This window comes from Pan paniscus, chromosome 3 (assembly GCF_029289425.2).
Source record: "Pan paniscus chromosome 3, NHGRI_mPanPan1-v2.0_pri, whole genome shotgun sequence".
Taxonomy (NCBI): domain Eukaryota; kingdom Metazoa; phylum Chordata; class Mammalia; order Primates; family Hominidae; genus Pan; species Pan paniscus.
Genome location: NC_073252.2, coordinates 130,902,104 through 131,190,461, shown reverse-complemented (window position 1 = coordinate 131,190,461; position 288,358 = coordinate 130,902,104). Strand labels below are relative to the sequence as shown.

General features: G+C 34.3%; 1 protein-coding gene, 2 long non-coding RNA genes and 1 pseudogene across 11 annotated transcripts; 2 read left to right on the top strand and 2 right to left on the bottom strand.

Annotated features, from left to right (window-relative positions):
* The first annotated feature begins 139,275 nt into the window (after positions 1-139,275).
* Positions 139,276-170,070, top strand: LOC117980064 (uncharacterized). The gene is made up of 3 exons (XR_004671196.3): positions 139,276-140,821; positions 147,974-148,059; positions 164,987-170,070. It is a non-coding gene; the product is annotated as an uncharacterized LOC117980064 (long non-coding RNA).
* Positions 170,071-170,196: 126 nt separating this feature from the next.
* Positions 170,197-228,664, bottom strand: PCDH10 (protocadherin 10). 2 transcript variants are annotated; one of them, XM_034959144.3, is made up of 5 exons: positions 226,022-228,664; positions 224,408-224,466; positions 223,750-223,856; positions 215,471-215,776; positions 170,197-170,727 (listed from the first exon to the last, which is right to left on the bottom strand). In XM_034959144.3, exons 1-5 carry the CDS (start codon positions 228,650-228,652, stop codon positions 170,657-170,659), a joined length of 3,174 nt encoding a protein of 1,057 aa, XP_034815035.2. In that variant the 5' UTR covers positions 228,653-228,664; the 3' UTR covers positions 170,197-170,656. The 2 variants fall into 2 exon arrangements, with proteins under 2 accessions (XP_034815035.2, XP_003814032.5); XM_003813984.7 differs by lacking the exon at positions 170,197-170,727 and adding an exon at positions 181,488-188,607.
* A 1,014-nt stretch (positions 228,665-229,678) lies between these two features.
* LOC129397632 (uncharacterized) lies at positions 229,679-285,118 on the top strand. 8 transcript variants are annotated; one of them, XR_010112030.1, is made up of 10 exons: positions 229,679-229,776; positions 231,543-231,615; positions 233,063-233,204; positions 236,024-236,200; positions 238,144-238,217; positions 238,954-239,009; positions 239,802-239,873; positions 276,865-276,889; positions 281,937-282,075; positions 282,861-285,118. It is a non-coding gene; the product is annotated as an uncharacterized LOC129397632 (long non-coding RNA). The 8 variants fall into 8 exon arrangements; XR_010112029.1 differs by lacking the exon at positions 276,865-276,889 and adding an exon at positions 262,309-262,451; XR_010112026.1 differs by lacking the exon at positions 276,865-276,889 and having other exon boundaries at positions 236,024-236,095.
* On the bottom strand, positions 252,820-254,753 carry LOC100974426 (R3H domain-containing protein 2-like; annotated as a pseudogene).
* Positions 285,119-288,358: the final 3,240 nt, after the last annotated feature.

The window sequence follows — 288,358 nt, the reverse complement described above, 5'->3', positions numbered from 1 at the left end:
TAAGCTTTTTTAATAGACTAGCAAATATTTCTTTAGATAATTTAGTGAAAATATTAAAATATATTGCTATCTGAATAGAACTATAAAAATATTAATAATATTTCTGCATCTGTTATGCTTTGTCATGCAAATAAATGTTAACATACAATAATTGGGCTTCCATATTTAAATAAAAAAAGAATTATGGCAGGATCTTGTAGATATCCCCTAAAACCTGTTCTCCACTTCTATCATAGAAATTGAAAATCCGCCTAGGAAAATTACCACCTGTTAATAGTATAAAGAGAGCAGGTTGATGAACTTTCCTTGCAGCTAGATATGCCCACATGAATAAATTCAGCCTAAAAGAATATGAACCTAAGTTCTCACAGAAGCTTTCTTAAAGGTTTCTTTATATAGACTTGATGCTGCCACTTTTCTATCTTGTTTCTCTTTCACCCAACCTTAAACATAGACTTTAACTAGAACCAAGAGAATAAAGAGTGGGCTTCTAAGCCTGAAAGAGCCTGAATCCTTAAGGAATTTGTGGATCAGACTCGAATTTTATCCCTCTATAAAATTACCTACAGGAAATAAATTTCTATCTTAGTTATGCCACTTTTATTTCAGTTTTTCTAAATAATATTATTAAATTTTTTCTATTGTTTCTACAGCCAAACAAAAGGTTGCTTTCTATAGGAATGAATAAACAGATCATTATACTTTAAAGGATGAGGACAGGTATCCTGTCATTGTGTATCGGTTAGGGAATTATCTAATTACATAAGAACTTCATGTTAAAGATTAAATCTGGCAGAGGCCTATTTTTGCATGGTCCATGAGCTAAGAATGGTGTTTATATTTTAAAGTGTTGTAGAAAACAAAAAAGAAAGAATTCATGGCAAAGACGCTATGTGGCTTGTCAAGCCTTGTTTAGTATATGGATGGCCCTTTATAGAAGAACTACACAGAACCCAAATCTATAAAATACTCTGTGGTGACATTCTCTGACAAGAGTTTCCTTTTAAAAAAAAACTATCATTATTTTGTCTTCAGTGTTCTGATCTTCATAATGACAGAAAGAATCTAATATTGAATATGCAGATGTTAATCACGTAAAGCAAGAAAAAATGAACCACTGGACTCTGAGGTTTAGCTAAAATAGTCAACTGTGATGAGTGAGGTCAGCTGTTGACACAGCACTTCATCCAAGGTAGTAACTTTAAAAAGTATGATCAGAGAATTCCAAAGTTCTGTTTGGGAGATCACCATTAACCATAAAGTCTAGATTATTTTCCATGTCTAAATCCATGAATCACAACTAATCTAAACTTATGTATATTAGGGCTCTCCAGACAACAGCATCAGTAGGATATATATATATAGTAAGAGAAGATGTAATAGAGGAACTGGCTTACATGGTTATGGAGGACCAGAAGTTCCACAGCACAGAGATCTGCCAGTTGGAAAATCGGGAAAACCAGTGGTATAGTTCAGTTTAAGCTCCAAAGGCCTGAGACTCTGGGCCAGTAGTATAAGTCCCTCCAGGTCTGAGTCAAAAAGCCAAGAAACCAGGAGCGCTGAAGTCAGAAGGCGATATCTCAGCTCAAGAAGACAGAATGAATTACCCCTTCTCTGACTTTTTATTCTGTTTGGGCACTCAATGGATTGACTGATGTTTGCCCACATTCGTAAGGGCCCATCTTTTTCACTTTGGAAAAGATAACCTCTTTTCCAAAGCTAACCTCTTCTAGAAGCACCCTCGCAGGCATACCCAGAAATGTTTTACCAGCTATCTGTATGTCCCTTAGCCAAGTCAAACTGACACATAAAATTAGCCATCACACTAAGAAGTGTATAGACAAAAATTCAAAATATAAAGAAGGAATTGTTCTTCTAAAGTCAAATAATAAATATAGCATATGTAAAGATTTAGAAAATAGAAAATACATTAGTTCAATATTATTTAACAAAAGGAAATCACAAATATAAAGTGAGAGTGATAGAGCATTAGGGAAAAGCCACTACTGTGGGTGGAGTTTTAGACTTCCTCAATATTTTGATGAGATATTTTTTCTTTTTTATGTAACATTTATTTATAGCATGCCTATTATTACCCGAATAATGTTACAGGGAAGAAAAGAGTAAAAGAATCTAGGTTTTTTAAGAAGCTTGTTGACTAGTGAGAGAAGAAAGAAAACTAAAATAAAATTATAAGCAATAGAAAATGTGAGATTATGTGTTCTATTGGTTCTTCTGGAGAACACTGACTAATACACCATAATAGGAAATATGAGAAAAATTATAGGGAACAAAATGCATTGATTGTACAAAGGTAAGTGGAGGATGGAGCTATAAGAAAATACTAGATTTTGAAACATCTTTTACATCAAATGGAGGAGCTTGGACATCATCCTTTAGGCAAAAGGGATTCATGGATGGATTTTAAATAAGTGGGTTTGCATGTAACCAGATAAGTCTAGTTCTTCCATGAAGAGCAAAAGATAAGTCTAGTTCTTCTACAAAGATAAGACTTTGAAAAAGGCAACTATTTAAAATACTTTTGAAAGCAGTGTTAACGAGGGGTGATGAGTACCTATGGTAAATCAGTGACAATACAGATAGAAAGGAGGACATTCAAATGAGACATACTTAATAAAAAAAATTGACAGAATTGGTAACTTAGAGATACAGCATGTGAAACAGAAAGAATACTTATTCCATTCTAGCACTGGTAAAATGGGAGAGTTCCCTGGTTCCCCTCAGGGTGTGTGACAGGGGTGTGGCTCACCTGTTTGCTCACCTGGCATCTCAAACCCCTTACCGGAGGAGGAGCTCACAGAGGGGCAGGTGCGGGAACTGGGGCAAGCTCTTTTGGGCTCTGGCTCCACCGCCGCGTCTAGGGGTGAGTGTCTGTGACTCCTGAAGCCCAACTGGGCGTGTGTTACAGTGTGCTCCTTTAGCTTTGCTGTCTGCAGACCGCTTGTGTATTAATCAGCTCGATGAACCCTGTGCCTCTATCACAAGGGCAAGGGGCGAGTGTGACAGCCTTCTGTATCCCGAGCTCTTGCCCAGTGTCCTGAAAGAATTGGACCACACGCGGGCTCAAAGGATGAGTGCAAGGTTTTACTGAATGGTGGAAGTGGCTCAGCAAGATGGATGGGAAGCCAGAAGAGGGGATGGAGTGGGAAGGTGGTCTTCCCTTCAAGTCGGGCTGTGCAGCAGCCGGACTCTTCTCCGACCGCCCCTGGTCAGACTACACTGGGGATCTCGACGTCTCTCCTCTTCTCTCTTTCTCTGCCATGTCATTCCGCCCTCGCTGGTCTGGTGGTCTGCTGGTGTCTTCTAGAACTTGGGATTCAGGGTTTATATGGGTGCAGGATAGCGGGCGTGGCAGGCCCAAAGGCAACATTTTGGGCGAAAGAACAGAAATACCTGTTCTCATTTAGGGCTGTGGGGATCCAAGCTTGAGGGTGGGACCTTTGCCAGGGAACATCACTCTTCTACTCAGTATTTCCCTGTCTCCTGTTTCACTGGCACTGGATTGGACAATGTGTTTCCAAATACAAGAAAGGAAAATTTTAAGAAAGAAAATCAGAACTTAATTTCAGATTGTGTGTTTAGAGTGCTATTTGGAAGACAGAGAATAAAACACAAAGAATGTAAATATTTAAAAGATTATAGCATCAAGATTCAGCAAGTAACTAGCTTATGCGATTAGAGAGAGGCAAGTTAGAGCTATCCGAGATTGCTTGGGTAGCCGCTGGTGCTATCAAGTTAGATAAGGAATACAAATGAAGGAATGGATTTTACAGGAGGTGATAAGTTCAAATGTGAATATTTTTAATTTGAAGTTTCTTTGGAACATTTGTCAAGAAGATAGGTATATGTCAGAAAGAAATTTGGACTAGAGAATATGAGTCTTCCAGTCTTTCATTTATCAGTCATTCTTGGGACCATGAAGTTGAACAAAAGTTCCTGAGAACAAGAATAGTGGCCTGAAAATGGAAACCTAGAAGCACCACACACACACAAAAAGAGGCTTCAGGAGTAGAAAAGAAGAGAGGGGAGTTACCAGAGTGATTCCTGCTGGCAAGAAAAAGAGTGTGGCACAGAGAATGTGTGGCAACAGGAAGAGACCTCAGAGAAAAAAGTCGAAGTAGGATCCTTACAATAGAAAACCTAGCCCATGTATTTGAGAAGTGATTTTAGACAACTCTTTTGGAAATTTAGTAGAGACAGAAGATAGAAGAGTAGATAGAAGAGAAGATAGAAAAATAGTTGTAGAGATAATGTAATTAAATGAGTCTTTTTATTTTGTTAACCAAAAAAAATCCTAATGCCCCCCAACCATCTGAATGTACTTCCTCCTTGGCCAGGGCACACTACAATTTAACCTGAAAGACTGGCTCAGGCCATGATGGGAAGTGGGGTGTCAGACATGCCTCATTATACCCTTCAGCATTAACAGCAACACAGACCTTACATCTGATAAGAAACATTTATAATCTGTTCTCTCTGAAGCACGATACCTGGAGGCTTCATCTGCATGATAAAACTTTGGTCTCCATAACGCTTATCATAACTCAGACATTCCTTTCTATTGATAATAACTCCTTCAACCAATTGCCAATCAGAAAAAAATTTAAATCTACATGTAACCTGGAAGCCCTGCTTTGAGTTGTCCAGCCTTTCTGGACCAAACCAATGTATATTTTAAATGTATTTGATTAAAGTCTCATGTCTCCCCAATATGTATAAAACAAAGCTGCAGCCTGAACATCTTGAGCACATATTCTCAGAGTCTACTGAGGGCTGTGTCATGGGCCATGGTCACTGATAATTGATTAGAATAAATCTCATCAAATATTTTAGAGTTTGACTCTTTTCATAGACAATTTATTTTGTTTGTTCAGGGTGAAAGCATATGTAAGAGAATAGAACTGAAAGAGAAAGAAGATTATGGCACAGTTGGACTCATTGACCTTAAGAAAAAAGGATTATCTTATTTAAAAATGGAGAAAAGACCATAAAGATGAGTGATAATGTAAAGAAATCTGAAATTAGGCAGAAATTTTTTGAGAACCAATGTACTGAATAACTTCAAATTTCTCAATGAATTATTTGTGTTGGCTATTTGTTATAAGGTTTCTGGACATTTAATAGTGCTATGCAGAGTGATTAAGATTTGGGATAATTTTCTCATATGATAAATTTGTAAAGCTTAGAATGTAAAAGTAGATGATATTAATTGGGTCATTCTTGTCATCCAACCAAAACAGAGTGACAGCCAAGGGCAAAATGCACTCAGGGAACAAAACATTGTCCAAGAATGCAATTCTCTGCAAATGTGACTGCTGAAATTGCCTGCTATAACCTGAAACCCGTATTATCTAACAGTTAATGAAATAACCTGCTACAACTCTAAGACTAGTTTTAACCTTCACCACCATCACTTACCAATTAGCACTTACTAGCGTAGTAGCAGTTATTAAGAAATTATTTTAGGCAGATAGAGAGGAAAAGGGGTCCTCAGAAAGTTTTCATTGCTTTTAAAGTAGCTCCAGAAATGTTTGTTGTCTAGCAGGAAAGCCCAGGCACTTACAGCAGGCCGGCAACCTTTGATATGCAAATGCCAGCCATGAGAAACTGGGTCCACTGGCCAGCACAGTGACTCATGCCTGTAATCCCAACACTTTGGGAGGCTGAAGCGGGAGGATCATGAGGTCATGAGTTTGAGACCATCCTGGCCAACATGGTGAAACCTCTGCTCTACTAAAAATACAAAAATTAGCCATGTGTGGTGGTGCAGTGCCTGTAATCCCAGCTACCAGGAAGGCTGGGGCAGAAGAATCGCTTGAACTGGGAGGTGGAGTTTGCAGTGAGCGGAGATGGTGCCACTGCACTCCATCCTGGGTGACAGAGCGAGACTCTATCTCAAAAAAAAAAAAAAAAGAAAAAGAAAAAGAAGAAAAAGAAACTGGGTCCACCCAAACATGGCAATTCCCACCATTGTCCTCTTGCCCTTGCCCTGACATGTGCCTGGCAACATGGCCACCTCCACATAGGCCCACGTGTGTAGAACATCATGGCACCCTGCATTTGCATATTAAAGGACTAGGGTGGGATGGCCAGTTTTTTGGGGGCTACATGAATGACATGCCTGGTCAAACCAATCCCCTGAGCCCTATGCAAATCAGACACCACTTCCTCCAGCCTACTCATATAAGCAGCCACTTTTCCATGGCACACGGGATCTCCTCTCCTGGCTTTGGAGCCCCCCTCCCTCTGTCCCTGTACAGGGAGCTTCTTTCTTCTCCCTTCTTTTTGCCTATTAAACTCTCCGCTTCCTAAAACCACTCCACATGTGTCCGTGTCGTTTCACCCAACTCGCGGGAGACAAGAGCCGTGCTGTTCCTCCACTCATTGGAGCCATATCGCCAGCTCCCAAAAACTTTATGGGTGCCAGTGAATTTTCTTGCAAAACACTATGTAATATTTCTCCTTTTTATAAAACTTCCAACCTTCTCTTTGTTCTTTGGACATACCAGAGGCCACCTGATCTGTGCATATGCCCTGGATTGCAACTCCTGCTTCCCAAATGAAATGTTTGAAATTTAGAGATGTGTCTCTATGTTTTATTTGATTTTGACAATAACTTATTTCTGACAGTCATTAGTCATCAATATTTAGCAACATAATAGGTATATTGTTGCAGCATTGCTGGTTGAGAATTTTCTTTGTGTGCTGTAGTGAAAGAGAGGGCCCTGTGGAAAAGGGAAGCATGAAATTTGAGTATTGGTTCAGAAATTGTTCACCTGTTCTAATATTTTCTTTTAATTGAAATTCATCTAGGAAATCTTTGGGAAAATAATTTTTCCCTGAACCTTAACACTAGGTTAAGAAATTCATATGGAACATTCATAATTTTTTAATGTTTTATTTTTATTTATTTATTCATTTTTGAGACAGCATTTCTCACCTGTCACCCAGGCTGGAGTGCAGTGGTTCACTCTAAGCTCACTACAACCTCCACCTCCAGGGCTCAAGCAATCCCACTGCTCAGCCTCCCTAGTAGCTGAGACTACAGGCATGCAGGATCACGCCCAAGTAATTTTCACTTTTTTTTTTTTTTTTTTTTTAGTAGAGTTGGGGTTTCACCATGTTGGCCAGGATGGTCTCAAACTCCTGACCACAGCTGATACACCCGCCTCAGCCTCCCAAAGTGCTGGGATTACAGACATGAGCCACCATGCCCTGCTGGGACATTTATAATTTAAATGTGATTGTAGCATATACAGCCATCTTTTTAGTTTTAGAGTGTTTCTATTACTGAGATAGGGTATGCCAAGGTATCTTCTAAAACATACTGGGAAACTTGAAGGCTCTGGATCAGACCCAGTTGAAGATAACTCAAACCTCAGAAGTTCTTGCCTGTGACAATGGACATCCATGGATAAGACACAGCTACATTAGTTAAGATCTCAGAATGAAGGATAAAAATCAATGCAGGAGTAATAAATATTAATATTGTTACGTGGTTGACATTATAACAACTTTGCATATTATTGGATACCAACAGAAGTGACTGCCATATGCATAAGGATTTGCATATTTGGAGCAACATTTGAAAAATTACTCACCTGTAAATATCAAAGAATCAGTCATTATCCTGAGTAAATATGTATCTCCCCTAGGAACTTTTAGGTTCACCATTCCCTTCACCCTCTATAACCTGCATGACCTAAACTTTCTCACTAAAGAGGCAATAGTAATGAACTTCAAGTTACATTGAATTGACTGTGGCAGCCTTGTAGGTGCAAAAGATAACCTTGCAAGAAAAACCATGCTGTGATTATAGCAGTCAGTTGATAGTCACTAGTTACAACACCTTTAGAATTGGCCACAATATTCTAGTCAAAAACATTCTTCCTGGGCTGCTCTGGCTAGTGACAGCTAGGAAATGTGCTAGGTTATTTCTGCCCAAAATGGGGTTTCTCTAATAGGTAGTCTTTGCTCTAGAACTCCCTATTGGCATGGATGGGATTTTCTCACAACTGCATCAGAGACTGAAGCTCTTCCTATCTAATGTTTCTTCTTTATCCCTGTCTTTTCAGAGGTGTCAAACTTGCATCACATGTTTAAAAACCCTCCCTATTACTATTCCCACTCTCCTTTGACTTTAACTGATTTTTATTCCCCCAAATCTCTTTTGCTTCCAACTTAGATTGAGTATCTGCTTCCCAGTAAAACATGGATTCCCACTGTATATATAACAAACGTCAATGGTATTCAAAATATAGTCTTTTCTGTTTATAAATTATTAAAGAAAAATATAAAGAACATGCGTGAAGTGAAAAAGAAATGTATTAGATTTCTATTGCTGCTATAACAAATTACAAAAAAACTTAATTGCTTAAAAAATACAAATTTATTCTCTTAAAATTCTAAAAATCAAAAGTCCAAAATAAGTTTTATGAGGCTAAAATTGAGGTGTTGGCAGGCCTGTTTCCTTTTGGAGGCTCCAGGGAAGAATCCATTTCCTTTTCCTGTTCAGCTTCTAGTGGGCACCTGCATTCTTTGGCTTATAGACCCTGCTTCCATCTTCAAATTACATCACTCCAATTTCTGCTTCTGCCATCACATTGCCTTTTTCTCTTAACTCAATTTTGAAGGCCATTTGTGATTACTGTTAGAGCCAACTTAGATAATCAAGCATAATATACTCATCTAAAGATCCTTTACTTAATCACAACTGCAAAGTTCCTTATGCCATATAAGGTGTATGGGATTAGAATGTAAACATGTTGGGGAAAAGGTGGGGAAGCATTATTCAGCTTACCCCACCAGATATATTATTTTACTAAGAATATCTAGTTTGGGAAGCTTCAAGGACCTGTATCAAACCCAAACTGAAGATAATTCAAACCTCAGAGGTTCTTGCCTGTGACAGTGGGCATCCATGGATGAGGCGAGAAACTGAAGCACAGTTGCAGTGTTAAGTCTCAAAATGAAGGAAGAAAAGCAATACAGAGGCAGTAGATGTTAATGTTAATATAATGTAACAACTATACATTTGAAAAACATTGGCTACTGGTATAAGTGACTTACTTTTTTCTGATTATTTTGAAAACATAATGTTTAACTAAAAATTATGTAAATTTCTTTAGAAAGTGAATATAAGGTTCTTTGCCATATACCTAATGCCATATGAGCATATTTACAAATAAGTATATTTAAGTTGAAATTCTATGTAAGATCAGCTTCTTATTAGCAGAAATGCCTACAAAATAAAAATAAAGCAAATGGAAGTTCACCATATTGAGAATTCTGGTAACAAGCACTTAAGAAAAAGATGATTTTAGGAATGAACAATTTAAAATTTTTCTTTTTCATAAGATTATATAATATATATAAATTGCTTTTACGTATAGAAAATTATTGAAAGCAGAGGGCATTTGGAGTAATAAATATAACCTCATCCTTCCCACCTCACATTCCCATAATGTTACTTGGTTTCCCCCTGACTTGGATTGAAAATCTGCTACAATAGTTAAATATTAGTATCTGGTCTGATTAAACCACTCTTCAGAAGAGATTAGACAGTTATGGGGATCATATGCAGTTGAAGTAAATTATTCTATTTATTTTGTCTCTGTGAAAACAAAAAACAAAAAAAAAAACAAGCAAACAAAACTTTAATCTTTCATTTCTAGTGTCTGGGTTTTGAACAGGTCCCCAAACTGAGTTTTTCAAATAAGCTTAGTCAGATGCTTCAAGGATTAGAGCAGACTATTTTTTAATTTTGTTTTGTTTTATTGGTTGACATTTACTAACATATAATGACTATTGAGTTAACAAGTATGTGAACATTGTGTGGAGGCATGAAATCAGCTTGTTCTTTCACAGACTAATCCCTTTTCTCCTGTGCTCAGTAACATAATAGGCCATAGTTCATAGGTATGCAATACGAGCAAGCATTGTGTAGATGGAATCGATAGCATAATCCTATTAGATTCTGCAAAACAGTTTACTTTATGATATAAAGTGGAATTGTGATTGATTTTTAAAGTAAATAGTAGTTCTATATTCAACTCAGACCAGAATAACTTTTAAAGCAGCACCTTACTTTGTGTGGGACCACAGTTTTTCTTCCATTTTTCTTGATTTTATAAATAAATGTTGCCTATGTGGCCTAACTAAAAGACATTGAATTCTGGCTTGAATTTTTACTTAAAATCATCTTAGCTTTGGCCCAATGTCTAAATACAGAACTGAATGCTTATTTTTAAGTTTAGCCACTTGTTCTGGAGCACTTTGTAAAAAAACAACAGTTTTTAGGCAATGGCGATTCTTTTTCATAAAATTTTTATTCCTTAAGTCCAGAATTATTATAAATATTTAAATAAGTAGTCAGTATTCCACTAGTATACTCCGTTTCAGTATTACTAGTTATTTATACTCACTTTCTTTTCTGATTATTTCTCATTTTGAATAGTTGGATCCAGCATATTAAGTCCTAAATATTTGTATTATCACCATACATATACATTTACTGCTGATGCTGAGTTTCTAACACTCACTGAATCTTCCCTATATGATTAAAATCTCAAATTGATTTTAAGACATTAGTTTTAAGGATATGATAATATTCTTAAACATCCTTTATATATTGTGAAACTCTTTGAAAACACAAAACGCAATTTGCTCTGAGTAGAATTGCAAGCAGTAAAATAAATTCATTTGTATTAAAACAAATCTAATTGTGTCCATAGAAAAGGAGGCAAAAGAGTTTATAATCTTAACATGATCTCTACTGTCTAGCAAGCCACAGAAGATTTTTCCAAGTATACTTCCAGCTTAAAGTTGACGTCCTCATACTGAAAGAAAAAGTTCACTGAAGTCAATTTTCTCAAAGACAGCTAAAATGCTTGTAAAGAAAGAAATAAAAATCTGTATTGGCTTAAAATGATGGGCATATGCTTGCTGTCTTTTGAGAAATAAGAGGGATGATTTAACAGTGCATTAAAAAAAGTGCTGAAAATAAGAAGGGGGTTTGTGGTTGACCAGGAATTATAAGGAAACATTTGAAAGACAGAGGAAAATGGATTCAAAACCAGAGAGGTTCCCAACCCAAAGCATGCACAGAAATGCCATGTGCAAAAGATGAAAACAGTTCTTAAAGTACCCTAAACAAAGAAAGGGATAAGTAGAACCTTAGGACTAAAAGTTCAACCCAACTCCATGTTATATACAAGGCACAATTCTAAAATAAAATGATGTAAGAAGGTGAACGGTCATGGGATCAGCAAATACATAATAATATAAACAACTTTGCCAATGAAATTCCATAACATTAAAATATGCAAAACTCTTTCTAATTAAAAAAGAGGAAAAAACTGAAGAAATAACAGTCACAGGATATGAGCATAGTTTTAAGTCCTTACAGAGCAAACATTAAAAACAATATAAAGTTTTTGCAAACATAAAGAATAGAATAGAGATTATTTGGGAAATTTAGTGATTAGAGTGGATCTACACCATTTTTATTGGTTGTGATATATTAATAACACCAGAAAAAAAATTAAAAAATTTTTAAGGAAGATATAATAGCAACCATATTTGTATCACAATAGAATAAAAGTCAAAATAAAATAATTTTCTAAACTACTTAAGAAATAAGTCAAAATCCTTATTCACAAAATTATATATAAGCTTAAACCTTAACACAATTTAAAACTTTAAACATTACTGATATCAAATTAGAAGAAAAATAATTTTTTAAAGTCAAGAAATTAGAATAAAACAAGTATATTCTATGTTTCAAATTTATTTAATATTTATATATAATTTACAAAATAAATAATGAAGAAAATATATGATAAAATGTAGCCACTTACAAATTTAATGGAAAAATATGAGTTACATGATAGTGTAAGAAAATGAATATAAAAAGTATTAGTACATTTATATTTATATTAAAAGAAGTGATTATTTTGAGAAAATTCAAATAAAAGATACAGTAGATGATTTATAACTTGATACTATAACTAGAACTATTTGACTGGAAGACAAAAGTTATACATTGTCTATGTTGAAGGCAGTGCCTATGTGGTTTATCCTTCCAGGGAGCACATTTATGATGTAACCTATGTAAATGACTGTGCTTTGCCCAACTCTTGAATGCCTTGAGACTCAAGGTGAACACACTCTAGATGAGTGCCATGCGGCTACCCTGGATGCCACAGTGAATAACCAGTAGCCAAGTATCCAGCCAGGTTGTATTAAGGAAAGATCACTGTGGACAAACCTAGAGTACATGTCCACTCTTAATGAATTCTGTAAACTAATTCCCCACTTCTATGTTACTGTTGTAGTGGATTTACTACTACAAAATCCAACACATCAAAAACATAGACATGCCTATTAGTGCAAAGATCTTTAAAATTCAGTCCTAAAGTCCAACACTTTCTCCAAAACTATGAAGGAAGTGATGGAGGATATTTTTTCTTATTTTAAAAATTTTGAGGCTGGGCACGGTGGCTCACCCCTATAATCCCAGCACTTTGGGAGGCCTAAGTGGGCAGATCACGAGGTCAGGAGATAGAAACTACCCTGGCTAACATGGTGAAAACCCCGTCTCTACTAAAAATACAAAAAAATTAGCCAGGCGTGGTGGTGGGTGCCTGTAGTCCCAGCCACTCGGGAGGCTAAGGCAGGAAAATGGGTGTGAACCAGGGAGGCGGAGCGTGCAGTGAACCAAGTTAGCACCAATGCACTCCAGCCTGGGCAACAGAGAGAGACTCCATCTCAAAAAAAAAAAAAAATTAAGAAAACTTCAGCATCTATATTTTACTTATATTAGATAAACTTTATTTATATCAGATAAGCAGTAAGGCTTTTTTTTTTTTTTTTTTTTTTAAGCAAGGAACACCTCAGAACAGCCTCGAGTACCTACTGTGGAAGGGTCTTTTGGAAAGTCATGCCATGAGATTTATTCCATATCTGTCAAATGAGGGCATTCGAGTTTTCTATTCAAATGTATGTGTTTACATAGGGCAGCATATCAGAAGCCAAACAGATAGCTGGGGGAGCTAACCTTTTGCCTCTTCCCTTGATGACTTCTCCTCTTTCTCAGCTGCCGTGGTCTCCACTGCACAAGCCCCATGCTGCTCACAGAAGCCAGTAGACAAGGTGACTGCACTCTCCAAATATTTTGATAATACACTTGTATCCATGAAGATTTTGATATTTTTCTTAAATATGCATTTATTTCTGATATATTTACTTACTTGATTACTTGTTTATATTTAGTTTTTAAAATGAACCAGGGCACTGTCCTCTTTTGTAATTGCAAAACATAGTTTTAATAACATGTAATAATATAGTTTTTAAAGTTAAAATATCAGTGAAGCCATTTAGTCCTAATCTAATACTTAATGTGACATTTTAAATTGCTTTATATGATTATTCTAAGGCATTACATCTATTCAAATTTTCACCTTGTTCCTTATGCATATATAAAACACACTGAAAATTAAGGTATTTCAGAAATGCAAGGGTGGATTTATACCAGAAAGTCTATTAACAGATGCCAGCACATTTTAAGGGTTATTCAATAACGGTTGTTGAAAGACTTTATCAAATTTGGCAAATATAATTCTTTATAAAACTTTTTTATTTAACAAAATTCTACAGCAAATATTTTATTAAATGTGAAAAGATTAAAACGAATTTCATTAACATCAGGAAGTAAACACAGATTCCTAGCTTTGACCATAATTTCTACTTTAAAAAAAAAAAAAACTTTTAGGTTCAGGAGTACCTGTGCCAACTTTGTTGATACAGGAAAACTCATGTCATGGGGGTTTGGTATACAGACCATTTTATCACCCAGGTACTAAGCATAATACCTGATAGTTATTTTTCCTGATCTTCTCCCTCTTCCCTCACTTCTCCCTGAAGTAGGCACCAGTGTCTGTTGTTCCCCTCTTTGTGCCCATTGGTTCTTATTATTTAGCTTTACTTATAAGTGAGAACATGCAGTATTTTGTTTTCTGTTTTTGTGTTAGTTTTCTAAGAATATTGACCTCCAGTTCTATGTTCCTGTAAACAACATGATCACATTCCTTTTTTATAGCTGCATAGTATTCCACAGTGTATATGTACCACATTTTCTTTATCCAGTCTTCCACTGATGGGCATTTAGATTGATTCTATGTCTTTACTATTGTGAATAATGCTGCAATTAACCTATGTGTGCATGTGGATTTTTACCTTTTTATTTTAAAAATAATTTCATACTTACAGAAAAATAGCAAGATTATTAAAAAGAACTTAATGCTTATCTAAATTCACCAATTGTTAACATTTTGCTACATTTGCTTTATTACTTTCTATGTATTCATATAATTATTACTATTGATTGGTAAATTTAGGAGTAAGTTACCAAATCTCTGAACTAGAAGGATATTCTACTACATGACCGTAGAACAATTAGCAAATTCAGGGAGTTAAATACAGGAAAGTTAATAGAATATTATTATATAATACATAGCCCATTGATTCAATTCAGGATAATGCATTCATCATTTTAATCTGTATGAATTACCCAGCGTTTTTTTGTCTTTTATGATATTGACATTTAACATGGTATTGGAGACCAAAGTTGCTATTCTGGATAATCCACAGTTTGGGTTCAACATTATTATTTAACATAGAAGATACTTAATGAAGTGAGAAAATTAAATCAAACAATATGTATTGATATTTAAAAATAAGATAATTTTGCCCATGATTTAATTATATACTTTAAATTTTTTTAAAAAACACTACTCAAAGTAATTGGAAAATTTGGTGGGATTATTAGATACAAAAGAGTCTTTAAAATCAAAACTTTATAAGAAACATCTAAATTGAAAATAAAAAATATTGAATTCTAAATTCCAACAAATACATAAAATGCTTGGGAATAAATTTAACAAAATAGAGAAATAAAAGTATGTATTTCAAATTAAATTTATAAAATAATATTTAAATAAATGTAGAAAACATGCTATTCTTGCGTGAGAAGACAATATTATTAATAAATTCAATTGTAATTGCAACAGAATTACTTTAAAATTGATTAAAATATTAATGTTAAATGGAAGATTATATACTTAAATATATTAAGGACTATATATTTAAATATATTAAAAGATGAAGGAGAGAAGAATGGTTTAGGGAAGTTTGTTTTAATAGAATTCAAATTTATAAAAGATTATTATAAATTCAACACATTTCAAAGAATAGTTATGTTGCAGAACTTTCTCCTTGGTTCAGCTAAAACTGTGCTCTTGTCACACAACCAGGAAAGACTAGGCTCACAGACACATAGAAGGGTGAGGAAAACGGAATTTTTTGGTTGAAAGGGAAAAGGAAAAATAACTCTCAGCAAAGCAAGAGAGGGTCCTGCTTCCAAGTTTCCCTCCTCATGGATTGAATCCCAGGTCACCATACAGGAAAAGGAGAGGCCAGGCTCCTCCCCTCTGCAAATGGCAGGAACTTCCCGAGGCTCCACCCTGTCCTCCCAGTGTGCAGGTGGGCATTATTCAGAAAGAATCAGTTGGGGAAAAGTGGGCTTCATCTGAGATCAGCAGTCCAGTTTTTCAGCCTTCAGGCTGTTTTAAGGCTTGAAGGTGGGGTTTCGTCCAGGACCACTGGCTGCCTCCTGTCTCTATCAGTTATATAGATGTTGATATAGAAAATAATGTATTTTTAATGGTGTCAAAATAACTGACTACTACCTAAAAGTTATATCTCTCTTACATCATACTCAAAATATGTTCTCTGTGGATTAAAAACTTAAAAGGGCAAAAGCACTTACAAAATATAAAAACCTACAAAAATAAGTAAACAAAATAGCTTCTTAAGAACGGAAGTGTATACATAATATTCTTTAATAAATGATCATTTGACTTAGAAACAGTGTTGTCAAAAGATATCTTGAGCCAACAGATAAATGGTAGATACAGGAAATTTCCAATACACATGGCTAATAATTAAAATACATGTCACACAAAGAACTCTTCCAAGTTAACGAGAAAATAGTATGTAATTCAAATGAAAATGAGTAGTAGATATAAAAATCTAGTTCATAAAGAAACAAATCCAAATGGCCAAAATTAATAACTAAAGAAGCACCTGTCTGGATCTTTATAGAAAGCGTCATTCTACGGCCAGGTGCGGTGGCTCACACCTGTAATCCCAGCACTTTGGGAGGCTGAGGCGGGCGGATCATGAAGTCAGGAGATCGAGACCATCCTGGCTAACACGGTGAAACCCCGTCTCTACTAAAAATACAAAAAATTAGCCAGGCGTGGTGGCGGGCACCTGTAGTCCCAGCTACTCGGAAGGCTGAGGCAGGAGAATGGCGTGAACCCGGGAGGCGGAGCTTGCAGTGAGCCGAGATCGTGCCACTGCACTCCAGCCTGGGCAACAGAGCAAGACTCCATCTCAAAAAAAAAAAAAAAAAAAGAAAAGAAAAGAAAAGAAAAAAGAAAGCATCATTCTAAGTTTCCAAAACTGTATTTCTGTTTTCATACTTGTGCATAGCATTTTTCTTTTGTTCAACTTATGCTGTTTCAGGTTTTTTATCCTTAAAACTGATTTAATTCTAATTTGTTCAAATTTCAGTAATAAATCTAGCATCAGACTCTCTTTGACTCACTGTTAATCAAGTCTGCTTTTTTTCAAGTGTTTGGCCTATGGCTAAGTTAATATTTGTTCAAAATACCACTGAAAAAAGAAACAGCCACAAAAACTGCAGCCCAGATGCATGCCAATGGCAAAAATTGCCAGGGATTGAAAGCATGATGCAAAAAATAATATCTCATAAATGAATACCTTTCTATTATCTGTGATTTTTATGCTGTTTATATTTACATGTCACCAGCCACCACACCAAATATTGTTTGAATTATCTGTAAAAATATAACCCAATAATAGAATACTCTGTCTGCAACTTACTGTCAAAATATTCATAAAGCAAAATAGTATGTATAGTAAGTTTTAAATTTATATATATGTGTGTATACATAATTCCCCTGGACATAAGCATGTGAGAGGAAGAAGGGAGAGAGAACAGACATATGTATGGGAGAAGGTATTAACAATGGGTGAGTCTGACTGAAATATATATAGGAGTTTTTAAGTTCTGTACATTTGAAATTATTTAACATAAGAATTAAGAATGAATGTTACTTGCAATATTTTCATTCACATTTCTCTATCTATGGACTATATATATAGATAATTATTGCACATATTCAACAATGTTCAGTAATCCCAAAATTAAAAATAAGGCTACAGTAAAGTTACTATAAAACGTATTGCATTGTATGATCCGTAGCAAAATTTAGATCAGTTTCTTTTTTATGACTATTAAATAATCTACATTTTTATTCTTACTACCACATCCAAATGTATCAATGAAAGCACTTTATACCAATGAAACTATTTTTTAACAAGAAATTAAAGCAGAAGCAAAGGCAAATTACAGAGAACAAACACTGGCGAGTTAATTCAAGACCTAACAGTTGATTTGTCCTTTACAGTCTTGATCTGTATTTTCCTCTTAGAGGAAAGAGAGTAAAACGAACCACATTTCACAGGCATAGGCATGATGAAGAAGTCTCTGAATATTTGCTTTCAGTAATACATTTCCAAAATTATTATCATAAGTATTTTGCATAGTTATTCCACCTAACAGATCTCTCAGGTATTTATCTGAATGTTTTCCATTGCTGTTTCCTCTGATTCTTTCAAACACATCATCTAAAGAAACATTTTTTTGCAAAGGTGAACTATCACTTCATATTCACTGCCTATTTGGCCTTTATGGAACATTAAAGTTATTTGATATGCTGCAGCTGTAGAAAGATAAACTAGACCACATAGCTTTATTTGCATAAAAATCCTAAATAGCTTTATTATCACTAGATCTTCATAAAGTCACTACAGATATTGAAATAAGGAGCAGATTTTGCTATAAGGTTCTATTTCAGAAGTTACTGGGAAAAAATGCTATAAGTTTCTATTTCAGAAGTTACTGGGAAAAAATGCCATATCCTCCCCTTCAGAATATGCAGTTTGGTATAAAACGAAATATTTTAGAGTACTTCAAACTCTTTGCAAACATATTTAAATAATTATTTTTAATTATATTATTTAGTTTTATTAAGTTATTGTTTAGCAATAATTTTATATATGTATGGATAACATTTTGTGGTATTCAAACACATGTATATTTAGTATTTCAAATGATATTTACAATGCATTTGCAACATTAGCAAAACAAGTCTTTCTTGCAATACCTAGTAACTTATAATCCAAAGTAAAATTTCAACAGCAATTATTTCAGAGCAATATTGTGACATATTTGAATAGTACAACTAAGTAGTATATTTGACATAACAAATTTTTAAATTAAATATTTCACATTAAATTCCATATTATTTTGAATAATATGAGCAAAATTAAAAATCAAAATATCCCTCATTCTAGGATTTTCACTTCTATAAAATTTTTCTGAAAATATATTGCACTTTTGAATAGTACTCCACCTTCAATTTATTCATTTTGCATTGTTTGTAAGAGAAAATTAATTAAATAAGATAAATAACCATCAGTGAAAGTCTATTTACATAAATAATGACACATCTATGCCATGGGATATTTTTTCAAATTTAATAAAATAAGGAAGATTAAAGAAAACTAATAAGAAGTAATTTCCATCTTGTGTTCTTAGGTAAGGCACAGAAGTGGGTGTGTAGCATATTACCATTTTGATATTTATGTAAAACGAGAAAAGATAAAAATATTTCTTCTCACTCCTATTGTTTGTATGCATATAAATATAAGTATATCAAGTAACAAATATGTAATTTATATTTACAGTATGTATTGCCTTGTATATTATTAGAGTATCAATGGAAAAATCATAAACAATTTTAATGTGTTATCTATAAGAACTACAGAAGTAGGAGAAAAGCCCTTTACAATATACTACTTTTTACCTGTTATATCTCAAATAATATATATTACTTATTCAATAAAGACATATATAAACATATGAATTAAAATAAATAACATATTTAAAACTGCTATCTCTATCATGTATTCATATCTGTTTAAATAGAAATAGATTAAGATAGTGTTTGATATAGAAATATAGACACATCACAAAATTAATTACTCATACATTAAATTGCCAAATATTACCTATTCAACAGCATTAAAGTGTTCTCTGCTGTCTACTGAACCCACATTTCTAAAAGTCATATATTCAAAGCTAATAGTGAATATACAACTGAATGTGATTAAACTTAATCGCCATAATGAATACGTAAATATTTATGAATAGATATAAATAAATAATATACACGATGTAATTTTTGTTTTAATATTTGACATAATTAAGCACATTTTCAAAGCTGAAACTTAATATACAGTTATTTAAAATATTTCACTGCATAAAGTTTTACGGTATTATCAGGCACTAATTTTAATAAATTGGGCAAGAGAAATGAAAGCAAATTACTGGTTTATGCTCTCTAAATCCTATGTGAACTTGTGGAAATAAAGAAATACCTCAGAGACATTGCAGGTTCACTTTCAGACCAGTGCAATGAAGTAAGTATTGCAACAAAGCTAGTCACATTAATATTTTGGTTTCCAAATGCATATGAAAGTTGTGTTTACACTATACTGTAGTTCATTAAGTGTACAATAGCATATGTCTAAAAATACAATGTACAATGTTTATACCTTAATTTAAAAATACTTTATCACTAAAATACTTTATCTAAAAATCTAAAGCTCAAGGAACTAAATGAGATAAAATATATATTGGCTGGCACTAAGCTAAGCACAAATCATATTTGTTTATCTACATATTTGTATATGCATACTGTATTAATGTGTTCTCACACTGCTAATAAAGACACACCCAAGACTAGGTAATTTAAAAAGGAAAGAGGTTTAATTGACTCACAATTCCACATGCCTGGAGAGGCCTCACAATCATGGTGGAATGCACATTAGGAGCAAAGTCACATCGTACATAGTGACAGGCAAGAGGGCATGTGCAGGGGATCTCCCATGTATAAAACCATCAGATCTCATAAGACTTATTCACTATCACGAAAACAGCACGAGAAAAACCCGCCCTCATGATTCAGTTACTTCCCACTGAGTCATTCCCACGACACGTGGGGATTATTACAATTTAAGGTGAGATTTGGGTGGGGATACAGAGCCAAATCATATCACATATGTACATATACATCATTCTATATATATCTTCCTTTGTATATATATTTTTACACATGTTTTATATGTATGTGTGTGTGTGTGTGTGTGTGTATAGTCATAGATGTGACACTTTAAAATGATTAAATGGTGTTAGCATTAAAATAATTTTGGGAAAATTATATCTTTCCCACTGAAACAGCAGTTCCATAGTCGATTATAATTTCTTCATAAATACAGCACTAAAAAAGAATACTCTTCCAAATATAATACACATGTCATGGAAAAAAGATTAAAAAATTGTACTAATATGAGCAAAACAGCATGAAAGAAAGGCACATTATATTAAAAATCATTTATATAAACTGATGCATTTTGAATGTGAGGAACAATTTTAGTGAATACTAAAAGGGGCAAAATATTCTGCAAAAATTAAAGCAAAAGCATCTTTGGAGCAATTCAGACTTGAATATTTAGGAACAATGAAATGCTATGTTTAGCTGACCTGTTAATTCTATTTTCAAATAACTTTCATTTGAAATACCTATGTCCACTTATTTGTACTTAAAAATTATTATCACAGGCATGCACTGACACTAACAGATGCAACGGGCTTCTTATTTCTTATTTTTAGAAGATCTAATTACAACATTGGCTGACAGTTAGCCTCTGCTAATCACAAGTTCATATAATTGAACAAAGCTAATTGAAGGTACCAAACCATGTCAGCATGCTGGCTAATAAAAAGAGGTTGAGACCCCCTTGAAAATTAAGTCAATGGAATTCAAAGTGGCACTACGTTATTAATTAAATTCCAGATTATTTTCTTACTAACAAGTATGAAATGAAGCTACATTTGCTTCTCTTTTTTAATCCCATAAAAATGTGTCTCATAATAATGTTTGGGTAGTGGTAGATTTAACTTTTAGACTTCTTATTTACATTTTTTAATAATCAATAAATAAATAATTTTGATTGTTGTTGATACTCTACCATAAACTGTTTATGATTGATGTATAAAAAACAAGGCAGTGCACATGTTTAAAATCTAAAATTATACCATATTGACATTTTTCCCCATTACATGCAAATATGTTACTTTCTCCATGTATTTCTCAACAAAATATTTTCGGAACTGTTTTGAAGTTGCTATTATATACACCTAAGTATTTTAAAAATTATTTTGTAATGCATGTTTAACATACTTATGCATAATAATTGGTGAGAGCTATTTTGACTGAATTTAGGCATCTGTATCCAGTATCCTTTCATTTCCAGTTAATAAAGGTTACTGAGGATGACATGTGGATATAATCTCAGAAGAAGGAAATAGGGATGGCTTTGCACTCTATTGTATTGGAAAATCAATTTCCAATAAGACACTTATTTTTCCATAGGTTTGTTTAACATGGTCATCATGTATACTAGTTAAAAATAGAATCTCTCACAAATAATAAATCTAACGCATTTTATACTGCCTTACCAATTATCTTGAAAATGTTTTAATCTGTCAGGAAAAAACAATCCCTGTAAAGATGGAGTTTAATTTATTTCGTGCTTTCTAAACAGTGAACTGAAAATCATTCACAGTACATATATATATATATACACACACACAGATATAATGTCAGAAAAATTTTGAACTGTATTTTTCCATTTTGAAGATTTTTATTAAAGATTTTAATTGACTTTTGAGTAAGAATAACAAGAGATTTTCATAATAATAATTGTGAAACCCATAGGTCATTTGAAGGTAAAGTCTAGGGTTAGAAATGAGGTGTTTGAGGCTAATTACTCAGGAAGTAAGTCAGAGGGGATAACATTCCCCACACATATTGCCATCAAATAAATGAAGCTGTCTTCAGTTTCCCATCTTTCTCTGAGGTAGTCAATCAATGTTAATTGTTTCATTTTACCACCTGCTAAAGAAGTTGTTTTAGGAAAATGTTTCTCAGTTTCTCCAAAAGATTGTCTTTTTAAATTTTTACATACAGCATTTGAAAGGATAGAGAAGGTAGTTTATCCCGTAGAAATCACTGAACTGGAAAAAGTTTCCAAAGCCATCTTCTGCAAACTAGGTTACAGTTTGAGGCAGATCTCTACCCCATCAAGAAAAATGTGTTGCTGTTAAAGAACTAAGATAGAAACCTAGTTTAAACGTCACATACAGCTGTGAAGAGATTAAAAGAAATATCAAACACAGTTGGCACAACAATAAATGTAGTATACCTATACACAGTTGGGTGCTAAATCTATTTTATATAACTATCAATTTTTGGTATGAAAAGTAAATTATAAGTGAGTATGTCAAAGGAAACCACAAGTACTATAATTCTAGTTCATGGGAACTGGGTAAAAAGAATGCTTATTATCTGCTTAAAATATTAAAATAAACAAAAGATAAAAATGAGTGGCATCAATGATTACTAACTCTAGAATTCTGAATAATTCCAATTAACTTGATGTTATAAAGGTCAAACTTCTTGCTTGAAAAATAAACTTTGTGTTTCTTGAAGAAGCTTACAACAAACTCCAAATAACCTCTCATAAGCGTTTCTAAATGTCTATAATGCTCCTGGGAAATATGCAAAAACAAATGAATAAAAAAATAAAAACCTGCCCTAGAGTTTCTAATAGAGCTCCTAATGCAGCTCACTGACTAATGTAGAGTGTCACAGGTTAAACTGTGTCCCCACAAAGTTCATATGGTGAAGTCTTAACCCCCATGAACTCAAAATGTGACCTTATTTGTAGGTAAGGTCTTTACAGAGATAATCAAGTTTAAGTGAGGTTGTTAGGATGAACCCTAATCCAATATGACTTGTCCTTATTAGATAGGGAAAATTTAGAGAGCAACATGCACATACAAGGAAAACACCCTGTGAACGTGAAGGTGGCCATCTACAAGCCAACAAGAGACTCTTGGAATAAATTCTTTCCTCACAACCTTCAAAAACTCCATACCTGCCAAATCCTTGATTTCAGACTTGTAGCTTCCAGAACTGTGAGACAATGTATTTCTATTGTGTATGTTACCCAGTTTGTTTGTTATTGAAGCCCTAGAAAACTAATACAGAGAAAGCATATTAAAATACAAAATAATAAGATATTTATTATATCAGATGGTGAAAAATTAATTATAAATTGTATCACATAGCATATTTTGAGTCTCATCTTGTAAATTTCTCTCCATCTTTTGAAGGACAGATCAAATATCAGAGCTCCCATCAAATTCTTCTAAATTTTTTTCCATTCTTTTCCCTCCATTGTTTGTGCTTTTCTAATGGAACTCATTGTTATTGACATTAGTCATTCTTCCATGTCTTTTCTCCCCAGAAATATGTGAATAGCTGAGGGTATATACAATGTGTAATTACATCTTTATATCTTTTATTGACCTTAGTAGAATGTATTACCATAATATGTGTATAATTTATTTATATAATAAATTTGCTCCAACCATACCAGATCTCCCTTTTCAGTTAAAACTCAATTTCATCATGGAAAATTATGCCACTATTTATATAAAGTTGTTTATTACTGTCTTCTTAAAATATATACTTGTTTAAAATGTTGTCTAGTATGCTTTAAAATGCTAATTAGAGATTTTAATAAAATCCACAAATCTCAGACTTTCATTTATGGGAGCTATAAATTATGCTCTAAACATATTAATTTACTTCTAATTACTGTGATCACCATGATTTCCATATGGTTAATTTTAAAAGTGGATAATGCAAAATAACTCTTTAAGTATTTTAATCAATATGTGCCTGGAAGATACTGTTAGCTATTTAAATGTACCCAGTCCTGTTCCTTTTCTTTTCCCTGGAAAAAAAGATCCAAGTTTAGCTTCAGAATCATGCAATACCTCTACAATCTATAATAGTGAGTATTTATCTGAGCTAACCATCTTCCATTATTTTTTACAGAGATATGCAGATTGATTTAGCAATTCATTCAACAAGTATTTATTATACACTTGACTATGTGCTTGGCTTGGGATACAGGAAACATCCCTGGCCTCATTCTATCCTTGTCCTTACTACATTCTAGTTAGGAAAGAAAGCAATAAACAGAAAAAACAAGTATCTTAGTAACTACCATTCATAAATAGGGGTATTATCTATTTAAAAAGTTAAGTAGAGAAGTAGGATAGGAAATGTAGGTGAGACCAGCTGTTTTGAAACTGTAGATAGGATATGAATGGCCAAGAAAGGCATCTGTGAAAGAACTATTTGGGTAAGATCTGAAGAAGTGAGGCAGCAAGCAGTGTGACTATTTAGGGGGCAATGGCTTTAGGAAGAAGACATTCCTAGACAGTAGGATTTCTTGGCATGTTGGAGGATTAACAAGGAGGCAGAATCAATGAGGGATAGAATGGTAGAAAATTAGGCTCTTTAGGTAATGTTGGGCAGAAGAACAAGTAATGTTTGTATAATGCTTTATTAGCTGTTTAAAGACTTTTTGTTTTGCTTTGTTTTAATGAGTCAAGAATCCTTGGTAGGGCATGGAACAGTGGGCTGATATGGTCTGATTTAGGTTTTTACCAGGACCACCCTGGCTGCTTTGTTAAAAATAGACTAAAGAGGGCAGGATTGGAAGCAGAGAGAACAGAGATATTGATGGTTTGAATAGGAATAATAAAAGTAGAGGTAAAGAGAAATATTAAATTCTGCATATATTTTTAAGTCAATTGCAATGTGATGTGGAAAGGACACAATATGAAAAAGAAATCACTGATAACTCTGAATTTTATGCCTGTACAATTGGAAAAATAAAGTTGCAATTTATTGAAATGGGAATATTGTGAAGGTAGATGGCATTGCAGTGAATATCAAATCAAATGAAACATATAAAACTTGACACAATTATTAGCCATACAAAATGGAATGTCTAACAGAAAACTGGATATGTAAATCTAGATTAAGTGGGGAGTTACAATTTAAAGTTACTGGTGTGTGGAAGAATATTTTAAGCCATGACATTAGATAAGATCACCTACTGAATTTGTTCATGGAGAAAAATATAAAAGATGCAAGAGCTGAGTCCGGGATACTCTGAATGCTTAACAATCAGAGAGATGAGGAAGAACCAACATAGGCAAATAAGAAGGTGATATGATTTGGCTGTGTCCCCATCCAAATCTCAACTTGAATTGTATCCCCCAGGATTCCCATGTGTTGTGGGAGAGATCCAGAAGGAGGTAATTGAATCATGGGGGTTGGTCTTTCCTGTGCTATTCTTGTGACAGTGAATAAGTCTCACAAGATCTGATGGGTTTATGAGGGGTTTCCACTTTTGCTTCTTCCTCATTTTTCTCTTGCCGCCACCATGTAAGAAGTGCCTTTCACCTCCCACCATGATTCTGTGGCCTCCCAGCCAAGTGGAACTGTAAGTCCAATTAAACCTCTTTTTCTTCCCAATCTTGGGTATGTCTTTATCAGCAGCATGAAAGCTGATTAATACAGAAGGAATAGCCTCAATGATAGAAGATAAAGCAAGAGAGTGTGGTGTATTAGAAGCCAGAGGAAGAAAATGTCTTCTATGTGAAAGAGTCATCCCTACTTTTAAATATTGTTAATAAATCCATTAAAGGGAAAAGATCCAAAATCATTGGATTTGCTGTTGTGAAGATCATTGATTTCAGAACAAAAACAGTTCTGGCATCATGGTGGAGTGAATGCCTGAGTGGAATGGCTTCAACAGGAAATGACAGGAGTGAAAATAGAGGCAGTGAATATAGATGAAGACTTTAGGAGATTTACTCAAGGAGACAAATGGAGCTGTTAGTGGTGTAAGTGGGTTTACAAAAGAAAAATAAGCATTTTTATAAGCTTGAATTTTGGGGGGATTTGTTTTTGTTTTTCTAGATGGGTAAAGTAACTTTTTGTTATTGGGGAAAATCTTGGGGAGAACATATATGGATGATGCAAAAAACAACAGTACCCTCCTGAGGTCATGCCCTACTGAGTAGGTGAGAAAGTTGAGACCTGTAAACGGAGGATCTGGCTTTAGCTAGGAGAAGAGATGACTCATACACAACAAAACATTGAAGATATACTATATTGGCACAGTGGGTGGAAAATATGATGGAGAAAGCTGTGTTCCTTGTGTTTGGCTTTCCCATAAAGTAAGAAGAGAGATCATCAGCCCAGAGGGAAGATGGAGAGGAGACGAGGAAAGTTAGAATAAAGATAGGAAGTTATGAACTGGTCATTGATAACAGTAGAGTAATAAAAGCATAGAGAAATACAGTAAAATTTCTGGGCAATTTTAGTTATTTAGATTTTAATAATATAATATTTATTTTAAATAAATATTAAAGTGACATTTTTACTGTTGCTTTGAGCTTTATCTAGCCACCTCCCTCTACTAGGTACTGAGAAGAAGTAGTGTGAAGCACGTTCACTGTGCACTGGTTACCAACATGTCTTTGAACATTCAGACAAAATGCAGTCATATACAACAAATTACATGAAACTGATTTATAGTATCACTTACATGTAGGCAGCATGAGACAACAGAAGCCTAAGATTCAGGGAAATCTTGTCTCCCAAAGATCTGGAAAATCCTCTGCACAGATGGAGTTTCAACTGAGCATGCCCCACTTGTCACACAGCAGAGAGATTCCAGATAGCAGCCTGCCCTGGGTTATGCAATTCTCTGAACTACAGGGTTGAAGGACATTGTGTTTCTGGAAGGGGTGGGGGAAGGGACTGGAACACAACCTAGGCTGTTCTGGCCAGTTCCTCTTATCTCGGGATGTTGTACTCCCAACACAGTCTATAGTTATTTTTGAGAACCACAAGCCAGGAAGCAAGGGAGAACTGGATGGGCCAAAGCCACTTGGAGAACTGTCTTGCAAGTAGGTGAAGAGTTCCTTCGAACCACGGATATGATGGATTCAAGGAAATAAAAACTATAGAAAGTCAAGAAAGATGATGGTAACTTCAAGGGAGAGCTAATGGTTTTCCTAGAAATTTAAGATGGGTAAATAGAAAAGTGAGAACATACAGGGAGTAATGAACAATGATCCGCTGCCAGATCAGCGGATTGAAGGTGCTGGTGAGATTGAAGTATTATTTTAATCTTTAGCAATCTTTCAAATCTTTTGCTATTAGAATACTACAGCCAAGGAGCTAAAATGATTGGTGGTAATGGTGAGAGTTTGAGATGTTTGACACTGAAATGATGGAAAGGTTGTTGTTGAAAATGACGAATTTGAGTTTAAGATGATGGCAGTGAGTGAACAAATTGAATATCAAAGAAGGCATGATGGGTTTGCTAAAATTCCTTTTATTAGGGAGCAGTTAAAAATAGCCTAACCTAGAAGCACAGTGGCCTCTGAAAATATGATAAATTTTTTAAATTTTTTCATAAAGTTGTTCTTAAAACTCCCTTGTTATTTAGTTATATGTAGAAGCCTCTCTGTTGTCTGCTATTTTATCTCAGATATAGAAAATTTGTACTCCTTTTCTATTCTTTCCTAGCTCAATTCCATGATGGATATATCAATTTCACTTGGTTTTTGAAAGAATTAATAATTGATTAGTTCTCTATTTTATATTGTTTATTCACTACGTAATTTTCTACTTTATTTTCTTCTAATTATGTAAATTTTGATGAACTGTTTCTAATTTCTTGAGAAGAATATCTGATTTTCAATAAATTATCACAAGAATTATCTATGTAGGCTTTTAAGATTTCCTGTTTAAAATAAATTTATAGATGTAAGCTATTTTGTCAAAAGGCATGCCTTTGTACATTTTGACATATTGTAAATATATTCTTAAATTGTCCTGCAGAAGTGACATTGCTTTTTCTGTATCTCAGAAATACCGTGTAAATCATTATTGAAAAAATAAAAATATTTGCCAATATGATAAATGTCAATGAAGTTATATTGTTTATTTATTTAATTGTATCTGATGTGCAATATTTATTATGTTATGGCAATTTTATATCATTTTATAAATTATTTCTTTCTCTTTTCACTGTTATCCTTTGAGTTGTTCATTAATTTCATTGTTTTGGAAGGCATTTTTATTGATAAAGAATATTCTTCTTCATATACATCACATGTATGTTCTTCCAGTTAGCCATTTACATTTTAATATTATTTATGGTATTTTAATACATCAAATTAAAAAAATAAGTAACCTAATATTTCAATATTATTTATCTTTTCTGTTTTATACCTTTAAACTTATAGTTAAGAGATGATTTTCCATCCACCTCCCAAAATATATACTAGATAAATAGTAACCTACATATTTGTGATAAAATAGATTTTAGAACATTTGAAGTTTTAATTCATTTATTATGTCAGTTACATAGTTGTATAATCACAATAAATATCCCATATTTTCCTTATGTATGTTCCTTTCACAGTCCATGAATTGAGAGAAAAGTTGAAAAATGTTCATTAATTTAGAAAGAGAGGAGATGAATAAAAACTACCTTTCTAAAAGTAAATATTTATGTGCATCTTCTTACTTGTTCAGATCTAGCATCAGTACTATACCTAGATGTATAATATATGGATGTAATTTCTTAGTAATCACTATTATTACTAGTATCACTTGTACTGGAAGCACAATGGCCTTTGAAAATATGTTAAATTTTAAAATTTGGTCATAAGGTTGTTTTTAAAGTTCTCTTGTTATGTAGTTATTTGTAGAATCCATTCTGTTGTCTGCTTTTTTATCTGTTATTATTATTACTTATTATCACTCCCCGAGAATAATAAAAATACATGTAAAACCTAAACACAATCATACATATTATTTATAAGTAGAGAACTATAGATATTTAGTTCAATTTAAGACAGAGAAGTCCAGAAACTAATGAATGATAAACTAGTTTAGTCAATATTCACTATAAAAAGTATAAAGTCTATGTGATTTTGAGAAAATATTTTCTGGTTTGCTTTTTGCTTTTAATATGTTTAAACAAATTCATTTTTAAAATATTAAAATATGCTTAGATTATTATAGATGTGCTTACTAGCTAAATTATTTTTATGTGTCCTTCACATTGTCTGCTAAATCATTATTAAATTATTCTATGTTTATGAGAAACTTACTATTAAATTATAGAAGGAGGAAAAAACTAAGTATAAAATAAGGAGCTGAGATAACCTCATTTTAAAAGAAAACCTTATTTATTCAGGGCAGACTAGACTTGTAAAACTCTGAGTTTTATCAATTGCCTCGTCTTCAATTTGGGGAAATCATATTATAAGAAAAACAGCAACAATTCTTTTTATACAATATTGTACATTGGAAACTATTTCATGAAACTAAAGACCAGTTGTTACACTCAAAATTAAGGAGATACTTTTTAAATAAATTTAGAATTGTATCTAGTTCTGCAAATTATTTTGCTGTATTACAAATGCACAAAATTGCAAATAACTTTTGCATAAATCAGCATAATCTTGACATGAAAGAAATGCAGTCATTGGGCCTAAATCTAACTAAAATAAATGTTAAGGCATAGTTGCAAATGAAAATTAAAAATTATAAGATGAAGGACTTAAAAAGAAAATCTTACCCATATATTCACCAAATTCAAAATTTTATCAGCAATTCATTAGGAAATTCTCCTATAAAATGACTTTTTATCTCTACCACTCCACTGAACATATATCATCAATGATACCCTAATTTTCAAATAAAATTAACTGTTACTGGACTTATTTATAACATATCTCAATATTGGTTATGGGAATGTTTTTTAAAAAGTTTCCCTTTGCTTCTGGGATATCATTATCCCTAGTTCTTCTCCTATCCTTCTAACAATTATTTTGAGTTGCTTCACAATTTTCTTTCCATTGTCACCTGGAATCACATGGTTAATAAATGAAAGAAGGAGGCTACAACTTAATACTATAAATTCCAAACCCATAATTTTCCCCCTGGTCTAAATTGGCATGATAAACAGCTATTGTTTCTATTTCTTTCTCTGTGTCATAGTTGTCATCACATTAATGCAAGCCATTTATTCATTTATTTAAATAGTGCTCACTGAAGACCTATCATGCAACTGATATTGTTCTAAGTATTACGGATGTATTAGCGAACTATGCAAACAAAAATCCTTGGACTCCTGGAATTTATATTCTAGCAGTTAGAAAGACAATGAATAATAGACATAGTAATAGATAATGTATGCTGCATGGAAGAGATGGTTTCTGTTGTGGGAAAAACACAAACTGGCAAAAAGAGTGACTGGCGAAGGAGTTACAATTCTTAGTGATCAGGGGGAGGCTCCCTTGAGATGATTGACTCCTGAAAAAAGACTTACAGGATAAGAGAAAGTTAATGAACATATCTAATGAAAAAAACTTTCCAGGCATTAGAAAGAACTGATCAAAAGCGCTAAGACCAAGAATCCCTGATGCATTTAAGAAATAACATGGAGGTCAGTGTGTTTGAAACAGAATGAGCAAGAATAATTCACAGTTTGGGGGCTAATTATGTAGGACCTAGGAGGCCATTGCAAAACTTACAATTTTATTCTAAGTGAAAGAAAAGGTCTTAGAATGATTTTGAGGATGTATAATTAACATTTTAAATGAATCATTCTGGCTACTGTGTTGAGAATACAATGTAGAGGGGCAAGGATGGAGGCAGAGAGACAACAAAGGGGGTCTTCAAGTAATCAAAATGAGATGTTGCTGCTCAGAAGACGCTGGTAGCAGTGGCATGTGAGATGTCATCAGATTCTGGGTATACTTTGATTAGAGAATTAAAGTATATGTAAATGTAAGAAATATTATAGGACAATTCCAAATTAATGTTTTTCTGAGAAACAATGAGGGATTTAGGATCAGCTGAGACAGAAAACTGCATCTGGAGGAGGTATTTTAGCTAGAGTATGGGGAGAAGACGCAGAGTTCAGTTTTTGACATAGTATGAGATAGCTATTATATAACCATGAGGAAGCACAGAGGAGGCAATTACATATAGGAGTCTGAAGTTCAGCATAAATGTCTGGATACACGTGATATCATTCTTTAAGATCAGATGAGGTCATGTTCTGAGTGTAAACAGAAAAGATAGATGGAGAAGAGAATCAAAACCTGAGACTGGGACATGCCCTCATTATTTCTCATTCAAACTATAGAACATCTCCTAACTCTTCATGACTTTAATTCCTATCACAACTAATCTAATCTCTCTACAATTATTATAATTATTTTTGTACAACACAAATGTTATTGTACACCCCCCACTAAGAGAGAATAAGAAAAAACAAGTACAAAATTGAACCTTGATGCATAAGATGCTTACGATCCCAAGCCATGTTAATCTAATGTCTCGCCTTCTTATCCTTCTCTTCCCATACCATTCACCTGTACTTCAGTCATATCACACATACCAGAAATATCTCATATTCCTATTTCTACACATGCTATTCTATCTTAGAATGTCCTTGCTAAGAGTTGATTCAATAATAAACTCTTCTTTCATGATTCAAGTGTCACCACTTTTTGGTACATTTCCCTGACATCAGTAAATAAATTTGTTCTTAAGTTCTCCTATTTTAATAAGAATTGCATGTAGTATCTTAGTGAAAAATTGCATGTCTATGTTCCCATTGTCCTAAGAATTTATTTAAGATAAATTCTATATTGATTTAAATCTATCTTGGGCATCCAAAATAGCACACATAATATGCTAGACACAGACTGAATAAAATAATAGTTAATAAGAAAACATTACATTATTGGAGTATGTATTAGTAGTCAAACTGAAATTGCACAGAACCTGGTTATAAATATATCTGCTTATTTTTGTCACATGATGTAATAGCAAATATCATAAATATCTATGACTAGGAATGTGTACATTTTATTGAATCTATATACAAAGATTTTATTATCTCTTTGGGTAGTGAACCAGCAAAAGTAATCTGGGACTATGCTCATGCTGGAAGAACTACCTGATAACAGATGTAATATATCAGGAATGATTGATATAGTGAACTACATTTTTCTAAATTTCAAGAATTAAAAGGAACATAGAGAGACTCAAATGAATAGACTGATTCAATATAAGACAAAAAAAATCAGTCTATGTCAAAGAAAGTCTTTACTACAAAGCTATTTCCATGAGGTCATTTTTAAATGACAAAATAAAATTTATCATTTGAAAAATAATGGTATAAACAATAACTTTATTCTAACTGAGGATATTGTTTTCAAATTGTTCCTGATTAACCATGGTGGGGACTATTTGAAGAGACCAAAACAATCAATTTATTTGACAAGAGCTATGAGTACTATAAAGTATTTGACAATACATTTTGATATATTCAAAACTGTAGACGGATATAATAGCATTGCAAGGATCTGAGATGAGTTATTTCCTTTGAAAACATTTTTATATGCCATGTTCTACAAACACATAAAATAATTTACCAAGAAAAAGTGTCAGTGATTTATTAGACCCAGTGACCACCAATGCTTTCCAATATTACTTTTTATTTTTTGGGAAAAGTACTTGAGTTGTTGTTATTGCATCAACTTTACTATATTGCATAAAATCATTGTTAAATGACTTTCAATAAGTGGCAGAATATCAACTAGTTGTTTTTTAAAAGTCTCATGAAGGTCTTATCCATTCCTTCCTTTCTTCCCTGCCTTCCTTCCATCATTCATTTCATCACATACATACTGAACATACAATTTAGAATGCTCTTGGGTATGTAAACAAAATAGATGGCACAGTCCCACTTCGGTGAGGTAATAACATACTTAAATATAAGGAAAAATATAAAAACACATTATAAGACAAAAGTCCTATAGTTAGGTACATAACAAGGATCATAGGACAAATATATTCAATGAGCTACCAATTTCAGTAAACGTGGAGATCAATGTAGGATTAAATAGCAGTAAAGTCTTAATGGAAAATAAGAATTATATATGCTCTTGAATAATTGGTAAGATTTCTATATGAAGAAAGAGTATAACACACTAGGCAAAAGAAATTTGGAAGGTACATGTTTAAGTATAGTCATGCACCACATAACACTTCAGTCAAGAGTGGACTGTATATACCATGGTGGTTTCATAAGACAATAATAATGTTGAAAAATTCCCCTCGCCTAGTGACATAGCTATTATAACATCAAAGCACAACACACTATCTTTTCTATATTCAGATATGCTTAGATTACAGGAATACCATTGTGTTAAAACTGCCTACGGTATGCCATACAGTAACAAATTTGAAACATTTTAGCATATAGGTGAAGGTAAAAAATGCACAGTAAAAGATTTTTTTTTCAAAGGGGAAAATCAATTAAGGTTTGAAGAAAGGAGAGATAATCATCATCTTTAATTTGAGAATAAAAGATGTTAGACAAAACAAAGTAAAAGAGCAAGTTTTTTGAGGTATGCATATTTTGAAAAATTGTTCAGGTGTGTATAGTGTTGAAAACAATATTCAAAAATTATCTGTCTTTGAGTCATATGTTTTATGAAAAAAAAAGGTCTTTCCAAAGAGGTAATTAAAGAAATATTAGGTCAGAAATATCCTTTTTTGGTATAAAGCAGTTTTCCTTTTCTGTGCAACTTTTTTATTTAATAGTAATAATAATAATTATTATTATTTGAGATGAGATTTCACTCTATCACTCAGTCTGGAGTGCAGTGGCGTGATCTTGGCCTCCCAGGCTCAAGCAATCCTCCCATCTTAGCCTCCCAGTTGGCTGAGACTACAGGTGCACATCGCCACGCCTAGCTATTAATAATTTTTGTATGTTTTCTTTGTAGAGACAGGGTTTTGCCATGTTGCCCAGGCTGGTCTCAAACTCCTGGACTCAAGCGATCCACCCACCTCAGCTTCCCAAAGTGCTGAGATTATAGGCATGAGCCACCATGTCCAGTCTTATTTTAATTCTATCTAAGTCTTTGAAATTGGGTTTTCTAATTTAGCTTTTTATTTATTTTGAATCTACTTACTTTGTTTGTTCTATTGCCTGAAGTTTCTAGTATTTAAGTTAACCTAAATTTACTGTCCCTAAGATATGCTAAATTGAGTTTCAATCTCTCTTCTATTATTGCTTTGGTATTATTGCCTTCAGTTGATAAAAATCAATTAAATTCACTTCAAAATGAAAGAAAATTTCATCTTGCAGTATCACATCAGGAAACCAATTTTTGATAAATAGTATTCACCTCACAATGTTGATCAAGGCAGAATATCTAACTGCTGAGAACAGAATAATATTTGTCAGGAAATTGATGTTCTCAGTAGAAAGCAAACAAACAAGACCCATTAATTTGCGTACAATAATAAGGTATAACCATATACCTTTGCAATTATTTTAATCTTCTCTATTGATATCAACTTGGGGTATTATCAATATTCTTGACTTTTTTTACTCTACCCATTGATGATTTGTGCTTATACATGAGGTATAAATCCCAAAATACATGGTGTTAGGTTCTACTCTTCATCTTTTTCCTCCTACTCCTTCTTTTACAATTTTGTTAGATGATCATTTTAAAACATTTTTATACTTTCTACTTTTTAACTGTTACTTTCCTTTTTGGGTATTCACTAAATTTTATTTTTTAATCTTTCTATTTTAAAATCAATTTTATTACATTTTTAATTTCCAAAGGTATTTCTTCTATTCATTTAATGTTCCTTTTCTGTAGCATGGATTGTACCTTCTCTTTTTTAAATCACTCTCAAAATAATAATTATTGTTAATTTTAATATTGTTTTTGTCTCCCCTATATTGCTCTCTTTCTTTAAAATCATTTTCATAGCTTTCTTCAGTTCCATTCAGCAGATCTTCTCACATGTCTGTGGAATCTTTATTTACTATTTGCATTTAAGAATGATGCCTTAAAAAGCAGTTGGAAATTCTTCCATGTAACAGAGATTCTCAATGACAGATGCACAGTTAGAGACTGCATTAGTCAGCTTGGGCTGCCATAACAAAAAACATAGACTGAGAGGCTTCAACAACAGAAATTTATTTCCTGACAGTCCTGAAAGCCACAAGTCCAAGATCAAGATTTCCAGTGAGAGCTCTCTTCCTGGCATGCAGGCAGGCAGCCACCTTCTAACTATGTCCTCAAATGGCCTTTTCTTGGTACATGTACAGTGTGAGAGAGAGAGACTGCTCTTGTGTCTTTATAATAACACTAATCCTATTGGATCAAGGGCCCACCACTGTGATGTCATTGAACATTAATTACTTCTTTAGAGGCCCCATTTCAAAAAACAGCTGCATTAGAAAGGGCTTCAATATCTAAATTTTGACAGAACACAATGCATTCTGAAAAGAAGATCAAGCATAACGTGAAATTACATTTGGAAATTCCCAAAAGACACTTTTTCAAAATTTCAATAGCTTTTTGGAGAACAGGTGGTGTTTGGTTACATGAATAAATTCTTTAGTGGTGGTTTCTGACATTTTGGTACACCCATCACTCGAGCAGTGTACACTGTACACAATGTGTAGTCTTTTATCCCTCAACCCCCTCCTACCCTTTCCCCCGAGTCCCCAAAGTCCACTGTATCATTCTTATGCCCCAAAGGCCACTTTTAAAAGAAGTTTTTTATTGAGACAATTCATTTCCTTAGTGAAAAATAATCAAATTTAACTGGGATGAATATCTGCTTGGCTAACGCTTTTCTGATGGCTAAATAGGGGACAGGTCCTGGGTTGAGGTTGGCAGTGGGAGTAAGTCCTACAGTTCAGAAACTAGAAAATATTAACTATAGGTATTTTTTTCCTCAGGTATTCACTTGAAGAAAAAAATATTTCTGTAACTCATTATGAGGCACTTAGCTTTCCTGTTGTTATTTAGAAAATTAACACTCCTACTTTTTACTGGGTAATAACACGTAAGTCAGAGAAGGAATATGATAATGAACAATTATCTTTATTAAGTACATTTCTGATGAAGATGTATAGGGTACAAAATGATTAAATGGGTTAAAATTCAAAATCTCTGCCAATTACTATTACCATCACCACTCTTTACATAGATTACTGTTTGAAATTTTAATTTTCCAAGTAATATTAAATACTTAATGTCAAAAATATAATGGTAGACACAATATTTTATTTCATGAAGAAACACTGGATATGACACTTAATTTAAAGGAACTTGAGAGCAGATCTGTGAAAAAAATCACTATATCTTAGAGTTTAGCATCAAATTATTTAGTGAATGTCAAGTGTTATTGAAAGTATATGCAGAATGGGAATATGTAATGAAATATTTTTATTATATAAAGTAAACATAAGAGAAAAAAGGTGCTATGTTGAAAACCAACTAAATTTGCTAAACATATAATGAAAAAGAGAATAAATCATCCAGGAAAATAAGGTAACAATTATCTTTCTTACAACTGAAACAACTGAGATAGTGAAGTTTCCTCATATGTTTGCTGAAAAATAATTTCTGGAATAGTCTTCTATTTGAAAAAAAGTCATTTTAGAGGTAAAAAATGAAATTTTGTGAAATGCATGCTTTTATAACATTTATCTATTTTGTATGCTTTCTTGTGAAACAACTGTAAGATAATTTTGAGCAAAATAAGAGATTAAACTAAGAAAAACAGGAAGATATGAGGTCAGAAAACAGAAGGTCAATCACAGAAGTGAGAGGTAAAACTATTTGCTGGAATGAGGGTGACAATAATGTTAAGATGACATTTCTGTAGCAGGTGCAATAAGTCATACTTGACCAGGAAGATGGTGAATTCCAGGAAAGTTATATTTAGTGGTGGGCTGGTGAATGCTTATTAACTTACAATCCAGGGGGAAAAACCCCTAAAATGAATGGCCCATTTTGGAACATTTTCTAATATCTATGCTGTAAATATTTCTAGCAGGGAAGAAAACATCATAGAACTGCTGATTTTGGAAGAAATACACACAATAAGCTCCCAATATCTAGTTAAAGCCAGCTTCAGCACACCACTTATATCCAAGAAAAAAAATCTGATCAAATAAATTATCTCATCCATTTCATTGTTAAGTGAAGTGCTTCGTATTCCATCAGTGTTTGAGGGTGAACTGATTATATACATATAGGAAGCTAAACAAATGTTAGAGCAAGGTGGCTTTAATTCCAGGAAGGCCAACAAGTAAATTAACAATTCAGGGAAGTAAATGCAATAAATAAGTACTGAAGTAAAAAAAAGTATTATAAGAAACAGCTGAACTAATTAAAAGTAGTTAACTTTAGGAAATAAGAGGCAGAGCAGAGAATATAATTTCCTCCTATAAGCATTGTAGTGCAATTTTAATTTTAATCTAAATGTATTTTTCATAAATTTTAAATAAAACTTAAAATTCAATAAACACCAGATTGTTTATTGTTTTAAAATAGGAATGTAACTGTTTAAAGAATGTTCTTTTATTTTAAAAATATTATTCAAGTTGTTAAAAATGTGTGCAAATAGGAATGCCATCAGTAGCAGGGCAGAATAGGAATCCCTGGACCCTCCTTCCCTCTACATACAAATTGCACCATCATACATGGACATATTTCTTTTTTAAGAAATCTAGAAACTAGTTAAGAGGCTTCTGTACCCTGGATGAGTGTGAAACCAGCCACATTGAAGCTGGTAGGAAAATTCATGTTACTTTCTTGCCATATTCTCTACCCTTAGCACAGTTCCATAAAACAGGGACAAATCCTGTCACCTCTCAACTGCTTTTTGGGGAAGGAAAGAGGTACGAAGAAAGTTCAACACCCCAAATATTCCAGGGGCTACCCAAAGAACTGGTTTCTATCTAGGACTGACAGTACACACACACTGCATACTCCAGGAACTCAGGGCCAATGAGAACAGAGATGGTGGTTTGGGGCTGGCAGTCACCATGGCCACTCCCCCAGGTTCAGCATACATCAGACAAATGAAAAACCCCAGATCTCAGTTTCTACCTGGGAAGAAAATAAGATTCACCACAAATCTAACAACCCAACTTTTCTGGAGGCTGCCCGAGAAACTGATTTCAGTCTTGCCTGTCTCTGAACACTGTTGAGACTCAGGACAACTCTAGATGCCTGTGCGCCACTAAAAACAAAGAAAGTTGGTTGCACTGGCAAAAGTTTGAGAAACCTTCAGAATGTCTAGCCAGGGTGACTAGTGAAGTCTTTACCAATACAAGCACAATCTGTAAAGCATAGGAGAGATGATATTTTGTCTAATGCACAAACAGCAACACAGAAAGTTCAAAAAAATGAAAAAAAGGAAAATATTTTCCAAATAAAGAAACAAGATAAATATCTAAAAACTGACCTGAATGAAATGGAGATAAATAATGTACCTGACAAAGAATTCAAACTAACCATCAAAAGATGCTCATTGAGTTCAGTAGATCAATGAATAAACAAAGTGAGGATTTTAAAAAAGAGATGGAAAATTTTTTGAAAGTGCTAAACAAAGAGAACATGGAGCTGAAGAATACAATAACTGAAAATTTAACTAGAAGGATTCTACAACAGGCTATATTAAGAAAGCGAAAGAAAGAATCAGCAAACTTGATGACAGGTCACTGAACATTATTCATTTAGAGAAGCAGAAGTAAGAAGAAATGAAGAAAGCCTAAAGTACTTATGGGACATGATCAAGTGGATCAATGTATGCATTATGCCTGTTCCAAAAATATAAAATAAAGAGAAAGAACCAGAAGGCATATTCTAATAAATAATGCCTGAAAATGTACCAAATCTGGGAGAACAGAATAGACATTTAAATCTAGCAAGCCTGAAAGACCCCAAACAAGGAATCCAAACAAGTTCAAAATGAGAAACATGAAATCAAATTGTCAAAAGTGAAAGGCAAAGAGAATTTTGAAAGCAACTAGTGAAAGGCAACTTGTCACATAACAGAGCATTCTCATAATACTCTCAGTGGACTTTTCTGCAGAAACCATGTAGGCCATAAGGAAGCAAGATGATATATTCAAAGCACTCAAAGAAAAAAGAAAAACCCTGTCTATCAAGAATACTATACCCTGCAAATATTAAAAGTAGTTCTTGAAGTTGAAAAGAAAGTATACTAAAGAGCAAACAATAGCTGAAGAAAGTTTAAAACCCATTGATAAAAGTAAATATATAGACAAATACAGATATAACGTTCAAAGCATATCAATACTAAAAAATCAACAAAAGAGGAAAAAAGGAACAAATGAGCTACAAGACAAAGTAAACAATTAACAAAATAATAATAGTAAATCCTACCATATCGATAATTACTTTAAACTGATTTAGCTCCCTAATAAAAAAACATGAAGTTGCTGAATTAATTGAACTTTAGATTTAATACAACATATAGACTAAAAACTAAGTGATAGAAAGGATACATATGCAAATGGTAACCAAAAGAAAAGAAGGATGACTGTACTTATATCAGACCAGATAGGCTTTAAGTCTAAAACTGTGACAAGATATAAAGGACATTCTATAATAATGAAAAACTAAATTCAAGAAGACAGTATAATTACAAATATATGTGGACCTAACATTAGAGTACCTAAATATATAAAGAAAACACTGATAAAACTGAAGGGAGAAATAGGAATACAATAAGAAGTGACTTCAAAATCTCACTCTCAGTAATTGACAGAGGAAAGACAGAAAATCAACAAGAAACAGCAGTCTTGGCTAACATGAAAGAAAAACTGACTTAACAGGTAAACAAAATATTGCACTCAATAGCAGTAGAATATATGTTCTTTTCAAGTACACATGAAATAACTCCCAGGATAGATTACATGGTAGGTCACAACAAATAGTAAATTTAAGATGATTTAAATTATACTAAGTATCTTTTTGAAACACAATAGAATGAAATAAAAAACAAATATCACAAGGAAAACTTCAAAGTTTACAAATATGAGGAAATTAAATAAAAACTTTTGAACATCCAGTAGATCAAAGGAGAAATCAAAACAGAAATCAGAAAATATCTTGAAACAAATGAAAATGAAAACACAACATACCAAACTAATGAAATGCAGCAAGGGCAGTATTAAGAGGGAAGTTTTTCATGATAAACACTTATATAAAAAAGAACAAATATCTTAAGTAAGAATCCTATCTTTAAACCTCAAGGAACTAAAACAAAAAGAATAAACTAAATTCAAAGTTAAGTGAAGAAAGGAAATAACAAAGATCAGAGCAGAAATAAATAAAATATAGAATAGAAAAACAGAGAAATCGACAAAACTAAGAGTTGGTTTTTTTTAAAAGATCCACAATTTTGGGAAATAATTAGCTAGATTATCTAAGGAAAAAAGGGAAGATTCAAATAAAATTAAAAATGAAAGAGTAGACATTATCACTGCTGCCATAGAAACATTAAAAATCATAAGAGATTACTATGAACAACTATAAACCAACAAACTGGATAACAGGAGAAATAAATAGATTTCTAGAAACATGAATTCTGCTGAGACTCAATCATGAATAAAAAAATCTGAACATAATAATAACTAGTAAGGAAATTGACTCAATAATAAAAAGCCTCTGATAGAAAAATCCAGGACCAGAATGCTCCATAGATGAATTCCACCAAAAATTTACAGAATAATTAATGCCAATTTTCAATGTCCTCCATAAGAATTGAAAAGGAGAGTATAACTCCAAACACATTTTATAAGGCCAGAATTACCTTGATACCAAACTCAAAGATACCATATGAAAATACAACCATAGGGCAATAGCCCTGAAAAATATAGATACAAAAATCCTCAATAAAATCTCACAAAAAATTTAACATCATATCAACAAAATCATACACTATGATCAATTTATCCTTGGGATGTAAGATAAGTTCAACATATGAAAATCAATTAATGTAATATATCATATTAAAAGAATGAAGACACAGTTATCTAAATAAATGTAGAAAAAAAGATATAAAATTTGTGATAAGACTCTTTTGTGATTATAACTCTCAATAAACTAGGTATAGAAGAAGTGTACCTGAACATAATACAAGCCATACATGACAAGTCCACGGCCAACATCGTACTTAATGGTGACACTATCAAAACTTTTTCTCTAAGAACAGGAACAAGGCAAAAATGTTTATTTTCAGCATGACTATTTAACATAATACTAGAAGATCTACACAAAACAATTAGGCAGTAGAAAAAAATTAAAAGCATCTAAATTGGAAAGTAAAAAGAAGTATCTCGGTTTGCAGATGATACAATCTAATATGTAGAAACCCTAAAATCTTCATACATATACACCAAAAAACAACTAGTAAAACTAATAAGCAATTCAGTTAAGTGGTAAGATACAAATTCACCTTACAAAAATTAGCCATATTTTTATACACTAAAAATATACTCTTTGAAAAGGAAAATAATCCCATTTACTATAGTATTAAAAAGTAAAAAAATCTTAGGAATAAACTTAACTAAGGACTAAGTTAAGGCCAGTGCCCTGAAAACTACAAAACATTAATGAAAGAAATTAAGGACACAAAAAAAGAAAAGATATTCTATGTTCATTAATAGGGAGAATTAATATTATTAAAATGTCTATACTACCCAAAGCAATATACAGATTCAATATGATTCCTATTTAAAAATCTCAATGGCATTATTTACAGAAATATGTATATAAATTCTAAAATTCATATGGAATCACAGAAGACCCTAAATAGCCAAAACAATCTTGAGAAAGAATAAATATGGAGGTATAACAATTCCTGAAAGTTTGTAATACATCACAAAGCAACAGTAATTAAAACAGTATGGCAGTGGCAAAAAGACAGATAGATCAATAGGTCAGAATAGACAATCAAGAAGTAAATCCACACATATACAATCAGTCAATCTTTGACAAGGATACTAACAATACATGATGGGGAAAGGATAGTATCTTTAATAAGTTATGTTGGGAAAACAGAAATTTCACATGTAAAAGAATAAATTTGAACTGATAACTTAGACCATACACAAAAATCAACTCAAAATGGATTGAAAACTTAAATGAAAATCTGAACGTATAAAATTCCTTGTAGAAAATATTCAGGAAATGCTTTATGACATTGATCTAAGCAACAATTTTCCACGTATGACAACAAAAATACAGGCAACAAAAGCAAAAATAAGTAAGTGGGACCACATTAAACTAAAAAGTTTCTTCACCCAGAGGAAAAAATCAAAGGAGTAAAAATGCAACCTAAAGAATGGGAAAAATATTTGCAAACCATATATCTGATAAGAGATTAGTTTCCAACATATATAAGTAATTAAATACCAAAAAATCTGACTTAAAAATATGCTAAAAATTGTAATAATTATTTCTCCAAATACATACAAATGGCCAAAAAGGATATGCCAAATGTCACTAATCATCAGGGAAATGCTAATGAAAACTATACTGTGATATCACCTCACGTCTGTTAGAATGGCTGTTATAAAAATTAACCAAAAAAAACAAGTCTTGGTGAGCATTTGGAGAAATTGAAACTTTTGTACACTGTTGATGGGAGTGAAAATTGGTGCCATTGTTATGGAAAACAGTTACAGAGGTTTCTCAAAAAATTTAAAATAATACTGTCACATAAATCAACAATCCCACTTCTGGTTATTTATCCACAACAACTGAGACAAGAATCTCAAAGAGATATTAGCATCCCAATACTCATTGCAGCACAATTCACAATAGGGAAAATGTGAAAGCAATGTAAATGTCTACTGAAGGATTAATGGATAAAGAAAATGTTGTGTGTGTGTGTATACTTATATGTGTGTGTGTATACATATTTGCTTCTTTATATATATAATATATAGTGGAATATTATTCAGCCTTTAAAAAGAAGGAAATTCTACAATATGTGACAACATGATGAACTGTGAGGACATCATACTAAGCAAAATTAGCTAGTCACAGGATAAACACTGAATGATTGCTCTTATATGAGGTAACTAAAATAGTCAAACATATAGAATTAAGAGAATGGAATGATGGTTACCAGGGATAATATTCCAGGAGAAAGACAGAAATGGGAAATTGCAATTATATGGGCAGACATTTTAAATTATGCAAGATGAATATGTTCTAGAAATCTGTTGTACACCATTTTTCCTATAGTTAACAATACTGTACTGTGCACACAGAAATTTGTCTGGTGGGTAAATTCATCTTAAGCGTTCTTACCTCAATGAAATTTTTTTTAATATATAGAAATAAGGAATAAAAAATTTGGAAAAGGTAGTATTCATTAAAACTAATAAAGTGATAGTGTCTAAAATATTCCTAATGTGGTTATACCATGCAGACTTGCTCTTTAGTTCTTTTGTAATGTCTGGCACTGCTTATACCAATTATTACAGAGCTTAGCTAGGAAAATAACATGCAGTTGACGAACTAAGGCCTATCTTGCCAAAGGCCTTTTCTTGACTCTAGTTCTTTTTCCTGTGACTTTTCACGAGCAAGTAGATGTCTTCTAGGACTTCTCCTAGCTATTTTCTACTTTGTTTCTTAAGAAGAAAATGTATAAATGATCTCTCAATGTCGCTCTTTATTTGCCCTCTTTTGCAATTTGTCTAGTGTAATTCCTTTAATTGCATGTCATTTCAAATTCATTTTTTTCTAATTTCCGGAGCTATTTTATTATTTTTCCAAATTTTATATTTCTTAGTCCATATAAATCAGTTTTTGAAAATTGTTTTGGGACTCTCTTTCTCATAATTCCTATTGGTTTTATACTTGCCCATAATGAATAAGAAAAACAAATAAAATAAAACAAATTTAAAAAGCAGATATAGAATATTCAGATAAAATTTTATTGTTTTGTACAAAGAATATATTACAGTAATATGAACTACTTTATAATCAAAATAAAGCCATATTTTAGTATCTCAGCTTATAGGTACTATAATTTCACTTATGTAGGACTTATTTGCACTTTTTAGTATTAATTATATATCAAGCTAAAGGGTTCAATTCAATAAGATCTAAATATACGTGAATCCAACACAGGAGCAACCAGATTTATAAAGCAAGATCTCAGAGACTGTCAAAGAGATTGAAACTCCCACACACTAATTGTGGGAGACTTTAACGCTCTACTAAAAAGATTTGACTGATCAATGAGACAGAAAATTAACAAAGATATTCAGGGCATGAACTCAGCTCTGAATCAAATGGATCTGATAGATACCTACAGAACTCTTGACTCAAAACCAATAGAATATACACTCTTCTCATCACCACATGGCCCTTGCTCTAAAATCAAATAACTGGAAGTAAAACACTTCTCAGCAAATGCAAAAGAACAGAAATCATAGCAAACAATTTATCAGACCACAGCACAACCAAATTAGAAATCAAGACTAAAAAATGCACACAAAACTATACAAATACATGGAAATTAAATAACCTGCTACAGAATGATTTTTAGGTAAATAATGAAATTAAGGCAAAAATCAAGTTCTTTGAAAATAATGAGAACAAAGATGCAACATACCAGAATCTCTGGAACACAGCTATGGCAGTGTTAACAGGGAAATTTATAGCACTAAATGTGCACATCAAAAAGCTGGAAATATCTCAATTTACCAACCTAACATCACACCTTAAAGAACTGGAGGATCAAGAGTAAAGAAATCCCAAAGCTAGCAGAAGACAATAACAAAAATTAGAGCTAAACTGAAGGAGACAGAGACATGAAAATTCATTCAAAAGATCAATGAATCCAGGAGCTGTTTCTTAATAAAAATTAATAAAATAGATGGACCACTAGTTAGGCTAACAAAGATGAAAAGAGAGAAGAGTCAAAGAAACCCAATCAGAAATGACAAGAGAGATATTACCACTGAGCCCACAGTAATACAAACAAACCATTAGAGTATATTATGAACATATCCATGCACACAGACTGGAAACTAGAAGAAATGGATACATTCCTGAACATACACACTTTTCGAAGACTGAACCAGGAAGAAATTGAATCCCTGAACAGACCAATAATGAGTTCTAAAATTAAGGCAGCAATAAATAGCCTATCAAAACAAACAAACAAACAGAAACAAACAACAACGACAACAAAAACATGGTACCAAACAGATTCACAGCTGAATTCTACCAGGTGTACAAAAAAGAGCTCGTACCATTCCTACTGAAACTATTTCAAAATATTGAGAAGAGACTCCCCGCTAACTCATTCTATGAGGACAGCATAATTCTGATATCACAACCTTGCAGAGATACAACAAGAAAAGAAAACATCAGGCTAATATCCTTGATGAACATGAATGCAAAATTCCTCAACAAAATACTGGCAAACTAAATCCAGCAGAATATCAAAAAGCTTATCCACCATGATCAAGTAGGCTTCATCCCCAGGATGCAAGTTTGGTTCAACACACACAAATCAATAAATGTGATTCATAACATAAACAGAACTAAAGACAAAAGCCACCTGATCATCTAAATAGATGCAGAAAAGGCCTTTGATAAAATTCAACATCCCTGCAAGTTAAAAACTCTCAATAAAGCAACATACCTCAAAATAATAAGAACCATCTCTGACAAACCCACTGTCAATATTATATTGAATAGACAAAAACTGGAAGCATTCCCCTTGAACACCGACAGAAGAGAAGGATGCCTTCTCTCAACACTCCTACTCAACATAGTATTGGAAGTTCTGGCCAGGGCAATCAGGCAAGAGAAATAAATAAAGGCATTCAAATAGGAAGGAAGTCAAACTATCTCCGTTTGCAGAAGACATGATTCTATATCCAGAAAACCCCAAAGTTTCAGCCCAAAAGCTTCTTAAGCTGATAAACAACTTTAGCAAAGTCTCGGGATACAAAACCAATGTGCAAAAATCACTAACATTCTTATAAACCAACAACAGTCAAGCCAAGAACCAAATCAGAAATGTACTCCCATTCACAATTGCCAGAAAAATAATAAAATGCCTAGGAATACAGCTAACTAAGGAGGTGAAAGACTTAAACAAGAAGAACTACAAACCACTGCTCAAAAGAATCACAGATAACACAAATGGAAAAGCATCCATGCTCATGGATACTAATAATTAACATCTTTAAAATGGCTAAACTGTCCAAAGCAATTTATAGATTCAATGCTATTCCTGTTAAACTACCATTGACATGATTCACAGAACTAGAGAAAACTATTTTATAATTCATATGGAACCAGAAAACAGCCATAATAGCCAAGGCAATCCTAAGCAAAAAGAACAAAGCTGGAGGCATCACACTACCCAACTTTAAATTATACTACAGGGCTACAGTAGCCAAAACAGTGTGGTGCTTATACAAAAACAGACACATGGACCAATCAAACAGAATGGAGAATCCAGAAATAAGTCTGCACACCTACAACTGCCTGACTTCAAAAAACATAACAAGCACAAGAAATGGGAAAAGGATTCCCTATTCAATAAATGGTGCTGGTATAACTGGCTAGACATATGCAGAAGATTGAAACTGGACACCTTCCTTACACCATCTACAAAAATTAACTCAAGATTAATTAAAGACTTCAATGTAAAATCCAAATCTATAAAAACCCTGGAAGACAACCTAGGCAATATCATTCTGGATATAGGCACAAACAAAGATTTAATGAGGAAGACACCAAAAGCAAAACTCGACAATGGATCTAATTAAACAAAAGAGTTTCTGCACAGCAAAAGAAATTGTCAACAGACGAACTACAGAATGGGAGAAAATATTTGCAAAATATGCATCCAACAAAAGTGTAATACTCAGCATCTATAAGAAACTTAAATTTACAAGAAAGAAACAAGCAACCCCATAAAAAAGTGGGCTAAGGACATGAACAAATACTTCTCAAAAGAAGACATACATGCAGCCAACAATCATATGAGAAAAGCTCAACATTACTGATCATTAGAGAAATACAAATCAAAACCACAATGAGATACCATCTAACAACACTCAAAATGGCTATCATGAATATTAAAAAGTCAAAAAATAATAAATGCTGGTGAGGTTGCAGAGAAAAAGGAACTCTTATGCACTGTTGGTGGGAATGTGTATTAGTTCAGCTATTGTGGAAGACAGTGTGATGATTCCTCAAAGACCTAAAGACAGAAATATGATTAGACCCAGCAATCCCATAATTGGGTATATACCCAAAGGAGTAGAAATCATTCTAATATAAAGACACATGCACATGTGTGTTCATTGCAGCACTATTCACAATAGCATAGATATGAAATTAACCTAAATGCCCATCAATGGTATACTGCATAAAGAGAATGTGGTACATATAAACCATGGAATACTAGACAGCCATAAAAAGAACAAGATCATGTACTTTGCAAGCATGTGGATGCAGCTGGAGGAAATTATTCTTACGAAACTAATGCAGGAACAGAAAACCAAATATGGCATGTTCTCACTTACAAGAGGGAGCTAAATGATGAGAACATGTGGACACATAGAAGAGAACAACAAACACTGGGGCCTTTCAGAGGGTGGAAGGTGGGAAAAGGGAGATGATCAGAAAAAAATAACTAATGGGTACTAGGCTTAATACCTGGGTAATGAAATAATCTGCACAACCAACCCCCATTATACACATTTACCTGTGTAACAAACCCTGCATTTATAACCTGAACTTAAAAGTTAAAAAAACTGTATGTCATAAAGTTATGTTTTCTTTTATTCATTTTCTCATTTTATTCATTAGTTTTAAGATTATACCTGTTTATATATTTATGAGAAAATTCTATTTTTCCTTTATTAGGAAGTCTCTTTATGCCCTAGTTACATTAACATATTTATCTAATTTCCTAATATTTTACTAATATATTATTTTTCTTAATATATGGGATTAAGCCTGCAACATAATTTTTGTTTTAAAGTTTTAAGAAAAATGTCTCTTAGGTAAATGGTCAAATATTGCACAGAATCGTCTCATAAAAAATAGTAATACAGGGATTTCCAGCAAGATGGCTGAATAGGAACATCTCTGGTCTGCAGCTCCCAGCGGGACTGATGCAGAAGATGAGTGATTTCTGCATTTCCAGCTGAGGTACCTGGTTCATCTCAATGAGACTGGTTGGACAGACGGTGCAGCCCATGGAGGGCGAGACGAAGCAGGGCAGGGTGTCACCTCAATCGAGAAATGCAAGGGGTCAGGGGAAGCCCTGAGAGACCGTACCAGGAGAAATGGTACACTGCTGCCCAGACACTGCACTTTTCCCACAGTCTTCGCAACCAGCAGACCAGGAGATTCCCTCCGGTGCCTGGCTCGGTGGGTCCCATGCCCACAGAGCCCAGCAAGCTAAGGTCCATTGGCTTGAAATTCTAGCTGCTAGCTCAGCAGTCTGAGATTGACCTGGGACACTGGGGCTTGGCTGGAGGAGGGGTGTCCACCATTGCTGAGGCTTGAGTAGGTGGTTTTATGCTCACAGTGTAAACAAAGCTGCAGGGAAGTTCAAACTGGGCAGAGCCCACTGAAGCTCAGCAAGGCCGACTGCTTCTCTAGATTCCACCTCTGTGGGCAGGGCATCTCTGAACAAAAGGCAGCAGCCCCAGTCAGGGACTTATAGATAAAACCCCCATCTCCCTGGGACAGAGCACCTGGGGGGAAGGGGCAGCTGTGGGCACAGCTTCAGCAGATGTAAATGTCCCTGCCTGACAGCTCTGAATAGAGCAGTGGTTATCCCAGCACAGCGTTCAAGCTCTGATAACAAACAGACTACCTCCTCAAGTGGGACCCTAACCCCCGTGTAGCCTGACTGGGAGACACCTCCCAGTAGGAGCCAACAGACACCCCATACAGGAGAGCCCTGGCTGGCATCTGGTAGGTGTCCCTCTGGGATGAAGCTTCCAGAGGAAGGATCAGGCAGAAATATTTGCTGTTCTGCAGCCTCCACTGGTGATACTCAGGCAAACAGGGTCTTGAGTGGACCTCCAGCAAACTCCAACAGACCTGCAGCTAAGGGGCCTGACTGTTAGAAGAAAAATTAACAAACAGAAAGGAATAGCATCAACATCAACAAAAAGGACATGCACACAAAAACCCCAACTGTACGTCACCAACATCAAAGACAAAAGGTAGATAAAACCACAAAGATGGGGAGAAACCAGGGCAGAAAAGCTGAAAATTCCAAAAACCAGAATGCCTCTTCTCTTCCAAAGGATCACAACTCCCCACCAGCAAGTGAACAAAACTGGATGGAGAATGAGTTTGACGAATTGACAGAAGTAGGCTTCAGAAGGTGGGTAATAACAAACTCCTCCAAGCTAAAGGAGCATGTTCTAACCCAACACAAGGAAGCTAACAAACTTGAAAAAAGGTTAAACAAATAGCTAACTAGTATAACCAGTGTAAAGAAGAACATAAATGACCTGATGGAGCTGAAAAACACAGCATGAGAACTTGGTGAAGCATACACAAGTTTCAATAGCCGAATTGATCATGTGGAACAAAGGATATCAGTGATTGAAAATCAGCTGAATGAAATAAAGCAAGAAGACAAGATCAGAGAAAAAAGAGTGAAAAGAAATAAAGCCTCCAAGAAATATGGGACTCTGTGAAAAGACCAAATCTACGTGTGATTGGTGTACCTAAAAATATTGACCACATAAATGGGAGTAAAACACTCCTCAGCAAATGTAAAAGAGCAGAAATCACAACAAAGTGTCTCTCAGACCACATTGCAATCAAATTATACTGCAAGATTAAGAAACTCACTCAATACTGCACAACTACATGGAAACTGAACAACCTGCTCCTGAATGACTACTGGGTATATAACTAAATAAAGGCAGAAATAAAGATGTTCTTTGAAACCAATGAGAACAAATACACAACGTACCAGAATCTATAGGACACAGCTAAAGCAGTATTAAGAGGGAAATTTATAACACTAAATGCCCATAAGAGAAAGCAGGAAAGATCTAATATTGAAAGCCTAACATCACAATTAAAAGAACTAGAGAAGGAAGAGCAAACAAATCCAAAAGCTAGCAGAAGACAAGAAATAACTAAGATCAGAGCAGAACTGAAGGAGATAGAGACATAAAAAACCCTTCAAAAAAATCAATAAATCCAGGATCTGGTTTTTTGAAAAGATAACAAAATAAATAGACTGCTATCCAGACTAATAAAGAAGAAAAGAGGGAAGAATTAAATAGATGCAAAAAAAATATGAAGGGGATATCACCACTGATCCCACAGAAATACAAACTACCATCAGAGAATACTATAAACACCTCTATGCAAATAAACTAGAAAATCTAGAAGAAATAAATTAATTCCTGTTTGCAGATGACATGATTGTATACTTAGAAAACCCCATTCATTGTCTCAGCCCCAAATCTCCTTAAGCTGATAAGCAGCTTCAGCAAACTTCAGGATACAAAATCAATGTGCAAAAATCAGAAGCATTCCTATACAGCAATAACAAACACAGCGAGCCAAATCATGAGTGAACTCCCACTCACGATTGCTACAAAGAGAATAAAATACCTAGAAATCCAAATTACAAGGGATATGAAGGACCTCTTCAAGGAGAACTACAAACCACTGTTCAAGGAAATAAAACAGGACACAAATGGAAGAAGATTCTGTGCTCATGAATAGGAAGAATCAATATTGTGAAAATGGCCATAGTGCTTAAAGAAATTTATAGATTCAATGCTATCCCCATAAATCTACCACTGATTTTCTTCACAGAATTGGAAAAAAAAACTACTTTAAATTTCAGATGATCCAAAAATAGAGCCCACATAGCCAAGATAATCCTAAGCAAAAAGAACAAAGCTGGAGGCATCATGCTACCTGACTCAAACTATACTACAAGGCTACAGTAACCAAAACAGCATGGTACTGGTACCAAAACAGATATATAGACCAATGGAACAGAACAGAGGCCTCAGAAATAACACCACACATCTACAATCATCTGATCTTTGACAAACCTGACACAAACTAGCAATGGGGAGAGGATTCCCTATTTAATAAATGGTTCTGGGAAAACTGGCTAGCCATATGCAAAAAGCTGAAATTGGATCCCTTCCTTACACCTTATAAAAAATTAACTCAAGATGGATTAAAGACTTAAATGTAAGACCTAGCACCATAAAAACCCTAGAAGAAAACCTAGGCAATATCATTCAGGACATAGGCATGGGCAAAGACTTCATGACTAAAATACCGAAAGCAATGGCAACAAAAGCCAAAGTAGACAAATGGGATCTAATTAAACCTAAGAGCTTCTGCACAGGAAAAGAAACTATCAGCAGAGTAAACAGGCAACCTACAGATTGGGAGAAAATTTTTGCAATCTATCCATCTAACAAAGGGCTAATATCCAGAATCTACAAAGAACTTAAACAAATTTACAAGAATAAAACAAACAACCCCATCAAAAAATGGGGAAAGTATATGAACAGACACTTCTCAAAAGAAGACAATTACGCAGTCAACAAACTTAAGAAAAAAATGCTCATCATCACTGGTCATTAGAGAAATGCAAATCAAAACCACAATGAGATACCATCTCACACCAGTTAGAATGGTGATCATTAAAATGTCAGGAAACAACAGATGTTGGAGAGGATGTGGAGAAATAGGAACGCTTTTACATTGTTGGTGGCAGTGTAAATTAGTTCAACCATTGTGGAAGACAGTGTGGCAATTCCTCAAGGATCTAGAACTAGAAATACCATTTTACCCAGCAATTCCATTACTGGGTATATATCCAAAGCATTATAAATCATTCTACTATAAAGATACATGCTCACATACATTTATTGCAGCACTGTTCACAATAGCAAAATCTTGGAACCAACCCAAATGCCCATCAATGATAGACTGGATAAGGAAAATGTGGCAATATACACTATGGAATACTATGCAGCCATAAGAAAGGAATGGTTCATGTCCTTTGCAGGGACATGGATGAAACTGGAAACCATCATTCTCAGCAAAGTAACACAAGAAGAGAAAACCAAACACCATGTGTTCTCACTCATAAGTGGGAGTTGAACAATGAGAACACATGGACACAGGGAGGGGAACATCATACACAGGGGCCTGTCAGGGGGTAGGGGGCTGGGGGAGGGATAGCATTAGGGAGAAACACCTAATGTAAATGATAACTTGATGGGTGCAGCAAACCAACGCGGCACATGTATACCTATGTAACAAACCTGCACGTTGTGCACATGTACCCCAGAACTTAACATACAATAAAAAAAGTAATACAACAAAAACTTAAGCTTATTCATTCATACAATGAATATTATTCAAACAGCTACTCTATGCCAATCCCATTCTGAGAGTTTACAATAGAGTAGTGAACAAAAGAGGTGAAGGTCTATTTTACATCAAGTTCACAATTAAAGCTCATGCTTTATATTTAAAATATTTTAATGGACCCTAATTTTTTCTTTCTTCCAATTAACAAGTAGTTCTTTTGCAATTCTGTGAGATCTCACTAATTAAAGCTTTGCTTATAGCTTAATACTAAGAATTAACCTGTCTGATATTAATTATCACTTGAGGTAATACAATGCAGGCATATTTACTTCTCAGTATGTGAAAATAGCATTAATCTTAGTATTTTAGTAAACTCAGAATTTTCTTGGATGTGCTACTTCATTTGATGAATCCAAGATGTGTTTCTTATATGAAATACAAGAGTTTAATCCAAGTATATTTTTGTGTTAGTTTAGCCTTTTATAGGACATGACTATGAAATAAGTTTCCCCCCACCGGACCTCAAATATAATGTGCTAAAGGAACATTTAATAGAATCTTCTTTGGAAAAGAACTTCAGAGATAAATAATGAACATCCAATTAGCCTTATGATATGTGGAAAAGTTATAGATCAGTTACAAATCCATGGTTAATTTTTTTCACCCTTGCAGAGGAAGGGTTGACAATCATAGATACTACTTCAGCTGGAAAGCATTTCTAGTCTTCTGAGAATGAAGAAAGAAAAAAAATTAGGTATCACTAAGTCCAGGTTTATATTTTCCATAGATATCATTAAAAACAAGGTTTTAAAAAATAACCTTAAAATTTCAAGAATATTCTCACTTCATTATCGTTATATCAGTACTGGGGTTGACTGTATGATACACAAATTCATCTAAATGTATTTAGGGACCTATATTTTGCCAAAGTAGTTGATATAGTTTTGGTGTTTGTCCCTTCAAATCTCATGTTGAAATGCTATCCCCAGTTGGAGGTGGGACCTTGTGGGAAGTTTGGATCATGACGGTGGATCTCTCATGAATGGCTTAGTGCCGTCTGCTTGGTGATGAGTGAGTTCTCACTCTGAGTTCATGTGAGATCTGGTTCTTTAAAAGGGTGTGGCACCTCCCCTTGTGCTCCCTTGCTCCCCCTCTCACCATGTGACATATGCCCACTCCTCCTTTTCCTTCCACCACAATTGTGTGCTTCCCGATACCTTCACCAGAGGCAGATGCCAGTACCATGCTTCCTATGCAGCCTGCAGAACCATGAGCCAATTAAACCTTTTCTGTTTATAAATAATTTCGCAGCCTCATATATTCCTTTAGAGTGACTCAAACAGACTAATACAGTAATAAAATTATATTTCATCGCTCTTCATACTCATTAGAGAACTTTTTCATGTGTGATATGATTTGGCTGTGTCCCCACCCAAATCTCATCTTGAATTTGTAGTTCCCATAATTCTCACATGTTATGGGAGGGACCCAGTTGGAGATAACTGAATCATGGGGGCAGTTTCACCCATACTGTTTTGTGGTAGTGAATAAGTCTCATGAGATCTGATGTTTTTACAAGGGGTTTCCCCTTTCACTTGGCTCTCATTCTCTCTCTTGCCTGCTGCAATGTAAGATGTGCCTTTTACCTTTCACCACGAATGTGAGGACTCCCCAGCCATATGGAACTGTGAGTCCATTAAACCTCTTTTTTCCTTATAAATTACTCAGTCTCAGGTATGTCTTTATTATCAGTGTGAGAACAGACTAATACAATGTGGATTCAAAGTTTTGCTTGATATTATATATCACATATAAATAAATACAATTACAATGATTTAATGGACACCATAATACAAAAATGTGCTGTAACTAATATGAGGAAAACAGTTCTACTCCTGACCCTGCTACTAACTCAGCTAAAAACGTATGCCATTATGGGCGCTAGTTACAATCTACAGAATGGAATGACTGGTTAACAAATCTCTAAAGTGATATTTGACTTAAAGTATAGATTTATTATATATGTGTATATGCCTGTGTGCATGTATAAATACACACAAGAATGAAAAGAAATGGCCAAAATGTTAGACGTACATCTAAAAGTTTTGATGTATCTTTTATTATGTTAATTAGAATATCAGAAATTATAGTCAGGAAGAACTGAGCTTTGTTTCTATTTCAATAGTTTTTGGGGTACAGGTGGTTTTTGGTTACATGGATATGTTCTTTGGTAGTGAATTCTGATATTTTAGTGCACTCATCACCTGAATGGTTTACACTGTACCCAGTAGGTAGTCTTTTATCCCTCACCCTCCTCCCAACCTCCCCCTACCGCTGGTCCCAAAAGGCCATTATATCACTCTGTATATGATTTTGTGTCCCCTTGGATCAGCCCTCACTTACAAGTGAGAATATACAGTATTTGATTTACCATTCCTGAGTTACTTCACTTAGAATAATGCCTCCAGCTCCATCTAAGTTGCTGCAAAAGACATTATTTTGCTCCTTTTTATGGCTGGGTAGTATTCATGGTATCTATCAATCTATCTATCTATCTATTTATCTGTTTATATATATATAACATTTTCTTTATCCACTCATTGGTAGATAAGCACTTAGGATGGTTCCATATTTTTGCAATTGCAAATTGTGCTGCTATAAACATACATGTGCATCTGTCTTTTTCATGTAATGACTTCTTTTCCTTTGAGTAGATACCCAGTATTAGGATTGCTGGATCAAATAGCAAATCTACACTTAAGACCTGAGCTTTTTAATACCCCAGGAGGTATAATACTATGGGTAAAAAAGAATATTTCTAGTATTAGATTAGAGTTAGATTTGTCCCTGTATTAGCTAGTACAACCAAGATAATGTCAATAGCTACATCATAGGGTTGCTATATTGCTTAATGAGTTAATATATGCCCTCTGCATATATTAATATATGCAATATAGCAACCCTATGATGAACAAGGTACACAATAACATCAAGAAACACTTGCTAGTAGTAGTAGTATTTCTATCAATATCAAGGTAAAGAAAAGCATTAAAAAATCTTTTCAAAATTCTACTTTTAAAAAAAGTTCTGGGATACATGTACAGAATGTGCAGGGTTGTTACATAGGTATACATGTGCCATGGTGGTTTGCTGCACCTATCAACCCGTCATCTAGGTTTTAAGCCCCTCATGCTTTAGGTATTTGCCCTAATGCTCTCCCTCCCCTTGCCCCCCAGCCCCTGACAGGCCCCAGAGTGTGATATTCCCCTTCCTGTGATCAAAATTCTATTAAGAGGTTTTATTTATTCTTACAACTGGCAGATTACAGCTCTGTTAACCACAAAGCAAAAGCTATCTTCTGATCTATAAAGATACTGTTTACTTATTTACAGTAACTGAAAAAAGAATATTAAATATTCTTGTTACGTGTAATGTGGCTGTCCTGATCAGTGAGTTTCTTATGCAATACCATTTTAGAGTGTTTATCTTATATTTTTATCATATTATCAAAGAATTTGACAACTTTACAAGCCGCATAAAATATTTAAATACATGCAGTTTCACATACTAAAAATCGGAATGATTCAATATATTTAAGATTTATGCAATTTTCTGCATGCTTATTATGTCAATAAATGTTTTATTAAAAAACACTTCTTTCTTAGTAAAATGCAATATAAACTCAATATTACCAAAAATGGTAACGCTGTGACGGAAAGTTGGTATAGTAGTAGGTGAAGTTTATTTCTTTCATATTACAAAATAGCTGATTTTTATACATGTTAATTCTCAAGTGAAAAGTGTCACTGGCAGTGAAATTTGCATGTCATTACCTCAAATTTCAAATGGTAAAATCTCTGGAGAGTTACATAGTTCAAGTGCTTTGTTGCAAGTCTCTATCCTATTTTGGGATCTCAGAGGGCCATTTCCTATTCTTAGGTATATGCTTCTCATTTTCATGTTAAAAAGTCATGTAAAAATGCTCAAACAAAAAATATCGAATGGATATAGGTATAACATGTGGTGGAAATATGAACATAGTCAGCCCTGGTTCTGATCACTTAAGTACATGCCATAAATAAAAAGCTTTCTCATGAAAAACTTAAATGTGTGTAATTTGACCTATGTAGCCTCATATAAATTTCCTAATTGTGTTAAACAAAAATATCTTGTCAATGTAAGTCATATATTTTCTATGTATAATATATAATGGCAATATGCTATTACTCAGAAATATTGTGATATACAAATATATATATACACACACATACTATATACACCTGTAATTACATGTTTAAGAGAAGGAACTCATGATGTATACATCTTGAGATCCTGAGGCCTTTTTATTTAAAATTAATTAAAATATAAGAGATTTTAGCTGGGCATGGTGGTATATGCCTGTAATACCAGCTACTCGGGGGCTGAGGCAGGATAATTGCTTGAACCCAGAAGGTGGAGGTTGCAGTGAGCCGAGATCACACCACTGCACTCCAGCCTGGGCAACAGAGCGAGACTCCACCTCAGAAAAAAAGATAAAAATAAATACAATACAATACAATACAAGAGATATAAATTATATTGTAAATTTATCTCATTCTGTTAAATAATTTTCACGTTGGTCAGTTCACTAGCATGATCAGAGAGAACAATTTTTTTCCTCATAAAATATGTATGAAATCATTATTTCTATTCTACAGGTGCTCCTATGATCACTCTTTTTAACAGAATAGTAAGTATAAATGTTTATTGTCTCATACTGATGTTTTTCTTGATGAGCTCAGCAAGCATTGTAGTAGCTAAGTCCAGTGATTCATTGAGTAGTTAGACACAATTTAAATTTGCATAAGATCTATAGCTCTATCTATATCCATATCTGTATCTCTATATCTTAAATTACACACTATATATATATACACACACACATACACACACAGGTCACTTAATATTATAATAGTTATTTACTGCAATGCTGTGATGAAAATGCCTATGGAGGAAAAAAGTAAATTTATATGGTAAAGCTATTATAGAAAGTGATCCTGTAGAGCATATAAAAACTTACTTTGCTTAGAAATTATTTTTCCAGTATGATATAGAAAAAATATGCAGTATTACAGTTAGATAAAGTTAAATTTTTACCCTTTGAGGATGATGTTTGTTTCAATGCCTTGATCAACTAGGTATTGTTCTCAATATCAGTTTTGTCACTGACTACCCGTGTGACGTGATAATTAAAAGCCTAGTTTCAACAACTAAGGGGGGATTAAATCTATAACTTTCAATATTACAGAGATTACAACATTGCAAACATTGCAATAAAATACTGAAGTCAGTAGCATGTGTTTACCAAAAACCACAGCTCTTATTTTTGCTGTTGAGGATCTCTAAGGGTGTATACTATGAACAGTATATAAGTAGCATGCATCAGTAAATCCTTAAAGAATTACCATGTGTCAGAGTGGCAAAAGGAAAAATAAATATAGTTCCCACCTTTATATATTCATGGAGCTAATAGTCTGTAGGGTAAAACAAACAAGAAATACAAAAAAAAAAAAAGCTACACATTTAGCATCAATTCTATGTGTTAAGAATGTAACAAGCAAGGCATCCTTATGGACACCATTGGGCAGAGTGGGAAACAGCCTTAGGTCACTAACGTGTTGATGTTGAAACTGACATAGAGAGTGCTAGTCATCCAAAAAGTATGATGATATGTTGTCAAGGATATGGAGAAATTGGAACCCTGAGCACTTTTGGAGGGAATGTAAAATAGTGCAGCCACTGTGAAAAATAGTATGGTGATTCTTGTAAAAAATAAAAGTAGAATTAACATATGACCTAGAAAATTCATTCTTGGAATATATCCTAAAGAATTAAAAGCAGGGGCCAGGCGCGGTGGCTCACACCTGTAATCCCAGCACTTTGGGAGGCCGACGCGGGCAGATCAGAAGGTCAAGAGATCGAGAGCATCCTGGCCAACATGGTGAAATCCCATCTCTACTAAAAATACAAAAATTAGCTGGGTCTGGTGGCACGTGTCTGTAGTCCCAGCTACTCGGGAGGCCAGGGCAGGAGAACAGCTTGAACCCAGGAGGCAGAGACTGCAGTGAACCAAGACTGCACCACTGCACTCCAGCCTAGTGACAGAGTGAGATTTTGTCTCAAAAAAAAAAAAAAAAAAAAGAATTGAAGTAGGGTCTCAAATAAATATTTGTACATTCGCAATAGTCAAAAGGTGGAAGCAACCCAAGTATTTATGGATGGATGAATGGATAAACAAAATATAGTCTACACATATAATGGAATATTTTAAAAAGAAAGAAATTCTGACATGTTACAACATGTATGAGCCTTGAGGACATTATGCTAAGTGAAATAAGCCAGTAACAAAAAGACAAATACTGTCTGATTCCATTTACACAAGGTACCTAGAGTAGTCCAACTTGCAAAAATAGAAAATAGAATAGTGGTTGCCAGGTGCTAGGTGAGGGATAAATGAGGAGATATTTAATGGGCATAGAGTTTCAAGTTTGCTGGATAAAAAAGCTTTGGACATCTGTTGCATAGCAACCTGAATATAGTTAACATGGCTGAAGAGTATACTTAATGGTTAAGATGCTAAATAGTATGTTACATGTGTTTTCCACATTTAAAAGTATTTTTAAAATAATAAAATAACAGAAAAAAGCATGATGATAATATTTAAGACAAAGAGAGCAGGATTTGTGAACATCCAGAAGGATGGGAACAAACCAAACCAAACCAAAACAACTTGGTGCTTTCCCAAAACTACAAGACTAGAGTTTAAGAGCTTCAATCATGAAAGATCATCCAAGGTCTTGCAGGCCATTATTAAGAATTGTACAGTCACTCAAGGAAAAATAAGAAAGCTTTGAAAAGTTCTGGATCAATCAACCCCTTGGGAAGGTGCCATTTGTTTCTTAGCCAAACCCTGATGAATATACGAACTCATGATAGAAATAAAAAATAGTCTCTCTTTCCTTTAAACATCCAATATTAAATGTCAAGAGTGATACTGCAGAAAATATGTCATGGCTTTAATGAAAGAAAAGATCTCCATTGGCTATATTTATAGGACTAATAGGGTCATTATATAGAACTAGGGGGACAAAAAAATAACTCACCACCACCACCATCTCTCACCCTGTACCCTTGAAGGTAAAGTCAGTTTCCTATCCTAACAAAAATTTCCAGCAGATTCTGCCTGTTAGGAATGTGGGAACAAAGATATTCATAAAGATGAATAGGATTTTGGAATAAGGAAGGGAAGGTAATGGATAGGGTTACAGGAGGGATTGGCGAAGAGAGAATGATGTTATATAGCAATAAGTGAGGAGTCAGAATCTGCAGGGAAATTCGGTTAGGATAGAAAATTGACTTTGAAAGAAAACATGTTTTTTTTTTTATTTTTACTTTGCATTGCTACTTCGTAAATGCTCTCCAGTTTCATAACACTTCAGTTAATTTTCCACATGTATAAATGTCTCATGTAAGTATTTTAGAAACTAAAAATCAAGGATTTGGTTGAGTTCCTTGTCTGGGTCGATTCAGTACTAAGAAAACTTAATAGCGAGGTGAATGAGATAGGTTTGGGAAAAAGAGTGCATCAGACCCTGAGACTTTGAACCCCGGAGAATGAAATCCCTCAGGAAGTTATGGAACATTTAGGAAAGGCACTGGATTACCCACATGACCTAGGTGAACCAACCTAAATCTTGAAAGACAGCATGCGTTAGGATGACATCTGAATTTAAAACAAATGAGTAAAAATTAAATCCTTCTGTATTCTTGAGTACTTCCTGAACTTCTATTCTTGCATTGTCTCATGGACCTCATGAAAGCACATATATTTAGTTCACCAGTGTATACTCATGATATGTACTCAGCAAATATTTGTTCAATACGTAATTGAATACCAGTACCAGATTTATTACCCAATAATGTCACTTTCTCCATGGTCTTCTAAACGGAACACCATTTCTTAACAAAATTTGACCTGCCCGCAATCTCCCCCTTTTCAAAATCCAGAGAAGGAAAGGAGAAGCTGTTTATTATTCTCAAGCATTTGCACACCTTCAATACTCTTCACCTCGAATGTTGTTCAAGTGTCCTATCCTAATTCATCCAGATTTATCACCTCCTCCTTTATTCAGACTTTTGTTTCATAAGTAAACAGCTGTCCCAAATCATCTTCTAATCTCTCCTTCTTGTTGTGCTTTCCAAAAATAAGAACATGTGGCTGGGCGCGGTGGCTCACACCTGTACTCCCAGCACTTTGGGAGCCTGAGGCAGGTGGATCACCTGAGGTCAGGAGTTTGTGACTAGCCTGGGCAACATGGTGAAATCCCATCTCTGCTAAAAATACAAAATTAGCTGGGTGTAGTGGCGGGTGCCTGTATTCCCAGCTACTTGGGGAGGCTGAGTCGCTTGAACCCAGGAGATGGAGGTTGCAGTTAGCCAAGGTTGCGCCACTGCACTCCAGGCTGGGCGACAAGAGCAAAACTCTGTCTCAAAAAGAAAAAAAAAAAAAGAAAAGAAAAGAAGAACATGCTTGATATTTTACAAGCTTACAAGCCTCAGTTAAATAAACAATAAACAAAATATCTCTGGATTTTGTTAATCTTTTCAGCTATATCCCTGCTCTGGCTCGTTATGATAAAATATTATGATAGAAAGAAAAAAAACTATATGAAATCAGCTTCTCAATATTTTAGATAGTGCTTATGTTTTATATGTTACTAGCCAATTATGAGTATTAAAACTCAACATATAGTCATTTAACAAAGGGCTTCTATCAGCCTAGTAATAGAAAGCTCAAGAACATTGCAAATGTTTTAATGAGAGAGATCATGTACTTTGAAAACTTGACTAAATATATATACACTTACAAGAGTTTTCATGAGAATCTGCTACATAAGTGTGCAACTCTGCTGGTCCTTATTTCAGTCCAACTGGCCCATTTTTAACAAAAAACATTATCATTTAACATTTACAACACTTGTGTAAGATTAGGCACAATGTGCACTTCCGTTTTCTCATCTAAATCATGGAAGTAACATCTAACTTGTAAGGTTTTCAATAAAGTTATGTATGTAAATAACCTACAGCACTGACATCAATACAAATTATTGTTAATTGGTTGATTCTACTTGTCTGTATTTCTCAATTATATAATTTAAGCCTCTAAGTATTGGATTTTTCTTTTCATAAATTAGATTTTTTAAAAAAAACATTTTAGATGTACAGACAAGTAAGGAAGTCTGAAACCTAGGGATAGATGATAATTTTCTGGACACTAAAATTTGGGAGGATATATAAGGGTATTTAAATATCTAGCTTTTCAAACTGCAGTTAGAGAAGCTCTAATATGTTGATACTGAATTAAAATATTAAATTAAGCATTTTAAGAATACTTAATTGTGTAGAAGAGGTTCATTCTAAGGATATTGATGATTTATAGTTTGAAGGCAATAAGATACTGAGATAGAAATCATTGCACACCAGGGCCTCATCTGGAATAAAACGTCTCTAGGTATCTCAGCTGTAGCACTTTGTCACTCTTCCCTCTAGTGGCTGCCATAACAATTACATAATTGGTGTGGCTGCAACAACAGTTTAGATGAAGAGGTATGTTTCCTGGGGCTAAGGTTGTGATATAAACTTATAAGTTTATATGTTATAAGCAGAACATTGATGCATTTGGACACAAACAACTGCTACAACCAATGTAGAACATTAAGGAAGAAGGTTAGAATTATTTCGAATTAATTGTGATATATATCTCACAAAAAAAATGAGAGGCTTAAAAACAGAGATGTATTTGTTAGTTACACATCACTTCATTATCCATCTCCCTATCATCTTGCCTGGGGCATTTTTTATTGTTTCTTAAAACTAATCTCAAATGAGCCAAGCTAAAAAGCAATGTATTGCTAATATGTGTATTAGGTAAAAATGAGATATGATTCCTTGCTTTCTAGACATTCACGTTTTAAAAATATCAATTATTTTGTTTTCATCAACTATGTATTTTGTAATCATAGTGAAACATATTTACAGGATAATTTATATATAAAAGATCAGGAAATATTTCAATGTAAAAATTAAAAATCTTGTCCTTAAACCTAACAATATTGGAAATAATCATATACAAAAATGGGTAAATTGTGTCTGTTCTACATTTTTAAGTGATTCTAACGTACTTGCTTTTAGCCTACAGAGAGCTATCAAAAAGTGTCAAAAATTATGAAGTTTAAAATAATTGTAATGACAAAATTTATTCCATATTCAAATAAAATTTAAAGTATTGATTTCTTGAAGTACAAATATGGATTAATGAAATATTCATTTTCTCCAAAAGTAATCATTTTTTACTGATTTTAACAAATACATTTTTGGTAAACAAAAAAGAAAATTCAGAAAAAATATTTGTTATTCTCTCAATACTTTTTCACACGTAAATACTACAGACATGTACACACCCACATATGCAACTAGGTGACTTCTGCTACTTTTCAATTAACATATAAGTATTTTCGTGTTTTTAATATTCTTTGAAATTGTGGTTTATAATAGCTGCATAAAATCTTACCATATGCAACTACTATGTTTTAACCAGTGTCTTTCTTTTGGACTTTGGATTTTTTTCTAATCATTCACAAAAATTCTCCAATAGATTTTGTTATAAGAAATTTGTAAATGGTACCAAAATATAGTCTATTAAAATGATAAATTGAACTTCCAATTGAAAATCTTTTGTTTGGGGAAAGACACAGCTAACAAAATAAAAGGGGCAAGCTAAAGATTGGGAAAAATATTTTCTAATAACATATTTGAGTGTCTAGGGTATACAAAATATTCTTGAAATCTACAATAAGGCCAGGAATAGTCTACACTCACTCCTGTAATCCCATCACTTTGGGAGGCTGAAGGGGGAATATCCCTTGAGCTCAAGAGTTTGAGACCAGCCTGGGCAGCATAGCCAGAGCTCATCCCTACAAAAAATTTTAAAAATTAGCCAGCTGTGTTGACATGCACCTTTAGTCCTACCTACTCAGGAGGCTGAGGCAAAGGACTGCTTGAGCCCAGGAGGTCGAGGCTGCAGTGAGCCATATTGTGTGACTGCACTAGCACCTGGCAACAGAGCCTGACCTTGTCTCAAAAAAGAAAAAAAAATAAAACAATAAGACAACAAGTAACACTACAAAACAAAGAGTAAAAGATGTGAGCAGATACATCACTAAAAGAGATAAGAATGTCAAATAAGACCATGAAAGTATGCCCAACAGCATTAACCACTGGGCAAATGAAAATTAAAATTATGATGAGCTATCTACATACCTATTAGAATGGCTTAAAAAACAAAAAAACAAAAAACATAAACAAAAGTATTCCAACAGTTCCAACTGCCAATAAAGACTTGAGGAGTCTGGACACCATGACTCACACCTGTAATCCCAGCAGTTTGGGAGACTGAGGCAGACAGATCACCTTAGGCCCGGTATTGGAGACCACCCTGGCCAACATGGTGAAACTGTCTCTCTCTCTCTCACAAAAACCCAAAAAACAAAAAACAAAAACATGAGGAACCATATCTTCTATATATTACTGGAGCGACTACAACATGGTGCAGCCATACTAGAAAACAGTTTGGCAGTTTCTTCAAAATTAATCCTGCCCTTAATTTATGACCTAGCAATTATGGTCTAGGGTATCAACTGTACAGATATGAAAATTTACACCTACACAAAAATGTATATAGCAGCTACGTTCATAGCTGCCAAAAGCTGGAAATGGCTCAAATGTCCTTCAGTGGCTGGTGTTCTATGATAATTTTTTTAATTTATTTAAAATTATAACATATTCACTGCTTTAAAACAGCATCATTCTCAAGTTTTGACAATTATGAATAAAGCTGCCTTAAACATTCATTTGCAGGTTGTGTGGACATAAAGTTTCAACATTTTTTGGTAAATACCAAGCAGCTTGATTACTGGATTATACAGTAAGATTTCCTTCAGCCAGAGAATGGATAAATAAGCTACAATATACCCAGACAATGGAATATTATTATGTGCTAAAAAGAAAGGAGCTACCAAGCCATGAAAAGATATAGAGGACACTTAAATGCCTATTACTAAGTGAAAGAATTCACTCTGAAATTCTGGAAAAGGCAACAACGTGGAGACAGTGGAAAGAACAGTGGTTGCCTGGAGTTAAGAGAGAAAAAGAGATTAATAGGCAGAGCACAGAGGATTTTTCAGGGCAGTGAAAATTATGTTTCACATACCATTATTCAAACCCATGGAATGTACACTGAGAATGAAGCTTGTAGACCATGGACTTGAGTGATGATGTGTCCATATAAATTCATCAATTGTAACAAATGTATCACTATTGTAGGGAATATTGATTATGGGAGAAGCTATGCATATGTGGCAGAATGGGGTATATGAAATACCTCTGTATACCTTCCCCTAGATTTTTAAGTGAATCTAAAACTGCATTAAAAAATATTTAATAAAAACTAAAATTTCTAGTAAAGTATGACTTAAACTAAAAACAAAACAAACAAAAAACTTTGCATAACATTATGTTAAAAAAATGTGCATCTCTCATTGTTATCTATTGCCTTTGGATAATTGCAGTCAGCGTGTCAAAAGACATTATAATTTTTTACATAAAAATATATTTGTTGGGAAAAGTACACTTAATCAAAAGCACATGAGATTGCCCGATTCCTATACTTTAGTCAATTCCAAATCTTAAAGTGTTTATTTTTTGCCAAAACATCAAACTATATTTACTTCTGTCTAAATTTACATTCATTTGCTTACAACTGAAGTTGATATTTGTTTTTATATTTCTGGTTCATTTGTATTATTCTTGTTATTTTCCTTCCCTCTGTGACATTTTATTAAGAACATTTCCACCCTACAAGAATTTGATATAATTGATTTGCTTGGCATTGCTTTTGCCTCCAGTGGTCAGGAAATTTTAATTTGTTTTCAGCCATTCACTAAATGAAGATGTACAATTAGACTGCAACTTTGAAGACATAACTTCCAGCATGTTATTAGTCGGTTATGTCTCTCTCATCTGCTTAGCTTTGAATAACAACAGTGCTGTGAGCTGTCAGTGACTACTGCACAAACTGTGAAATTACACTGTGAAGCAAATTTGATTGTACTGAAAAGACTCTCCACAGGACAAAAGCATAGATCTCTCTTCACACAATTTTGGACTCGTGCTAATGACTCATACGGTTACAGAGCAGCCGCCAAGAAACGGTGTAAGAAGCCTAATGAATAAAAGGGACATATTGCCTGACCGAGTTATGCTCCAGAGCATTTTAGCACCTCGATCATAGAGTGGCATGTAAAATCAAAATTCTGATTAAATTGGTGCACTTTTTTACTCCTGAGACCTAGGACTAACTTTATTCTGTAAGATGCACAAGTTACTAGAAATTTTCATTCTGTTCATTAAAGTAGGTTATGTATTTCTGTTTAGGAAAGAACTGAAGTTTTCCTTAAATATCATTTTGAAAATTCTATATTACCCCCAAACATATCTATAACTTTTATTTTAATAGAACTCTTATTGCATATATGTGTGTGTGGTTGTGTGTGTGTGTATGTGTACTCTGAGAGTAAATGACATAAAACATCAAAACTGAAGACAGATACCTTTCTAAAGTCCTCGAGTTTTGATTCTTGGAATGACTATACATCTGATTGGAATGCTTATTTATTAACATATAAGATATAGATAATATGATATAATATCATACAGCATATTGCATTTAGATATGCTAGAATTATTGAATTTCTTGAGGTTTTTGAGAAAAGCAGAGGAGCTTTTTTAGGGTTTGTGGTAACAATTTAAAATTAAAAATTGTTTTCAAGGAATCACTACTATGAAAATGGGTTTTCATAGTTTCAGGCTTTAGTTTCAGCAAAAGTTCACATATTTTCCATACTACTGTTTGCAACATTTGATATATTTGTTTATTGGGGCAATAGGTATTGTTATCATAAATAAAGCCAAGCTGGGCACGGAGGTGCACACCTGTAGTCTCAGCTACTCGTGAGGCCTGAAAGTGGCTTGAGCCTAGGGGTTCAAGTCCAGCCTGGGTGACATAATGAGACCCCATCTCTTTCTCTCTATTTTTTAAGATAGGACAAAAATTATATATGTGAACTCTCTTGTGACTGGTGTTTCTTTTAAGAAAAATACAACCTTATAGAGGTAATTTAAAAGAGTAATTTATAAGTATGCCCATCATTAATTAGTTATAACTCTCTTAAAATAATTTTTGGAAGATTAATAATTTGTTCCCCAGATGATAGAGGTAAACTGATACCAACAGTTTTCCTAATTGTTTCTTTGAGTTTGGTAATTACATCCTCTGGAATAAAATGAACTGCAGAAAGAGATGAAGTTTGCCTGCCCTTTGCCAGGGTCCTCCCGTGTCTACCCTCTCCTCAATCATGTTCAAGACTTCCACCTCAGATTTTATGCTGAGCAGAGCCCCAGCTCTATGGCTCTCCTGGTGCTTTCTCTAACACCAGCACAGTCAAAAACTTATTCAGTCCTTATCACCATGCTTTCACCTTGCAGTGGAGATTTTTAGCCTTCTGATATACCAACAAATTGTGTTAACAGTGGATTCAAGGGCAAATTCATGAAACACCCAATATTTTAAATTTGCTTTTGTGAAGTCAACAACCCTACCTTTGTTGCTGTAAAAGTTGATATTCTCTCTATGGGTATCTATAAAGCAAGTTCTATGCCACAGGTTGGACACCAGTTTCCAATGTGAGTGACCCTTCATAGTACATGAAGCTCTACAATAACACACAAGTGATTGCTTATGCTTGATAAAATTACCAACAGTAACTTAAAATAGCATTATTTTATTGAATTTCGAGGGCTTAAGAGTTCAGTAAAGAAAATTATTAAACCTAAGTTTTTAGTTAATATACAAAATAGAGAAAGGAAAAAGTTAATAAATTATATAAATGTTAAAATGGATAAGCTCATTAAAAACCCATTACTTCTATTGCAATATCAGTAAAAGCTTAATAGGTTGTGATTATGGGCCAATTTTCCAGCTGAGGCTTCTTGTTCTTGCAAAATGTAAACAGGAAGAGAAAGCAGTTTGACATCAAAATTGTGTTACAACCAGATTTCATTCCAATTAAAAAAATAAGCCAAGTCTAAGCACATTTTTTATTAACCTGTAGTATTTTATATTAAAATATATACATAAGATTTTATGTGTACAATTTGTATATGTGTGTGTGCACATATGGTGCCCACATATTTTTATAAAAGATGTTTTGCTACTTTGATTATGATCTCCATGTAGAAGAAATTCTTAAAATATGGATCCTTTCTTCCACTATTTTTCAACCATTGCTACTTTATCAGATTTTGGAAGTGCTTATTAAATTGCTTCCTAGACACAAATTCTCCATTAAGCATTGCTTAGAACAACAAAACAAAACAAAACAAAACAAAAAACAAAATGCTTTCATTGCTTATAACTGTATGGCACACTCAGCTGCTGTCATTTTTTAGACATTTATAATTGAACCAAATTTATGGAGTCTGATTCATTGAGCTCTTAAAACACTCTGTCTCCCTAGCTTTTGATTCTTTTTTTAACCACAATATAGCAACTCAAGAGGATCACTTTTTAAATATCCCCCCAATATGGTATCATCACCCAACATCCTTAGTTTTAAAAAGAGTAGCACTTTAGTGATAACAGATTGTCAGTGCCCTATTATTTTTATCAGCTATCTTGACTCACCACTTAAAATTTAATAAAATCCACGGATGATATTGAATATATTTTAAGTGTACCAAATATAACATTTATGTCAAATCTTCACCATTTTAAATGTCTTCATTTTGTCTGATAAATGATATCAAGCCTGATTGTCACTTTCTAAGTCTTTTGGATGTTTATTTTTTGTAACCTTGAATAAAATGTCACAATATGTTTAAACTGCTCCTATCATCACTATTATCAAAACAATGGATTATGGAGAGGATGTGATAACTTGGTACATGTCTATTGTTTAAAACATTCTTATGACTATATCTGCAGAATTTTTGAAGTCCAGCATAAAGTCAGACTTCTATTTGGTAAACAGTACATGGCATTTTCTGAGCATCAGTTATACAGAAGATGAAACAAGTCAAGCAAGAGATTAATACAATTTAAATACTTTAAATGCATTAACTATCATTAACAGAAAAGAACTCTTCTAAGCCGATCTGCATATCCTCAAGATTTGAAAATAGTCTAAGGCTGAACAAAGTCTATTGTATAAAAGTAGAAAATACTATAGATATTCCACTGTTGTAATATTGTTTATCCATGTTTATATAGATACATGTGTTACAAAAGTACACATAAAATGGGCAAGTAGAAATATATAATTTTGAGAAGTCAACCTGAAATTATATATGCTAAAAATAAGCCAAAGGAGAAAAATACTGATACATAGCTCTCATTCTGACCCTGAACATAGCATATACTACTCCAAAGAAATAAGAAATTAATGGTTACTATGGCTGTATTATTTATTTATTTATGAAACATACTGCTAGTCAATATAATAGGTAAAATTGCTCAAGATGTTTTATCCTGAATTGCAAATCTTGAGGTATTTTATGGTCGATGTTAGAAAATAGAGCTGCACTTGTTTACCTAGAGATTTCTGGAATCTACAGAAAAATAAGATTCTTATTAAAATGAACAACTTTCATATTTTTTAAAAGGATTTAACTATATTCTACAACTAAATACATAGCTAAGGCAAAACAACATAAAATATTTAAAATATTAAATGGAAAGCAATATGTTTACCATGAATATATTTACAAATAGAAATCAGGTTTTGGTCATTTTGCTGTGGCAAAATAGCATTCAAGGAAAAGCTCTACAGAAATCAAAAGGGGATTTTATATTAATAAAAGATATAGCCAACCATTATTTCAACCAAGATGGTATAATAATCGGCTATGCATTTTAAAATAAAGTATTAAAGTATTTTAACATTTTTAGAAATAAAAGATTTTTTATTTTTTAAATTTTAAATTTAAAAATGTTAGATATTAAAAATGTATAATTGTATTTAAGAAATTAATAATCTTTTGTATAGACCAATCAAGTAAACAGAAAATAAGGACATACAAGGTATGAATTAGCTCATTAGGATTATTTTGTTTTTCTATATATAATAAAAACAAGCATAACTTTGTATACATATGAATTATATATATTTATATACATAAAATGTTTAATCACCTACAGAATATTCACATGATTAGACAAAAAAATTGTGTATTTTAAGAGGTAGAAATCATTCCAGTTATGCTACATTACAAATATTAATATTTTCAGCCTATCAAAAGAAATGATGAAAATAAATTCATAAACTAGGAAATTATTTATAATGCTCTTCCAAAATAAATTATTAAATTAAATGGAAATCAAAACTGATTGCTACAGGAGATATTTTTCAGCGTGTAGGAAGCAACATGGTGTTTATTCCTTGTGTTTGAACTTTACATATATTCTTACTCAGTGTATAAACATGGGTAATTTACTTAACATTATATAAAGTAGTTCACTGAAAGTAATTATCATAATGTTTGTATGAAAAAAACCTTAGAAATATATAATTATTAACACATTTATCAGAGAAAAACATATAACCTTAAGAATATTAATTTAAAAATAAGGAAGACTGGAAATAAACATTCAACTCAAGTACATTTAAAAAATACGTTAAAAAAACAAAAAAAATTGAATTATTAATGAATATATAAACCAAATTAATGAAAAAACATGACCAAATAACCCACTGATTTGAAGAATGACATTCACATGTCTTTTTGTGGAAACATTAATAAAATTAACAACTAAGAAACTCTTAAATCTAAGAACAAAATTCACTAAGAATATGTTAGATGTGAATATATAAAAATGCTTTATCTTTTTTATATGTCAACAGCAACACAACCAAGAGTGTGTGGAGTATAAAAGAATACATTCACGAAAGCAATGACTGCTATAAAATATTTAGAATTAATTCCAACATGTAACTTGTGAAATCACATCTAAGAATGTGAAACTTTATAAAGAATACATAGTAAGAACGGATAACATGGAGATGCACACTAAATTCCAGAACATGAATTATAAATATTTTAAATATTTAATTCTAGAATAAATTTATTTATACACTCAAAGCAAACTCAAAAGAATTTTTAATAGAGATGGTTAAAATGAGTTTAAATATCATAAAAAATGAATACTTTCAACAGCATCCTTCCAAAATTAAATTTAAACTTGAAGAGAAAGATAACTTTTTCTGCTTAATGTGAAACAGGGAATTATTCTATATAGTAATAAGAATTACAACAAAAATATTTGATTTGGAATAGTCATATAAATCATAGCAAAACTGAACAATTTTTTAGATATTTAACTTCAGGGGATATTTTAGATCAGTGGAAAATAAACTCTTCTGTTCAATAAATGACTGTCCTATTTAATTTGGAGAAACAAATGTAAACTCACGAAGTGCACAAAAGTAAATACCAACATTTTTATTTTATATAAATAAAACAAAAATTATACAGAATTTAGGAGTAATTATATGAGAAATTTTATAATCTTTGTGTGAAAAAGATTTTTTTCTAATTAAAACACTATATCAGGCCAGGCACGGTGGCTCACACCTGTAATCCCAGCACTTTGGGAGGCCAAGGTGGGTGGATCACAAGGTCAGGAGATCAAGACCATCCTGGCTAACATGGTGAAACCCTGTCTCTACTAAAAACAAAAAGTTAGCCGGGTGTGGTGACGGGTGCCTGGAGTCCCCGCTACTCGAGAGGCTGAGGCAAGACAATGGCGTGAACCCAGGAGACAGAGCTTACAGTGAGCTGAGATGATGCCACTGCACTCCAGCCTGGGTGACAGAGCAAGACTCTGCCTGAAACAACAACAACAAAAAAACACTATATCAAAATTCACAAATGGAAACAAATTAATATATTTGATTAAATTAACAATTCAAATCTTCATCAAAAGACAGATCAAGTTAAATAAAAAATAAGTTAAAAGTGAAATAAAAATTTAAGGTTTGAAAAAATATTTAAAACATGACTAACAGCAAAAAAACTAAGAAGTATTCCATATAAATTCTTCAGCACATCAATAATGTAAACATCTATACACACACACGCTCATAAAGCAGCAAAAAAAATCTGGGAGTATAAATATGAAAATGTTAACTATGATTACTTCTGTAAGAGAAGTGATTTGAAAAAGATAATAAAATGAAGGGCTTTTAATTATTAGCTTTATGGTCCTTACGATTTTTTTTTTTTACTTAGAAGACTGTGACTATATTAATTTATTTTGTACAAAATTTAGAAGAAAATTAGTATTTACCATTAGAAATTGGGGAATGTGTAATATGCGCATTGACCTGGAAGCAAAACATAAAACAGGGAGCCACTCTTTAGCACATCAAAGAAAAATAACCAAACACCTAAGATAAAGCCAATGCCTGGAAAAAAGTTATGAAAACAGACAAATTATAGTGATGTCAGAAATACAGCAGAGCAGGAGATCCTGTTCTTAGTTTCACTCCCTGCCCTCCCCCACCACACACATACAAAAGGACAAAAGAAAAAACACTATGATTAGATAGCCATCCATAAACAAAAATAGCTCTGAGAAAACTCAGGAGTCTAGTTACACAGTGGAGAAGAGAAGAAGCATGACCACACGGAAAGGGCAGGAACAACATTTTTATTTTGCCTGCATAATCCCGTTCACAGGCCAATTTACACAGAGCCTAGAAGTATCTCCTCAGCCTCAAGTAGGGGCTTTGTGGGGAAAAAGAACAAGATGAGTGACCAGCTTCCACAGTATTTTTGGGCACTACCTGAAGGATTTACTTTGGTTTCACGCCATCCAAAATACTAGGGAGATTGTCACAAACGAGATACTTGGAGGTGTTAAAGACAAAGAAGAAGGGTGGAGTCTATTGGTATCAGTCAGTTAGGATGTGACAACATGGTTTGCAGTGCCTCTGCAGAGGACCCCAGTAGTCTTCCCTGCTGAGGACCCCAATTGCTGCTGTGGAACCCCACATCTTTTCACTGCTAAGAACTTTATAATGTTCACTGCCATTCCACAGAGGAACCTAGCAGCTTTTGCCACTGAGAAAACCAACAACCATTTTAGCCACCATGGCCCCCCAGAGAAGGAGACACTGCTGTGCTCTCCTCGTAATGGAGCTATACTGCACCACCAAGGGGCTGGGACACTCCCTCTTCAATCCTTTTATAAGTGTATTTCCCACAGACCCAAAGTCATAGGTGTCCTGTGCTTGCCCATGCTTCAGACCACAGCTCTGTGAACACTTTACAAGCACCCATACCTGACACAGTTGTGCCACTGCTGCAGTGGGAACACGTGCAATCTAGATAACAGTGCCACCAGTGCTGAGGGCATACTCACACTCTGTTTCAGATATCAGTTCCATGACTACTTCATTGACTCCCACACGTGATCTACTGATGCCACTGCCATTGTAAATGTCCTGCCATGTGAACCTGACACCAAGAGAGATCTTGACCATGATTTGATGACGCTATAGGGAAAAAGAGATCAGATAGACCCCAGCAATTTTCCAGCTGAAGACCCCAACAGTTCTCACTGCTGCTGCAGAAAGCTGCAGCCTTGGTGGCCAAGAATTCATGCAGTTTTCACTGATGCTGACTTCAGCTGACAGAGCTGCACAGACACTATGCTCAGATGCTGGAATCACCACACTTTCTTAACTACCATCCTTGCACTCATTCATAAATGAAGGTCTTTCCCTACCAAAACAAGTCAGTAAAGTCTGGAGGGGTGATTGATTCTTAAAATGCACAGACATTAAGGCAAGCAAAAGCCTTAAAGAAACACAAAAAAATCAGGGAAGATGACACCACCAAAAGAACACAAGAATTTTCCAGTCACCAACTCCAAAGAAGTAGAGATTTATAAATCATGAACAAAGAATTCAAAAGAATTGTTTTTTAAAAGCCAGTGAGCTACACAACAACTCAGAAAACTCAATGAAATCAGCAAAACAATACATCAACAAAATTAGAAGTCCAACAAAAAGTACTGAAAGAAAAATATTGCCATCTATAAATACTACATTTGGCAAAATTATTATTTTTGAAATGAAGAAGAGATAGTCTTCCCAAGACAACAAAAACGGAGTTTCACCACTAAATCTGCCTTACCACAAATACTTGCTGGAGTTCTTGAAATTGAAACAAAACCATGCTAAGCAGCATCATATAAGGATTTGAAAACATAAATATCACTGGTGAAGGTAAACACAAAGGCATATACAGATTAAGGTAATAAAATGACTTCAAAATAGAAAACAATTAACAAAATGATAAAAAGGAAAGTCCTCCATTTATCAATAATTATATGGAAATGAATTAAAGTCACCAATCAAAAGACTGTATGGATTTTTTTAAAAACCACATGCTGTCTAGAATAGACTCACTTTAGATTCAAAGACACACATAGGCCGAGAATAATGAGATAGGAAAAGAGATTTCAAGCAAATGGTAACGAAAAAAAAGCAGAAGGGGCCACATTTTGTATCAAACAACCATATTTCAAGTTTAAAGCTGTCTCTAGAAACAAAGAAGGTCATTATGTAATAATAAAAGGGTTATTTCAACAAGAAGATACAGTAATTATATAAGTGGCCAACATCAGAACACTTGTAAAGCAGATATTGACAGACCTGAAGAAAGAAATACAATGATAGTAGGGGACTTCAATACCCCACTTACAATAATGTATATAATATCCAGACTCAAAAGGAAGAGAATAGCAACTGACTTGAACAATGCTATAAGCCAAATGGACCCAACACACATACATAGACTTTCCACCAAACAATGGAAGATTATACATTCTTTCTAAGTGTATGCATAACATTCTCCAGGATAGATCACAACAAATATAGATTTTTTAAAAAATGAATTGGTTTCTGAAAAGATAAACAAAATTGACAAACCTTTAGCTAGATTTTAAAAAGAGGAAGAAGACTTAAAGTCAGAAATTAAAGAAAAGACATTACAATGATCCCTCTGTATAAAAGAGGATCATAAAAGACTACTATGAACAATTATATGCCAACAAGCTGGATAATTCAAGAGAAGTTGATAATTTCCTTGTAACACAAAACTACATCAAGAAGAAATAGAACATTAAATGATTGATAGGATAAGAAGATTGAATACTAATTGAAGTCTCCTAGCAAAGAAAGGCCCAGGGGCATACAGCTTCACAGCTAAATTCCACCTAACATTCAAGATTTAATATAAATACTGATTAAACTTTTTTAAATAAAAAAAGAAGAGGGAAAACTTCCAGACTTATTCTATTAGGCCATTATCACCCTGATACCAAAATTACACAAAGACACTACTAGAAAATAAAACTATAAGCCAATACCCCTGATGAAAATAGATGCAAAAATCCTCAATAAAATACTAGATACTTTATTAAAATACTAAAATATTAATTTTATTTAATTAAACAGCATATGAAAGATCATACACCATGATAAAGAAGGATTTATCCCTGGAACACAAGGATAGTTCCACATATGCAAATCAACTAATTTAATACATCATAGTAGGAGAATGGAAGATAAAAGTTGCATGATCATCTCAACAGATGCAGGAAAAGCCTTTGACAAAATTCAATATTTACTGAAACTCTTAACAAAATGAGTATGAAAAGAATTAACTTCACCATGATAAAGATTATACGTGAAAAGCCCACAGCTAATCCCACGTAGTACAAGAAATTGAAAGCATTTCTATAAGATCAGGAACTAGGCAAGGATGCCCAACCTTGGCACTTCTATTTTGCATAGTACTGAAAGTCTTCACCAGAGCAACTAGTCAAATAAATAAATAAATACATAGCATCCAAATTGGAAAAGAAAAGGTAAAATTGTCTTTGTCTGTAAATAACAAGATCTTACCATAAAAAAAACTCTATAAAAAACTTGTTAGAACTAATAAATGAATCAGTAACATTGCAGTATAAAAAATGAAGATTCACATCATCACTGGCCATCAGAGAAATGCAAATCAAAACCACAACGAGATACCATCTCACACCAGTTAGAATGGTGATCATTAAAAAGTCAGGAAACAACAGGTGCTGGAGAGGATGTGGAGAAATAGGAACACTTTTACACTGTTGGTGGGACTATAAACTAGTTCAACCATTGTGGAAGTTGGTGTGGCGATTCCTCAGGGATCTAGAACTAGAAATACCATTTGACCCAGCCATCTCATTACTGCATATATACCCAAAGGATTATAAATCATGCTGCTATAAAGACACATGCACATGTATGCTTATTGTGGCACTATTCACAATAGCAAAGACTTGGAACCAACCCAAATGTCCAACAATGATAGACTGGATTAAGAAAATGTGGCACATATACACCATGGAATACTATGCAGCCATAAAAAATGATGAGTTCATGTCCTTTGTAGGGACATGGATGAAGCTGGAAACCATCATTCTCAGCAAACTATCACAAGGACAAAAAACCAAACACCGCATGTTCTTACTCATAGGTGGGAATTGAACAATGAGAACACATGGACACAGGAAGGGGAACATTACACACCGGGGACTGTTGTGGGGTGGGGGGAGGGGGGATGGATAGTATTAGGAGATAAACCTAATGCTAAATGACGAGTTAATGGGAGCAACACACCAACATGGCACATGTATACATATGTAACAAACCTGCATGTTGTGCAAATGTACCCTAAAACTTAAAGTATAATAATAATAATTAAAAAATGAAGATTCAAAAATAAGTAACATTGCTATTCATTCACAATGAACTATTCCAAAAAGAAATTAAGAAAAAAATCCATTTGCAATAGTATCAAAAATGGAATACTTATAAATAAATTTAACCTAGGAGGTGAAAAATCGGTGCACTGAAAACTATAAAACATTGATGAAAGAAACTAAATAAGACACACATAAATGAAAAGATGTTCTATGTTCATGGATAAGAATAATTAATATTTTGAAAATGTGCATACTACATGAAGCAGTCTATAGATTCAATGCAATCCTTATCAAGATTTCAATGGTATTTTTTATGGAAATAGAAAATACACTTGTCAAATTTATGTGAACCAGAAAAGATCCAGAAGAGTTAAAGCATCTTGAGCAAAAAGAACAAAACTGGAGGCATCACACTTCCTAATTTAATATCATATTACAAAGCTATAGTCATCAAAACTGTATGGGACTGGTGTAAAAACAGACATAAAGACAAATGGAACAAAATAGAAAGCACAGAAATAAACTCACCCATATGTGGCCAGCTAATATTCAAGTCTTAAAGAATACACATTGAAAAAAATAGTCACTTTATTATATGGTTTTGGGAAAATTGGATATTAACAAGTAAAAGAATAAAATTGGATATTTATTTTACACCATACATAAAAATCAACACGAAGTGGATTCAAGACTTCAGCAAAAAAACCCAACTATAAATTCTTACAATATTGTAAGTTACATTTTCATTTTCTTACAACATATTACAATATCAACTTGCAATATGAGAGAAAATATCTGTAAACCACACATATCTGTTAAGGGGTTATTATCCAAAATATATAAGTAACTCATTCAACTCAGTGAGAAAAACTGATTTAAAAATGGGCAAAGGACTTTAATAGATATATTTTTAAAATCCTTACAAATGTCCAACAGGTATATAAAAAAGGTACTAGGGCCAGGCACAGTGGCTCACGCCTGTAATCCCAGCACTTTGTGAAGCTGAGGCAGGTGGATCACCTGAGGTCAGGAGTTCGAGACCAGCCTGGCCAACATGGAGAAACCCCGTCTCTACTAAAAATGCAAAAACTAGCCAGGCATGGTGGCATGCACCTGTAATCCCAGCTACTTGGGAGGCTGAGGCATAAAAATTGCTTGAACCCAGAAGGTGGGGGTTGCAGTGAGCCAAGATCGCACTGCTACACTCCAGCCTGTGCAATGGAGTGAGACTCCATCTCAAAAAATAATAATAATAAAATGCTAAACATCACTAATCATCAGGCAAATGCAAATCAAATCAAGGAGAGATATCCCTTATTTGTGTTAGAATACTATATTTGTCAGGGTTCTCTAAAGGGATAGGACTAATAGGATATATGTACACATGAAGAGGAGTTTATTGGGAGAATTGACTCACAAGAACACAAGGTGAAGTCCCAAGATATGTCATCTGCAAGCTGAGGAGTGAGGAAGCCAGTCCAAGTCCCAAAAGCTCAAAAGTGGGGAAACAAATAGTGCAGCCTTCAGTCTGTGGCTGAAAGCCCCAGAGCCCCTGTCAGATCACTGGTGTAAGTCCAAGAGTCCAAGAGATGAAGAACTTGGAGTCTGATGTTCGAGGGCAGGAAGCATTCATCAAGGGAGACAAACAGAGGTCAGAAGACTCAGCTAGTCTGCCCTTTCCGACTTCTTCAGCCTGCTTTATTCTAGCTGCACTGGCAGCTGATAAGATGGTGCCCACCCAGACTGAAAGTGGGTCTGCCTCTCCTGGTCCACAGACTCAAATGTTAATCTCGTTTGGCAACACTCTCACAGACACACCCAGGAACAATACTTTGCATTCTTCAATCCAATCAAGTTGAAACTCAATATTAACCACCACAGCTAGCTATTATAAAAAAAATCCAAAAGATAACAAGTGTTGGAAAGGATATGGAGAAAAGGTGATCTTTATAGATTGTTTATGGGAATATATATTAATACAGCCATTATGAAAAGTAGTATGGAACTTTCTAAAAAAATAAATAATAGAACTACCATGTGAGCAAGGAACCTCACTTCTGGGTATATATTAGAAGAAAATAAAATCACTATCTTGAAGAGACATTTGCACTCTCATGTTATAATGACATTACACACAATAGCCAAGATATGAAAATAAACTAAGTGTTCATTGATGGATGAATGAATAAAGAAATATATATGAATATGTGGATGAATAATATTCCATTATATTTTTGACCTGTATACCATCATATATATGATTCCATATGAATATCATATATGATCCATATCATATATGATCCATATGAATCATATCATATATATGATGGAATACAGGTCACATATAATGGCATATAATATATACCATTATATAATATTGCATATATATGAGATGAAATACGGGTCACATACATAATGGAATATTACATAATGGTATATATTATATACCATATATAATATATATAATGGTATATATTATATAATGGTGTATATATACACACACACACATATATATATGATCTATCAAGGAATGCTATTCAACCTTAAAAAGAAGCAGATGCTGTTATTTGTAACAACAAAGAAGAATCGGGACAATTTATACTAAGTGAAATAAACGAGACACAGAAAGACAAATACTGCATGATCTCGTATGTGGAACCTTAAATAGTTTAACTCATAGATGCAAAGAGTAGAAGGATAACTTACCAGGGGCTGTGGGATGTGGTAGGGTGGGTAAGAGGGAAATGAGGAAGTGTTGGTCAAAAGATACAAACTTGCAGTTATAAATTGAATAAATTCTGGAGATCTGATGGCTAGGGTTAATAATAATGTGAAGTATACAGTTGCCCCTCCATATCCATAGGTTCCACATTTACAGATTCAACCAACTGCGGATCCAAAACATTTGAAAGAAGAATAAAAATAACAATGCAACAAAAATTAATACAAATAAAAAATACAATGTAATAATTATAATATTTACATAGCATTTACATTTCATTAGGTATTATAAGTATTCTAGAGATGTTTAAAGTATACAAGCGGCTGTGCGTACGTAATATGCAAATACTACACCATTTTATATAAGGGTATCGAACATCTGTGCATTTTGGTATCTGTCAAGGGTCCTGGAACCAATCCCAGTGTTCAATACAGAGGGAGGATTGTATTTGAAATTTGCTAAGAGAATAAATCTTATATACTGTCACCACACATGTATACACAAAAAGCTAACTATGTGTGGTGATGGGTATGTTAATTACCCTATTGTTCTAATTATTTAACATTGTATATGTATATCAAAACACCACATTGTACATCTTCTATATATATATATATATATGTATATATATATGACTTTTATTTTCCAATTATACCTTAATAGAGCTGGAAAAAAATCTATATCACTTTCCCATTGTCAGATGAATATCTATACTTCATCTTTTTCTATTTAAACATTCTATTTTCAAAGATAAAATCAAAAGCAGAGCTGCGTGGAAGCACTCTCTGTGCCAAGTTGCTTTGGGGTTATAGCTGGACATCTTCCTAGCTAATGGCCATCTAGAAAGCCCTAAGGAAAGTTTCAGAAATACATAAGGAAATGTATTGTGGTGGAGAGGACTAAAAAGAATAGAGAGAGATGATATAAAATATTTCCTAGCAATTTATTACTTGAAGTTATATTTAATCAGTGACATTATGTTATACATACACTAAAGGTATTTGTTAAAACATTAAATGCACATATGTATTCTCAAATTTCTACTTAAATGTGGAGATAGAAAAATAATGCTTTGATACATGACCTCTTTTTAATATTTGCTAAAAACTCTTTGCAAGAAGTATCAGGTGTGTAGATCAGAGAAGTGATAATTAGCAAGGTTTCTACTCTACTTAATCTTACACTTCAGCTGCATAAAATGAGGTATTAGCTTTCTAAATTTATCCAAATGAACATCAGACTAAGCTATAAAATGCAGAAAGAAAATGCCATGAGAAAGTTGGTGAATTATGTCAAATTTCACTGCTGAAATACACATAAAGATTATATGCTATTTCAATTTTATTTTATTAATCTCTTTCATTTAATGGTTAGTTTGGAAGGAGGAGCATCTGGATGTAATGAATTTACATGTATTGATTTCTCTTCTTCCAAATATATTGTTCATATAACACAAAATGAATCATTTTTTATTTCTTGGAAAGAGTGCTGCTGAATATGCAAACAATGACACATCTTTGAAGTAATAGATTACAGGAGATTACTGAATTTTAAAAGCAAGGCTAATATAGACCCTATGCTATGTACAACAAAGGGCCAAAGATGATTGAGTCAATTTCATCCTGTGGAAGGTATCCTCTTATCTGTAGAATTTCAGCCTTACAAATTCTTGTTACAGAGAAACATCCCAGTAAAGAGATGATACATTTCTAGAGTTCTAAACTAGAGATAACAGCTCTGGGCAGGAAATTTGGCTTAAATTTTACATATAATGTTACCCAGCTTTCTCCCTTATGATATGTTCTAAAATAAATGCCATCTACCCATACATTTATTTGTTTATTCACCAGATATCTTAAGCAGCTATTAAAGGATATGGATGAAACAGGTATGGTATTTGTCATCAAATATCCTGGTTTAAAGGTCAGAATCATCATAGAATTGCTGAAAAATATAAATAAAAGCATTAATAAAAATAACTTGTTGTTTATTTAGAATTAACTTATACTGGTATTTTGCCAAGCATTTTGCATACACAATTTAAATATGTGTACTACTCTCTTAGATGTGAGTGAAGAAAAACCAACACGAAATCATAGCTGAGATCACCAAACATGTAACAAACATAAGAACTCAAATTTCTGCTTACTCCAACGCCTGTGCTTAACCATCATGTTAAGTTCCTGTGCCAAAATAAGATAGCCCTCACCTAAAAGACATAATGGCAACATTTTTCTTACCTTCTCTCTCAACTGAGAACAGTTATGACCTGCACTATTCATCAAGATCAGCATTCTTGCCTGGGATCCCTCGCAGCACTGGTGACCTTTAGTAAGTCAAGTACATTTCAGTCACCTCATTTTCCTCAAAATGAAGTTATGTCTCTCTTCATTTCCCTCTTTGCATGATTAGAAAGAATTTATAAAGTAAATAATTTTTAAATGTCAGGTATCTGTTGCCAGTTACAATAATAAATTGCTTGCAGACTACATCCCTTATGTTAACTATTTTACTATTATATTTTTTTATTATTATACTTTAAGTTTTAGAGTACATGTGCACAACGTGCAGGTTTGTTACATATGTATACATGTGCCATGTAGGTGTGCTGTACCCATTAATTCATTTACATTATTATTATTATTTTAACTTCTTTTTGAGATGGAGTCTCACTCTGTCACCCAGGCTGGAGTGCAGTGGCATGATCTCTGCTAACTGCAACCTTCTCCTCCCAGGTTCAAGCAATTCTCATGCCTCAGCCTCTCAAGTAGCTGGGATTATAGGCGCACGCCACCATGCCCGGCTAATTTTTGTATTTTTAGTAGAGACGGGGTTTTGCCATGTTAGCCAAGCTGGTTTCGAACTCCTGACCTCAGATGATCGATCCACCCACCTCAGCCTCACAAATTGCCCTGATTACAGGCATGAGCCACGGCGCCGGACCCTTATGTTAACTATCTTATTATTTAATTACAAAGTAATAGTCAGCCTTCCCATTGCTTTCCAAGGTGTTATTAAACACCATTTTTCCACACAATGCATCTGTAATATACACTTTACTCAATTTGAGTAAATGAATTACTCAATGAATACTCAAAGTATTCATATATTGCTCTATTTTACTATATAATTGGTGCATTATACTGTATTGACTCTTTCTGCCCTTAAATCATTATTGATCAGCATTAGTGTATGTGTTCTACTTCTGCATGATACTATATTTGACATTTAAATAACATTTTGTTAATATATAATGAAATAGAAGGTGGTAAAAATCACAGTTATCATGTTCTTTTTTTTTTTGCTTTTGCTTTTCTTGGATATTAATTGCATTTTATTTCAGTGTCTCATTTTCTTCCTCTACTGCAGACATTATGTTTAACTTCACCCTGTATATAAAAATTTATTTTTGAATGGGGGCAGAAGTAAAAGAAGGAGAGAAGAGACTGAATGGGATTTTTTTTTTTTTTTTTTACCATTTCAGAAAAGGCACAAATGCCTCATATTTCACTCCTAGTTTCCATATCATAATAGCTATGTTTTCTTACATGTACATAACACAAAAATTATTCTGATCTGTGAGAGAAATCTTGCGTACATGATAGAAATGATCCTCTTTTTTTTTTCAGGGAAAAAATGTGAGTTTCAAGGAGATTCTGGTATTGATTGGAGCTCACATATTATATGATCTTGGACTCATGTCTTTTGAGGGCAAATTGACCAAATGTCTACTCTTAACTCTCCCCAATTCTACATTTCTGCATCCTTTTTAAAAAGGGTTTTAGCTTTATTTCCAAATTTTACATAAGCTTCCCTCATTTTTAATCAAAGTAAAAACAAAACAAAAACAATTGCTTAGTTTTTGGAATCAGAAAATCTTAGATTCATATCCAAACATTTTACCTAGCATAATTTGGCAAATTCTAGGTGTTTATGAAACTCAGTTTTTTCAGTTGTTATAACAACGAAATGAAATAATATATATAGACCAATATCACACATGCTCAAAAATATTATTAAAAATTATATTTTAATACAATGATCAATCTTGGTTTTGATTAGATTTTTGCTAACTTTAGACTTGGATAATATAAGTTACTTTTCATTACATTTGTTTTTGTTTTTTGTGTTTTGTTTTTTGTTCTTTGGTTTTTTTTGAGATGAAGTTTCACTTTTGTTGCCCAGGCTGGAGTGCAATGGCACGATTTCGGCTCACTGCCACGTCTGCCTCCTGTGTTCAAGTGACTCTCCTGCCTCAGCCTCCCAAGTAGCTGGGATTACAGGCATGCACCACCACACCCGGCTAGTGTGTGTGTGTGTGTGTGTGTGTGTGTGTGTGTGTGTATTTTTAGTAGAGACGGGGTTTCAACATGTTGGTCAGACTGGTCTCAAACTCCTGACCTCAGGTGTTCCACCCACCTTAGCCTCCCAAAGTGCTGGGATTACAGGCATGAGCTACAATGCCCAGCCTTCATTGCATTTTAAATAAAGAGACTTAAAGGAACATTCTCTGTTATTCCTATCAAATATAGGAATCTACCTTACGATATTTAGCACTTTTATTAAAGTCAGTTGGCCACTTTTAAGGCTACCAATTACATTTAATAGCTATCAAACGTTTATATGAAACCCCTAATCAATCATTTTGATATTAGTCACAAATATTTAATCCAGTACTCTAGATTTCATACTTGAGAATATTGCTCACTAGGAAAAAGTGACTCTAAGCTTTCAAGTTTTGAAATTAGGTTACTTTCCTCCAGAATATTTATGCTGTGAATAAACCTTGGCTCTTTATAGACATTTAGGTTTTTTTTTTTTTTGATGGAAATAGTAAAAGGAAAAGAACACAGTCTAGTTATATATTTACCAAAACATACAACAATGTAAGTAAAAGTTCTAGCTAATTCAAGTGAACTTGATGATCTTTATTTGTAAATATTCTTCTACTTTATTAGAGTACTACTCTAATAAATTGGTTTTTCCAGCTCCAAGTAGAACCATCACTTTTTAATACATATATACGTCAACATGCTACAAAAACTCAATGTGCCTACTTCAAAAAGTTGATTCTTTATCCCAAAGAGAAGTGAAAAAGTTGTTTTTTTTTCATGTAAACTGTACACTCATGGAGTTTAATAAATACAAAAGTACTCAGGATAATTGCTTGAAAATTTCGTCTTACAGTAGTAAATTAGAATCAAAACAAAATTATTCTCAATTGATCTTCTTCTATCATTCAAAGTAAGAAATATGTAAATAACATTAAAATTTAGCATTTCTAATCCAAGACTAAAAGAAAACAAGTAGGAAATAGGAAGGAAGATATATTTATTATGTGCAATTATTTACAGTGTATGCACCTGGAAAAATTACATTTATCTCTGTTAATTTTAGGAGAGGTTTGTGTCAACTCCCCTGGGATAGACTTACACATCAGGTGCAATATCAAGCTAAGGCCAAGTATTTCAATCACTATAGCAGAAGTAAGTACTATTTCCTAAACTAATATATGCTCCACAATGCCTCATAACACAATAACTTTTAGCTATAAAAGTTTGTAGTTCAATATTCTCTATTATAACAGGAATAGAACCAACCATAGGTTTCCCATTACTCACATGTACAAAGAGACTTAGAAGGTAAAAGGTCATAAAAGATCATCTTGAAAATATGATATAATCTCTGAGAACCCACATTTTCAATCAACCTGCTGGATAAACAAAACTACTTATAGTTTTATCAACAATTGCCATGATTCCAAATCACCCCTGCCCCCCGCCAATTTATATTGACATTTTCACTCCTGAAGCACTAAATAATTTCTGAAACAGACAGAAAATAGATATGCCAATATACAGACAGTCAAATGTCTTCTTGATTATCTAAAGTGTGATGCTCATAAGCTGTGGGTTAGTAAAACTACCAGCCTTTGAAAAATTCTCAAATGTATTCCACATTTTTTAGAACAAGGTCGGGAGAGCTTTTCTCCACTCCTACAAGCTAGAATATGGTCATGGAAGAAGAATGGTGGTAGGAAGAGCTCTAGGGGACCATAGGAAAGTGAGGTAAGGGGTTAAGTAGATATGGTCAAGGGGTTTCCCTCATATAATCATGATTGCTGCTCACATCTCTATTGTCTCCGTGGTTTGTATCTGCTGGCATATTTAATGGCTTTTTCTTTGTTACTGTGTGTGAGCATATTCATCCTATAAACAACTTTCGGTGGACTGCTGACTTGACTTCCATCTGTCCACAAGCTGCTTCCTGCACTATTAGCACAACTTCTTCGAGCTTTTAGATATGTTGTTTTTTTCCCTCACTACTCTGGTTATCTGGATGGTAATCATCTCTTCTCTGTTTTAGAGGGAGTCTCCACAGCATGCTTTAGGTCCTTAGTGACTCAGTTCCTTTTTACCCAGACCATATAGACATTTCCTAGAAGTGTTAATTAACGAAGGATGAAGGTGAGAGGGGAAAAAAAAATCTATTGGGTGACTTGAGTCAGAGACACATAGATACTGCTTCATCTTATCCCTATTATCACCCTCTGAGATTCATGCTGCACTGCACAATCTGACCCACTCTGTCAGATGTCTTCACCTGTGGCAAATTTCTCCTAATAAATTATTTATCTCTCCTACTTCTCCTCCCATCAAATATATGCCTGTATATTGGAATCCCAAACATAAGCCAAAATCAATTTCTTTTCTGCAAGATTAGTGGTTTACTATATCAAGGGATATTGATGATAACTTTGTTTAGTGGTCCTGAAGATTCCAAATAGTTCAAGAATCTCATCAAATATAACAACGCTTTTCTCACCCAACTATATAGAGGATTTCAATGCACAATTAGGCACAATGCCTAAATGTGCAAGCTGGCCTAATAGGGTTTAAATCAATCAAACAAATTTTTACTTGTCACATATGATGAGAGAGGCATTTTCTTAGGCATTAGCGATATTATAGTAAAAGACAGACAAGGTCTCCACCCCCAAAAAGTTTATGTTTAAGAAGTCACATCTCTAGCCAACAAAAAGTATCTTTCAGAAAATGTCTAATTAGTTGACTTTATCGGTAGTATGACTGGTCAGATTTTTAATCTGTTGATTTTCTATTTAAATAGCCATTAATCTATTGCTACCTATTTTTTTTTAAAAAAAGGAAGTTGTTACTATGAAGGAAAAATCAGGGAAATATTTACAGAGTCAGAAATGTAGAGGGAATATAATTATATATACATATATATAATTTATAAGTTATTTGGCTCTTTGAAACATTATGGAAATGAACCCATTCACCAGAAAATGTGAAAGAAATGCCAGATTTGTTTATCATTAATGTGATGTTTATTTCTAGAAAAAAAAATTGGTGAAACCATCTTCAATTCTTAATGTTATTATAAAATATTAATCCAAAACAGTATTGAGAGTTGAGGGTTAAATAAATGATTTTTCTTTATATTTGTTTTCCCTCCCCTACTGAATCCCTTAACAAAAGCTATAAAAATTTCTGATAATTTGATAATGAAAAATAGTAGGAGGTAACGATTCACCTTAAGCTCCAAATTCAAATATGCAGTTACAGTCAATTCATATCAAATTTAGTCAACTCAATTTAGGATTTTCTCAGTCAAATGAATGATTTCAATGAACTTGAATACAGGTTGCTGTTCTTTGTTCACTAAATCTCCTGCCTTGTTCACACTGTTAACACTCATTTTTCCCATTTTTCTTCGTTAAGGCTGAACAGGAAATGGAAGCATCCCATTTGCCCCTTAAAGTTGTGCAACATCTGACTTTCTGTTCCTCTCAAAAAAAAAAAAAAAAAACCAATTAGGGAAAGTTACGTTAGGAAGCATAAATTCAGATTTGAGTCTAAATAAGTGATCTTGAACAAGTCACTTAATCTCTCTCTTTTTAAGTCTTCTCATCTGTAGAGCAATGATAATAGTAGAAAGTATTTTATAATATTATTTTAAGTATTACCACTTCAAACAGTATCTGGTACACAGAATGCATTTGTTACATTTATGCTTGATATATTATTAAAGAGTATCATTAGGAAATGTATAATGCATTTATATAATATTCACAATTATTACATTGATGAGTGAATATCACACTATTTTTACTGAGGAGGAATCTGATGCCTAAATGTATTAAAATTCATGACCAGCATCATACAAAGGATGTCAAAAGTCAAGATTTGAACCCAAATTTTCTGAGACATCAAAGCATAAGCCACTCATCTCGGTTATTGTTACTACTGAATATGGTCCCTCAACAATAATTTGCAGATAAACAACCCTGTTAACCTGCCATTTATTTACATGTAAATATATTTTGTTCCCAAATATTTATAACGTTATTAAATAGAATGATAAAAGCAGCAATCTCTGTGTAATGATACAAACCCCTAAAAATAAAAAGATAATTCTATTTTATAAGGACTGTGATTCACTGATTTAATGGGTGATTCAGTTTGTTATAAATATTCTAGGTGATTTATTTGTCTTATGTTTTTAGAAGGGATGATAACCATCTTCTTACAATGGTGTAAGGGAAATTTTCCTTATTATTATTCAATCTCCACTCTGTGACTAAAAAGGGGGCTTGCCATAGATGTAAGGTAATACATGAAGAAATATCTTTTTCTTTCTCCTATAAATATCATGTTTCTCTTTCTCCCTCCCAACACACATGTGCACACACACATATATCTATGCTCATTTATATGCAAATATATGCACATACACACACACATATACATATACATACATGTGTAAGTGTATGCATATGCATCTGGGTAAATATAATACCTGAAAACTGAAAATTCCCAAAAAACTCAAGGGAAAAACTTTCTGTTTTTATTTTTTGTATTGCACTAATTTTATAGTACACTTGCAGGTCTTTACTATGGCCATCCTATCCTTTGTTCATACACAAAAATTTTAAATACAAAAATATACATCTTTCCAATAGAATGTTCTTGAAGGAGGGCTGTACTTGAAACTGAGTTACAATCCTGTCCCTACTATGCATTAGTTTTTGCATTGCTTACCCTCTTTGGGTTATTTTTGTGCCTTATTTGTAAAGTAAATATATTGACATCAGTAAGTACCTTGTAGCATTTTGTGAGAATTCAATTAGTATGCATAAAGTTATTAGAACAAGAATGGACACATGATATTTGTTTCTTTCAGGTATAGTTTCCACTTTCCCTAGATTTAATTTGTTACAGCTGTTATATGACTTCTATATGTGCAAGTTCACAGTCATCATTTCCACATCTTTTGTGTTTTTTTTTCTACCTACATTGTAGAAGAATTTCTCTTTTGATTACCTTGAATTACTTTTATTCCTTTTTAACTCTGTCATGAATATAAATTTCATTTATTTATTTTTGCCTTTGTCAGGCAGTGGGTATCAATTTTAACGTATGTGCAATCCTTTCTTCTTCCTCCCATGATTCACTTTTTATTTCAGTGTATTGTCATTTGTCTAATTTGGGTCCCATTTATTTTCATCTTCTTTTCTCTTGTATCTTTCTTAACATTATTTCACATAACTTTACCTTCCCTTATGATGCTGCAAGAAACTGTTTCCTCATACCCATGATGGTTGTCTTTGTTTGACCAGGAAAGAAATTTTCTGATCAAATGTTTGCTAACAGACAATAGGCATGGATTTTTCCTTGGGCTGTCTCATTTCTACATAGGAGCTTAAAAACTAAAGAAACTAAACAAAACTAAATGTCTTTTCATGTTGGGGGTGGAGGACAAGTTCATTCACACCTTCTAGTCTACTTCCTGTGCCCTAGAAGTTATAGAGGAATTTTACCTATCTTGGATGGTTTAAGATTTGCTCCTGCTCCCACAATTTCTATTATTATTTATAAAATGAATAAAGTAAAATTTACAATATCCAACATGTCATTTACCAAAACATTTTTTTTCTTTTCCGCCTTTAGAGCTTTATTTATGAAGACCAACAAATGCTCCTTCCATCAGACTATAAAGATAATTACTTCAAATCGCCAAAGAATCATCTGTCAATTTCAAAAGGTAATATCTTCGATAAGAGATGATAGCTAGAAATTTTAATTGACCAAAACCCTGATGTCTGAGACAATGAGTAAGTTTCTAAGAATCTTTCAATATTCCTAAGGTTAGAAGGTTTTGTTCTGTTTCAAACACAGCATGATAAGCCTAAACCACTAAACAATGTTCTCACTGTAGCACAATAGGCTTTGTATTATATGGCCATTCCCCTCCTATGTTAGAAACAGATTTATTATTAGTTTCCTTGTTATAAATTACAAGATTATATTTTTATTAATTTTTATTCTACATATTTCAGTGAGAAACTGAATAAACTCTATTAGCAACCCTATCCCATGTTGATGTATCTCTCAGAAGTACTTCAGAGTTCTGTGGCTACTGGATCATATAATAGACTCATGCAAATATTTTTCTTAGCAATTATTTTATTTTGAATAAGTAATATTTATGACAATGTGTTTTCCCCATCTGGAAATGAATTATTTAAGTATGTTTATAATAAATGAAAATGGTAAAATATTTCATAAAAGTTATTTGGTTTAGTATTTAACTTTCAAGAAAAATGAAAACATTTGCTCCTTAAAATTTATTCACTTTTTCATTTTGTAAACTTCCAAAATAAGTTTTGAGATTTGAATTTCTCTTGCTTTTTTTTTTTTTGAGTCATAATAATTCTTCAGAAATGTGAAAAATCTCATGGTCCGCAAAGATTTCAATTCGACAAAGTGATAAAGGCATGAAAAGTTGAAATAATGAAACATATGACTTGCAGTGAGAAAAAGACTTTTTTTAACCACATTTTTTTAAGATCACAACTACTATATTAAGGTGCAAAAACTCCTCAAGGACAAAAGAGAAGACTCTGATTCACTGCTCCAAAGCCATATATTTTTAATAAGTTTTATATAAATCCTAAGAAACTGTTTTACACATTAATAAAAGTGTTTGCTTTAGAAAATAGAAGCAATGCACTAGGGCTTTAGATGGCCTTTTTCTTGGAAGGCAGCTCTGAACTCTTAAATAACTTACCTTTCAGTCAAAGATAGCCATGGGATATACTCACAAATGAACACATTATATGTACCATGTGAAAGCCAAACTTGGTGTTTTATTCATTGAAAATCATGAAACTGTCATTAAGTTACCTTAAAAGCTTTTCTAGAAACAGTCCCTCATTGACTTACTAAAAAACAAGTGATATAAGGAACCATATTGATATGGTTCACCAAAAGTGAACCACAAATTTATATAAAATCATCTTCATAACCTCCTAAATTTTCCATTGAAGACTACAATACTCCCAAAATATTTTGGAAATTTCACATAAAAATTTTTATCTAAACTACATGATACAAAGCTAAACTACAATACGGTAGCCACATTATTTCCAGAATAAACTGTTTTCTTTTTATTCCTCATGAGCTAAGCATTATGGTTGTAAAACTACACCTACGTAATATAAAATTTATTTTCGGGTGCAGCTCTACATGGTGGTTTTAAGAAAATCATCTGTTCTCCCATGTGGATCCCAGCTTTCTCTTGATATACGCTGTCAAGAATTGGTAGGACCAGGCTCTATCTCCCTGTTCTATCATAATTTCTAGCTATAAAAAGGCCACTAATAATCAGAAACATAATAAAAACTTAAGTCTAGGAATTATATTTCAATGCTTATAGTTTCCCCAAATCATCACAAATACTTATCACAAAATTCTGTCTGTGAAAAATAAATGTTGTGATGAGAATAAGGTAACATGGGTCCCTTATTTATTTATGTACTATTGTTGGCTTCTTTCCTGAATAAAACAAGTCTAATGAGAAAATAATCACTAATATTTACCCACAGACACACACTCACAAATAATATGTGGTACCAGTTGCAAAAAAAATCAAGAGCTGATCTTCTTGGTCCTATAATCACTTGAATGATCATGTTAATTAGGCTAATATAGCACAGTAAACACAAATCGTCCTGAAGTAAGGTTGTAAGGCCCACTTATGTTTGTGGTTAAGGGTGTTCACAGTAGTATCAATATTTAATTGTTCTTTTCAGTTATTTGCCCAATTCCTTCTCACTACTTTAAAATACAGAGTAGGTCACTGGGTAAGATGGCGAACAAACAACATTCGTGAGAAATTTCCCCCTAAAAGTGATTCACCATGAGGTGAGAAGTTTCTAGATGTCAGGCAGCAGCAGCTCAGAGAGGTATCTCAGGGCCCAATTCTATAAAAAGGGTGTGAGTTGGATGCCCCTTACACCCCAGCAATGTGATGCTTTGAGGAATAGTTGCGGCCATACTGAAAATGTATGATGAGCATGTGGGTATGTTAAGAATGCTTTCCACTCGGAGAAAGCCTTCACACCCTGCAATGGCCATGCCTGAATTTGGAAAGGAAAAGGTATTAATGCAGGGTGAAAAACTCTTTGTGGGTAGTGTGCCTGAGCTTCAACACAGATGATAAGAGACCAAAGAGTCCAGCATATGCAGGAGTGTTGACCTATGAACGATCTGTATCAGAATTGCCACTTGAACCAGATTTCTGGGGGAACATCCAGGGAATTTTTAACAAGAATTCCAAATAAACCTTGTGTATAATGAATTTTAAGACCAAGTGAGTGGATTAGCTTTCACTGCTTCATATACTTGAGCCCAGTGGGTTTGGGCAAACAGGGGAAAAGGAGCCTCAAAAGAAGCATATTTCCCGCATATAAGACTGATGAATATCTACTCATTTGTTGCTTGGAAAATAAAACTTGATGCTCCATGTATATGTTCAAGTGTGTGGAGCAAACCTAAGTAATTTGTATCCATTTATTATCATGAACATTTTCATCACTGCTCCACAGCGCTACCATTTAAAACACTATTCAATCTTGTGTGACTTGAGATGTGATACATATAGAGATATATGTCTACCCTCTCTCTATATATATATATACACATATATATATACACACACACATACACACATATAGAGAGAGAATTGGAGATAATTGGATATAATTGGGGTTATGTTTCTACATTATATGTACATAATGTATATATGTTATATAATATGTATATACATATTTATAAAAATGTATACATGCTTATATCAATTGCATATTCAATAGTCATGATATTTTATCAATGTATACATATTTGTGTATACATACCATGTAAGTATGTATATATAATACATAATATATAATGAGACATGTCACCATATATATGTGAGACATATGTATACACACATATTATCTATATACAAGGAGAAACAGAGCTCCAATTATACAGATTCAATCCCTATCTCAGGGTGCAACCCAAATTTCAACTCCTCCATGAAGCTATCAGCTAGAAGGAAATTCTCCCTCTTTTGAACTCTAGTAATGCATTATCTAAACCTTTCATGCAGTTTTATAAGCTGTTACCAGAATTTATCCACCACAATACACTCTTAAAGCAAGCAAGACCCACCTGAAAATAAGCAATATACGGAAGTTGGACAAAGGTTTGGACACAAATGAAACCCATTCATGTCTCATTAACAAATTATATTAACTAATTATGAGTGAAATAACCAAAGGACAAGCAGACGTAATTGCCTAAGTGAGAAGTTTCAGGCACTGGAACCAAGGACTTAGAAGAGACAAACTGGAGATGATAATGCAGATCCAGTGTTCATAACATTTCTTTCCCAGTCTCAGAAAGGGTGGGCCAGAACTAGCATAGTTTTAAGATAAACTCTTCTCAACTGTGTTGAATGGTGGACAAGTACAAGTTATTATTCGTTGGAATTTGGGACCAGGATTTCCATATGCTTGAGGTGCAAGGGAGAAGTCTCAGAGAGATAAGCTATCATGAGTCAGTTTATCAAGATAGAACTTTTTGGCCATTAAATTGTATAAAATTCTCACACTCTTAATTTGAGAAGCATGGTATTGAAATCTTCTTTCTAAATAATTATTGCTAATTCAGAATCCTTCAAAACTAAATCTCGTTTTAAGACTTAAAATCAAGAGAACTGAGACAATTTGATAGCTAGAAATTGATAAGACAAAAACTTATCACTTTTATCTTTTCTCTTCATTACATTAAAATTATGATTTCCTCTGATTAAACCCCCTTCATACTGTCCTCAAGGTATTTAGTACTACACATTTCACAACAAATATACTCAAAAAATATTTTTAAATTAATGATTAAAAACAATGTTTTATGAAATAAATCTCTGCCAAAAATCCTCTAATTATACTGTAACCAAGTCACAGACAATGAAAGACATATACTACTATTCCTAATCATGCCTTATTCAGTCAGAATAAATATATAATTTTTAAAAGTCTTATTTTAGAAAATATCATCTTATGACTATTGAATATGCAGTAGATATAAACAATATATAATACATGTATATGGATATTGATATCCCTTCTATTACAGAACCATGGCATTTTCAATTTAACATATTATAGTTTTTTGATCATTTTATTAGCTTTCTATAAAAGTTATTGCCTGTTTTATTAGGAAAATATAGTAAAAATATCTTTGATAAGATATGGGATGGGTAGTGACTTCTATGAAGAGAAGAGTTGTATTTCCTTCTATATAACTTAATTTTTTAAAAATTAGTTATCCAACATCAATTTTAAAAGCACATAATATTTAACGTATAGAGGAGAATATGTTCAAAAGCCCTTATGTGAGTTAATTATTTAGAACTTAGGAAACTTAAAATTACAGAAATGATTATTACATACTAGTGTCAACTCTCAAAATGTTATTAATGTGAAAAATATACCAATAATATGAATTCAACTATATCTCCCTGAATAAATTTATAAAACTATCTCCCTGGGAATAGGTAAGGGAGGAATTTGATGATCCTATCTTAAATGTTATCTTCCCACCCAATTTCCATCTCAGGTGGCAGTATTCCTGGCAGCATCAATGGACAAAATTTCATCTTTTGTGTTAAATACTTCTGGTAGCCAATGGTTTATTAACTCTTATTTTCATAGCAAAAAAAAATGGTTTTCTGTATATCTATACACACCTGCAAAAGAAATCTTTGCTTCAGTCTCTGACACGTTTTGCAAAAAGTACTTAACAATAGTTTTCAATTATTTACAAAACCCTATGAGCACAGAAACAATGGTAGCTATAACATAGTTGTTAACATATTGCCTAGCAGGTAATACATAATAAGTGTATGTTGAATGTATACATGCTCGATTCAATTAATAAGTAAATGAATGAAAATGTAGGAGAAGAATTAAAATCATTTTGATAGAAAGTTAACTGTTATTAAATCAGAAATTTATTTACTAGTTTCCTAAGTCAATACATTTGTTAATTGCCTGTTATGAGTGAATAAAATGAACCATAGACAGAAAGCTGTACCCCTTAGCAAACAAAAAATAAAAAAGTCACATTTTTCTAAAAGAATGCTATATGTTGAGTGTCATTTCCTTTGAAGTATTTGCTACCTTCTTGACTCATATATGTTGCACGTATTTCATTGACTTTCAAGCTTATTAGTGCTTCAACTATGTTGTAAAATGGAGGGAAAGAGTCCCATGTGTTTTCTAACTGGCTACACTTTGCATACCCATCTTATAAAAGCATACTGATAGTGTTTCATTTTAGATTGAATACTGCCACAATGGACACAGCAGCATTGTTTCTGAATCAGCAGTAACAGGAACAGTATTGCCATTAGTGTGACAAGGGCTAAAGCAATTAGTTTTAAACTTAATGAAACAGCTGTTCCGTCCATTTACTAGATCATGTTGATACATTTCTACATCCTTTTATGTGTTTGCAATGGCAGATGCCCTGTGTGTTAGCCCTAGTGTTCTTGTCTGGCACCCTGACTTGTAACCATGCATTATAGCCTTAAGGGACTGATTATCTCTATTGTCACATCCCTCCATGGTACTGTATAATTGTTTCAACTGCAAGTAAATTCCTCAAATGCTTAGTAGGCACACAGGATGAGCGTCTGCTGGACCTTCCAAACTGCTAGTGACTACACAACGGGGGAAAGGAGGCCCCTTTAGAGGCATTAGGTTGTAATGCGTTCTTTATGTGCTTACCTATGAAAACACAGATGGAGTTGCCCAAACTAACATGTCAAATGACAGCTACTGGGAAAGTTTATGCTGACTATACCGTGAAGAAGAGTTATCTTCAATGATTAGTACTGTGTATTAAAATACAAAGGAATAATTGTATATACCATAAGTGCAATATGGTCTGGCTAGATAAAAATAGACACTGCTTTGATATTTTTGCTGTTTGAAATTTAGATGTTAGTCTTTTATTTACTTTTTAATTACTTAGTATGTGTGATATGTATAGCTAAGACCTCCACCATCTGTTGATGGCATTAAACATCATGAATTAATTCTTCCTTCTTACAAATGTCTTTCTCTGAATTTAAAATATTATTGCTGTATTTGAATTCTTGACAATAGGAAGAAAAATAAGCAAACTTACTCAAATTAAAATATTTCCTTCGGTTAATCTAATCTTACTTAAACTTGACCAGATATTTTTAAAGTTATGCATAATTATTTTTGAATGAAAACACAGTACTTTTCATTACTAGACAGAACCTGAACCTGATTGTCTTCTAATTAACCTGATTTCCTACCTTTGGGAAAGCTGAGCAATACTTACCTGGTTTCACAATAAAGTTGGGATTGACTTAGAGTATCAATGTATGAAAGAGTAGCACTTTGTTAAAGATCTGAAAAAAATAAAGTATTGAATGGATACAACTACATTGGTGCTTATATTTTGGAGCGAATAACTTGGCCAAATTAACAGGGCAGATAAATTATTAAGAGTTGTAAAATTCTGTTAGGCTTGTGAAATAAAAGATTATTGTTTTAAATTTAATCACCCAGGTATCAGTGTGTATCATATATTTTAAATCAACATCCATGGGCTATAAATATTTTATTAAATATTTTAAGAACACAGGAATATTTATGTGTAATAGCATCTTTTGACTGAATAAATGTTTCCACTTAATGAGAAAATGCATTGGTACCATTTCTGGAAACTGCCTACTTTTCTTCAATTCTCCTGCTGTTCCTACACTTCAATATTTTCTTTATAGGCACTAATTTGTATGCCAGCGTGGTACTGAATTGACAGGTAAATTACCCTTTAAAAACATTAGAATATTCACCAGATAAACTATTATACTAAAATAAATCACAGAGCTCAGTTTGTCTGACCTTAGTCACGAAAAATATTATTTTTAAGTCTACAGTGGAAATGAGCATAAATTATAACATCATTTAAAAAAGAGATTCCCCCTCCCCTATGAAACAATACATAAGAAAGCCAAGCTCTGAAAAAGAAAATAACTAAGCTCTGATTCTCCCCTTTTGAAATCAGTATACACAACCTCAAATTAACTGCAAAATCTTTGTATATGACCCAGGAAATAAAATATACACCAATTGTTACCTTTGATCTTCCAAAAAGCTCTATTTGTGGATTTGGCTGTGGTGTGTGCCAAATATAATTTGGGGTTTGTACTAGATTTTCTTTCCCTTGTAACATGTTTTATTGTACCTCCAAAAGAGATTCACAACCATGCCTTCTTAAAGCAAGTATTAGACTGGCAATTAGAAAGCAATACATTAGATTATAGGGGTGCTTCAATTTGGTCACAAATAAAAAACCTGAAAGATTCTTTCGAAGTTTCTATTTAATTTCTGGAGAATTTATGTTCTTTGAATTATTGAAGTAAAGTTGTGATAATTCTTTAGAGTTATAGTCCCACATAGTTATATTTCTATAAAGTTATAGTTACATTTATATTTACATAAATGTATTCATATAAATTTCAATAACACTATTTTATAAATAGTATTATAAAAATACTATTTATAAAATAGTATTATTAAAATTCTGCTAATTAGATTCCACTTCTATGTGGAAGTGCATAGAACCATATGATCTTTGACAAAGTCAACAAAAAATGTCAATAGAGAAAGGACTCCCTATTCATGAATGGTGCTGGGATAGCTGGATAGCCATATATAGAAGATTGAAGCTAAATCCCTTCTTTATACCATATACAAAAATGAGCTCAAAATGGATTAAAGACTAAAATGTAAGACCTAAAATTATAGAAACTATGGAAGCGTACCTAGGAAATACCATTCTGGACATAGGCCCTGGCAAAATTTCATGATGAAGACACCAAAAGCAATTGCAACAAAAACAAAAATTGGCAAATGGGACCTTGTTACACTAAAGCGTTTCTGCACAGCAAGATAAACTATCAACAGAGTACATGGACAACCTACAGAATGGGAGAAAATATTTGCAAACTATACATTTGACAAAGGTCTAATATGCAACTCTATAAAGAACTGAAACAAACAACAAGCAAAGAACAAACAACCTCGCTAAAAAATGAGCAAAGGACATGAAGACACACTTTTCAAAAGAAGACATATATGTGGCCAACAAGCATATGAAAAAAAAATGCTCAATGTCACTAATAACTAGAGAAATGCAAATCAATACCCTAATGAGATATCATCTCACACCAGTCAGGATGATTATTATTCAAAAGTCAAAAAGCAGCATATGCTGGCGAGGTTGCAGAGAAAAGGGAATGCTTATACACTGCTCGTGGGGAGGTAAATTAGTTCAGCCATCTTGGAAAGCAGTGTGGTGATTTCTCAAAGAACTTAAATCAGAATTATCATTACAACCAGCAATACCATTATTAGCTATATACCCAAAGGAATATAAATTATCTTACCATAAAGACACATACACACATATGTTCATCACAACACTATTCACAACAGCAAATTCATGAAATCAACCTAAATGCCCATCAACAGTAGACTAGATAAAGAAAATGCAGTACATTTATACCATGGAAGGCTATGCAGTCATAACAAGAATGAGAGCATATCATTTGCAACAACATGCATGGAGCTGGAGACCATAATCCTAAGCGAACTAATACAAGAACAGAAAACCAAATACTGCATGTTCTCATTCATAAGTGAGAGCTAAACATTGAGTATACATAGAAACAAAGAAGGCAACAAAAGTCACCAGGACCAGCGTGAGGGTAGAAGGTAGGAGGAGGGAGAGGATCAAAAAACTACCTATTTGGTACTACGCTTATTTCCTGGGTGACAAAATAATCTGTATACCAAACCCCCGTAACACACAATTTAACTATATAGCAAACCTGCACATGTACCCCTGAACCGAAAATAAAAGGTTAAAAAAAAAAAAAAAAAAAAGCAAAAGAAAGTGGCAAAAAACTTCAGAAGATGCTTCAAAAAATTTTCCCATTCTTTGGGTCATAGCATTCATATCATTTGTCAAATGTGTGACAGAATTTTTATTAGCAAACATTCTTTATAATTCCATGGTAATCTTATATTAAGGAACCACAGCAATTGAAAACATCAGATGTTTTCTTGCTGTATTAATGCTGAAGGGACCTATGAAACAAAGTAAACTAAAATAAGAGCTTTGGGTTCATCATGCTTCGCTTCAGAGACACATTTAAAAAAGTCATGGTTCAGCAAAATGCTTCTGCACTTTTGGAATCCAAATTTTCTGGATGTTTTAATCTTTTAGAAATTTAATATTTGAGAAATCCAATTTATTTGTAAATATAATGGCCCTAAATGATGGCTACTTTCTAGTGTATTTGGGAAGAATATATAAAATTGTAAACAAAGGTTTTTAGCATCATGATTGGCACGGAATAAGAACTCAATAAATGTTAATTTTCTTTTTCTCCAGTTTACTGAGAATAAATCCAATGCACAAAGAGTTATAGAAACAATGAAAAGTGAGTTTAAAATAATTGTAATGTCTTGTCAAATTTGTCTTGGCTTATATTTTAAGAAATAAATTATTAAAGGCACAAAAAAGCAAAATAAATAGATTTTCAGACAAACAAAGGATCTTTTAGTATATATATTAAATTTTAAGAAGATGCATGTTTTAAAAAAGTACAGATTAGCCCCCTGGAAAATAGTGAAGTAATGCATAATAATGAGCTTCTGAGAAGAAAAATAAGTTAATAAAAAAATACTGGATTAATCCAAAAAAAGTAATAGAGAAAAATTTATATGAAATAGAAGAAAAATAGAAAAACGAGAATATAGTGCATTTAAATACATACACGCACACACACACACACATATATATATCAATAATTAAATTTAATGAAAACAATGTAAATAGAATATTTAAATGATAAAGTGTGGCAGACTGGATAAAATAATATAATCCAACTATATACATGTAGCAGACATAACTAAATATATGCAAAAAATATTTGAAAGTAAAATTTTCAAAAATATATATTATTTCAACCCTAACCAAACAAACTAAAACATCTTGGTGCAGATTTACTACTATATATTAAGTATATATTATAATATGTTATTATATATTATATTCGTATAAAATATTATTGCATAGCAAAATTATTAGTTACAATAAGGTTCATTTAATAATAATAGAAATGTCACTCTACCATGAAGACATAAAAAATTCCAAATAAGTAAGCAGTCACTTCATTGTTATTCTTTCCCATGTAACAAAACCACCTCAACAGTTAGTGGCTTTAAATAATAATGTATTGGCCGGGCACGGTGGCTCATGCCTGTAATCCCAGCACTTTGGTAGGCCAAGGCAGGTGAATCACAAGGTCAGGAGATCGAGACCATCCTGGCTAACACAGTGGAACCGCGTGTCTACTAAAAATACAAAATATTAGCCAGGCGTGGTGGCGGGCACCTGTAGTCCCAGCTACTTGGGAGGCTGAGGCAGGAGAATGGCGTGAACCCGGGAGGCAGATCTTGCAGTGAGCCGAGATCACGCCACTGCACTCCAGCCTGGGCGACAGAGCGAGATTCTGTCTCAAAATAATAATAATAATTATTATTATTATTTATTATTTTTCATGATTCTGAAGGTTGACTGAGCTCAGCTAGTTTGCACTCAGGGTCTCCTATATATGATCTGCAATCAGATGGCAGCTAGTGATGAAGACATCTGAAAGCTCAACGGAACTGAATGTCCCAAGTGGCTTATTTGCAAGACTGGCAATTATTCTGGCTACTTCCTTGAAGTGTAGTTAAGTTTGTACACTGGAGGATTTGCATATGGCCTTACTAAGGTCTTGGTCTTCTTACAGGATAGTGGCTGGGTGAATGTTCCATGATTTTGAGGTACATGCTGAAAAGCTTCTTAAGATTAGTCTTGGAAATCCCAGAGCATCACTTCCATGGCATTCTACTAGTCAAGCAAGTCACTAAACCAAGATCAGAGTAAAGGAGAGATGGACTAGAGTCCTCCTCCTGATATGAGAAAAATCTGATGTGTAGAGGGAAGGAAGAGATTGATTGTGATGTCTTTGGATACTCTCCCCGCATAGAACACAACAACATAGCTTCAAACTATATTTATAAAAACTGATCAAAATATAATGAACAATAGACAATCATAATCACATTATAATCCATGATGAAAACAGAAATATTTTTTCCTTTCAAGATGAAACAAGCAACCATTCTATCCAGCATTTTACTGAAAATATCAACTAATGAAGTAAGATAAGAACAAAAAATAAAATAAGCAAGAATTAGAAGGGATGAAATAAAATATCCATGATTTATATAAGACAATTTTATGTACATAGAAACTCTAAACAATTCTAAAATAGACTATTACAATAATGTGGTGTGTATAGCTCATTCACTTGATACAAAAAAAATCTGAATTTTATCACTATGTTTTGTTATAAGTAAAAATTAAGTGTAAGAATTCTACCATTTACAATAGCATCAAAAAAATTAAATACTCTGTAATAAATGAAACAAGAATGAACTCTATGCAAACACAATGTGTAACACATAAAATATTGAAAGAAATTTAAATCAATCTTAATAAACAAGGTATATTCCATGTTCATGAATTGAATAACTCATACTGTTAGGACATTAGTCTTCCCAGTTATTTGTAGATTTAATGAGCTTCCAATCAAGTTATTAGTAGGTTTTATTATAGAGATCAACCAGATCACGTTATAATTAATGTGGAAGTGCATACACATTTTGCTCAATGTTGGCCAAAATAATTTTAGAAATCAGAATTAAAATTGAGATTTTAAACTATTGACTATCACTTTATTATAAAATATATTAATTAAAACAATTAATAATTATTATATATAAAGCTATGTAGACCAATATAACTGAAAACAGTGTTCAAGAACAGATGAATATGGAAACTTGATTTTATGAGAAAACTAGCATTATTGAGAAGTAGAAAAAGAATAGTCTTTTTAAAAATTGGCCAGTATCACTATGGAAAAAAATTAGTTTTCATCTCTGAAGGAAAGCATACAATGAAATCTATACAGGTAGATTATAGATCTAAAATTTAAAGTTAAAAAAAGAAAGCTTTGAAGAAAAAACATAGGAGAATATATTTATTACCTGAATTTTAAAAATGCTCCTTAATCCTGATACATAAAGAACTAACCATAAGATAAAATACATAAAAATTGAAATACTATAAATTCCTGTACAAAAAAGGCACCATTCATGGCTGGGTGCGGTGGCTCACGTCTGTAATCCCAGCTTTTTGGGAGGCCGAGGTGGGAAGATCACAAGGTCAAGAGATGCAGACCATCCTGGCCAATATGGTAAAACCCCGTCTCTACTGAAAATACAAAAAAATTAGCCAGATGTGGTGGTACGTGCCTGTAGTCCCAGCTACTCAGGAGGCTGAGGCAGGAGAATCACTTCAATCAGGGAGGTAGAGGTTGCAGTGAGCTGAGATCGTGCCACTGCACTCCAGTCTGGTGACAGAGCAAGACTCCATCTCAAAAAAAAAAAAAAAAAAAAAACCATTCAGATAACAAAAAGGTAAATTATATAATAGAAGAAGGTATTTGAAATAACATTTTTAAAAATTGTATCACAATATATTTATCAAAATCCCATAAATCAAAAATAAAATACACAATCAAATAAGATAATGGACAAAAGATTTAAACAAGTATTTCACAAAACATAATAGCTAAATAACCAATAAATATTAGAAAAGTGTTCAGTGTACATGAGAACAATGCAACTTAAAACCACACGTTTACATATAAACACACACACACGAATAGAAAAAACAAATGAAAACAACACCACAAAAACAAAAGCCTGCAAATCCTGTGGAAGATGTGGAGCAAAGGGAACTCATATATTGCTGGTAAGAGTGTGACTGGGCCTAAGCATTTTGGAAAACGGATAGTACCTACTGAGGCAGAACACACTTAAAAACCATACATATATGTGTCTAAGAATGTTCGAGGCAGAACAATGCCAATCATGCAAAATGAGAAATAACCCAAATATCCATCTGCACTAGGATTGATAAATTGCAGTATATTCCCACCGTAATTACTATGAAGAATTAAAATGAATGAACTAGTTTCATATAAAACATGGAAAAATATGGGCAAAACAAATTTAGATAGTTAGAGACACACAATAGTACATACTATATGGTTCCACTTAAATAATGTTCAGAAATATGCTAAACTTAAAAGTCAGGACAGTGTTAACCTTTCATAAGTATGGGAGTGATTGATGGGGAGGGCAAATCAGGGGCTTCTGTGTGAAATAATAGATGAGCATTGTTATAAGTTAGTAAGTATTATGGTGTTTGTTACACAACAAAATAGAACTGATTCACCACATATTATGTTATGCCCTGACTCTTAGAATGGAACTGTCTTTAAGTCTATCCCTGGCTAAATGCAAAGATCCCATCTGCAAGTCTGAAAGAACCGCCATTATAAAATGTGTTCAGAATATGGAATGCCAGGGATTTTATTTTAACATGAATGTTCACTTCGTACTTGAGCAGTCTTTTTTTTTTTTTTTGAGACAGAGTCTTGCTCTGTTGCCCAGGCGGGAGTGCAGTGGCGCGATCTTGGCTCACTGCAACCTCCACCTCCCAGGTTCAAGTGATTCTCCTGCCTCATCTCCTGAATAGCTGGGATTACTGGCGCCTGCCACAATGCCTGGCTAATTTTCATATTTTTAGTAGAGACGGGGTTTCACCATGTTAGCCAGGCTGGTGTCGAGCTCCTGACCTCAGGCAATCCACCCGCCTCAGCCTCCCAAAGTGCTGGGATTACAGATGTGAGCCACCACACCTGGCCCAAACAGTCTTAATTAATGCAAATATTATCCTTCTGTTGAAAAGTAGACTCCATAAGTTTTACTTATTTTTCCTAATTCTGCATTCCAGCAGCACATGTGAAAAGACAGGTTTGTCCTAATAGGACATTCCCACGTATGTGAGAAACAAAATGTTAAATTTATTTTAAGTATTTATATCTCTATGGCTTCTGCATTCACATACAAAATTCAAGTTTAGCATTTCTGCTAATTTCATCAGCTAAAATTTTCCAGAAAGAAGAAATTTTAGTGAATCCCTGCTAAGAAATGTCAGACCAAAAGGATTAGTACTGACCTAGGTTTGAAAGGTCAGTGGGTTTGTTAAAGAGGGAGGGAGAATTATTTCCTGAAGCAGTCTTCACCATCAAAAATGCCCTATCTGGTTCTCAGAAACCCAAATCTTCAGACTGCTCACGAGGCAATATTTATAAATCTTTTATGACAAGGTCAAGGCTAGGGTATTGCAATACAAGCTATCATCACTGGAAATAACATATAAGCCTTGCTGAAAGCTATCGTGGTTAGCCCAGCATACATTGTTGTTACAGGAAGTCAGGGACCCCAAATGGAAGGACTGGCTGGAGCTGTGGCAGAGGAACATAAATTGTGAAGATTTCATTTTAATATGGACACATATCAGTTCCCAAAATTAATACTTTTATAATTTCTTATGTCTGTCTTTACTGCAATCTCTGAACATAAATTGTGAAGATTTCATGGACATTTATCAGTTTACAAGTAATACTCTTATAAAATTTCTTATGCCTGTCTTTAATCTCTTAATCCTGTTATCTTAGTAAGCTGAGAATGTACATCACCTCAGGACCACTATTGTACAAACTGATTGTAAAACGTGTGTTTGAACAATATGAAATCAGTGCATCTTGAAAACGAACAGAATAACAGCGACTTTAGGGAACAAGGGAAGACAACCATAAGGTCTGACTTCCTGTGGGGTTGGGCAAAAAGAACCATATTTTTCTTCTGCAGAGATCCTATAAACAGACATGCAAGTAGGAGAGATATCACTAAATTCTTTTCCTAGCAAGGAATATTGATAATTAATATTCTGGGAGAAGAATTGCATTCCTGTGGGATGGTCTATAAACAGCCTCTCTGGGAGTGTCTGTCTTACGTGGCTGAGATAAGGACTGAAATACGCCCTGGTCTCCTGCAGTACCCTCAGGCTTACTAGGGTGGGGAAAAACCCCACCCTGGTGAATTTGAGGTCAGACCAGTTCTCTGCTCTGTAATCCTGTTTTCTGTTGTTTAAGATATTTATGAAGACAATACGTACACAGCTGAACATACACCCTCATCGGTAACTCTAATTTTGCCCTTTGCCTTGTGATCTTTATTGGCCTCAGAAGCACGTGATCTTTGTGACCTACTCCCTGTTCGTACATCCCCTCCCCTTTCAAAATCCTTAATAAAAACTTGCTGGTTTTGCAGCTCAGGTGGGTATCACGGACCCACTAATATGTGATGTCACCCCCGGCAGCCCAGCTGCAAAATTCCTCTCTTTGTATTCTTTCTCTTTATTTCTCAGACAGGCCCACACTTAGGGAAAATAAAAAGAACCTACTGTTGAAATATTGGGGGCGGGTTCCCCCAATACATTGTAACAAAGCAGTATCACCTCCACTAGTATTTTCAAACAGCTACATAAGAGCCTTGAGGATTATTATAATCGAATTCCACTTTTCTTAATAAATACCCTGGCCAAGCGCAGTGGCTCACGCCTGTAATCCCAGCACTTTGGGAGGCTGAGGCGGGCAGATCGCAAGATCAGGAAATCAAGACCATCCTGGATAATACGGTGAAACCCCATCTCTACTAAAAATACAAAAAATTAGCCAGGTGTGGTGGCGGGCACCTGTACTCCCAGCTACTTGGGAGGCTGAGGCAGGAGAATAGTGTGAACCCAGGAGGCAGAGCTTGCAGTGAGCTGAGATTGTGCCACTGCACTCTAGCCTGGGCGACAGAGCAAGACTCCATCTAAAAAATAAATAAATAAATAAATACCCTATAACTAACTGCATAATGACTCATTGGAGTATATTCAAATAGTCCTCAGAGAAATTAAAAACCTGATTTTTTAATATTTTTATCAAAAAATGCCTAAATTAATGATTAAAGATCATATAATCAATTTTCAAAGAAAATATTTTTATACTGTTGCTTGAATAGTTTTTGTAAAATCATGCAGCCTTGATCCCATATACATAAAGTAAATAAAGTGTATATTTTAAAAGCATCGGGAAAAACATGTCTCAGAAGAATTTTCACTTCTGATATTAAGCAAATTTGACACCATGAAAATTGTTCTGATTAAAAATGCCAAAAACCCTGGATTGAAAATAACAAAGCTTTTTTTAAAAAGCACAGCTGTACTCATAAGTTGGTTAAAAAAAAAAAAAAAAATCCTCTGAGCCCCAAAATGGAGAGGATACTGGAAGACAGAGTGATAAAGTGCAACTGAACTACAGATGTCTTGGGAGTATTTTCTGATCTTGGAACCAAAAGTCTTGCAGTTTAACTACTTTTCCAAGAACTGGAGACAATACCTTGAATCTACAAAAATGTGAGGTTAAAACTGAGACCTACACAAAACAAAGATGTTAGCCACAAGGGTACCAGGAAAAATATGTCCAAGCGGTATTGCTAGAACTCTTCTGGGTGGGAAAAATATCCGTCATGAAAACTTGAAAACTTTGCCCTAACTTTATGCAGCTTTAGAATTTGAGTTTAAAGTAAGAATATATTATGGGAAGGCCCAAACTAAGCAATTACTTTAAATTTCAGTAAGATATTGGCATCTCAATTCATCCGAAAATGAAGCTTTTGTCTGAAGAGCAGGCTTCACAGGATTTCTACAGGTAACATCTTGCCAACAAGGCTCATAATCCTAAATTATCAAACACACAGGGAAGCAACCATGAGTGAGAATCAGTAGAAACAATTCACAGCAGAATTAATCTGCTCAAATAATTTGGGCTTTTACTATTCACACATAGAATACAAATAAGCATACATGAATGTTTAAATGAGATTAAAGGTTAATTTATCTCCATCATTTAAGAACAAGATATTATCAAACAAGTTTAAGTATATTTGATACAGAATTAAGTGCAATTTCTAGACTTTACAAACATAATCATTAATGATAAGAATCCAGTGTGAAGTTAAACAGTCAAGTAAATACGGATAATGAGAGAATTAATGATACTGGATGCAGATGAAGAAATAACTCAAGTTTGCAGCATTCTTTTTACAAAAAGCAGAAATAAGAAGTGAAAAAACAACAGTGGATGATAAATTGAAAGGGTCCCAAATTTCCCTTATTAGACTTCAAAAGAAGAAAAAGGGAAAATGAATAGGCTATATTTAAAAATATAATAACAGAATTACCCCAGAACTGATAAAAACAAGGCACATCCCAAACAAAACATATTTTTTTTTTTTTACTGAAGATTGTATTTTGTACAGATGACTGAAACAATATGCATTCAAATTCTTTGCTATAATGTGACCATACCACTCTTCCACTAAGAAAGGAAATCGAATTCTCTTCTCCTTGAATCTGGGGACGCCTTAACATTTGTTTGTAACCAACAGGATGTAGAGGAGATGATGCTACTTGACTTCTGCAGCTTTGTCAGAAAAAGCCATTGCTTCTTCCTCTGTTTAAATGCTTGCTCCTGGAAGTTCCCCCTCAGAAATTTCCCTCTTGGAACTCAGACACGTGCTGAGACGCCTACCCTAAGCCACATGGAGAAGCCACAGGTAGGTGCTCTGCTTAGCTGATGAAGCTGAGCTCACCCTTACATTCATCGCAGCCAATGTGCCAGACAAATATGTGAACAGGCTCCCTGAAGTCCTCCAAGTTCAAGTCTTCCCTGCTGAGGTGCTAGACATTTCTGAGCAGAGACAAGCTATCCCTGCTGTGCCCTTTCTGATTTCACGACCTATCTATTTCCTGAAAACATAATGAAATGGTTGTTTTATGTCACTATATATAGGACACTAACTGGAGTATTTACCCTTACCTAAACACGTGGCAATTTCATTGAAGAATAACAAAGGAAATTGGATGATCTTAAAAATCTATCTGATAATTTGCTATTCAAATACTTATTTTAAAAACTATATCAAGAATATGCAGAAAACAACAAAAAAGCACAAACCTGATAGAAAAAAAATGTACAAAACTGGCAAAAGTATTGAAAAGAAACTTAAAATCCATATGGCCAATAAGTATTAAATACTCAATTACATTAGTCATTGGGGAATGTAAATGAAAACTGTATGTAATACAACTCACCATACCACAAAGGGTAAAGTGAAAAACACCAAGTGTTAGTGATATATAAAGTAACTGGAACCCACACTGTTGGTTAAAGTATAAATTTGTACAACTCTTTCAGGAAATGTTTTTGAAGTGCTTACTAATGTGGAATATGCCTAAATTGTAACCCAGTGAATTCAACTTTTAGCCATAATAGCAATAAAATTATGTACACGCATTAACCAAACAAAAATAAAACATGTGCTAGAATATTCATAACTGTTATTGTGAACCTAAATGTCATCAAAAGCAAAATGGATAAATATACTTTAATATAGTCAGTGTAATACTATATAGTAGTGAGAATGAACAAACCAGCACAAATAGATGGGCATAAATATTACAAACACAATGGTTAGCAAAAGAAGACAAACACGAAAGAGGACATATAGTGTAAAACGTATAGTATACGATTTGCCTGCAAATCGAAAAGCAGGCAAAAAGTAATATAACTTTATTACAAGACTGAGTTCTATGTACCTTTTAAAGGAAAGGGGTTAATAATGCTAAAGGAGTCCAAGAGCAGAGGTTCTGAGGCTGAGAGTGTTGGTAATGCCCTGTTTCTTTGTGGATGGGGGTTGATTATTTTGTGGCTCAGAAATGATACTTCAAAATGAAAGCCACAAAATTCACCTCAGAAGCAAAAGTTTATCTCTGACCTTCACTTGCCCTCCTGTCTCTGGCCCCTTATTGTCCCCTGAGGCTAGCCACAGAAACTATCATCCCACTTCCCCAAGGCACTTATAGAAAGTAGAATGAAAATGTGGTACATATATACCATGGGATACTATGTAGCCATTAAAAGGAAGGAGATCATACCCTTTGGAGGACAGAGTGGAGCTGGAAGCCATTATCCTCAGCAAACTAACACAGGAACAGAAAACCAACCACCACATGTTCTCACTACAAGTGGGGGCTGAACAATGAGAACACATGGACACAGGGAAGGGTACAACACACACAGGGGCCTTTGTGGGTGGGGTGGGGAGAGGGAGTGCATTAGGAAAAATAGCTATGCATGCTGGGCTTAATACCTAGGTGATGGATTGATAGGTGCAGCAAACCACCATGACACACATTTGCCTATGGAACAGACCTGCACATCCTGCACATGTACCTCAGAACTTAAAATAAAAATTAAAAATTAAAAAAAGCTAGAATCCCTTTTCCCCAAAGCCAGTCATAAAACTTAAAAATTATAGTGTAACTTACCCCCCACCTTTCTGCGTAAAAGCTGGCCATAAAGAAATTATCTGACCTATCTTGTTTGATTGTAGGTCATAAGACTCTCATTCCACAGAGGGCCCTGCCCCATACCAAGAAGGAAGGAATGCTGCACAGAGAGGCAAAGAAGAATCTAAACAGACAACCTAAACCCTTGCTGAGTTTCCCCATTCAGTCTTCTAGCATTCAATCATACCATTTGGGTCCAATATTATTTCTACACAGCTATCCATACTTTGTCAACCCTAAGCCAAAAATGGACAGTTTCCCGTATATCTTTGGGTCTTCATTCTGAAGGCTCCCGTGTCATGTAAAACTACGACCAGATAAATTTGTTTGCCTTTTCTCCTGTTAATCTGCCTTTTATTGGCTGATTTTCAGCAAACTTTCAGAATGTAATGGGGAAGTTTTCCCTTGGCCCCTACCATTACTTCAGTTTCATTTGTGGAGATTCATAGTTGTAAATTGTAGTATGTGTATGTTTTTGTATATTTAATATATTTCAATTTAAAGTTTTTAAAAATAAGAACAATTGTGGAGAGATAAGGTGGCTATCCTACAAAAGAATGAAAATAGCAGACGGAAGCCATAGTGAAGTTAAATATTTTCAAAGAATTAGAAGAAAATAGATGCCCATCAAGAATTTTATGGCCAACTAAATTATTCAATAATGAGTGAAAAAAAAAAAATACTTTACAAAGAACCAACATGGAGAACACATATCCAAAATAGGAATTCCTAAAATAAAGTTTTCCAACTCTGAAGGAATTTTTGAAATACACAAATACACAAATAAACACACAAATTTATTTGTGTATTTCGGATACCAAAAATACTGCATCAGATGTACAGTATTTTTGGTATCTGAAATACACAAATAGATACCAAAAATATGAATCAGTATATAGTGGTAGTAGAAAGACATATGGGTATTTAAGACAATTGTTAGCATTTCAAAATGCAATCAGGGTTAAGAAGGGTTAGGATTAGGAAAATCCCAGATTTAAATGAAGATTTAAATAAGATTTAAATAAGAATGAAGAAATAGTAACTTTTAAATCCAGGTTGTCAGCTACTAATAATATTTTTTATATTCCCAGGTGTTTATTTTTTCATCTCAATTAGATTGCAAATTTCTTAGAAGTCTTTTTTGTTTTGGGTTTTTGTTCTTTTTGACTTCTTGGGCAGTAGCATAGTGGTTATTTCACCTTCAAAAGTGATTCTGATATTGAGATGTAATTGCTTGTTAGATGGTGCATTTAATTTAGTTGTATTATTTCTGGCCATTTTATTATTTTACTTGAAAATTTAGAAATTCTCTAAAGAAATATATAATTTAAAAATATTAATGCAAGAATAATGGTTTCTAGTACTTGTTCAAAGTTTTCACTCCAATGAAATAGGCTTGTTTGACCACTCAAAAATTGTTAAGTACAGAACATTTTATGAATCAATTCACAACTTGTGGCCTATACAGTGTTTCTCTTTTCTTAACAATCAAGTTTATTATGAGGTAGCCACCTCATAATGTAGTGATTGAAAGTTTGTACACCAGCACCAACAGCATGTTTAAATATTGGCCATGCTAGATATCTTGAATCAGTCCCAGAATCACACTTTGCCTGAAATTGCTCACTTATAAAAAATAGTAATAATGTGATAATATATGAATAAATTTATATAACAGAAAATGTCTAGATTTTAGTAAGTAATCAGTGAATGTTAGCAATTAATAGCATGGAAAATGCCGTGATAGAAAATCATCTATGTCTTTCAAAAATTCCTATGTTTGAATTTGCTTTTAATTTTCTTTATTTTTATTTAAATTTTTTCAGATTTAATTTAAAGTTTACAGGTTAATTTACGTTTATGTTTCAAGAGACCTATTTTGCCATTTGAAGTTATAAATCAGATTATTCTGCTTCAAAAAATCAAAAACATGTTAACATAAAACACAAAATATTAATAAGTAATTGTACTAATGATGGTTAATTTTGCAATTAAGTTCAGATTATTTCTTTTTAGAAATAGTATAGAATTAAATTCTCCCACTTTTGAAGTTTTATTCACATAGTTCAAGTAATGAAAAATGTATGCATGAAGTAAGGTTTTTAAAACATCATTCTATAGTTTCCTTTTTAATCTAGATTTTTTGAACCTTTTTCAAACTAGGCTAACAAACTGACCTTCAGAAATAATGCAGAAAAAAGTTATTTTAGATGAAAGATAACGCCCCAAAACTTGCCCACTTCTGACCATTAAAAGATTTTGATCACTTCTCTACTCATGTTTGATGATGAAGGTGAAAAAACACTAATTAGAATTTTTTTTTAACTTGCTTAATCTTTTTCTTATCTATGTCTCAGGGAATGTGTTTGATCTGAAGAAGTGATTTAGAATAAATTTCCATGAGTACAAGAGGAATTTTAAAAAGGTAATGAATTTAACATCTGATGAATTCGAAATTTTATGTAGTTTTGTATAATATCAATTTGGCAATCTCAAACAAAGAAATATGTTAAGGTAATGTGTATATATTAAGTATCTTAGCAATTTTAGTATCATTTATATACACATTTTATTAATACAAAAAGTTATTGAGTTTAATAGTGAAAACTATACAGAACATTTAAAACATCTTAAGTGACAAATTATTTAAAAACATTTTCATTGTAGCATTTTCAGTTCTACAATGTTTAAACAAAAGCTATAAAAATTTACAAGACATTGCATCATTAAAGAAAATAGGAAACTTCAATTTTTGTAAGCCTTATTTTATGTGTGTTATAATACAAATTGCTTGTAGCTTCCACAGGTGGATAGGAAATCTTTTAAATAGTAAAATCTCAGATGAATTATTCCATATTGCTATAAGTTAAAATGCAGTAGAAACTTTTTCAGATAGTACTCAAATTGTAAACATCTTGTTTGTTGTAAAAAGCCAGAACATTCTACATACTCTTACCATCCCAACTAGATAGAGAAAGAACACAAATTAGATAGAACAGACTGCTTAGATGCATAAAACAAAAGGTAAAATCTTCTTAACTAATGGTAAAGACCAGCAACTGGCTTTTCCTATGATAAAAGGTAAAGTTTAGAAAAAATACATTTTACAGAGTTTAATTGAGCAAAGAACAATTTGCAGGCCTACAGAATCAAAATAGGTTCAGAGTAACATCAGGGCTGCCACATGGTCAGGTAAAATTTAAGACAGAAAAAGAAAAGTGATACACAGAAAGTGAAACTGAGGTACAGAAAACAGGAAAATTGGTTACAGCTCAGCATTTGCCTTATCTGAATACAGTTTGAGCAGTCTGCTGGCTGTGATTGGCTAACACTCAACCACAGTGATTGATTGAGATTCAGCTATTTCTTACAAGAGTAGGCTACAGTCTGTTTACACATCCAGTTAGGCTACAGGTCACTATGTAGCAAGAAACCTTTAGGCCAAACTTAAAATATGTACAAAGGCAGCTTTAGGGCAAACTTAATTAATCATCTACCATGAAAAGAGTAGAAAAACATTGAGAAAAGAAAATAGATCAGAGCAGTGTGAGCTATGTTTGGTATGTAAAATTTATCAGGCCGAGAAAGACATGAGTATCTGACTTCAGTTGTCTACCCTCTACTCACAACTATGCCCAATGGCATTGTTTAAAAGCGTTTTTTTTCCTTTTTTTTTCTTCCCCAGTAGTTTCTTCACTAGCTGCCTCATTCATTATCTTCATGTTCCTGGAATTTGTAATATACAAGAATGTATAGCCAGTGAATAGCTTGTTATTTTAACATGAAATTTTGGTATACAATTTAGAAACTGCCTCTTCTTTTTTCTTTTACAAACGCACTTGTAATTGTTGTTAATCAACATATATATTCAGGCCACCCTGATCTACGCTCTAGTGTTGCAGTCCTTAAACTTGGACCAAATACTCTCTATTTATATTAATTCTGGCTCAGCTTCTTCCTTTATGTTGACAACATGAATTAATACAGATATTTATAAGAGTGAAGAGTGAGAATCTATAGAAATACTTTGAAGGTCTATATAAAAGTATGAATTATAAACAAACAAAAATTAGAAATTAGCTGCAACTTGTCTCTCAGAGGTGCCCAAGAGCATTGGTCACCGAATACTGAGCAAATCAAAGTAGAGCAATGAAGAGACACACAAAGAATGATGGGCTTGATTTCTCCCTGTTCTATTGCCATTTTTATAAAGGTGTGTAAAATCTGACACATCATATTTTTTTGGCTTATCCATGATTTTTCTGATTTAGTCAATAATAATCATTATAGCAAACCCAGTAAGTTCTTATTTGTGTTGGATCGTGTTCTAAAGTACTCCTTTTAATATTCACAACGAGGTAGATACTGTTGGGACTCAGAAAGAAAGACTGGCACTTCAACATGCTGAAGGCCTTAGAAGCTTTCTTAGAATCCAGGTACCTCTAATTTTGTCTGGTGTCCCGCAACTCCCAAGTGCAGAGAGGGGTTTTCTTTTCGACTTTTACATCTTACTAACAAATCTCTCCAAAAGAAACACAATTGTTTCTCTTCTTCGTGAAATCGTATGATCTATGTCAGAAAAGAAGACTGGAATGCAAATGCATCTGGAGAGACCTTTTCACAAAATAATGCTTGCCACTTGGACTTATTCAATAAAGAGAATAACTTACAAGTGAATTCTGTCCACTTATTCCCTTTAATAATTATTGGTTGCTCCTCAAGAGAATGCTTTCCTGTAAAATGTTGTATACTTTTTCTCCTATTAATCTGCTTTTCTCCAGTTGATTTTCAATGGACTTTCAGAGGGTGATTGTCAGGCCTCTGAGCCCAAGCTAAGCCATCACATCCCCTGTGACCTGCACGTACACATCCAGATGGCCGGTTCCTGCCTTAGCTGATGACATTCCACCACAAAAGAAGTGAAAATGGCCTGTTCCTGCCTTAACTGATGACATTATCTTGTGAAATTCCTTCTTCTCACTCATCCTGGCTTAAAAGCTCACCTACTGAGCACATTGTGACCCCCACTCCTGCCTGCCAGAGAACAACCCCCCTTTTTCCTTTACCTACCCAAATCCTATAAAACGGCCCCACCCCTATCTCCCTTCCCTGACTCTCTTTTCGGACTCAGCCCGCCTGCACCCATGTGATTAAAGGCTTTATTGCTCACACAAAGCCTGTTTGGTGGTCTCTTCACACAGACGCGCATGAAATTTGGTGCCGTGACTCGGATCGCTGGATTCAGAGTCCAGAGTGCTGACCATGACCCCTTCCATGACCCCTTATCTCTGTGCCCCGATCCCTTATTTCTACACCCCGACCCCTTATCTCTGTGCCCCATCCCTTATTTCCGCGTCCTGACGTCTTATCTCTGATCACCGATCCCTTATTTCCATGCCCCGACCTTTATCTCTGCTCCCCAACTCCTTATTTCCACACCCCGATGCCTTCCACACTTTTCTGGAGGGTAAGAACCCCCGAACCCCTTCCCTCCGTGTCTCTACTCTCTCTTTTCTCTGGGCTTGCATCCTTCACTATGGGCAAGCTTCTACCCTCCATTCCCCCTTCTCCCTTAGCCTGTGTTCTTAAAAACCTAAAACCTCTTCAACTCACACCTGACCTAAAACCTAAATGCCTTATTTTCTTCTGCAATGCCACTTGACCCCAATACAAACTCGACAGTAGTTCCAAATAGCCAGAAAATTGCACTTTCAATTTTTCCATCCTACACTATCTAAATAATTCTTGTCATAAAATGGGCAAGTGGTCTGAGGTGCCTGATGTCCAGGCATTCATTTACACATTGATCCCTCCCTGGTCTCTGTTCCCAGTGCAACTCATCCCAAATCTTCCCTCTTTCCCTCCTGCCTATCCCCTCAGTCCCAACCCCAAGCGTCACTGAGTCTTTCTAATCTTCCTTTTCCACAGACCCATCTGACCTCTCCCCTCCTCGCCAGGCTGAGCTAGGTACCAATTCTTCCTCAGCCTCTCCTCCTCCACCCTGTAATCCTTTTATCACCTCCCCTCCTCACACCCGGTCCGGTTTACAGTTTCCTTCAGTGACTAGCCCTCCCCCACCTGCCCAGCAATTTCCTCTTAAAAAGGTGGCTGGAGTTAAAGGCATAGTCAAGGTTAATGCTCCTTTTTCTTTATCCAAATCAGATAGCGTTTAGGCTCTTTTTCATCAAATATAAAAACCCAGTCCAGTTCATGGCTCGTTTGGCAGCAACTGTGAGATGCTTTACAGCCCTAGACCCTAAAATGTCAAAAGGCTGTCTTATTCTCAATATACATTTTATTACCCAATCTGCTCCCGACATTAAATAAAACTCCAAAAATTAAATTCCGGCCCTCAAACCCCGCAACAGGACTTAATTAACCTCGCCTTCAAGATGTACAATAATAGAGTAGAGGCAGCCAAGTAGCAACATATTTCTGAGTTGCAATTCCTTGCCTCCACTGTGAGACAAACCACAGCCACATCTCCAGCACACAAGAACTTCCAAACGCCTAAACCGCAGTGGCCAGGTGTTCCTCCAGAACCGCCTCCCCCAGGAGCTTGCTACACATGCCAGAAATCTGGCCACCAGGCCAAGGAATGCCCGCAGCCCGGGATTCCTCCTAAGCCGCGTCCCATCTGTATGGGACCCCACTGAAAATCGGACTGTTCAACTCACCTGGCAGCCACTCCCAGACCCCTGGAACTCTGGCCCGAGGCTCTCTGACTGACTCCTTCCCCGATCTTCTCCGCTTAGCGGCTGAAGACTGACGCTGCCCTATCACCTTGGAAGCCCCATAGACCATCACGGATGCCGAGCTTTAGGTAACTCTCACAGTAGAGGGTAAGTCCGTCCCCTGCTTAATCAATACAGAGGCTACCCACTCCACATTACCTTCTTTTCAAGTACCCATTTCCCTAGCCTCCATAACTGTAATGGATATTGACAGCCAGGCTTCTAAACCTCTTAAAACTCCCCAACTCTGGTGCCAACTTAGAAAATACTCTTTTAAGCACTCCTTTTTAGTTATCCCCACCTGCCCAGTTCCCTTCTTAGGCTGAGACACTTTAAATTATCTGCTTCCCTGACTATTCCTGGACTACAGCCACATCTCATTGCCGCCCTTCTTCCCAATTCAAAGCCTCCTTTGCGTCCTCCTCTTGTATCCCCCCACCTTAACCCACAAGTATAAGATACCTCTACTCCCTCCTTGGCGACCGATCATGCACCCCTTACCATCTCATTAAAACCTAATCACCCTTACCCCACTCAATGCCAATATCCCATCCCACAGCATGCTTTAAAAGGATAAAACCTCACTTTGGGAGGCCGAGGTGGGCGGATCACGAGGTCAGGAGATCGAGACCATCCTGGCTAACACAGTGAAACCCCGTCTCTACTAAAAATACAAAAAATTAGCCGGGCGTGGTAGCGGGCGCCTGTAGTCCCAGCTACTCGGGAGGCTGAGGCAGGAGAATGGCATGAACCCGGGAGGCGGAGCTTGCAGTGAGCCGAGATCGCGCCACTGCACTCCAGCCTGGGCGACAGAGCGAGACTCCGTCTCAAAAAAAAAAAAAAAAAAGGATAAAACCTGTTATCACTCGCCTGCTACAATATGGCCTTCTAAGCCTATAAACTCTCCTTACAATTCCCCCATTTTACCTGTCCTGGAACCAGACAAGCCTCACAGGTTAGTTCAGGATCTGCGCCTTATCAACCAAATTGTTTTGCCTATCCACCCCGTGGTGCCAAACCCATATACTCTCCTACCCTCAATACCTCCCTCAGCAACCCATTATTCTGTTCTGGATCTCAAACATACTTTCTTTACTATTCCTTTGAACCCTTCATCCCAGCCTCTCTTCGCTTTCACTTAGACTGACCCTGACACCCATTAGGCTCAGCAAATTACCTGGGCTGTACTGCCACAAGGCTTCACAGACAGCCCCCATTACTTCAGTCAAGCCCAAATTTCATCCTCATCTGTTACCTATCTCGGCATAATTCTCATAAAAACACACGTGCTCTCCCTGCTGATCATGTCCGACTAATCTCCCAAATCTCAATCCCTTCTACAAAACAACAACTTTCCTTCCTAGGCATGGTTGGATACTTTCAACTTTAGATATCTGGTTTTGCCATCCTAACAAAACCATTATATAAACTCACAAAAGCTGACCCCATAGATCCTAAATCCTTTCCCCACTCCTCTTTCCATTCCTTGAAGACAGCTTTAGAGACTGCCCCTACCCAGCTCTCCCTGACTCATCCCAACCCTTTTCATTACCCACAGCCGAAGTGCAGGGCTGTGCAGTCAGAATTCTTACACAAGGACCTGGACTGCACCCTGTAGCCTTTTTATCCAAAAAACTTGACCTTACTGTTTTGCCTAGCCCGCAAGTCTGCGTGCAGCGGCCACCACCGCCCTAATACTTTTAGAGGCCCTTAAAATCACAAACTATGCTCAACTCACTCTCTACAGTTCTCATAACTTCCAAAATCTATTTTCTTCCTCACACCTGACACATATACTCTCTGCTTCCTGGCTCCTTCAGCTGTACTCACTCTTTATTGAGTCTCCCACAATTACCATTGTTCCTGGCCCAGACTTCAATCCAGCCTCCCACATTATTCCTGATACCACAGCTGACCCCCATGACTATATCTCTCTGATCCACCTGACATTCACCCCATTTCCCCATATTTCCTTCTTTCCTGCTCCTCACCCTGATCACACTTGGTTTATTGATGGCAGTTCCACCAGGCCTAATCGCCACACACCAGCAAAGGCAGGCTATGCTATAGTACAAGCCACTAGCCTGCCTCTTAGAACCTCTGATTTCCTTTCCATCGTGGAAATCTATTCTCAAAGAATCGCCATCTGCTATTCTCCTACTCCTCAGAGATTATTTAGGCCCCCTCCCTTCCCTACACATCAAGCTTGGGGATTTGCCCTGCCCAGGACTGGCAAATTGGCTTTACTCAACACGCCCTGAGTCAGGAAACTAAAATACCTCTTGGTCTGGGTAGACACTTTGACTGGATAGGTAGAGGCCTTTCCCACAGGGTCTAAGAAGGCCACCACGGTCATTTCTTCCCTTCTGTCAGACACAGTTCCTCAGTTTGGCCTTCCCACCTCTATACAGTCCTGTAACGGACCAGCCTTTATTAGTTAAATCACCCAAGCAGTTTCTCAGGCTCTTAGTATTCAGTGAACTAATGGTCATTTAAAAACACAGCTCACCAAGCTCAGCTACCAACTTAAAAAGGACTGGACAATACTTTTACCACTTGCCCTTCTCAGAATTCAGGCCTGTCCTCGGAATGCTACAAGGTACAGCCCATTTGAGCTCCTGTATAGATGCTCCTTTTTATTAGGCCCCAGTCTCATTCCAGACACTAGACCAACTTGGACTGCGCCCCCACCAAAAAAAAAAAAAACTGTCATCTCTACTATCTTCTGTCTAGTCATACCGTTGTCATTCACCGTTGTCAACTACTCATAAATGCCCTGCTCTTGTTTACAGTGCCTGTTTACACTGTTTCTCCAAGCCACCACAGCTGATATCTGCTGGTGCTATCCCCAAACCGCCACTCTTAACTCCCTCTTACAGTAAATAAATAATCTTTGCTGGTAGGGCTATGCTGAACCTCCTTAGGCACTCTCTAGTTAGATGCCCTAGGTCCTCCCAATTCTTAGTCCTTTAATACCTGTTTTTCTCCTTATCTTATTCCATTGTTTTTTCAATTCATACAAAATTGTATCCAGGCCATCACCAATAATTCTATAAGACAAATGTTTCTTCTAACAACCCCATGATATCACCCCTTATCACAAAATCTTCCTTCAGCTTAATCTCTCCCACTCTAGGTTCCCACGCTGCCCCTAATCCCACTCGAAGCAGCCCTGAGAAACATCGCCCATTGTCTCTCCATACCACCCCCCAAAATTTTCGCCACCCCAATACTTTACCACTATTTCATTTTATTTTTCTTATTAATATAAGAAGACAGGAATGTCAGGCCTCTGAGCCCAAGCTAAGCCATCACATCCCCTGTGACCTGCAGGTACACATCCAGATGGCCAGTTCCTGCCTTAACTGATGACATTCCACCACAAAAGAAGTGAAAATGGCCTGTTCCTGCCTTAACTGATGACATTATCTTGTGAAATTCCTTCTCCTTGCTCATCCTGGCTCAAAAGCTCCCCTACTGAGCACGTTGTGACCCCCACTCCTGCCCACCAGACAACAACCCCCCTTTTTCCTTTACCTACCCAAATCCTATAAAACAGCCCCACCCCTATCTCCCTTCACTGACTCTTTTCGGACTCAGCCCGCCTGCACCCAGGTGATTAAAAGCTTTATTGCTCACACAAAACCTGTTTGGTGGTTTTTCATTGGCTCCTACAATATTATTATTACCACTTTTTTATATATGAGGAAATTGAGGCACAATATGATTAAGTGACGTGTTGAAGGTCACAGAAATGACTAATAATGCTTATCTCTTTCAAACTAAACCCCAATCATGCACATTTTTTCTTTAAAAAAAAAAAAACACAGTTTAAGGGTTAAGATTGTGAAAGGAAAATATCTTGGGCCCCTTCAAGCTGGGAACTGCTCAGGGCAAATCTGCCTCCATTCTGTTCGAAGTCATCCCTCTGCTCACAGAGATAGAGGCACAGCCATCTGTCCCTCACCTACCAGTGACCTGGAAGCCCCTGAGGGGAGGGGGAGGGGGCGGGGGGAGGGCTTGCTTTCAGTTTTCTCCACCTTTCTGGAGGAACTAACGTACTTCTTCCATATATTGATTGATGTTTTGTGTCTCCCTAAAATGTATAAAACCAAGCTGTGCCCTGACTACCTTGGGCATATGTCATCAGGATTCCTGAGGCTGTGTCATGGGTGCACACCCTCAACCTTGGCAAAATAAACTTTCTAAATTAACTGAGACTTGTCTCAGATTTTCTGGGTTCACAGTTTGGTAACCACGGGGGGATTCTGAGTGGAGATACCCCTGACCTTTGACAAATATCCTGTTGGTGCTTGGTACCAGCATGAGCTAACTTTATGGTTCAAACCAATAGGACAATTTGCCGTGGTCTCAGAGCACCCCCTCCAGAGAATCCCTGAGCTCCAAAAATTTGATTGAGATCAAAAGTTTATTTTGCTGTACAACTCCTCTTTTTGAGGGAGTTTTACTTGCTTCCAACAGGAAGGCAGGTTTTCTTGCTTCCATGATGATGGAAGGCAGACAACTCCTTTATGGAGTTTGAGCTTGCTTCCAACAGGGAAGATGAGGTTTTTTTTTTTTTTTCCTTCTTCTAGGATGGTAGAGAGCAGTCTACAGCCTGAGACCCATCACCAGGTAAGAAACTGGTTTGGGATTCTGTCTTGCAGGTTGCTTTTAAATGACTAAATTTAGCATTTAACAACCAGCTGGTGTTAATTTCTGCTTACACTTAGAGCTCTCAGACATCGTATAATTTGTGTGTTCATTGTTAGTTTTGCTGAACTGTTTTGTTGTTTGTTTCTGTCTTGGTCAAATCCAAAGGGGAACCCTAAATTGTAGGGAACAAGGCCTCTGAAGTGGGAGGAAAACAGCTAGCAAAATAGAAAAAAAAAAAAAAAGAAAAGATTTTAATTTTAACTGCTTAAGGGGCTTTATTTACATAATAAGGGCACCTTTATGCCAGGCAGACCGAACTGAAAGAGCAATGGCTGTACTTCTGAAATAGCAGCATTTTGTCCTAGCTGAAATATGGTAATAAGACTTTCAAAAAATTTTTTTAAGGAGCTCAGTGATTAAAAGCCAACTTAATTAAAAGGCTAACATCCAAGATGTATGAGTGTCTGTGTGCAAGTTTGTATTTGAAAGGCCTTCATGTTTGTGTTTTTCTCTCCTAATACCTTTTTCTTTTTTTTTTTTTTGAGCAAAAGTTTTTTTTTTTTCTTTTTCTTAGTTGACTGAATTCTGTTTTCACCTGATTTTTTTTTTTTTTTCTAAAATAGCTATTGCAACAGAGGCTACTCTTTGGTTTTCAAGAAAGAGTGTGGCTGCGCGTAGTGGCTCATGCCTGTCATCCCAACACTTTGGGACACCGAGGCGGGAGGATCACGAGGTCAGGAGTTCAAGACCAGCATGGACAACCTGGTGAAACCTCATCTCTACTAAAAATACAAAAATTAGCTGGGCATGGTGGTGCGTGCCTGTAATCCCAGCTACTCAGGAGGCTGAGGCAGGAGAATTGTTTGAACCGGGACCCAAGAGGTGAGGTTGCAGTGAACCGAGGTCATGCCACAGCACTCCAGCCTGTGCTGCAGAGCAAGACCTCATCACACACAAAAAAAGCGTAGTTTAATTTTATATATAATTTGGCTCAAAGAAAAATAAAAGCATCTCCCTCTAGCACCACCAGATTTTCTTCTCTCTGTACCTTATGATGCAAATTTTGCTATTTGATTTTCACCTGAGTTGCTTCCTTTAATGTGCAAATTTAAGGCTATTTAGCTGACAACTGCCTAGGGTTGTGAAAGAGGTTATCAAGAATCTGAAAGTCTAAGATAGAAAAAAAAAAAAAATAGGGTGGGGGTTTCTTTATAAACCTATAAAATGTACTTCTATGGTCATGCCTAATATACATTGACATGTATTTATATGTTCTGTACAAAATGTTTCACTGGTAAAAATATATAAAAGAGCTCTAATTAATTGGCTTAAAGAAAATAAAAGCACTTAAATCAGATACTAAAAAAGAAACGACTAGTCAAATGCTTTTTCAAGTTTATGTAACTTAAGTAAAATCTTTAATAAATAAGCTAGCTTTAAAATTATTGATAAAGTAATATTAAAAGTGTCTTAAGGAATTACCAACATATATTTGTGTTGCATTTATTAATCAAGCAAATTTTATACTCATCTCTGTCAAATATATTTGTGTCAAAATTTGGCATAGGAGACACAAAATTATAAACCCAGCCCAAATCAGAATGATCTTTGTTTGTGTAATTTTTAATAAATTAGACATTTATATGGGTTTAATGAAAATAGCTGCATCTTGAATTTAGTAAGATTACCTTAACTTCTAATCCTGTGGTTTTAGGCAGTTTGGTTCACAGCCAATAAAGAGGTTTATTTTGGGAAAGGACTCTTATTGTCTTTGTTTCAAAGCTAAACTTTAAGTTCCTCTCAAAGTTACTTTGGCCTATGCCCAGGAATGAACAAGGACAGTTTGGATGTTAAGAGCAAGACGGAGTCAGGTAGGTCCAATCTTTTTTCACCGCCTCAATTATAATTTTCCAATGGTAGTTTCATAACTTTAAATCATGACTATCACAGTTTTCATAAATAATCTAGGTAAACAATTACAATAAAATAAGTAAATGTAATGGAATAAATACTTGTAGTCAAACTGGTCTTAATTTAGAATATACGGTTATATTAAATTAAATGATAGATATTTCATTATTTGAGTATTTTCCAATAAATATATACTGTAGGAAAATATTCTTGCTAAAAGAAAGTGTCCTTTTTTAAAAAAAGGTGAACAAGTTTTGATTAATTCAAAGTTTATTTAAAGGTTATGTATAAAACAAGGTAAAAGGAACCAGGAGTAAAAAAAATATGTAAAGAAAGTTGTAAAAATTAAGAGGTTTTTTTTTTGAGGTAAAAAAGCTTAAAGATAAATAATTTTATTTAAGAAATAATCTTCTGTGGTAAATTTAGTCCTAAAATAAAATAACTGGTTGTTTAAAAAGGAGGGATGTTCAGGAAAACCAAAAAGTCTGAACATGTGATGAACAGTCAGTGTAAGTCACAATAAGAAGATTTATATATATTTTTTAAATTATGTAATTAAATTGTCATATTATTAAGTTTTGGTTTGCTTAACAAAAGTGAGATACAATGTTTTTTTTAACTAAGGCTATTACATCCATGTATCTTCCTGTATGTGCTTTTAAAGTCCTTATAATACTGAGTTACAGGGCTTTAACTCCTAAGTCTAAAAAGGACACCAAGTCCTGCTAAATCTTAAACACTGACAGCAATTAAAGCCTCATCTTTAGGCCCTGTAGAAGATGCCAATCAAAATAAACTGCATTCCTGAGACACAGGGCAAAAGAATTAAAGCTATTAAGTTCCTCAAGGCCCAGTGACTATCACGGAAGAGGTGGACATGTAAGATTACAAGGGCCGAATTTGAAAAATAAAATATATTCAGTTTCTCTATAAATTAATCATTAGTGTCAAAGGCACACTGATGCAAAACCAGTATATGGCCCCCTGTGTCAGATTAACAAGATTTTCTTGAAGCATTAACCAACTCCTTAATAAAGGTTATAAAAGGCCTATGGAAGTTATATTTTATAATCAAGATTAAATTTTATAGATTGTTTACAAAATTTTGAAAAAGAAAAGTAATTGGCTTCTTGCTATTTTTATTAGGGCTTGTTTAGAAAATTAAGTCTCCTATCTCAAAGAATGAAGGTCTTCATCTTTTTTTTTTTTTTTTTTAATCCTCGAGTTATCACTTTGGTTAAATACATGACTTTACAATGACCTGTAATCCTCTTTTGTAATACCAAGTGTTTTAAACCTTTTATATTTGATGAACTTCCCAAAACTAAATTATAAATTATGTCTTTTTCTAATCTAATTAAACCTTTAAGACATTAGATTTCCTAAAGTCCAAAAATCACATATGTTGGCTTATTTGGTATAACAATTTTACAGGAAGCATTTGTCAAACATGAAATGTTGTTTGGTTTTCTTTGGGTTGTATTTGTAGGAATATGTTATTGGTATGTGTTCCAAAATTATGAGAAACTCCTATAATTCTGATATAACAGTGTACATTATCAGTAATCATAATTGTTATGTTAAAATTATTGTGTGCCACAGAGTTAACAAATTTCCTTGTCAATTGTGTCTTTGAACTACGGCTGCCTTAAAACTTTTTTTTCATTCATGGACAATTGTCTTATTTGGGCCTCTTTAGAAGGTGGTTTTATAATCAGCTATAAAACTCCAACAGGTGCTCTGAAATGCAGGTTTCTGATAACTTTGGGGATAGTGACATCAGAATAGAGGAAAAGCTTTCAGGACTCATGAAGAGCTAAAATGTTCATGAGTCTCAAGCAGAACAGGAATTAACTTCATGGATGGAACCAATCTTTTTGACTTTTGCTTAAAATGTTTGCTGATCCTTTTTTTTATTTTTCAGAACTTTTCTTTTGAGCTATTGACAGCTTTTAACAATTTAGTATACTTCTTATGAATAAAATTTGGAGCATATTTGTTTCTTTCTACCTTTGGAATTTGGAAACTATTTGTGACTATTGTTAACTTATGGCAATACAGTTATTTGCATAAGTGTAATTAGAATATGTTTTCATTTGTAACAGGACACAATTGGAGAAATTATTTTACCAAGGCTTTGACTGGAATGATGTGCTTTCCTTTAAAGAATAAACTTGACTTATGGAGCCAATAAAGCCCTTTTGAAAAACTGGCCTCATGTTTTATGTACACAGTCCATGTGCAGGGGTTCTGACCTGTGGTAAGTGAAGAATGTTACTTTCTGACAGGCACAGAAACCCCCAGGTTCATCTTGGAACCTCAAGAGGAGAGGAAATTCACCCAGTTCATAGGTACTTGATGGCACAAAGTCATGGCTGGGCTTGGCTTTAAAAAGTCTTGTCTGAGATTCATCCTATGGAACAAAGTTCCATCAAAGCCAATTTAAAAGCCTATGTAAAAAATAATTATGCTTGCTGTGCTGTATACAAATAATTAGGCCAAGTATAGTAAGCAAACCATTTCTACTATGATTTGTCTTTAGTAAAATGAGAAACTTGAGAGAGAAAAAAAAATTATGTTTTAAAATGATTGTATGCCTATTGTTAGATTCTAGTCTTGCCTAATGTTTTATTTTTCAGTGTTTATTATTTTCTACAGTTTGGACTGAATTCTAATTTTTCTAGGCTACAACTCTTCAAAATAATGTTTTTAATTTTTTCTCCTTTTTTTCCATTTTTCCTAATTTGAAGTTACTGAAAACTAAGCTGTGCTTTCTTGAAACCCTGCAAACTGAAGCCAGACAACTTAAACTTAAAAGAAAATAAAAGCAACCCATTTACATACATAAACCACTTTCATACCTGCCTACTAATGTATGGACTTCAGAGTAATGTGGCCTATATCAATTTTTCCAAGATTGTTCGTTTGTTGTTGTTTTTTCTCCCTTTCTCCCCTCTATTTTCTCTTCACAGGACATGAGACTTCACAATCTGCTAAAAATGAGCTTTTGGGACCTACTCATCTAGAAATAAACCATCCTAGCCATGAGAGATCAGATGAAACCTGAAGCCAGAGACTTATTTTTTTGTAAAATGCTTTCTACAAAAGATTTGAAAAAGAAAAGGGGGGAAATGTGAAAGGAAAATATCTTGGGCCCCTTCAAGCTGGAAACCACTCAGGGCAAATCTCCCTTGCATTCTATTCAACGTAATCCCTCTGCTCACAGAGATAGATGCATATTCTGATTGGGCTTGCTTTAAGTTGTTTCTGTTTTTCTGGACAGAAATAATGGACTCCTTATATATATTGATTGATATTTCATGTCTGCCTAAAATGTACAAAACCAAACTGTGCCCCGACTACCTTGGGCACATGTCATCAGGATTTCCTGAGGCTGTCATGGGTGCGTCCTCAACTTTGTCAAAATAAACTTTTAAATTAACTGAGATCTGTCTCCGATTTTCTGGGTTCTCAAGATTATTCCCTAGCTGTTAGAATTGTGGCCTTCTTTTTCATTGTTTCCAGAATTACATATTGGTGTTTAACAATAGCTGATTGAGTTGTTAATCTCTTGTGAATTTATTTTGGTTGTTCAGCTATTGTTTTGGATTTTTTTAAGTTATTTAAAATTTTCCAATTATACTAAAGATCTATCAGCAGCTTTTTAATAGGAATGTCCAAAAGTTGGAGTTTGAGAGAAGTGGAGGTAAGAAGGAATTTTGATCAATGTGCAAGCGTTACTTAAAAAAAAATTAAGTTGAACAGAAACTTAAGCCACCTTAAATGTTACACCAATTTCTTAAGGACAGTACACTATATATAGGCCTGATTTTGCACTTATATCTGCATGAGAAAAAAATGAAAATTTAAGTTGCTATACTCTCATGAAAGCATCTTTTGAAACTTAACACTTGATAGTCATTAAAAGAAGGAAATATGGTCTTTAGCAGGGAAAGAAAGAACTCATTAGCTATCAGTATTTTGTTTCACTTGATGTTATCATTTAAAATAAGTTAACAAGTTAGTATTCTGGCCGGGCGCGGTGGCTCATGCCTGTAATCCCAGCACTTTGGGAGGCTGAGGCGGGCGGATCACGAGGTCAGGAGATCGAGACCATCCTGGCTAACACGGTGAAACCCCGTCTCTACTAAAAATACAAAAAATTAGCCGGGCGTGGTAGCGGGCGCCTGTAGTCCCAGCTACTCGGGAGGCTGAGGCAGGAGAATGGCGTGAACCCCGCGGGGCGGAGCCTGCAGTGAGCCGAGATCGCGCCACTGCATTCCAGCCTGGGCGACAGCGAGACTCCGTCTCAAAAAAAAAAAAAAAAAAAAAAAAACAAGTTAGTATTCTAATTATAATATGACTATCACAAAAATGAATTACTTTACCAAGGCAGTCAAATTTCTATGGAAATTGTACTGGATGTGAATAAAAGGCCTATGCTTAGAGTCTTATCTTCCATTTTATAGTTCTGTGGCCTTGGGCAAGATACTTTAAGCTCGCTGATCTTTAGTTTCTTCACTTTTAAAGTGAAGATACTAAAATAGCTTATATTTCATAAGGATAAACTAGATAAAATTACCAAGGCTAAAACATATTGATATTTGTTAAGCCAAAATTCTTTAAAGAATCCTTTGACTAAATTAAAACTGAAAAGCTTAAAACAATTAGATTAATAAAGTCCAGCCATATAAAAGGTGAAAGCAGAACTGCCTGCTAGCATTACTATTTAATTAGTATTACTATTAAATTAATTTACATTCGCATTAAATCTTATAATTTATATTTATATATATTAGAAATATAATTTATTTATCAAGACAACTGTGTATACCATTAATTAGTTATTATGTGATAGCTGATCTGATATTTAAATGCAAGTTAAGGGTGTGATAACAGTATCCACACTATTGTCATAGTGGCCATTTGCCCTCTATCTAAATGAGAAAAAGTATTTTGGTGAACATTTAAGAAATCTGGATATTTTTCTGAATTAAAAATATTTTTCAGGTGGAGCCAAATGTCTAAGTTATTCATTATCATCATTTACACAATGTAATAGAAGCCTTACTCAAACCCAGATAGTTCCCTTTTTCACACTAACATGTACATTCTATTGTCTGCCGAATCTGGATATGAAAAGTGAAGAGAAGCTAAAATATTAATCCCATCTAACTAAGAAGGCTAATGTAAAACTAGTAAAAAATATAAGAATATCTTTTTGTTCCTTGTACAGTATTATCTATAGCAACCAATAAATTATAGTGCATATCAAATTAAACTGAACCATCTCTCTTCCCTATCCCCATTCTCTTTCCCTCCATCCTTTCCTCTCCATCCATCGCTCTGATCATCTTTCTTTCTCTTTCTCATTTCTTTGTCCCTCACCCATCTTGTTTTTCCTTTCACTGCACTCCTTTGTCTGTCATTTCTGTATGATCCTTCTTTCATATGTAGACCAGATCAGCTTCTTTAAAACAACAATGGCCAGGACTAGCAAAAGCTCTAGTTCCTCGTATCTTCACTACTAAAAAGGAAGCACAGGTCACTAGCCTGGGAATGGGCGTTGATTTGCCCACTTTGAGTCAGATGTCTGTGTCTGGCCTAAGCATAGCTTAGATTAAGTTCTTATTTCCAAGACAGAGGATTCTAAGAAGGTAAAAGCTCCCATTTGAACCAAATGGTTGGGAGAATTTTCCAGATACGAGGGATGCTGCTTTTATCAGAAAAACTATATATGGCCTTTCTTCAGGTTTTCAGAACTATATAAAAACTGAAAGAGCAAAGGAGAGACCTGAGGTAAAATGTATACTTCAGGGACTATTTAAACATTAGGTAGTCAGAACTTGAATTAGAGCAGTAATAGTGGACAATAGCAATCAATCCATGGAATAACACAGAAAAACCTATGACATTTTTCTGAAGCATTTTTTTGGTTTGGTTTGGTTTTTTGAGATGGAGTCTCGCTCTGTCACCCAGGCTGGAGTGCAGTTGCGCAATCTCGGCTCACTGCAATCTCTGCCTCCTGGTTCAAGCGATTCTCCTGCCTCAGCCTCCTGAGTAGCTGGGACTACAGGTGCATGCCACCAAGCCCGGCTAATTTTTTGTATTTTTAGTAGAGACAGGGTTTCACCGTGTTAGCCAGGATGGTCTTGATCTCCTGATCTCGTGATCTGCCCACCTCAGCCTCCCAAAGTGCTGGGGGGGATTACAGGCGTGAGCTACCACGCCTGGCCTCTGAAGCATATTTTCTAAAGTTGCATAACAATGTCAATGTATCAAGGAATAAACCAAGGTTTTTTATCTGTGAAGTGATCTAAAATTAACTAGAATTAGTCAATACATCCATTTAAAGCTTTTTATAAAAGCTACATCCTTCTCTTTCTACTTTCTGAGCTCTCTTTGCCTGAGAGCAAACTATTATACTTTGGCAAATTTGTTTTCTGGCATTCATCAAGAAGCTGCACACAATCAAACAGCAGAAGACCATGTCTGTTCCTGTTCTAGGTGAGATGAAAGCAAATAAAAAGGCTTGCAAATGGCATAAAGCCTCACAAACCCATTTCTGGTTTGGGATCCAGCCTAGAGTGGAGTAATGGATATTTCGGCTCCTGGTTTGCCTGCTTCCACCTCCAAAGTTTGTTTACTCTTCATGATTCATGATAATACCAATATTCTCCTAGTGCCTAAATTTTGTATCCACAAATGTATTCCCTTTTTCATTTCCATTAAATTACCTAGTACTACCAGTACTTAAAACGTTTTGGGTTCTGTAAATTTCTAGATATTGCACTTACATTTTCTCATTTAATTTTTCTTAATCTTTACAATAGTTCTGTCAGTTATTTTTATTCTCATGTTTGAATAGAAAAAAAGAAATAAAATAGGGAACAAAGATTAAAGAAATTACAAAGGGTCAAATAAGTAGTAAATAGGTGTGGGTTTCAGTCACAGGTATGGCTGACGCTATTACCCATGTTCTTTCCACTTCACCTACTGCAGCATTCAATTTCTTAAATACATGGCTAGTGTCTGCTGCTACTGCTTTAATTCAATTTCTATTACCTAATCTTTAGCTACTCCATTAAGTATGTATTGTACCTCAGGTCTCTCCCTACTTCAGTATATTCCTCAGATCCCAGTCTTAAATTGTTTCTACTATTTTACCTCTTACATATTTTAATGTCTAATTTAAGTTTTTGAAGTATCCTCTAGTAACATAGAATAAATATTTTAAAGAGAATATATATCCTAATTTATTTAAAAATACAATCTTGTTTTGAATTTGTTGTTGTTGTTGTTTGTTTGTTTTGAGAGAGGGTCTCACTCTATCTCCTAGGCTGGATGGAGCGCAGCAGTGTGATCTGCAACCTCCACTTCCCTGGCTCCAGCGATTCTCCCACCTCAGCCTCCTGAGTAGCTGGGACTACGTGCGTGCACCACCACACCCGGCTAAATTTTTTTTCTATATTTTTGTAGAGACAGAGTTTCACCTTTTTGCCCTGGCTGGTCTCGAACTCCTGGGCGTAAGCAATCTGCCCATCTTGGCGTGCCAAGTCCTGGGATTATAGGCTTGGGCCACGGTGCTTGGCCTTATTTTTTTTTCATATGCATGATAATTTGTCTTTTGTCCATCCTTATACTTTCTACTGGGATTTTAGATTATTTCTTTGCAAAATTATGTGTGTTTGTTCAGAATTTGTAATTTCAACAGTAAGTACATCATTAGAAACTTGAGTTACAGCACAATGAAAAAATAACACCAAGGCACTTTGTCTTAGCCACATGAAGCTGAATTTGTAATTAACATTATTATCACAAATTAAAACTTATTTTCTCCTAGTTGTTTGTAATCTTATTTAACTATAAGTAATTTTATAATGGGATTAAATATTATCAATCATTTTAATTTCATAGTTAGATTTTTACTATATACAAGCTTTCTTCAGTAATTTTTTTTAATTGCAAGGAATGAGATAAATTAACGTAATCATGGGAAGGAAAAGGCTATGATGTCAGAGGGGATGTTTGTACCAGATGTAAAGAGAAAGTAAAATAGAGTGATTCCATTCCTAGAAGTAAAGGGAGAAAAATGAGGTGATAGTTGAAAGGAATTGACATAATCAGACAAATATGTTCTAGCCCTTACCCTCCATGACAAAATCTTAGCCATTGTAACATAACATAATTTAAATGAAAATTCTAGAGATTGTGCCCTGATCCACTATAGAATTCTGGGAGGTGACGATGAAACAGAAATTCTTAAATCAAGTCAGATGAACTAAAGCAAACTAAAAATGGCAGCATGACATAGCAGGCTGAGAGGATCAGAGACGAAATAATCCTCAAATTTCCAGCATGCTTCAAGGCTGAGTTGAGATCCACAGGACCTTCATGCAAGGGAAGAGATGACCTTGTCACAGAGGATAATGAATGGATAACCTGAGCCAGGCTTCAGGTGGAGTACCTGACTAAAACTGAGGAAGAGTCTGTTAAGTCTATATAATTCAAACTGGGTTTGGCAGAAAGAAGCACTAGGCATTCACCCAACAAAATAATGGAAACTTTTATCAGTGGTCATTTGATAGGTTTAAGTGCAAGCAATTTAGAAACTACTCAAGCCAACAGTCTTGCAATGGAGTCCAATTCAATCAAGGACCAAGAAAAAACCTCTGTGTTATGTTATGGAGTCTCCTCCTCCATAATCAGGAGTCACAGGAACTTCTCACACTCAAAGGCCTTTTTGAGACACAAAGAGGGATAAGGAGGTGGCTATAAGGAGGTTGGTTAAAATGGAGGAAAGCTGTCTGAAACAATAACTGATCAAGATACCTTAACTAATGAGTTTAAGAGTCCCTTTGCTCTAATAACCAGGTGGGAGAGGGATTCCTGAGAGTAGGTTTAGAGAATGTAGAAAAAGTGAAAAGCCATTTATTTCCTTTCAATATAAGTAAAGAGTAGTACATTTTTAATCCTGGTGCACTTTCAATCATATTTGCAGATGGTAAGTATTTGAAGCACTTTTTTTCAAAGCTTTTAATCCCAAATTAGAGGGAAAAATGTGAATGATGGCAGGGAATAGTATACATCTTCCTCAATATCTATTTTCTTCCACTTCTTTAGAAATAAAATATAAGTGTTTTAGCTAATCACATAGTGATTCAAAATGAATACTGCAATCCCCAGAAGCCCTTTTACCACTAGAAGTGACAAAGTTCTGGACAGTTAAGTATATAAATTGTTAAGTGCCATCTGCTCTAAAAAAACTTTATAAAATATCTTTTAAATTTTTTTTAAGATTAGAAAATATCTTTAACTTGCAGTTACTAGGAAACATACATATAATCAGTTATCACCTGGCTCTAATAGACTCTTCTTATTTTTCTAAGTAATTTTATTAATAATGTACTAGAGTAATAATAAAGGGATAATCAAAACCTATTTTATAAGAAATTTTAATTAAAAAAATAAACCTTTTTGTATCAGGCAAACTTTGAAACACAAATATCATAAAAACTAAAAGGAAACTGTCATTCTTCTTTATACCAAAAAAGAATGGCCTAAATTATTTTAGAAATATATTGTGTGATAAAGTCTACCATATCACAAACTGGGTGAGAATATTATGCATCTTTTAATTTACTATATTTCACAAATTGATTCTCGAGTTTAAGGAAATTAGCTAAGATATAATACTGATAGTCATTGTTTGACATTCTACATACACGATAAATTTCACCATCATTGTTATATTCTAGAGCAGTGTTGTGTAATACAATTACATGAACCATATATGTGATTTTAGAATTTCTTACAGCTATATTGAAAATGTTAAAGTAGGTAAAATTAATTTTAATCACATATTCTATTTAATTCGGTATATCAAAAATGTATTAATATTGGATGTTTCAACATGAAATCAATATAAATCATGAGATAGCTTTCAGTCTTTTTTGTTTTGTTTTCAAACTGAGTTTTCAAAATACAGTGTGTAGTTTACGCTTATATTACATATTAATTTGAGCACATTTCTGGTGCTCAATAACTAGATGTGGCTACTATTAGTGGCTACTGTATTGGATAGTGTAGCTGTATTTATATGTCTCTTTGCATTTATTTTTTAATGATTGTAAAAAGTCTAACCTTACTAATATTTTTCTCTTTCTTATGATACATGGAAAATTTAAAAATCTGTGAAATCACAATTCTATTCAATGAAAACCAAAGGCAGACTTTAAGAATAGGCTTTCTTTATACCTTCTTGAAATAATTATCTAATACTTGGAGCATTTCAGTAAGAAATATGAAGAATTATAATGTTAATATAGCATTTTTTGATAGTTCCATGGTCTTTTGTATACTTTGAAATGTTTGATGAGTAGTGCAGTAACTCTTAAGATAATAGCAAAAAGTGTAAAGACATTGCAAAAATAAGGTAAGAACCTGTAAGGTATCTGAGATTTATAACATTTAGTGGACTCATACAAATATGGTTAAGACACAATGAGTTTTATTCTTTTACTTTAAAACAAAGGAAAATTTTTCTCTGTATTCTTTGGAAGAACTCTAAGATAGCTTAAAAATATTAATTATTGTAAAAAGTTAGAAATTTTCAAAAATATACTCAAAAATGAAAATTAAGTACAATGCACCCTAACAGTATAATGAGAGTTTAAGGTATACGGTGCATGCCACTTGATATTGTGTCTTTGTCCAATCCTCTATTCAGCTGCCCAGAATGTGATATAAATACAGAAGGTTTCACTGTCATCTCAGACCACAGAGCACAAAGTGCACACACTCAGGAATATTAGAATATTAGAATATTATTATTATTAGAATATTATTATATATAGAATATTATTATTAGAATATTAGAATATTATTAATATTCTAATATTGGACTATTAGAATATTATTAAATATTGGAATATTAGAATATTGACCTGGAAGAACCTTACTTACTAAACCAGAAGCTACCTCCTGTTTTTTTAACATGAGAGATGTTATTTGGGGGTTGCTCTCCATGCAGCCCTCTTACAGAATTGTGTGCAAATGAGGATCATGCACTTTTTTTTTTTTTTTAGATGGAATCTTACTCTGTGGCCCAGGCTGGAGGGCAACGGTGCGATCTCAGCTCACTCCAACCTCCATCTCCCAGGTTCAAGCAATTCTCCTGCCTCAGCCTCCTGAGTAGCTGGGATTACAGTTGCCCGCCACCATGCCTGGCTAATTTTTTTGTATTTTTAGTAGAGATGGGGTTTCACCATGTTGGCCAGGCTGGTCTTGATCTCCTGACCTCAGGTGATCCACCTGCCTCAGCCTCCCAAAGTGCTGGGATTACAGACGTGAGCCACTGTGCTCAGCCAAGATCATGCCCATTTTTTAATGCCATTTCCACCATTCCCACACACAGAGAGACTTTCATATAGAACAATCATAAAGTCAATACTAAGTAACACTGCCAAGAAAACCCCACACTAATGTACCTTATTTATTAAAAACATACTTTACCTATCTTTATTTTCTTCATTTTTCCTATCTGTGCTTATTTAATGAATGACCAGACAATTCAAATGTTACTCAAGGTTTCTTTCAGTTTTAAGACTACATTGATGTTAGAATGATGAGAACTAGTGAGTTATAATTACCATGTAAAGTGAAATTTGCTTTAAAAATAATGGCAAATTGTTGAATAGGTGAAAACTCTGCCAGTATGTTTATTACCGTCTCCAAATAGTGCTAGTTCCTTAAAGAGAACTATAGTTGTTACAATATGATTTTTATCCTTTGGGTTTTTTTATGCTTTCTTAAGTCTGGGCATTGTATTATCCATATTTGTTTCATGATTAAATATGAATAAAACATGAAAAACTAAGTTATATGTCCAGGTAATATAAAACTGGCTTGACCTCTCTGTAAATATCATCAAATCTAGCAGGAAAACACATTTTCTTTATTTCCAAACTAGAAGGTGGTTTCTTTAGAAGTAAATTACATGCATTTGAAAATATGGATATAGGAAATTACAAAGAAGAAAAAGAGCATGTAGGTCGAGGTAATGATCCTTTGCTTATCACAAGCTGACCAAAATCTATAAATGTTAAAATATTTTTAGGTTATTTTCTCTGCACAAATTTCAAGTATTTGAAAAACTGGCACAGAAATGCTATTTTTCACTACTGTTTTCTAAACACAACCCAATTTTCCTTTTGGTGTTAACACTTGTAAGAAAATATGTAAACATCAGACTTACGACTGCAGGGGCTTAGAGGAAGATAATTAGAGAAATTAAATCTAAAAAAAAAGATTTTGTAGATGAAACAAAAAAGTGAAATAAGCTTTTTTTAAAAAAGATAAAATAAGCATAAGCAACATGTGTTTTTCTTTAACTAAACTTACTTTTTTGTCTTAGCAACTTTTAGAATGAAATGGGATTACAGGTAAAATTTACAAATGGGTTAAGATTTTCAAGTTTTCATATTATGACTATTTATATCTAATACCTGAAAAATACTTGCAACTAGGATTGCTTTTATTTTAAAAATAAATCTACCTTTACAGCGACTCTACAGTTTCAATTAATTTATTGGAAATTAAAAGCATGGCAACAAACACAGGGAAGACAATAACTGCATTCTGAGTTCTGCTCTGACCTTTATCTTTCAAAACAGTAACTCTCCAAAATTGCTGAAAGGTTAACTAATCTCTTAAAAGGTCACCTGTCTTTAAACTAGCTGCAGTATATAAATGCTTTTCTGCTATCCTGGAGCAATTCATCAATAACTCGTTAAAATAGCACTGTTTATTTCTTAAAGTTTTTACTTTCTTGAAAGGCTATTTCCTCTTGGTCAATATAACATTTAATGTTATGTCATAATTTACAGAAATATAATTATATAAAACTATGTAGTGCTGTTCAGTTAATTAAAACTATTTTTGAGTATGTAGTCTATGCCAGGCATAGTTCCAGTTGCTAGAAAAGGAAGCTAAGAAATACAGAGTCATAGACCAGAAAAAATGTTTGTTGTAAAATGTCTTTATGTATAGTGAGTATGGTGTATGTAAGCATGTAATATTTAATCCAATACAATGGCCAATAAACCCTTTGAAAGATAATGAACTTATTTCAATATTGTTGAAATTAATTCAAACATTTTCAAAACTTTTTTTCTAACTCATTTGAGAGCCCACGGCATTTTTAAAAAATACCCTAAAGGTTAAATATAAATTAATGCAAAAATCTGTCCTTGAATGTACAATTGGATTCTTTTCATGTGATCAAATACCATTACAAGTTTAATGGGTTGAACAAGGTGACTATGATAGGTGACTATGATAGGTAAAAAGGGGTGCCTATTTGCAGACAAGAACAGAATTCTAAAGTAATAACACAGAATTGTTTCTATATTCTGCAGCTGGTTTGAGACTATTTTTTTTGTTACTCTGAAGGAAATAAATATTAGTTGTATAATCTTTGATTATTGTTTAAAATAAATCTCACTAAAGCCCACCAAAATGTCTTAATCATTACCCCACTCATTAATTAAGGCCCAGTATTTCACTCTACTCAGAATAACAATGATATGCTTTATGAAGACAGGCCTCTCTTTCAAAGAAATAACCATCTGTCCACCATTTGGATGAACAATTGCAGTTTTTAATAAAAGTACAAACAGTTTATAAATCCATTTTGCTTAAAAGAGTTCTCATTTTGCATCATTTTGGGTATTTATTAAATTTATGTTTTTAAAACTGGCTTTTTGACATATAGTATCCAAGTTTTAGCAAGCATGAAAGAGTATGAAAAAGAAAATGCATCAATAAATACCAGAGTATTTATCATATGTAGTAGAACCAAGAATTGTTTTATGAATCTTGTGTTTTAATTTTGTTTCTATATATGTTTTTATATATAATAAGTTGCAATGTAAATTGCATTTCTTGCAAGAGTTTCTTTCAAAAGACTTGAAAGACACTGAATTAGAACACAAAGTGTGACAGCCTGAAAACATCAATAAAAAATAATGTCTGATTTTCACAAATACACATTAATTTCACATCTCTTATTTTTCTTCCTGAAAGCTTCAGCATTCATTGAATGGGGATATAAATACTCATGTCTACTTGAATAAGGAACACAGAGTTTGATTGTAGTTACAGGAAAAAAATAGAAAAACTAGTGGATATTATTTAAAGCCACTTACCTATACTGACATTCAAAATATAAAAGTCCGTTTATTGTAACACACAACTTACATATATCCATGAGATAAACTTAAATAATACAGTTTACTTGGAAAATCATTTGCAATTGTAGCTATGTTAGCTTTCTCATAAATTTATTTTAAATGAAATTATATATATCATAATCTATGCCTTTAAAAATAGTATATTCATTCAGTTTCTAATTCAATGAGGGAAATGGAGGTGACAGTTTTTGACATTGATGTTATTGTTGCATTTTAACTATCCGAATGAAATCCTGTAAAGCTTACTGATTTCTCATTTTTGAATTTGCATTCTTGTGTAGGGTTGAGTCTTAGTATACTCCTGTGTTTCTACTGAAAATTAAATAGGTACTACTCTGTTCCTATCTTAGTATACATTTGTCAAGAAGTCAGAATTTATTCATTTACACTGACATCTACCATACACTGAACTGTTGTCCAAGAGAGTAAGTATGCACTTGTGCATATGAAGCATGTTGTAAGCATAAAAAGACTGTGTAAAATATAGTCATATAGTTTTAAGTATTATAATAATATAAACATCCCTTTACCTACCTTAGAGATTAGAAAGTGAGTATTTTCAGAATTGTCTACCCTCACGAGCAACAAATGAAAGGTCATAACTTATGTGAATGATGGGTTCATTAGCCCCTTACTTTCTTTACAGATATGAGTCATTTATGATTGCTACATATCAGACATCTCATTACGGACATTTTTAATTTTATATAAACAGAAACATACTGTATAAATTCTAGGCATGAGTCATTCACACTGATTTATATAATAGATGGTGTGATTCCCTGTCCAGATACTCTATTTCACTGCTGTATTCTTTTCTCTATTGCTGTGAGTTTGGGCTATTAACAACTCAACAGTACCTCTTATCCTCCCCCATTATTTTGGAAGAATTTTTTTGTTTCACAGTAAAATCAGTACCTGGAAGAATGTTTGTCCCTACCCTTCAGGTGCCCCATGCCTAGTGACTGCTTAAAAGGAGGCCAAAGAGTCTGGTTCACTTACCTCAGTAGGAGAAAACATTATTGAGAGGTGACAGCGTGCTGGCAGTCCTCAGAGCCCTCGCTTGCTCTTGGCACCTCCTCTGCCTGGGCTCCCACTTTGGCGGCATTTGAGGATACCTTCAGCCCACCACTGCATTGTGGGAGCCCGTTTCTGGGCTGGCCAACGCGGGAGCCCACTCCCTCAGCTTGCAGGGAGGTGTGGAGGGAGAGGCGCGAGCGGGAACCGGGGCTGCGAGCGGCGCTTGCGGGCCAGCTGGAGTTCCAGGTGGGTGTGGGCTTGGCGGGCCCTGCACTCGGAGCAGCCGGCCAGCTCTGCCGGCCCCGGGCTATGAGGGACTTAGCACCCGGGCCAGCGGCTGCGGAGGGTGTACTGGGTCTCCCAGCAGTGCCAGCCCACCGGCGCTGTGCTCGATTTCTCACCGGGCCTTAGCTGCCTTCCCGCGGGGCAGGGCTCGGGACCTGCAGCCTGCCATGCCTGAACCTTCCCACCCACTCCATGGGTTCCTGTGCGCCCCTAGCCTCCCCGACGAGCACCACCCCCTGCTCCACGGCGCCCAGTCCCATCGACCACCCAAGGGCTGAGGAATGCGAGCGCAAGGCACAGGACTGGCAGGCAGCTCCACCTGCAGCCCCGGTGCGGGATCCACTAGGTGAAGCCAGCTGGGCTCCTGAGTCTGGTGGGGACGTGGAGAGTCTTTATGTCTAGCTCAGGGATTGTAAATACACCAATCAGCACCCTGTGTTTAGCTCAAGGTTTGTGAGTGCACCAATGGACACTCTGTATCTAGCTGCTCTGGTGGGGCCTTGGAGAAGCTTTATGTCTAGCTCAGGGGTTGTAAATACACCAATGGGCACTCTGTATCTAGCTCAAGGTTTGTAAACAAACCAATCAGCACCCTGTGTTTAGCTCAAGGTTTGTGAATGCACCAATCGACACTCTGTATCTAGCTGCTCTGGTGGGGCCTTGGAGAACCTGTGTGTGGAAACTCTGTATCTAACTAATCTGATAGGGAGGTGGAGAACCTTTGTATCTAGCTCAGGGATTGGAAACACACCAATCAGCGCCCTGACAAAACAGGCCACTGGGCTCTACCAATCAGCAGGATGTGGGTGAGGCCAGATAAGACAATAAAAGCAGGCTGCCGGAGCCAGCATTGGCAACCGGCTCTGGTCCCCTTCCAGACTGTGGAAGCTTTGTTCTTTTGCTCTTTGCAATAAATCTTGTTACTGCTCACTCTTTGGGTCCACGCTACTTTTATGAGCTGTAACACTCACCGCGAAGATCTGCAGCTTCACTCTTGAGACCACAAGCCCACCGGGAGGAATGAACAACTCCAGACGCGCTGCCTTAAGAGCTGTAACACTCACCGCGAAGGTCTGCAGCTTCGCTCCTGAGCCCAGCGAGACCACGAGGCCACCGGGAGGAGCGAACAACTCCAGACGCGCTGCCTTAAGAGCTGTAACACTCACCGCAAAGGTCTGCAGCTTCACTCCTGAGCCAGCGAGACCACGAACCCACCAGAAGGAAGAAACTCCGAACACATCTGAACATCAGAAGGGACAGACTCCAGACGCGCCACCTTAAGAGCTGTAACACTCACCCCGAGGGTCCGCGGTTTCATTCTTGAAGTCAGTGAGACCAAGAACCCACCAATTCTGGACACATTATTATGTGATGTATGCTTAAGAGCCATACCCCCTTGAAACAGGCCAGTCTTAAACTTTGCCTGTGACTGCAACTTTGTTTACCCTTTTATCCTTATTTCTGCTGCTAAATTTTATTAAATTTGAAATTATTTCTGGAAATGTATTCCATCAAAAAGTAATTTTTACCAAAATCCCTGTCTCATGTTCTTCTTCTTGGGAACCCAACCAAAAACAACAAGAAACTTGGCCTCTTAGCCAGGATGGATTAAAAAGGAATAGATTTACTTTCCCACATAAAACAGCTAAAAACTTGAATATATGAAGCATCACTGCTTAAGACATTGGACATTAGACAATGAAGGACAGTAATTCCTGAAAGAAGGGAAACACACAAGGGAAGTTCTACAATTGTCCATGAGATTATATTTTCCAGACCTTTGCAAAACAGAAATCCAGGAGAAGACTGGCAGTCTTCCTGAGTTGAGATGAAGTGGGGAGTCCAATAGACTGAGTGGCTAGAGTCCACAGGGAAGGAAGGATATCAGAGAAGACAGAGCTATAATGAGGAATGTGTGGATCTGAAGAAGGTAGCTCTTTGAAGTCTATAGCTGAGAACTCCAGCATGTACCCATGAGGACAATACCCAATATGGGGTAAGGAACCACTCCCCCAAAATCAATGGAAACAATATCTGTGTATCACACAGGGCTGAGAAAGCTTCTGTTCTCATTAGCTACCTGAAGACATAGCAATAGAAACTACCAAAAATGAAAAACAGATTTAAAAAACAACAAAAACAAATGAATTTATATTAGTGAGATGTAGAATCTATTCAAGTGACCTAAGATGCATACAATTATATGAGAAAGAGGATGGAAGGAAAAATGATTGAAGAAGCTATGGCCAAAGGTTTTCAAAATTTGATTAAGACTATGCAGCCACAGATCCAAGAAACTCAACACATTTCAAATATAAAAAACACAAAAATAGGCACATCAAAATCAAATTGGTTAAAAACAGCTGCAAAAAGCAAATCTTAAATCAGTCAGAGCGAAGAGCACATTATGTTCAGAGAAAATGTAAAAATAACATCAGACTTTTTTGGAAGAAGCAAGGCATCCTAGAACAAAATGGAATTGCCTATTTCAAAAACAAAAGGGCAGAAAAGATATCAAACATATAAAAGATGAAAAAAGATATCAGCAAAGATGAGAACTTCAAGAAATGTTAATAAAAGTTCTTCCAGTAGGACATAAATAATACTATAGTTCTGTCACATTTTGTGAGTGAGATGCTGTCATTGTCTGCCCATTGTTCTTTTTAAAGACGTTGTATAGTGCAGAAGTTTGGAAGATTGAGTTGATGTTTCTGTCTACAGTCAAGAGCAGGTTTCCTCATAGCCTCGAAAGATAAGGATAATGTCTCCCTCTAAAGCAAATGGCAAGTGTGCTTGCTGCCCAATATAACAGAAAATGTGCCCTATGGAAGAAAGCAAAGTCATGCTTACTGCCTATTATAAGAGACTCAGATTCTCTAAGGTAAGACTTCCTTTCCTCTAATGCAACACAGGTATTTTCTAGCTTTTTTTATGTTGCCTGTGGGAATGAGGGCTTCAGGAATTAATATAAAATGATGATACTCTTGCTACTGCTATTGCTTCTGGTAATGAACTGTCTTTTGTCTCTGACACAAGAACACAATAACTTCTGTCAATAACAATGAAACTCTGCCAGACTAGTTGCTTAGCATGAACATAAGGTAAATTTAAACTCTTCACTCTTCTTGATGCTTGAACACATGCATTGGTCATTTCTTATTTCCTTGATACAGATTGGAATGCACATACTTAACAGTTGGTCAAATACTCACGTTGGTTTCTTTATCTGTAGCGTAAGAGATATTGTAATAAAAATGAGCAACTGGAATTCCTTAAACTGAGCACCTTACACTTTGGCTGTAATGGTAAACTTCTGCCTTCCAAATACATTTCATGTAAGATTATATCTCAACATTTTCACTTCCAATATTTGGACTCTGAGCTCTCCTCACAAGCCTAGATTTCTGTAATAGACTCCTAAAACTTATGCTCCTGATTCCACTCTTATAATCAATTAAGAAACAATTCTGGTTAAAAAAAAATAAGAGCCACTGTAGTCATTCTAAGTAGGAAACATTTTAATGCAAGGCTTATATTTGATTGCAAATTATTTAAAAGACTGAAGGAGCAAGTATTAGCTTGTGCCTCTGAGGCACACTCCCAGAATAATAAGCAGTCCTCAGAAATGTAACTGCTATCACTGCAGTCATGACTATACCTATGACTTTCAGGGTCTGGAATTATCACTGCCCACAGAAGCCTCTGACACCAGCGAGCTGGAGAATAGGCACAGTTCTGACTTGAGGCTATGGTATCCATTCAAGAGGTTACCTATGGTGATATTGTTTCTTGAAACTCAGGAGACCTCAGGTTTAGAATCTTTTTCAAAAGATCCCAAACTGTCAAATATTGGTTAAAATCCAGGAGCTACAAGAGGTAGTGTTCCTTTGACTTCCTTCCATTTAAAGTGTCTAAATGACAGAACTTTCTTTGCATCCAGAATCTTAATCGAAAAGGAGGCTGGAAAAATAGACTTAGCTTTCCAACCCTAGAAAATAGAAGATGTAATAATGTTTTGAGAAAAGAAATTCACATTTCTACTACAACACCTCTATAAGGCTTTTCCCTTACAGCTACTTTAGTGATACCATTTTGTTACATAAAACATAAAGCCTTACCATTGTATATAGAATAAACCATACAATTCTTATTATGGCTCAAAGTTTACTCCATAATCTAATTCCTTTCTTACCCCATCTCCTGCTTTTCCCCTTCTCTTCATTACACTTCATCCACGCTGATCATCTTTCTTTTCTGCCAACACTAGGATTTTTCTCTTTAGACTTGGAGAAATTGTCCCTGGAATTCTTCACTAGACTTTTGTGTGGTGAATGAATTATATCATGTTTTAGCACCAGTGACAATCCCTATTAGAAGATTTCCTTTGACACTCCAATATTAAGCAATAACAAAAATTTCACATGTCGATTCATAACTTTTCTCAATTCTAGTACTTTTTCTTCCATAACATTTTTATTGTAATTGTAGTTATAATTGTTTTAACTTTTTGTTAACAATGCCTATTAATGGTTAGGTCGAAGTCTTATTTATGTCTATTATATAAATGTATCCTCCATTATTTTGAAACTTGTTTTTCTCTTGAATTTTTTGGTCTATTTTCTATTTTTAAAAAATTTAAATTAGAGGTATTTATATATTCTTTTGTTTTTCCTTTATTTTCATATTATTCTGTCTTTGGGGATATTTTATTTCTGTCTCACAGAGAATACCATTTAGAATTTCTAATCATTCTTTGCTTTTTTTTAGTACTGGTAACAACTCATTTTTTGAATTATTTTTACTTTCAGTTAAATGTGATTATTACTTTTCAACAGGCCTAGTCTTATTATTTGTTTTCTCTTTTTACTCATTATCACAGATACATATATCCATCTGTTTGCAAAACACAGAGCCTTACTGTTGTATATGGAATAAATCCCAAAATTCTTTATGGTTTAAAGCTTACTCCATAATCAAATTCCTTTCTTACCCTGTCTCCTACTTTTCCCCTTCTCTTCATTATGCTTTATCCACACTGACTTTCTTTCTTTTCTCACAACAGATGGATACATCTATTTTGTTTTCATTCTTCAGTGATTTCTAAATATTCTTTTTGGACATTTAATTGTGAAAGTGACAAGGTCATATAAATCTTGAAACCTAGTTTCTAGTTCCTGTTCATCTGTACTATGGAGGAATACTTTTCAACCTCTTTTTGAACTGGAAGCCCCTTTCAAATCAATATATAATCACATGAAAACTCTAAGGTATTATTTAAAAGAATCTTCAGTATAAAATGTATTTTAGTTCAACTTTTATTAAAACATGCATTATAAAGTTAATTTAGATAGAGTAATAATATTGATTATATATGACTAACGTTTGTGATTATATATTTAATAGGAACACACTTATTAATTTAATTTATTATAAATATATGGATTTATTGCTAAAACGCTCTATCTTTTAAATGGAGTGTTTAGCCCATTTACATTTAGGGTTAGTTTTGATATGTGAGGTTTTGACCCTGTCATCATGTTGTTAACTAGTTGTTATGGAAACTTGATTATGTAGCTCCTTTATAGTGCCTGTGGGCTATATGCTTAAGTGTGTTTTTGAGGATAGTAGGTGTCAATCTTTTGATTCCATGTTTAGAACTCACTTAAGAACCTCTTGTACGGCTGGACTACTTGAAACAAATTTCCTCAGTCTTTGCGTATCTGAGAAGGATTTTATCTTTCCTTCACTTATGAAGCTGAGTTTGGTGGGATATAAAATTCTTGGTTGGCATTTGTTTTCTTTAAAGGTGCTGAAAATAGGTCCTCCATCTCTTCTGGCTTGTAGGGTTTCTTCTGAGAGATCTTCTGCTAGCCTAATGGGGGTCCCTCTGTAAGCAACTTGACTCATCTTTTTAGCTGCCTTTAATTTTTTTCTTTTTCATTAACCTTGATGAATCTGATGACTATGTGCCTTGGGGATTGTTGTCTTGTATAGTGTCTTGCCAGGATTCTCTATATCTCTATATTTCTTAAATTTGAATGTCAACCTCTCTAGCGATATTAAGGTAATTTTTGTGAACGATATCCTTAAATATATTTTCCAAGTTGTTTATTCTCTCTCCTTCTCTCTCGGGAATGCCAATGAGTCATGGATTTTGTCTCTTTACATAATCCTATGTTTCTCAGAGGTTTTGTTCATTTTTATTGATTATTTTTTCTTTTGTCTGACTGAGCTGATTTGTAGAACCAGTCTTTTAGCTCTGAGATTCTTTCCTCAGCTTGATCAGTTCCAACGTTAGTACTTCCAATTGTATTATGAAATTCTTGTAGTGAATTTTTTAGTTCTAGAAATTCAGTTTGATTCTTTATTTAAATGGTTATTTCATCTTTTTGTTCTTGTATCATTTTACCAGCTTCCTTATATTGGGTCACAACTTCCTCCTAGATCTTCATGGGCTTCTTTGCCATACAGATTCTGAATTCTATGTCTGTCACTTTAGACATTTCAGACTGATTGAGAACCATTGCTGGAGACCTAGTGAACTTGTTTGAAAGTAGGAGACACTCTGGCTTTTTAAATTTCCAGAGTAGTTGCACTGATTCTTTCTCCTCTGGGAGAGTCGATGTTCTTTTAACTGTGGTGTAACTTGTGTATGGTCAATTGCCTTCATTTCTAGATACTTTCACAGGGCCAGGGCTCTGGACAGGGTCTTTATGGCTGAATTCTTGCCCTTGATTTCACAGGGAAGTATGTTAGAAAAATACTTTTTGTATTATAGTTTAGGCTGCAATTCAGTAAATGGTGCAGTTGTGTTCTGCAGTTCAAGGGACAGAGAAGTGACCCCTCTTACCTGGCCCACTCCTGGGCTTTGAGGCAACCCCATCTTATCACTGGCCCTGCACCCACATTTCTTTTGTTAGTGGTTCCAGGCTGTGGGGTTCCCTAGGCAGAGGCCATAACAGGGAGATAGGCACACACCCTTTCCAGGACTGCCCTGCAGAGGAAGGCACATCCCACTCCCACTCCAGCCCACAAACCCACACATCTCACCCATATGATTGCTGTGAGAGTGTGGGCTTCTCTCCCGCTCAAGTGCTGGCCATAGATCTCAGATTGGCCCTCCTAAGTTACATGTTGCAGCCCTGGGGGCCCAAGATCAGCTGGCGGCTTTGTCCTTTGGACCCTCTGAGTCAGGTTCTGGGTGTGACTGGGTATCTGAAGTGCTCCCAGGCTGCAAGGAACATAATCAGGTGGATCAAAGCACCCTGGCTAGGCAGCAGAGGCTGCACTGTGCACATGGTCTTGCAAGGAGGTCATACAGGTGCCACGGGAGGGCCTGCAAAACAGATGTGCCCTAGTCCCATGGTCGGTGCCACATTCGCTTTGCCCAGCGGTCAGCTGGGACCAGAGATTATTGGACGGAGATGAGGAGCCCTGGGTAATGGAAGCCTATGGCCACACTCCACCAGAGCTACACCATGCACAAAGACCCCTGGTTCCACACCAGCTGAAACCCTGTCTCAATCTACTCTGTGGGCAGATTCCTCTGTCAGCTCAAATGTCCATGGAAGACATGGGATCACCTTCAGCCAGGATTCCAGAGGTTTTCAGAGAAGGTGGGCAGTCCCACACTCCCTTTACTCACCCATTTCCCAGGAGCCATTTGGAATACCCCACGTAGGGTTCCCAGCCTCCTCCTTCCTCAACCTCAGTGTCTGCTTCACATCTCCATCCACTATTGGTGTTTTCTCTCTGAAGATCTGTTCAAATTACATTTGTTTACTCAAAACCTTGGTCTGTCTCCATGAAAGTGACGTTTCCTGGCCATGTCTAGTCAGCCATCTTATCCCTGCCACCAAAAAAAAAAATACCTAAACCCACTTTAGATATAATGACACACACTAGATTAACCAAAAATTCTGACAACACCAAGTGTTTGCAAAGATATGAAGTAATCCTCTTATGGTGCTGGTGGAAAATTCTGTCAGTGTCTACTCAAGCTGGGTTTCTGTCATACAGTATATTATTGTCATAAGGAGAGCACAAGGGATTGCAATTCCAAATTGACTAATTAATTATCAATTGTCAGCATCTCTGTTAAGGAGAATTCAAAACCTGTCAAATTTGGAGCATTCGGGGCTGTGATACTTGGGGATATATTCCAATATTAAGAAATTTGGCCTTAACAAGAAGTGTAAGGAAAGTAATATGGATCAAAGCCTAACCTACCACGTTCCACCAAGGTTAGACATTTTGTGTAAATTGCCTATTTTACAAGGGGCATCATTTCAATTGCAAGCTATGTAAATGGAATGCTCCAGACCTATGAAGTACACTCTCCGATGATTTTAAGTGACGGTCCTTTCCATGAGCAGATAACTAAACAAACTGAGGACTGGATATAAAGAATCACATGTAAAAATTCACTTGGGTTCACCTGAAACTAACAGTTGAAAGAAAATAGAGAAGATGTCTGTAAGTATACCTTTGTAAAATATTTTCAGCAGACAATAACAGTAACTAATAAGACCTTGACCATAAGTACTGGTCAATGTTATGAGTGAAAGGTCAACTGTTTTTTTGCACACTGCTAGATTTAATTATTAAAATAATCATTTAAGTGGCAATCATAATGTAAAGTGAAAGATATTGCTTTCAAATAGATTATATATTTAAGCATTTATAAAAGAAATTAAAATAGGAAGCAGCCAACTTACAAATGAAAGAACGTTAACATTTCTATCTAACTTTACGTTAGGTAAAATAAAGCAATGAAGTATTTTGTTGGTATACAGCAATTATGAACAATTGGTGCCAATCACAGTAAATTGGATAGAAAGTGATAATAACTACAGTATTAATAGATGTTTTTCCCCCTGTAGTATGATATGTCAAAATGTTGACCATACAATAGATTATATTTAAAAAGAAGTGCATTCTCCCTCACAGTATCTGTGAAACAGTCTCTGTTAACACATTTTCCCACTAAAGTATTTTGTAAATAAATAAAAGATTTTTCAAAATGAAATTATATTAAAACTATGCTTCATTATGAAATCTGGTATACACATATAAATTAGCTTCGTAAAGTATTCCATTGGTTCTGAAACTAGATTCACTGCCTAGTAAAAATACAGATAATACAGAGAGCACATTTATTCTTAAAAGTTACCACCACATGCAATCTCTCAAAACACTGTGGCAGTAATGTGTTATGTGACCCCCATTAATGTCTCATCATGTAGAAGCTTATTTTTGAAGAGCTTCTAATCGCTTTCATAATTCACCTATAGGGCACAGAAAACTTTACTCTTATGCTAGCCACTACTAGTTAAAATTCCCAAGCTTAAGGTAAATGCCCATCATCAGTATAATAAATTTTTGAAAAGAAAGGAACTGATTGTTAACTTTGTGGCCATATCGTAATGGGAGACAAAGTAGGGAATAATTTTAACAACTGGAAAGTTACCTATTAACTCTCAAGTCTGCATTTGTTTCTTACTCCTAGTATTAATTATTCTGGCAGAAAAAAGCCATATGAAATACATTTGGAGAAAGTTATAAATCAAATACTGAATTAAGTAAAAAGGATTTATATCACTTTTCAAAAGAAAAGACACAGATAGTGACCTATTATGAAAGACATTAAATAGTCTTTTCTATAAGCCCTGCAAAAATTGAGCTGAACGTGGAATCATCTTCCATTATCTCCTCCATATGTTTCTTGGGTACTCAACTTCTACGCAGGGGAAAAAGTAAGAATTTCCCAAAGATATAATCTTTGTAAATTGATTTATTTAATTTGTCAAATATTTATTTGAAGAAAAGTTATTAATTACCTTCTGTATTAATAAGAATACAGTTGGTGGCAAAGAATAGAACACCATCACAAATTAATTAATGATAAAATGATGATTTATTTCACCTGAATTCTAAAATTCAAATAAATAATAACATCAGATTTCTTTCTCTTTCATTGGCTCAGTTTTGCTTACCTTCCATTTTTATCTCATTCTTATTTCTTTCTCTGCAGATAGCCTGTGTTTACTTGCTTGGAAAGAAGAAATTCCAGCAGTTTCAGACTTAATATCCTTGTTAGGTAAAATCCAAAAAGAGAAGGTAAATACTACCTACTTACAGTTCAGAAAATTCTGGGCAATGGGACACTTTGGACTATACGCCTATACTCCAGGTATGGTTCAATGAGCAATAATCACACCAGGACCACAAGTAGTAGTTATCTACTCAGCCAACACTTTCCTAAATTTATGTTGTACTCTCTCAACTGGTTGGCTAGCCTTCCTTGTTGTGTTCCAAACACCTAAAACCATGCCTTGTACACAGTAATGCCTGGTCTAAAATTATATGATTGTATACATCAGTGGTTCTTAAAGCATATTCCAGAATCTCTCAGGATTTTTAGACACCTTCACAGGGTCCACAATATCAAAACTATTTTCATAAAAATACAAAGTTCAAAAAGTTGATTGACATGGCTTCAGAGTTTGCATTACCAGTAACTTTCGGAAACAACCATTTAAGTTTTAGTATAGTATCAGGAAAAATATCTACAAGTATCTAAGAAAAGTATTAAAATACCCTTCCCTTTTTCAACTATATGTCAACTATCTACTTTATATTCTTTAATCCTAAAATTACATAGCAAGAGATTAAAAATGGATGCATTTATAAGAATCCAGCTCTCTTATAATAGCTAGGTATTAAAAATTTGCAAAGATATAAAACAAGGCCACTCTTCTCTTTTTTAATTAATTAATTTATTAATTTATTTACACAAGATCTCACTCGGTCACCCAGGCTGTAGTTCAGTGGCACAATCACAGCTCACTACAGCCTCATCCTCCTGGGCTTAAGCAATCTCCCATCTCAGCCTCCTGAGTGGCTGAGACTACAGATATGTGCCACTTCGATTGGCTGTTGATGCTTTTTTAATTTTTTGTAGAGATGGGGTCTTACTACATTGCTTTTGAACTCCTGGGTTCAAGCAGTTCGCTCACCTTAGCCTCCCAGGGTGCTGGGATTGCAGGTGTGAATCACTGCTCCTGGCTTCTATTTCTTGTTTTGAAAAATATGGTTGTTAGTTATAAAGGTGTATTATTTATATCAATATGCCATGGTTTTAATTTTTTAAACTTTTCATAAGTTTCTACAGATATATTTACAATTTTGTTTGTTACTTTTAATACAGAAAATATCAGTACATAAAACCCATATAAACAAAAGGTCACTGGTGTCCTCGATAAATTTTTAGAGTGTTCAAGAGCTTTTGACCAAAAAGTTTGTGAACCACTGCTATATGCACATAAATATATAAATATATATAATATAGTAAATCAAATACAATTCTGCATGAGCAATTGAACTGATTTTACTAAGAGGCTAAATTGTTGTCAGCCTGAGCTCGGCACTTTCCAACAAAGAGTCCTTCCAGATCAGAGCATCAAGAGTACCAAAACAATATTGTGTATTTTAAAGTATGTACATCAAGTTTCTTCATGAGACGGAAAGTGAAATATTTTCCACAATTTTAAATTTCACCAGAGCATTTTCTTCTGTACACTTCTTCTTCTGAGACTGAAAGAATGGCAATTATGAAAAGTCTAATGCAAATATGAAGTGGAATGTTTCCACTTCAAAATTTCCACTTTAAAATTTCCAAAATTTTAAATTTCACAAGAGCGCTTTCTTCTGTACACTGAAGACAGAGCATGAATAAGACACTCAGAATGTCTGCTCTCATAGAGTTTATGTACGTTTGGCTGTATACAGAGACCATGCAGGTAAACAAAATAGACAAGATACTTCCAGATTCTTATTAGGGTTTTTAGAAAAGAGTAAAAGAAATAAATAAGCTAGTAAGAGACTTGCGAAGAGTCCATAAGAATTTTAGTGAGGTACAGGAATGTCTCCATGAGGTGAATTTTGAACTGAGATTTGAATGACAAAAAGAAACCACACAGCAATAGATGTTTGGGGAAAAAATTTAAGACTTTGGTTTTGGACATAATATGTTTGAGTGTCATAGGACAACCAGGTAAAAATTTTGAGTAAGCATTTTTATAGAAAAGTCTGTAGTTACCGGGAAACATAGAAGGCCATATTATCTCTGCTGTGAATCTGCAATCTAACAGAGCCCAACCAACTACACACTAAATGAATATTTGTTGAGTAAATAAATTAATGAAGCATCTACTTCCCTGACTGTTTTTACTCCTCATGTAGTCTTCTATTTAATTAGTTCATTATTAATTACCTTCCAATCTTGCTCCATATAAGTAATGACATAAACAGGAAATCTGAGCCTTCCACTTACTGAAATCTTGTTAAATAGATTCTTAAATTGAAATGCTTCTTATCAATTGAAATAGCATTAATACTTACCTACCATATGAAAAATCACTGGAATAACTAAGAAAATTGAAGTTTCTGCTACTATATCTGCCTATTATAAGTGTTTACCATGACAGGCTCTGCCTAAGATGAACATATGTATTCATGTATGTGTTCGTTCATTCATTTATTCATTCATTTTTGATAAACACTTGTTGAGTCTTTACTCTGCTGCAGCAATTTCCTAAGTATTAAAGATACTCACACATAAGGACATTGTCTGTCTCTGCTTTATAGGCCAGAGCTGGAGACTGTCTGTGCCTTATAGGCCAGGATGGTAACCAGTACTTTGGATTCAAGAGAATGGCAATTATGAAAGGTCTAATGGAAATATGAAGTGGAATGTTCTATCAACTTCCTGGGGAAGTTAGGAAATATTTTGTAATATTTACATGAAACTTGGAACACAGGGTGAGAAAGGCCAGTCCAAGCAAGGGCAATAGCATGTCATCTAATTGGCGTATTATAAAAACATTGTGGTACTATTTATTTATTTATTTATTTATTTATTTATTTATTTTTGAGACGGAGTCTCGCTCTGTCGCCCAGGCTGGAGTGCCCTGGCGTGATGTCGGCTCACTGCAGGCTCCGCCTCCCGGGTTCACGCCATTCTCCGGCCTCAGCCCCCTAAGTAGCTGGGACTACAGGCGCCGGCCACCTCGCCCGGCTAATTTTTTGTATTTTTAGTAGAGACGGTGTTTCACCATGTTAGGCAGGATGGTCTCTGTCTCCTGACCTTGTGATCTGCCCTCCTCGGCCTCCCAAAGTGTTGGGATTACAGGCGTGAACTACCGCGCCCGACCGGTAGTATTTTTAAAGAGAACCTGAAAATGTTGGTGGAAGGGAAAGAGAAGAAAGCAGGAAAATAGGGACAGAGTACAGAATAGGAACGTTATTTGAAAAATTCAAGGGAACTCCCTGAACTGAGGCAGTGACAGCTGGGATGAAGAGTGGCTTCCAAGTTTCAGTCTTTGAACTTTGGGAACAGATAATGTCATTCATCTGGAGGTGCTGAGGGTAAAATGGAAGATTAGAATACCCAAATGGAAGTATCAGATGGGCATATCTGGAAGGAGGTTGAAATTTAATCTTTAAAGCATTGTTACATAAGTGACAATTTAAGAAATGACCATGAATATGATCACCCAGCAAAAGTAAAGAGACGATTGGAGAGGTAGGACCTAATAAAAACATGTTTAGATAAAGGAAAAAGAGCATATGTAAAAAACTGAGTAGACAGAGATACAAATACGGAAGAAAGGAGATGCAATGTCTTGAAAACCAAAAGAAGACAGCACTTTGAGGAGAAATTAAATAGTGCCAGATGACACCACTGTGAGTTTTAAAGTATAATATTTTAAATCAATTTTGATGTAGTGATGCAAGATGGAAAAGAATAATGTCCTACTATCATTTAGACCAATGTCTATAATTTTGCTGGGAGATTATGTGGAGTTTTGAACAGTGTAATTCAAGAAAATGCTCTTTGGAGAAGGTTTAAAAGATAATTAAAATGCTACAAGATTTGGCACAGCAACAGGAGATTAAAGAAAGTACAGATCTCCAGTCTATGGAAAGGATAATTTAACGTAGTTCCTTGAGTAGTTCTCACTTATATGGAGAACTCTTAAATGGAGATTGTCATCTGGAACAAACCTTTGGAAGTCAAGAAGTTGAGACCTGAATATTTCACTGGGAAATGCACTATTCTAGTTTAGAAGAGTAGAACTAGTTTGTGATAAATAAAGAGAAATGTATGTGTGAATTTGTTTGGGGTGGGAAGCATTAGGGAGGAGTTATATAGCCACACATTATGGTACCTAAGGAAACACTAATGTTTAATTCAAGAAAATAATGTCATATTGAAGTATTTTGGGAAGTTTTATTTTCAGAAAAAAATAAATATACATGATTGTGTTTGTAGACTACATGAATGTAGCATTTTATGGAGATTAAATAGCTTTTGCTTCAAGTTAGTAAGTGAGTAATACTATGTCACTTTCATATTCCCTCTAAGTTTCAACTGTAGATGCAGCTTTATATTTCTAGAATGAGTACGGCAAGCACAGTAAAACCTTGCTTTTCATCTCCAGTGGCTTCTGAACCTGGAAGATATCGTAAGCATTAGAGTCATTATTTAATGTTTATTAGATACTCTGGGATCATATGAAGGTTGAAGCTATAATTTAGTAATAAAATAAATATAAACCTCTATTTTTGTTGCAATCCAGTAAAATAATGTAAATCTAAGTTAGCCTTATAATTCTGGTTTAGGATGTATTTTTATTGATCTTAATAGTTTGAAAATAGCAAAACATTGTCTGCTTAGCTATACATAAAACTAGACTTTAAATGATAGAATAGTATATTTAGAAATATATGACTGACCTTTCATAACTAATGGTTTGTGATTTATTATTTTACTTCCTTCCATAAAAGTGGACTTTAAGAGACTGACAGATACTTAAAAAAATTGAAGGACTTCTTCCTGTCCAAATTTATGATGGACTTTATTATGCTTCCAAGAAGGAAAAGGATAGCTTCAAGTATGGTGATCTTGAGTATAAATTCAGCCATTATCGATTATGTTGTACTCTAGTTGAAATTGCTAATCCTTCAGTTGATAGCAAATGAAAGTAGAGTAGTCTGATTATTTCACTTTGAATTTTAAAAGGCACACAGTCAAGTTTAAACTTAGCCATCTAAAAATAAAATAATGGAAAAAGGTGTTGTCAGCTAACTAAACAAAAATAGATATGTTTTCATTACTTCAAAAATAATGAAAATATATTTTAGTAAAGAAGAAATCAACACTCCATTTCCCAACATTATTTTAGAAACAGATCTTAGAATGACAATGTAAGAAGACCAGATGGAAAACACAGGAAATAAAAATTAGATTTTTGAAATAATTTAGTATATGGTATAATAGAATCTGGAAACTAAATCTGTGCTTTACAAATATAATTAATTACACAAAATTTACCAAAGATCTTTTTCATTTGGGCTTACATAAAAAAATAAAGTGTATATGTGTGCATACATATATGCACTTATATAGTGTCTGCATATTCAAACTTGTGTAATATAAAACATATATACATTCAGGTACAATGTATGCAGATTTTTGTGAGTGTGTATGTGTGTATAAATATGCATATGTTTTAAATGTATCTTGGTCTCAATGAAGTGAAACAGAAAATTGGAAACCATTCAGTTGTTTTATAAATTGTGTAAAAAATAAATTACAAAACCTTTTTTGAATGTCATAACACATAGTATGGTACTAAATTTAACCAACTGTAGCACATTATAAATTATTTTCACAAACAGCTTTCTGTTATGACCATAATACAAATCATTGCTAATAGTTTCCTCATTGGAACTTGTACTTTGTGTTTAAAGAGAACTTCAAAGGCAATTGCAAAGAAAATAATAGTAACAATCATTTCTTTTCAGTTCAATATGAGAAAAATGACACACAATCTAAATTAATATTAATGTATTATATATGTAATTTCACATTTTGGTTAAATAGTCAGTTTATCCAAACTTCAGGGCCCAATTTTAAAAATCAGTGTCTGTAATTTTTAAAATCAAATACCATTGAACAGAGTTACTTGTACATTTTTTACAGCTGTGCAACATCAAATATGATCAGAACTTCATAGTTAAAAATACATAGAAAATTTATTAAATTATTTTGATCACTGAGATCAATATTTCAATGTAATTTTTTCATATGGCTTCTTTTGAAAAAATAAAAGGGTGGACCATGGAATTGAAGCAATTGACTGTTAAAGGCTTTTATGGTTTCAAATAATATGATTAACCTTAGAGAAATCTATGCTGAAGAAGATGACTATCAGTCATGAGATAATTTCGACCTATTAATATATATTCTTGTGAGTAATTTAAACTATGTATAAAAAAGGAAATCACAGAGCACTTTAATATATTTATATAAAGTGTTACAAGTAATTCATTCATTAAAAGCTATTAAACTTACTATTACCCTAGACTATAAAAGGTGCTTAGAATAAAGACATGCATAGAATGCGGTTCTTCAACTTGAGAATTGGAGTATCTCATGCAGGGGGTAGACACTGTAATCTAGCTTCTATATCTCTGAATCTATCATCTGTATACCCATCTTTCTCACTTCCATCAGGCCATAATAGCCTACCCTTATTCCTCAGTTGCCACAAAGACTTTCCCACCTCAGTTGTTTGTGCTTGAGTTTCCCTCTGCCTGGACTGCTTGACATGAGTCCTTCTCAGTCTCCAGATCTTTGACATCCAGTGCTATTTGCCTATACTTCCTTGTATAATAGTCAGTATGCCTCATCTTTCCTTAAAATGTAGTTTAGGAGACAGAGATCATATTTGTTTTAAGCCAAATATAACAGCAGTCTACAATTTTCTAAGCTCCTTTGCTGTTAGAGCACAAGTAGTTCTCAGTTGTGAGGATACAAATTAAGCAAAAATCTGCTGTGCACTTTTTTATGAAAGTTTTTGCCTCCCTAAAAACAGACATAGATGTGACTATTCCTTACATCTTTCTGCTTGGATCAGAAGTAGGAAAAAAAGTTATTGCAGCGAGGTATGCAAAAAAGTGAAGGAAACTTCAATCAGGTTAAAGAAGTGTGATGGAAGAGGACTGATATATTAAAGAGATTTATGGGTTGAATCTATGCTTTAGTGATGAATTATAAGAAAAAAGATAATGCCATGCAAGTATTACAAAAGGAGAAACACTTTAGGCAGAACAATGAAATCAGTTTGATTCATATTGATTATGAGATTCCTATAGAACAGTAAGTTGCCATATGTCATGATGATTGCTAGGCAGTAGTTAATCCTAGATTGAAAGTCTAAGAAATTGTCAGGTCTGAAGATACAAACATACAGGTGTTTGTTGAGAATATGGGAGTAGACAGATTCCTTTCATACAGTGCATAGAGAATAAAATGAAAAGAAGGTCCAGGAGCAAACTTTGGGAAACCCAATATTGAATGGGCAAGGATGAAGAGAAAGAGAAAGAAAGTGAGAGAGAGAGATGGAGAAGTTATAGTTAAAGACCTAGGAAATCAGAAAAAAAATTCTCAGAATGCAATTAAAAGGACAGTACCATATTTGGTGATAAAATATTTTAAGTGTTAACAATATATCAAGTTACAAGACAATGTCAGAATGCATGCTGGATTTAATATTTAAGACGTCTGCACTCAGAACAATAGAAAAATATATGTTACATATAAATTATTTTTTGACTGATACACATTTATGTACATAACTCTCTGCTTTTTGCAAAATAACAGCAGTTAAAGAGGAAAGGTCCACTTTAGTGCTTGACAGTGGACATCTCTCCACTCTGGTCAATGTGATAGTAGAGCCAAATATAATTTAATTTCAGAAATCAGAAGATATTATACCTACAACTCACAACTTAAATTGAGAGCACTACTGAATATGACTACCTAGTGAAAAATAGAGTATATAACTCGTCAATGTATATAACTCTATCAGAAACAACCTACACATTCTCAAGTTACAGTTTCCAGTCGTTTTAAGAATATAAAATGACAAAAAACTACTAGTTAATATTATTGAGCTGGGAGCAGTAGCTCCCATCATTCCCTCAATATGAGAAAAAATCTCTCTATTTATTGAGGGATGTTTCCAACTTAGATTTATACAGCAAACACTGAATTTGGACCTCCACATTACATGGTACAGTAGTTTTTGTATACGTGATTATTTGGCTCTGTATAAGTTATTTTGAATTCTTATGGCTACTTCCTCTTTATGCATCATGAGCAGTTTATTGCTATAACAAAATTCTCTGACATTCTCCCAAGAAGGACCTTTTTATTTTTGTATGCCTTTTCAGCAATTGTGTTCTTTATCGTTTCTTTAACTTTTTGCTAAACTTTAAAATGCATATAGAAAATTGCACATATCATAATCATAAAGCTTGCTGAATATTTACAAACTAAACACAACTAAATAATTCAGCACCCAGGTCAAGAAATAGGATTACTCCAACACCCAGAATCCCTCCTCGTTCACCTTCAGATAGTCCCCAACAAAGGGTAGCCATTATCCTGAATTCGAATACCATATATTATTTAGCTTCTTTTTGTACTTTATATCAAGATAATTTATAATGTGTGTTACTTTGTGTTATATTTTATTAGCTCAACCTTATATTTGTGAGAGTGCTCATATTCTGTATAATTATAGATGATTTATTCTCATTGCTATATAATAATCCATTGTATACCGATAATTACACTGTATCTATACATCTACTTTGGTCATTTGAATAGACTTTTGTTTTGTTTGTCTGTTTTATGGAAGCTATCTTTTTTGTTTTCTTTTAATGTATTGCTTTTTGTGAGTGTTTCCCACAAATAGAGATTCCAGAAATATTCTCAAAATGGGTTTTGGTGAACTTATATAACACTTTCTTGAAATGATTCCTTCTTAAAATGTGATGCTCAACTTTGGTCAATACTGCCCATTTTTCCATACTGAATAAGAGTTTTTGTTGCTTCATACCCTGCCCAAGAAATTGTAGTGGCTGTTTTTGATTGTAGACATTATAGTGAATTTGTAGTATATCTCACTGTGGTTTTAACTTGCATTTTTCTGATAACCAATGTAGTTTAGAACTTTTCATATGTTTGCTGATCTTGGCAACTTGGATCTTTTTTATTGAATATCTGTTCAAATCTTTTGCTCATTGGGTTTATTTATCTTTTTCTTATACTATTACTTTGTAAGTGTTCTTTCCTTATTTTGAATACAATTTCTTTTTTTCTTTTTGGGTACCTATACTGTGAAACTGTTTCCCACTCTGTGGGTTGCCTATTCATTCTATATATGGTGTCTTTTGAAGAATAGAACCTCTTATTTTAAGGCATTCCAAATTACCATTTTCCTTTATCATGAGTTCCATTTAAGACATCATAATTCCTCCAAAGTGATAAAGATACTACATAATTTTTTTTCTAAAATGTTCACTTCATTGGTATTTGATTTTTGTGTATGGTGTGAAGTAGTAGTCGAGACATATATATAAATGCATACACATACATATATGAATATATGCATATTTAAACAATGCATATTTAGCTAAACCTACTTACTTCAGTTTTACTTTGATAACATAAATGGAAGAAATTCTAAAGCTGCATATTATAGAACCCATTATTTTAAAGTGGCAACCTAAAACCTTTGAGGCTTTCTTACAGTTTTAACAAGCAAAATATTGCAATAAGACAAGACCATGCTATCCTGACACCTACTATAGAGAGTTAATTACAATGAAACACAGAAAATCACACACTAACACTGCGTTCTCATTATGAAGATCCTGTAATGCAAAGCCCACACAGAAAGCACTGAGCCATGGAGAAATGGAGACACAGAGGCTAGAAGGCAGAGTAGAGACATATATAAAAGAGATCTATTGGCCGGGCACGGTGGCTCACGCCTGTAATCCCAGCACTTTGGGACGCTGAGGCGGGTGGATCCCAGCACTTAAAGAGGCTGAGTTTGGGAGTTTTAGAGCAGCCTGGCCAACAGAGTGAAACCCCATCTCTACTAAAAATACGAAAATTAGCCGGGCATGCTGGCGCGCACCTGTAGTCCCAGCTACTCGGGAGGCTGAGGCAGGAGAATCGCTTGAACCTGGGAGGCAGAGGTTGCACTCCAGCCTGGGTAACGAGCTAAACTCCGTCTCAAGAAAAAAAAAAAAAAAAAAAAAAAAAAAAAAAGAGAGAGAGAGAGATCTATTTAGTGAGAGTTTTCATAAGAAACTAGACATACTATAAAATTCATACGCTCTACTCTGTTTTCCCCACAACAATCTTTAGTAAATTTCTAACAAGACCCACTTAATAAAGAATAGTGATTTGAAAGAGCACCGCGTTAGTAATCTAAAGATGGCAATTGTATTTCTCAAATCCTTGTGCATAATGGATTTCACTTTATAAAGTCATGTCACATCAGTAGTCCTGGTAATATATACCCTGTAATGTTTCATGTGTTTGGGTATGAGTAGTCTCTTATAATGTCTGAAAATGTAGAAAACTGTGGTGGATACAGAATGACAATATCAGGAGCAGACGTACACAGGAGATTTCAGCAGGCTTTCTTGTCCAGCACATCATTCATTAGATGGCCCAAGATATTTTTATAACAAATGACAGAAGACATAAAAGTTACACTGTTTAAAGTGTTTCTGAGTCAAATGACATTGATGGTTTAAGTTACTGCAATATACAGACACAAAAAAAGAGAAATACATTCTCAGAAAAAAACATTTGCCTCTTAACACCCAAAGTTCAATACTGAGGAATCATTAAGTTTATCAGAGATTTCTTTTAACATTTTAAGTGTAAAGATCAGTTACTACTAATGCCTAACTTGCTTCCATGGGAAAATAAAAGCAGCATTTTCTGCCTGTCTATATATTATGAACTTTATTAGGCTACTCATATTTTGCTCTATTTTAGACTTGATTTCAAACTCAAAGAATAGTTTGTCTGCCTTGGAGCTCACAGCAGATCGTAAACCAGAAAATATGCTCAAGAAACATCTATTCTGAAGTTTTACGAAATAATAAGTAATGAGCGTATTATCCTTTACTATAGAGAGGAGAAGTTCTTCTTTGGTGGCCGTATGCTTACATGTATATTGTAAAAACAAAAAGATGCATTATTTTATTAATACAGAACTCAATAATTCGGAAAAATTCAATCATTCAATAATTTTTGTGTCTTGCTTGATAAAACTTTTCTTACGACAATATAATGGCATCGTCCTGATTATGGGTAGTTTCTTGAGTATGGCAGTGGAAGAGCGGTCACCTGCTGATGATAGATACGACAGTAGTTCTCCTGGAACTTAATCTTACAGCATGGCTTTCCTAAAATCTCAACCAAAAATCATTCCTGTTTTAGCACTACTCAGGATTACGTGAGCCATTTAACAATCTTTAACAAATTCCTTCCTGCTTAAAATACCTACAGGGGACTTTTTTTTTTCCCCAATTGTACTTTGACCAACAGTGTTTGTGGTAAGAATTACATGTAATGTGTATTGTTTAACAACATGATTAGGATACAGTCAAGGTTCAACAAAGGTTAGTGAGAATCATGATTATTGAGAAGTTCTCAAACTTACATGAAGCATTAGCTATAGTTAACCAATTATAGATAAAATACACTCCTAAAAAGTTTAAAAACAAAGTAAATTCATGGGAATTTTGAAATATGACTGGCTATGTTCTACAATTCATCCTTGTTGTCAATTGTAACTTACTTTAGAGATGTTAAATTCAGTGTGAAGAGTCTAACAGCATTCTGCCTCACTTATAATTCAGAAAATATTAAAAACTCATTACTGATTGCCTGCTTTGAAACAGAGTATGGAACATAAGATATAGTTGATGACTGAATGAAGGAATACAACTTATCTTTGGTTGTACTCCAAGCCTATTTTTCTAAATTTTGAATTCAAGCCAGAAAGGATGCTATTCTACTCCCTCTGATAAAAGGAGAAAATAAGTTTGTCAGACCAGACGAAGGCAATTCAGTCCTCATTGCTTCGCATTTTAGTGTTCTTCACAATTATAGAAAATTTGTGCATAATGGGAACATTAGAATATAAGTTTTTGGTTTGTTTGTTTGTTTGTTTTAAGACAGTTTCACTTTGTAGTCCAGGCTGGGGTACAGTGGCATGATCCTGGCTCACTGCAACCTCTGCTTTTGGGGTTCAAGTGACTCTCATGCCTCAGCCTCCCAAGAAGCTGGGGTTACAGGCGCACACCACCCCTCCTAGCTAATTTTTGTATTTTTGTTAGAGACGGGGTTTCACCATGTTGATTGGCCAGGCTGATCTCGAACTCCTGACTTCAAGTGATCTTCCCACCTTGGCTTCCCAAAGTGCTGGGATTACAGGCATGAGCCACCATGCCCAGCCAGAATATAAGGTTTTGAACACCAGAGCTGTCTTACTTATTGAATCTCATGGTCTTATCTCAGGACCTGTAGTACTGGCTCACTTAAAAATCACTATTTTTGCCATCATTAATATCAGAGCAACAGCAAAAAGTCTACCAGTTATTGTCACTTTATAAAATGTTCATATGACAATGCTTGAGAAAAATCATTACAAACTCAAATTTACCTAGGGGCTCTGAGGCTCAGGGAAGTTACCCACAGTTACAAAGACAGCGGCAAAACCAAACATCAAACACAGATTTGTTTAAAACAAATGTTAATGAGTGAATAACAGAAAGCACCTTTGGTGTGAAATATTGTTTTTCCTATGGTATTCCAGAGATTATGCCACTATCTGCCTTTTCTATTATTTTTTATCAGATGAGCACAATGGGAATTTACTGACCATTCTGTTTCTACAACTAAAGTTGTTATGGCTGTTCAAGTTTCTCCCCTAGCTTAAAGAAACAAAAATAAAATAAATAAGAATGTCCTGCTTGAAGCCAAATTATTCTCTGTGACTAAGTCAAAAAGATATTTAGAAAAAAATATTTTATTAAGAAATAGAAAACTGCCAAAGAAAAGAAGATACATCTACATTGATTATGCAGATTCCATAGGGAAAAAATGACAAATATTTTCATTTTTTTATTTTTTGAGATGGAGTCTCGTTCTGCTGCCCAGGCTGGAGGTGCAGTGGTGCAATCTCGGCTCACTGCAAGCTCTGTCTCCTGGGTTCACGCCACTCTCCTGCCTCAGCCTCCCCAGTAGCTGGGACTACAGGTGCCTGCCACCGCGCCTGGCTAATTTTTTGTATTTTTTAGTAGAGACGGGGTTTCACCATGTTAGCCAGTATGGTCTCGATCTGCTGACCTCGTGATCCACCCACCTCAGCCTCTCAAAGTGCTAGGATTACAGGCGTGAGCCACCGCGCCCGGCCCAACATTTTGATTTTTTAAAACATTAAAGTATAACATAAAATAGTGAATTTTTTTGGAAAACTACTGTATGTCTATACAATTTTCTCTGCAGAATATGTCAATTATTCCTAGAAGTCACATCATTTCATTAAAGACAAGCCACATTAGGAAGATACAATTATAAAGAGTTGGAACGCTATCCAGGTATGCCTTCTGCTCCAAAGTTAATTTGTCTCTGCTTTTATGGCATAATAAAAAAAATTACATTACTTCTCAGATTAATGCAAAACATCAACCTGAATTGAGCAGCTTTATTCACAAATCCTTTCAATTTATATTTATTTAAACCATACTAAGCACTGGACTTGGCACAAAGCTCCTGAGTAAAAAAATGAATTCTTTATAGTTCCTGATTTTGAGAAGATTTATTTCAAACAAAACCCTGCAAATAGAAGAATCCTAAATAGTAATCATCAAAATAGTAATTTAAATTAACATGGAAAAGAACCTTCAAAATGCTTTTCATTTTATTGCTGTAAAATATCTAGAGTTCATTTGGATGATAATACATAGATAAGATAGTAACTGATATATTCAGCAAAAAGTTAACTATTCTTACACAAATTTAAAATTCCTCTGTGGTTGTTATATTAAATTCTTTATTTCATCAACATATTGCTTTAATATGTAAGTATTATCACATCAACAAAATAAAGTGAAGTAGTACCCACCACAACACTTACGGTAGGAGCATACATATTTATTACCTATAAATTATAATAGAGGTAATCTACTCACACTTGATTGAGCTTCATTTGTCTTCTGTAATCTCTACTTAAATCTAATCTTCACAAATAAATTATCCTCTACCTGCTTTCACTCCAAAATCTCTTACCTCATAAGTACACCTTAGACAATTCTTATATATTGTCTTTCTCATTTCTAAACATTTCGTATATGGTTTTTTGTTTTTGTTTTCGTTTTTTTCCTGAGATGGAGTTTTGCTCTTGTCACCCAGACTGGAGTGCAGTGGCACGATCTTGGCTGACTGCAACCTCCACCTCCCGGGTTCAAGAGATTCTCCTGCCTCAGCCTCCTGAGTAGCTGGGATTACAGGCATGCGCCATTACGCTCAGCTAATTTTTGTATTGTTAGTAGAGATGGGGTTTCACCATGTTGGCCAGGCTGGTCTCGAACTTCTGACCTCAGATTATCCTCCTGCCTTGGCCTCCCAAAGTTCTGACATTATAGGCATGAGCTACTGTGCCCAGCTTGTCTTAGATGTCACTAGATAATAAACTCCCTGAAGCCAAAAGTCATTCTTTGATTCATTTTCAAATCACAATAATTTTCATCAAATCTAGATAAGTCAAAGACAGCTCTGGAAAATTAGCATATGACCCATTAAGGAATGAAGAATTAATAGGGATTCTTTGGGCAAAAAGTAATTGAGAATGTTTTATATGCAATGAAGTAGTTTATGTTTTAACCAGTAAGGCAGTGTGGTGTTCAAGCAATATTAACAGTGAAAATCATTTAAAATGTTATTTGATATCTTAGATATGAAAGTAGAACGCTAATAGTTAGAATAGTAACCCAAATATCCAAATATCTTCTTGTCACAACCCCATCTTCAACACAACTGGCTCTATCTTCTAAGTTTAAAGATTTTTAAATTAAGATCATGGTTTCATGTTCATGCAAATAATGCCTTCAGTAAGGGGAGGACTTGACTCATTTGAGTTGGAAGAGAAGCTTACCAGCTCTGAAAACGTGGGCAGAACTAAAAGCCGATTATAGTTAGCAATTGAATTATGCATGTGCTAGCTTTAGAGGGGACCTGTTTCACTTCTGTGACAAAGATAAATCTAAAGCAAAGAGGACAAGTTCTAAGGAGATTCAAAGTGAGGTTTTCATTTTCAGATATATTGAGTTTGAGGAGCTGGCTTTTAAAACAAGATTTGAAGTGAAAAGGCATCTGAGTGTCTGAGCTAGGATATCTTAAGACAAAGGGAGAGATTACACATAACAATGAATTTAGATGTTGTGGAAGGATATGTAAGTTTGGATAGACTGGACATGTTTATGTACTGAGGGAAAATACACTGGAAGGGATAAAGAAAAGGAGGAGACGATTGATGGACATCCAAGGAGGCAAGCAGGAAGAAATGGGATTCAAAGCACTAATGAACAGATGAATCTTGGAATTTCAAAATTAGTCTTCTCATTTGGATCCTTGAATGAACTCATGCAGGAGCCTTCCAGTTACCTGAGCCAACGTTGTCCTTTTCTCTTAATCCAGTGTGGGTGGATGTTCTGTTGCTTGTAATCTGACAAAATAAATAACGATCAAAACATGCGTCTCTTAAAATGTAAGGATGGCTGCAGATGACGGTGAGATTATGAGTGTCTTAGAGGATGTTATAGAATCTTTTCTGATGCCTAAATTATTTCTCTGAACTAGAAAGCAAGATTATCCACTGAATAGTGTGGGTGAGGCAGGCCTGAAAATAGTAATGGAAACATTGTAACAATTTAAAGGAAAGAAAGGAGAATAGAAGTATATGTGATAATCAACAATGAAATGTCACTAACTATAGAGTTACTAAGAGAATATCTTTCAGATTATCAAATTTGCTTAAAACTCCTTGTCTCTTGAATTTAGAATATATGCATACTAGAGCTATTCAAACTTGAAAAAGTTGTTACTCACTCCTGTAATCCCAGCACTTTGGGAGGCGGAGGTCAACGATTGAGGTCGGCTCACGAGGTCAAGAGATTGAGACCATTCTGGCCAACTGGTGAAACCCCGTCTCTACTAAAAGTGCAAAAATTAGCTGGGCGTGGTGGTGCTCGCCTGTAGTCCCAGTTACTCGGGAGGCTGAGGCAGGAGAATTGCTTGAACCCGGGAGGCGGAGGTTGCAGTGAGACGAGATCGCGCCACTGCACTACAGCCTGGCGACAGAGGGAGACTCCGTCTCAAAAAAAAAAAAAAAAAGTTGTTACGTGACCTGCTATTACTGATAATTGCACACATCAAATATTAATCAGGTAAATCATGTTAGAAAGCCTTTCCGTAATAAAAGAAAAAAATCATAATTTCTTCCAGTGCTTACATTAATTCTTTTCTCTCCTCCAAGGTGTTATTTCAATCTCCTTTTTAATTAAGAATAAGTGATGAATATAATTTATCAGTGTCTTCAAGAGCTCCTTAGTGGCCTTGATTACATGCAAATCAATTACTTACTAATAATCTGTTTTTAAACAAACAGTATTATTTTTCACATTATTTCTGAAGAGCAATAGATATACTTTTAGATAATTCGGTAAAATATCATTACATAACAAATATAATATGTATATATACACAAAAATAGAAATATATGTGTGCATAAAATATGTGTGTATACATATACCCACACTCAGTATATACAGTCATCTTTTGGTATTTGTGGGGGGTGGGTTTCAGGACCCCCATGAATACCAAAATCCAAGGATAATCCCGTCCCTTGTATAAAAGGTGTGGTAATTTGTATAACTTATGTACATCTTCTCATACTCTTTAAATTACCTCTGGATTACTTATAATACCTAATACAATATAAATGCTGTATAAATTGTTGTTATGCTGTATTTTAAAATTTGTATTTTTGTTGTTTTATTATTTTTATTGTTTTGATTTTTAAAAATATTTTCATTACAGTTGATTGAATCAATAGATGTGGAACCCATGGATACAGAAGGCTGACTGTACAGAATGTGACCATGTATTTCCTGGACCCAACTTTGTAAAAGAATGTTTATTTAAAATTCTCATTTTCTGATCAAGAGAGCTAAAATATATTGAAGTGTGAAATAAAAATAAATTATATGTTTGCATTCATTGTACTTCTATATAAATTATCTAAAAAAAGAATGTTCTACAACAGTAAAATCAATAAAATGCGTTTTATCCATATATGGAGAAAGATAAGGCATTGATTATATTTTCATCTGTATTACTCAAAACATATGACTGAAGAACAATATTTTTGACAATCCCTGATTATAAATAATTTCTTTGCTAAAAGTTAATTTATAAGATGAATTTTTATGTTACTGAGGTGTTCCCAGGTCACCTGGCTACCACATGAAGACTATTCAGCAAGTAGATAAAACTTGTATATATTGATAAAAGAAAATAATTTCACAAAAGTCAATATAATTACAAATTGTTAGAATACTTAGCTAAAGCTCCTCTTACGCAGGTATTCAAGGCATAGTTAGGTAAACTTCAAATATGACACTTATAGTAAAGTGTACATAGTCGATATAAAATTTGTACTATCTTTTATCTGATGTAGAGAAAAGAACAAACAAGTGAAGATAGGCAATATTTTTCTGGAAAAAAACATGAATGTTATTAAAAAGAGGTTTTAAAGGTGTTTTAACATTCTTATAATTATGGTCTTTTTAGATTCTTTTCTAAAGTCAAATATTATTAAACTGATAAGCAATTTGTATTATCTTCATGTACTTTAAACAATCTGTCTCCTTCCTTCAGATATTATTCTCACATTAGTCTTCAAATAGGAAATACAAAAACACTGACATCATTAAGTCCCTGGTAGGTGATCTGACTACCTTTGACCTCTAAAATATAAATCATTGTTAAGTATGTAATAAGGATGAAGAAATAAGATTTTAGCACCTTATTACAAGTTATAATTTACAGAGAGACATTTATAATCGATATGGTCTGACTCTGTGTCCCCACCCAAATCTCATCTTGAATAGTAATCCCCATGTGTTGGGACAGGGACCTCATGGGAGGTGATTAGATCATACAGGCAGTTCCCCCATGATGTTCTCATGATAGTGAGTGAGTTCTCATGAGATCTGATGGTTTTATAAGGGGCTTTCCCCACTTTGCTCTGCACTTCTCTCTCCTGCTGCCATGTGAAGAAGGACATGTTTGCTTCCCCTTCTGCCATGATTGTAAGTTTCCTGAGGCCTCCCAAGCCAGGTGGAACTGTGAGTCAATTAAATGTCTTTCTTTTATAAATTACCCAGTCTCGTTTATTTCTTCTTAGCGGTGTGAAAATGGACTAATACAATAATCCTCCAAAAATCTCATAAGTATAGTTGTTGCTACTTCCATTAATGAACTAGTGAGTGATATATCCAGGATCTGAACCCACACGGAGAAATTCCAAAGCCGTGTCACAATTTTAATTATTTCTCACCTGTCAGACATGCAATTCTTTAATGATAATGTCCAAAGGTTTTTTTTTCTTAAGGTGAATTCTCAGCAGTACCATTTGTTGCTTCCTACCAATACACAAACAAGATTCTAGAGCTTACTTGCAAAATTAATGAAAAGGAACTATGTAGAGCATTTAGTACCTTGTAATAATTCTTCTCACTTCTTCTACAATCTATCTAAACATATATAACATACTACAACATTTATTGTAGCCATGATACATATAAATTTTATATGCATTATCCATGGAACGTGCTGATAATACATTGAGGAAAGTTAAATAATTAGTCACAAATTACAAAATAAAAAACTAAGGCACAGTTTGGTTAAGAGATTTTTCAAAAGTCATACGGATTTAAAGTATTAGAAGACGGATCTCAACCCAGGACCTCTACTTCCATGTCCTGAGTTTGATGTATGCATACAACGTATCAGCTTTGTGTATTTCAATTCCAATTCTGCTACTAGTTTGCCACAGGACTTTAAGTCACACTCCCCTGGGCCTAATTTTCCACTTCTGCAAAATATGTGGAACAATAAATCAATGTTTCCTAAAGTATGTCCCTCGTAACTATCATTTGTGGCTGCTAATTTTATAAAAAATAGTTTCATGATCAGTGGTTAGGAATAATAGGCTAAAAAATGTTAAATAAGATTTTTTTTAATTGAAGGACTCGAGACTTTTCTTGTTTTTTGTTCTTGGTTTTGTTTTTTGTTTTTTTTTTTGAGATGGAGTCTCACTCTGTCTCCAGGCTGGAGCTAAGGAATTGTACATCTTTCAGGAATTGATATAGGATGGAAATCCATTTGAAAATAAAAATTCCAATACTTCACCTCCATGCCCACCCTCAATCTAGTGGAACTGAAGGCTTAGGGAGCATACATTTGCGAATTTAAACAAGATCTTTAGATCTGATTTTATTCCAATGTATTCTACTGTGCTTCATTGTATACTATTCTATTCATTACCAATAATGTTACCATCTATCCTAAACTCATTTCTTTCTCTCACACACACACACACACACACACACACACAAACACACACACAAACACAAACAATATAATATGAGATATACTGTCATAGTTTGGAGATGTAGAAAAAAAGCATAAAACCTACAACTTAAGTCTTAAAGTCTGTTGATCATTTCAATTATTTGAACCATGAACTTTGTTTAAATAACACAGCTATTTGGTTTAAATATGGGAGGGATTTATGTATCTAAAATAATTTCTCTTTAAATTTCAATACACAAGATATGTATTTTAGACCTTTTTAATAAACATTAAGTGATGAATTGCTTCATTTTATTTTGTCTTATTTTCCATACCACTTAAGGGAACTAACAGCAGGTGTCATTTGGTCAGAGGTCACTTCTCAGCTCCAATACTCACTAGCCTTATAATTAAGAAATAAAGTGCACATGATCTTCACATCTTTATCATTTTTAAAAGATTTAAGATAGTACCTTTCTCATGTAAGTGTAGTGATGACCAGCATAGTACTTGTCACCAAAGGAGCACTCAATAAGTATTAGCTTTCACTGTAACTTTAGAACTATGTTAGTTTTTATTTTTAAATGAATCTTATATGCTTGTCATGGTTTGTGCCACAATTTGGAGTTGCATTTTCTTACAAAAAATTTTTTATTACTTTTGGTGCATATCTTGGTATGGACTTGTATAAAAATTCATGGTAGAGATGCTCTTTAATTCCCTTTATTCATTGGAATAAAATGAGCTCTAAAGATCTTGTTTAAGAAGAGATGACTTGTCATGCCTGCTGATAATATCTAGAAACTACTACTGCCCATCATCAATGACTGGAACAATTTGAATAAGTCATTAAGAGTATTATAAGATTTTAAATGTTTATTTTGCTTTTTTATTTCTATCCAGAACTTCCACTGAACAGGGAACTCCACATGAATACATGCAATGAGTATGCCCCCAGATCATAAAAGATTCTCCCTATAAAATGGAAATTATTTTGTCTAACATCATTCTGATTAAAATTTAATTCATGACCCTAATTCAGATATAAGAACTAATTTGTGTCTCTGAGTTAACTAGCAAAATTTCACCAAGGTCACATGATTTTAAGTAATAAAGTGAGAATTCAGTTTGTAATAATTTTAGAGTCATCATGCTATCCATTATATATTGTCTGTGTATTTCCAAAAGTATCAATTAATAAAGTGGCACTAACCTAATGTATACCTTAAGGCATAGGTTTGAAACTTCTGAATTTTTAAAAAATTTATGTTTATTATTTCAGGAAAAAAGCATTTTAGTAGATTGGATTTTTTGAAAAATTGTAGTGTCAGAGCTAATTAACAATTATGTTTTCCTTGACTATTACTTGAGTTTTCATCATTTCTTTCCAATACATGCTTTACAGATTATAAGTGGTAAAGTTTGCAAAGTGCAAAACATGGTAGAATTTCCTGGCTTAGAATGAATAACTAAGTATTGTATTCCTCACATACACAATTCCCTTTGAATCAGCATTAGTTTCAAAGTGTATGCTTTGTTCAAAAAATTTTTGCCCTCCTCTTATACTGATTTCAATTGTACCTACTTAACATCTGCACATTCTAGAAACACCAGAATTAAGGGTTTTTTTGTCTTAAATTTAAAAAATATTTCTTTTTACTGACAAACCCAGATAATGTGGATATTCAATTCCTTTGTTTGGATATAATTTCAGGAGAGGATATACACTGTAAGAAGAAAAAAAATGGATTCTCTATGAATAGCTGATGCAAGAGAACAATTCTAAGATATATTTTTACTTAATTCAAAATAGGTATGATAATTATGGGATATTAAAAGTTAACACTATGTACTCTTCCAATATAAAGTTGAGTTTCTTTATAATCTGTTTTTAAATAAGCATAGTATTGATTTCAAGTTGTGAACATACAAAAACCCATTTTTTAAAATCTTCCTGCTGTTGGTAAGAAAGAATGTGGGTGCTTTAAATACTCTTGATGTGTCTGTCACTGGCTGAATAATCGCCCCTCCTGTGCAGAATAGGCCTTTGTCTGTCACTGGGATCACAATGTAGGTGAAGATTGCCATGTTGGTTTTCTATCGACTTCTTAAAATATAAGCACCTCATCTAGGCTGCCATCTCTAGAGTGACAGATTGGGTAGATGATTCCATCACTAGATCGCACTGTGTTTTGCCATTTGAAACCAGATGTCATTTTTGGAAAGAGAGTTAATGCTTTTGTCACAGAGTATTTCTCTTGTTTCGCTTAACATCTACTCACCTTTCAGTACTGAAGAAATACAAAATACAAGCAGATAAGGCTATCCCCAGGCAGAGTTTTCATGCTACCCATGGCAATCTCTGCAGTTATAAAGACCCTTCAATAATCTGTCAAAAACTGACATCACTGTGTGAAGAGCTGTTCATTTCTATATCTCATTTTGGATTGATGTATGTGCACTTTTATATCCTTCAGTTCGACATAACATTTGGCCTTTCATGTTCTCAGTTTAAGCTACAGGGAATTCAGAGCTATTCCAAAGCATAATTATACCAATCTGCATATAAAAGGCTATACGTCCTACAGAGGATTCTATGGAAAAGCAAACTGTTTCAAAGAAGAAAACTAGAAGTAATTCCCACAACTAAAATTCAATAAAGTTACTACATGTTTCATCTGATGAGGACAGCTTTATTTTTTTTAAGCTAGTAGATCAATCCCAAAAATGGTGGGGATGATTTTTTGTGTGCAAGGTCAGGGAAAGAGGAGTAAGCAAGAACTGAAAATTGAAGACGAAGGTAAAGCAACAGGGTGTGTACATTATACATATTGGTTTTGAAAATGGCCACATCACACCAGAAAAATCAATGCTTCATATTACTGTATCAGACAATAGGATTCTCACCTACATAATGTATTAACTATTTATTGCCACATGGCAATATACCCCAAAACATCGCAACATAAAACCACAAATATTTATTATCTCACAATCTGTGTGGTTCAAAAATTTTAGTGCAGCTTAGCTGGGTGCCTCTGGCTAAGGACTCTCAAAGGTTGCAGTCAAACTGTCAGCAGGGGCTGTGGTCTCATCTGAATGCTCAACTTGGGAGTCTGTTTCCAAGCTCACTCATGTGGTTGTTGACAGCCCCTGATCTTGTGCCACATGTGTCTCTCCACATAGCTGCCTCCACAATAGCTCTGCAAGGAATCCAGAAAATAATGAGACAGTATATAAGAAGTTCCTCAAAATGGAAACAATAGCATTTTGATACCCTAACATCAAGTGTCAAATCACTTCACTTTTATCACTTTGATTTTTTTAGAGGTGGTTTACTATATCCCACCTACATTCAGGGGAGAGGTATTACTCAAGGCTGTCAATGTTAGGATGTGAAAATCATTATGGGCCATCACAGAGGCTGTCAACCCTACATAAACACAGTCATGTTAAATTGCTTTAGGTACTTTTTTATATTACAAAAGACATTTCAAAATGCAACTTCTGCCAGTGTGGTTTTAAACTAAAAGTAATTATACTACACAAATTCTGCAGTCTTTTTTCCCAAATATATTGTTCTCCAAATATAATCTTGCTAGTTTTAGAAAGTTTCATAACTTGTAATTGATGAGTACAGTTACTTACATTTTTTGAGTAACAATTTTTATCTTTTTTTAAACATGAAAAATTGAGATTTGAAAAAAAAAACCTCACAAATATAATTGTGTAAATTCTGGAGCTAACAAAGTACTTAGCACAGAAGTTATGCAGCATATGGTTATCCTAGTCCCAAACAGTAAAATGTGTCTGTATGTGCCAGCTCTTAATTAACAGCTCATTAACACTCAGGTGTCAATTGCTGGTGGCAAAGGCAATGCCCAAATGGCCTAGTTTCTGTCATGCACAGTGTAATTAAATTGACCTCAAGTATTGAAGCTTGCTAGTTGTCTGATACTATCTGGACACTAATTTCAGGCCACTATTCAAAATAGAGTAATATGGTAAATAAACCAATGCAATGACCGAAAAGCGATATTGAGTTTTATATTGTAATATAATATAATAACCTTAGAAACAACTGAATAAATAATCACTATTCTAATCTATAACAAATATAACAATGTATATTACCCCTTTGGTTTTAACATAATTGATTTAAAATTACTTTAGATTTCAAGATAATGATATTACAAAAAAAGTAAAAATAAGTTATTATAATAGTGGCATATGGAAAAATGAATTACATATTTTATTATTTTGTTTATTGATATGTAATGAAATAAACAAATTATTAATATTTTAAATTTTAATTATGAATTCCAAAATGTGATTCAATTTCAAACATGTCAGTGCTTTTCTATATAGCCCTAACAACAGCAATAAAAAATATACTAAAGAGAATCCCACATTCAAACTCTCAATAATGTAAGATCAAATTTCCTCATGACATTCTGCATTATGCTTATAAGGCTTTTCTTTTTACGTCCATAGTTTATTTTCAAGCTCTCATTTACAGAGAGGGGAGAGGTCAATTAATGCACTAACCTTTCTTCCTCCTAAAACTTTATGAATGTGAAAAAAAAATTAATGAAAAAGCTACAATGACAAATAAAAGACAAACGATAGAGGAAATAACTATGACAACATTCTGAATGTTTGGAAGTAGATAAAAAGTTATAATTGACATAGTAACTGCAAAAGTTTTAAAACCTTAGCTGGAAGCTAAGAGTGTAAAGAAGAAACCTGGTTTATCCCACACAAAATTCCCAAGGCTTAGTAATTGACAGCACAAATTAGTTCTGAAGTAGGGGTAAAAATAAGCCTAATGAAAAGGACCAAAAATGTTATTAAGAAGCAGTTAGACCTCCCAGATGTCCTCATCAACTGTGCACATGTAGGTGATCAACTATTCCCTCTGGTTAAGAGACACGAGATTTATTATTCTCTAAGGAGGTTGAAACAGAGAGCTCCTACATTAGGAAATAGCAGGCACAGTTTAATGTGCAATCGTCATACCAAGAAGTTTGGATCTTGGGTCTTCTAGTTTTTTTTTCCCAATTAGTTTTCAGAATTCAATTACCCAGGCTTACACCTCCAGGCAGAAGACCTGAAAATATTTCTCTTGGTTATCTAACAAGACCAAGAAGAAAAATATGTCTAAACATATTGACCAGGAGTTCCCCAATTAAATGTTACCTAGATTACCCTACAGACAAACATACTCAAAAAGCCCTCCACACAGGGACAGAATTTATCTTCAGCATTTTAGAGTACCTACATTCTTAATTATGAGCTGACAGCCAAGTATCATAAGACATTAAGAAAAGTCTCTAACATAATTCTAGGAGACACTATTCGGAAAAAATAAAATGAAAAATAAACTGTCATCAATATATTGGATAAAATAAAGTATTGCATACGCAAAGAGTTAAAAATACTTTAAAAGAGGAACATTCCGAAAACAAGAATAACTCTTAGAATTCAAGAAACAATAATAATAGTAGTAATAAAATAAAAACTCAGTAGAGGTTTGGAATAGATACATAAGAAAATACCCTAGAAAGTATATTTTTAAAATATAGAGAAGAAAAAGTAATGAAAATTGACAGACAAGTAGAGGAGGTTCAGCATCCAAATAACGAAGGAGCCAAAAAGATGAAGAAAAATAAGGGAAGAAATGATGAGAGTAATAATTTGAGAAATTTTCCAAAAGTTGAAAGGCTTGGATTTGAAGATTGAAAGAGCTTACAAAGTGACTGCAACATGGATGAAAATGGACCGTCAAGTTACACAATACCAAATTTCAGAACTTAATCACAAAGAGATTCTCTCACAAGTTTACAAAGGAGCTGGGGGATCCTGTGTTCACGAAAAGTTTATTTACAAAAATGGTCCACTTCCTTTAGAAGATGACATGGAAATCCTTTCAAAGAATCAAAGCTTAACAACAGACAAATTTGACATGAGTCAAGCCTGACCAAGACCTAAATTCTTCAAGTGTTCACATAGAGTTTTGATCTTTTTCATGCTAGATACTGTTCACCCTTAGTGTCTGAGGCCTAAAATTAAGGCCCATTGTTATGTGTTGGCATCACTAGGAAGGCCTCAAAAAGCCTAACTTCAAGTTCCCTTCCCACTCTGCTCCAGAAGATGAGGTCTCCTAACCAAACCATCTTCCTTATCAAGGAGACCATGCACAGGCCCTGCTTATCCTGGGTTTTCTGGTAGTGGGTTTCAGTTCCCTGCTAACACAGGGAATTGTTCAAATAAGCTAATCACATCATCCCCTTGGAACCAGGGTGCACTTCTTGAAACACAAAGCTTTTCTCCCACAGTCCCTGGTTGTTCCCTTTGTTTCCAAGTACACGCTCCAAGTGGTCCTGTGCAGAATGCAGTGTCCTCCTCTCCCAGGCTGTGAGAAGATGTGACTAATAAATTGCTGTAGATGCCATTTGTCCAGTGTCCAGTTGCAGATTCTCCATCCCAATAATCCCAGGGCAGGAATCCCTCCCTCACCAATAGAGTGAATAGGAGGCAAGTAAAATAACCTCTTAAAGGATGGTACGACCATGACCAAGGACACCTGGTCAACTTTAATTAACTGCTCTTGGATAACTAAGTGGTTTCATGATACTGGGAAGGCCAAATTGGAACAAACCACTAATTGGTTCCAGCACCACTTTGTTTCCTCTCTTCTCTGTCTAGGAAGCTCTTGTTTTTCTTCAAAAGAAGAATTCTTGTTAATTGACTATACATGGGCATGACTGATGGTTGGGTTTGGTCTGTTTTTGGCAAGTGTCCCTGAGTCTCCTGCCCATAAAAGTAGTGACAACACAGCACCTTAAAGGTAGGCTGGTGCTTGAGTCCTGCCTATCAAGGGTAAGCTAGAGCTCTCTGCTTACAGCATCTAACATAGTGACCTTCACTAGCTGTTTGGGACAGCCATGTAGATGTTAACTGTGACTGTACACCCCCAGGAGGAATATGGGATGACATGTTGTCAGGTTTGTAGAAAGGAAGGGGACCAATACCCTAGAAAGAATTAAGCATGGTTCCCAGGTTGCCTAACAAGAGCTGCCGTTCAGGCAAGGGTAGCCACCTTGCCCATTTCCTGTGTAACTGTTTCCCTCAATGCATCCCATGCATCCTCCTGACTCCCAGGGGTATAAAGGTAAACATCTATGGCAGCCCATGGTCAAGGCACTGATGGAAAAATGAGAGAGAGTTTAGGAGCATTTCTTGCCAGCCCGTCTTAAAACAGTGGAGAGGTAATGCAACTGCTCTCCCAATGAAAAACCCTACCCAAAATTCTTAGGCTTTTCTTAGTGTTGCTGTTTACCAGCATGCAAAAGTACTTCACTGCCATGCCTGACTCACAGTCAAAATGACCTTACTAGATGTGGACTCCAGCACTGAGGAGATTTGAGTGGCATTCCCTGGGGAAGGAGATAGCTGTCCACAGGTGGACTGCTAGGCTCCCAACATTTTTACCCTCAACCACACAGAAGGTCTGCACCAAGAGTGATCAGGAAACGAACTGAAAGCTGTAACTATTAAACTTTACATGTTCAGAAATTCAAAATATTCTGAGGAAATTTGTACAGAGAGAACAGAGAGATTAAAAAAAGAGGAAGGCTGCATGCCTATAGTAGACAATGGTTTTGAGAATGACCTCTGGGTCATGACCCCAGAACACTTCCATTGTGCCAAAATGTTGTCTGTTTCTCTGTTGCAACAAAGATCATGATTCTCAGCTTGATAGGGTAAAATACCCATGACACCCCTATGGCATAGCATAGGTGTTATTTAAAACCCACCTTAAGTCTGGGGCTCTTAAATCCTATGATGCAACCATTTCCTTGGAAAAGACCCCTAACCTTTATGATAATTATTTGAGGCTTTCTAAAGTAAAAAGTTTATAACTATGAGCAGAGTATAGAGGGGAAAAACAAAAAAGAAAGAAAAAGAAGGAAGGAATCTTGAATACAAGGGGAGAGAACAAAATTGAAATAAAGGTATAAAATTGGACCACTTCTCATTGCTCCTGTGATGTCTATACTATCTCTATACCATGGCCATAAGCTGACGGTGGACTTCTCCTTGGTCCTACACCATACATCTTTAGAGTGGCAATTTTTGGCCACATACTGGGCTTTTCTGGAAATACAGAACTCTCATAGACATTGAGCTTCTGATCCTCCATACCAAGCTGGCCATTATGTCTTGGGTCATGAAATCAGCATTCCATAAGCTCTGCACAGCTACCTAGGACTTCCTTCAACAGACTGACACCAAACTGGATCCTCTAATATACTCTCCCTGAAAGACCAAGTGGCCTCACCTCTCCTCAGCCCCTTATCTGATGCCTCAGTGCTACAAGAGATCAACTCACTTGTGGAGCTCTTGACAACCTGGGAACAACTGAGGGAACATGTTGATATACTTTATGGATCAATGACCACCATTACACATGATGGAGCTCAATGGACCTTTACTGCTTTTCATCCATTAGTCAGGATGTCCCTGATAAACAACAGGATGAAAGGGTCAGTATAACTGGCCAAACATAAGACAGTCAGTTTTGCACCAAAAGTCCAGGACAGGAAATGGCTTCTTCTGTACATTTTCATAATCTCTCAATCTGTTGTCTAAGAATTGACCCCTTGGAGGTAAAGATTCCTGAGAATCTCTTGCCCCACAGAGACACAATATAAAAATCAAGGCAACAGATATCACTGTATGTACTAGGGCCACAATACAAGGCCTCACCAGAACACCTCTTATTCCTTTAAAGTTGTAAACATTATTGATACTGACTAAGGCATTTACTTTACTTCTTAAAATAGACAATGTTGGGCTCTTGAGTAAGGTACTCAGTGCAACTTCCATGTACCCTCAAGACCTCGAACCAGTAGTTTAATTAAGAGGCATAATGCCATCCTCAAAGAATTCCTATTTAAGCTACTAACTGGCAAATAGAACCCCTGGTATTGCCATAGGTATAGATTAGTTTAAATCCACATCTGTATTCTCTGCAATAATGCCACACAGGTCCCTCACTTTTCTTTATTGGCCATAAAAAGGATACCACTAAAGTTTATGTTTTTGAAGATTACTTCATGCATAGCCCTCTTTACCCTGGTCAAGTGCCTACTTCACATCCTAGGGAGTTTCTTCCACTGCATAGCAATCTACTTATCACAAAGATATAAACTGATGCCAAGGCTTCAAGGAGCTAATGGGAGTCTAAAATTAAGGCCCAATATTATGTGCTGCCTTGATATCTTGTATAACCAAGAGAGCCTCAAATGCCCTAAGCCTTCTTCACTCTGCTCCCAAAGATAAGATTCCCCTAGCCAAAGAATTGTCTTTATTAGGGATCCCTAAGCACAATTCCTTTTTTTTTTTTTTGAGATGGAGTTTCACTCTTGTTGCACAGGCTGGAGTGCAATGGCATGATCTCAGCTCACTGCAACCTCCGCCTCCCAGGTTCAAGCGATTCTCCTGCCTCAGCCTCCAGAGTAGCTGGGATTACAGGCATGAACCACCATGCCCGGCTAATTTTGTATTTTTAGTAGAGACAGGGTTTCTCTGTGTTGGTCAGGCTGGTCTCAAACCTCCGACCTCAGGTGATCTGCCCACCTCGGCCTCCCAAAGTGCTGGGATTACAGGTGTGAGCCACCCCGCCTAGCACAATTCCTTTTTATCCCTAAGTATTGAGGTTTCAATTCCAGGCCCAGCCCCACAGATTTACTCAAACAATTCAATTACATCCGCTAGTGGGAGGTTGTTTCCTCTGTCCCTGAGTGCAACCCCAATGTGGCCTTTTTTGTTGTGCAGGGCCTTCCCCCCAGGCTGTGAGAATATTTGACTAACAAATTGCTGTCATTCTCATCCATCTATACACTGTTAGGTGTGTGTGTCTCCATCCCCATAATCCTACGGTGAGAATACCTCCTTCGATGGGGTGAATAGTAGGTAATTAAACTATCCTTTACATGCCTTCCTATTTTTCTTTCAATTTTTCACTAAATTAGTTAAAGTAAATTGAGCTAACTGGGGTGGAATTATTAGGTGAAATGATGATGGTTTTGTAAAATCGGGTTAGTCAGATTTACTCTTGGTGATGCAGCAGTTTGTTCAATGTGATTTCTCTGGGAGATGTACTCATATTTGGCTGTAATTGTGCTTATTCACTACCAATATAACATGTCATTAAGAGGAATAAAAATGCCTACATTTCATTTTAATATAAATCCATAAAAGAACAATAAGAACTGTCTTTAGGTTTTTAGGCCAAATTTAACAGTGCCTTATATGAGAGAATCATCGTTATGGGTGAACATAGCAAGAACTGGAAATTTTAAAATATAAAATGAGGTTCTAGATGCTATAATTTATTTGTATATTTTCAAATATCACTACTCCCAAGATTTCAATTTTAAAATAAGACACAGAGAATGGAAACATAGCCTGGCACAGGTGGAGAGCTCAGAGTCAAGAGAAAGGATTAGGGTGGGTTGTTAAGTTTATTGTTAGGTTCTTCCATGAGTTGACTTATATTTGTGTCATTTTCTTCATAGGTGGGATTCAGACCAAGATATTTTTAAGGCCCTGTTCTGCATTAACATTCTATTATCCTGTGGGACCCGCTTAAAAAATAGAAAATAAGATTAATTGCTAGTAGAGGTTAGAAGATAGTTGATGAATATAGACTTAACAACTTGAAGGTGTTAAGACTTCTTCAAAAATATTTGTTGAAAACATTAGTTGAACTCAGATGCATAGGAAAGATTTTAAAATGTCTTCTACAATTGTTACATCTTTTAAATATTTTATTAACATTTTATTTATCTTTATTACTTATTGTTATGGGTGTTTGTTACAAAAAAAAGGAAAAAAAAAATGCCAGAAGGTTTGAGTTAACCTGTGTCCTTTTTACATGGGTCAAGACTAATTTTGGTACATATACTAGCCAAAGTTATATATACAAAAAAACTTTAAAACTAATTATAATTTACATATGATATATTTATAAAATTACTTCTAAACATTATTGAGAAAGTTTTGACTTAAGAGATATAATTTAAATAATATTAATAACCATTAGTAGAGAATAAAGCAGAATGCAGCATGAATAGTACCATTTTATATTAGAATAAAAATAAAAGGCCGGGCGCGGTGGCTCACGCCTGTAATCCCAGCACTTTGGGAGTCTGAGGTGGGTGGATCACGAGGTCAGGAGATCGAGACCATCCTGGCTAACACGGTGAAACCCCGTCTCTAATAAAAATACAAAAAAATTAGCCGGGCGTGGCAGCGTGCACCTGTAGTCCCAGCAGCTCGGGAGGCTGAGGCAGCAGAATGGCGTGAACTCGGGAGGCGGAACTTGCAGTGAGCCGAGATCAGGCCACTGCACTCCAACCTGGGTGACATAGCAAGACTCCGTCTCAAAAATAATAATAATAATAATTAATAATAATAATAATAAACAACTGTGGAGTTGTTTAAATATAATGCAGTTCAGGCCCCACATGGGCAGCAAGCATAGTAAAATTAAATGATAGAGAAAATTAGAAAGCCTTTCTACAAATAAGATACCTTTTTGCAGAGTTTTTTTCCTTTACATTAACTTGTTTAATGGCAGAATGGTCCTCTCCGGCAAAGAAGAAAACATCTGTCATCATCATTTCTCCCTCACCTTCATCAGCTGACTGACCAACATGGTAGTGAGGAAGTACATCCTATTTGTCCCCCCGAAATGCCTCTCAATTCTATCCTCTCCCCTCCATTTTTACCAGTCCATTCTAAGTCAATTGTGTTCATTTGTTCCTTACCTAGAGATTCACAGTAGTCTCTTCCTACCCCAATGTCTCTTTTTCTCTTTTCCATTTTTACAAGTTATCTTGCTATTTAATTAATTAATTATTATTATTATTATTATTTTGAGACAGGGTTTCACTCTGTCACCCAGGCTGGAGTGCAGTGACACAATCTCAGCTCACTGCAACCGCCATCTCTCCAGCTCAAGTGATTCTCCCACTTCAGCCTTTCAAGTATATGGGACTACAGGTGCGGGCCACTACTCCCGGCTAAATTAAAAAAAATTTTTTTTTGTAGGGACAGGGTCTCTCCATGTTACCTAGGCTGGTCTCCAACTCCTGAGCTCAAGCGATCCGTCCACCTCGTCCTCCTAAAGTGCTGGGATTAATTACAAGTGTGAGCCGCCAGCCAGGCAAGTTATCTTGCTAAATCTAAATTAGGCAATTCTTAGTTATTTGTAGCATTTATTTTTAACTTTTATTGTTATTATATTTAGGACTGGGATAGACACTTCTATAGAGTGTTAAAAAATGCTTTCACACACACACAGAAATACATCTTAAACTAAAAAAAAATCACCTAATATACCTTTTCACTCCAAATAACTGATTTGCAGATAGAAGCTTGCTTCCCACCTCAGCAGCAACATCTATAACCAATAACCATAGTGTTGTAGCCTTATCATATAGCTTGATAAAAAGCTATGCCAGTATTACATATTCTTGCATGATGTTAGTGGTGTCACCAATTTTCCCCTATTCTGGTTTCTAAAGTTATAAGTACATCATCTTAGAATTAGGAAGACACCTTTAAACGGAGTAATATTTGCAAACACTGTCATGTGAGGCCATACATCATTGTCAAAGAGACAATGGAAGCAACGTAAGCATCTATGGAGGCATTCAGTGAGGTGGTTTGATATTACCACATTTTAAAATCAAATTTAATATACCTCTTAATGTTGCTTAAGGACTATTGTACCACTTTATTTCATTCTTTGTCAGGTTAAAACTAGAATTACTTATCATTTGTTCATTACTTTTTTCCTTGTTTTAACTTATGTATGTTAAAATGTAACTCTCACAAATATCTCTCATTCTCTCTGCCTTTAATTCAATTTTGTTTGGTATATTCTGTTGCAACCATTGTGTTGTTTTTTTGTAGTCTTTGTAGCCCTGTCATAAATAAGGGTGTTCTTCACGCAATGTTAAAATAAATCATTGATTGCATGGGTTGAAAAGCCCATGCCAGCTTGTTGATGATCAAATACTATTGCTTTCCAACCAGGCATTTTGATACTTTAAAGACTAATATTAAAGGGGATCAAAATGCAGATGTTTTACCTATAATATTATCTTTTATTTTCATGTATTCTTTCATATGAGCCTGTTATTACCTTTCCCAATCACACGCACACACACACACACACACACACACATGATTTTGAGAGAAATACTTTGCCAGAAAAGTTTGAAATTGGCTATTCACTCTATTATTAATTAGGAAACACAACTGAGCATAAGAGAATTCTCACATTTTTGAAATAACATTTAGAGTTGTGGGCTTACACAATTCACCATGCCAACACTTCTTTTCTTCCTTTTTTCACGATCAAAAGAAGAGTTATTCACAATGATAGGGAGAAAATGGAGATGGGGATTGTGTTTCAGATTAGGTGATTGCAATGTTATCTAAATGTTCCTATCTTTCAGACAGATTGGTTGAGGAGTTGCCCAATGATCATCAGATGTTTTCTATGAAAAATAAAGAAGCAAACCAAAACAAAAATATCTTCATCTACACAATATTTTCATTATGGATCAATAAATTCCCTTCACAATATGAATACTTAGAAATATCAGTTAAGTTACAGATTATTTTGAACTACCTTAACTGGGAAATTTAAAACCTAGTTTTCATGACAAGGAGATAAAACTTTTAATTGATTCAAAAGAAAAAAATAAGTAAACAGGAGGACACCTCTAGGGAACAGAGCCTGTCAAGCTAAGTAATTACAACTTCAAGAAGTCTACTATTAGAGCAACTTTTAAAATTCAATTCTATTGAGCAGATACCAAATACTGCCCAAATTCATTTTTATGAAAATCATATGCAAACAAAATGATTCTGTCAAATATGCAGTATTTCCAACAAGCATTTATTTGTATGGAAATACATATTCAGAAAGGACATTGGGGTCAGATAAATATGTCCTAGTGCAAACATACACATGTATTTTTCAATAGTAGAGATAGAGGACTATTTGAGAGCTGTAGAAGGAAGTGGAGGAAGAAAGCGAACCCAGCCAGATTTGTTTTATTTCCTGTACTCCATACCACTGATAAATGGAGAGGCAAATATGAACTAAGCTGATGAGTGGATACCAATGGCAAGTCTACTTTCATCTTGAGGTTTTGAAATTTGCACTGCTTAGACACAGCTCTGTGGCAGGTTGAAATTTTGAGAAAAGAATTTCTTTTGTTTGTAGACTGTATTCTATACTTTTGGTAACCAAGATCAGTGGTTAAATGTTGAAAAAAATTTAATAACATATACTACTTGCATTGTGAAACTGCCATTGCAAAATTTTAACGGAGAAAATTATTGCAGTTAAAGAGATCCGAACTAGCCAACTCCATCTTGCTTTTAACTTCCAATCTGTCCTTGTTCACTCCTGGGCATAGGCCAAGCTAACTTTGGGAGGAACTTGGTTTATAGTTTAACTTTGAAACAAAAATGATAACAGCCCTTTCCCAAAACAAACCACTTTCCTGTCTGGGGATTAGACTGCCTTTGTAGGACTAACAAATTAGCCACAGGATTAGATATTATGGTTTAGGAATCATGCAGCTGGAGGCTACAAGATTCTGACCTTTTCTGAATTGCTTCTGGGGATAACCTCACTATTGTAATACCTAATATCACTGCTTGAGATATTTTGGAGACCCTTCACTTAATCAATCAGCTGGCACCATCCAGATTGATAAACCAGTGCATCCAGTCTTGTGACCCCCAGCCAGGAACTAACAGTGCAACATGACAGCTTAACAGCTTCTATTTCCTATGATTTCATCTCTGAACCCCCCAATCAGTACTCCTGATTCACTGGTCCCCCCACCCACCAAATCATCCTTAAAAACTCTGATTCCCCAAATACTCTGGAAAACTGATTTGAGTAATAATAAAACTCTGGTCTCCCTAACAGTAGGCTCTGCATGAATAGCTTTCTCTATTGCAATTCCCCTGTCTTGATAAATTGGCTGTGTCTAAGCAGTGGGCAAGGTGAACCTGTTAGGCAGTTACAAGTCTGTGTTAGAATTGTTCTATGCATTTCAGATTCATCAGTTCACCTAATCCTCACAGCAATTCTACAACTAAGTGTACTTATCCATATTTTACAAAGGGTAAAAGATTAAGATTCAGATGTGAGGTAACTTCAAAAATATCTTCCCTGTTTCCACAGCATTAAATAAGTTTAAATTTGAAATACAGATCATATGGTGCAGTGCTTTTCAAATATTTTGGGGAGTGATTCACAGTAAGAAATATATTTTACATTGTGACCTATTTTATATATGTATATATATCTGAAAAAAGTTTCACAAAGAACAATTTGCTTTTACATAAATGATGTATTTGGATACTTTTCTAATCTACTTTTCTATTTTATTTACTTATTTTTTATGTTATAATCTCGGGCCACTGATAAGTCTCAAGCACAAATTTTGATCACTTAATTATTTGACTATTTAATATTTTCTTCCAATTTCCCTGGAAATTGTAATTTTCCTAAAGGCAGATAGTACCATTCATTCTTACTTTCTCTCACTGTCAGACCTCAGTATATGTCTGTAATCTAATACAATTTAATTTTACCACTGAAAATTCATAATCTTAAAGAGTCTATATTTCCCAGAAAGGGTGAAAATAAGGGATAAAAGGTAGTGATACACAGGGGGAAGCAAGGCAACTTGTAATCATAGCTGTTAACTTTTCATTGAGAACTATCATTCTTCTGTATTTTATTCGGTTCTTTTCCACTGAATTGGTTTATTAGATGTTCAAAGCAAGAGAAACACCTAGCCACACCCTCCCCCTGGCTAACTTGTTGCCTTATAAAATGAACCTTGGTCCAGATACGTGCAGTTTGAACTCAAGAAAATCAGTTACAGAGAACACACATGAGATTAAGAAGAATATTTCTTCTATTACCTTGTAGTTAATTCAGACTTAAATTTCTATAGGGTAAATTCTGATTATTTTAATATTGTAAAAAGTATCTATCCCTTAATTCATATTTTCTTCTTGGAAGATGATACCCATATGGATTTTATTTTTCCTTACATTTCTATCAACTTTAAATATGAAATGCTGTGTTTCTAAAGCTATAGATAAAATCCCTTTCTTTTATTGCTTGAAGGTACTCATATCTTATGTACAACCTCTATGTTAATCTTTGTGGACCCTTGGTATTACTACACATCAAAAAAAAGTTAAAAAGTAAATACAGCATTAGGTGGAAAAATATATACTTCTATGATTCATTTTGGGTATCTTGAGAATCATATACAACTAAATGTCTACTTTCAAAACTATAAATATAATGAAATCCTTTAAAACCTAGCATATGCTGCTTCAAATGAGACTCAGTTTTGAACAGATGTCCCCTTAGACCTGTTATATTAAGACTAAAATTACTAAATCAGCATTAGATGTTTTTAAACTTAGAGCCATATTTGCCACTGATTTTTATTCAAAGCTCCCACAGGCGTCAGTGGAAGATCCATGCATGGAAAAATGGCATAATATGTATCCTAGTTTTATTTATTTCATATGTATACAGCAGTATAAAATAATTTATTACATTTACACTCATTTTACTTATGTATTATTATAGCATTCACAGTAACAAACACTATAGTTAAGATTGAAACTCATCTTTTGTTATAATACCCTGTTTTCACTCACAGATAACTGTCTCAGAAATGTGTTTAGAGCTGAAATTCCCTGCTTACTTTCAGCTCTAGCATGTATGAATGTATTGGAAGTCTGAGTTCCATCATTCAGAAATTTTTGAGTCTCATGTGAAATTTAATATTTTTTGAAAGATGAATGCAAGATTTTTATGCAACTCAAAAACATCTGGAGAGTAAAACTTCACACTAAGCATGTGACAACTTTTCAAGAAATAAAAGCAATTTTTCTAATTTTACAAATACTTAAAAAATAACAGTGATTAGAAATACACGCATGCACACTAAAAGTATTAGAATTTTAGTCGTATTATTGCCTGCAATACTCTGGCGGCACCCATCTACCTGCATTCATACAGAATGCTATAATCTAAAACCTATGCCAAGATTTGAAGAAAAAAATACTCTACTGAACAGTTTCACAAATTACTATATAAGGATTTTGTCTGACTTAGCAGAGGGATGTTTCTTGAAGTACTAACAATATATAAAATAATTTTACTACTCCATGGTGTAAAAAATATGGAATTCCATTATTTTCTGTTTTTCCTTGTTAAAAAGGAACACAAAAGGATGTTAAGTGCAAAGCCTTTACCACTACAAAATTAGACTTGAAAAAGATAAAGAACTCAAGAATTTGTAATATGAAAAATATAAGATTTTCAGAAAAATCATCAAGTATACCAATATTTTAAGTATTTTTGAGTTCCTTGGGTATCAATAGCACACATAGAAACATGAGGGGGAAAAACACATGCAATGACAAATAACAGTGCTATGATCAGTCAATAACTTAAATACTTTTCTTGATCTTGCTGAACTTTTGCCACACTCTGCCTGAGTAATTGTTTTAAAGACTAACTGAGCTCCAGTAAATAATGTTTAGAAGGTAAAATGGTACAATTAACGTACAGTTGTTATAGATTATGTTGGGAATTGTGAGATTCTTTTTCCTCCTCTTATTGAAGAAGCAAGATAGCTTCTATAATACAGAGAATCTGATGGCAAATTACAACCCAATTAACAAATAAAACAATGAGAAATTAAAATATTTAAATATTCTACTATAGTTCTTAATTTGCAACGTTTGATAAAGGCAGTGCATTTAATATCTTTAAAAAATAAAATACACATATTTCCTTAATATTTGCCAAGAAAAGATGATACATATATCATTGACACTATTATATCTGTGAAGTAATTCTGATGTGATATTTAAATTTGATTTAAGATGATTTCACCAAACTATGTTCACACGTTAAAAATTAGAATTCTACATGTGGATGAAATATTTTCTAAACATTGTCTTTTGACATACCTTTGAAACATTAAGACACTGTTTCCACAGGAAATTTTTTTTGACTTTGACTGCTCTAAAACTAACCATGTTAACAAGGAGTAAATGACATGATTATTTTTTTCTGAAATAATTTATTGACGAAATACTGTCTAATACGATGGGTATTATTCTTTGATGTATATAAAATTATGTAAGATTGGATATTAGAATGACCAGATTAAATAGAAAACCTATTCTAAAATTCCTTGATATATTAATCTAGTAAATGCTTAATTAGAAACCTTCATTATTTGTTGGTTGCACTTTCCATTTTATAGTCCCCCTCATTGGAAGAAAACATTTTAACCAACTTACAAGAATCATATCCTTACTCTGTTGTAACTTCTAATTTACTTTGGATGCAACAGATAAGTTGATTAAAGACCTAATAATTTAGCATTTTATCCTTAAACAACTCTATTTGTCCCGCAAATTAGGAAGAAGTTCTGGTTTTGGTTTTGTAGATTGATGATAACTAAAATGTAAGTTAGTATAACTAGTTACTAGGATATATGAAAATAACTAATACACAAATATATAACAAAAAAGTTGGTTTAAGGGAGATTATATACAATGATATAAAAGGTTAAATAATTAAAGAAAATGTCTTTGAAGTAAATGACTTAATATAATTACTATACATGAAGTGAGTATAATCTTATTTTCAATGCATGCAGTAAGGAAGATGGATGTGGATATTCACCCATGATTGCAAAATGATGCATGAAACATTTTAATTAAAGCAGAGTGACTCAACAAGAAAATCATTTTCTTGTTAAAAAAAAGAATTGGAACAAACAGACTTTTTTCCAGTTAAATTATGTATAAACATTTCCTTACTAAAATAGTCTATCATTCAAAATATTAATGTAGTAATGCCAAAGTTTAAGAAAATGTTACTGCTGCACTTAGTGAATTTATGTGCTTTTTGTATTACATATGATCTGTTAGCTTCATATATGTTTAAAGAGACTTCAAAAGGCTGGAACATTACATACATTATTTTGATATATGAACTGATTGGAATATGATATATTAATATCTAATTTGATAACAGTCAAATGAGTGATACCAATATATCACTCTAAATGTACATATCAGGACCTAAGTGTGTGTGTGTGTGTGTATATATATGTATTTTAAAGTTAAATCTAGGGAGAAATTTCCACTTAAGTTACATAAAATTTGATGAAGAACATTTGTCAAATGTTAAGTTTTAGTCTATTCTTTAATAACACAGTGCAGCTCAAACTGTCATTGAATATAAGATCAGTTAAAAATTAAGGAAAGTATTTCAAAACAGGTTTCTAATTTGAACTGGGCAAACATTTTGATATAATGTTGAAGCTTTGATATAATGTTTTGATATCATATTTTAGAGGGTGAGGGGAGCTGTGACAATTCTGTTTTTTGCTTGAAAGATTATCTTATATTCTCTGATTTTTTTCCTCTCTCGAATGTGTTCTAACAAGGCATACACAACAGTAGAAAAAATATATAAAAGAAAGTGCGTCTTACTAAATTTAATAATTAATATTGTTGACATAAAAGTAAAAGGCAAGCTTAACTTTTGAAGGCTGACTCATGAAGAATTTTTTCATTTATCAAACACTGACTATATTTAAGCTATAAAATTTTCACATGGAATACTGAAACAATAATGTACCATGATTCTATCTCTAAATTTATTTTAAATTTAGAGCTCTTTCATATTTTATAGTTATCCTTTACCAGTTCAGATGTTTCTATATCTCTATATATTCATATAGAATTATAGATTTTATATTCATGTGTAATTAAGTCACAAAACTATGTAAAATAAAATTCTGTGTGAGTGATATGACTGATGACTTCTTAAAATAGTAATCTTCAATTACATATTTTACACCACAAAATGTACAGACACCCAGTTTTTTTCTAACAACAAATACAGGTGAATTTATCGATTCTTTATAAAAGCTTTAAGTGATTCTAAGTTCAAAGCCATAGAAATAGAATCAGACTTATGCAGATTGTTAGATAGTTTGATAGTACATAGTCAGTGCTCTGTCTGATAACATCAATAGCTACATCTTTGGCATTGAAAATTCAATATGAGTTTTTGACAAAATTTTGTAGCTTAGAGCATCATTTTCTTTTAAACAAGGAAAAACAGGGTTGAGTAAGGTATGAAAATTGGGAGAAAACTATTAATGATTTTTCTTAGTAGGTTTGTCTTTGGGACCCTGAATTACCTTTTATTTTATTGTATGATGTGGACTGTATGCATCCATTTAAAAACCAACTGAGTTGTACCACATTTTAGGAAAATTATATAATATAATATATATATTTTATATTTATTTAGAAGCTTTGAAATAGTACAGTAAACACTTTGCAACACGGTGTATAAACTACAGAATGTCTTTGATATTTTGTGGGTCTTCAGAATACAACATTTTTTATAACCCACAGGTGAAAAGAACATAATCACAATTTCTCTTGTAAAGTTGGAATAGTTTGGGGAACACTTGATCACACAAAAATAATATAAAACAGTCAAGTTTAAAACAGTGATATTGCATTTATAATGCACAAATTTCCTTTATCTTTATGACTGGCTTCTCGTGTGAATATAAACATCTAAAGGGCTCAGTGACATTTGGAGAGAGAAAGATAGATAGTGCTGTAAACAGGCACACACTGATCGGGGAGGCAAAATCTGTTGCCTCTAAAGTTTCTACAGTTCTGCACATTTCAACTCATTTCTCAGGCCTGCTGAGAGCAATTAGGTCCTATAATTGGCCATGATGACTCCACCCGAAATCTAATACTCAGTTACACATGACTAACTGGATGGCCAAGATAATGAAGTTGAAAAGTTGATGCTTTTGTTGGTCGACTTTGTGCAAATCATGCTGCTTCAGGTAAGTCCTGTAGAATTGACTAGCATATCCTTTTCCGTGCTGTGAAAAAGAAAGAAAAATACTCTAAGAAAAAGAGGTTGACTTTTGGAGTTTAGAATTACACATTATTGTAAAAGAAAGAATACAGTTAGAAACTAGTTGTACCCTCATACCAAACACATGTAGTGTCAAACTTTTTCACTGCTAGTAGTCACAGCCATTCTGTTGTTTGGTTTTCTGAGAATGATAATTTTGATATTCTTATAAATTAGTTTTGCATGGGAAATGTACATTTTATATACCAAAGATGAAATTTGTGAAGATTAACTTTTTAAAGTTATCTACATAAAACAATCCCTACACTTCACTATTTATGCACAGAGTATAGAAAAAAATGTGTGGCCCTTACATTTCTAGAAAAAGTTTCTAGCAAAATCTATAAATAACTTGTTTTATATTTAATTTCATAAACTATAAATTATACATATTAAACCAATATTTATTATGGAAAACTGTACCAGAAAGTGTTTATGTAGTTAAATAATTTAAAGATGACTCACATTTTCTAGGTTTATTTAATCTCATTTATAAAATTTTAAAACCAAGTATTTTTATGGCCCATACATTTTTTTAAAGTATTCTTACTATGAGAATCCATTTTCTCATAAAGGAATTAATAAAGGCAGAGGGGAGAAAGATATTATCAAATTTGCTCTAGTTGTATAAAATATATTAAATTACAAAGCAGAATGCCCAGATTTGATTGCCCAGATTTCATAATTTTAACTATTTTGTTTATTTGTAATGATAAATAATATTTCTTCCCTTATCCATAAACTTTGTAATATTTGACCATAAGCACAATGAGAGCAGAAGTTGTATCATATCTATCCGTATATGGCACATAACAGACATATAACAAAAATGTGTTGAAAATAAAGCTAGTTGAATTTAGATTAAATTTTCATATATCTCATTAAAAGTTACAAAGTACATTAAATAGCAAAGCAATTATTTTGATCTCATAAATGGTTGCTTTTTTTAAACAAAGATAAGAACACGTTGATCTTCTCAACCTTATTCTCTGGTATTTCAACTCATTTCAAGACTATCTAATTATCTATTTATCCTAATTTATTTTTCCTCAAAAGCTCAGTTTCTGACCATGAAACAGTTCTTTACTAGTTCACCATTTAGCAGGCACATCAACTAAAACCATAGCAGTCGGCCGGATGTGGTGGCTGTCGTCTGTAATCCCAGCAATTTGGAAGTCCGAGTTGGGTGGGTCACCTGAGGTCAGGAGTTTGAAACCAGCCTGGCCAACATGGTGAATCCCTGTCTCTACTAAAAGTACAAAATATTAGCCTGGCGTGGTGGTGGGTGCCTATAATCCCAGCTACTTGGGAGGCTGAGGCAGGAGAATTGCTTGAACCCAGGAGGCAGAGGTTGCAGTGAGCTGAGATCATGCCATTGCATTCCAGCCTGTGAGACAAGAGTGAAACTCCATCTCAAAAAAAAAAAAAAAAAACAGAGTAGTCAGGCACCATCATCAACAGAAATGAAAGTGAAAATAAGTATCTACATGTATTGTGTAGTATAATAACTAGTAATGAAAGTAATCAGAACATATTTTGTAATGTATGATATCCAGAAGTATAAAACGAATTCGATACAATATATGGTAGTCATTATAACCAGGTATAATATTCCAGAGAATATTCTACAAGTAAACGGAATTATTATTTTAATAGAATGAAATCCTATTTTTCTGTGTCCTTGAGTTCAAACTGTTTCATGAGAAACTTATATGTGAAATAATTCAAACAAATTTGTTTACACCAATCAGAATTGAAAATTATACAATAAATTAGAATAGTGAAACCTTAGAAGTCCAAGTTTATAAAACGAATCAGAGCAAATCATTACGGTCACCAAATAATTTGTGGTCTAAACTGGACCCACTGGTGAGTGAAAAGAAACACTATTATTAATTACAAAAGATTTTGTGCTTTCTGGACAACCCAGGAAAATATTGTCACCTACAAATAATATTACTCCTTTCAAAATAAGCTGGGTTGGGGCCTTTCCTGTTAATAGTAAAAATCAGAAAATGCTGATTTAGAGGAAACATTCTTTTCTTAGTTCAAGAACAAAAGAAACTCAGGAGTGACCTATAGTCAACCTATAAACTAATTCATTATGTCAAAAAACTAATATACTGAAAAACTACATTTTAGTATAAATTCAGAAAGTAGTCAACATAGCATATGTTTAGAGTAATAAAACATCATTTCTAGTTCTTATGGCTTAAAAGCCATTAACATAAATAATGTGTTCACTTGATTTAGTTAGGATACAAACAGAAATTGTTTCTTTTTAATAAAAGAAATTATTAAAATGGTTCACAGTTTTAAGAACACAGAAGCTTAACACACATTATACTCAATATCTTAAATATAAACATAAACTTAAAAGACATCTTTTAATTGCTGCTTAGAGTTACGTGTTTTCTTTTTTAAAGTTCACCTATTGTACTTGTTGTCTGAATAATATAATCACCTATTATTAAATTTACTTCCTCCCACCTACGTGTTAATTCAGTAATGCAGATTTGGATAGGACAAATATAAGATCTGAACTTAGATCTGATCTAAGTTCCGAAGGTCAGAATTAATTAGATTGAGGAAGGAAGATTTCCTCCATGTTAGAAGAAGCTAATCTTACATTTATGAAGAGTTATCCCTCAGTGTCTGTGAGGGCGTGTTTCCAGGTTGCCCCCAAAATCGAAGGATGCTCAAGTCCCTTATGGCCTGTAGTGTATGCATATATCCTATGCATGTCCTCCTAAATATGTTAAATTATCTTCAGGTTACTTACAACATCTAATATAATGCCTAACACCAGGCACATCCCTTCATTCACATAAATTCAAGGCAGTACTCTGTGCATGGCAAATTCAAGTTTTGCTTTTTGAAACTTTGTGGGACTTTTTTCCAAATATTTTTAATCCACAGTTGATTGAATCCACAGACAAGGAGCCCAAGGATACAGAGGAGCCAAAAATCCTGCCAACCTAGAAATCGTTTATACTATTACTAAAGTTTTAGTCACATCCGCTTTATTTCAAACCTTCTACGGGTTGAGTTTAAACACTGAATAACTGTTATTCTTGGCTGGGCACGGTGGCTCAGGCCTGTAGTTCCAACAATTTGGGAGGTCGAGGCGAGCAGATCACTTGAGCCCAGGAGTTTGAGACCAGCTTGACCAACATGTCGAAAGCCCATCGCTACTAGAAATACAAAAGTTAGCAGGGTTTAGTGGCACAGGCCTGTAATCCCAGCTACCTCGGAGGCTGAGGAACAAGAATTGCTTGAATCTGTGAAGTGGAGGTTGCAATGAACTGAGATCCTGCCACTGCACTCCAGCCTAGGAGACAGAGCAAGGCTCTGCCTCAAAAAACAAACAAAACTTATTATTCTTTTAGGGTTGTATTGGCTAATGTTGGACAAGTAGCAAGCAAATATTATCTGACCCTCCCCACAAAAAAAAACATTAATTGATGACATTTTAGAGCCAGTAGCAGGACAATTATTCCAGTGTTAAGTAACATGGCTCTATATTTGCTGATGCATTTTAGGTTTGACAGAATGAGTCAAATACACAGAGAATCTCTATGCTTTCTAATATATTCTATGTATGTTTTGGAATTATCAAAGCATGCTTGGAGAATTTCTTTTTCTTTTCATTTCACAAAAGCATTTTTTTCTCGTGATGCATCAGCATGTAGGGAATTGATCACTTGATAGGTAGGGAGGTTTTATTTTCAATCAAATGAAATCAGAAGTAATAGGAAAAGGACTGTGTTCCTTCTTAATTTTATTCATTCAGTGCTTTTATTCTTCACAGTGAGTCATAAATGCTAGATTAAGACACTTATCTTAATATCTAAACCATAGGTGAAAATGTATCCTTAATGGAAAAGAGATTCTCAAGTATCTACCTTCTGGTAACTTAGCATAGATATAATTTTTAATAAAAGTTCCATGGTGTATATTTTTCTTTATATTGTGGAATCCTATTTTTGCCTTTTATAATTTGCAACTGAATTAAGCTATGAGAAAAATTAAATACTTAAACAAATTAAAATTTTAAGGTATTAAATTGACTAATGACTTAAGACAAATGACTGTCACATGTATGTTGCAGAAATAATTGTAAAATGGTCAGTACTGATATACGGTTCATTGCATGTAATTGCCTGGTAAAAATTATTTTATATTATACATTAAAATAACAATTTAATAAATTGAATCTCACATGGTCAAACTTGCAAAAGAGGAAAGAAAATACCCTTTATACTTTATGATTGTATAAACCACAGAAACTAAAGCAATACATTAAGTTTATGAAATAATCTATTTCTGCAATTTAAAGAAAGGACACCCTTCGAATATCTCTGATGCCTGAGACTCTCCACTACAGTGAAAAATTTCCAGAGGCTGAGATCAGTAACCTACTCCAGAGCTTATTCAAGTGTTCAATAAGCCTCATCATCAGGACACTTCTTTACATATAAATGCATCTAGCGTACAAGAACTTGAACAAATTACTCCCTGTGGAAGTCAGAAATATCTGCTCTCTGCTCTATGTAAAAGCACATCACACACTTCAGGACAGTTTTAAAGTGAGCCTCCATCAGAAATTTGTACAGTTAATCCATTTTTTTAACTTTCCTCTGTCTTATTCTTGAGCCACGTTTAATGGTTCCCTTTAAAATCTTTTTGAATTTTTTTTTCAGTTTAACCTTATATCCAGAAATGAGCACAGTAGTGTTAACTATTAACAGAGGGTAACTGCTTGATTTTTCATTTGCCTTCCATTTGAACGCTCATATTTGCTTTTATTTTTGAAAATATAGTTGTGTATTGTTTGGATTTTAAATCATATCTTTCTCTCCCCAGAAATTATGAATAGATTAAATTCTAAATTTAAATATATATATTTATATATTTATTTATATGTGTAAATATATACATATCTAAATGGAAAAGTTAAAAATGATTACTGTGTTTTTAGATATGTTCCTCAAATCAATTCAAATAATAATATTCAAAGTGTTTTGTCTATAAGGAGTTAATATACTATCACTAGTTTTTGTCATAGTTAAAAGCACTCTTCATTCATATAATTAATTAGAAGTAAGTATGATTAAATCAAACAAAATTGAGTTACTATAATTGCATCTATTCTCTTAATAATATGAGAGGTAGTTGACACAGTTGCAGTAGTCCACTGGGTAGATATTTCCTGGTGAAACAGTTGTAAATGTACTATTGCCTTGTGAGAAGGTAGTTCTCATGTGTAAATAATAAATATATATATAATCTTGTGTATATATATATTTATATATTTATTATATATAATAATATATTATTATATAGTATTATATAAATATATATTATTATATATTTACACATATATATACACAAGATTATATATAATATATAAATATATGTAAACAAATATAAATATATATTATATATAAATATATGTAAATAAATATAAATAAATAACTTATTTATTTATATTTATAGATAATAAAACCGGTTTATTTATTTATTTTTGAGACACAGTCTTGCTCTGGTGTGCAGTGGTGTGATCCTGGCTCACTGCAACCTCAGCTTCCCAGGTTCAGGCGATTCTTCTGTCTCAGACTACCAAGTAGCTGGGATTACAGTTGCGCACCACCACGCCAGGCTAATTTTTGTAGTTTTAGTGGAGATGGGGTTTCACCATGTTGGCCCAGGCTGGTCTCGAACTTCTGGCCTCAAATGATCTGCTCACCTTGGCCTCCCAAAGTCCTGGGATTATAGGCATGAGCCACTGTGCCTTGCCAAACTACGGTTCTTAATTTTAATTCATAAGGTTCATACTCTCCTAGACTAAATTTGCTTTTTTCCTTTCATCAGACAGAATTCTTTAATGCTTTTTTATTCTATTTTGACAGAGATAAGGGATTATAGAACATAGGTGGAAAACAGGAGTTTGGAGATGGTAGTATTATAATATGTACTATATGTAAACCTTATTAGTCTTTTAGAAAGCAAATCTTGTAAAATAAATGACTCAAACAAAGCTTTAGACCATTAATGTGAGAAATACATAGTAAAGGCAGGTATTTATTTTTATTTTAATTTATGTGTATATTGAATACTTACAACATAGTTTGCAATTAATAGTTATTAAATTAAAATTTAAATCCAGGGATATTTAAAAATAAGAAATTGGCAAACAGTTTTGTGAAACAGAAATATACATCAATGAATGAATAAAATGTATAATTTCAAATAGAAGAGAGAAGCATGTTGAGCATAATAATTGTCTCATAGACATTCTCGTTCTAGCAACCCTGGCACCCTTAAATAGTTGGCCATCTCTCCTAAAATTCTAATGTTACCATTGTGAAAGAGACTATTTACAACTTCAAGCTATGAATTAGAAATGGATCCATCCTAATTTTCTCACCTAGCAGAGTGTGGGCAATGAATAAATTTATTTCATTATCTGGGAGATACCTTCCAAATCAAGTAGAGCTGATATACTGTGAAAGGCCCTAAGTTTACTACCAAGAGAATTTCAGAAATTAGTATTGATCAGTGCTTATTTTTAAACCAAATTTCATTGCTATGCAAAAGACTTAGCAGCTTTAAAAATAGGAGCTTTTATTTGTCCAAAAGTGTACTCCACAAATACAATGGTATACAATTACCCTCACATAGCTTTGTATGACAAAGTGAATCCATTGAAACATTACAGATACTTTTTCTAGATGGAAGATCAGTAGGCACTGAGAAATTTCTATGTATGTGTGTGTGCATGCATATATGTGTATGTGTAAATCAAAACTACCTTCTCATAAGGCAACAGTACATTTACAACTGTTTCACCAGGAAATATCTTTCCAGTGGATTACTGCAACTATGTCAACTACCTCTCATATTATTAAGAGAATAGATGAAGTTATAGTAACTCAATTTTGTTTGATTTAATAATACTTCTAATTAATTATATGAATGAAGTGTGCTTTCAACTATGACAAAAACTAGTGATAGTGTATTAGCTCCTATAGACAAAACATTTGAATATTATTATTTGAATTGATTTGAGGAAGATATCTAAAAACACAGAGTAATCATTTTTAACTTTTCCATTTAGATACAAGAATTGTCAGTATTCTAAAGATCTATTTTTGAAACTCTAAAAAATTAAACTTTTAAATTAAAATATTTGTTTAAAAAAAGCCAAGACAATGTACTAGCATAGAATTTTGTAAAATGTTCTTGAACTTAGTTCAAGTTTCTCTAAAAATGTGAAAAATTATGTTTTAGAAGCGTAATAAATTTTCCCTTAGGAGAAAAATAACAGGATATGACCCTAACCTGGGCACGTTGGCCACCATACCAGGCTCTATTTGACAAACAGAACACCATTGCCCAATTAGTATCTCAAAGTAAAGTTTGGAGACTGAATTATTTTTCAGATGTTCTGACCCTATGCTGGTGTACATTTAGGAAATTTAAATATAACATATCTTTCTCTGCATGTTTATAATATCACTGAAAATTTTTCTGGAATCCTTCATCAGAGTCCACTAAAATATGGAAATTGTGATTTGTTCCAGAAATATTTGAAAATAGCATTGTTTACATTATCAATGAAGTATCCTTAAAATTTATTTTGAAGACAATTCACTCAGTTATATCTTACTTCAATAACAACAAATGATACTTTCATTTAAGTTACTTTATCAGTATTGTGTGTATCTGAAGTTCCAACAAAATATCCCTACTTAAAAAAATACACGGTTCTTTTTTTTTGAGAAGTACAGAGCTGATAATATTTAGTGACATTTAGACACTTACTTTTCAAGTGTTTTCCTTTAAAACAATATTATAAGAAGACTATATTAGCACCTTTCCTGTGAGGTTGAAACTAGCATTGATTTTCAAAACAGAAGGCATGAAAATGCTGAATGGGATTGGTCATTCCTGACTACAGGAATGTTGTGCTTGTATAAATCTATTTGCACCTATTGTATCACAATATTCACTCCAGCTACTTGTGATGTGCGCAACTTCATCTTTTATACGAAAATCAAGTATAAATTCCAACAATGTAAGATGAGAAAAAAATACAGGCAAATAATAAGACCTTCATTAAAAAATATATAGCCACGTAGCTAATGTATTAACCATCAATAACCTACTTAAAAAAGGGTAAAGTTTCAAAATAATTTAACCATAACCCAACAGATTTAAGAAATGTAAACAATTGGAAGCTCTGGGTTGGTAAATATTTCTAAACAGCCTATTCAAACATATGTTCAAAGAAGACACAAGACATACAACTTAGAAACAGTGTGTAAATGTATGGCTATTTACATACTTGATGATCGGATTTCCCCTAACATAATTCAGTTACTTCTATGTCAAGGCAAACAGAAGTTTAAAAGCAGGAAGGGCAGACTAAGAAGGGGGTTAAAAATGTTCACACATTGAAAACTGGCCACAGAGAAGAGATGCAGAAAAAACAACCCTGCACTAAAGCACCAAGACTACACGTTCTGATAACCCCTTGAGTTGGGTTGCCAGAAAAAATACAGAGTGTGCGATAATCTTTGAATTTCAGATAAACAATGAATAATTTTTAGTAGCTGTATGTCCCATAGAATATTTGGGTGCTAAGTATTTTTTGTTTGTTAAGTCTGGCAATGCTGTCCTCAGGGCATCTACTTCATGATAGCACAGATGACACTACTTACCACTAAAGTCAAAAAAATGTTGCATTGTGTTTTTAAATTATAGTATAGGACTAGTTTGTATAATAAGTTATCTATATATTTCCATCAAAATAATTTAAAATTAAGGCATGAGAGTTCAGAAAGATTAAAAAAAACTAAGTTATCTAGAATATAAATTTTTAGTTAATGACTAATTGTCTGATTATTGTATAATCTTAACTGTTATTTAAATTATTTCTTTGTATTATGATTACATTTTATCCCTGTTTTTTGAGTAAAATTTTTGTTTTTGTGAGATGGATATAGCCTATTAAATAAATATTATTTCTTCTTGGCATAGAAGGTATAATTTTTAATTGCCTATCCTAAAATGAAGGCCTGGGTACATACTTTAGTTTTAGTTATACTCTAGAAACTCATTAAACCACCTCTTTTTCTTCCTTTCAATTTAACCTGTCATCAGATAATTAGAGATTTGAAAACTCATAACCAATGAATTAAACTTAGCTTTAAAAAATCACAAAAATGCTAAATTATTGAAACAAGATAATATCCTGCTTGTTAAAGGTTAAAATTTATTTAATTACGTTCTAATTAGATGCCAAGATTTAGATCCTTAAATCATTATGTTACTTTTGGAAACTTTAAACTTGGTGTTGAATTAGAGATCATCTTAATTATTATAAACATTTAATTATATAGCAAAGTAAAAATGTTGCATTTATATTTACTATCTATGCAAAGTATTACAATAAATTTAAATAAAAGTTCAAATTTTAATTAATCAATCTTTCTTGGGGCCAGTAAAGAATTCTGGTTAAAAAGTTTTGAAAATGTATACTCACATATATGCTTTATCATTAAACTATCACAAGTGTACAAAACTACCTACATATCTCATAATAATGTTCTTGTAAAGAAAGCAAAATCCTTCAACATGATATAAAAAAACAGCATTTGATGTACCCATTCATTACTACAATGCCATAAAACAAATATAACTTATGCAATAATGATGATAAGTAAGAATGCCATATACATACAAACTGTTACATAAAAACTTCAGACACCTGAAGGAAAACTCAGGTGAACTGCCTCCAGCCATAGGTATACAGTACTATCAACAACCTCCTGTTCATAAATATTATACATATCCACAATGGCTCACCCTTTATGTTTATATTTAAGATTACCTTATATTTACTTAGTGTTTACATATACATTTTCCAATGATACATGGCAGACAACTGAAAAGAAAATAGCTTAGTGAAATTAGCAGGGAGTGATGGTGAAACATGAGCTTAAAGGAATTGTGAAAGACAAAGTGATATACCAGAAGAAAGAATAAAAGAACTAGTATAGTTAGGCCAGAATAAAAACAGAAAATTATGAAAATGTGAAAGAAGATAAAATACAGTGGAGATTATTTAGGACTGGAAATGGTTAAGATTTTTTGTGGTTTTAGTTTGCTTTTTTTAATGTCATTCAGAGACTACTGTAATTTTATTATTTATCTAAGTCAGGGTAGAGGCCTAGACAAACTATCCTGAAGAAAAAAGATTTGCACCTCATTTCCATTCAGAATATTTCATTTATTGACTCATTGATGTAGTCTATAAGCATTTATGAGCGTCTACTTTGTTCCAGACAGTTATGGAACATGGGACCCTTAAATGGAGCAAATGATTCAGCTCTAAAAGATTTTACAGTCCAGTGGACCAACAATTGTTTCACAAAATATTCTAAAGACAGTAATTATGTATAAGAATCTATAAGAAGTTACAGTTAGAGTGTCTGTATCTTAGTGTCTGAGAAGTCTTCTCATTAAAAGTAAAATAAATTGAATCTTGATTGATGAGTAAGAGACGGTCATGCAGATGAATGGAGAGAAAAGTGGGTTTTCAGATGAGAGAGGATGTCAGAAGAACAGAATGTATAAACACACAAGGGCTTGAGAAAAAGTATCTATGAAGAAGCTGACAAATTATTAAATGATGTGAAACAGAAATGTAGGCAGAGCTTAAGTATAAAAGTCTTTAAAAACTAGAATAAACATGAACGTTATTGTGGCTTCAACAGAGAGCCTCAAAAATGTGTTAAGAGGAGAACATGAGTCAAATATTTTGGAGAAATAGTCTAATTACTTAATATTAAAAGCTAGATAGTAAAAGAGAGGAGTCCTCATTGATTTTGGTAAGCTAGTCAGAAAGGACTGGATTTGAGGAACACAAAGTATACGCCTGCCTTCCCACAGAGCCCAGTGGGAGAACTCAGGGTTAATACTTTCCATATCTGGAAGTAGTTTGCATTCCATTACTCTAAATCTTCAAAATGTAACAAAACACTGCACTCAAAAAGACTGCCTGGCTACTTTGTGGCCAACTCAATTCTAAGGATGACTGTGAAAGGAAAAAAAGAGATGAAATGAGATGCTTAAAGAAGGGATTCCATGCCACTATCTCAAGCCTCAGGTAGTGTCCACAGCAACAAAATTTAGGAAACCTATAAAAGAGTACAGGAACTTTTTTCCATAACATTTAATGAAGAAAAAATAAGGCACATAATGATCACAGACTAATATTGAATTCACTTTATAACTGTGAGACTGAAACTTTTTAGAATAAATAATTGCTTCTAGGTTTCTTCTTTCATAGAGAGACATTCACAAGTAAACCTGACCCTAGGAAGATCTCATCTGTAACTCACAGAATTAGTGAAGACACATGGATAATTTGAATTATAGCATTTCAAATAACATATTTCAAGTGATTAAAAGTAACATACATTTGATTAAGTGTTTCCTATGCAAAAATAACCCCTGCTACATTTCAATTTACCAGTATTTTAAGTTATCATCTTTCCTCATGTCTGTTTTTTGCTTCCAAAAACTTTAATTAAAAAAAAAAAAAGTCCAGGCAGGGTGGCTCATGCCTGTAATCCCAGCACTTTGGGAGGCCAAGGCAGACCAATCACCTGAGGTTGAGAGTTTGAGACCAGCCTGACCAACATGGAGAAACCCCATCTCTACTAAATATACAAAATTAGCCAGTCATGGTGGTGCATGCCTGTAATCCCAGCTACTAGGGAGGCTGAGGCAGGAGAATCGCTTGAACCCGGGAGCCAAGATAGTGCCATTGCACTCTAGCCTGGGCAACAAGAGTGAAACTCCGTCTCAAAAAAAAAAAGAAAAACAAAAAACAAAACAAAAAAAACACACACACTGGCTTTTTGTGCTGTCTCTATAAATGTTAGCTACTATTACTATTGGTATTATTATTCAAAATGTGTCTTGGTCTATCCAAAACAACTTTCAAATCTTAACCTTCACTATACCTCTGGATATACCTGATAGATTGGACAAGCTAGAATATTTACTTCTCCATATTTATTATTTGCTCTCTAATTCTGCATTTTGGTTCATGCACTTTCCTGCTCCTAGAATGCCCTTGGTCTCTATCCGTTAAAAATCACACAGATAGTGCTTAAATAGTGGCCCCAAAGTGAGCTCTGCAAATTCTTCCTTGATTACACTGTAAGAAGTCTTTTCCAAAGATAGTCAAAGATATTTTATTCTAATAAATTAAATATCACGTTCCTCTGTTAATGCGATGAGAAATTTAACATAGACTCCTTGAAAACTAGTGCATTTTGATAAGAGGAAAATGCTTAATTGCAGGTGACTATGGCAATTGCATTCACAAGCATATTAGATTAAAAAACAATTACATTTGTTTAATATTTAATTTCTTCCATTGCTAGAAATAGCAATATTAAATGCAAGAGCTTTATCGTTGTATAAAAAATGAGAAATTTTTCTTTTCATATGAGGAATAAACATAAATGAGAATGATTCTGAAATGAAATTGGGCACTAAAACTTAGTTGTTAGGTCTCTTGTTATTTGGGCAAACTGGTGATGTACATGCAAAACTGATGTAGAAGTTAGAAGACAGAAACACATAGAATCAAAAAAACATGAGAATTACACAGAGAGCCCAGTGAATAAACTATAAGCTGAAACTAAAGTTTGGGGTTTTTTTCAAAGGGGTTTGTGACACTATTTGTTAGTTCTGTGTCACTTTGAAAGACAAATGTACAAAAATATAAATAGAAAGCTGATTGAGAGAATCAGGTTTATTAGATAATAAGATTTTAGTGAAGAACAAAGGAGGCAAAAGTATCTCTAGGCTTTTATGTGTTCAAATATTGATCTGTAACAGATACAGATATATTTGGTATACGTTACAGAAAGACAATTTTTCATACTAACAGATGGCTTTCATTTACTTTGATCATTTTCGGGCATCTATGTCTTTTACACAGGGCTATCAGAACTCTCTAGGATAACAATATTTTGTATAAGGCTAGAATTTGCACTAATATGCCAATACAATTCTCTAAACATAGATGAGTCAAATTCTATATGGACATTGGTTTTCATTATTTTAACTTTTTTTGCCTGAGCAAATAGAAATCCTTTATTTTTCTACAATTATCAAATATAATATGCTATTTCCTATACTGAAATAAAAATCTGTTGCTTGAAAAATGAGTATTCTTCAGACGATTTTCACTGTTGTATATAACCAAGTATCTTTACATATTGTAAGCATACAAATTAAGTAAAATAATGAGAATATGAACTTTTAAAAGTTATAATCATGCTTTGTGATTAACACATGAAACAAACAAAGCTTAATCTTTGCTGAGCATTATGTATTTGGTTCTATAATATCTGTTCCATTGTTTTCTTGAATGGAACAGAAAAATAGGGAGACTGTACTTTTAAAACATGTATTATGTCAAAGAATATATACACTGCAGATGTAAAATAGTGATATATTGTGAAAAGAACATTTGGAGTCTGATTTTTCTCTGGGAGTAAAAGACAGCATAATTAGTTCTATTTAAGCCCAGAATTGTAATTTTGTCCATACTCAGGCTGATGTCATTGTTCCAATTTTAACTGAATATATGGTTGCCTTGAACACTTAATGAGTGCTTCTTTTGGGCAGGCATTCACGGCTTTAAATATGTTAAAGAATTTAATTTCCACAATGAGCTTTGGAGGATGCATGTCACAGATGGGGAAAAGGAATTATAGGAAGGTTAAAGAAATTAGAGAGGTCCCACAGCTAGTATCTGGCTGGGTCAGTAGTTGAAACCTGGCTGACTGATCCCATAACTGGTGCTCTTCACCACATTGCTTCTCTGATGCGAGAACATGTACAAAGGTCACTCATAAATCCATAGTAGGCTATAAGTTCAAAGGAGGTAAAGGCATACTTGGAGAACAAAATAAAAATGATATCTTCTAAAATTAAAATTATAAGTTATAATAAAGTCAAAATGGTAAAATTAGTGATGCTTAGGGAAAACTTATTCTGAAAGCAATAAGAACAGGGTATGTTTCAAGCATGTATTTACTAAGTATACCACATCCAACCAGGTGAGCACGTTGTGCTTCAGGCACATTTTAAAGCTGAAAACTTTTCAGGAGTAATCCAATATGCCTAAGGTTGGTTTACTCATTGCTAAAAATCTCAAAGGAAGACTGTTGATTTGCATAAGGTTTGGAGAAGGGAAGGAGGATACAATCATTCAAAACACTTTTGCATTTTTTCGTGTTTTGCATTTTTCAGTGTCTCCAGGATGACCCTGAGCATATCACACTGAGATAACCTGATTGGAATATTTTTATTTGTGCAGTAGGTACAGATCACTTAACATGAAACGAGGATGCATTGGGCTATGTGTGGTCACTAGCAAGTAAGTTGATCTAATTCCCTTTACATTATCAACCAGAGTTCTGATAGTATTTTTATTTTTCCTATGGAGATCTCTTAAGAGTATTTCAGTTTATTTGGCTATTATATTGGTATTTTAAATTAAGATAATAATCATATTTCCATATATCAGCCTGTGATGAGTTCATGAAACATAAGCATTTTCCTATACTCTAGGCCACAAGAACATTTCTATAATCTAGTTCTAGGCCAAACAAAACTGAAGACCACTGTGCTTGGAAAACAGTTGTGCCCAACAACGAGTTTTCTTGAATATAGGTCACACTGTTCTTGTCAGTAGCTTGGGAAGACTTGCTTAAAGCAGTTGGTTAAAAAGTTTTTACAGTTTTAAACTGTTATGGCGCTTCTTTACAATAAATAATACTACTAAAAATAATAGGGCCAATTGATGTCCCTTTGAAATTAGAGAGGAAAGTAAGTTAAATGAGAAGAAACTTAAAAGATTAGAAAAAAGAACACAGACTTAAAATTAACTTCAAAACAATATGATATGCATTTGTAACTACTTTAGATGTTTCCTTGAAAAAAATAAAGGTAATCTTTCTCTATATTGGATATATAAGCACACTTTTTATAAGCATTATGAAAACAATTTCTATAAAAATTACTACAAAGAGTGATTTACATTATCAAGGAATATGTTACTAGATTTCAAGCTCAATTTTTTTTTCAAGCTCAATTTTAACTGTGAGAGGCAAATATTACATTATTCAATGTTAAGTGTTTTCTAAAAATAATTCTAATATAAGCCTGAATTTTTAATGTTTGTAATAATTTCCATAGGAGTTAATATTATGTTGTTATAACTTGAGAAATAATTATCTTCACATCACTCCATAATATAACTTAAAAGTATAGATTTCCTCAATCATTAGCTTAATTCAAGCTCTAAGAAGTTAGAATTCACTCTAATCCATCAAAAAAGGCATTTCTAAATTGTCTAATACCAGTCATTTTGCCTATATAAAATTATGTATATTTATATAATAATATAAAATATTTATAAATTGATTCTAAAATTATTTACTATAGACTGTTTCACAGGACATAACTGTGATCCTTGACAGAAGAGAACTGTCACCTTGTAACAATTTACAAAAGTGATGTCTTTATTTTGTCTTATTTCATTTACTCATGCCTATAAAATGGACACTCAGTAGGTAGTTACTTCTGTTATTATTAAATTTAGTATTAATGTTTAGCCAACATAAGTTTTCCATTTGATTATTTTCTCTTTCATTTTATTTTTCTGAAGTGTCTGACTAATTCATGCTTCCACATTACCAAGCTAGGATATATTATAATTTAATCTCCAAATATCAACTCCAGATAGAATTATATATGGCATATAAGATCTGCTTTCTATATCTTCCAAAGTGATGAAGAAAGCATGTATTACTTCTGGGTTTAAGGGTAGTAGGCAATTATGACTTTGGATGATTAATAATAGGTGTTTCATTTTTATTTAATTGTCAGCTGTTCTATACTAACTGCCACCATGGACGTGATACCAAAAGTGAAAATTCTCATTCAAGCCAATGTAGTAAAGAGAAGACTCAATATTAGACAAGGTTAAGATATTTTTCATCTAGAGTCAACTGACTTCGTTGTATAATAATAGCTTACTGTGTAAGCTATTATTACATACAACATGAAGTTTTAAACCTGCGAGTTATGATGCATACTTTTTAATACACACAATCTATGGTATTTATTAGATGTGTATATATTTGACATTTTCATACTCAGCATTTATACTCTATGCATCTCCCCAAATCTCTTTTGAAAACTACAATATCTTAATATTTGTTCCTGGACATTTCATTCTCCATTGCAATTCAACATGTGAGATGACAAAAAAAAAAAAAAAGACTTTAAGAAACTAAATTTTTTTCCTCTAAAAAATTCCAAAGAAAGAAAAATAAAAAGTCATTCCCAGAGAAACAGGAAGGGAGGGAAATGAAACCAATGCTTTTTCAATTGTCTCTTCTTCATCTTCAAGTAAATTGAACCTTTCCCTCCTTTGCCAGATGCAGATGAGGAAAGGCATTTCATGGGAAAATACAATGCACAGCTAGAACATGATATTTCACCAAATCACAGATGGCATCTGCAAAAGTATATAGTTTATAAAGCTTTCTAGGTAAAATGTTTCCATATCCCTCAGGACCAAGAACCGATGTCAAGGTTAGGATATTTCCTGTAATGTGGAATTTAAATCTCACAGGAGCTATATAGATACATTTCCTCTTTTCTGCTCTCCATGAAGACAGATTAACTGATTACCATCTTATCTATATAGCATTTGTTTAAATGCTTAACATTTATTATGTCACCTCTTTACTTTTCCTCTCAATTCAGAATTCCTTGAGCCATTTAAATTCTCTTCAGATACGCCATTTCCCAAAATGTTAATCTCTTTACTCTATTTAAAATTTCCTTTAAGCATCATAGTCCACAATTTGTCACAATCTTCTAATCTGCGTTCAAAGAAAAATGAAATACAAACACCTCAATTTTTCTACTTTTTTGCTATTAGATGGTATTCAAGTTAATATATTTAAATATTTGTTTCAATAAAAGCCACTAAGTTAACAAAGGATTAAATTTCAATCAATAAGAAAGATATGAAGACAAGTATAAAGCATTTCTGATAGACTAGCCATAAAGAGAACTCCAAAGATAGAGAAATGATATCCAAGGAGAACACTGTAATTTCCAAAATGATGAAGAAAGCATGTATCACTTCTAGGTTTAAGGGTAGGAGGCAATGTGACTTTGGATAATTAATACTAACTAAATTGTCTCTTTGCTCACACACTGGTATTTATTATGCTCTGCAGATGGTTTTCCCTATATTATCAAGGAAATAACTGTCTATTAAATTTTAGTGGAACTCAAACATACTCCATTATTTTTCCAATTATATAAAGTTGAAACCCCAGAAAAACTAATTTTTGGTTAGAAACTAGGATAGTAGTAATGCTTTGGGTGGTAGTAACTGTAAGTGGGCAGAAGAATGGATTTCTTGACATACTACAGTAGTAATATTTTGGCTACTGGACAAATATGTGATAATGTTTTTGTAACTATACAGGTGTACTCATTTTGTAAACATTTCTTGAGTTATACATTTACGATTTTTGTACTTTTCTATATGCATATTATACCTTGATTAAAAAATCTTAAAATAAAAAAACTGCTACCTGTAAAGCTGATTTCAGTCATGAATCAAATCAATTGGAAATATAAGTAATATATGTGAGAAAATTATGGAAATTTAAATAATAAGTAGATAACCAATGATAGTAAAAAAAAATATTTTTAAGAAGAAATATTGCTCTTGTGGTTATGTCAAAAACTTTATCTTTTACAAGCATAGTGTAAATATTAATGGATTAAACAGTAGAATCCTTCTGGATTTGCTTTGAAACATCTGAACGAAGGAGCAGTTGTATCAGTGTTTGGATGAAACAAGTTTGGTCAAGAGTTGATTGTTCAAGCTGAGTGATGGAAAACATGGAAGATTTAGTACACTATTCTCTCTACTATTGTATGCTTGAAAGTATTCATCATTTAAAAAATATTTTAAAAAATTACTTATGAGAAGGCTCTAGATTCTGTATAATATTGTCCTCTGTTACCACTGTTTTTTAATAAAAAGATTGAGGTAAGTAAAGAATCAGGATAAAGCTATTTTATGGCCTCTAATGTAATCATCTGATATGCATTTCTAAAGAAAATAGACCTAAAATCTGTACTACTAGTGACTAACAAGGCAATTAATTCTGGAATCAGAACTAGTTTATTAGTGGTGAAAATAATATACAAGAATTTTATCCTAATTTTTCAGGTCAGCCTCAAGTTTTCTATACATTTTCTAAGTATACAATGTCGGGCAACTGCCAAGCTGTAACATTAACTCTCTTATCTATAGACTTATTCCTACCATTCAAATTAAATCTACCTGTGAAACATTTAAGCTTACATACACCATCAGGTATATATCGTCATGACAAATTTATTATATCTATTTTGTCTACTGTTGCCATTGTTGACTCAGAACTTTCTACTACGTGTTGCACTTTAAGAAACAAACCCATATGTTTTGTTAGAAGAGGAGAGCACCTCTATCTTGACTATTTCTGTATCCAAGGTGATTCAGAATTTAATCCAGAAAATATGTATTTAATATTGATTTTAGTTATGTGTTACTTCTATGCTTATGTCTTGTTTAAAGAAACTTAGTTGAAAAATATGATGAAAACATTTTAAAATATGTTTTTATGGAATAAAGTGGTAATTTTCAGCCCAAATATAGTGACTGACATATAGATGAGCCTTAAAACACTTGGTGATAAATTAAAGCTAATTTTCTAGGTTGTGTAAAATATATGATGAATATCAAACACAGGTAATATTAGAATCTAGTGTAAGATTCAGGCCAATCTTAAGGTGGGGAAAACGTCCTACTGACTACAACATTTTTACTAGCAGTTAAAAATACTGCCTTTCTCATAATACATAAACACTAGAACCAGAAACCTGTTTCATCTACAGTGTCATAGTTTTTTTTGGCTATACTTAAGCACTGTAAACTTAACAATCAATACCTTAAAAAAAAAATAGACTACCTGGGCGAGGTGGTTCGTGCCTGTAATCCCAGTACTTTGGGAGGCCGAGGCCAGGAGACAGAGACCATCTGGGCTAACAGGATGACACCTCGTCTCTACTAAAAATACAAAAAATTAGCTGGGTGTGGTGGCGTGTGCCTGTAGTCCCAGCTACTCGGGAGGCTGATGCAGGAAAATCGCTCGAACCCAGGAGGTGGAGGTGGCAGTGAGCCAAGATCGCACCACTGCACTCCAGCCTGGGTGACAGAGAGAGAGACATCATCTCAAAAAAAAAACAAAAACCAAAAGAATATACTAAAATGAATTGAATCATGTATCTGTTTCTCAACAAGCACCATACTGTCATGTTAACAGCTTCTGATAATAAAGTAGCCATTAGTTAAATACATTGACTCCTATGTTGCACATAATCAAAGTCTGTTCGATAGATATAATTAAAAATTAAATTTAACTGATTAAAAATTTAATGATTCTATATGGGATGTAAATGTATGTGAGTGTATCCATACCACTGAATCATGAAACCAGAGCATATAAAATGTATTTATAATCCCTTGTTGAATGACTTAAAGTTATCATTGATAATTTAAACTAACACTGTATTGTGTAACAGTGTATATACATATAGACACTTTACCAAAGTTAATTTCAAATATTGTCTCTTCAATCCATACAGTCAAAAGAACTGTATCTCTAAGAGAAAGAGTATGGGTAAGTGCCTTGCTATTACCATACATAATGTATATACATGATGCCATATAAGGTACGAGTTATAGAATCATAAATAAAATCCTAATTTTTATCTGCAACATTTCTAGCTTATAATTTGTTTTTATCTATGTCTTTTGGTATGTAATTACGTTTTGGGAGACAAGGTTTTTGAATTTCCTACACTCTCCTCACCTAAATTGAAGTAGGTCAAGCTTTAAGGTGACTAGGAAGTCTTATTGAAACTCAATACAAACCTAAAATATTTTGTTACACTCCAGGAAACATTAAAATGACTCACATTATGCTGAGTTTAATCTTAATTCAGTAATATTATTTAAACTTGAACAGTGAATCTCAGTGTTCGAAACAGTTTCTAATCTATATTATCTAAATGACATGATCTAATTTCTATTAAAAGGATTGAATATGACGAAGACTCACCCAAAAAATGTCTGGCACATTGAGTACTGAATAATGTTTAATGATATTTATAGGCAAATGAATTTGTAGATTCCAGACTTATTTACAATATCTTTATAACTTAACACATTCAAATTTTGACTCATAAATCTTCAGTATGATGAGGCAGGAAAAAATTCCCAAGTAGGTATTTCTTTTCATTGAATAATTCTATTTATATTTTAATTGATAGTCTTATTTTGTTAAGCTCATATGATGGACAAATGTTTACACAGTTTTACATCAATGTACAAAATAAGAGGATGAAAACGATATGTAATATAAAATGAGGTATATAAATAATGTTAATACGCTAAATGTTAATTCTAAGAAGTCCTAAATATGCATGAGATAAACTGCTTTGAAAAACAGTTGAAGAGTCATACTAAAGAACTATAAAATATTGAATAAAAGTGGTGTAATTAACTTTTATCGATTATGTTTTCTCTATATGCCCTTAAATGACAATATTTTACTTAACCATGTATCTGTGAACTCAAAAATGTAATTTTAAAATGCAAATAAATAAATCCTACATGGGAATTAAATAAAGAAAAAAGTGACTAAACTAGAGGAAAATATAAAAGCTTTATAAAAAGCTTTATAAAAAGATGAAAGATGAGAGCTAACATATTAAGCTGCTAGTAGACAAAAGAAAGATGGTACTGCAGACGGGGAAGAATGGGGAGTAGTTAAAATTCTAAAAGGGTTAAGAAATATGAAACAATTTAACTCTGCCTTAGGATATGAAATAAGTTCTTAGAACAAATCAAAAGAAATTTAACATCTCAAAGTCCTGAAACACTCCATGATATTTTACACAAACGCCCTAGTTGGGTGCATTTCAATAGCTTGAATTAATTTAAATTCTACTTCCCTATGTAAAAATCTGTAGGTGTAGCTAAAAAAGAATATAACTAATTAAAACATTTTTTAAAAATTAGAAGAAAAGAATAAAGTTTGCTTGGAGTTATCAACAACTGAGTGTGTGCATAAATGAATGAATAAATAATGACAACATTAATGAAATTTTGCATACTTTAAAAATGCCCATTAATTCATTTTTCATCACATAATTATTTAGCATTTATAATATGCATAGCTGGATAATAAGTCTAAATATGCCAAGGGAGTAATTGTATTGGGAAGAAACATCGTAGTAGAGCTGGAGCAGATTTTAGCAAAGTTAATAAATGGTGAGAAAGCAGTTGCAAAACATAGTACTTATAATTGTGTAAGTTTTGAATATTTAGAATATAAAGGTTGGGGTGAACCACAGGTCAAATTGTCAAAATAAAGTCAATTCAATTTGAAGTCATTAAAATGGCACTTTTAAATATTACAGATAATTACAAAGATAAATATATTGATAAAAGAAACTATGAAATTGTTCTTTAACTGGGGGAATAGAAATTTCTTGGATGAAACTAGTTCCAAATTACCCACAGGCACAAATTTTAAATGACTTGAAATAAGTCACAGGGAATTACTGATGTCTGAGTAATTTAAAAAAAAATTGCTTACAGAAGTGACCAGATACTTATATATAAAACAACTGCTGTGTTTCATATCTGCACCTCAGATTTTTATACCTTTCACTTTAAATTCTACTAGCTGAGATAGATACAACAACTAAAGAAAAAGAAAAAAATATTATAATATCTCATGTATCTAGTGTTACAGAGAAGTTCCCATCAACTGCTGCATCAGTTAGTTAACTGGAGAAATAACACGAACTATGAATAGATGACCATTTTTTCAGAGAAGTAGAATAAAATAAAATTCACCAAATACAATAAAATAAGTAATATTTTTAAAATAAGTAGCATAAAATATAATAAAATTCAGATAGAGAAAATGAACAGGGTTCAATTTTTTTTCTGATGTCAAGTTACCATTTGTTTCCTATTCATGGAGTTGAAGTGAGTAAACTTTTTGATAATGCCAGATTTATTCATAATTCCTGGATAAAGGAATTTAATGAAAAAAATATAATGACTAGTATATTTCTAAGGCCATAAAACTGTCCCAAAGAAATAAACTGAAAAAGTGAGAAAATTAGGTTCACCAATCTGTATGTATATAAAAGAGTAAAAGAACAGCAACAACAAAAAACCCACCCTCAGAAACAGAGTACACATAGTAGCACAACATGGAAGAGAACTAATCAGAAATTAACATATCAAGTTAAAAAGAAAAAATCCTACAAGAGAGGTCCATTCATTTAGCGGTGTATGGGCCTATATGAAAGCAAGGCCTTCTATAAAAATATTTATTTTTGGACTTTGACATTGGATAGTGAGAGTATATTTAAGACATTAGAGGAAAACACAAATCCTAGAGAAAACACTATACAGAGGTACATAAGTATGAAGGTAATGTGTATCAATAAGAAAAGTCATTTTATTTTGAATTCTATGTATGCTCTTACTGCACTACTGAGTTCAACAAATTATGAAAACTCACAGAAGGCAGGCTGAGATAATGAAGGGATTGGAAGAAATGTTACTAAACAAAACATGTTCTACAATTTCAATCAACTAAAAACTTGAAGTGCACATAGACATAATATAGATGTCTAAAAATTTCCCTCAAATAAAGTTTATTGATAAAAGGTCTAGATAAGTTTTAGCAGTATTTTAAATGCACTGTTTTAGAAATTTATTTTTTTAATCATCATATGGGTGCGTCAAGTTGAAATTTCAGGAAGATTAACAAGATGGCAAAAATAAAATTAGGTCAGGAGACAACCAGAATGATTTTTAGTATACTTGGACTAGTCTAAATGTTGTATAATATGAAGGCAGGATGGGCCATGAAAATAAATGGTTCCCTTGAGACTCTAGAAAGCTCCATTGATTTAGAAATTTAGTCATTATCATGCAGCTTTTTTTCACTTTATTCAGTCCAATTTATCATTGTATGACAAAGAAATATTTTCACAAGTATATTTTGATGTAATTGTATTGAGTATCTTATGATTGTCTTCAATTTTTAGGAATTGATTATGTTTATTGGCAAGAAATCAACAAGTATCCAAATAACACATACTTACGCCTTTATTACTGTATAGTTTAAGCTGATAGGAACTGAATTTCATGTTCATTTACTGACAAAAATCTTAAGAGATGGTGTTCAAAGTATAAAGCCAAAATCATAGGCGGGAATGACTACAAAAATATTAAAGTGTTTTAACTAGTAGGGTTTTCTGAAATTATACTAATAATATAACTTTTGTCAATTACATTCTTGACTTTATATTCATTTTATATTTTTATTTATGGAGATTATCCAGATGGTTTTACACATAACTTACTGTGCCATTTGAAAGACTGAATCATTTAAAATAAGATGTCTGATTCTAAACAAATCCTTAAAATGTTCATGATAAAAATGCAATGTTATTTTAAAACTCCAGAAAATATTCTTTCATTTTAACATGATTATTTAAAGTGCTGTAGGCAATTATTAATTTTAATTAAAAATGAAAGTGGTATTTTCGTGTTTTTAATTATGCTAATGAAAATTAAAGGTAAAGTAAAACTGAAATTCATTAACATTTAAGGTAAATCTAAACACGGCATTTCTGAATATACGGCCATGTTCTACCTGTTTAAATTTATTTACTCAATCTTTGAGTGTATCCCTTTGCTCCATATCAACTTAGCAAACTACAACATTATAGGAAAAATAAGGGAAAGCAAGCTCAGAAAGTGCTCATGAATAACGCAGCAAGTATTGAATGATGTGTTCAAAATTATTCCTGATTTTTAAAAAGTCTCCTTTTATTAAATACATCATGTATACTTTCCATGGGTCTTTTGTTAATACATTAAAATAAAAAGAAATGTAAGTGTAAGCATATTTTTAAGAACATGAAGTACATTATTTAATGTTTGCATCCACCTATTTTTGTGTAAAAGTTGTTTTCTTGCAGTTTTTAGTTTTAACTTTAGCAATCGGAGGTATAGAAATCAAAAGTTATTTGTACTGACATTGATCTCTTTTGTATTTTTAAGCATATCGTCATTTCCTTGTCATTATTGCATAAATGACAGTGACAGTCTCATTAGGCTTTTTAGAGCTTTACAAAAACATAACTAAATATACTGCTATTTTTCCTAACATCAAAATGTACATTATATTCATTATGAAACTGCATATTTAGCAAAAAAACTCTACAACTTTAATAATTATTCAAACATTCTGATTAAAAGCAAGTAGTGTCAATTTTTAGCTTTTTTAATTATGTAAGGGACTTGCTTTAGACTTAGAAGATGACACTATTTCTATTCTGAATGAAAAAGGACACAAGTATCAAAAACTATCACCATATGAATTTGAGGGGCAAAATGGTCAGGAATAGTTTTGTTTTAGAGTTTGTATTATCAGACTAACTAGAAATTTTTTATGATTATTAAGTCAGAGTCATGGTGTAATTTTAAATATAATTGGATGACTCTAAGATGACATTAAATACTAAAAGTTAAATTAAAAAAAAAACAGTCTAGACATGATTAAAGTTGTATGAAGAACTAAGAAGAGCAGAAGTGAAAACAACAAAATAGCTATTCTTCTGCAAATTTTCCACCACAGGTCACACGTCAACCCAAACCCTAAATTTTGAGCCGTGTGAACTGGCTAAAACAGATTAGGGAAAAAAACTACTATTAAAAACTAACTCATTCCAACATATATATATTCATATATATATGAATATGTGTATGTATATATATGAATATGTGTATATATATGAATATATGTTGGAATGTGTTAGTGCATATATATACAAATATATATGAATATATTTGTGTATATATATGAATATATGTGTATATATATGAATATATATATAAAATGAGCAAATAATTAAAATTTTCCTGGTGAAATAATAGATGCATTCTTTTGATTTTTAGCAACACACATAAATGTTAATAAATTTCATAATCCCTGAATCAGCTTTCTAAATGAAAGACCAGATTCTTAAGAAATAGAAAAATTTGCATTAAAATATATGCAGCATTAATATTTTAATAACAAAAATTGTTTCCATTAGTCTTATTAATAAAAAAATCCAGTCAGTAAAGAAAAGACATTTGTAAATGTTTAAAATTCCAGGTCTATATGTAAGTGTAATTTCACCAAGATTAGTACTCACTAAGAGCAAAAGAGGGCAAGTTGATTTTCCCACTATATTTGAAGTAGATTTACCTGTTATTACATGGTAAAAGCAAATATTTGTATTTATTTAGAAATGCAAATTTTTATTAATCTGAATCATATACCCTTCACTTTTGCCTTGAAATGATTAATAATGTATTTCTATAATGTACATTCTTAGTTTAAGTGAAACAGTAGTTAAATATGCTGTTTAAAATTTGGAAAAGTTTTACTTTTAATAATAAATAAAATTTTGAATCCAGAATTCAATTTCAGAGGCAAAGATCGCATCATGTTCCTCACTTATTAAAGTTTGATTTTAGGCTATTTTAATTCACTAGCATGTGTGGATTTGTGAGTTAAACTTAAGACATTAGCATCCAAATTGCATTTTAGACATCTCAATATTTCCTGTCTTTCAGTATTTGTTCTCTCTTTGTATAACTTTAAAAAATAAAGCAAAACAAATGATTTTTTGGTTCTGAAGTGCTAAAGTGGTACATCATGCTGGGGTATTTGTGGTTCTGAGTAATTTGAAAAGCTGAAAACAATCCTTCATAAAACACCACCTATTGTTGTCACTACAATGTATGCATCTAATAAAAGACCATTCCTTTAAGCATATAACACTTGTCTATTTGCTTTATCTATGTCCAGGTTAGTAGCCACAACCTCAATGCATTCAATCTTTGCTTTTCACGTTATACTTCATAAAGGCTAAAATAAATATTCCTCTGTTTTTTTCCTTTAAGTTTTTAAAAACTCTTTTACTTTTCAATTTCATCAGTCATAAAAGAAATGACATATCTACAATCTGTCTCATCTTTTGTTCTAGCTTATAAGTTCCACAGCTATTTTTGTAGTAGATGAAATAAAACATTATGTAGGATGGATCTGCTATATAAGATAAGTCATCTTTTGATTGAGTTGTTATGAGTTTTATCTTTATCAAACATTATTTATGTAGTTTGACCAAGATATTGAATTGCCAGTAATATTTATCCATTAACTAAAAGAAAAATATTTCTATTTCTCATTACCAAGATCCTCAAAGGAAATATATTATGGAATCTCAAAGCATTTTTATTGTTCGCAATGATTATATAAAATAATCAATTTGGAGAATATAGTCCTATATTTTGAAAGAGCTCAGTGCAATTATTAATGTCTCAATGTTAGAGGAATCTATTATTTTAAATAAAGAATATTGCCCTAAAGTGCTGCCAGCATCCAGTCACTTTTATCTTTATTTCTTAAAAAAACCTGAACTCCATTTTTACCAAAAAGAGTGGAATGTTGAACTTTATCTCCTCAAAGGGAACACTTTAACAGAGCCCTTTGTGTAATACTTACTCAAATATGGTGGTTTGTAAGGCGCTCGCGTATTAGTCAGCAGTCCATCCAGCTCCTTCCTCTCCAGAGTGCTGTGAAGGGCCTTCTCTTTGCCAAAGGTGGAAAAGGACCGCTCTGCCCCAGGCTGGGCTTCTGGAGTTTCAAACACCTCAGTGTCTGGAACAGAGTCCATGCCGGGAACATGCAGATTGCTGCGATAATCAGCAGCCTGGCGTCCATCAGAAGGGACAAAAGAAGGCATCCAGCACCGATCTGAGTGGCCCAGAGCTTTACATTCCTCAGTGCAATTGGAGAAGAGATCCATACCTGTAAGCAGAAAACAGAAACTACGGATGTAGTCTTCACCAACATGACCAGTTACTTAGCAGTGTAAGATTACAGGTAGCATAAAGGGTGACAAGTGAAGGTGTCTTAACAAATTTTTCCTGGCTTATCCTGACAGGAACCAAATATTGTTTTGTCTCATTTTTGTTCATCACTTTAAAAAGGGAAAATGATCTGCAAATGTAAAAGATAAGACTCTTCTGGCAAAGAGGCCTCTGAGATAGATGTTTCTAAACTACTTAGGGTATTGGGGAAAATATTGGCTCTAAACAATTTAAATAACTGGGAAATGGTGAATAAAAATAGTAGACATCTTTTAAAAAATCTCTTGTGAAGTTCATAACAGATAAAACAACAAGGTGTAAAAGCTTTAAAATCCATGATCCCTAACAATGATAAATATCTGACTTTTTTCCTTAAAAACAAATAAACATAAGAAATATGCCAAGCACCAAAAATGATATTTAGATTATGAAATTTGAATATGAAGCAGAAAGTGAAATTCAACAGAAATGTGGCATACACAGAGGAAAATCAGTAAAAAACAAGAATAAAACACAATTTCATTAGCAGCTAAAAGCATATTTTCCGAGGTTTCTAGGAAATGACTTCCTAAAGGTATTCCTCAATGACACTCTGGTAGTCCATATTACTAAAAACCACTTATTATTTACCACCTTAGACAAATCCAGAACAAATGACTGTAATTAATGAAACCAAGGTAACCAAATGCAGTGTAAATCAACTGCAGATACTATTGACAAATACGTTATTACTTGCTCTATAGTGGAACACAATTGTCCTAGTCAACAAAGAGTTGTTTGCTTACTAATCCTATAATACCAAGATTTCAAAGGACAAGTTCAAATTTCATTGTCTTCCTTAGATTGACAAGATTACAAATATTATCTGATTATGATCAAGAAAGGTCATTCAGTTTCTTAAGCAAAGCATAAGAATTTTCAAGCACTACAGAATACTATTTGATATTAATGCTGATATATATAGCACTACACAGAAAAACACATAAACAAAAATAGCATTTTAATGTTTTTCTAAACATAGTAACATATCTATCAGATATTTTAAAACAGGGCCAAAGCAATCTCAACCTATTCTCAAACTTTAAATGGCTAAGAAGCTCCCCGGCTCACTGGCGTGGGGCTGGGTGTGGAATGACAGTGCCTAGTAGGCCACTTTATTTTTTAAATAATATTTTAAAAAAAGAAAAAATAATAAAAAAATTTTAAAAGAGGATCAATTTGAAAAACAAAAGTATATTATTAGTCTGTAGAAAAGAAACTCGAATCCATGCACAGTCTGGAAAAACATTTTTTAAATCAAAAGAATATTTATTTAATGAACATACTTGATTGTTACTTCTATTAATATCACAAGTGATTTGAGCTCTTGAGCAAGTTTTGGTTTTTAAATTCCTGATAGTATTCTGTTACATATTGATTTATGTGTATTTGTGTATATGTTATCTGCATATATAAAATAAAATAATTTTTCAAAATTATGAACACTCTAGTTTGTCTAACACTATCTAGATTATCTAGATTATCTAATACTTAACTCTAGTATTTTGGAGTTAAGAACAGCAAATTACATAAATTTAAAAAAGTAACACCAAGCTTCTTATCATATATTAATCTCATTGCATAATGACTTTTTTAAAATTTTACATTAAACTATGTAGAATGCTAAGTCTGACTTTGATTATAATATTTCACTGATAATTTTCCTGTATAAGTCTGGAAATAAATTACTGATCAGTGAACTGTTGAGGAACGGAAACGTGAGCTGAAGCTGGGATTAACGAATCTGACTGAGAACAGCATGTAAAACATGTAAATGTTTCACTAGACACCAGAGAAGCTCACTCCTTTATCCTAATTCTGCAAGAAGATATGTGAAACGAAAAAAAGAAAGGGAACTAGAATGTCCCTGATACACATTTACATACTAACTAGGTAGAGGCTACAGAACCAGAGAGAAGATTGATACTTTGACATGATAAGTGCTGCCTATTTATTAATAGAATGATGGGGGAACATAGATTTTTTTAATAGTAGAAACGTCTTTAAGAGTAAAATTATTACGAGCAATTATTTATTTTTAAAATAAACATATACTCAATTTGAATAGCTGATATAATTACATTCCAATATACATTAGAACTAATATCATTTTTCTTCACATGACGACTACATATCATTTTAAATATGCTAGACAAGGCAATATACAACCTTTCACATATTTTTTTTGCACCTAGGCCCAACTACTCTTCTAATTGTGAATATGACGCTTCCACACATAATTTTAATAATCTAGTATGTCAACATATATTAGGATACTGCTTGATTTTGGTAGAAATTACTTTTATGTAGTTTATACCCCAATGTGCCTATTTTCCTATCTGGAAAGTATGTTTTTCTTCTGCCTCTTTTGATTATTTGAGTTTGGTTAAAATTTCCTTAGATTATGTAGTAAAGTTCACACAAGTTGAGAATCTGTATTAAAAATAAACTATAGCATGTGCATGGCAAAAAAAAAAAAGTGAGGATATAGAAAAAGTTTTTTGTTAAATGAACAGTATCACTCTACAGAGACAATAAACATGTAAATAATGTTGTTAATAAATCTATGAATTAATCCTTTTAAAGTGGAAGTCCTTTAGTAATAATATACAGCTTCATATAACTAGAAGGAAAGGTAAGGTGGCTCAAATTGTACATAAATATTTCACCAGTTTTATTGATAAGTGTACCTATTTCTCAGGAAGAAAAATCAGACATAGAAACAAACATTTAAAACAATGTAAATAGTAAATCAATAAACTTCAGATAAGTAACAGAAAAATTAATTAAAATTGATTTTTTCATTTGTTATGTAGTTATATAGTTTGAGAGCTATATAAATTTATTCCACTACGATTCCTCACCTTCGGAAGATACTGTATAACTAACATTTTATCTTTTATCTCCTGTCGCTAGTCCCATTAAATATAGTACTTTAATTACCAAGTAAGCAGAGGCATATTTAAGTTTTGTTGTGATAAATGACTTTATGATGCACAGGCATGCCAGATATTACAGTAGCTAGGATATGTTAAAATGCATAACTTTAACACTGCTCTTACAATTTTTTAATAGCTCAAATTGGCAGCTCAAAAGTTAATAAGTTTAACTTAATTTTTCTTTTTCTCATTCAAATGCCCTTACTATGGAAACTGTGGGATTTTACAACAGAAAATTACAGACCAAAATTCAATTAAATTAAAAAAACAATTAAATAGACTTTAGGGATACAAGTGCAATTTTGTTATGGTGGTGTAGTCTGGATTTTTAGTGTAACCATCACCTGAATAATGTAAATTGTACTCATTAGATAATTTCACATCCCTCACCTGGCTTCAGTCTTCCCACCTTTCAGAGTCTCCAATGTCTATTATTCCAAACCTCAGTTTTGAAATTTTGGTAATATCTAATAAATGTTGCAACATATACCTTTTACTTGCAATCTCTTTTTCTAGTTATTTATTTTTTCCACTTTTCAGAAATAATCTGTTCTGCAAGGGATGATAGCTGAAGTGATAGACTGCCTGTTATGCAAAGATATATTTAGACAAATTTTAAAGTACATGGTTTTCAACTGGCAAGTAACCTGTCCTGTATACTCACAGGCAGTGGATATTTCCATTGAGACCAAATTGTGATTTCAAAAATTTTAGAATTCAATTTGTGCTACTTTTTTGGTGACTGTCATAATACAATATTGTGTGAACATTTCTTTTTGTGCAACAAGCTTTCATTCAAAACGTTTATTTTTTTCCAAATATGATAAATTAATTTTAAAGAAGATATAAAACTTTTCATTTTTTGAGAAGATTTCTAGTCCTCTTTTAACTACTTAAAATACATTAATTGTAACCACAAAAATTGCAGTATGTTTTAGAAAAACATGGTTTTGAAGCAGATAGTTATTAACATAACTCACTCATGAACAAAATCAAAATATGCCCATCAAAATTTTCTCCCTACCAATAATCTTTAAAAATATATATATTTTTCACCATTTTCTCTCAATATTTTGTCTTCTATATTGCCTCCAGTTATAAATCTCTCCACATTTTCAAGTTGCAGCTCAAAGTTTCACTAGTGAATAAGGTTTTATAAATACTGGTGTAAATCCATTTTATATATAAACCCAAAATCAAATTTGGCAATTATCTAAATTCTTAATGGAGTTTGGAAATAGGTATTTGTGTTTATAATAAACCAAGAATTCTATTGCTGATATTGTAGTAATGCACTGGCTCAATGCATTTCAATGATATATTTTATCTACTAATTTGAAATTACTGACCAATCAAATCACTTTATTTTTAAAATTCATAGCCAAATTTTGACCATGCATTATATCTATAATTAGTTAGAAACTAAACATATTTGGAAGATAAGTTCTCCTGTAACTGAAAGAAAAAATTATTGAAGAGAAATTTGACAATTTTCAGAGAATGTCTAACAAGTAATTCAATCACTTATTAGGATTCTCTCTTCAACATATTTTTTTAAAGGCACAAGGTATTAAAAATAAATCTATAATTAAGCTTAGCATTATTGACAATGTAGGTATTTTATAATGGAAAAAGCAACCTCTCACTACTAAACAGATCACTTTAGATATACCTCAAATAATATTAAAATGTTTAAGAATATACAATTTAAAATATTCTATCTGTATCCTAAAATAGAAGAAATAATTATGCTTTAATCTAATGATATAATAAAGTTGAAAACATATTTCTTTAAAGTCCAATTCTTTGGCTGTTTAAGCTGTGATTAATCAGTTTTTCCTCTTGTGATGGTTTATGTCTGCATTTACCACTTCTCCTTGGACTACTGCCATATCTAACCAATACATCAATAGTGCACTGAAAAAAACGGGAAGCACCTTGACAAGGCTATAGAAAGAAAGTGCCACAGAGCAGTGGTCAAGGCGAAGAATTTCACACATGGAGCCAGGTGCAGTGGAAAACTGAAAAAGCTTATGTGATTCTCTGTGCAGCTGCCTTCGTGTTTAAAGCCCTTCTATGAACAACATTGGTGACGGCAAATGGCTTAGAAAAAAGAAAAGCAAGAAGGAGGGGGTGGAAGATAGAACAAAAAAAGAAAACTATTCATAAAAGAATAAATAGAAGGCATATCTAAATAAATAATACAGAATAATGTTAATGTAGAAAAAGAAATAGGAATAAAGAAAAAGGAAGTTTAAACAGGTGAAGCACTAAGCTAAATAGTCTGTACACTATAGTGTGGAATATGGTACAAACTGAAAGAGAGAATTCGGAGTCTCTATCTTTCTAATGTTAGTTTTGCTTGATAATCTAACTTTTCCCTACTAAAACCTAGTTAAGTGAGATTTGCTAATTGTAACACAATGTTTTTTTCCTATCCTGAACTTAGAAAGCTATGCTATGAGTAATATTACCTAATTTTGCAAAATTGGAAAATCATTAATATCTGGCTTTACAATGAAATAAAACAGATTTATCTGAAATGGGCTTAAATTTTTGGAAATAGTCTAGCTGCTTGATGTGAGGTTTATAGTACATAACAGCAGTATGGATTGAAAAAAGTCTTTAAGTAAATGCATTTTAATTCTCTGCATTTGAGGTTTTATACTTAAAAAAGAAAACACTTCAAAATCATTCTTACAATAAAATTAGACATTAAATCTGATTGCAATTCAGCACACAAAGGTGCAATCACTTCTTAACGTAAGTGCTTTATTACAATCCTAAAATAGCTATTATTGTGCCCAGTATGTTGTGGCTGCCGTGTAACTATTAATGAGATACATAAAAGGATTGCTAATTCTGTAACACTTTTACATGTTTAAGAACTTAAAGATACAAAAAAATTTTAACATTTTGATAAAAACAAAAACTGCCTGGCTGAAATGTTTTCCACAACACATTTTAACATTTTAGTATTCTTTTAAATGCTTTGACATCTCCAATAATTTGAAAGAAACATTACAGAAATGGTAACACTGAGTGACTGTGAAATGAAGTAGCTACTGGGAAGATGCACTGATAAGAATATGTTCTCATCTATCTTCCAAATTTGGCTCTTTTGCAGATGTTTATTCATTTCTCTTTCTTCAGTTAGGTTATTATGGGTCATTATGTCTGAGGGACAAAACTAATTGAAATGTTCATTGAGATTGAAGTGCTACAGGAAAAACAAAGCGGGGCGTGTGGGGTGGGAAAGGAGTAAAATGCATCCAAAGAAACATGCAACAAATACTCTTTTTAAAACATTAAACATTTTGTTTTAAAAGTTTTAAAAGGTTGACAGTTAAATTAGAAACTCTGAAAAAGAACACGAATGAGCAATGCTAAATGTACAGTTTTTAAAGATAACAATAAATCATATGCCATATATAGGGCAAAAATGAAAGGGACTTTGTACTCACATATAAACTTCTGGCAAGATCTGCTTTGTTGTCAGGTTCCCAGACACTAAATAGATGCTCTGTTCACTTAGCGTGAAGGCCCGCAAGGGGCAGAGACCTCCGGGGATTCTTGGCAGTTCTCAAGTCTCATTAGGCCTGCATATTAATGACTCACAGCAATATAAAGAGACCCTTGAGCAGCCTTTTTTCCCTTCCTCCTGCCTGGGTTTCCCAAGGCTAAGGCAGCCACAGACACAGCACACATTAGCCAAGTGAGAGGCTTGTAGCAACCACTGCTGCCAGGCCACCATGGGGTGTACGCTGCCCTTTGACACACTGCCTCAGCACCATCCAGAGGTCCACAAGTGTGTTAAGGAATGGGTGCTCTCGAGGACTAATATCACCTTGAAAATAAGAACCTATCACTCTATGGTTATATTATTAAGTAAAATAAAGGTCCAGTCTCAAGAGAGTTGAACCCAGAGACAGTCTAAGATCGACATTTTCAGGAGTTAGAAAAGTTGACTAGCCTTTCTATTTCTTCATGTGTCAAATAAACACAAAACTACATAGAAAAAGTAAAATATTCAACAAACACCCTTCAAAGATGAAAACCAAAAAATTAGGAAGGACACCAGAAGTTTATTAAATCATTTTCATTTTAACATACATATTTTATTTCATGTAAGAGTTTCCTTTTAGTATTAGTAATAAGAGTTACCAGGATCTCATAAAACTTGACTTTCTAAAAAGAAAAGTAAAATAAAATGAATATATAGCACATTGAAACCTATCAGTGACTACCATCAAGCCCACAAACAAATATACTCAGAGTTCACCTTTTGATGTGTCATGGACCCTGTTGAAAATATGAAGAAACCGAGGACACTCCAAAAAATACACATTATCACATATTACCTAAGGTTCTGAAGCCTAAGACTCAAGATTAGAAACTCTGTTTTCAATCCATTAATGACTTTTAATCACCATTACTTTTCTCATTCAATACTTGGTGGTGTGTAAAATGCATTGCCCTGGAAAACAAGAAATGTGGATTCTAGTCTTCAGTCATCCATTTATCTTCTTGTGACCTTGTGCAGGTCAATCAATTTTATCCATCTTCAGTTATCTCATCCATAAACAAGTTTAAGAATACCTTAATTGACTGAAGACTGGTAACCGGACCAGGTGAGAGAGCTATGTCTTTCTGTATGCAATGTGTCCATTAAAGAACATTACATAAGCAAGATCTATTTCGTATTCTGACACTCTCCTCAATGAATTCCTAACATTAACTCTCCAAAGGAACATCGCATTTTTACAATTCTCTTTAAGTCTGCAATTATCAAAGTAGAGTGACACTATTTTTCTGTAGAGTTACCAGCATTAGACCTATGGAAAATTGCCTAGGACATCATCCTTCCTAGGTTTATTTTTAAAAACAAAAACTATAAAAGTTAGCATTTAGATTGCCCTTTGATCACACTTACCAGCTGACTGGGCACGGTTGGTGGCATCATGATCACTATCTCCCTGTTCACTGTCTCCATGACCACTGTCCTTAGAGCTTACTATGTCGGCTTCCTGGAATGCAGAACTAGAAGTACAAAAATGTGAATATTAGAATAAAAAAGGTGAAGAAACACAGAAAACATTCTTCTGCCACCACATGGTCACAGATGGTGCTGCAGACTCACAGACCTCTTAGTTGGCTTTGTTTCTGCATAAAGCTAGTTTTTATAGCCTAAGCTTAACTATTTAAAAATGATCGATTAACAGTCATTTTGAGCACTTAAGTCATGTAAAGTTTAGGCATTACTCTATAATTGGAGCTAAATACATGTTTATATCATTTTCATAAAATAGATATAAATATACATTTGGAACAGTGAGGAAGACTATCGGAAGCTGTGTAGGAGTGTAAATTGACAAAATATTCAAATATAGTTTAAGCGTTGTATATAAATGAAATATAATGTACAATTTTTAATGTATTGTCTAGGAAACACAATATAGTTCATATTTATGTCCTGCCTTAATTGAAAATATTTTATACATTTTAATTTTAATTTAGAATAATATACCTACTTCCTACTTTTACTAGGTTGTAAATTGTCCATTACTGCTAGGGAGAAAAAGAGTCCATACCTGTTAACTCGGCGAGGTCTGTCAACTAGATAGCTGAGCTCTGCTCGCTGGTGTTTAGTCTAGGAAAAAAATAAATAAATCAAGAGCATTTGAATGCTATGGGTTGAACTAGCAGTCTACTTTTGAGGTTAGGAACTATATCTAGCTTAAGTAATTGTATATATTTTTATCAATTTCCAAGCTCTCCTAAAACCTCATCCTAGTGATTGTTCTGTAAGGGCAGGGGAGATATGCAGAGACACTTAAATCCACATTTTAGTCACTTGTAAAGGTTAAAAAAAATTGGCTAACTTTAAATGTGTGTGTGTGTTTTAAAGAGAAAATGCAAATGACCTCATGGCTAGAGCTCATATATATATTGTCTCTAACAGAGTCAACCTGTTTATATTCTGCTGTCTTTTTCTTCAGTGGCTTAAAAAAGTGTTTAGGTGCATACTGGTTGACACAAGAAAAACAGCACGCTCAATAAGCAAAAAGTTTGGATATTTTATGGAATTATGTTGTTGTTTATTTTCAAAATGTGCTTAAGATACAAATGAGCTGTACAAATATTCATGAAAGTCAATTAATAATATCTAAGACTCAAATAAAATAACCTGCCAGGAAAGGAGTTCATAATCCTGCCCGCCCCCCCACCCCCATTCTTTTCCCCTCCAAAGGCCCTCTGCATTCGCCTCCCCACCTCTACCACCCACACACCTTTCCGGTCCAAGCTTGCTTTCACATAAACCAACTTTGTTCTCCCCCCAACCCCCACCCTCCAACTTTGTCACTTCTCCATCCTTTTAAAAAGAAGTCAGAATTGACAAGCCAAATTCTTTTATGAAGAAAGCCAACAGCAGTGATTTATCCAAAACAGTGGCAAGAAGGTGATTATTAGCTAAAAAGATATATTTAAGACAACAATTGTTTAAGCCTTTCGTTAGTTTACTCTTAACAGGGGTTTGTGCCAACGCAGCTTCATTCAAATTCACACTGTGTGGGCGCTCGGCTTCAAGAGCGTCTGTAAATGCTGTCCAGAGCCGAACTGAAGGCTTTTTTTGCAACCCGAGTTCAGAGGACAAGGATCTGGTAACTTGTTCACTAAAACATGCATTCGAGGTTAGACAACTGTGTAAAGTTAAACAATCTATAGCTTACTTGTACATGCGACTAAAAGCATCGTTAAACAAAGCAAAATAGAGCCAACTTTATTAATGCCTGGGACAGACGCAAAGAAAAAAGACCTTTGCCAGTGCTAGAAAGTAAGTCCCTCCTCCACATTTCCCTCTCCCTTCACGCAGTTTCCCTTCATGCCCAGGTTACTGAGAAGGGAAAGGACTGACAGGAATTGAGGTTTTAAAGGAAAGATGGAAGAGCAAAGGAGGGAGCTCCAAGGTGGCAAAGTACCAAGGGGACGGAATGAAAATAAATGTGAAAGGGTGGAACAACGCGAAAGTTAGGTTACACACGAAGGAGTGGGAGAAGGTGACCGCCCATCTCCGCTCCCACAACGATACACATAAGCTAATATCCTAAAAATAGATACAGTGCACCAGAGATACAAGGGCCGGGCTAGAGGAGGCTTTCTGATGGAGGAGATGAGAGATGGTGGTCCTTTAGCTTCAGCCTTACCTCGTTGGACAAAATGCTTCCGTTGGAGATGATATCAGGCTGCTGGTCGGTGTAACCGGTGACGATGGCCCCGCAGGGGTTGTGCTCAGTGTCCGTACTCCGCGAAGGGCTGCAGGGCTTAAGAAACATCAGGTCGGTCTTGGCGGACTCAGGGGTCAGGCATACCTGATAGCAGTAATTCTGGTTGTGGTGGTGGGAGCCAAAGCCCCCGGACTCCTCTACCGGCACCTGGGCCGGGTTACTGGGTACATTGGAGCTCTGCACCAGCATGATGTCCGACTTGCTGAGTTTCTTCTTGCGCGCCCGGGCTTGGCGGCCACAGCAGGTCGAACCTCCGCCACCGCAGCAGCAGCAGCAGAGGCAGCAGTCGCTGGCCAGACAAGTGTAGATGTTGAGCTTCTTCTCTTTTTGGCAACGAACGGCCAGCACGATCATGGCCAGCAGGAAGATGAAGGACACCGAGCCCAACGCGATGATGAGGATGAGGGTGAGGTCTAGCGAGGTTTCCCCGCCGCCAGAGCGGCTGGGGCGCTGGTGCTCTCCTGACCCTCCGCCTCCGCTCCCGCCCCCGCCCTGGGGCTCCACGGCGCCATCCACCAGCTGAACCACCAGGGTGGCGGTAGAGGACAGGGGCGGCTGCCCATGGTCGCGCACCTCGATCACCAGCTCATAAGGCCGCTGGGGGTCGCGCTTGGCCGGGACTCGGCGTGCTGTGCGCAGCTCCCCGGTGCGCCAGTCCATGCGAAAGAGGTTCATTTCGTTGCCACGCACGATGCTGTAAGTGAGCCGGGCGTTCTCGCCGTCGTCCGCGTCCACGGCGGCCACGCGGGTGACCAGGTAACCCGGCTCCGCCGAGCGGGGCAGCACCTCACGCGCTGGAGTCCCGTTGCGCCCTGGTAGAGGCGCCACGATGGCAGGGGCGTTGTCATTTTGATCCACTATGAGGATGTTGACAGTGGCGTTACCAGCCAGCGCCTGGGGGCTGCCAGCGTCCCGGGCTTCCACCTGAAAACTGAAGTCCTTCAGCTGCTCATAGTCGAAGGAGCGCAGGGCGTACAAGTAGCCGTTCTCAGAGTTGATAGAAACGTAGGTGAAGACGCTCATGCCCTGGATCTGGCACTCGAGGATAGAGTAGGCAAGCTGGGCGTTGGCGCCCTCATCGCGGTCGGTGGCGCTCACCGCGTAGATGTAGGCGCCAGGCACGTTGTTTTCAGTCACATACACGTCGTAGACCGGCTGGCTGAAACGCGGCGCGTTGTCGTTCACATCCGACACTTGTACCTGGATCGACTTACTGGTGGAGAGCGCAGGCTCGCCCCGGTCCCGGGCCACTACAGTCAGGGTGTAGGAGTCCCCCGCCTCTCGGTCCAGGGGGGCTTCGGTAACGATGGTGTAGTAATTCTTAAAGGAAGACTTGAGGCGGAAAGGCACGTCTCCCAGTAGCTCGCACTGCACCTGCCCATTCTCCTCTGAGTCGCGGTCAGTCACGCTGAAAAGGGCCACCACAGTGCCGGGCGCCGCGCCCTCACTCACCGCCTCCTTCACGGTGCTGAAGCTGATCTCTGGCGCGTTGTCGTTAGCATCCAGTACTCGCACTAGCACCTTGCAGTGCGCAGGCACGGCGTTGGGGCCCAGGTCCTTGGCTTGCACGTACACTTGGTACACTGGGCTCTCTTCATAGTCCAACTCGCCGCTTACCTCCAGTCTGCCAGTGCGCGGCGAGAGTCCGAAAAGCTCCCGCGCCCGGGGCGAAATGTGGCTGCTGAAGGAGTACACTACCTCACCGTTCTGGCCCTCGTCCGGGTCGGTGGCGTTGAGCTGGATCACGAGAGTGCCTGGGGGAGAGTTCTCTGGTAGGGACACAGTGTAGACGGGTTGGTCGAAAGCGGGCACATTGTCATTGGAGTCCAGCACTCGGATGGTGAGTAGGGCCGTGCCGGTGCGCTGCTGCTGGGGGGGCAGGCCTGCTCCCCCGCCACCTCCCCCTCCTTCTCCTACTCCTCCCCCACCTCCCCCGTCCACCGCGGTCAGCACGTAGCGGTGCACCGCTTGCTGCTCTCGGTCCAGTGGCTTCTCCAGCACCAGCTCAGCGAATCGGTTGCCATCCCCCTGGGTCTGCACGTCCAGGGAGAAGTAGCTGTTGGGGGTGATCTCGTAGTCGCGCAAGGAGTTGGTGCCCACGTCTGGGTCGAATGCGCTCTCCAAGGGGAAGCGAGTGCCTGGCGTGGCGCTCTCAGAGATTTCCACCGTCAGGTCTGGCTCCGGGAAAGAGGGAGGGTTGTCATTAATGTCCAGCACCTCGATCTCCACCTGGAACAGCTCCAGGGGGTTCTCCAGAAAGACCTCCAGGTGCAGGACACAGGAGGGGCTCTGTTTGCAGATTTGTTCGCGGTCTATTTTCTCGTTCACGTACAGCACCCCTGTCTCCAGGTTGAGGTCTAAGTAAGGGGTCCTTGAGTTGGGCACCGTCTGAAACCCGCGAGCCGAAAGTTTTGTAATGTCCAGACCCAGATCTTCAGCGATATTCCCCACGAAAGTGCCATGTTCCTGCTCCTCCTGTACCGTGTAGTGAAGCTGGGAAAAGACTCCTTCCACCATCCAGAGCAAGGCAAACAATAATAGCACAATCATCTCCAAAAGGAAAGGAAGTAGCTTCCCGCAGCCAGTCAGCCACCCAATCACCTCCCCCACCACCACGAAACAAAAAAAAATCTGAAAAAATACAAATAAAAGTGCGCTACGTGGGGGCTCCTGTGGCTTTCTGTCTTTAAAAATCTTACTCCTTTTGCTTCATTTTAGAGCTTCCCGCAATCCAGCCTCATTTTCTTTTTTAAATCTTAGCACAGGAAGGGTGACAGGCGTCCCCTTTCCTCATCTGTAATCTTTCCACTGACCAATTAATAAAATAACAATAATACAATAGTCAGCGTCCTTTATTCCGACAGTCTTGGCGCAACGCGGCGCTGGCAAATCCCAAAGAGGAAATTTCGATATTTCAAGACTGTCCTCGGTTTGTCTTCTTGCTGATGGGAGGAGAACGAGGAGGAGGAAAAAGAGGAGGAGGAGGAGGAAGAAGAAGAAGAGGAAGAGGAGAAGGAAAAGGAGATGCTGTTGGCACCGTTAAACATGCCTCTTAATGTCAACGGCTGGCAAATGCAAAAGGGCTTAAAATCAGCGATATAATTTTGTGCCGGAAAAGCACAGAACGGCTCTGCAGCTTAAAACTTTCATTCTCTTCATTTCTCCGGATGGATGTTCTTCTTGACATTTTTTTCCTCTTTCGCTCTATTTGTATTTTTTGTCTTTCAGAGTCTTGGTTCCCTCTGTCCTCATCTCCATCGTTACTTGCCTCTCTGTAAGTGTAATGAGCAGTTTCTTTTCTGCTGTTTTCTTCCCAAGCCTCTTTCCCTCTAACCTGTCTCTTTTTCCTTCCAGTCCTTCCTTCCTCCTGCTTCAGCCTCTGAGCCTGTGGTCTGGGCTGGCAGTTTCTGAGCTCCGAGCGCTCGGCTTCTCCGTTTTTGTGCAGCGCCCTCATTCTGCCAACCAATCGCCCAGGAGCACCACCCACCGAGCTGCCGATGATTGGCCAAACTGGCCGCCAAACAGACACGTCACGCGGCAGCCGGGCGGGGCGGGACAGAACTCTCGCCCGAGCGGCCGGGGTGAGTGTGAGTGTGAGAGCGAGAACAGCCCCGCAGGTCCCGAGGCGCTGGCTGGGGACAATGCCGCGGAAAGTTCCCAGTCCCCAGCCGCAGGTAATGGGGAGGGAATAGAGAGGTTCCCCTGTTTGCATCAGCAAATGCGAAAACATAATAGCAACAGCTGCGATATCCTCCCCTAGGAGCGGGATTTCCAATGATGCTAACATTCTTTTTCCTTTAAGGTATTTTCCCTAATACGGATCATGGAAATAAATCATCGAGAAGGGAAAAAGTAGCGCAGGGCCCACTAATTGGCAAGGGTTACCTAATTAAGGGACCCTAGCAGAGACTGGCAGGGCATTTAAAAAGTTGGTATTATATGGCATGTGTCAATCTAAAGGTGAGGGGGTCTGACGGGGCCGTGAGGAAAGGCGCGAAGCATACGGAGTAGGGGGTGGAGGTGACTCCTAAAAAGCGGAGGAATTCACGCTAAAGGATGTGGGGATGACAGCGCTTACAGACGGGCAGACGCGTTCGACGTGCCTCTTTCCTCCCAAAATACATATTCACAAAATACTTACCAAGTAGATTAACTCACTCGAGGACCTAGCTTCGAGCCGTGAGCGCGTTCATCAGTGACTGAGGAGTTGATTTGAGCCGCTTCCTACGAGCCCGCCATCCTAACGCCGGGCTCTGGGGCATCCGGCACACAGCACCGCCAAGCGCTGCAAAGCGCCTCTGATATCCCTGCGCCTTGTGCGGCCAAGTGCCACGCAGCGGCTGGGAACACCGGCTATTTTCTTTTTTTTTTTTTTTTTTTTTTTTTTGGCAATTGGAGATCGATCCTTTTACCCACCATGCTAGATTAGACCACTGATTTCTGCCAATCCTGGGGTCAGCCCGCGGGGTGAGGACAGTGGGGCGGCGGCGAACGCGGGCGGGGTGGTGGGCAGGGCCCGTGCACACGAGGGGCCCGAGTGTGCATCGCTGCGGGTATCTGCGAACACGTTTGCACATGCACGGTACTTGCATCCATCCTCCCTGGCCCAGGGCTTAGCTCTGTGTAAGCCCCAACGGAGCCTCCCTGAGTTCCGAAGGACGCGCTTGACCAGCTGTGAGTGCCCATTCCGGAGGCGCAGGGGCAACGCGGCACATCCACATAGCTAGTTCTTGTGAAGTTAAAACACAGCGCGAACTCTTTAATGCTGGAGAGTGGATAGAATGCCAGTTCTCTAAGGAAAGATCTATAAATATATATTTTTAATTAATGGGCCACTAGCAAGGAATTTGTTGTTTATTCACGAAAGAAGCCCCTATTCAATCTCCTTCATATGCAAAGAGATAGGAAGGTCCTTTGCTGCTTTCTGGTAATGAATGACCCAAGAATACACCACCACAACCTGCGGGAAAAGTAGAGTCGTTTTCCGACCTGGAGATACGTTGCCATTTCCTCCTGGCAAGGAATTAAGGAGGGCTAGTGTCCATGGGTGTGATAGTAGCCTGAGACGTGCTTCTGAGAGTCCCGCGAATGCACGTCTACTGCCCTGATTTCCGCGCCCCAACTCCCCGCAACGCCGGGTCCCCCCGGCCCCCGCACTTGGCTCTTTCATGAAGATGGGTCCTGCCTTTGAGCGCTTAGAAGGAAAGGATGCCAGCAAAAATGGCTAATCCTTTTCCAGCTGCAGTAAATTGAAGACTGGCCAAAGCCAAGCGAAAACCGCTGCAGTTAAAATGATTTTAGCATCACGTCTGCGGCTGAGAATGGAGCGGCAGTGTATAAAGGGACCTGTGGATCAATGAAAAGGAGATTATAGTGTATCTGAATATTAATACGGTATTGCATCTGTACTTCCACCCCTCCCCCCTTTCTTTTTCTTCAGATCTGCAGAATTGAAATGTTTTGAGCTCTTCAAGCTGACTCGTCAGAATCCTGGAGCCTTTTAAAAAATGACGGTAATTTTCTAATGCGTTCATTTGTACGTATGGAAACACTTGTGTGTGTGCGCGCGAGTGCGCGCGTGTTTGCATGTGAGAGACATGCAGCTGAATGACAATGCAGATCCAGAAACTGGGGAAGAGGGTTTCTACCCCCGAAATGTAGATGAAGTTTGAGCTGACTTGGGGCGTATGCTGAAAGCCAGAGAGCTTCCAGAGGTGGAGATGAGATGGCCAGATTTGCCTGTAAATAATCACTACATCCACTGTAACACTTGAGCTGCTTTTATTTTTTTTATTTTTTATTTTTATTTTTGGTAGCAGATGTGTTTGAATGGAACTCTCTCCGCAAACGTGGGTTACAGGCGTCTCCTAGCGGCGAAATCAGCATAGGGCAGGCCAGAGAATTTTGCTTTGGAGAGCTCGCCTTTTGGGGGCTCTACAAGATTTCTTGGGTCATAGGGGTCTGTGTCCGCACCAGCGTCGCTGAGCCCAGGCCCCCTAGAGGTCTCGCCTCTCCGACTTCTAGTCTCTGTGGCGCCAGCCAGGGACCGGCGGGGTGACGGTAGGGTCTTCTTCCCGGCCGAACAGAACAGAGCCTGGTCCTCCGCCTCCCGCTAGATAGCTCCAGCCAAGGGCAATTCCAAGAGCATTTTGTTTGGAGCCAAGATCAGATAGTGGCATTAATAGCCTTCTGTGCCCCTTTACCCTAGAGCCTTTAAAACAACCATACCCTGTCACCCACAAAACAAAACAACACTTTAAATTTGCCTTTTAAAATGCCTCTAAAATGTAACAGGTTTACTTTTTCCCTTGCTGTGTCCATCAAACAGATCCCTGCCTTTCGTTTTTCTTTTTCATTCTTACTCCCGTGGACCCCAGAATTTAGTGAGATGAGGTTTGTATATACGGCAGCCTCAGTAATGAGGCTGACTACCTCTTTGAAGTGTAGAGCATCATGTATATTTTGTGTTCCTCAATCCCCCCGTTACTGGAGCGGAAAAGGAGAAGGAAATATTTTGTACGTAATCCCTTCTTCACCCTCCCCCGTCCACCCCCTAGGAGCGCAAACTGTTTGAGCCAGGACAAACTGCACCCTAAGAAACAGAGGAATAGTTTTATTATTTGGAGGGAGGTTATCAAAATCAGTTTTCATAAAAGTCCTGGTTTATATATTAGAGTGATAGTGCACATTTTTTATTTCATTGGGCTTTAAGTGCAGCAGAAACAGGGGGGCGCTAAGGATCCCACAAGTGTGTTTTACAAACTTTGAAACTGGGTTAAGGGATTGCTTTCTTCTCTGCCCTTTGCTGCAAAGGGTGGGGCAGAAACAAGTTTGTTAACCAGCCTTTGGATAAATGAGTGTTTGCAGTGATTTAACATGACTTGAAAGCCATTTGTTTCTAAATCCTCTTATTATTGCTACGTGCCCAGAGCTTTGAGGGAAGTTTTTTTTTTTTTTTAGAATTGGAAGGAAAAATTACTTTATCAATAACCAGGCTCCACCAGGATTGACCTAGATGGTTGTTCCTGGCACTTGTCATTCTCAGCAAGCACAACTCAGAGAACAAATACAAAAGACCCAAAGTGCATTGCATCTTTTATGGGTAAGCATGAAATAGGTTTATTTGTGGTAGTGTAATCTAACTTAAGAGGTAGGAAGACAAGGCTTTGGAACCAATGCCACAAACATTGTGTTAGTTTTTGTTCATCTATAGTAAAAAGTGAATGCTGACTGGAATTTCTGGGAAAGATTTATAGCATATGCAATTTTAAGTATTCAGGTAACTCTTCAGTTACTGTGTTTTAATCCTTCAAGCCCATCAGAGAACAAACCAGTCCTTGTTCTTGGGATTGAAAATACTAGATATCCCATCATCAAGCACCATTATCTTGATATTGAAAGTAGAAATGTGCTTCTCCATTTTGTTTAACCTAGTTAATATTGGGGTGGCTTCACATTTCAGTGCCTTTTCAGTTATCAAGCAGGGACAACATTTTGTTAAACTCTAAACAGTGAATTAAAAGCACTGAATGAGCTGAAGCAGCCCTCTAATGCAAAATGACAAATTGCACTTAAGCAATACATGAACAAAAAATGATTTATGGATTTTTACAATGGTCTGAGCAAATGAAAGCAACATGAATTATACATCCTAATGCTCACAATGTCATTTTCTAATAATACTGTTTCAGTTCAGATACTATACTCTGCTCCTTTCTGTAAGAGAAATTGATCAATAAGAGGTCCAGGAATGTTTTTAAATTGGGCACTGGTTTGTGATACTGATTCCAAAGTGTGTGTGTGTGTGTGTGTGTGTGTATACATATGCATATATATGTGTGTGTGTGCATATATTTTCTTTTGGTTTTGGGGAGGTGGGTTGATGACAGACATTGAACATGCATTCTTGTCAGATTCTTCACGTATTGTGTCTTTTGGTGGTAAATAGTCCTTTGAAAACTTTTGTTTGTTCCATACTATCTTTCAGAATGCAGATAAATGGATTTCATTCAAAATGAGTCTTTATTGCCTTATGACTTCTTTTTCTAAAAATTAAAATATATTACCTCATCTTACCCTTTTCTTCCGTTGCTTTGGATATTAAAATATCTTATTTCTCCAAAATGTCTCTTAACCTCTTCATATTTGTTTTATCCTCTCTTTTTCAGATCATTGTTTTATTCTTTAGAGCATTAGAAACATACCTGGGCTAGTAAAAAGGTCATGGCACCTTAGTTTTGTAGCCTTAGTAGACAAAATACACACTATGGGTTGTCTTAAATTACAGAAAAAAAAATCAGTCAAATAAAATTTTATGTGCTGTTTGTGTTTTGAGTCTGAAAAATACAAAAATCTAGTTTCCTTTGTGTTATGATGATTGACTACTCCTAGCATTTTTATTTAACCGTTTGTGGTTTGTATAAGTGGTTATTTTTTGGGAGGTATGTAGAATTTTAAGTGAGGGTGGTGTCTGTGCTGTGTTGCATCCTCAACCACAGGAAACTGCTTAATCACCCAGAGGCCTCTAAAGTCACATTATTAGGCTTAATCTTAATTATCCAGGTTTATTTAAAAAAAGAGAAAACAACATTGAATCCCCATTTCTGCTTTTGACAGCATTAATAACTACTTTTACTGAAAGATTACTGAAATCAATGATGTGATTAGGATTGTAAATAAGAACTAAAAGACATCACATTTAAAAAGCCAGCTGCTTTGCTTAACAGGGAGATGTGTGGGTTTTACTGACATGGCCCAGAGACAGAAAATGAAGCTTCAAATATAGAGGTCGATACAGAACAATTTCAAAAATTAATTGCAAGTCCTGATCAAGTTCCTATGAGTAAGAGAGAAGTTGTCTAGAAAGAGCTCTTTTTTTTCCTTACCCAATGGTTTTACTTTTTATTTGATAGTGATACAAAACCTGCATGGTTTTAGTGTTTGCCTGGGAAGTGTAAACTATTTTCTTAAAAGGAAACCCCTTGATTTTTAAAATACAGAATAAGATTATTCTGTATAATAAGAATAAGAACCCAAATTGTGATTAGGGTTGCAAGTCATAGAGCTATATTCTTATTCTTATAATAAGAATAAGAACCCAAATCGTGATTAGGGTTGCAAGTCATAGAGCTATATTCTGAAGAGTTTTAAAACATTATTGGGGACAGACATTATCAGAATAATATAAAACACAGCTTGAGAATTACATTAATAATTAGAATTACATTAGAATTAAAATAGTAAATCAGAACAAACAGTAAAACAGATACTTCAATTTAAAAAAAAAGTATTTCTCTCAGTTTCACTGCCTGCTTAGTATAACTCTTTGTATAAGAAACATGATTTCCATGATATCTTATTTAAACGGGCTTGGCAAATGCTGTACTTTATCCTCTATTTTATTGCAATTTTATCTATTCTTTTTAGGTGAAAGTTACTAATGGTTTTTAAACAGCTTAATATTTACCTAGAATTGTTATGTAAATTATATTTGGTATTCTCCATCTATATAGGTTTTATTATCCCAACATTATAATTAATGTTATAAGGATGTTCAGAGTTTAAGTAACTCACTACATTATTACAGAATTCAAATCCAGATCTTTTGCTGCCCATATACAGGGTCATTTTATTACCCCATGGGCTTTCTTCAGTCTAACTGAATTGAATTTACTTAGGAGGTAAAACAAACAAAAATCTCAAATTAACTTAGAAATGGAGTTAATCCAGATTTTTGACTGACAGAAATGCTGATTTTATCCTAGTCAAATTGGCTAGTACTTTACTGAGTTGAGAGATGGAGGAATTCATAAATATGTTTGAGGGTTTTCTTCTTTAGGGATTTTTATCAGTGAAACAAAGCTTGAATATGTTTTCTTACAAGAGAGCGATATTATAAGCAGTCATCTTTTTCTCATGCAGAAGTGCCCAATGTGGAAATCATAGATTTCAAGGAAGGAACAAGAAAATTGATGAAACAAGTTCAAAAGAAAGGTACCTGTGCCTCATCATTCCTAAAGAACACTGATCAATGATCCCAGAAGTATGCCATGTTCTCTTAATTCATCAGAGACTGAAAGCAAAGGAAAATCAAGAAATGTACGCAGTTTACACGGTGCAAATATTGGTGTTTATTTTGTAAACATTTCTGAAGCAGTCTTTAAAAAGGGAAATGTGTTTTTGTTAAATGAATTTCAAGTATCACTTCATGCTAATTTCATCCTCAATGTTGCTTAAAAATGGTTTTAATTATAAAGTTTTGAAAATTAAAAAATTAAATTTATTCATGCCAGAAGAAAAATGGACAGGAACTTAAAAATACCTTTAAATTTTGAAAGACATAATCAAATGAAGATGATTGTGGCATCGTATTTACTACTATAAGTAAAATTTATATGAATATTTTGGTATAAGAACTGACAGAAGAAAAACATGTTTATTTTAGAAGTGAACTCAGTAATTCAGAGGATACATAATGGGCTCTATAGGGTAGGTTATACATCTTTTTTACTCATTTCTGAAGGTACCCGACTATGACAGGAGATGATATGGTAAATTTATGAGGAACATAACTTTGAGAATTAAACCAAATTGGGTTCATATTCTTGCTTCTCTAAATATTTGAACTTGGAGAAATTACTTTGAAGCCCTATTAAGTGTGTCAAACATTTGAAACATTTATTAAACTATGATGATACTTGACCTTGTTATTTTGAGGCTTCAACTGAAATGATATAGGTAAAATTCTTATCCTATAGTGGATTCTCAGTAAATGTTAATTATTTGTATGGTAAGATGTTTTGGATGAGGTAGTCTATAAATAGATATTTGTTGAGAATAATCGGCATTAATTTTCTTGGGGGTTTTATTTCCTTTATCAAATATATATTATTTACTAAGCAGATACCAAAACATTTAGTGTCCCTGTTTTGAGGGAAATTGCAATATGATTTTGAAGACTAGATGCAAATGATAAGTGAAGAAAACAACTAACTAAATTTTAGTTAAACTTCAAAAATATAAAAGTCAATTATGAGCTTTTCCCATAATTATGTATCACATTTACTTGCTTTCTTTCAGATAAACTTTTATTTTCAGTAAGTTAAAATTTATATGATGAAACTGATAGGCAGATAGATTATAAAAATCATTTTTGTAAGCAGATAGCTCATTCATTTTAAAAGTTTTTTATTTAAATATTTATCAAAATTTTATTACTAAAGGGCTTTAATTTGATAGAGTCATTTAGTTTTTTTTCCAATTCTTTAGAGTAATATCTTAATACCTTCTCCTCTATTCCTGCTAATGAGTGCTAAAATTCTCAAAATTAAAAAAAATTGGTGAAAAATAAGCCTCCTAAAATAGAATGAATTCATTAGAATACCCAATTCTGAGCCTTAAGCCTCAATTGTATTTGAACTTTCTTTTCAGCATTTTCCTTGCCATTTTCTGCCTATGATTGCTTTTATTAACATTCTCTTTAGTAATTATGACAATTTGAGAGGCAAAGACTCTCAAAAACATGCATTGGTGTTGCATTGGCGCCTAGTCATAGGAATAGTGAGAGAATGGAAAATAAATGTAAATTATGATATATGTTTCTCAAGAACTTCATAGTCCTTGATTTTGTAATCAATTTGATAAGGAATATATATATGTTTAAATAACTTCATTAAGAGTATGAAAATTATTAAAACATTTAATGACTATGAGTGCTAAAGGCATGGAGAATAAAGAAAACACTTGGATAAAATAAATTAAGCAAAAATTTCTAGAGTAGGACAGCTTTTGTTATGATTTTAATGGCAACAGTGGTGCAGATTGGTAGAAAGAAATATCTGAATAGGGTTAGATGGACTTGAGCAGTAAAGAAATGAAGGCAGGGATAGCAAGAACACTTTTCTAGAAAGGTCATAGAAACAGCAAATGAATGTATTCAATTATGGGCCAATATCCTGAATTTGGACCCAGTTGCTTAAATGCATAATTCCAGCAGTCCTCAATTTTGTTTCACTGATTTATGTTTTCCCCATCTCCACTAGAAGCTTGGCCAATTTGATGTCAATGGAAATGCGTGAGATTTTTATTCAGCATTGACACCTGAGCAATGCTTTTGGTATGTCTTGGGCTAATAGCCAATGTTCAGTCTTAGAATTATGCTAAAACTTAATATTATTGCTTGTTCCTTAGCATATATATTTGAGAACCTTGGCAGCTGCTGCTAATTTAATGGTAAAGTGCTGATTGCTGATTTTCTCAAAGCTTTTTTTTAAACCATACCTAGTCAGACTACCTAACCAAGTACCTAATTTAACAATAATATATTTACATTTTGCTGGATAACACCAGTGGTAAAAGTATTGTTTAAGCCCAAGGAACCTGACAAGCATTCAGTTGGTCACAGTTTTTGATGGATTTGTTGGCTGCATAACTAATTAGTACTTAATGAAGATGTGCTGACTGGATGAATGAATGCTTGACTTTTTACCTTTCTGTTTTAAGTTTTAAAATATATTTCTAAGATATTATACCTCAGTTTCACAAGCTATGTTTTTAATAATCTGATTTGTAACAAGTCTTTTAAAATGTTATTTTTAAGAAACTTTACCTAAAATGAAAAATTCACTATACCTAATTACAAGTGCCAATTAATACAGTGCATTTCTCAAAACTGCCACTACTCAAAAGTGGTATCTCTTCTTATAATTTTCTTTTGTTTTCAGATTTTCTTCTCATTTCATAATACTATGTTGAATATATAAATATTTCATATAACTATATATGAAACATATTTATATATATAGAGTAAGTACAATGGCCAATATTCTGAATTGTTTTGTTCATTTTATAAGGTCATGATGTTATACTAAGAAGAAACCACCTGAGATGAGACTGTTAGATGTTAAGAGTAAGTATGGCTGATACAGAAAGACATTTGCTGCCCCAGGTAGAATCAGGAGGTATTTTAATTTTGAAGCATGTTGCAGGGTTAAGTTAAAAAGAAAGGTTGATTGACCTGTTAGATTTAAAATGATGTCTTGAATTTCAAGTCAGAGGGGACACTGTTTAGCTTCTAGTGTCTCTGTTCTTCACCCTTCTGAAATGGAGATATTTCAGTTCAAATATGGTACGTTGGTTGCCATAGTATATTTTCTTTTTTCTTCTCTTGGGTTGATGGCTAACCCCAGTCTTCTTTATTCCATAACTGACACACTCATATTGTTTGTGGTTTAAATATTATGGAGTTTGTAAATACTTAACTGTGTATTTTGGCCACCTAATAAAGCATAGGTCAGTTGTCCAGAATGCAAGAGTTTAAGTGGAAATGTACAACACATGCTCACATGTGTGCACACACATACACGTGAGGAAAAAATGACATTGCAGTTAAAACTTTGTTTTTGTCATAATAAAATAGAAACAGATCTGTGAAACAGAAGTGATCACAAAATCAGATGATGCTACACACAGCGTATACTTGGATTACAGTGGAGAACTTGCATAACCGTTGTGAAAAAGAAGGTTTAGTTTTTTCGTTTTATACAATATACAAATATTAATTACGGATAGATTTAAGCATTCATTAAATATATAAAACCACGGGATAACTAAATTTATAGCATACTGAATATTTATATCACTCAGGTATGTTTTTTAAAACTGGGCTTAATATTGTACCTTTTCATATCTACTCCCCAAGGCAAACAAAAACAAAACAGACCAACAAAAAAACCCAAAACAAAACAGAAGTTTCTGAAGGACAGCAGAAATGGTAAGTTTTTTCCGTGATGCAAGACGCTAAATGGAAAGTAACCTTCTCTTGGGAGCTACACCTAGGTAGCCCTAGTCATGTGAAACCAGTGATGATAGCAACAGATGAAGATTCTGGATGGGGAAAGTAAGGCTTGAAAATTTTGGATATGTCTGTTATTAAAATGTAAGCCTCTTTTGACATTGGAGTAGCAAGAGGGGTAAGTAGAATTGTTAGCCTTTTAAAATATTCCTCATTAAGAGGATTTTTTAAAAACCCAATTTTTGGTGTTAAAATCCAAGACACTCTGGAAGGTGGCTTATTTCAGTTGGAAAGATAGTAAGCTGGTTTTCAGGGCCCAAGTAGACAGTATATTTTGGAATCCTGAGGTCTGTTATTTCTAACATGCATGGATAGCATTGACAAATTCTCTTCTGACTGAAAATCTAAGTTGCTGATGTTTTTGATGGTTATTTATTTCTTATCGCAATTCACATTGGAATTTTCCTAAAGGTTTTTTATGTCTTCATTTATTTGTTTTAGTATAATGGTTCTTATCTGATTAATTATAATTTTTCCTAGAATTAAAATAAGATTATATTTATCTCAGAAAGGCAAAGAATGAGTAAATATTTAACCTAGAACACATGATTTGTTTATTTTAAAAGTCTATTGATCTTTATCGTTATTCTTTTTAACAATGTGTCAGAACTAGGCTATGTTGAGATGGGAAAATTCATTTATAATTTTAAAACAATTGCTTCTCTAAGTAAAAATGTTTCTCTTTTTTCTCTTTAAAATTAGTAGTTTGGGTTTAGCTGGCATTCTCATGACTTACATAATATTTATATGTTTAAAATAAGGGTATGCTTGGGAGCATGAGATCTGATTCTTAGGTTGGGGACTGTAACAGTAACTCCTATTTATGTCTCTGTTTTAAAATCAGATCTATTGTATACAAAGAAAAATTTTATAGGTAATAGCAGAAATGTTAATAGAGCTTAAAGTTTTAATTTTAAAAATTAATTAAAAAGATAAATGCCATGATATTTAAGGACCTCTATTTAATATGGTGCTTTTGTCTTAAATTGTTGATGTTCACACTGTCCTTGCAGAATTTTATTGCATTCAGGAACATTTGTGAATTTTCTTTTATCTAAGAAGAATGTGTTATATTTCAGTGAATTATAGGTGGCAGTATACACAGCTAAATTCCATGTGTTACTGCAGGTAGACAGAAGATTTTTCAATTGTTTAACAATTTTATATTTAAGCTTATTGTCATTCTAGCCCCGTTTCTTAACCACCTCCTGTTTATGGTCTTAATATAAGAACACCAAATAGCCTTCCTTTGATAAGAGAATGCTGGTGAGAAGTATTTTGAATCTCAAGTTTATTCTGAATGTTAGTTAAGATGCATTTAAAAAATTTTGCTAAATAAAGATACATTAGAAAGAGTATAAAACTCATTGACTGCTTGATTTAATATTAAAATGAGAATTTAAAACTAAATGAACTCTTAAAATTACATATCAAGCCAATGACAGAGAATTTTTTATTCTGTCTCTTTCATTTTCTGTTTTAAAAGTTACAAGCAAATATGCTTTGACTGCTAAGTTGTGAAAATGCAATACTTTTCTGATTTATTATCCTGAAGTATGATACCTATCTATGAGAAAGTTAAGTACAAAATTGCTGTTCTTTATGCCTGATATACACCCTGAAAGTATTATATTCACGAGAATGATGAGAAAATTATATATGGTATCAAGAAAGAGAATAAACCTTAAATTGATGATCGATAGCTATACTGTGGCATCTCATGGAGAATAAAAATGTTGAGCATTAGAGCAGTCTATTAACTTCATTCCTTCGAGAAACTTTTACAAAGTGTATCTGAAGGTTTTAATGACAGTTATTCAGACACATATGGGGTGGTGTAAGTGAAAGTCAGTGAGGTAAACAGGTCAAACTCTGGTGCCCTGCATGCTTTTCCTGTTGTTTTGTTTTACATACTGAACCTTGTAAAATGTGACACCCCTTTTCCTTTGAAACTGAAATTATTTTATCTAATCAAAATTTCTCATGTGTAGAGGAGGAAATTGAGAATGAGATATTCTCAGTGTAGGGTTGACATTACAGAATAAACCTCTGATAAGTAAACATTACTTCGTTTTTATTTATGTTTACTTGTTTTTTCTTCTGTTTTGAGACAGGGTCTTACTCACTGCAGGCTCAAACTCCCAAGGCTCAAGCAATCCTCCCCCCTCAGCCTCCCAAGTGGGTGGCACTACAGGCGCACACCACCATGCCCAGCTAATTTTAATATTATCATCATTTTGGCCGAGCGCAGTGGTTCACACCTGTAATCCCAGCACTTTGGGAAGCCAAGGTAGGTGGATCACAAGGTCAGGAGTTCAAGACAAGCCTGGCCAACATGGTGAAACCCCATCTCTACTAAGAACTACAAAAATTAGCTGGGCGTGGTGGCACGCGCCTGTGGTCTCAGCTATTTGGGAGGCTGAGGCAGAAGAATCACTTGAACCCGGAAGGCAGAGGTTGCAGTGAGCCGTGATCGCGTCACTGCACTCCAGCCTGGGCAACAGGGCGAGACTGCATCTTGAAGAAACAAACAAAAAACAAAACAAAACAGACAAACAAACAAATATATATATATAATCATTATTTTTAGTAGAGATGAGGTCTCACTCTGTTGCCCAGGCTAGTCTTGAACTCCTGAGCTGAAGAGATCTTCCCACTTCAGCCTCCCAAAGTGCTGGGATTACAAGCATGAGCTACCACACCCGGCCTATTTGTGTTTTCTTGAGAGTGGGATATTTTTTTTTTTTTTGAGACGGAGTCTCAGTCTGTCGCCCAGGCTGGAGTGCAGTGGCGCAATCTCGGCTCACTGCAACCTCTGCTTCCCGGGTTCAAGCAATTCTCCTGCCTCAGCCTCCTGAGTAGCTGGGATTACAGGTGCCTGACACCGCACCTGGCTAATTTTTGTATTTTTAGAAGAGACAGGGTTTCACCATGTTGGCCAGGCTGGTCTTGAACTTCTGACCTCATGATCTACCCGCCTTGGCCTCCCAAAGTGCTGAGATTACAGGCGTGACCTGCTGCGCCCGGCCCGAGTGTGGGATTTTTATTTGTTTTATTTGTTTGTTCTTTCCCTCACCATAATTTGTTTATTCATTTTAATATACTCAATTACTTTATAATTATTGACTCATAATCAACTTACAATTTTCCAGTAGGTATTCTTGTTTGCATTTGCTCACATTCATGCTGGCCAATTGTTTTGCACCATTTATCACAAGCAGATATATCAACATTATTGATTCTTATCTGAAATAAGCAGATTTAAATAAAGCCAGATTGAAACTATTTCTTCATATTATTTCCGTGTTCTTTTTCAAGGTCCTTAAAGATAGAGTCTGAAAACTTGTATGTTCCTTAAGTACTTTTCAATGAATTTTTATTGCTTTTTGATAAGATATAGTTCTTCAGCATTTGAAAGTCTGAACACTCCAGCATTTGGAGTTAAAAATAGGGATACATCTATAGAAACCCAAGGAGATTCTAGTTAAATGTATTGAACTAAGTTCGTTTTAAAATGTGAAGCCATGAAAATCTGCTAAAATAGGAGACCGATCAAAGAGTCTCTTTTGGGAAGGAGACATGTAATGGGCCCCAGGTTTTATCTTCCCTTTTTGAATAATTTACTCACCTTGATAGCTCTTCAGTCAGATAGTGTGTTGAGAATGAGCAACTTTTCACCTGAAACTAATACTAGACCTAAAACTACCACAGTCCCACAGGATATGTCTCCCTAAAAATTATTTTAAATGTACTAGTTGAGATTTCAATACTTAAACGGTTGCCTAGGTTAAAGTAAAATAATAAAATAAACATCTTCGAGATGTGGATGTTGCCATAGAAGTACAACTGACTTATTTTGCATATTTAGCTAGGGCCTAGGAAAAATCATTTATGTACGTTGTGCCTACATGGACCTGTATGATAATCTAGATATTAGACCCTTTACTTTTGTGGACTCACATTTATATAATATAGAGCCTTCCAGAAATTAGTAACTTGTAATGCCCCATGTAATTTCACTTTGAAATGAAAAATGGCAAGAAATTTTGATTAATTACTTAATTCATTTATTTATTCAACAAATATATATAGCACACCTGTAATATGCCAAGATGCTTGAACACATTAGTGAACAATGTTCTTGCCTTCATTTGTGTGTGTGTATAGACAAAAAATATCAAATAAGTATATTAGATAAATAAATCATCTTGAATGCTAGGACATTAAAAGTGCCATAGAGATCAGAAAAAGCAGAGCAAGTTAAAGGAATCTCTTAATTTTAAGTTAAGCACTTTTTCATATGAAATTTGTGGAGGTTATAAAATACAGATATGAGGTTGAATGGGATAATAAGTGAATATGGTTGTTATGCCGTGAGAAGAGAAAACAAAAACAAAAATTTGGTTGTTCTTTTTTAAGGTTTCCTTCAGGAGTTGCTTTAAAGCTGATTTCTCAGTAGCCACCAAATTGAATGTTTTCCCACTAGGCAATTTGCCCCAAACACTAAATTGGTGGCAGAAGCACTGAAATAACTTTGTCATTCTAATGGCAAGAAGGCTTTTAAAGAGATTTTGAATAAGTTTCTATTTTTTAATAGTTGTCTTTTTTTGCAGAAATTTGAGGTAGTATTTTAAGTGTCAGTGGAGATAGAACGTTGGTTCCGGATGTTGCATACCCAGCAGGAACCCTTGGAGGAATTTCTTGTTTACCTTAATAAAACCGTTATCATTTATGGGGAGTAGCTAACAGTAAAATACACGCAAGGAAATAAAAAGCAAAGACAAATCTAGTTACTGTTATTTGAACAAGTAAATTTGATATAGAAACTGATGACAGTGAACTGTCAAACTTGACTACTCTGTGTGCCTCCATTGATTGGCCTTTGCAAAAGTCTGATTTGTAGTCAAGTAGTAATGAAAATGCTTAAAGATGCTGAAAGTCAATATAATGGGCACTTTTGGAATGTACCACATGTTCAGTGTGCTTCCAATATACATTTTATAAGATTTCTCTCAGTTCATTTGGTTATACTATTAGATAAGCACTAGTCTTAGAAAATGTTATTTCCTCTGCATGCAAAATCTGTAGTGACAAAATGCTCATTTCGTGTAGTTCTCTGGAAGATTTTGTCCTGCTAGTTTCATAGTTTTGTTCTACCAGTGTATCTATCCACCCAAGGTTACTTATTTATTTGCTTACTGTCTTCACGTACTTACTTATTTTAGAAAAACATGAAATAATTAGGTTGGAACTTTGTGGTAGGTGCTTACAAGTACTTTTCTGGATAAAAATATTCTCATAGGAAAAGTGGTAAGATGGTAGGGCCAGTGTGAGTACCCAAGTTTTGAACCACCAGTTAGTTATGTCTGGGTCATAGATGTATGTAGACTAGAAAAGGAGGGATGGATCCCAGGATAAAGGTGGGACTATCACTAGACGTAATAATATTAGAGAAACAGAAACCTGGATAAATTCAGTCAAGTTCTACATATGTGATGTTCATAATGATGACAGTCAAGAAGAAAATGTTAAATATTGTCACCTGTATGCCTTTTAATAAGGCAGAGATATTTTCTAATTCATTTCAGAAAGATTTCTATGAAATGGTCCATATTTATATAAAGTAAATAACAAATTACATTAATGAAAATAATAATTTCAGTAATGTGTGAAGTCCTTGACTAGTTATTTTAAAAGTGCTTTGATAAAGAAAATTTTTTTGTATGTATTATCTATTTTTAGATTCTGATGGATACATTATATCATTACAGATTGTATTCAATCTACTTTTAAAAACTACTCCATATATAACTTACTGATTTGCCATGCCTCATTAGCTGCAAACCTGTTTCTCAATGAATTTTCTATTATTTATAGGCTTATAGTGCAATGAATTAATATATTTACAATTACAATATATTAAAAACTTTCTCAACCACATTTAAATCATTCTTCCTTCTGTATACAATGAGCTCTATTTTAGCGGAAGATATATGGAATTATACAAATTTACTTGTAGATGGGTTTCTAACTTAATTTCATCACATAAAGTTGAAACTATATGTCTTAGTGTCTGTAGACAGATTGTTAAATTTATATAATGTCTTTCTGGGAGAAATGAGAGTAATTAAGAGGCACAATGTTACCTATTTAATTAGCCTATTTGTATCCTCAGAAGAATCCTTAGTTGTGAAACGTATGAGAGCTTGCCCTTAGTTAATTGAATCAGAGGATTTTTAAAGTCATTTACATTTCTCCCTACTCATTTGGTTTAGTTTTGTTCACTCTAAAATGGCTCACCAAAAGATTCCAGACCATACACTTTTGTCTAAGTAATATTTTGTTGGAACCTGTGTAAATCTATGGTCAAATCTAGGGTCAGTATCAAACCTATTTCGTTACCAGAAAGCACTGAGTATATTTTTACAATAAAGAAGTATTCAAATATAAAAATATATCAACTAGATCTTTAAGAGTAAGGGATTTAATGTGTTGACACCCATTGAACAATTCAAAATGCAATTTGAGAGCTACTTAATCTGTCTTCCCTGTGGATATTGCTAAACCACAGGCACAGAGAGCTTAGTTTACATATGGATCCTCCCTTCCCCAGATAATTGTATTTACTAAGATAAACTTTACCTATTTTACTTTAATATTTCTTTGAAAGGTAAGTCCCAGTTTAGAAATCAGTGAATGAAAGGCATCACGCTTTTAATTACTCTTAAAAAGAACCTTATCTATCTCCTTTGAAAACTCTAAATTAGATTAAACTTTTGGGAGAGAAACAAAAGCAGAGGGGAGTTGCCAGTGAAGTGTTTTGAAGCCAAATGTAAGTTACCAATCCTTTTATGGAATAAAGGAAACTAAGAAAAACAGCAGCTGCCATTTCAGCTTAATAACTCCAGTACCTCCTAATGAAATCATTTTAAGACTGCTGAGTAGAAATAGTTTAAAGGTCTATTGTAAAAGAAACAAGAATTTTATTCATTAAATTAGACTCGTCAGAGACTGCTTTGAATTTGCAAAACTGAATAACCTTTTATTCCATGGTTATAGTTAAATCCTTAAACTCATTTGATTTCCTATGTCCCATTTGATTTCACTTTAAGTTTTCACCTTTACAAATGCATTACAGGCCAATCCCATAATATTTTCATTGTCCTCTCACTTTAGTAAAAAGGCAACAGAGTAACTCTTCATAAAATTAGCACACGACTGTGGGAATATAAATTGCAGAAATGAAGTCTCCTGATAATGCACAAGTAATAGAATGGAGAACATTTTTGTTTATGTGTTTTCTCAACTTCAGATAGCTAATGGAGACTTATCTTTTTAAAAAAAATTTTAATAGTGACATTTTTATGCATTAGACTTGTGCAGAGATTACTTTCAGTTTTATTACTTTTCAGTTGAGATTTATTCAAATGCAGAATTCATGGCAGTATTTGAGATTTTTCTGCCTAACAGATATGAGACATTAATTTGTACTTCATTAATTTAGAATTTCTGAAAATTTGAGTCTAGTATGATTTTTTGACAGTGAAAAAGAGGGTATGCTAAAAAAAAGTATACATACTAAGTATGTAAAGTATACATATATACTTATGTATATACTAAGGAAAAGTATACATACTTAGAAATGAGCAGGTTTCAAAATTTTAAGAATAGTTGAAAATGTTCAAAGCATTATTTTTCAATAACTTTATGTCATGGTTACAACTTACTAATTATATCATTTATCTTCGTAAGAAATATTTGGTTGTTCTAGAGCTTAACATACTTCACATTATTACAGTTTCTTAAAAATACTTAAATTTTTTTTTCAATGTAATACATTAGAATTTTAATCAAACAGTGCAGTGAACAAAACAGAGATCTATTGCTCCAGCCTCCCTATCAAGATACCCAATCCCCAGGGGCAATACTGTGAATCTTTCAGCTGTTTCTTCTGGTATTTGTGCATGGCCCAAGCAGTACTCTGATATTTCTGTTTCTTGATTTTCTACTTTAGAATCTATGTTTCTATTAATGTCTCAGAGTGAGATTTCTTTTAACTATCTGCCCATACATATAAAAACATGCTTCCTCTCTCTCCATTATCCCAAAAGAGCTTTATTATATTTTTTGGTTAAAATATTATTTAGTGTTTACATTATTATGAGCATATAAATTTGCTTTTATCTGAGCTTAGTATTATACTTTGAATACAGTTGGTTTCTTGAGCAACTGTTTTTATTGGAGTTTATGACTTGTTTTATCATGTGTTTAATTTGCATATACCTACCACTCCAACACTCCAGAAACACTATAAATCCTGTCAGTACAAACACATCAGGTAATCTCCTGGGTGTTTTTGTTTTTTTTTTTTTTTCCTTTTTTGAATGCCAGCTTCTGGAACAGCTGATCTCTAGGTCAGCTACATAGCTGCTAACCCCAGACTTCCTATCACCATCATCCCAGACATTCCTTTTGCCTTTTTCATGTGTTCAGTCTTTTGCTTATCCTCTTTCTATTATTTCTTAATTTTGGCAAACATTTCCTCCAGAAACTTATGAGATAGGAATCATGGGCATTACATTTTTGAAATTCTACAATTATGAGAAACATTATTGAACATGGTATTTGACTGAAGATGGAATTCTAGTTTAGAAATTAGTATTTTTCCAAATGACGAAGTTGTTTCTTCTAAATCTTAGGACGTTCTGATTCTAAATCCAGATCTGTCTAATGTGAACTGTTCTGCTTGTTAATCTCTCCAGAAGATTTTGTGATTATCTCTTTATCTTTGGTATTCCAAAATTTCAAAATGGTACATCCTGTGTGCCACTCCCCATAAAAACACAAACAAAAAAATACATTTCACTGGGTTGAGTACTCAGCAGGCCTTTGTACATTCTGAAAGATAAATATCTTTCAATCTTTGAAAATATTTTGATATCATTTATTTCATGATTTTATTCTTTTGTTGAATTTTTTTTCCTTAAAATTTAAATCAGTGCTCGAATTGTATTACCTTTTATTGTCTATTTTCCATATCTTTGTGATTTTTCTGCTTTCTAAAATGTATTCTTAACTGGACCGTCCAACCCTTCTGTGGATATTTTTATGTCTGTTATTACATGCAGTAACTTCTATGAGTTATTTCTTTTACTCTCAGTTTACTTTTTTAATAATCTCATTGTGCTCTTATGGATACATGTCTTCTATTATGTCTCTGGAAAAATTAATATTTTCTTTTGAATTATTATCCTTCTATGTTTCTTCTTTTTCATCCAAGATTTATTGTCTATTTATTGATTTTGTTCACTATTTTTCATTTAGAGGACTGGTTTATATGTGTTACTCATTGACCATCCATTCAGTTTTGAATGCTGAACAAAAATGTTGATTTACTGCTCAGAATAAAAGTTGATTGGATGCTTAGTGTGCATGAGTCAGCTTGCAAATGGCTGGTATACCTCACAGTAAGGAGAGTCACTTAATTATTTTTAAGTATAAATGTTTAGGGCCCATTTATCCTGGTCTGATGTTCATAGAGAAGAATTTTCTAATCTCCTGCAGGTGAATGTATGAAATTGGCTGGGGAGTTCCATTTTTGTTGATGCAGACGTTCATATTAAGCCTGTTGTTTTTATTTGGCTCCCATATTCCCCTCCACTCCTGTCAGCTGTGTCTGGTGATCCAAAGATAAAACCTTCTTTTGCTTAACATCTCCATAAAGTTAATGTGTGTTGAGAAGAGAGGGCTACTTTAAGGACTGGTAGGAAAGTTAAAAGTATTTTTAGAGAAGTAATCTTTCCTGTCATTCAACAAACCTCATTATTTTCAGTCTCATCCCACAAGCTTTAGCAGTTCCTTACAAGTCACTAGTATTTCCCATTTCTGAGTAATTCAGTGGTCTGCAAAGAAGGACTTGGTTTGCTTCCTTTGGTTTTTCCCTTGAGGGAGCTTTGGCATTGGCTTTCTTTACTATACTGTATCCGTTACTATGTATCTATCTACTTTTCTTTTACCAAAACTTTTTTGACATCTCTCATCTGCTGTAGTTTCTTCTCCCTTTCTTGTATTTGTGTGAATGTTTTGCATTCATTCACTTGTCACATGAATGCAATTGAGAAAAAACATGCTCAACCAGAACTCAATGCAACTTCAATTTTGTAAAACTATTCTGTAATTCAACAATTTTCAAATTTTATTTTAGTGACTTCACATTAATGACACTTTGCATTAGCTGAGATAGCAAAGTGTTCACGTGACGAAATGGTTACTTGCTAGCTATGGAATTCAAATCTTGTCTTCTCACCAATGGGATAAAGTTGATTTGAAAATGAATATATCTATATACTGACTGAATTCTTCAGTCAATAAAGAAATATTCCTACAATATACCAGAATGTTTAATTGATTTTCTGTAGTACTCAATTCCAAATATGAAAAACAATGTTAATGAATGAGACAGCCTATCAGTGGTATTGCAATCTATGGTTAGCTTATTCCTAGAATAATTGCTACTGTTATTGTACATGAATTTTAGACATCACTATTGATGATTGTTAATAAAATATTAATAAAATTGACCAATATCATAAAATGTCTTACCCAAATATATAAGATTCAGTGAGCATATTGATATATACTATTAAATTGCTGTAACTGACGAAGAGATAAAAAGAATATACTATTGAAAAGGAGGTAAATTCAAGGAGCAAATGAATTCAAAAATTATTTGGTGATAGTATTTTTGGCTATTTTCTATTACAAAGGGAAGATGAAACGTAGTTTAATGTTTTTGAATTAGTGGCTAGATACTGGCATTGATGATTGAGATATGAAATATAGGAAAGAGAGAAGTTTGGGTGAGAAATGTTGGATTTGGTTTCAGGCAGGTTAAGCTTGAGGTTCTTTTAAAATATTAAACAACAGCCTGTAATACAGTACTGCAGCTCATCAGAGATGTCTAGGTCAAATATGTAGAACTGATCAGATTAGCTTAGCTACACAGAACAGAAATATTCCCATATCACAAGTGTTTAAGCAAAATCAAAATTTATTTCACTCTAGTCGAAAAAGGCTATGGAAGGCAACTCAGGCTAATTTGAGCTCAACAAAGTTATCCAGGCTTTTTCCAGATGTCCACTCTGCCATCCCAAGGGCTGGCCCTCCTCTTATGAGATCCAAAATTTTGCATGTAAATGCTTCATCATAATGGTGTCTCCAATAGCTAAATGGAATAAAGTAAGAAGACATCACCCTTCTCTTTTAAAAACACTTAATCAACCTCCGTCACCATTCTGTTTACATCTCTTTGGCCAGAATTTATTGTATCTCACGAAGCTACAAAGAAGTCCTGGGAATAGAGTCTTTTAATCTGTATGGTAACTCGACAGGCTAAAAACCAGCTTTCTGTATTTAAATAAAAATAAAAGAATAGAGGAAGGAGTAGGTACCTGACAGTTGTGAATTAAGTTACTGACACATAGATTGCATTTTGAAATGTAGACATATATGAACCAGAAAAAGTATGTTAAAAATCTTATTTTTAAATCAGATTTTTGCAGGTTGAGCAATGAATGCAGATGAGGAACTAAAGAGAAGTAGAGACAAATCCTTCAAGGAACTTGAATGAAAAATGAGGGACAGGGCAGTATCTCAGAAATATAGGGTTTGTGAGAGAGAAAAGTTAAATTCAAAGGAGGCCAGTCAAAACTGGGGGACATGATGAGCCTGATGACCAAGTCGAATTTTTAAATGATGCAATATAGTGATTCTCTACTTAATGAATGTATGTGCACTAATCCTTTACTTTAGGTATTATCATCTTTTTTATGTAAGTGCAAAATTGTAGGCCTGAAAGGTTAATTGAGACACAGAGCTGTGAATTTAACCAATGCCCCAATCTCAACTCATAATTTCAATCTATCCCACTACCTCTTCTTCATTAGGAGGGATCTTAACTCTTAGACATAATTAATTTACATTTTTTTAAATTAGGAAGTTAAAGAGCTCAGTGAAGGTGAGATGGTGTTAGAATGAACAATGTAAGTATGCTTTCAGTGGAAAAACACTTTTTAATGGTGACAAATTTCAAAACAATTTATCTAGTATCAGGTGCTGAAGGGGCACATTCTAATTACATTTCCAAAGTGGAAGCTGATCACTACATATTTTTTTCAGTGACAGAATTTTTTTATATTTAAATACATAGCTAACTTTCCTCCAAATAACCCCCAAACAAACAAGAAACCAGATTAAATAAACTTCACATTGAATATGCCCAACCAACATCTGTATGTGCAACTAAACACTGTGTCTATTACTGCAGTGTCAACCTTAAACAATATAAAGTGTTCTGGGGAGTTGAAGAAGCCCAAGTTTTAACTCTGTGGTATTTGGGGAGAGAAGATGCCGGAAGTAAGAGAAAGGGGAAATAAATTTTATATTTCTTAATTTTGTCCTTCCAATATATTCGTAAAGACCAAAAGAGAAAAGGAAGCTTGGGATTGTAAATAAATAGAGGAATAACGGCGTGTGGGACCCTCGCAATGCTACCTGACCAAAACATATGAAAGAAATTATTTCCTTTCAGATCGAAAAGGTGGGAGAAGAGATAAAAAGTGACTGAAGAGGATGGGAAAGAGACAAAAGGAGAGGGGACCATCCAGGGGAAAAGAAGAGACCCATGGCAGGGGAGCAAGATGGAATTCAGTGCCAGTGAGTGCCTGTTTCCATCTGTATCCCCATTATCTTAGGCTCCACTTGAGGGTCTGTCTCCTTTCTTCAAGCCTCTGTGCTGTCAGGATCCTCCGGTCCCCTCCACCCTGCCCCCGCCCCTACTGTGCCGGTCCTTCCCCTCTTCTGTTTACTAGGAGTTGGCTTGTTCCATAACCCTCAAGTCATAGTTCTTTTTAGCCAAAGAGGGAGACTCAGGCGTTTGGTACTGCTCAGAGCCAGGAGAAACCCTACATACAGAAGGGCTCATACCATTTGCTGATTCAGTGAAATCCGGCTATAGTACACTGGTATGCCACCTGCCAGGAGGCCTCCTTGCACAGACTGGCTCACAGGGACTAGCATGGGTAGCTGGAAGGGAGGCTGGACCACATTTTGGTAAGAAGGACCAAGCTTGCATCTGGCCCCCCATTCTGCTTCTCTGGCTGCTGAGCAGGCCCTGGTACTGGGGTTGTGGATCCCATTCAAGCCTCTATAAGCTGCCTGCTCCTAGTTAGGCATTATGGGATATAAACCATTATAGGATGGCTGAGGTAGCTGTTGACCACGTTGGGAGCTGTAGACCACGGGGCGAGAGAGAGAGGTCAATATTTCTGGTTGGAATTGGAATACTGTCCAAGAGGAGAGTGAAAAATCTGGATCTGTTGAGGGGGCTGCATGTAGTTCTGGGCAGAATTGCTGAGTGGAACAGTTGGAGATGGGGAGGAGCTGTCCTGTGGGAAGGGCTGCACTGCAATGAAGCTTATCTGCTGAGGATGCTGAAAGATAAGTGGCGACCAGAACAGAGGGGAGGATGGGTCAGCTGCTTCTGTAGAATCTTAGTGGTAAAGGCTTATTTCTCCGAAGGGGTTGCTGATGTTGCCTGCCTGTGAGATCTTGCGATTATTCATGGGAGGCTGTTGCTGAGGCATGGGTGGGAGGGCAGGAAGTTGCTGCTGCTACTGCTGGGCAGTATAGGGGAGAAGGCCCTGGACAGACAGGGACGAGGTTACCTGGTTGCACATTTCCAGGGCACCTAGTGCCATACCTGGCCTGGAGATCCTACTTGCACTGCCATCTTTACTGCTTCCAATGCTATAGTCAGGTGAAGATGGAGATTCTGCTGAAGTAGCTGGCTTTGGTAGCAAAGGGTCACATGTTTCAAGGCCATGGCTCTGAAGATTTGAGTTCACTATTGATGCTGCTCTGTTGGCTGCTTAGGGAAAGCTCAGCGCCTTGAGTGGCAGCTCAGCCCCTTAAGCTAATCCCCAGCTGTCATGTAGATATCTGTTCCAGACAATCTCATTCTGTACTGAATTGTTTCTCTTGAGAATCAGTCTCTGCTAAAATTCTATATTCTTCTCATCCTTTATATGTCCTGAAAACTCTGTTCAGGCAGTCTTATGTTACTGGTTTTGTTGATGATGACAGATTTTCAAGTTTGAGCAACATTGTGGTCCATCCCCAAATAGGCAGCTATCCAGTGTAATTGCCTCCAGTGATATGAAGTCATCTGAGGGAACCTCTTAACTAGTTATCGTTTTAATAAATTTCAGAATCTCCTACTTTCATATTAGTAGCATCATTTTGTTCTTTGGGTTCTTTTTCAGTGTTCTTACAAGAAATTCACGGAAGTCTATTCCAGCGGAGTGTGTATAATTTTGGCTTGGGTTTCTGGACAACATCTTCCTTAGGACCTTTTTTTTTGTTTGTTTTTGTCCTTGTCTTCCTTTTCAGAGACTTCCTTTGAGGACTTTTATTCCTCCTTATCAGAGCGGCAACTGATGTGCAGTTGAGTTATATCCTTAGCCCATCACCAAATAGGGTGGAGGGCTTCTCACATTCTGCTAGGCTATACACAACTTCAACTTGGAACTGGACTTGGCTGTTTTTTCTGATGTGACCATATTTGATGTCCATCTCTGTGTCTCCTGAGTCAAACTGATATCTTCCCCTCTTTCTCAATTGCTTTCTTGCCTGGAGTCTTAGATGTAATTTTGTCTTTGATTATAGATTCTACCATCAGTTTTTTTTCCTGATTCTTTCATTAATTCAGAGGATCTTTTGAGCAGTGTTACTGTTAGACATTGACCAGCAGTGAAAGACTGATATACACCAGTAGTATGTATTTAAATAAATTATCAATAACTAACAGAGATGAGAATGATAAAGACCTGTGTGGTAGAGAAATATCCTTACTTTGTGTAGGTAAGCCCCAGCTAGGGCTTGGTGGTCTGAAATAAGACTACAGCATATTAATTTGATTCAGCATATTATTAATACAAGGTTAGCTAAAATATTCTAATGCGTTCATCTCCTAATATGATGTTCTTACTAGGAGTTGGCTCGTTCCATAACCCTCAGGTCATAGTTCTTTTTAGCCATAGAGGGAGAATAATCCATTCTTTATGGCTCATTGTGGGGAGAAGGTATAGATGTGTGTAATTATTTAGGCCCTTAATATGTGCTAGTGCATTGAAGTCTTTTAATGTTTTTATTTACCTTTTTTCCCAACATTTTGAGGTGGATAAGATTATTCTCCTTTTACAAATGAGAAAACTGAGATTGAGATTGAGATTAAAAAGCTTGTAAGTGGTTGAATCAGAGTTGTACTCAAGACCAACTCCACAATACAAAATCTAAATAACTCACTATATAATATTGTCTGCTTGGATGCATGTATTTGTTTCCTGGGGCTTCTTTTAAAAATTAGTTACAAACTTGGTGGCTTAAAAAAAAAAGGAAATTTATTTTCTCACAGTTGTAAAGACGAGAACTCCAAAATCAAGGTGTTAGTTTCCTCCAGAGCTTTCGGGGAAGAATTGTTGCTTGTCTCTTCCAGCTTCTGGTAGCTTAAGGATTCGCCTACCTTTTGGCAGCATCACTCTAATCTCTACCTTCACCTTCACGTGGCGTTTTTCCCTGTGTCTGGGTGTGTTGCCTTTTCTATCTCTTATAAGAAAGATTGTCATTGGATTTAGGATCCACTGGGACCCCTGGGTGATTTAGGATCACCCAGGATGATCTTGTCTAGAGATCCTTATCTTAATTACATCTTCAGAAACTCTTCTTCTAAATAAAATTGCATTCTGAAGTTACAGGTGGACGTATCTGTTGAGGGCCACTATTCAGCTCACTAAAATGAGCATGACCAAATTTTTTAAAACATGTTTTTGAATTGTGAAATATAATAAATATACAGAAAAATATATATTACTAATGTATGATATAATTAAAAATTATGAAGTGATCACCCGTGTAGCTACTACCCATATCAAGGCATAGAACATTCCCAGAACTCTAAAGTATACTGTTTCCTTTAAGGATCACCTCATTCCTGTTCATTGGAATTATTATGACTTTATGGGAATTACTTTCTTGCTTTTCTTTAAAATCTTACTACTCATACTGTAAAATAAGACAGTTTTACGTATTTTTCAATTTTATACAGATGAAACTTTATGTTTTACTTTGTGTTATGCTTCTTTTAATTAATATGATATTTATAAGAACTATATATATCGAGAGTAGCTGTAGTACATTTATTTTCTTTACAACCTAGCTATATGTTTTACATTTGTTGCAAAAGTTTATCACATTCTATTTTTGGCTATCACAAACACATATTATAATCATTTTTTGTTTATTCTGGTATAACTGTGCACAGTTTTATATGAGATGTATGCTCAGTAGATGACAGGTTTACAAAGCAGTTATGGCAATATACCTTTCATTAGCAGCTTATGTGAATTCCCAATGTTCTCACATATTTAATAGCACACAATATTGGCTGAAATTTTAGTTTTCTTATAATTTCATACATGTGCAGTTATATTCCATGGTGGTTTTAATTTCTTTCTCTTTTTTTGAGAAAGTATTTTGCTCTGTTGCTCAGGCTGGTCTTGAACTCCCAAGTAGCTGGGATTACAGATGCGTGCTACCTTGCCAGGTTTATGGTAGTTTTAATTTAAATCTCTCTAATTACCAATAAAATTGACAATATATCTTCATAGGTTATTGGATTTGTACTTTCATAAACTTTTTGCTGGTTCAACTGTTTTTCCCATTTTTTCAATTTGACTGTCTTTTCTTATTATTTGTCTTTCTTCTTATGGTATGATTCTGGATAGGAGTCCATTTGTTAATCACACATACTATAAATGCTTTCTTTCATATAGTAGTTGTCTTTGCTCTCTTTTTATTGTGTGTTTTCATGAGCAGAAGTTCTTTTTATAATGTAGTCAATTTTATTCATTTTTTATTTATGGTTAGTACTTTTGGTACTTAAAAAACAGCTTTTTTTACCCTATCTTACCAATGCTTCTAATTTTAATTTTTCTTTTTCTGTGCATCTATCACCAGCTAAACCCTTTGCTGATTGACATATTCTTTTTCCAGAGATGGTAATATATTTAGGTTGTAATCAAATCTTGCTTAGTGGGAGCAATTCTGTCACTTTAAGATGTGTTGTATAATTCTTGTACATGATTTTTCCAACTTAACTTGGAAGCCAGTCTTAATTTGCTCATTTTCATCTTCTTAGCAGATTTGTTATGGTGGGCCTTAGCTATCCAGTAAGTATGAATAAAAGAGGGTTTCCTTTGAAATTGGTTTGCTCTGATAGTGCTTTGGCTAAAGAATCTCCCCAACTGATTTCAGAGTTGATGATACTTTATATTACTTAGGTATTTGACTACATGAAAAAGTTTACTGTTAATCAAATATTTTATATATGACACTTCAATGAATTATCTAGTGAAAGCTATAAATACATATAACTGATAATTTTATTGAAGACTCTCAGATTCATTAAATTACATAATCAAGGGCAAGCTAGGAAGTTAAGTGCTGAAATACGAACTCAAGTCTGACTTTTTTTCAGTTCTTCCCTTAAAGTTTTAAACTTTGGAGTGACAGATTCACTTATTTTAAATTATATCACCAATTTTAAGAAATAAAGGAGCCATGTCATTTAAACTGTGTCCAGATTTCTCCCTACAAGCATTCTTTCTTTATCCAGATTCATGTAGACTTACTCACTTTTATGATCCTTTTGGTTTACATGTTAGTTAAATGTAATGTGTTTTCTTTCTCTTTGGGAATTTTGGAGTGAGGTATAGGGAGCCTCTGTCAGATAAAACTTGCTTAAGCAAGTGGATTTTATTTTTTTCTTGTTTGCTTTTTTTTTTCTTTTTTGAGGCAGAGTCTTGCTCTGTCGTCCAGGCTGGAGTGCCGTGGTACAATCTCGGCTCACTGCAACCTCCGCCTCCCAAGTTGAAGCAATTCTCATGCCTTAGCCTCCCAAGTAGCTGGGATTACAGGCATGTACCACCAAATCCAGCTAATTTTTGTATTTTTAGTAGAAACGGGGTTTCGCCATATTGGTCAGGCTGGTCTCTTAACTCCTGACCTCAGGTGATCTGCCCCCCTTGGCCTCCCAAAGTGTTGGGATTGCAGGTGTGAGCCACCGTGTCTGGCCTCTTGTTTGCTCTTTAGCATATGTATTAGATGAGTGAAAAAGGGCAGTATGGGTAAGAAAAAGAAAAATTATTCAATTCAAGAAGTTTATTTACTGTTTGTCTACAATACCATTTGACTATGGTTGCTTTTTAAAAAAATTCTAGTTTAGCTTATACGGTTTTAGAATATATAAATGCCAGTGCTTTAAAATCTTAAAATCAGATTTATATATTTGTAATGGGCAATTTATAACCTTCTGTCTCAGAAGTTACTTTTTGAGAGCAGATTCAGTGATTCCAAACTCTTCTACTAGCTCCAGACTAATGATGAAGATACATAGTTATCTCTGAGGTTATGGATGGGCTAGGGAAGAAGAAAAAGTGGGCATACTGATATTTTGACCCTATTTGCAAAAAGAGATGAAATATTATAATGAGCAGGTAAGATTTTTAAGAAAAACAATATTTAAAAATGCAGTGTCTAGACTAATATAGCACTTTTGGATAAAAATGCTCACAGTTGTGTAGTTGTGTAATTTTTCTAATCCCCTTTGCCTTCTAGCATAGGACCATGGACAATTTATCATGTAATTAATTCTTTAAAATTATAGTATATGTATAATAATAAATTGTAGTGAAAATTTTGGTATTTGAAATAACATCTAACATGTCAGACTAAGGTTAATCACCAAGTAGTAAGCCATCTTTTACACATGTTTCTACCTATGGTTTCTTCTTAGTATTATTTCTCATTCTGAAACATTTCAGGAGTTCCTAGATTTGAAATCCTAGTATAAATACACTTCTTTAAAAAAATTATTTTGTTTTTAATTATAATCACATCTTTTTTAGGAGAGCAATAGAGAGAGTAGCTTTTATGTGTCAGTTTCTCCATTGAGTTATACCCTGTCATGCTTTCAGGACATACATTTATTGTACAAATATATGTCCTACTAGTTGGTATAGATTGAAGTCAGAGTAAATCTTTATCATTCTACTGGGTGTTGGGGGATTCTCTTAAAATCATGCTTTTCAATCTACTTGGAGCCTCCTTGGCTCCATCTCCTGCTGTTGTAATCATTAGTGGAAGTTCATAGAGAGTGGAATTTCTCAAAATATCGACAGTTTTTTTATTCAGAACATGAGTCCTGCAGGCATTTCTTTTCAGTTTTACTTAGCTTGAGATATTTAGCTGCACCTTTGACTTTAATATGCTTATTACAGAGCCTGAACACAGAATATGTTTCCTCCTGCTTTAAGATACAGATGGCAAAAATCCTTAGTCTGCCAAGGAATTTTATTTGCTTTTAAATCCTAATGGTCCCACTATATGACTTTGTTATATTAAGATTTTAATAGTGCAAATAAGGGTCAAGGCTTCTTTGTTGATGAAATTTTAAATCACCCTTTGGCTTTCTTGTATTTGACACTTATTTTCTGTTTCATCTTTAAAAGCGGAAGTCCATGAGCTTTTTTTTCATCCAGTGATGTAGTTGGATTTTATTCATGTTCAGACTCATTGAAACCTGCCAACCATATAAAAACAGTTGCCAATATGGGAGAAGTCTTCCTTGTGTTGTGATAGAAAGGATTTCACTGTTTAAAAGTAAACTTAAAATAAAAATGTATTCCCCTCTTTAAAAGAGGAGCATGTGCCTGCTTGTCCCAGGTGGCTTTCTATAAGAATGAGAAACAGGGTAGACTTATTTGATAACATCTTCAGTTGTTTTTCAAATTGTTTGTATTTATACACATACATACATATTTATATATACATACCCATACACAAACATCACCCCGTATATATATACATATATATACACACATACATATACATATATATGTGTGTGTGTGTAGTGTGTGTGTGTGTGTGTGTGTGTATGATGTTTGGCCTTAGAAACAATCCCCATTTCAATGCCAATTTTGAATTGGTTACAAACATTACTTAGACTTGATTTTCGACCAACTTGGAATGCAAAGAAAGCTTTTTCTTTTTCTTAAATTAATGCTTCTATTTTTTTGACTTGTAATTGTGATTTATGTGTCTGGATTTTAAAATTATTTAAAATTAGCTGAATTTTGAGTCAGTGAATTTCTCTTGACATTACACTTAGTATGGTTTTGCTCTACTACCTGAGTTCTTTTTGGTAGGTGGAATTGTTATCTATCTAATCTTCTGTAGCAGCAAATATAGGATCATAGTTAAAAAAAAAAAGTCCTATTGATTTTGCCACTTTGATGTTTCCCTATCACTTCCATCCCTTCCATTCATTCTGTCACTGCCCTAATTCAGGTCCTCAGTTCCTTACATCAAATTTTTGCAAGTTTCTATTTAGCCATTTTGCTTTCCAATTTATCTCCATTCTAATTCATTCTAAACATTACTTTCAAAAGTATCATTTTTCAAAAATATAGTCTTATCACACTTTTTTCTACTACAGAACCTTCCGTGTCTTCTCATTGCTTTTGGAGTAGTTTCAAATTCCTTAGGAACTGCACAGTTCAATACAGCAGCCACTAGCCATATGCAGCTATTTAAATTTAAATATAAACTTAATTAAAAGTAAATAAAAGAAATTGAGTTCCTCCATCACAGTAGCCTAGTTTCAAATACTCAAAAGTCACATGTGGCTAGAGATTACTGAATTGAACAGCACCATTCTAGAATATTTCTCATCATTAAAGGCTCTATTGGACAACCCTGCGTGGAATGTTAAGACCCCCCTTCCAACTTATTTTTAACCATGTTCTAGCTTATTTTTTTCAGCCTCTTTTTCTTCTACACAGTGTTAACATGCCTCTGTGATCCAGTCGTATGCATCTACTTATTGTTGAAAGCATCAGTCATTCAATCAACAAACTTCACTGAGCACCTTCTATATGCTAAGCACCAGTCTATTGGAAGCACCACTGTGAATTAAAAACAAAACAAAGCAAAACAAAACAGCTGTCATGGAGTTTATATCAGTGGGGCTTATAAACATCCAAAATGTTTAAAATGTAAAATCTTTTGGCAAAGAGTGCTAGAAAGAAAAATAAAATCTGGTAATGTGTAAAGAATGATGGGTGGGTGGTTAGATGGGGTGTTCAGGAAAGGCCTTTTAGATAAAGACATATTTTAGCAGAGGCCTGAATAAAATGAGGAAATGAACCATGCAGCTCTCTGGGGTAAGTGTAAGCTAGTCATTCTACTGCCTTCAAGCTTTTTGCTACTCTTAGCTTTGTGGAAATATTAATAAAGGTCATAGCGTTATTAAGTGGTAGCCTCTTATCTTGCTCTAAAGTTTTTTGGTCTCAAGCCAGAATGTAATCAGAATCATAGACTATTAAAGCTAGAGACATCTATAGAAATCATCTAATCCATTTTGTGATTTTAAAAAGGAGGTACCTAAGATTTAGATAGGGTAATTGATTTGTTTTAAGTGATAAAGTGAAATAATGGTAAATGGCAATTAGAACCCTGGACTCTTAGTATTTTCTGAATAGAACTGAGTTTTCTGAGTAATGAGATCCAGATGGAGATGACATCTTGAACCTTTTAAAAACTTTTGAAAATGTAATATTTAATTAATACTTTATTTTGGTTTTCTTCAGAAATTTGTTGATGTTGATATTCAAATGAACCATTTGTTTTTCTCTTTACACTAAGATTCCATATGGTCATTGGAAGACATATTTACAATGATATACACATGTGGCTGTCTTTTAAATTTTACTTTCCCAATACTGTAAAACATTTATTAGCATTATAAACATGATACACACCTATATATATATGCATGTGCATGGTGGGTATATGTGTATATCTGTCATAATTCAAATATCAATTTCATGTTCTGCCTTTGTATTCACAAAACTCTGAAATTTCTTTGTGTGTAGTCCTAAATGGCATAAAGTCATGAATTTTAATTGAATTATGGCTTTATTCCCCGATGGGATCCTGAGGAATTGCTCTAAGAACTCACAGAAGGTGGCTTAATGTTTTTTTGTTTTGTTTTGTTTTGTTGTTGTTGTTGAGATGGAGTCTCGCTCTGTTGCCCAGGCTGGAGTGCAGTGGCGCGATCTCAGCTCACTGCAAGCTCCGCCTTCTGGGTTCACACCGTTCTCCTGCCTCAGCCTCCTGAGTAGCTGGGACTACAGGCGCCCGCCACGACGCCCCGCTAATTTTTTTGTATTTTTGGTAGAGAAGGGGTTTCACCGTGTTAGCCAGGATGGTCTTGATCTCCTGACCTTGTGATCCGCCCGCCTCGGCCTCCCAAAGTGCTGGGATTACAGGCATGAGCCACGGGGCCCGGCTCTTAAGAAGTCTTAAAGTCATCTATGATGGGTGAGTGCTCAGATTCCTCTCCTTTGTGGGGTGCAAGTTCATGACAGATTCCTCAAGGTTAATAGCTTAGTAGTATAATTTTATTGCAGTCACTATATTGTCAACGCATAGTAATCTCGTAACATACATCTTTATTTAATAATTCTGAAAACATTTTGAGCACCTAACTTCAGCTATTGAGAATAGATATAAAATTATACATTATGCTCTATAATTTTAGGAAAAGAAATTATCTTGTTACATCAATAAATCTTTCTTTTACATACATCCTTTCCATATAATAAATATCCATTTCTCTTTCATATGTCCATAATTAAATGTCTTAAATGAATAAAATATTTCTTTTGAAAATACACAAAATGATTTGTCCAAACATGTAAAATGCATTGTATGGTTCCAAAATCTGTTTTTCATGTTATTCTTTGGGGTGTGATCTGTTCCTGATTAGTTTAGTGTTTGTGCCTTAATTGTAGTATATCCTTAAGGAAATTGAGTATCGGTAGACTATTTATTGCAGTTGAAGATATAGCAAAAGAAATAAGTTTCTAGGAGGGAAATACCTACAAGTGAATGATAATACAGTGTTAGTGTAAAACAGTCTTTCACTAAAGAATATATATACCATTATTTACTCAAAAAATATTCAGCAACAATTTTACCCACAGGTGAAATGCACTGGAGTGTCCTAATTTTGTATCATGTGTCCTTTCTGCCATTCTCAGGCTAATGGCACTCTTCACGACAAGCCTGATTGCACTGTTAAGCTCCAGAGGAAAAAATGTGGCTGTAGAGTATATTAAAATACATACAATTGAAAAGGAAAATGTTCATTTTTGCAAGCATAAGATTACCAACAGAATGCTAAAATTAAAGGTCAGTTTTAGAATGAGCTCTCATATTATGGAGTTTACGAACAAACTATGTATTATATAAGAAAAGAAAAAACAATTTTATACCGAAGTAGTGCTTTCAAAAAAGTATTTTAGTTTTCTTATAGAAAAGTAGAAAAATGAAAAATACATGAACCCTTTCTTAACCCTCATCTATGTTTTTTAAGAATTTTTAAAATGTTTCCTGTGTAAACTAAAGAGACAAGAAAGTGAAAAGTGTTTTTTAAAAATGGAGACACTATGGGAAAATATAGGCAAATGAAGGAGTACAAATAGAAAATGTAATTTTATTGAATAACAGAAAAGAAAATAGTGCAAAACAGCCTCTCTATTCTTTCGTTCTTGGTATCAAAGCTTTTATTCCTGGTGATTGGTGGAATCCTTTTGGTTACTAAGCTCCCTTGAACAAAATCTAAAATCGTATTAACTCAAATTCTGTGCTATTACAAACCATCTCATCTCATAACAGGACTTTAGTATATTTTTCTTAATATCAAAGAAATTATATGGGCTAAGTAATAATCAAAGCACCACATAAAGTTTAGGTATTTCTTTAGAAGAAACAAAATATATGTTCTTTTTCACATTCGTGTTTGATTTTATTATAAAATTTGACAGAAGAAACCAAGGAAAGAGAAAAGAGAAACCTCTAGAGACTTTGTATTTTCTTAGCTGACAAAAAAGCTTCAGTTTTAGCAATTTTTCTTTCTCTATTTCCTTTTTATAAGGTCTGACTGAAACCAGACAAGAAAAGAATATTGCATTCTGTTTTTGGCTTTTTAGGGTTTTTTTTTCAGCTAAAAGAAAGATTTGAAGTGCCTTTACAAGGTTATTTCCAAGGTAATTTTTCTTTTATTTTTAAATAGCAAATTTTTTGAGATTCAAAATCAACATCCAGTCCATATGCCACTGAATATAAAGTTCCCAGTGGTGAAATAGGCATGAAGTTAGCCTTGCCAGACTGTGACTGACAAATGTGGGGATAAGGAAAGGAAAGATGTGAAATATAAAAATTCCAAGACTAAGCTTTGGGCCTTGGTTTTTGGTGATGAGAGTTAGAGGCACAAGAGAAATCAGTTGTATTACGACTGTAAACAACACACACCTTGCTTTGCTTTTGTGTCTGCCTACATGCTTATAGTCCTAAAGATTTATGGGAAGTGCAGAAAGAAGAATGCAAGGCCTCTTTTAATATAATCAATCCTATTGCCGTCACAGAAGAAAGTATGTTCCCTGTGATAGCAGCTTAACAGTCACAAAGTTTCCATCTTAACAGTACAATCCACAGCTTGTATTGCTCTAAGGAGCCATTTGGATAGTTAATATGGAGGGTGCAGAAGTAAAGAATGTAATAATGCTATAAGTGTTCTAGTGAATACTATGCTTAAGTGATGCTCAAATTAAGATGTTTGACCAACAGAACTCTTTCTTGAATTCCAGGTAGCCATGATCTTTGCACATACTTTTAATTAAAAAAAAAAAGGTTTTTAAATTTTAAATATTATGTTATCCAGCAACTCAGATCTCCTTGAGGTTACCAATAGACAAGATTCGTTTGTTGTTGCTGTTCTTTTCTATATCACACCATATGACATTTCTTTGAAAAGTCATAATCTTTTCATTTCAGCATTAGCAAAACCATCAAATTTAAATCATTGATAGTAATCCTTAAAAGGTTTTGAGATGATAATGACTCTATCTGTGAAGTATCTAGTCATTTAGTTCATTTCAAATACCAATTATCATTTTGATTTACTTGAGAATAATGAATGTAAGAAGCTTTGTGGTAATTTTTATGTGGGTAGAAAAATATAGCATGCACTCATGAATGTCTTGGTATTCGTTTCAGATAGATTTTTTTATTACAGCACATGGCAAAAATTATGCCACAAACTATAAATAAATTAATTATCATAGATAATGCTCCCATAGATAACATTAGGTACTTTAAGTAGCTAGGATCAAGGAGGCAGCAATGCCCTGACTTTTTTTTTCTGAAAGCGAGACAGTTACCTGCATTTATCTGGTTTCTGATTTTTTGAATTCCCCCAGAAAGTGGGAAGAATTTCCTTCCTTTAGAATCTTGAAATCTGTGTATGTAACCCTAACTAATATAGTTTAGTTTTGCCCTGTTTTGAACTTTATATAACCAAATTTTGTGGTATGCAGTATCCTATGGTGTTATTTTCACTGAATAACATGTTTATATAAAATTCACCCATGTTGTTGGTTGTAGCTTTTGATTTTCCCCTTTATGCTGCATAGTATTCCATTATATGCTTATACAACAATTTATTAATCCATTTGACTGAGTATTTGGTTGTTTGGTGGGAGGTATAATAGTGCTGCTATGATCAATCCTATATATTTTCTAGAATACATTCACAAACATTACTGTATATATGAAGCGGAAGTGGTGAATCGAATGTATGCATTCAAAAGTTATTACAGCAATATGTGCTTTTGTCTGCAGTTTTAATGATTCTGGGTGCTACATACAGTAAGAATCAACTGATGTTTTCAGGCTTTATGATTGTTGCAAACTGGTGGCTGTTTAGTGGTATTGTGATTTTAATTTGGAATTCCTTGCTTACTAATAACCTTGAACACCATTTGGGTTTATAGGGTATTTAAATTTTCTCTTTTTGTAGTTTCTCTTCAAGTCTTTTGACCGTTTAAAAACATTGTTTGCTGTGGTTTTTTTATTGTTTTTTTTGAGTTCCTTTCATATTCCACTTTTAAATCCTTTGTCAGTGTTATGTGTTGCAATTATCTTTTTCTGTGCTGTGACATCCTTTTACTTTCTTCATCTTTTTTGATGAACAGTTTAAAGAAAAAAAGAAACTTACTCACTTTAAAGTACTTTTGGTGTTTTGTTTATTTTTTCCCCCAAGATTATAAAGATACTATCCTGTTTTACTCTGTTATTCTCTTAAGCCTTCGCAGAGTTTTTTATTTGCTTGCTTTTGCTTTTTAATTATTTTTTGACATATACGTCTATAATCTACCTGGTGTTATTTTTGCCTAGTGTGATTGGTTTGGTCCTGTTTAATTTTTTCCATGTAGATACCTAATTATCCCATTTCTTGAGAAGTCTGATATTTCCATACAATTCTTTTCTGACAAATCTACATTGCTTCTTTCTCATAAGTAAAATATCTATAATGCATGTGTCTGGGTTCAAGCTCTCCATTCTGTTTCCTTGTTCCATTGTCTGCCTTTGTGTCAGTACCAAACTGTCCTAATTATTGTGGCTTTATAGCAAGCCTAAATATCTTATAGAGTATTTGCTTCAATCCTGTGATTATTTTAAAAGATCTTTACCATTGATTTCCACATAAATATTTGAATTAACTGGTCAAATTCCACACATACACCCTACTAAAAGTTTGGTTTATGATTATATTAAATTAGTCTACAAATTAGGAGGAGATTCATATCTCTGCAGTATTGATTTTTCCAATCCATGTAATACTATGTATCTGGATTTATTTAATTCTTTAAAATTCATCAATAATTTTTTTTAACCTTGCACATCATTTATGTATTCATTACTGAGAACTTGATAATATTTTATTAATAACATGCAAAATGATTTTCATTGATTTATTATTGGTATGTGTGCTACAGCATTGCTAAATTCTTGCTAATTCAAATAATTTATTCCTTACTGGGTATTTTATTGAAATATAGTCTTATTATTTTTCTTAAAATTTGTATAAATTTTTATTTTCTCCTCTTGCCTTACCACACTGATGGCAGATTCCAGCACAGTGTTCATTGAAATCCATATTTTCTGGTTCCCAATCTTGTTACCAATCTCAAAAGGAAAACTTTCAAAATTAAATATATTTTTGTAAAGCTCTTTAGATCCTCTAAGTCTAAGGAATTTCTCCATTAGAGTCTGCTTACATTTTTATAGTGAGTACTACAATGTTTTGTCTGTCTGTATTGAGAATTCCATGTGATTTTTAAAATATCCTAAGATGGCAGAATACAAATATAGATTTACCAATATTGAGACAACTTTTCTTTATTGGTATAAATCCAACTTAGACATGATATATTATCCTTTTTATGTAATTCGTCAAATGTATTAATGCTTATAAAATTATAAATATTAGTAAATTACAAAAACTGCTAAGTATTTTCTTACATGTATTCATAGGTGAGATAAAACTATAACTTTTCTTTTTGGTTTTGTCCTTGTCAGGTTGTGGTATAGAAGGTGCATATCCTCTTTTTCAGTTCTCTTAAATGATTTATATATATTTAAATTGTTTTTGAGATTTTAATAAAAATCTCTAGCAAAGACATTCAAGCCTGCTGCTTTCTTTCCAAGAGGATTTTTTAATTTTAATACAATTATTTCATTAATTGATTGTTATTATTACTTAAATCAGATATAGTTGAATGTTAATGGTATAGGAACTTTAGGTTTTGCATGTTTTGAAATAGTTTTGTTCATGTGTAATTGTTTAAAGATTTGTCCACTTTTGGCAAAATTTTGAATATCTTGGAATTTTGTTCATAATAAACTATCATTTTGTGATATCTACAGGTCATCTGTCTCTTTTTAAGAGAAAAATAATATCCAAAGAAGTTCCACCACTCAGAAGACTTTTACATTCCATGTCTCATTTGCCAGAATTTCTTCTTACAAGCTGTAAACCAATCATGGTTAGGGTAATGTAATTACCTTGATTTGTTTTTAGGTGATAGAGTTTTCCTTCCTTTTTGATGATTTTACTATGGAAGTGTGAACACTTGAACAACTCAGTCAGCAATAAAGAATGAGGTTAGGACTGGATTTAGCTGGACAATCAACATTTTCTAATATAGACAGAAAAGAGAAAAACAGAGAGAAGAAAAGTGAGTTCGTTTAATTTGTTGCTTAAACTGATTGGAGTTGGAATCCCGACCCCTTGTAGCTGGAAAAGTCCTGATTACTTTTCCTGATTGCTTGCAAAATAGTGGTTCTTTATTTCTTATTTTGGTTATAGTTTATTTACATAATGTGACTTGATATCTGAGGGATAATTTTAGTTTTTAAGCCCAGTTGGGATGCTGTAGAATCAGTGGAGAATGAGCATGTGATATTTTAAGGAATGATGTCATATCTTTACCTGAGCCAGTTTGAAAGTGCACTGGGACTAAGATGAGACACTTTCTTTGCTATATTAGTATTCAGGAATGCTAGTGGCTATGACAAAGAGGCCAAAACAATAATGGTTAAGACAAAATAGTATTTTATTTTTCTAAGTCTGAAGTATATATGTTAATACTTATACTAACTATATACAATATATCGTTATATATAATAATATAACAATACTTATATTAACAATATATTAAATTGCTTAATTTCACAGGAAGGTGAAAGAGAAAGTGATCTTGAGAGCCCAGATTGGAAGTAGGATACATCACTTTTGTATGCATACTATTGAAACAATTTATTTAAATGGCTACATCTAACCTCAAGGGACACATGCAGTATAGTTGGACATGGATATACATAGCACTTCCATTATTGAAAGGAAGAGAATTTATTTGTTAGTAAACAACTTGTAGTCTCTGCTCTACTGCCAGTCATTGTTTAAAGTTAGCGTATATATCAGAAAAAGAAAAAAAAATTCTTAGAACTAAATTTTGCAATGTTTCTAACAGTTTTTCTATGATACTAAATATTTATAATATGATATACTTATAAGTAGAATAATGTTTCACAGTTAAAAAAACTAAAACTCCTACCACTTGTATGTCTTCGTAAAAATGTCATTTTGCATTGTATAAAACGTTATATATTTCCAATTTTCTTTCAAAACTAGTATGTACTCTTGGTTTTGATGTGAATACCAGCCATTTCATCACTGGGTTATCTCTATTTATGTGGTGATGGTAGCAAGCTTTTCAATACTCAGGAAACTTATTTATCAGTGAAATAGTCCTTCACAAATGTTAAGTCAATTGAGAGTTTTTAGGTTGTTTTTGTTCTTGTTTATTATTTCTGATCTCTACTTTCATGGATGTATTATTGTGTTCTAATGAGGTGAGGCTAATCTGACAGAATATGAATACAGTAGAAATTAGATAAAAGATATTATAAAAGTAAAAATACCTTGCAGAAAAGGAAACATCAATATTTATTATGTTCATTTGTATTCTGTGAACTACATCTAAAGAAAATACTCTTTAAGATTCTTTGTAGATTTTGTACTGGGTGAAACACTGTCAAAATGGAAGCACGTTGTTGACACACAAAAATGTTAAATTAAAACAACAACAACCAACACTGTGTCATCATACTCTCCTCTAATTGTTATCAAAGCACCATACTGACTTTAATGCTTTACTCTTTTAGATATATTTATCAAGAAATTAGGCTCAAATTTTGGCAACATTGCAACAGTGGAAATTCTATTTTGTTTTTTTCACTTAACCTAATCAAATATGGTTCTTAGAAGGTGTTTGTTTCAACAAAGTATTATATGATAATTTTTGCCTAATTTAGTCCCCTTTCTTAAAACATTGATCATGAGTAAAAAAAAGTTTATCATCCTGCCTCTTAGTCTTCTTGTTATTTTCTTTTTAATAGGAAGATGACATTACTGAGGTTATTGAGTTTACTCCTATTGTTTTTAAATCTTACAAGAAATTACTACGATTTCTAACTTAGTAAATAAAAACCAAGATAAATTTTTTTTTGTAGTTATTTATTTATTTTAATAGGCTTTAATTTTTTGAGCAGTTTTAGGTTTACAGCAAAACTGAGTAGAAAATACAGAGATTTTATTTACACTTATTTATTTTAATAGACTTTAATTTTTTGAGCAGTTTTAGGTTTACAGCAAAACAGAGTAGAAAGTAAAGATATTTCCTGTATACCTACTGCTCGCACACATGTGTAGCCTCCCCATTATCAATATTGTCCAACAAAGTTGTAATGATTGATGAACTTACAGTGACATCATGATCAGCTGTAGCCCATAGTTAACATTAGGGTTTATACTTGGTGGTGTGCATTCTGTGGGTTTGGATAGATTTGTAATGGCATATATCCACCATTATAGTATTATACAGGGTAGTTTCACTGCCCTAAACATCCTCTGCACTCTGCCTGTTCATCTTCCTTCCCTCGTAACCTTTGGCAGCTACTGATTTTTTTTTATTTTTTTATTTTTTATTTTATTTATTTTTATTTTTTTGAGACAGAGTCTCGCTCTGTCACCCAGGCTAGAGTGCAGTGGTGTGATCTCGGCTCACTGCAACTTCCACCTCCCGGGTTCAAGCGATTCTCCTGCCTCAGCCTCCTGAGTAACTGGGATTACAGGCGTGCACAATCACGCTCAGCGAATTTTTTTGTATTTTTTGTAGAGACAGGGTTTCACCATGTTGGTCAGGCTGGTCTTGAACTCCTGACCTCGTGATCCACCCGCCTCGGCCTCCCAAAGTGCTAGGATTACAGGCATTGTGAGCCACCGTGCCCAGCCGCTACTGATCTTTTTACTGTCTCCATACTTTTTCTATTTTCCCGAAAGTCAAACAATTAGGATTAAAGAGTAATAGCCTTTTCAGACTGGCTTCTTTTACTTAGTAAATGCTTTTATGTTTCCTCCATTTTTTTTAATGGCTTAATAGCTCATTTCTTTTTAGCATAGAGTAGCATTACTTTGTCTGGATGTGCCACCATTTACTCATCTATTCACCTACTGACTGACATCTTGGTTGCTTATAAGTTTTGGCAATTATGAACAAAGCTAATATAAGCACCTTTGTGTATGTTTTTGTGTGGACATAAGTTTTAAACTTTTTTGGATTAATACCAAGGGATCATGACTTCTGGATTGTGTGGTAAGAGTGTGTTTAGTTTTATAAGAACCCACCAAACTGTTTTTCAAAGTGTTGTATCATTTTGTATTCACATCAGCAATTAATGAGAGTGTCTGTTGTTCCGCATAGTAAACAGCATTTAGTGTTGTTAGTGTTCTGGATTGTGGCCATTCTAATAGGTGTGTGGCAGAGAGGTGGTGGTATTGCATTGTTGTCTTAGTATATTTATTTATAGATATATAATTTATAGACTTATTTATGAGCATTTCTACAAAACAATGAAAACATTAACCAAGATGGTATATTCTCTATCCTAGTTTTTGTTTGGACTGAGCAATTTTTGTTGTCTATTATGTTGTAAAATTATTACAAATAACCATATTTGTTCCAAATCAAATTAACTGTTAGTTTCATTCTTTGATACCTGGGTTAGCAAAATAGTCCTTGAATTATTAAGCCATAAACCAATATGCCCACTCTTCAGAATAGTAGTGTTAGAAATATTTATAAAATTGCTAACCTAAGGGTGGTCATATTCATTAATGACAATTTTTTAATAAAATTAAACATCTATATTAATTTTGTATTGGTTTTGTATTAGTCTGTTTTCACACTGCCAAGAAGACATGACCTGAGACTGGGTAATTTATAAGCAAAAGTTAATTGACTTATAGTTCCACATGACTGGAGAGGCCTTAGGAAGCTTACAGTCATGGTGAAAGGCAAAGGGGAAGTAAGGCATGTATTACATAGTGGCAGGAGAGAAAGAGTGAAGAAGTAAGTGCCACACTTTTAAACCACTGGATCTCCTGAGAACTTATATCAGCAGAGAACAGCACGGGGGGAACCACCCCCATGATCCAATCACCTACTACCAGGTCCCTCCCTCAACACGTGAGGATTACAACTGGAGATGAGATTTGAGTGCGGACATAGAGCCAAACCATATCAGGTATCAAATATTCAAACATTTATTGCCCTCATGTAGCATTTCCTAACATAAACTTGGAACAGGCTATTTTTGATTCAATTAATTTATCCTAGAGAATATTCATTTTGGACACTAAAAACAAGAGTTTTCTTCTTAGTCTTTATTCTTTATGATGATCAACCGAATATTTTCACTTAAAGTACTAATCAGCATGCAAAAGCTTAATTTTTTTTCCTCCTATTCTGCCTTCTCATCCTCCTTCTCTTGTCATTGTCTTCTCTTTCTTTAGCAATAATAATTGCAGTGAGGAAACAGCCATGACAGCCTATTTTAATAGAAATGACATATTTGATTAAAACTTGATTACTTTTAAAAGAATATTATTTATACTACTTTTCAGCTCCATTTTACATCTTTATCATCTACTTTCGTAGCTGTCTTAACTGTCAATGTATTGGCACCCTTTACCCATAGCAACTCAATAGTCAAGTATAATGACCAGGATGACTATTTATGTTTTCCCTTTTATCATACTAGTTATTTTAGCATTAAGAAATATGAAGCCTCTATACTTAGTTCTTAAGTTTCAGTATGGGTCCTCACACTTTTTGGTCTGAAATTACATTATTAGAAGTTGTTGAGACCAACCCCAAACACTTTTTTAAAGTTTGTTTTTCTGGCTTTTATCTAACAATGTTTACTGTATTAGAAATTGAAACAAACATTTCCAAAACATTTTTATTGCATATTAACATAAATATTATGGAAAATAATGTCAGTTTTGAAACAAAAATGAGAAAAGTGGCATTGTTTTACATCTTTGCAAATCTCTTTAATGTCTGCCTCAATAGGAGATTCATGGATTTGTATATCTCCTGCATCGGTCTGTTGTCATGTCGTATGTCATGTAGCCTTTAGAAATTTCCCCTGCATTCTTGTGTGAGAAGAAGAGTGTTAAAAGCAAATAATGCCTTATTATTAGAAGAAAAATACTTCTGACCTTGTGGATCCCCCGAAAAAGTGTTGGAATCTCTAGGAGTCCTTTGACCATACTTTGAGAACCACTGCTACTGAAAAATATTATCCTGCTGATTCAATACATCTTGCTTTTCTCTCAGCTTCACATCTCTTATGATCAGTTGCTTGTGAATTTTTACATTCCAGTGCTACACTAATGGATTTCTGATGATATCTAAGTCAAAGTATGGTGTTAGAGTTATCTGTAACTTTGCATGTGTAATTCCTCTGCTAAGGAAGCTTTCACTCATCTTCCAAACATTACTCAGATGTCACTTTCCCTGTGATACATTTATCACTTGCTTATATTTTTCTTTTAATGTACTTCACAAATACTTTTCCTATTTCACAACCAGTCAGGTATTAATTACAGTTTGCAAGCCAAGATGTGTTTAAAGTATTACTTTATTTCCTTTAAATAAATTTGATTTTTACTATTATACTCTGGCTTTCTAAATTTACAGGAAATTATATCTCCAGTGTGGTAGGTTCTCCTTCCCCAGCCTAATGTCCATTCAGAATCTGAGATGCCTCCTTTGTGTGCAAGGAATGGACAGGAGTTTCTGATGACTGGTGATGGTCCATACTGACATTCTCACTGCCTGTGCTTACAGTGGTTTATTCAACTAACACTTTTTAGCTGTTCCCATGCCATGTGTGAAGTGTCAAATCTCTGCTGTGCCTGGTGACCAGCCAACGAACATTCTTCTTTGAGGCCTTGAAGCAATGTCCCATTACTGTTTGGATCTGTACCTCTGGGCCCCACCAAACAATAGTTTAAGGGGAACCTCAACTTACTTCTTGCTTTTCCAAGACTCTTATTATCTTGCCACAAAAACTATTATTCTCAGTAGGTATAGGACTTACAAAACAAGTGTTCAGAATTCTGACAAGCTAATTTTAATTTATTTTTAGTTATATACCTATTCCAAGTACATGAGGCTTGAGGCATACTACTTTCTTGAAGAAGAGGCAGAAAAAAGGTAACAATCTGGGAGAGGGAAAAGAGCAATAATTAATATACTAAAGTTTACCCAACCATACATATATTAGACATATTATTTTATTTGGTGAGTATTAGCTTTGTAGAATATACACGCGTGGATGGACACACATGCCAATACTAGATGTGAAGTCCTGATGTAGGTAGATTCTAGTGCCAAGCATAGTGACCAGCATTTATATAATAGGACCTATATAAATGTTTGTTAAAGTCATCTAGAAAAATATAACTAGGTATTTTTAACTACAAATACATTGTTTATATCTTAATTCTCTTTCCTTTCTCTTTTTCTAAGAGGTGGGTTTTTAAGAGATGGGTTAAAGGCTGTAGTGCAATGGCTCTTAAGAGGTGGAATCACAGTGCACTATAGCTTCGAACTCCTGGACTCAAGCATTCCTCCTGCTTCGGACTCCTGAGTATTGGGGATTACAGCCACGTGCTACTACGTTGGCTTTATCTCTTAATTCTCTTTGAAAAAGGATGTAAGCTATAACTTGTTCTTTATTATTTGAATTGAGAAACTGAAGGACTAAAAGACCACGTATAAAATATTGATACCCTTCTTTAAGGATTTTAATATACTAAACAAGTTTTTAATATACTAAGAACATTTACTGAATATCAATGCACTTTAGACTCTTTATTGAGGTACTGATAGGAAGTATGCAATAGGTAGGCAATATGTTTTCTGATCCAGAATTGTTTATAAAGTAAAATTTCCTTGCCAGTGCTGGAAAATTATACCGAACTAGCATACTGAAGTATGCACACTAATCTATTTGTCTACTGGAGTTTCTTCTGAGCATTAAATGAAATGATATTTTAAAATAGCTAATACAGTATGTCATGGCTGTTAGATTCTGCTCGATAAATGACAGCTATTTACTTTACTTTTTTATTTCCCTCTAACTATACACCTTGTGGGTGTATAGCACAGCTAGCTATTATAGAGCTATGAGGAATACCAGTACCTGCTGCTGCCAATAATTCCTTGATGGATTATCTCGTAAAACTAGTCCCAGATTTCAAAAATTTGTTTGAATTTAGGAAATGAGTTAATATTCTTAATTGTAAGTATCATTTTTGATTTCTACCACACAGATTTTTTATTGGCATCACTATTGAAAATACTTCCTTTTGTCTGACAATAAATCAAAACAAACCCTCATTGTGTTTATGTGCATGGTTACATTAAATATGTTTTAAAGGCCTCTTTTCTCTGAACTGGGTCTAAATATGTTTTTAATTCTTAAATAGTTACAGGAATAGATGAGCTTTTCCTCTGTTTTCTTTACCAAATGGTAGTTCTTTCAATCCCAAGGTTTGTTCAGTGATCACTATCATTGAAATTCTGAGATGTATTTCACTTTTATACTCACTGTTAACTTGCCTAACTTAGTTCATCTAAGCTTGTGTGCAGGTCAACTTTGACAAGTAATTTAGAAGGTTGTCATATTTGACATGAAACTCCTGCGATCATGGATTTTCCACTCTATTAATGTTGTCAACTGAGCTGTTTTCTGACATTCTAAAATAAATGTGAGGTGTATTTACTATTATTCATAAGACAGATCACTCAACTCTTCTGAATGAAAAATATTTTACTGGCTAGTAAGGAAAGTTATATTAAAAAAATTTAGTGGGATGATCATTAAAATCCCCACGATGTAATTTAATTGGAATTTTCTTTGGATATACTTAAATTTAACCATTGTGTTGTTCTTTCTTAGGCTAAATGAATACAGCAATAATTTTTTAAAACTTCAAGTCAAGAGGTTTTAGGCTGCCTTTGTTCGTTTCCATTTTGAATCAGCAAATAATTTCTCTAAAAGTTGCAGTGTAAATGTACCATGGGAGGCAAGCCTCTGCCTCCCCCTACCGCTTGATGGAGAGGGAAAACTCTTGAATGAGTCTTTAAATTAAGCAGAGGCTCTCTTCCAGAATGAAAGGTTTCTGTAGATGTAGTTCCAGGAAGTTTAACTGTTTGTAAGAAAGTGAGTGCAGCAATCTATTAATCAGCATAGAATAGTGGTTAAAAGCAGGTTCTTTATAGCCAGATGTCCTGAGTGTACAGTCCTGTCTCTACCACATTGGACCTTGATTAAGTTACTTTACCTCCCTTTGCTTCCATTTCCTCAATTGTGAAAGGGGGATAAAAATAAAGCAACCTGATCAAGTTGTTATGAGGCACAAATGATTGAGTTTTCATTTCTTATTTTTAAAACATTAGGAATTATGGCTGGCACACACAGTAAACCCTATATGAGTTAATAATTATATAAATACATGAAGTTATTTATTACTAAGGTATGCCAAGTACTGGGTTTAGAGAAGACAGACAGACATGACTCTTGTTCTTAGGAAGATTATAGTCTGGGCAGCAGGGAGTCGGTACACGTGAATAGACTGAGATGGAGAGGGAGGGTGCCACAAATTTCTGCAAGTCAGTATACTGTAATGACCTATTGTCCTTCAGCATTTGTGTTAATTCCATATGCTTTACTCACATGGCCTCTGCTGGGGCTTCATTTTTTCCACTATGAACAGCGAACTTACTCCGTTGCATACCCTCACAAGACAACTGCCATCAATCTGTTCAGGAATGATGGTGTCCCCTGCTCATCAATACATGTATTAATGCCTCGGAAAAGGAAAACTCTTAGTCATTATTTCTTTTAATTTTTTATGATCATATTAATTATTATGCTCTTTATTGATTTGTTATCATCCATATTCTTCTAGTATGGAATCTTTCCAGCATGTTAGGGTAAGTCCTTCTCTGTCTTATTCTCTTTTAATTCTGCAGAACCTAGGATAGGTTCTAGTATATGGAGGCACTTAGTAAGGAATGCATGCATTCATGCATGAATGAATATGCCTGTGTTCTCCTGTGTAAATGTTAATGTTGGATAGATTTCCAGAAATTTGAATTGCTTTATCTAAAGTTAGGGACATTCTAATTTTATGATGTACCATCTAACTATCCTTCAAATGGATTTTACTAATGGACATTTTCATCAAATATGTATGAGAATGCACATTTCTATAAATTCTTACCAATACATGACCTTAGTTGTATTATCAGTCAATATGTGAAAAATATTTATATTGATTTAATTTGTATATCCTTGATGATTGGTAAATTTGAGCATTTAAAAAATATATATTTTTTTATATGTATATATATGTATACACACACACATATACTGGCACTTTACATTTCTTTCTCTGTAAATAGTCTGTTTACACAATTTGCTCATTTTCTTATTTTTAAAAAATTATTAATTTGTAAGAAGTCATTTTGTTCTATTGATGCTATTCATTATATATTGGTTTGTACTCTACAACCTTTATAAAATCTTGTGTAGTTATAGTATTTTAACTGTGGTTTCAATTGTATTTATGATATAGTATATCTTCTTATTTTTGAATAACAGCCTGTTTTCTTTCTTTCCATTTTTAAGCATTCTGTGTTGTTCTTGCCTACCGCCATAGCTTGTACTCCTATACTCTTCAGAATAGGAAAGGCAATCACCAGCTACCTTGTCTTCTCCTTGATCTTAGAGAAAATGTCTTAATTATGTTTTTATTTGTCGGTTGTTTGTTTTTGCATGCTTTTTATCAAGTTTAGGAAGTCAATTTATTTTTCTAATTTGCCAATAGATTTTTTTAAAGTAATGGATGGATGTTTAATTTTATCACCATTTCTATTGAGAGGACCATATGATTTCCTTTCATTAATATGCTGATGTAATGAATTATATTAATTGATCTGTAAACATAAATAAACATACTTGCACTCCTGGAATGAACCCCACTTTGGCATAGCTATTTTATTGTTATTGTTTTTAAACTTTGATTGACCTCAGTTTGTCTATATTTTGTACCTAAATTTTGTACCTAAATTTAATCATGAGTTTTGATTAGTCTTTCTTGTGATGTTTTCATTAGTTTTTAATTTCAAGTTTATGCTAATAAGTGATATTTCCTTTCCTTTTTTCTTTTAATTTCTTATTTTCTGTATATTACTATAATCATTAATACATGATTATATGTATATGTTTATATATATATGTGATTTCAACAACTGTGAAAACATCCCTAAAATCATAGGGAAAATTAATTCTTTTAGTACTATTTGTAAAATAGAACCTAAATTTTCCACTGATGTAAAATGCCATTTTCTTATAATATATTAAGGACAGATGCTTCTGTGTTCTTTTCTGTTTCATTGGTCATCTTTCATCAATAATATATTCCTTAATAATGACTTTTTAAAATAAAAACTCTTTATAGCTAAAAGACCATAACCCCATCTCTAACATTTTGTTTGTTCAAGACTATCTTATGGATTAAATACTTAAATGTAAAACCCAAAACTGTAAAAACCCTGGAAGACAACCTAGGCAATACCATTTAGTACATAGACACGAGCAAAGATTTCATGACAATGTTGCCAAAAGCAATTGCAACAAAAGCAAAAATTGACAAATGAGATCTAATTAAACTAAAGTGCTTCTGCACAGCAAAAGAAACTAGGGACAGAGTAAACAGACAGCCTACAAAATGGGAGAAAAATTTTGCAAACTATGCATCTGACAAAGGTCTAATAACCAGAATCTATAAGGAACTTAAATTTACAAGGAAAAAACAAACAACCCCATTAAAAAGTGGGCAAAGGACATGAACAGACACTTTTCAAAAGAAGACATACATGCAACCAACAATCATGAGAGAAAGCTTAACATCACTGATCATTAGAGAAATGCGAATCAAAACTACAATGAGATACCATCTCACACCAGTCAGAAGGGCTATTATTAAGAAGTCAAAAAATAACAGATACTGGCCAGGTTGTAGAGAAAAAGGAATGCTCATACACTGTTGGTGGGAGTGTAAATTCTTTCAACCATTGTGGAAGACCATGCAGTGATTCCTCAAAGGCCTAAAGATAGAAATGCATTTGACCCAGCAAACCCAGAACCCAATACTGCGTATATACGCAAAGGAATATTAATCATTCTATTACAAAGACACATGCATCCAAGTGTGCACTGCAGTACTGTTCACAATACCAGAGACATGGAATCAACCTAAATTCCCATCAATGACAGACTTGATAAAGAAAATGTGGTACATATACACCATGGAATACTATGCAGCCATAAAAAACATGAGATCATGTCCTTTGTAGGGACATGGATGGAGCTGGAGACCATTATTCTTAGCAAACTAATGCAGGATCAGAAAACCAAATACTGCTTGCACTTATAAGTGAGAGGTAAATGAGACCACATGGGCATATAGAGGGGAACGACACACATTGGGGCCTTATAGAGGGTAGAGGTTGAGAGAAGGGAGAGGATCAGGAAAAATAACTAATGGGCACTAAGCTTAATACTGGGGTGATGAAATAACCTGTACAATAAAGCCACATGACAGAAATTTACCTATGTAACAAACCTGCACATGTACTCCTGAACTAAAAATTTAAAATAAAAAAGACTATCAGGTCTGGACATGGTGGCTCAGACTATAGTCCCAACACTTTGGGAAGCCAAGGCAGGAGGATCGCTTGAACCCAAGAGTTCAAGAAGAGTATCTTGGCTATGTTTTTGGCATTTTGCTCTTTCACATGAAGTTTATAATACATTTTCCAGTTACAGAGGGGGAAAATACTAGAATTTGAATTAGAATTTCATATATTCTATCTATTTCTTGGGAGAGAATTGACATCTTCATGATAGTGTGTTTATCTTTGTTTTCCATGAATATAAATAAGACTTTATTTAGGGATTCTTAACTCTCTTTCAATATTATCTTAACATCTTCTGCATTATGGCTGTTTCTTCTTTTGTTAAGTTTATTTTTAGCATTTCACACTGTGTATTGCTATTTATAATGCTATTTAAAATAAATTACCTAGCTACTTCGTGCTTGAAATACATTTAATTTTTGATAAGCCCTGTTACTGAATGCTTACCACTTCTAGTAACTTATCTGATTATTTTTTAGTTTGCAATTCTGGCAATTATATGAATTTCGAATAATTAGAATTTTGTTTCTTTTTTTTTCCAGTGATTTTCTTTCCCCCTTTTTTGTGGCAGACCTCTGTAAGATTTTGAATAAAAGTGATGATAACAAGCATACTTGTATTTTATATTACTTCCAAGTTAATGATAGTAACTGTTTCTCATTAAAAATAAGGTTTGCTTTAGGTGATTATTTGAACATCCCTTTTGTCAGCCTGTGTAAGTGCCTTTCTATTCCTAGTGCACTAAGTTTTCACTTGTTGACAATATTATTATGTGTAAATTTCAGCAAATAACTTTTCTACATTTATTGGGATGATTTTATATTTTTTCTTTTAGTATATTACTGTACATTCATATTTGTAAAATAAACTCAACTTGGTCATGTTGCATTTCTTTATGCTACTCTTGGTTTGATTTTCTAATACTGTTTTTAGGATTATTATAGGTATGTTCATAAACGAGAAACGTTTATTTTTTGTATCAATTTCAAAGTAAGGTATATGCACTCTATCTAGTCTCTAAATTGCCCTATGTATTGAAATATCTTATCCTTGAAAGTCTGTTTGAATTGGCCTATACAAAAATCTAGGCCTGGTGATTTTTGGATTTCTTTTTTTAATTACTATGCTAGTTTATTTAATAGTTATTATAGTACAAGTGAGGCTTTATTTTTTTCTTAATCAGTTTTATATTTAAAAAATATATATTCAGTTTCACTTAACTTTTCAAAACTGTTGACATAAAATTTGTTTATTATACAATATGATTTTATTTAAATCTCTAGTGTATCTATGTGTCTATCCTTCCACCTGACATAAGTTGCCATGCTTTTTTTATTAGCCCAGCCAAAATTTATCGCTTTTAGTCATTTTCTCGTGTATGTTTGTTATTGTTTAAAGAAGCTACGTTATATTCTTTCTTTCTTTTAGCAGGGAGCTATAAGAAAAGCAAAATCTTAGGAAAACATGACCAATGTACAGAAAAAAATAGAAGTGAATAGAGAAAAATTAGTAGGTACATATGATTGGAAACACCTATTTCTAGATTTTAAAAACTATGAAATCAAATTGAAGAGAGATTTACGTAAAAGACGGAGGTCTTAAAATTTCTCAGATAATGTGAATAAGCCTTAAAATAATCACCAGATTCAGCGTATGATATTCCTACTTAAGCCTATTTTCTAATAACTATCCCTGGTAATTTGAAATAATGATCTCCTGAAAGGGGCAAAGGAGAAAAAAGTAGTTAGATTCTAGAGTTTTGTCTACGAAGGATCTTTGTGAATAGCTTATTAGCACATGAAATTGACTTGAAAGAAATACATCCAAAGTCTGTTAAGTTTTTGAGGAAATTGTTTTCTCAAAGAAATCCTGAGCTAGGAGGAAAATTACACTCAAAGCAATCCTCTGGCCCCTACATTTTCATAAGAAAGAAACAACGAGTATAAGATGGATAGTTCCCAAGGGTAAAGAACAAGCAAGTGTTTCCCAGGGAGCAGAACCTGAGGTCATGGAGAACAATAAACAAGGAAGTAACTTTTAGCCAGGAATGTGGATCTCATTAAGGAACTTTCCCCACAGAGGGGCAAATCATGTATGTCTCAGTAGGGGTGCTTTGTAAGACCTACCCAGCAGGATTGTATGGTTATTATTATCAGGTGTGTGTTCTGTGTTCTTTTTTCCCTTTCTTAAATGTTACTTGTCTACTATAGTTATCTTATCCCTGCTCTACCATTGACAGCATACATAAGACTGATTGTTTTTATATCATGCTTTGCAGGACCACAACAACCACTCCCGGTCATGATGGAGAGAAGTGTTCAATACCCACAGATCCTGAATGTTGAGCTGATTATACTAACTAGATGGGACTTAGTTTTGTCTACCGTGGGGTGAGCGTATACTACCTGAGGGAACAGGTACACATGAATATTTATTATTACAATAACTGTTTTTGCAGAACTTGCTTACTGCTTACCAACATCCTGATTCTCTTCTTATTGATGTTAGAAATAGACTTTTCCTAGCTATTCTTGCTTTTTTGTGTGGACATTTCCTGAGGTCTAACCAATGAAGTATGAACACAGTGGATATATATCATTTCTAGACTTGACTCATTAAAAACTCCCATGTATGGTCCTTTAAGCTTTATTTGCTTCCTGTCTAGTGGAATGGAGAAGACTGTCAGGGAAGTCTTGGATGGCATAGGGTGAAGATGGCAGAGTATCTGTTGGCCATTTGGAGGAGAATTGTTCTCTGATCTGTTTACTCTTGTAAACAAGAAATACATTTCCATTATGTGCTATTTCATATTTTGAGTCCATTTGTTGCAGTAGCTAGTTGATCTTGCCTAATAAAAACAAGATTATTGAAGAAGTAACCGTAAACACATGTATTAATAAATTCATCCTGAATGAAACATCATTTACTTCTAGCTTCACATTATTGTTTGTAATCAATTTTACAATAATACTTGTAAAACTATGTGGTCCTAATTCAATGTCTAAATCACCAAATTATTTTTTATGGTGAAAACAGTAAGTTTTAAGTGAAATAATTAAATTCAGCATGAAAAGAGCTAAATTAAAGGAATATTTCTGGCTTATGTCATGATCTATTAAAGTGCATTTTATATAATCGGAAATCTGTCCTACTCCTTTCCTTTGGCTTAGATTTCCTCTATGTTGATTTCTTTTCTGCACAGGTTCTCTGTGGTGAAGATGGCAACTTGCTGACTCAGTCTCAGAATGCATTAAATCCACATATTCTGGCAAGTGGAGTTCTGCTTCTCCAATATCTCTTCCAGACTAAGTCTCGAAAGGACAGTAATTGATCCACCCTGAGTCATATGCCCATGTCCAAAGCAATGAGTTTGGAAAATTTCATGACACACTCCTAATTTTGTGGTAGGAGACACATCAGAACCACACAATGAGTCAGTCCTATTTATGAAATAGAGGTTCATCTATCAGATGAAAGGGAAAAAAGTTGTAAAAACAAAACAGATGTTCACTAATGGGGATCTATCTGAATTTCACCTGTAACTACAAATGCTCACAAGTAGATTTACAGTTCTCCTAGAGTGTCATGAATTTAAAAACATATGCATGGAATCATAAAGTAATATCCTAATCACCTCTCTCAACTTTCTGTTGAATCTCTCCTTAACATAAAATGAGAATATATTAGCAGCAGGAGAAGGATTATTTTTTCATTTATAGACCTTTATCAGACACTAATGTAGGATTGAGTTTGACCTGATACAGTGTTCTATCTCTGAGTGTTGTCACTCAGTTTCATCATAAATAAAATTTATTTTATATGATATATAGAGAACAAATTTACTTATTTTTCTCATGTAATCATGTAATCAATTGTTCCAACATAATCCATTGAATAGATATTGTGGCATTTCCCTAATTATTTATAAAGGTACTGTTACTAGATATGAATATTTATATATGAGGATATGAATCGTGGCTCTCTGATTTGTTCATTATTTGCTTGTCTATTCCTGTGCCAGTATCATACAATTGGTACTAATATAGTGTTCTGATATTGACAGGAAGAAGTGCTCCTTCTAATGATGTAGTTTTAAATTTGTCTTGGTTGTGCATTTCTTTTTATTCTTCCATAGAGATTTGTGGTTCAGTTGTCAGCTTTGAAAATCACTTTTGGGATTTGAATTTGAATTGCATGAAATTTGTAGACTAACTTGTAGAAAATAGACATTTTTATGATATGAATTTACACATCCTTGTAACCATGGGTGTGTTATTTATTTTCACTTTTGAATATTATTGTGGGTATTTAGTAATAAAAATAACAATCAACGAGTTATATGGTGGTTACTATGTGACAGATGTTGTCAAAGTTCCATCCATATATCAACTTATTATATATTCTTATGGGAAGAGACCGTTATTATCTCCATTACACAGGTAAGAAAATCGAGGTACAAAGAGCTTAAGTAACATGTGCTAAGTCATATAAGAGTAAAGCTTTATTTGAATCCATGCAGTTTGTCTCCAGAGCTTGAAATCCATTTTATTTTATTTTATTTTATTTTTACTTTAAAAAAAAATTTTTTTTGAGACGGAATCTCGCTTTGTTGCCCAGGCTGGAGTGCAGTGGCACGATCCTGGCTCATTGCAACCTCCACCTCCTGGGTTCAAGCAATTCTCCTGCCTCAGTCTCCTGAGTAGCTGGGACTACAGGTGGGCACCACCACGCCCAGCTAATTTTTTGTATTTTTAGTAGAGAATGGGGTTTCACCATGTTAGCCAGGATGGTCTCGATCTCCTGACCTCATGATCCACCTGCCTCGGCCTCCCAAAGTGCTGGGATTACAGGCGTGAGCCACTGCATCCAGCCTGAAATATTTACCAGTATCTGATATTGCCTCACTAAGAACTTTGCCCAACTCCTTAGTGATTCTACCATTGGCTTAGTATTTTGGATTTTCTAGTAGACAATAATATCATGTGTGCATAAAGCAAATACAATTATTATTACAATAAAATTTTTAAACTACTCATTTGTACTTGCTTTCATAAAGCCTTTGCTAATTCCAACAAAATATTGATTACTGTGGGAGAGAGTGGTAAATCTTGTTTTGTACCTAATATTAAATAAAATGCTACTAAATATAAGTGAGATGCTTGCTATAAGTTTTAGTAGTTAAACACTATAAAGTTATTTCTTGTCTATTTTCAAGAATTTTTTATTATTTTAAATGCATGTGCAATTTTTTAAAAAAGTATTGTTTTGCATCTAATGTTAAATAAAATGCTTCTAAGTATTAGTACTAAATATCAGTGAGAGGCTTGTTGTAAGTTTTAGTAGTTAAACACTATAAAGTTATTTATTTTCTATTTTCAAGAGTTATTATAAATGCATGTACAATTAAAAAAGTCTTATTTGCTCTTATTTTCTAATATTAAAACATTTGTGCTTTCCTGAGATGAATGCTGTGCTCTCATGAAAGATTGCAGAGTCAAAAAGTAGCCTCTGGAGTTAAGACTTTCTGGTTTTAGAGCCTCCTATGGCCACTTACTAATTATGGGTCTTAGGAGAGTTACTGAACCTTCATAATGGGTACCAATCCTAGATCCTGTCAAAAGGGATCCTTCTCTTGGCGATGACTTTGGAAGATCCTTTGCATGACAATTAAAAAAAAAGTATTATTAGATCTAATTTATTAGATAACACTTGGATGTCTCTAACTGTTATGGTCGTAAATGTTCAATAGGCTCTCAAAAATGCATGTATGTATATGTTTATATAGATACATATACACACAAATGTGTATATATGTATATATACACACTAATATGTTTATCATAAATTTTATTGATATAAAGGTTGTGTAACACAAGTTACAAATAATAATAAAATATTCAATATTATTTATTGTAAATTCTGTATAGCTGATTGCTTTTCATAGAATGTTTTCATTGACTTTTGCTGAACTCCTGTATATGGAGCCAGCTTACAAGTGTATTCACTAACAAGTGTAGTCCTGGCATGAATGTTGGTTGATATTTTCATTTACATTAATAAGACAGTGAAATAACACAGACATGTATTTGAACTTCACTTGTTCATCAGTGATGTGAGCAACTTCTTTGCCGAATTAGATAATAGGTTTAGAATAATGGAATAATATTTTCTCATTTTTTTTTCTACTAGCAAGGTAATAGCTACAGACAAGACACATTTTTAGGCTTAATGCACGTTATTAACATTTTCTCTATGACTTTTTAAAGTCTAGACAACAAGACAGTAAATGAAACCCTGATCTATAGTATTCGCCCTGTTTTTTTATGTAAATTCTCCCAACATGGCTAATTTCAAGCTTCTAGTGTGGGAGGACATGCACAGTGCACACCATTATATGGTAGCCCCATCTCACAGGTGAGATGAGATAAATAATCTCAAGAGCATATAAAACAGCAAACTGTATTAAAGTAATTAGGAATTGATGAATTTTGAATATTCCTTTACTTTTAATATAATTTATTCAAATATAAGTTTATAAAGTTCAATTTCTAGTAGTATCTATATTAAAAATTGGCTTGCAAAATTTTTGAAAATTTAACAGTTCTTGGGAGCCTGTGTGAACACACTCAAACACGTACATCCCTGGCACATCTGCTGGCGGAATACAGCTCCCACTGCTGCCATATGACAACCCATTGCACTAGACAGATACTTTGCTACACCTTTCAGATTCCAGAAAAACATTCTTCACATCTCTTGGCCTATGTTTTAAACCAAAAAGGTGACCACATTCATTATGAAATGTATAGATTGGGCTGCTCCCTTTGTTGGATATGGACTTTGCTCTTGAGCACAAGGAGGATCTGAGAAGCAGAAGTGCAAAGGAAAAATAGAAGACACATTAATTAACTTGGCAAATCTTTCCTTCAGAAAGGACCAGAGCAATAGGTTTTGCACAATGGCATATCAAGTTAAATAGTGCAGACCTTCTTTCTTTTGGGGCTGCAATTCGTGGTTTAGAGTTACACATTCACTAATGTTACACAAAGCAAAAAAAGAAACATTTTGCAACTCTCAACAGTTGAAATTATCTTGAAATTATGTATGTGTCCTCTACACAAAACATGAAAGACAGGTAAAATCATTGACAATGAAATGACCATTGAACATTTAAATTGCAAATAACATTGTCTTATAAAATACACATTAATATTTAATAAAATTTAAAAATAAATGCATAAAATTACATTTATTGAAATAATATGATTTCAAATTTGGATATTTATTAATTGTAACTTGTATTTTATCTTTAAGTTGTTTGGTATAAATGTTTACTGAACTATGATATACTTCCAGAAAAAGTACACCAAATTTAAATGTTAGTCTCGAATTTTCACACGAGAAAAGCACGTTTGTGGAACCACCACCTGATGCAGAAACAGAACTTCACCAGCATTCCAGCAGTGTTCCACATTACGCTGACCCTTTTGGAGTCACTGTCAATTCCAAAGAGTAATCTTTATCCTGACTTCTTACATCAGAGGTTACTATTGCTGCTGTTGCTTCTTTTCTATGTATGAAACTCTACAGCTGTCTTTTTGTGTGTCTTGATTCTTTCTCTCAGCATTGTCTGTGAGATATATTCATGTTGTAGCACAAAGATTTAATAGTTCATTTTCCTTGCCATATAGCAATCCATTGCTTGAATATGCCACTATTTCTTAATTGTTTTATTGATGGACATTAGAATTATTTTCCAAATTTATGATAAATATTAATACTATGAATATATGTTGTATATCTTTTGACAAATAAGTTTTTAAATTTCTGTAGATATATATGTAGAATGGTAATAATGGAATCGCAGTGCATGTGTGGGTTAACCTATGGAACTACAGCCTAACTATTTTATAAATAGCACTAGTTTGCACTTCCATCAGCAGCATATGAGAGGTCAAATTTCTCTATACACTATACACCTGCTAACACTTGAAATTTGTTTCGTTTTTCATTTTAATATTATGGTGGATATACAGTGGTATTGCAACCTGTTTTACTTTGCATCTCTTTAATAACTATGACTAACGAATTTCAGCATTTTTCATATATATAAATTTGTCACTTGGATTTTTTTTGAAGAGTCTGTGATTTTCCCTTTTGTTTTCTACTTTTTCATATTGATTTTTAAGAGTTTGTTTTTATTTCATTTATGTTTTTGTTGGATATAACAAATATATATCCAACAAAAATAAATATTTGACATAAATATTGAAGATGTATTGATTTTAATATGCAAATATTAAATATTTTTGCCTTTTTTTTTTTTTTTTTTTGGAGACAGGGTCTTGCTCTCTTGCCTAGGCTGGATTGCAGTGATGCAATCATGGCTCACTGTAGCCTCCACCTCCTAGGCTCAAGTGATGGTTGGTCTCTCCTCAGCCTCTCAAGTGGCCCGGCCACAGGTGTGATCCACCACTCCTGGCTAATTTTTTAAGTTTTTGTAGAGATGGAGGTCTCATTATGTCGCCCAGGCTGTTCTTGAACTCCTGGACTCAAGCGATCCTCCCAAAGTGCTAGGATTACAGTTGTGAGCCACCATGCCCAGACTTTTTTCCATTCTCAATAGTGTATTTTGACCAAATAAATTTTAATGTAACCCAAGGTACCATTTTTTTATATTATTATTATTTTTCTTTCATA

Bases quoted from the DNA above. Each gene is read 5' to 3' on its own strand.
- PCDH10 (XM_034959144.3), bottom strand. From the start codon at position 228,652: ATGATTGTGCTATTATTGTTTGCCTTGCTCTGGATGGTGGAAGGAGTC. The intron at 224,467-226,021 runs GTAAGGCTGAAG...TTTTTTTCCTAG, and splicing joins GAAGCATTTTGTCCAACGAG to ACTAAACACCAGCGAGCAGA. The intron at 170,728-215,470 runs GTAAGTATTACA...GATTCCTTGCAG, and splicing joins TTACAAACCACCATATTTGA to AGCTATTGTGGAGGCAGCTA.